The sequence below is a fragment of the Dermochelys coriacea genome, chromosome 1, assembly GCF_009764565.3.
Source record: "Dermochelys coriacea isolate rDerCor1 chromosome 1, rDerCor1.pri.v4, whole genome shotgun sequence".
Classification (NCBI taxonomy): Eukaryota; Metazoa; Chordata; order Testudines; family Dermochelyidae; genus Dermochelys; species Dermochelys coriacea.
The window spans coordinates 10,018,397-10,263,363 of record NC_050068.2 but is presented as its reverse complement, the minus strand read 5'-3'; the positions used below and the strand labels follow the sequence as shown (position 1 = coordinate 10,263,363).

Genomic DNA, 244,967 nt, shown 5'->3' with positions numbered 1-244,967 from the left:
GGGAATTGGATTGACCCTTAAAGGTAACAGATGGGAGGAAAAAAGACCTAGTCTGTTTCTCAGCAAACGCTGGATTTGTCCCATGATTTAATGTAAAATGCCTTTCACGCAATTTGAGAGACCACTTGGTCAGAGGATTGGGGCTTGGACTGGGATTTGGGAGTGCTCGATTCTGCACCCAGCTCTGCTGCTGACCTGCTATATGACTCGGAACAAATCTCTTTGTCTTGACTATTTCGACTGTTGTCTCTTTGGAGCAGGAACTGTCTCCCACTACGCATCTATACATTGTGCCTGACACAGCTGAGTCCCATTATCCTTGTACAAGAACGTTTACCTGCAGTCTGACTTTCGCAGTGTCCAGCGGGAAGGTGCAGAGATCTGCTATGCATGCTGCTGTCCCAGCACCCAGGAACTTAACAGCAGCAGTTGGAGGGATGTCTGTGGGCTTCAGTCCGACCATTGCTTCCCTGGGTTAGCAGGAATCACAGTTCAGCAAATATATGCTCCTCTGGAAGCAGCGTTCAATCAGCAAGCGATGGATCAGCAGTGATATTCTTCTTGGAAGATATGAATGAAGCTGTAAATATATTAGGGCTGTCAAACGATTAATTGCAGTTTTAATCGCACTGTTAAACAATAATAGGATATCAGTTATTTAAATATTTGTGGATGTTTTCTACATTTTCAAATATCTTGATTTTAATTACAACGCAGAATACAAAGTGTACAGAATGGCACGGTAGCCAAAGCATGAGGGGCGTACGAATGTTTAGCATATCTGGCACATAAATATTTTGCAAGACTTGCAGGGTTTGGCCCACTCATAATAACCCACAGCAACTGTGAACACTTAGCCTTACCTTAGAGATGCAGCAGGCTGAGGGCACGCCGCTCCTTGCCATCCTCTGTGAGCCGAGTGTCTTGGCTCCTGATTTATATATCCCTTGTGGGCTGCACTCTTAGCTGAATGGCAAAGGATAAGGACAGAGATCATTTACCATCACGTTCACAAGTACCAGCCTCCCTCCCTCCAGAGGTTTAAAATAGATCAGAGAAGAAAAGTCATGAGACCCTGGTGTTTTCAGGAAGCCTCAGACTGTCACACTATTTCTGGACAGTGCTGCTCTACTGCTGGGAGGCAGCAATGATGGTAGCCCTGGTGTGCTAGTGCAAGGCTAAAGTGAGAGACATGATGGGGAAAGTGATCTGGAGGGGCCACAAGCAAGTGAAGAAAGCAGCACATTAGAGATATACGGTATATTTTTAAAAGCTCATGTACTCACTTGCTGCCCTGCCATCTCGTGTTGTGTTAAGGTGGGCTGCCTAGTGTACACAGTCTTTACCAAGGATGATTTTGTGGTGAAAACCCTGGGCTGGGACTCAGAAAATTGGCATTCAGTTCTTCTTCATCACAGCCTCTGTGTGTGTGAGACATTGGGCAAGTCACTGCACTCCAGACCCACAAAGGTATTTAGGCTTCTTTCCATTGAAATTAGGGGAACTGGGAGCCTAAATACCGTTGTGGATCTTGGCGTTAGCCTCTCTGTACCTCACTTCCCCATCTGTATAATGGGGATAATAACTTCCCTTTCCTTGCAGCGAAGCATGGCTCCGCCTCACTCTCAGGGGTGGGTAAGCAGCACTTGCCCTACTCCTGGACTGATGCAGTCACAGCTTCCCTGCTTGTGTCAGTCTACTGTAACCACACTGTGCAATGGTGTTGTGAGTACAAGCTTGTCACTGTCTGTGGGGTGCTCAGGCACTAAGGTGTGGGCTATATAAGAACACATCCAAGCAACTCAGTGTAATTAGCTCCATTGGGAAGCTGAGTTAGCGGAATAGGCAGGGTGTATAGATCTAATTTATACCTCCTTATGCATCGCTACTGAATTTGGCCCCTTGTTTTTTCCTGGCCAGAAAACACCTCACGTGTTAGTTGTGCTAAGCAGACTACAATGTCACTGCCATTTAAAAATATCAGGAAAACATTTCCATAACTTTAGTTTTTGGACCTCTAGATTTGGGGCCCAAAGTGAGTTGCAAATGCCTGCTGTCTGGCAGCACAGTTAACCTCAAGCATTCAAAAATCATGAGTGAGGCCCCAGAAATCATGAGATAGGTTTAAAAATCCTGAAATTAAAAAAAAAAAAATAACATGGTGTGGTTTTTATTTTCCCTCTGGTTTTCAAGCCTTTAGGATGCATTTGTGTCACATTTCCAAGTTCTCTCTGCAAGCATCAGGGCTAGAACATTGCCTTTTCTTTTAAATGATGGCTGAGGTTTTCATACAATCACATGATTCCAGGAGTTGGGGCTTTAAAGAAAACACTAAATAGTGTGAGGGGGGGCAACACCAGGTAAGTAGAAGAGCTAGTGAAGCTAAAGGATAACGTTAGCACATGAACAAATGGTGATAAACTGGCCACAAATAAATTGAGGTTGTCAATTAGAAGGTTTCTAACCACCAGAGGAATCAGGGTCTGGAACAGCCCCCTCCCCCCGCCCCGGAAAGTAGCGAGGGTGGGGGAGGGGGCAAACAAACAAACTAGTTTTAAGATGGAACTTGATCAGTATATGAATTGGATGATATGATGGGATTGCCCACAATAGCTGAGATTGGACTCAGTGACCCAGGCGGCTCCTTCCAGTCATAGGTCCCTACGTAAAGCAGGGTAGTACATAGTCTCTGGTGGAACTAGCGTACAATGTGGCTGTTTCAGCTTTGCAAACCTTGCTGGGTTTGGGTTTACGTGAACCCTTGTGAATTTAACTCTCTGGTGACTACAGCTGGCTTGGAGCCTGAGATGGAACTTCTACGGTGCATGTCTCCGTCTGCAGCTTGAAACCAGAGCGGCCTGACTGGGCTGGGGTAGCCTCTAGTTGTATGAAAATAGATACTTTCATAGCAAGTGAGCCTGGAGTTAAGCAAGGACTCACCCCAGCAACTGTTTCAGCTATTTGCAGAAGCTGTTTCTGTAAAGTGAGCTAAGAAGCCTACGAATGATGTACTATTCAAAATGGATCAAGTGACCCCAACTCACAAGGGAGGGGAGAGAAACTGCAAAGGCTACAAGTATCAACAGAACCATGTGTGAACATGCACACCAGTCACCTGCTCTCCTGGCCTGGGGAGGGGACAGCTGGGGACACTTGAGCTTCCAACTAAAATATTGCAGGTAACTTAAAGGAACATAAATACTGCATCCCAGGGGCCAGCCAGCATTCCATGTAATGCTAATGCAGCTCAGCTGCCCCTGCCTCAGTTTCCACATCTGTAAAATGGGAACATGCTTTGAGCTCTGCTGCTGAAAAGTGCTATATGAGAGCTAGATGTTGTTATTATTACCCTATGCGTGCTGTGAAATTAATTGAAGCACATGTGGATGATGATGTGTACAGGGGAAAGGTGGTCTTGTGCCTAAAGCACAGAGGAGAGGATCAGGAGAGCTGAGTTCTAATCCTGACTCTGCTGCTGACTTGCTACGTGATGTTGGGTGAGTTGTGGTTGTCCATCTGTGCCTCAGTTTCCCCATTTTTAAATTGGGGAGAATAATACTTGCCCACCTCACAGTGTGAGACTAAATTCACTGATGTTTGTAAAGCACTTTGATGGAAGTTGCTCTGGCGAATGGGTTAGGGTACATCTGTACCACTGCCCTCAGATGGATTTATTATATGTTGCTCATCACTACAATATGAGAAGGAAAGTCACTCTCTGCCCCAAGAACTTACAGTCCAGAAGACAGACAGATAGTATTCTAAATAGAAAAATGGCCTCTAACTTCTGGGGCAGGGACAGTTTTTTTATGTTTGTACAGCTCCTAACACTCTCTGGGCACTATCAATAACAAATACTAAAGTAACAGACGTTTTACTGGGAAATCCAAGTGTGAAGATAACGTGGAGTTTGATTTCTCCCTCTTTCCTGAAATGGTAATAAATTCACCACCTGTGGTTACTGGAGAGAATCAGAATTGCATAATTGTGAGTCAATGCCCATATACTGCTAATGGAGATTCTCCTTTATGTCAAGTAGTAGGGGCCTAAGCTTTAGGAGGAGGAACTGGGTTCCATCCCTGCTGTCACTGCAACACACCAATTGGGGGTGTAGCTTACGGACAATGATGAAGCTCATAGGTGAAAATTAATTTCTTAGGATGTTGTTAGCAGCTAACCAGGCAGTCACACACCTGTTTGCTCCTTTCATTGGTGCAAGAGGTTGAGGGATGTGTGATGTTGCACCCCATAATGCTTTATAAAAATATGCTTATGAGTGTAAATATGACATAACTGGAATATGTTTTATGCTAGATATGCCACATAACATATCTTTGCAAAGGTTATGATCTACTGAATATATTCATTCTAGTTGTATGCATGTATCATTTTAATATTTGAAGTTATGAGCATTGGCTCTATACTTGTATTAAAAGTGTTTGCTGTAGGAAGCACATAAGGCTAATTTGGTCAACATAGCGCGAAGGGGTTATTCAAGTAATTGGGAGTACTTAACTAACAATGGACATTGAGAGACTCCAATCCACATCTGAGCTTCCCTGGGAACGTTCAAACTAACATGTAAACAATGGCGTTGGCCTGCAAAAAGCTGAATCATTCATAGACATGTGACTTGCCCAGATGGCTAGAGATTCCTGCTTGTGGCTGTGATATTGCACAATAGTAAGACTATATAAGGCCCTGGGAAATCCCTCCATTTTGTCTTTAGCTGGCTCAAAAGGTAACCTCTCCACCCCAAAGAGATGCCTGAAAGAAACTGGAACAAAGGACAGTAACTAAAGGGGTAGTTAATCCCCGACTGTTCCTCAGACATTCTTGTTAACTGCTGGAAATGACCCACCTTGATTATCACCACAAAAGGTTTTCTTCCTTTCCCCACCTCCTTCCTGCTGGTAATAGCTCATCTTAAGTGATCACTCTCCTTACAGTGTGTATGATAAAACCCATTGTTTCATGTTCTCTGTGTATATAAATCTCCCCACTGTATTTTCCACCAAATGCATCCGATGAAGTGAGCTGTAGCTCACGAAAGCTTATGCTCAAATAAATTGGTTAGTCTCTAAGGTGCCACAAGTACTCCTTTTCTTTTTTAACTACAGGGGTGTGAGTGATTGCTGGACCCAGACTAGAAGGAAGTCTAGTCTGTAAAAGAAGGTTATTGGAACATCTCTGAGGGTGAGATTTACCTGCATTTAGTTTCCTACTGTATTAGGCTTAGACTTGCGTGTTTTATTTTATTTTGCTTGGTAACTTCATTCTGTCTGTTATTACTTGGAACCACTTAAATCCTACTTTTTAATATTTAATAAAATCACTTTTTACTTATTAATTAACCTAGAGCAATTAATTAATTCCTGGGGGAGCAAACAGCTGTGTATATCTCTCTATCAGTGTTACAGAAGGCGAACAATTTATGAGTTTACCCTGTATAAACTTTATACAGAATAAAATGGATTTATTTGGGGTTTGGATCCCATTGGGAGCTGGGCATCTGCGTGGTGGAGACAGGAACACTTCTTAAGCTGTTTTCAGATAAGCCTGCAGCTTTTGGGGAAATGTGGTTCGGACCTGGGCCTGTGTTTGTAGCAGGCTAGTGTGTCTGGCTCAACAAGGAAAGGTACTGAAGTCCCAAACTGCCATGGAAAATGGACTCAGAGGTAGTCCCAGCACATCAGGTAGCAGTCCCAAGGGGGTTTCTCTGACCCAACCCATCACAGGATGGAGCTAAGAGCCCATGTCTGCCAGAGAAAGCAGACATGACAGACCACTTTGCCCCACAATGGGGAGCAGGGGCAGGGACAGCAAAAGAAATAGATGGCAAGACCAAACTGTCAGTGGGCCAGGGCAGTGAAAGGGCACTAGCAGTCTTGTGCCTGTGATGATGCAGACATTCAGCATGAAACCCACATGTCAAAGTCTGGCCACCTGTCCCAGTCCTAGGCTAACCCTGCTGATTATTTATGGGAGGCTGCTTTGGGAGCTATTTCCCACATGGACATGTGCAGATTTCAGCTCCTGGGTTCAATCCAGGGGAAGAACTACTATGATGTAATGTTCTCTCTGACCCCATGTGTGGCCAGCTGTGCCAATCAGAAGGGGTGGGCGGGGAGGGGTTGCCAGGCTATAAGAGCATGCTCCTCTGCTGATTTCCAGCCCTGGTGGTGTATTCTCCCTTGAGCTTCTGTTTGGGAAAAATGAAAATCTGTCCACCAAGGGCTCAGCTGGTTGGGGCTCTGTTGGTCACTACTCAGGGGAGGAAGCTGGTTTGAGAGGGAGCCCTTTTCGCTGCTGGGGGCAGGGTGGCAGGCAGTGAGAAATCCCTGCTGCCCAATCTCTGTTCAAGTGCAGAAAATGGAGGGATAAGAGAACCCTCGCTAGTCTCTGACCTGCCAAGGGCTTGTTGCTGGGAGGATTTAGGCCAGGAAAGACAACACTCCTCTCCCTCTGCCCATTCAAACAGAGCAGGTTAGAACAAGAATCCAGTTGGGATAGAAGGTCATGCCACTGGAGGCTGGCCCCAGGCTTCCATTCAGGTGAATGAGAGAGGCAGCCTCTTCCTATAGCTTTGCTGCACACAGCTCAATGCCATGCATCACCTCAGCAATGCATACTGATTTAGTACAAATGACAAGCCCTGGAGAATCATCAAGGAAACTAGAGAGATGTCACACATGTGAAACCCGATTGAGCGGAGTGCTTTTTATTCAGACAGCTTAACGTTTACACAGCGGTGCTGTTAACACCTACCTCTCACATGCAGGGGAAGCATTAGGGAGAAAAGATGCCATTGCTAAAGATTCAACACCCCCAAAAAAAACTAGCAGGGGAAAAAAACCTCACTTGTGTGTGTATGGTGGGAAATGGACTTTCTGGCTCTTTTTATACCCCTCAAGGGGCATTAACCCATTTATTCCCCTTTGCAGCTCACATTTAATAGGGGTTAATCTGCTTTTGTAGGGCAGAGAGCCTGGATCACATTTGTGCCCAATGCCCCCGTCTCAGCCTGATGAGCACACACAAAGCTTTCCCTCATAAACGCTGCACGCACTTCAGCCCTTGGCCTCTCCAGCAGTAGCGCATGCACTGTTGTTAAGCGATTACATGCTGCCCCCTGTGCTCTGTTCTGCTGCATGCATTTCAGTGAATTTAGCTCAGGCAAGCAACAGGAAGTGCTTGCTCTCCAGGTTACAGCTGATGATATAAAGAGGAGGAACGTTTGTCACAGTGGCTATGGCCACACCGCTGTCCTTGCACACACACAGTCAACCTTCCTCTGGTGCTTTGCTCAGTGACAGTGCTCCTGTTCCAACTGGTATTTAGCAGCCTCTCAGGACACACACAGCCAACATTTGTCCAGCCAGCAGCTATTGAGTTGCTAGGTTCAGGACATTTAGTTCAGGGTAAGGAACGTCACCTCTTTACAGAACTCCACAATGCTCCAGCTGGATTATTCACCTGTGTCCACAACAGCACCAAAGACATCCAAAAATGTAAACACAATTGCATCAAGCACGTTGCGTGAATGGGATGCAGAGGCTCAGATCTCTGTGCACAACGTAGCCAGGTTTTCCTGGTGTTGCCCAAAAAGAAAAGGAGTACTTGTGGCACCTTAGAGACTAACAAATTTATTAGTCTCTAAGGTGCCACAAGTACTCCTTTTCTTTTTGCGAATACAGACTAACACGGCTGCTACTCTGAAAACTGGTGTTGCCCAGTGTTACAGGAACCGGGCAAGAAGCTGTTGCATGGCTGTTGCTCTCATGGAGGAGGAGGAGAGGGTTGTGCGTATCAGATATTTACACAGTTATGCTCCCTCTTGACCTCCTACCCATTCATTGTGGCTGGTAATCTGGAAACGGAAGTGTTTGTAGGACAGGGGATTGGAATGGTTGGGACTTGGAATTCATTTTACAAAGAACCAGGGCAAGGCTGGCTCAGAGTAGAAAGGCCAATCTGATGCACTGTGAAATGGTCATTTAGATTCCTCTCTGTGCTTGTTCTATTCATTGAACTCAGTGCTGATAAGAAGCGCTAGCCTTGAAGATTAAATGTCCTGACATTTCTCCATCAGAACAGGTACTATATGGGCAGCAGCAATGCCAGCTCCCTACAAGCTCCCTTGCACATTGTGCCTAAACCACATCCTGCTAGGGTGCCTCCACACTGGCAAAAGTCCGTATTATACCTGTAACCATCCCCCAGTGGAAGTAGTAATGCAAACAGGCCACAGGTCACTAGTGACCGCTTACAGGGGCGCTGGAACAATTTTTATAATGGGAGTGCTGAGAGCCATTGAACCGAACTGTAAACCCCGTATGTAAAGGAAACCACTTCAAGCCAAGGGGTTTGGCAGCACCCGTAGTTCCAGCACCTATGACCACTTAGGCTAAACCAGAGCAAACCTCAGCTGTAGACAAGAAAAAACACCATTTGACTGGGAGAAGCTTGTCCCTGTGTGTAACGTGGGTAAGTGTCACCAGTGCAAAACATGGCAGGTTTGCAGTAGTGCAGTTCCACTTGTTGCTAGCTGGTGATTGCAGAAATAGGGACTAATTCCCAATAGAGCCGTGGCCTATTATCTAACCTGGAGACCTGAAACAGTGATGAATTACGCAGCTGATTTTTCCTGGTGTAGACAAAGTGTTAGAGGTGAGAAGAGGAGATTTCTGCCTTTTTGGCCCATTCAGTCCTTGGCCTCCTTACTGACACTGCCAACAAGGGGGTCCTTCGTGGCAGTTCAGATTAGTTTGGAGACTGGAGGGTCACAGACTCTTCAATGTAGCACCAAACTTCATCATATAGTAGCTTTCAAATACTATGGACCTAAATTAGATTAAAGGAAGTTGTCATGCTTGTTTCCAAGCTAAACCAGTTCCTGGGGCTAACATTTTCAGGGAAAGGCTCCACAGACGATGACCGTTAAAATCCTCTTGCAGCAAAGTTACTAAGGCCCAGACCCCAAAGGTATTCAGGCACCTAATTCATGATTTCAATGCCCATGGGATTAGGTGTCTTTAAGGTTTGGCTTTAAAGGCACAATCCTGCAACACTGAAGCAATGGGCATTTATCATTGACTCCATGAGAGCAGGATCAGGCTCTAATTTTTACATGTGAACAATAACATTTCTAAAACAAATCTTAAATAGCAGGGAAGGCATAAAAATACAAGTTTTATTTTATGAAACAAACTTATCATTCAAAATAAGTTAGCATGGTTTGTGTTTAGGTCAGTTATCCAGAGACACTTGAAACCTGTGATTTTTTAAAATTAGAAATGACTACATAAATTAATAAAAATAAGAAAAATAATTTGTCCACAAAATTCCATACTTACTAGCAAAACAGTCTTGCATAGATAATTTATTTTACAGTATCTGTACATTTTACTTACAATCTACCCAACCCATATAAAAATAAGCCTTACTTCAGCATTCAAGGCAACAGATTTGTCTTACAAATCAACATGTTTTTTAAAAAGGTCATTAGCATACAAAACAGTGACTATAGCTTCCCAAGTCTGGGTTGTCTGGGCACATTTGCATGGAGACTGCAATTGTGTGTCTTGTTGCAAAGCATTCTAATGCAGTTTGTCTCGGGGAAAAAAAAAATGGATATTTCATTTTTCTTAAAACAGAAACAGCTTCTAACTTTCCCTCCGTGTGTCAAGAAAAAGTAGTGTCCCCAAACAACTGGATGTTCCATTACCTAGCAGGCAAAAAAAGGGTAATTAGACGAATTTCCCACAGATGAGATGACACTGTTCAGGTTACTAAAGTCTATCAGTGCCTTTCTCCAGTGATCTGATCTTGCAAGATGCACAGCACCCTCAACTTCCAACAGACCCAGGGGAACAGAGGATATTCTGCATCTAAGATTCCCTGTTTGACATGGGTAGTTAACTCCCATTTAAATGAGGGGCAATTACACATATTGAATCAATGAGAGTAGAATCTACTTCTCTTTTAGGAGAGTGGTTCTGTGCTGACATGGTGGGGGCAGGTAGGATGACATTTTTCTTTTGAAGTCAGGAGAGTTAAAGTAATTTCCTCTCCCCCTCCTATTGAAAGTGTCAGAGTTTCCCCAAAATGTAGAGCATGAGCACTAAAGTAGTTCCTCTCTACACAGCTACTCTGGATACTTCTGCTATTCTTTTTTGGACAATTGTGCAGAAAATATCCTGGCGATTCTTTTTGTTTCTTCTTCTGGCAGATCAGTTGATGTCAGATTTGGTTTGTGACGGTTCTGTCTTCGATAGGGAATTCCTCTGGCTGCGGCACCATCTCCTGTCTAAGGAAAAGACAGTGACATAATATTAGACACCACTTAGAACTTACACTGAAATGCTTTACTGATCATGAGGAAGCACAGCAATGTGTCTGGGAAGTGCATGGCTGATACTTGGAAATCCAAAGAGATTACCTTTCCTGCTCTTCTTGCTTCCATGGAGGATATAACCTACTGGACATGCTGTATTTTCCATTGATCTCTCATTCTCCTTTAAATGATTTTCCTCACATTCCACACACCAACAAGCATAATGGCTGACAGCAGTATGGCTGACAGGAGCCACAAGTTATCTATCTTCCTGTAGCTTCTAAAAAAGGCTTTTAACACCTCCCTTTTCCCCTCCCCCACAAAAACGATTAACTTTAAAGGGACACTGACAGGTTAAAAATATATTTTAAGGACATTTCCTAACCTTTGTTATTAATATTTTAGATTATAAAATCTGAACATTTTTTAAAATTATAGTAATATTTTCTCTATTGCTGTTGCTTGCTTACTTTCTGCATTTCTCTATGTTGCACAGTTTAGTCAATTTCACTTTACGGTTCTCACATATTAACACGGTACTGCACTATCTGGGTTGGAAACAGTATCTGAGGAGTGGATAAGGAAATGTATTTGTTTTAAAAATGTTTTAATTGGGATTAAAAAGAAACGGAGACATTTCTATGATTTCTCAATAGGGGGCCAAATGTGAGCTGTCAGTGTCCCCCTTCGGTGGCTTGAGTTATTAGATTCTTTAGGAAGATGGCTTAGCTCTAGTGTGTGTTAATATCGCATCCAGGTAGTGGCGGATGACTGCTCAGAAGACATAGCACCAAGGATTTTATTGTGGACAGCAACCCTGTAAGTGGATGGAGGATCCACTATATAGGGGTTTATTAGGTCTTTCCCAGCTCTAATTTCTAGGATGCTCAAAAATCCACTTGTTCTCCTTTCAGGGTTGCTGGGACAATTTGTATAGAAGGGGTGCTGAGAGCCATTGAACCAAACTATAAATTCTATATATAATGGAAACCACTTCAAGCCAGGGGGTGCGGCAGCACCCCTAGTTCCAGCATCTGTGTCTCCTTTGGAACTAATGCCACCTGTGAGCTGCATTCAAGCTGTCCACTCATGGATCCTAAGAACAAATGTCCTCTCCAGATCTTGAACCCTTCTCAAAGTATTTGCTCTCTGAATGTTACACTTACAATAGTTGGTCTCCAAGCGCTACACTTGGTCCTCTCCATTATGAATAATACACTCTAATAAAACTCCTTACCCATCTTATCCTTTTCTCACTTGGGAAGCAATGGTCCACCCATGTTTTAAACGTTAAAACTCAAATGGATAGTTTTTTTGTAATCATCTTCAGCTTACACAGCATCTCCACTTGCCAAATGTCTGCTTATCTCTGTGCACCAGCAACTGTTCATTTAGGTCAGCATAGGGTAACTGTATCTGGCAATTAACTGCTGTGGGGTTAGGGAGGACCCTCCCCCAAAGGCATATTTGTTTCTTAACCCAGTTTTTGAAAATTACTTCAAAATGGAAGAGTCTATTTCTTCCTGCCCAAAATGATTTAGGGTCTGCAGTATTTCCCCCAACAAAATATTTCAGGAGGTCAAAGCTTGGGCCTAGAACTAGATAAGAGTCTGAGCTACAAAATATAGATATGGATTTTAAATCTCAGAAGTTTGTGGATGGCATATCTGTTGGTTCAGGTCTCTCTCTATGCAAAACCCTCTGCTACTGAGGTCAGTGGAGTGATGACAGATGGTCCAGACTGTAAAAACTAGCATTATAATCCCTAGACACATCTGCTATACTTCCTTTCCTGTAGTCAGACCTCTCCACACAGAAATTAGTCTAGTAACAGAGACCCTCAAAGTTTGAAGGTTTCAGAGTAGCAGCCGTGTTAGTCTGTATTCTCAAAAAGAAAAGGAGTACTTGTGGCACCTTAGAGACTAACAAATTTATTAGAGCATAAGCTTTCGTGAGCTACAGCTCACTTCATCGGATGCATTTGGTGGAAAAAACAGAGTAGAGATTTATATACACACACACAGAGAACATGAAACAATGGGTTTATCATACACACTGTAAGGAGAGTGATCACTTAAGATAAGCCATCACCAACAGCAGGGGGGGGAAGGAGGAAAACCTTTCATGGTGACAAGCAGGTAGGCTAATTCCAGCAGTTAACAAGAATATCAGAGGAACAGTGGGGGGTGGGGTGGGAGGGAGAAATACCATGGGGAAATAGTTTTACTTTGTGTAATGACTCATCCATTCCCAGTCTCTATTCAAGCCTAAGTTAATTGTATCCAGTTTGCAAATTAATTCCAATTCAGCAGTCTCTCGTTGGAGTCTGTTTTTGAAGCTTTTTTGTTGAAGTATAGCCACTCTTAGGTCTGTGATCGAGTGACCAGAGAGATTGAAGTGTTCTCCAACTGGTTTTTGAATGTTATAATTCTTGACGTCTGATTTGTGTCCATTCATTCTTTTACGTAGAGACTGTCCAGTTTGGCCAATGTACATGGCAGAGGGGCATTGCTGGCACATGATGGCATATATCACATTGGTAGATGCGCAGGTGAAGGAGCCTCTGATAGTGTGGCTGATGTGATTAGGCCCTATGATGGTATCCCCTGAATAGATATGTGGACAGAGTTGGCAACGGGCTTTGTTGCAAGGATAGGTTCCTGGGTTAGTGGCTCTGTTGTGTGGTGTGTGGTTGCTGGTGAGTATTTGCTTCAGATTGGGGGCTGTCTGTAAGCAAGGACTGGTCTGTCTCCCAAGATCTGAGAGAGCGATGGCTCGTCCTTCAGGATAGGTTGTAGATCCTTGATGATGCGTTGGAGGGGTTTTAGTTGGGGGCTGAAGGTGATGGCTAGTGGCGTTCTGTTGTTTTCTTTGTTGGGCCTGTCCTGTAGTAGGTGACTTCTGGGTACTCTTCTGGCTCTGTCAATCTGTTTCTTCACTTCAGCAGGTGGGTACTGTAGTTGTAGGAATGCATGATAGAGATCTTGTAGGTGTTTGTCTCTGTCTGAGGGGTTGGAGCAAATGCGGTTATATCGTAGCGCTTGGCTGTAGACAATGGATCGAGTGGTATGATCTGGATGAAAGCTAGAGGCATGTAGGTAGGAATAGCGGTCAGTAGGTTTCCGATATAGGGTGGTGTTTATGTGACCATCGCTTATTAGCACCGTAGTGTCCAGGAAGTGGATCTCTTGTGTGGACTGGTCCAGGCTGAGGTTGATGGTGGGATGGAAATTGTTGAAATCATGGTGGAATTCCTCAAGAGCTTCTTTTCCATGGGTCCAGATGATGAAGATGTCATCAATGTAGCGCAAGTAGAGTAGGGGCATTAGGGAACGAGAGCTGAGGAAGCGTTGTTCTAAGTCAGCCATAAAAATGTTGGCATACTGTGGGGCCATGCGGGTACCCATCGCAGTGCCGCTGATTTGAAGGTATACATTGTCACCAAATGTGAAATAGTTATGGGTCAGGACAAAGTCACAAAGTTCTGCCACCAGGTTAGCCGTGACAGTATCGGGGATACTGTTCCTGACGGCTTGTAGTCCATCTTTGTGTGGAATGTTGGTGTAGAGGGCTTCTACATCCATAGTGGCTAGGATGGTGTTTTTAGGAAGATCACCAATGGACTGTAGTTTCCTCAGGAAATCGGTGGTGTCTCGAAGATAGCTGGGAGTGCTGGTAACGAAGGGCCTGAGGAGGGAGTCTACATAGCCAGACAATCCTGCTGTCAGGGTGCCAATGCCTGAGATGATGGGGCGTCCAGGATTTCCAGGTTTATGGATCTTGGGTAGCAGATAGAATACCCCAGGTCCTGGCTCCAGGGGTGTGTCTGTGCGGATTTGTTCTTGTGCTTTTTCAGGGAGTTTCTTGAGCAAATGCTGTAGTTTCTTTTGGTAACTCTCAGTGGGATCAGAGGGTAATGGCTGTAGAAAGTGGTGTTGGAGAGCTGCCTAGTAGCCTCTTGTTCATACTCTGACCTATTCATGATGACGACAGCACCTCCTTTGTCAGCCTTTTTGATTATGATGTCAGAGTTGTTTCTGAGGCTGTGGATGGCACTGTGTTCTGCATGGCTGAGGTTATGGGGTAAGCGATGCTGCTTTTCCACAATTTCAGCTCGTGCACGTCGGCGGAAGCAGTCTATGTAGAAATCCAGGCTGCTGTTTCGACCTTCAGGAGGAGTCCACCTAGAATCCTTCTTTTTGTAGTGTTGGCAGGAAGGTCTCTGTGGATTAATATGTTGGTCAGAGGTGTGTTGGAAATATTCCTTGAGTCTGAGACGTCGAAAATAGGATTCTAGGTCACCACAGAACTGTATCATGTTCGTGGGGGTGGAGGGGCAATAGGAGAGGCCCCGAGATAGGACAGATTCTTCCGCTGGGCTAAGAGTATAGTTGGATAGATTAACAATATTGCTGGGTGGGTTACGGGAACCATTGTTGTGGCCCCTTGTGGCATATAGTAGTTTAGATAGCTTAGTGTCCTTTTTCTTTTGTAGAGAATCAAAGTGTGTTTTGTAAATGGCTTGTCTAGTTTTTGTAAAGTCCAGCCACGAGGAAGTTTGTGTGGAAGGTTGGTTCTTTATGAGAGTATCCAGTTTTGAGAGCTCATTCTTAATCTTTCCCTGTTTGCTGTAGAGGATGTTGATCAGGTGGTTCCGCAGTTTCCTTGAGAGTGTGTGGCACAAGCTGTCAGCATAGTCTGTGTGGTATGTAGATTGTAATGGATTTTTTACCTTCAGTCCTTTCGGTATGATGTCCATCTGTTTGCATTTGGAGAGGAAGATGATGTCTGTCTGTATCTGTGCGAGTTTTTTCATGAAGTTGACAGATTTCCACTCTATACGGCTAAATTCAGTGCCTTGCATAATCACAGGTTTCAGAGTAGCAGCCGTGTTAGTCTGTATTCTCAAAAAGAAAAGGAGTACTTGTGGCACCTTAGAGACTAACAAATTTATTAGAGCATAAGCTTTCGTGAGCTACAGCTCACTTCATCGGATGCATTTGGTGGAAAAAACAGAGTAGAGATTTATATACACACACACAGAGAACATGAAACAATGGGTTTATCATACACACTGTAAGGAGAGTGATCACTTAAGATAAGCCATCACCAACAGCAGGGGGGGGAAGGAGGAAAACCTTTCATGGTGACAAGCAGGTAGGCTAATTCCAGCAGTTAACAAGAATATCAGAGGAACAGTGGGGGGTGGGGTGGGAGGGAGAAATACCATGGGGAAATAGTTTTACTTTGTGTAATGACTCATCCATTCCCAGTCTCTATTCAAGCCTAAGTTAATTGTATCCAGTTTGCAAATTAATTCCAATTCAGCAGTCTCTCGTTGGAGTCTGTTTTTGAAGCTTTTTTGTTGAAGTATAGCCACTCTTAGGTCTGTGATCGAGTGACCAGAGAGATTGAAGTGTTCTCCAACTGGTTTTTGAATGTTATAATTCTTGACGTCTGATTTGTGTCCATTCATACACAAATCAGACGTCAAGAATTATAACATTCAAAACCAGTTGGAGAACACTTCAATCTCTCTGGTCACTCGATCACAGACCTAAGAGTGGCTATACTTCAACAAAAAAGCTTCAAAAACAGACTCCAACGAGAGACTGCTGAATTGGAATTAATTTGCAAACTGGATACAATTAACTTAGGCTTGAATAGAGACTGGGAATGGATGAGTCATTACACAAAGTAAAACTATTTCCCCATGGTATTTCTCCCTCCCACCCCACCCCCCACTGTTCCTCTGATATTCTTGTTAACTGCTGGAATTAGCCTACCTGCTTGTCACCATGAAAGGTTTTCCTCCTTCCCCCCCCTGCTGTTGGTGATGGCTTATCTTAAGTGATCACTCTCCTTACAGTGTGTATGATAAACCCATTGTTTCATGTTCTCTGTGTGTGTGTATATAAATCTCTACTCTGTTTTTTCCACCAAATGCATCCGATGAAGTGAGCTGTAGCTCACGAAAGCTTATGCTCTAATAAATTTGTTAGTCTCTAAGGTGCCACAAGTACTCCTTTTCTTTTTGAGAATACAGACTAACACGGCTGCTACTCTGAAACCTGTGATTATGCAAGGCACTGAATTTAGCCGTATAGAGTGGAAATCTGTCAACTTCATGAAAAAACTCGCACAGATACAGACAGACATCATCTTCCTCTCCAAATGCAAACAGATGGACATCATACCGAAAGGACTGAAGGTAAAAAATCCATTACAATCTACATACCACACAGACTATGCTGACAGCTTGTGCCACACACTCTCAAGGAAACTGCGGAACCACCTGATCAACATCCTCTACAGCAAACAGGGAAAGATTAAGAATGAGCTCTCAAAACTGGATACTCTCATAAAGAACCAACCTTCCACACAAACTTCCTCGTGGCTGGACTTTACAAAACTAGACAGCCATTTACAAAACACACTTTGATTCTCTACAAAAGAAAAAGGACACTAAGCTATCTAAACTACTATATGCCACAAGGGGCCACAACAATGGTTCCCGTAACCCACCCAGCAATATTGTTAATCTATCCAACTATACTCTTAGCCCAGCGGAAGAATCTGTCCTATCTCGGGGCCTCTCCTTTTGCCCCTCCACCCCCACGAACATGATACAGTTCTGTGGTGACCTAGAATCCTATTTTCGACGTCTCAGACTCAAGGAATATTTCCAACACACCTCTGACCAACATATTAATCCACAGAGACCTTCCTGCCAACACTACAAAAAGAAGGATTCTAGGTGGACTCCTCCTGAAGGTCGAAACAGCAGCCTGGATTTCTACATAGACTGCTTCCGCCGACGTGCACGAGCTGAAATTGTGGAAAAGCAGCATCGCTTACCCCATAACCTCAGCCATGCAGAACACAGTGCCATCCACAGCCTCAGAAACAACTCTGACATCATAATCAAAAAGGCTGACAAAGGAGGTGCTGTCGTCATCATGAATAGGTCAGAGTATGAACAAGAGGCTACTAGGCAGCTCTCCAACACCACTTTCTACAAGCCATTACCCTCTGATCCCACTGAGAGTTACCAAAAGAAACTACAGCATTTGCTCAAGAAACTCCCTGAAAAAGCACAAGAACAAATCCGCACAGACACACCCCTGGAGCCAGGACCTGGGGTATTCTATCTGCTACCCAAGATCCATAAACCTGGAAATCCTGGACGCCCCATCATCTCAGGCATTGGCACCCTGACAGCAGGATTGTCTGGCTATGTAGACTCCCTCCTCAGGCCCTTCGTTACCAGCACTCCCAGCTATCTTCGAGACACCACCGATTTCCTGAGGAAACTACAGTCCATTGGTGATCTTCCTAAAAACACCATCCTAGCCACTATGGATGTAGAAGCCCTCTACACCAACATTCCACACAAAGATGGACTACAAGCCGTCAGGAACAGTATCCCCGATACTGTCACGGCTAACCTGGTGGCAGAACTTTGTGACTTTGTCCTGACCCATAACTATTTCACATTTGGTGACAATGTATACCTTCAAATCAGCGGCACTGCGATGGGTACCCGCATGGCCCCACAGTATGCCAACATTTTTATGGCTGACTTAGAACAACGCTTCCTCAGCTCTCGTTCCCTAATGCCCCTACTCTACTTGCGCTACATTGATGACATCTTCATCATCTGGACCCATGGAAAAGAAGCTCTTGAGGAATTCCACCATGATTTCAACAATTTCCATCCCACCATCAACCTCAGCCTGGACCAGTCCACACAAGAGATCCACTTCCTGGACACTACGGTGCTAATAAGCGATGGTCACATAAACACCACCCTATATCGGAAACCTACTGACCGCTATTCCTACCTACATGCCTCTAGCTTTCATCCAGATCATACCACTCGATCCATTGTCTACAGCCAAGCGCTACGATATAACCGCATTTGCTCCAACCCCTCAGACAGAGACAAACACCTACAAGATCTCTATCATGCATTCCTACAACTACAGTACCCACCTGCTGAAGTGAAGAAACAGATTGACAGAGCCAGAAGAGTACCCAGAAGTCACCTACTACAGGACAGGCCCAACAAAGAAAACAACAGAACGCCACTAGCCATCACCTTCAGCCCCCAACTAAAACCCCTCCAACGCATCATCAAGGATCTACAACCTATCCTGAAGGACGAGCCATCGCTCTCTCAGATCTTGGGAGACAGACCAGTCCTTGCTTACAGACAGCCCCCCAATCTGAAGCAAATACTCACCAGCAACCACACACCACACAACAGAGCCACTAACCCAGGAACCTATCCTTGCAACAAAGCCCGTTGCCAACTCTGTCCACATATCTATTCAGGGGATACCATCATAGGGCCTAATCACATCAGCCACACTATCAGAGGCTCCTTCACCTGCGCATCTACCAATGTGATATATGCCATCATGTGCCAGCAATGCCCCTCTGCCATGTACATTGGCCAAACTGGACAGTCTCTACGTAAAAGAATGAATGGACACAAATCAGACGTCAAGAATTATAACATTCAAAAACCAGTTGGAGAACACTTCAATCTCTCTGGTCACTCGATCACAGACCTAAGAGTGGCTATACTTCAACAAAAAAGCTTCAAAAACAGACTCCAACGAGAGACTGCTGAATTGGAATTAATTTGCAAACTGGATACAATTAACTTAGGCTTGAATAGAGACTGGGAATGGATGAGTCATTACACAAAGTAAAACTATTTCCCCCATGGTATTTCTCCCTCCCACCCCACCCCCCACTGTTCCTCTGATATTCTTGTTAACTGCTGGAATTAGCCTACCTGCTTGTCACCATGAAAGGTTTTCCTCCTTCCCCCCCCTGCTGTTGGTGATGGCTTATCTTAAGTGATCACTCTCCTTACAGTGTGTATGATAAACCCATTGTTTCATGTTCTCTGTGTGTGTGTATATAAATCTCTACTCTGTTTTTTCCACCAAATGCATCCGATGAAGTGAGCTGTAGCTCACGAAAGCTTATGCTCTAATAAATTTGTTAGTCTCTAAGGTGCCACAAGTACTCCTTTTTTTTTCAAAGTTTGAAGAAACCCTTTAGACATAAAATGCATATTCATTTAAATTATTTTAAAAAGCAGCATACATTAAAACACACAATTAACATTGACCCCTCTGGAGCCTTCCTCCTTCACTCAGCCCCATTATACACACCGAAAAGCTGAACACTAGCAGAGGAACTCAGGAAAACTTTCTCTCTCCAATAAGTTCAGAACTAGGCCAATTCTGGCAACCACAGAGATATTAAGAGATCAGAGTTTGTTCACTATTGAACATTAAGAATTGGAAGTAAGACTGAATGTTTTAGGAGCACATAGCTTGGCATAAACTGCACTTCTCTTAATACTGGTTGAAGACAGACTTATCATACTCTAAGCACAGACCAGCCTGTGACCTTTCACCCACTTAGCTGGGCTGTCTCTCTTGAGCAAGGTTTTGCAGACTTAGGCTATGTCTACACTACGAAATTAAGTCAATTTTATAGAAGTCGGTTTTGTAAAAAACATTTTTATACAGTTGATTGTGTGTCTCCCCACACAAATGCTCTAAGTGCGTTTAGTCGGCATTTAGTTGGTGGAGTGGTCCACAGTACCGAGGCAACCGTCCACTTCCAGAGCCTTGCAGTGTGGGTAGCTATCCCACAGTTCCCGCAGTCTCCCGCTGCCCATTTGAATTCTGGGTAGAAATCCCAATGCCTGATGAGGCAAAAACATTGTCGCAGGTGGTTCTAGGTACATATCGTCAGGCACCCGCTTCCTTCCCTCCGTGAGAGCAACGGCAGACAATCATTTCGCGTTTTTCCTGGTTTACACATGCAGACACCATACCACGGCAATCATGGAGCCTGCTTAGCTCACCGTATGTCTCCTGGGTGCTGGCAGACGCGGTACTGCATTGCTACACAGCAGCAGCTCATTGCCTTTTGGCAGCGGACAGTGCAGTATGACTGGTAGCCATCATCGCCATACTCCAGGGTGCTCTTTTAGCCGAGGTCAGTGAGGTCAGTCAGGGGCGCCTGGGCAAACATGGAAGTGACTCAGCCAGGTCATTTCCCCTTTAAGTTTCGTCTCATGGCGATTCAGTCCTGCCGGCAGTCATACTGCACCGTCTTCTAATGAGCAGCCAGGAGACGACAATGGTCAGCAGTCATACTGCACCGTCTGCTGCCAGCACGATGTATAAAGATAGATGAAGTGGATCAAAACAAGAAATAGATCAGATTCGTTTAGAATTCATTTTCTCCTCCCTCCCTCTGTGAAATCAACGGCCTGCTAAACCCAGGGTTTTGAGTTCTATCCTTGACAGGGCCATTCTGTTTCTCCTTGATGCCAAGCCACCCCCTTTATTGATTTTAATTCCCTGTAAGCCATGCTGTCAGTTGCCCCTCCCTCCATCAGAGCAACGGCAGACAATTGTTTCGCGCCTTTTTTCAATGCAGACGCCACAGCACTGGGAACATGGAGCCCGCTCAGATCACTGCGGCAATTATGAGCACTATAAACACTGTGTGCGTTATCCAGCAGGATATGCAGAACCATAACCTGCAAGAAAAGCGAAACCAGGCGAGGAGGTGACTGCAGCGTGGTGACGAGAGTGATGAGGACATGGACATTGACTTCTCACAAAGTACGGGCCCCTGCAAGTTGCACATCATGGTGTCAATGGGGCAGGTTCATGGCATGGATTCTGGGCCCGGGAAACAAGCACAGAGTGGTGGGACCGCATTGTATTGCAGGTCTGGGACGATTCCCAGTGGCTGCAAAACTTTTGCATGCGTAAGGGCACTTTCATGGAACTTTGTGACTTGCTTTCCCCTGCCTTGAAGCGCAAGAATACCAAGATGAGAGCAGCCCTCACAGTTGAGAAGCGAGTGGCGATAGCCCTGTGGAAGCTTGCAACGCCAGACAGCTACCGGTCAGTCGGGAATCAATTTGGAGTGGGCAAATCTACTGTGGGGGCTGCTGTGATGCAAGTAGGCAACGCTATCACTGAGCTGCTGATATCAATGGTTGTGACTCTGGGAAATGTGCAGGTCATAGTGGATGGCTTTGCTGCAATGGGATTCCCTAACCGTGGTGGGGCCATAGATGGAACCCATATCCCTATCTTGGCACCGGAGCACCAAGGCAGCGAGTACATAAACTGAAAGGGGTACTTTTCAATGGTGCTGCAAGCACTGGTGGATCACAAGGGACATTTCACCAACATCAACGTGGGATGGCCAAGAAAGATACATGACGCTCACATCTTCAGGAACTCTGATCTGTTTCAACAGCTGCAGCAAGAGACTTACTTTCCAGACCAGAAAATAACTGTTGGGGATGTTGAAATGCCTATAGTTATCCTTGGGGACCCAGCCTACCCCTTAATACCATGGCTCATGAAGCCATACACAGGCACCCTGGACAGTAGTCAGGAGCTGTTCAACTAGGCTAAGCAAGTGCAGAATGGTGGTAGAATGTGCATTTAGGCATTTAAAAGCTCACTGGCGCAGTTTACTGACTTGGTTAGACCTCAGCGAAACCAATATTTCCATTGTTATTACTGCTTGCTGTGCGCTCCATAATATGTGAGAGTAAGGGGGAGACGTTTATGGCGGGATGGGAGGTTGAGGCAAATCGCCTGGCTGCTGATTACGCACAGCCAGGCACCAAGCACCAGGGCTGTTAGAAGAGTACAGGAGGGCATGGTGCGCATCAGAGAAGCTTTGAAAACCAGTTTCAGGAATGGCCAGGCTATGGTGTGAAAGTTCTGTTTGTTTCTCCTTGATGGAACCTCTCCCCCGCCCCAGTTCACTCTATTTTCCTGTAAGCTAAGCACCCTCCCCTCCCTGCTTCGATCACTGATTGCAGAGGCAATAAAGTAATTGTTACTTCACATTCATGCATTCTTTAGTTATATGGTTAAAAAAGAAAAAAGAAAAGAAAAGAAAAGAAAAAAGCTGTTATGTGAACACAAACTGAATTCTTTTACTGCAACCAGTGAACATAAGAATGGCCATGCTGGGTCAGACCAATGACCTATCTAGCCCAGTATCCTGTTTTCTAAGAGTGGCTGGTGCCAGATGATTTGGAGGGAATTAACAGAACAGGGCAATATCAAGTGATGCATCCTCTGTCATCCAGTTCCAGCTTCTGAAAGCAGAAAGTTTAGAAACACCCGGAACATGGGGTTGTGTCCCTGACCATCTTGGCTAATAGCCATTGATGGACCTATCCTCCAGGAATTGATCTAATTCTTTTTTGACACAGTTATACTTTTGGCTTTCACAATATCCCCTAGCAACAAGTTCCAAAGGTTGACGGTGCATTCTCTGAAGAAGTACTTCCTTATGTTTCTTTTAAACCTGCTGCCAATTAATTTCATTGGGTGACCCCTTAGTTCTTGTGTTATTGAAGATAAGTGTCAAGACTCAATTATAACATGATTGCACTTAAAGATTAGAAATTTACCAAGTTATATTAGACCCTTGTGCCAATCACTACGTCATGGAGGACATGGAAATTGTCAAAATGCCCCCAAACTGTGATCTTTTAAATACTTTAAAAAAAAAAAAAAAAAGGAAAATGTCTACAAAGTCTTTAATAGAAAATACCTACTCAATTTTAAGGACAGAATGAATTTTACAAGTAAAATTTATTCTGTTTTGACTCTTACTTGTAAAATTAATTCTATGCAAACTCAGTGAAATTCAATACTTTGCCATTTACACTGTCATTAATTTTCTGAAAGAAAATTGTGCTTTATACAGGGCCTTTGTTGTAACACTGCAGCTTCCCAACTGTGTTGCACCAAATCAGAACTTTTACTCTGAAGGGGACCAGTGTCAGGTAATAATGCTACAGCTCTGCAAAACCTTCAAATGATGTCTTCTTTAAACATACTGAAGAACAAATATTCAAAGGGGTGATGGATTATTTCTGCTAATACCACCCATATACAGCTTCCTGTCTGCTCTACGTCCCTCTCAAGGTTGCTCAAAGACCAAATCAGCAGCTTATTCGCCTCGCTCTCCTCCCCCTGCCAAGTGTTTGTGAAACAGCTGAAACATTAATACTGGCTGGAGAAACAGTAACCAGTTCGAACTGGCTCTGCGCTAACTCTTTTGACCTATGCACACAATTAGTAAGCAAGTTATCCTGAAAATGTAAAACGGGAAGCATACGTGGTGCTGATAAATAGCTTTCCCTCTTTCAGTGCATAAAACTGCTCTGACTCCAGATTGATTTCTTACCACAAAAGTTACATATTTGAAAAGTGTTAAGTATCTTTCTCAAAAATAGCTTGTCAGGATGTCACCCTACCCCACTCCTATGTAAATTAGTTTGATCAGTTCATACAGGTCCTTCAGCTATTATTAAAGAACCCATGGCAACCTGGGGTATTCACCCTACTGGTCTGGCCAAATTCCACCTTGGATAACTATGCTGTGCTTCCCTAAATTTCTTCTATAGCTTCAAGTGGATGCAGTATTGTTCACTTCCTGTTCTAAATTGTAATGTTACTGTGGGCTGTTTGACAATTGGCCTGTTTCTAAACTAGAGGTGCTTGCATTTCAGGGATGGGTTCAATCATCTTTTATATATAGTTTGTACATCACTTTACATTTTGAAGTGCTTATGGAACCTTAAGAATGAAAGGAACTAAATGTAAGATTATTGAAGAAGTGGATTTACACTATAATAATGGCAATGGGTTTTTCTAGTGAATTCTCAAGCCAAGGCTATGATTCCACATTACTGAATATGTTGTGTGTTGGGAGATATAGGTAACAAATAAGTAAGATTTGAGTAGAGGCTTCATGAGAATATTTTTCTTTAAACCTTCTCAAAACTTACCCCATTTGTTCCTATATCGTCTCTAATTTATATTTATTTTAAGAAGTGTCAGAATGATAACAGTCCCATTTAATACTCTGTCATTCCACTTCTTATAATGAATTCGACATGCACCATCTGTGGATCTGGTATGTACAGAACTTCTATTTCTATTGCATTTACCTTTCTACTTTGGTATCTCCCTTCCCTTAAAATGCTGCAACTCCTCAACCAGCATGCCTGCTTCCCGATGTATTCCTTTTATTAACTCCAAAGCTGCAAAAAGGCTGGTAATAACGCAACCAGATTAAGAGGGGTTATGATCAGAGTTAACAGAATAATGAATAGTATAGAGAAGGTAGATTGGGAGCTTTTGTTCTCTCAGCAAAAAGAAAAAAAAACTGCATTCAATGAAACTGAAAGATTGCAAATTCAAAACTGATGTTTCAAATGATGTGTGATTAGACTGTGGAACTCATTGCCACTAGATGTTCAGGCCAAGAATGTAGCAACATTCAAAGGAGGCCTGGACATTTATATTGATAAGAATATCCAGAGCTATAATAGTGCTAACAAAAATTTTGGAAGGGATATCAAACCTCGTGCTTCAGCACTTAAGCCAATCTAATTATTAGGGAACAGGAAGAGACCTTCATGGGGAACATGTTATCCTACATTTGACTGCTATAGGGTTTCTGGAGTCTTCTTCTGAAGTATCTGGTGTTGGCCATCATTGGAGACAAGATACTGGACTAGCTGAATTGTGAATTTCTGATCCAGTACAGAAACTCAGAGTCATAAAGTTTAATGTCAGAAGGGACTACCAGATCATCTAGTCTGACCTCCTGCATATCACAGGCAGTAAACACCAACCCCGCATCTCTGCACCAAAACTGACAACCAGAATTATACCCAAGTATTGCAGCTCTCAGGAGACTAAACTATTGTGTGCTACAGGCAGAGAACAGGAGGAACCAAGGGGCACCAATATCCGAAGACCCTGCAGTGGCAGGGAACGGATTAAATAAGATCTAGGCAGATGTTTCCAGCAAGTGACTCGTGCCCCAGGTTGTAGAAGAAGGCAAAAAATCCTATGTTCCCTTCATGTAACCTGGGATCTGGCAGCAGGGGGCTGTGAAAATCTGCCTGTTCAAGAAATCCTTGCATCCCCATTTAATGGAACATTTCTCCTCCCTGCACAAAGACCTCACCTCACTGTGCCCAAGTGCGAGGAATCAGCTGAGCTCCCTGCAAAACTCAGTTAATACTGGTGGAACTTCAATGATGGGGAGTGGCTGGAGAGGGGCTTTCCCACTTTTTGGCATACCTCACAAGACCGGACATAGGTAGATTCATAGATTCATAGATATTAAGGTCAGAAGGGACCATTCTGATCATCTAGTCCGACCTCCTGCACAGCGCAGGCCACAGAATCTCACCCACCCACTCCTATGAAAAACCTCACCCATGTCTGAGCTATTGAAGTCCTTAAATCATGGTTCAAAGACTTCAAGGAGCAGAGAAGCCTCCCTCAAGTCAACCATGCCCCATGCTACAGAGGAAGGCGAAAAAGCTCCAGGGCCTCTCCAATCTGCCCTGGAGGAAAATTCCTTCCCGACCCCAAATATGGCAATCAGCTAAACCCTGAGCATATGGGCAAGATTCACCAGCCAGATACCCAGGAAAGAATTTTCTATAGTAACTCAGATCCCATCCATCTAATATCCCATCTCAGGGGATTTGGCCTATTTACCCTGAATATTAAGGTAGAAACATCCTTGCCCATTCCCTCCCAGTGGAATGACCTCCCCAAACGGTCTTTGGTCCTGTTCACCCCAGCATGGCCATTAGGATGATCGTGGGCTAAGCTCAAGAGCTTGACCCGGTACTTAGTTGGAACTACCAACTGTCTCTGAGGATGCCAGTCTTCCTGGTGTCCACCAGAAAGAGTTTCCTTGTAAAAAAGTCCTCTTTCTACAACAAACCTGGATCAATTAGAAGAGCTGAGAGGCAGTGGGTTGCCCCGTGCCACCGTCCATGCTCTCTGGAAGCTTTCATCTGCTTCCTGTTCGGTCTTGAACTGTTCCATCAGTTCCTCATTGGATTGTGGACCTAGGCTTGGTCCCTCTGGAAGCGATGTAGGGGATGGGGCTGTTTCCGTTGACTGTGAACTGCTCTCCGCTGGTACACTATGTTGGGGTTCAGGCTCCGGCTGAGCCTCTTGTGTAGGGTTATCGGCTGCTGCCGGTTCAGGTTCAGTGGGGCCCTCTGGGGTTGCAAGTACTGGATTCAGTGCTGGCAATGGGTCTGGTGCTAGTTGTTCCGCCGATTCCGGTTCTGGGACTGGCTCTTTCTGGGTCTCTGGGACTGAATCTACTACTGCTGTTGCAGACATTGGCCTGGGGTCCGGGTCCATCACCTCTGACCAGGTCATGGTAGAAGTTGACGGCTTGTTTAGCCTGGCTGTGGATGACCATTCCCACCCTCTTGGCTAGCTTCACATGATTGGCCAAGTCTTCCCCCAACAGCATGGGGATGGGATAATCATCACAGACTGCAAAAGTCCACGTTCCTGACCAGCCCTTGTACTGGACAGGCAATGTCCCTCCATGCAGTGACCTCCTTCCCGCCCACACTCATAGTTTCCCTCCGCTCTGAGGGTATCTGGGAGGTATCTGGGCATGAGGACCTCTGGTGTGATTCCGGTGCAATGAACTGTAATCTGTTGGGGTTCTTGGGGCAGTTGGCCTTCACATGCCCCGACTCGTTACATTTAAAACATCATCCAGCTGACGGGTCACTGGGGCGAGGTGGGTTGCTGGAGAACGGTGTGGCGGGACGATAAGGTGTCTGGATGGTTCCTTGGGGGGTAGTTGGGGCCTTGGGCTGCTCCCGGTAGTAGGGTGTGGTCTGAGGTTGTCCCTTCTAGTATCCGCTCCAACTGCGACCAGTTTTTTTCTCTTCTGCCACCTCCACCCATTTGGCTCCAATCTTCCCTGCCTCGATTACAGTTTTGGGCTTCCCATCTAGGATGTATCTTTCTATTTCCTCAGGAACACCCTCTAAGAACTGCTCCATTTGCATTAGGAAGGGCAAATCTTCTGGAGATTTAACACTTGCTCCTGATATCCAGGCATCCCAATGTTTCACAATGTGGTAGGCATGTCGGGTAAATGACACGTCTGGTTTCCACCTTAGGGCTCTGACCGCCGATGGGAATGCTCGGGTGTTAGCCCCATTCTGACACTCGCCTTGGTTTTAAACAGTTCATACTTGTTCATGTGTTCCTTAGGCATTTCAGCCACCACCTCAGCTAAGGGTCCACTGAGCTGCGGCCTCAGCTCTACCATGTCTTGGTCTGTAGAGATGCTGTACCCAAGGCAGGCCCTTTCAAAGTTTTCTAAGAAGGCCTCGGTATCATCACCTGCCTTGTAGGTGGGGAACTTCCTGGGATGTGAAGCGGTACCTGGAGAAGAATTGCTATTCTGCTGAGCCTTTGCCTTCTCCATCTCCGATGCATGCTTCCTCTCTTTTTCCTTTTCCTCCAGTTTTTTCCCTTGCCTCCATAGCTCTCCTGTAAGCAGCCTCTTGGTTCTTTTCTACCTCCATAGCTCTCCTGTGGGCAGCCTCTTGGTTTTTTTCTGCCTCTTTCGCTGCTCCATTTCTTTGTCCTTTGCCTCCATAGCTCTCCTGTGGGCAGCTTCTAGAGCTTTTTCTGACCCTTTCGCTGCCTCCAGTCTGGTTAACTCCAATTTGTGTTGTGTCTTGGTTTCTGTCATGTTTGCCTCTCTGTTTTTAACTAACTTTACACCCGAGAGTTAGAAATAAAACAAACAAAAAACTTGGCTTGCAAAATTTTGCTGTGCTGTAACCGGATACCTATGTTGTCCGATAGTGATTGTCAGCCTACAGAAAAATCCTTAAAAAAACCCCCAAAAACCTAACACCTTTGTCCCCAGGCAAATAGACAGAAAACCCCTCTAGTTGCCCTTAGGAAAAAAAAAAACTTCTTCACGTCTGTGAAGACTTGTGCATTTCCCTGCAGGAGGTTAATTACCCTGCCTTTCGGTAAAGAAAACTCCAGCTCACAAAAGACAATTCCCTTTTGTCTCTGCTCTGGCCCCAAAGCAGAGACAAAAAAACCTAACTGCTTTCAGCCGAAAACCTGCTTTCCAGCAGCCCACAGGAAAAAAAAAAAATTTCCTTTTTAAAATCTGTGCTTCTTGTTCAAAAAAAATCAAAATCCTTAAAAAAAAAACCAAAAAAACAAAAAAACTAAACACCTTTGTCTCCAGGCAAATAGCTCTTTATCAACAGAGGCCAATGTAGGACATTGTGAGGATAACTCCAATTTGCTCCCAGAGCTGAGCCTGCTTCTTAGCATCTGTGGCATTCCCAGTGGGCCATCAACCCATTCCCATGTCAAGTTCCAATGAAACAGTATTACTGTGTAAAAACAACGATTTTCATGATAGTTCTTCCTACAAATGTTAACGCTTGTCCATATTCTCTGTTGATCTAAATGGCAAGGCCTTCAGAAATGTATTCCTTTACTCATCTTTAGAACTTGATCTGTAGCTGAAAGACAACATCAGGTATATAGGCACTGTCTTAAAAAATATATATATCGAGACTGGCAACAGAATTCCATCCACTTGGTGTTAAAGGATTTTTAGCTTTCTGCCGTGTTTGCCATTTTTGTGAGTACATTACAACTGACGCAGGTCAGTTTAGTGATCTCAAGCATGCGAACTAATATCTTGTACTTAAGCAACAACTACAGCCTGCTCCCACTGAAGCCAACAGGAATTTTGCCTGACTTTGCTGGGAGCAGGATCTCACCCTAAGGCAGGATAGTACACCTTAGGTAATGTTATAAAGGCATAAAAGGATATGATTATCTTGAAATCGTTATATGGAATGCCTCATTGCTATTATGCAATGGACTTTACACTTTTTAGACCTGTTCATTTCTTGGACATGACAGAAATGGCTGACTTAGAAATCACTGCTTGTGCCCAAAGTTCTAAAGTCATTCCATTATTATAGGTTTTATGATAGTGACAATTATTACAATTACAGGGGGACTTTGTTGAGTATGTGAAAACAGGGTTGCAATCATTCTGAAAAACTTTCCTTTGGGGCTGAAGTTTTCCATGTTAGAGCTTAGCCCCGAAGTAATTTCTTTTTAGAAAGTGAAGCAAGTTTTTTAAATTCTTTGTTAAATTATTAAAGAGTGTAGAGAAAATTAAAGACTTTTTTTTTTGCTTAAAAGTAACCCAAAGACCACTAGAAAAACCTTATTCTGCATGCAAATAGATCTTAAAAGTTACCCTGTTATGCTGGCAGACCACTCATGAATGTGAGTGCCAACCTCAGGGCAGACTGTTACATATCGGGGCACAAACCACTCCAGACAGCCTGACACATGCATCCAACATGTAGCCCAACTTGTAACTGTTAGGTTTGCAACATCTGTGTGTCCAGAAGTGAAAGACATGTCACAAACAGCTGTTTCAACTGACATGTCATCACCTAGGAGAGGTAGCTGCCTCAGCAGAAAAATACAGTATAAGATGCTGCAGGTCTGCTGTTACACATCACAAAAGACCGCTATTCTTGGTCACATTTAGGACAAGTCATTAATAGACTAAAATTGCCCAAAGGAGCGCACAACTCAGAGCTGAAGAATGACAGAAATCATACGTAGGCTGACCGTTCCCTATTGGGCTATGTGGTGATTAACTTGTGTGTTTCTGAGAGTATATGGACTATATTACGCTTGTAAAACATGCCATTGATATGTGAATTTCAGAGAGAGGTACGTAAATTACTGCTGGGTAGGTCATACTATGCCCCTTTTGAGATGTGTCAGATACATGTATCTGTACTAATGCACCTTTTGGAGGGCACACATCCTGCCATAGGTACAGTTGTGGTGCAGAGATGGCATCTTCTAAGATGAAGTTCTATATTTGTTGCTATACATGTGCAGATCTGACTCAAACCCTGAGAAACGAAGGGCACAGTAAAGATGTTCTCAACTCACACAATATACTGGAAGTTTGAGTATTAGGTTAAGCAGGATGGTTTAGCTTCATTGTACTTTCGGGGATAAGCATATAGACAAGGTATCTACTTTTATAGCTAGCTTTACACAAAAATATGTACTGTTTAAAATATGTTAGTGCCTTGCAACGAGTATGCAACTTAATGAAGCATACTGAACCAATGTGGCATTTTTATGATGCACCTTTGACATCAAAAATTGTGACTCCCCTATAAAAACAATTTTAACCTCCTGCATAGTTTCCAGAGCACACACTTGAACCACACTGTGTTTACTCCATTCCTGTCCAGAGAAACTGCCTGTGCCAGTTCAGTTCATGGCCTGAATGTTGGTTGACAACCGCTCTGGTTTCCTCTTTCTAGGTCTCTGAGCCAATAAAATCACACATGATCTGTGAATACCTGATGCACAGCCTTATTAGTGTACATCTTTAATCTGCAAAACAGTAAGAGGAAAGAGGCACATGTATAAAAAGATCATGCTTTGATTTTCCTTTTATAGAAGTGACAATGATTTTCCAGGACACCACAGGCCAACTCAGGATTATGTAATGACGGTGTGCCAGGGATACAAGTCTTATGAATATTTTATTCAAATCTTGAGGCTCAGGCTGTTTAAATGTCAAACAAGTCTGGATAACAGAGAGTACTTTGAAAGCATTATGTACCTTGGTACTGTGAGTTTGTTTGGCAGCTGATTTTATTCTTGCATTAATAAAAGTGTGAAAACAGTTCTAGACTGCACAATTACATGTTCAGAAAAGTGACATTGCACATACTTTTGGTGACTGTGCAGTAGAAGGTTTGTGTGAAGCCATGAGTTTTGGTGAGTGTTATGCCTTCTAAATTCAGATTGATTAAAATCATCTGCATGGACTGTAGAACAACCCTTTCTTCTCCTTCTTTCTGGGCATCCTTTCCTTGGCAACAAGGGAAAGAATGTCAACATTTCTCTCTAATACACTATGATGACAATTTTGTCAAGTATAAGTCCCCTAGCCCAGGCTCTCTAAATATCTTGAGTATAGGAAAATAAGTCCCTAGTTGTAGAGAAGTGGGGGCAGGAGTGGTAATTGGTATGGAAGCATTAAACTAGGAATAATCATAAGAGGCAAGAAAGGCTGATTATATTACTGCTAAGGAGTTCCATCCTTGTCATGAATAGGAATCTAGTATCTTGAGGGTCTGGCAAGAGACACAAGAGGCTGTGTTGCTTTGATGGTAAACAGGTTTAGAATATGAATGAAAAAAGATATATCCTGGGTAGAATCCTGCCTATCAGTATAAACTACCTACCCCATTGGAACATTCTTGGTGGCAAAAACAACAAATCTTGATAGTTTAAAAATAACAAAGCTTATTTAAGTGTCCGGCTTTTAAAATATGTTTTCAATAAGGCCTCATACCGATGGGGTGATCAGTTAACTATGAAAGAAAGAGAACTTCAATTTGCATTTCAAAGCTCAGATCCTATTCTGGAATCTCCTTACTTTTTATTATTCTATCACAACAGCATCAAAAAAAGCTGCAGTGTGGTAGATGCTGCCCAAGCATATGGAATGCATGATTCCTGTCTGGAAGAGTTTCCGATCCAACTTAAGAGAAGATGGAGCAAGTGAATGCAAGAAAGAAAAGGAGGGAAGGGAAGTCAAGAATAAATGTTTGTGTGGTTATGCAGACTGGATATGTGCAAAATTTAATGGTTCTGAGTCATTTAAAAAGTAGTTAAATGTTTAAAGTAAATAAATATCAGGCAACACTGGCTGTTGCTCAACTTGCAGGTCATCAGAAATGGTCTTGAGAAAGGATTTGAAGGAGAGCATATGACAGATCAGTTCATACTATGTTGAGGCAGAGTGGAAGAAGGCATGGAGATGCAGAAGTTGACAAATGGGGGGTCAAAGCTGGCATTGTTGGTGGATCAAAGGGGCAGAGGATGAACTGGTAAGAGAAGATCAGAGAAGCATGGAGGAGAAGACTTGGGAAGAGCCCTGAAGACTGGAAGCGGGAGCTTGATGTGGTGAAAATCTGAATTTAGTGGGTTTTTTTATTTTTTATATGGCTCAGCAAAATTCAGACACCTGGCCTATGATGCCAGGCTTCAGACTGAAATCTGAACTGAAGCCTCCACTCAGTAAAGATAATCAATCTGTCCTCAGACAGACTTCTCCTATAGTGCCTTTGCCTCCTTCCATGTTTACAGTCAAGTCCCTCTACCGGCTCATCTACTCTCTTATATCACCACCACTTTGGGCAGGAAGGCAAAAAGCAGCTCCATCAGGGGAATGGATGGCGGCAGAGGCACTTAAGAGGCTGGATAGGGGGTGTTTGCCAGCTGCCATGTATAAGCCACACCTACAGCTTATATTTGTGTCTCTGAAGTTTGATGAATTCTCGAAAAAACCTAAAACAAACAAAGCTAGTGTTCAAAACTGACATTCCTAATATCCTAATCAAGAACACACAAAAATGCAGAAACCTCATTGTTTCAAGCTCTGCAGTTCACCTTTATATGAATTCAGCCTACATTTAGAAAAGTTTGGTTTTCCCCATACTGATCACAGGTTCTGAACTTGCACTGTAATTCCAATACTGTTAACTGAAAGGACCTTTGTGTTTAAGGGCCCAAATTTGCTCCCACTATAGTAAATGGCAAAGCTTTTGTAAACATTAGGGAGAAGGACTGGGTCTTGAAAATCTGAAAAAAAATACTAATCTTTTTTTACTCCTTATTTACAAATTTCAACCAATATTCTATGGTGTAAAACCGACATCCTCCCTTGTTACAGAAGCTAATTTTGTCATTGGTTTACATACCCTATAGTCATGTTTTCACTCTTGCTAAATTCCAGTGGAGGAAGAAGGATGATCTTGTGGTTAAGGCACTGGACTCAGGATAACTGGGTTCAATTCCCAGCTCCGCCACAGACTTTCTGTGTGACCCCTTTGCAAGTCACTTTCTCTCTGTCTCCATCCTCAATCTATAAAATGGGTACAATGCTTCTTTTCTGCATCCCTTTTGTCAGTCTTGTCTATTTAGATTGTAAGCTCTCTGGGGCAGGGACTTTCTGTTACTAAGTGTTTAGGTAGCATATAGCACAAATCGGGTGAGGCCTGAATGCTTACTGTAATATAGAAATACTACTGTTAATGCTAATAATAAAATACCCCTGGAATTAGCCTTGTTTAAAGTGAGAAAAATGACTAATTCAACACTATTTGGTTAACACCCTTCCTTATTATTATTAGTCATTTCTATAACTGTAGTGGCTGAAAGGACTCATTCAGGCTTGAGTTTTTATGTTCTAACTTTAACTATTCATTTAGTAGCTGGATAAAGAGGAGATTCAAACAGTATTTTATTATTTATGAAGCCAAAGTTGTGGCTCTCTCGCTATGTACTTGTAAATCACCAAGGGCATTCCCCTGAGGAATTTACGGCTTAAGGGTCTGATCCTGTGAAGACAGGAATCCCCTCAGCCCTCACTGATTTGCACTGGTGTTGCAGGTATTCAACACTTCCCAGGAGTGCTCAGCATTAACCACTAATTCCTTCCCAGTGAATTGTGGGAAAACTTGTTTGTCCATCTGGGCACATAGTGGGATTTGTGGGAAGGCACTGGAGAACCACCAGCACTAAAATTATTTAGCCTGCATCCTTACTGCAAAATGATGGGTTACCAACAGGAGTGAAAGCTGCATCCCCAGCCGAGCCAGTCAGTCTGAGTTTAAAGCAACATCAAAATGGGATGAGAGATCATGTATGTGAACAGGAGGTGGGTCAGGGGCAACATCCAAGTAGAGAGCAGTTCTTCAATTTCCATCCCACCATCAACCTCAGCCTGGATCAGTCCACACAAAAGATCCACTTCCTGGACACTACGGTGCTAATAAGCGATGGTCACATAAACACCACCCTATACAGGAAACCTACCGACCACTATGCCTACCTACATGCCTCCAGCTTTCACCCAGATCACACCACACAATCCATTGTCTACAGCCAAGCTCTTCGATACAACCGCATTTGCTCCAACCCCTCAGACAGAGACAAACACCTACAAGATCTCTATCAAGCACTCCTACAACTACAATACCCACCTGCTGAAGTGAAGAAAAGATTGACAGAGCCAGAAGAGTACCCAGAAGTCACCTACTACAGGACAGGCCCAACAAAGAAAATAACAGAACGCCACTAGCCATCACCTTCAGTCCCCAACTAAAACCTCTCCAACGCATCATCAAGGATCTACAACCTATCCTGAAGGACGACATATCACTCTCACAGATCTTGGGAGACAGGCCAGTCTTTGCTTACAGACAGCTCCCCAATCTGAAGCAAATACTCACCAGCAACCACACACCAGAACCACTAACCCAGGAACCTATCCTTGCAACAAAGCCCGTTGCCAACTCTGTCCACATATCTATTCAGGGGACACCATCATAGGGCCTAATCACATCAGCCACACTATCAGAGGCTCGTTCACCTGCGCATTTACCAATGTGATATATGCCATCATGTGCCAGCAATGCCCCTCTGCCATGTACGTTGGTCAAACTGGACAGTCTCTACGTAAAAGAATGAATGGACACAAATCAGACGTCAAGAATTATAACATTCAAAAACCAGTTAGAGAACACTTCAATCTTTCTGGTCACTCGATTACAGACCTAAGAGTGGCTATCCTTCAACAAAAAAGCTTCAAAAACAGACTCCAAGGAGAGACTGCTGAATTGGAATTAATTTGAAAACTGGATACAATTAACTTAGGCTTGAATGAAGACTGAGAGTGGATGGGTCATTACACAAAGTAAAACTATTTCCCCATGTTTATTTCCCCCCGCCCCCAACTGTTCCTCAGATGTTCTTGTCATCTGCTGGAAATGGCCCACCTTGATTATCACTACAAAAAGTGCCCCCCCACCCCCCGCTGGTAATAGTTCACCTTACCTGATCACTCTCGTTACAGTGTGTATGGTAACACCCATTGTTTCATGGTTCTCTGTGTATATAAATCTCCCCACTGTATTTTCCACTGAATGAACCTGATAAAGTGAGCTGTAACTCACGAAAGCTTATGCTCAAATAAATTTGTTAGTCTCTAAGGTGCCACAAGTACTCCTTTTCTTTTTGCGGATACAGACTAACACGGCTGCTACTCTGAAAACTGGATCAGAGATTAGCAACAGAAAGCTAAGTGAAAGAGAGTTTTGGGGCTGGATTCTGAGCAGAATATCATTAAGATTCTTCCAGGTTTCATCAGAATATACATAAACAACATACAAAAAGTAAACTTGTTAAACAATAAGGGGAAATTCATGCCCGCTCATTACAATCGAACTCTAAGTTTGAGTCCTTGAAGCATCCTGTAACTGAGAGGCTTCTTTGATATTTATTTATATTACGATCAGGAATGAGTTACTCTGGAGAGTAAAAAGAGTGCTTAGCTGAATGCAAACAGCTTGCATTCAAGTCATTCATTAATTACAGAAATAGAAAGTCAAATCAAAGGATACCTGACCCTAAAAACTTCTGAAAGCTCCAGAGAAGGAGAATTTTTAATTACTTCAGGGAAACAATGTTTGTAACACTGGTAAAGAGAATTTTACTCCTAAAATTTGGCTAAAACATAGAGAGCAAAATTCAGAAAAAATAAATACTCAAATCAGCAATCGCAGGTGTAGTGACAATACTGTAAACATGTTTGCCAATTTCAGGTAGTTTATTACTTCAGGGCCATTAGGTTCCGCCTGTTTTTGTTCTGTTTAGCTAAGCAAGACGTTCCTTGTTACGTAAACATTCTGTTCAGCATTGGTTTCAAAGGGAGAGGAATGAACACATTACTTCTGCTGGAAGTGGTAGAAAATAGTCCATCTGTTGCAATACCAAGATCTGCACCAGTGAAACTAACACTAACACTGATTTCTTGTGTTCACTACTAGATGCAAACAGTATTTAGTCCCCATAAAAACTGACACCTTAACAATTTCTGAAAATTTAATGCCCCTATTCCCTTTCAAAGCAGAACATCGCAAGCAATTATGTTTTTGCGCATAGAATTTTGAAAACATAGCAAAAGCACCCAATTTTCAGAGCTGGGTATTTAAAGTTAGGCACCTAAATTCATACTAAGACACATAAGTAGGAATAGTCTGATTTTAAGAAGTGCTGAGCACTTGTAGATCTCAGATTTCAATGGAGTTATTTCTGGTTTGCCCCTGGGGGACAGGAGAATCAGATCCAGTGACGATAGGCAAATACAGCAGCTATGATATATGCTAGAATACCATAGCTAACACAGCCTTGAACACTGGAAACTGGTTTCACTGAGAAGGGAAATGTTCATCATGAACAACAAGATTCGCACCTACCCTTTTTGAAAACTGCTATGGGATCTCTTATGTAAAACCTGAAAGCCAAAGAAGGCAGAAGGAACTTCCATTTAACATCTTCTCTGGGAGGAGGGCAGTCATTTAGATAGGACTGTAAAAGATTAAGAGTTCACCATACTTACTTTATTAGGTGTGGCAGATGGGCAAGAAGAAGAAATACTAAGCATTCTCATGGAGACTTCCAAATGTTGGGGTGGAAGAAAAAAGTTAGGAAGGACAATAGGATCTGGTCTGAACAGAGCTGTTAAGCAATAACATTTTGCAGTGTTTTACAATTATAGAAAACTCTGTAGTTATGCATTTAGATTCAGCATCATCACAAAAGCTGTTCTTAATGGATCCATGATTTTCTAAATAATCCTATTTATTTTTAATCTCTGAACGTTAGATAATTCAGATCACTCAGCTTTGCTGCATAGTTTCACAGGGTACAGAACATTAACGTAATATGACACTCCTGTAGATCCTTATTCTGAAAAATCCAACATGCTTTACAAAAGATGATATGTGAAATATAGGTATTACTTTGACCATTACTGAAATGTGGCAACTCTCTTTAATTAATTAAAAAAATAAAGTTATCTAAGTCTCTTTTAAAATAGAATCATAGAATCAGAGTTGGTGGGGACCTCAGGAGGTCATCTAGTCCAACCCCCTGCTCAAAGCAGGACCAATCCCCAACTAAATCATCCCAGCCAGGGCTTTGTCAAGCCGGGCCTTAAAAACCTCTAAGGAAGGAGATGCCACCACCTCACTAGATAACCCATTCCAGTGCTTCACCACCCTCCTAATGAAAAAGTTTTTCCTAATATCCAACCTAAACCTCCCACACTTCAACTTGAGACCATTACTTCTCGTTCTGTCATCTGGTACCACTGAGAACAGTCTAGATCCAACCCCTTTCAGGTAGTTGAAAGCAGCTATCGAATCCCCCCTCATTCTTCTCTTCTGCAGACTAAACAATCCCAGTTCCCTCAGCCTCTCCTCATAAGTCATGTGATCCAGCCCTCTAATAATTTTTGTTGCCCTCTGCTGGACTCTTTCAAATTTTTCCACTTCCTTTTTGTAACGTGGGGCCCAAAACTGGACACAGTACTCCAGATGAGGCCTCACCAAATCCAAATAGAGGGGAATGATCATGTCCCTAGATCTGCTGGCAATGCCCCTACATATACAGCCCAAAATGCTGTTAGCCTTCTTGGCAACAAGGGCACACTGGTGACTCATATCCAGCTTCTCATCCACTGTAACCCTAGGTCCTTTTCTGCAGAAGTGCTGCCTTTTCTGAAGAACTGCAGAAAAGGAAACATGACAAGCTGCAATAGCACACACCAGCAACAATTGTTTTGTTGGCAAGAAGTGAAAAATAGCTTTCAGTTCAAGCTGTTCAGAAAAATGCACGTAGGCAAGATGTAATTAGCTGGACTGAAATGTGATCGAGACACTGTGATTAATATGCCTAATCCCTGCACAAAGTGTCATGGGAATTAATGGCCACAAATGGTCAGGAACCCTATTACAGATCACTTGACTGACAGCAGAACAATGCTTCCTAATATGCTGCTGGGACATCAATTCTGGTTTAAGAGGGAAGAATGCTACATACTTAATCCCCACTTCCTACAGCCCCTAAGTATTCCCATTCAGATAATGGCCAGGTCCAAATTGTTAAGTCTCCTGGGATCACAACACAAGGTGGTACTGGCTGCAATAAAACTAAATTTGATCATTTTGACACTTCCAAAAACAATACAAGTGAGGACTAAAACTGTGACCCTAATCCATTCAATTGTGCCCAAGTATTACAACACATGCAGTTTGTAAGATGACCCTTAACTGGGGGACTATTGCTAAACCTATGCGCAACAGAGTTGTTCAAGACACAATTTTCCAGTTAAAGAAAGCTGCATCCAGTTTGCTCCATGTAGTATTTGGAAAGATACCGGTGGGAGGCAGGGGTGAAATTGATCATGTATTAATTGCCAACTGTAATTGAAAATTAAGTTTTTGATTAAAATTGACTAACCCTCTGGTTAACTAATACTAATTTGCTTACAAGTGACAGACCAACATGGAATCCCAGTGTTCGGGGATCCATCAGTTTCCATCCAGCTTTAACATTAGTTTAAATTAATCAGAAAAAAAGGAACAGTTTAAACAAGAAGCATTTTGCCAGACAATGGCTCAAACAAGAGCTTGAAAGTTCACACACAAAAATTGGTAAAACACACAATTGTGGTTAGGTTGAATCCTTGTCTGTTAAGTTTTACACCGGCAGATAATTTTACAACCCCCCCCCCCCCCACAAAAAAGAGGTTTAAAAGGAAAATGTAACCCAGCCATAGTGGTGATCACCAATTACGTTCTAATAGAGCCACTCACTATTTCTTAGCATGCAAACTGCACTTGATGAAAAAGACAAAAAAGGATACAACACAATACTAGATTTCACAGACTTTTCTGACTCTTCAGGCAGGTCCTCATGGCTCTCATCAGAGCAGCTCCAGCTATTTCTTGTAGACTCTGACTGCGCAGATAAATTCTGAATATGCATCCCTTCATCAGACTCATTTCCTTCCTCACCTTGATAGTCTGCATCTAAATACTCACTACTTTCCTCCTTTCTTTCTCTGGCAATGGTCTTGACCACACCAAAATCTCCACTGCCTGGTAAATTCAATGGTTCTCCAGATATTGCATGAAACTCTTTGTCTTGTTCTGCTTCTTGGGCTTCAATAGCTCCATTGTGATTGACGTTCTCTTCTTCTAATGACCCAACATTTGCTTGATGCATTTTGGGTAAATGTGCAGGCTGAAACCTCTCTGAATCAGTTGCTTCAGTATCACTATTTGGATCTTCAAGGCCTTTTTTCATTACACATGCAGCATTCTCTTCAATATAGGGACTAGCATAGGATCTAGCAGTGATGGGCATTCTTGGGTGGTTGTTCTTTGGTATACTGGACAAAGAGCTACTTCTTATACTCTCTCCTTTTTGTAAATATTCAGTAGCCACTGAGTATTCGTTCTCATTTCTCAAATCTATTGGCTGTCTGTCAGGGCCCTGCTCCCCTTCAGATACAATGCTGGACCAGGGACTGGTTTTGTCAGTTACAGTAGTTATTTCATTCAGAGTCCTTGGTTCTATGACATCCTCTTCATACTCTTCATCGCTGTTGGACCGGATGGCATGTGTATCCTCCTCTGTCTGGATGTGGTCCAATGACACAGGATGCTCATTTTCAGTGTCTGCTTGGTCTAGAAATTCATATAGCATACCTCTTCTAAATGCAGACCTTCCAAGAGAGAATACAGGTGGTGTATCTATGTGGACATTTGGTGATTCCATTCTTGATTGGCCTTGGTGCATCTCAGTTCTCACTGCTCCATCCTTTTGATCCAATGCAACAACAAGGGCATGTTTAGTGCCTGAATTTCTGATATTGTCTTGAAGCACATTTGAAGATTCTTTGGTATTTTTCGTTATAGTCTGCAAATCTAATTGATGGTAAACAGCATCAGTACATACAAGAGATGAAGGCTTCAACTCTGATCGTTACTCTTTAGTGCAGCTATAGCTGAACTACTTGTGAATAACCACATATGCAATGAATGATTAAAGGAGCTAAATATGTAAAGCTTGGGTCAAATAAAAATGGGGACAATTGGAAGGGGATGGTGCTTGATAACAGTTCACAAATGTCAGAAGGGTGCAAACACTGAGAAGGGGAAGGAATTTGTTTAGGGTGGTGTAAGGCAGAATAATGAAAAGAACTGTGATGAAATTGAGGAAGAGAAAAGTTGACTATGAGGAAAAGTTTCCACACTTTTTTACTCACTGACTTCGAGACCTTTTAGTGGAACAGTCCCCCAAGAGAAACTGAACAGCCTCTATTGCTGGGACATTTAAAACAAGTCTGGACAAAAACCATGAGCAACAAGGGAACAATCCTACATTGAACAGAAACAGGAGATGGGAACTAGATAACCCAGTTACCTTTTCCATCAGTAGCTTCGACAATCCTATGGAACAGGGCTAGAGGACTTACTCTCACTGACACACTCTAGTTTTGCACACCTGATGGTAATCTGCATGCTTCTATCTATTTCTATATTAAAAATCATATGAGAACCCACTTAGATGATTGTTAATTAAATATTTATACCAACCGAAAGGCACAAGAGAACATTGATTTGTTACAGTGCAAAAGTTGCAAAATATATATATTTCAATATTAAAAATGAAGAGTTGCATGTGTTATCTATATAATGTAGGAAGCAGGGGAAAGGAAAGGTTGATTGGCCTAGGAGTCTAAATATAAATAGCCTCTTGTGATACAGCCATGTCTTGGCCATTTACAATTTATTTTAATAATAAGGAAATCTATTTTTAGTTTCTAGTTTCCAGTCAGATATACCTCATTTCATCAAAATCTTTCAGGAATTAGGCCATAGGTATTTAGCTGAACTCACCATCAAGGTAAATGTCAAATTAGTGCTCTTGGAGACAAACAACAGGTTTAAAATAAGATTTAAAGAGGATGCAACAAGTGGCGGGGGTGGCGGCACTGGGAAAAAGGATAAGAAGAGAGTTTCAGATAGATATGTGGAAGAGAGGGGGCAAGAGAAGCAAAGAAAATGTACACTGAGGTTAGCAAGACAAAGATGGCAAAGTCTAGAGAACAGGAATAAGTGGCATAAGAATCAAGATGCTAATACCGTATACCAGAAGGAATGGCCCTGTAACACGGGAGATGGTGGCACAGTACGAATCCTAGAGGGTAGAGGTAGACACTGCAGACAGCCTACTTCATACTGATGACAGTGTCTTCTACCCACTATTTTATTATAAAAAGGCACAACAGACACTTGGGATTCCCAGCCAACTTGCTAATCACAATGTACTGCAGCTGGATCAGAATGGTCACAGATGACTAGGCTAATATGAAATTAACTGCAAACAGGCTAGTGCCAAGGAAGGGCAGTAAGTCGATAGGTGGTTTAAGAGGTAGGGTGGAATGAGGAGATGGAGACTTTAAAATCACCTTGGGAAGCAAAGATATTTCACTTGATTCACTACTGCTACATATCCACTTCTGTAGACAATGTGGCACAAAATTTATCAGCACTACTAGTGAAGAACAGATACACGTAAAATTATGTAGGGAAATTTAGGTAGGATAGCATATAATTAACAGGACAGAAACCAATCACTAACTACTATTTAATCTCATCTTCCTAATGTTATATTTACATATATTTTACTTAATGGGCTTGTCAGGTAAGATTCCAACACTACCACTACAGAACTGGAGCAATCGCCTCAGGGACCAGCACAAACTAGTTGTCTGTTAGAGGTTGGTCTTCTTAAAATTAAAGATTGGGAAAAATTGTGTCAGGAGTTTTGGGGCTACTTTAAAGAGGGGATTTAAGACAAGGGATTACCTAGTATCCGTGGCTCTTGGTAAAGTATTCCAAACAAGGTAACTTCTTACCATTGATCAGAGTGCTGACTTGAGAGATCAAGTGACTAGATTTTTCCAAAAGATGGTGTCCATCAGGATCTACCATTCTGGTCCCAAACTCTTGGCAATCTCCATCCTGCTGTTCCAGATTTCTCTTTAATGGGCTGCCATAGCCATTGTCAGGGAACGAGCTGGTTAATTTCTGACTGAAGTATCTCTGAATCTCATCCAGCTCAGTCAAGTTGCTTCTGTAAGCCATGTAAGAGAACGAAGATTCATAATGTATAAATACCTGATTAATTAACCTTGTTTTCCTAAGGTTTAGAACTAGGCTAAAAAACTATTATCCAGCCAAAAATTTAATCCATAAGATTCCAGCCTAGAAATGATTCTTTCTGAGCCAAACAGGAAAAAATAAAGGGAATCTCATGTAAATCAGTTAATGCTTTGAATTTTGTGAGAGATCAAAATGCTTACAGAGTTTGTTCGTTCTCCTGTCTTAACTCAGAGAGGTCTTTTGGTAACATAAAGTAAGTTAAGTTACAGGATGACAGAGATGGGTAGTGCTAAATATTCAGTCTTAATTTGCAATCACTGCTGCTATCCAGTCCTGGGGCTTCTCACAGCTCTGCCAAAGCGGGACAAATCTAACCTGTAGCAACCCTTACTATTCCAGTCTTGTTTTAATATTGCTGTTAAGTTACACTACTATACCACTAACATCCAGTTTCATAAGATTACTATATTAATTTTACAAAAAGAAAAGGAGTACTTGTGACACCTTAGAGACTAACAAATTTATTTGAGCATAAGCTTTCGTGAGCTACAGCATCCGATGAAGTAAGCTGTAGCTCACGAAAGCTTATGCTCAAATAAATTTGTTAGTCTCTAAGGTGCCACAAGTACTCCTTTTCTTTTTGCGAATACAGACTAACACAGCTACTATTCTGATTTTAGTTTATTTTAAAAGAGGATGCAAGAATTGCAAAATTTCAAGATTTACTTTGTGAACCTAAAGCCATATACCACACTGGTAGCCATGGGTTTGCTTTACCTGAGAGCAGTTAGAAGTGAAGTACGTGATGAATGTGATAGGGAATCTAATCTTCCAGCCCTTTGTGCATTCCCTTCCACCTGCTGCAAGGACTCATGAAATCTGCGGACATTTTGCATGTGCTCTTCATGACGAGGTGTCCATGTTTCTGTGGGACTAATTCTGCTAAAAAAGGGTATATGTTTATATACATGCATGAGCATATCTATGAAAAGATCTGCCAACGCCTGTTAAAAATACTCCCCCTGCATCATTGAAGAAGCATTAATGGATTAAGCCCAAAGCACGCAAAATTTGGCAAGAATGACATTAGTAATTCACAAAAAGCCTGAGAACTGCACCTAATTTGCATCGTGATAGAGTAGATTGCAGGCATCCTCCTTTTTAACACAGAAGTGCCCACAGATATAAGTGCCAGCGGTTGTTCAGATGAAGATGGAGCACTATATGCTGGTACTCTTTCCAAACTTCAACAGACAGAGCTGGCCTGGCAGTCTGCTTCTAGGGTCTATGTAGAAGGATTGCCTTCCACATACTCTAAACAAGCAGGCCATGAATTAATCCTCTTTCTTACATGTCGCTCACTGTGAGCTGCAGTTACTGCTAGTAACAGCTATGAACAAAAGCGATGTCCCCATAGCATCTGTTTTTAGCAAGAATAAGCAGAAATTACTGCAAGGTGTCTACAAAAGCTGGTCTCTGGGATGTGCAATATGGGCATGCCTCTTCATCCCTCATTTGGTGACAACTAAAAGAAGTATGACGAAATACATAGAGATGTCATAGACACCCATCCCTACCCCACTTCCCACTAAGCAGGGCAGAAGAAAACAACAGCCAGTATTGGCAGTGGTACTACATTATATCTAGGGATACAGGGAGTGAAAGGATCAGCTGGGTGCCTCGCTGGGGAGAGACCGTGATGTTGTGGTAAGGAATTGGTATCAGGACATTAGGAGACTGGCATCTCTTGGGACAATCACTCAAAAGTATATTTCGTAGAAAACTGATTGACAGTCTTACAATTAAATGCAAGTACTGCACACAACTGTTTTAGTCCTTTAAATCGCAGGGGCGTGGATCTGGAGTGAGAGGCGTGGCACAGATGTATTTCACCCTGGTCAGTAGACTTAGTATTTGGGCTAGTAGGTGTCAGGTAAAATTTTCAAGCTCTGGAAACAATCAATATTTACTTTTACTATTATTTTTATTCAAAGATATTCTTTTATCAGTTTTCTTACCGCTCCTGAGTAGTAAAATCAACATCCTTTGATGAAGTATTAAACAATTGTCCAGAGTGTCTTGTAACATAGCTAGGGAATGCAGTACACAAGGCCCTTGCCTGGAATGAAAAAGGACTGTGTGCAGGAATCTGCAACAGCAAGATTAAGGAGAAATAAATGTGAGACTTCACTGAACTAACCAATAGTACAAACTTAACTTTATATACTGCTTTACATTTTCAAAGCACTTTACAAAGACTGACCAACAGGAACAAACCAATTTAAAATCTGGATTGTTTTATAGACTTTAGTTAAAAGTAAGGCAGGTTCTAGCACCAACAAGTCCTGCGGCCATTTTTTATGGTTTTACAATCATACCTTCAGAGTTAAAAAAAATGTCTCTTTCCCCTGCTGCTGTGTGAAGTTTCACATAAACAACAGGAGAAACTGACTAACCGACTATGCAGGGGAAACTGTGAAATTGACTACATGCAGAGTGCTATCAAATATACTGGTAAAGAAACTGAAAATAGAGAAAAATGATGTTTTTAATTTATAGACATCTTATATGTTACATGTAATAATTTCATACAGGTGTGTCTTTTTCACTTAAATTTCAAGCTCTGTGGGGCAGGGATTTTTTCTGATATATGTTTGTACAACACTTATAATAATGGAGCTCTGGCTTCTAGGTAAATGTATTGTAATATAAATAAATGTTTTAAAATTGAGAATTCAGGACTTTCCAGCATTTGTAAAGCCATGCTCAATCCACTACACAATGCTGCCAATCTGCCGTATGTACAGTTAACTTTTCACTGTGTGAATCCAGAAAATTCACTATTGGTTATTAGGAACTAAATCAGACTTGTGAATAGAAAGAAACTGGAGTACATACTGAAGAACCTGGTGCTCTGGTCCGAATCCTTGCCTGTCTTACTTCTTTGAGATGAATTATACTTTCCAGAGGGGAAATAGCTACTTTAATCTGCCCTCTGCATTGTCCACTGAAGTCTGTAATATTGTACCACCCACAGACTAACTGGAAGCCAGAAAGAAGGGGCGAGAGATCCACAGATGCAAATCCTATCACTCGTTCAACATCTGTGGGGAAAGAAGAGCGTAAATCACGCAGTTAAAAGTAAAGTGTGCAAGCGTAACATTTGCACGTTTTAAAACAATCAGTTACACAGCCCTGAAACTTTACACAGCTTTACAGAGCAAACCTCAAAAAGCATATAGTAAGCAGAGAACACCTAAAAGGCAAAGGACAGTTCAGGTAAAAAGGGAGTGGGGACTGTGGAGTCTGAGAACAAAATAGAAATGGCACCTGGAAGAAATGGGTTTTTAGGAGGGATTGAAGGAGAAGACAGGCCAAGAAGAGGAAAAAGGTTGCAAATGTAGGAGAGAATAGGAGTGTAGACATAAAACCAAGATGGAGAAGGAGGAAAAGAAGGAAGCTGTAAAGCAACAATATAGGGATGAATGGAGGGAGAAATGTCACAGACATATGTGGTAGCAAGATTACATAAAGCCTTAAAGTTGAGGACAAGGAGCCTGAATATGATGTTCTTAAAAACAGAAGGACAAGGAAGGTGTGTGAGGAAGCAATGATGTGACTGGAGTGGTCAGGGAAAGAAGTAGACTTTTGGATAGAACCGTTACTCCTCATCACCATAGTCTGCCCTTTCCTCACTGTCCCCACCACTAAAACCACTTGTCTGGGCCTAGGCCTTACAGTTGATTACTGTAACCTGCTTTCTGACCACCCTGCTTATTTGCTCATTCTTGGGGGAACATCCAAGAGGAATAGTCAGGCATCTGGAGACTATAATAATTCTCTCCTTCTGTCTAGTTTAACATCACGTTAATTATTCTATTAAATATTTCCCTTGTTCAAAATAGCAGTAGTGTTAAAGAAATTAAAACAGATATGGTGAAGGACCCAATGTATTAAGGATTACATAATAAATGCTATCGCACTCACAAACCCTTTCCCTGCTTGGCAGAAAGTCTAGGTAAGGCTCTAGGGTCTTGCAGATTTAGTCCAAAAAGTCCAGATTTCCTACTCCATCCCAGGTTTCACTCTCTGGTGGGCTAACAGTGTCACACAGCATGCCACAGTTCCCAAACACCTATAAATGATTTGTTTACATAGAAGTGTATTAAGACTGTAAGTAACATAGATGGTTAGTGATATGGGAGTTGTAGGCCTGTGCATTTCTACTTCACTTCAGGTAGGAACAGTTGGAATGATGCTGTGGGACACCTCAGCAGACCACCAAGGAATCAGAAGCCAAAAACATAAGAATATGAGCAGTGGTGCAGGCATAGGTTTGAAATGCCAAATAACTATACCCATTAACTTGAGCCCATTGAAATTATTTTTAGAACAGATGTACCAGAAGCCATTCAAGATCTCTAATCATTAGTTAGAGACCTGTTTAGACTTGAAAAATCCCAAATGCATTTTAAAACCAGTTCTCTCTTTTCCTTAGCTGCCAAAACTTATTGTTGCTATTGCAGTTGTTGATATTACCAGCACTTAAAACAGTGTAAGAATTTAAAGTAACTTGAGGGCTCGAACTCATGCTTTGGCAGGTACAATGCCTTCACTTCACATCTGTTATTACATGAAGGGTTATACACTTATGAATTGAGATACCAGAAAGGCTAGTGATACAAGAGGCATGGATAGCTTGAACAGTAAGAGGGGAAAGTAAACAAACACATTTTGAAAAAACAAGGGAGTAAAAGAAAATGAGAGAATTGGAAAAAAAAAACAAAAACTTGAGGCCAATTTGTGTAGCTCCATGACCTCCCTCTAAGATTTCTTTTGTTTCTATTTACCAACTCATATTCTCTTTTCCTTTTCAAAGAGTTTTTAAAATGCCTGTGTGTGATTATTGTTACACTGTTATGTTGATTGCAATAACTTGTCTGTTCTTTCCTGCACATGTCAGCAGGTACAGAGACAAACAATCCTACCAGCAAACACAAAAGAGGACATTGTTTGGGTTACTCCAGCAGTTCAAGGTTTTTGGTTTTTTTTTTTTTTGGGGGGGGGGGGGGACTTTTAGCAGAAATTGTGTCAGTGGCTAATGGAGGTTTTTTTTTAACAATAGAACAAAAATCTATCAGACTTGTACACTTATTGTAGACTCAAAATAAAAGTTTCTGTGGCAAAAATCAGCCAGCTAAACTTCAATACATTTTTAAAAATTAGTACTTTGAATCAGCACTGGAGAGAAAAATAATAAAATACAGCTATCTCCCCAACATCACAGCATATTTTGTTAACTTAAATTTGTTTTGTAGCAATTAAACATTGGAGGATCTAGTTTAACAATGACATGAGCAAACAGTAATAGGGCAAATGAGTACCTTTACCATTGTAACAACAAACAGGAAGTGTGGATAGGTACGTTGCTAGCCATAAGGCCTATGGTCAAATGCTTCCACCTGTCCCGATAAATGCTAATATTGGCTATAACGTCATTTTTTTAAAGTATGTTCATGCTGCTATAAAAGTATTTGGTTACATTTTGGTAATAACGGGCAAAAGAGTCCTGCCCTGAGTAGCTGTGGCAGAGGATCAAAGTAGTTTACCTTCTGATAGAGCTGTAATCTTTATCTGTAAATCAGATTCTATTTTAAATAACGTCTGTAAGAAGTAAACCAGGGGAATCACAGAAACATCTCCTGTTACAATTGCTTAGACTTGTAAGGATTTGTGGGCTGCTGGGTTAAAGGCTCTCAGGCTGATGAGATGAGCCCGCACATATGGGAGTTGGTAAGAACCTGACCTTACATGCTTTCTGAAGGATTAGGGGAAGGCCCATGAGAAAGCCTAAAATGAGGCTCTGGAGAGAAATGGGACTGAGGCCATAAATTAGCAGGATGATACCTGCCTCTGCTGATAGCAGGAGACACTGGAGTTTGTAAGCCATTGCAGAACACTCTTCAGCTAACTCTGGAAGAAACAAATAGAAGGAAAAAGAGAAATAATAATCCATCTCACCTCCCCAGGAAAATCTGACTTGTCAGACCTGTCAATCTAAACTTGGTGAGAAGCAAGGTTTTAAACCTAAACTTAACTAAAACTAGCTAAAAGCTTCTCACAGTTGGAAGGACTTTGGCAAGACAGGAAATGAATGGGACTGCTTAGCTAGTATAGCCCTCTCCTAGGGAGAGGCCACTAATGTCTTTGAAATTCCTGTCTCCATCTGTTGGAAGGAGCCAAATTACCCACTGTATACACTGAACCAGGGGCTTCTCTGCATTGCATCATGGTGGTTTACCTGCTTTATGCCATACTTTGAAGACCAGGGTTTGTTGTGGATCCAACAGAAGTTCTTTGGATAGTCTATTAAGAATAAAATCACCATAATCTGTTATGCAGAACAATAATATTTGTCAGAAGCTAGCAAGGCAAAGTGTCTCTGGAATTTCAACAACATTTTGTCTACGAAAAAAGTATTATCTGAGTAATGGGGAAAAAAAAAACAGTGTAGGTCCTTAAAAGTGCAATGTACATAATTACCACTACATAGGTTTGTTTTCTGCTTTTTTTTTTCTTCTTTCTTATTCTAAAATATTTTTAAATTTGGGTAGTGAAAACAGCAGGGAAAAAAGAGAGATAACTGTGAAAATGCTATCAAGCACTATAGTAACAAACTTTTAATAAAGATTAAGATGGCCACCTGAAACACTGTAATCTAATTTCTGAAAAAACACCTCTCAAAAATAGTGATGAGACAAAATCCCTTACTTCCCCCAAAGCATTTTTAGGTCACTTGGCATATTTCTAGTATTCAAGATTGGCTCTGAGCACAAATAACCTTAGAGAAAAAAAAAAACTTGTAACTGCAGCTATCAGTGTCTGAATGATTGGTCTCTGCATTATAAAAACAACTGTCTAGCTGGCAAACCTGTCTCTGTGCAGTTACTGGTATAATTTCCAAGCAGTCTATGACTGACAAGTTAGTGCCAAACATGCTAAATACAGTTTATTTATTGAGAGACAGTGTGGGAGAGGTAACATCTTTTATTGGACCAACTTGTGTTGGAGAGAGAGATGAGTTTATCCAGAGAGCCCTGTGTAAGCTCTGTGTAAGCACCAAAGCTTGTCTCTCACACTAACAGAAGTTGGTTCAATACAAGATATTACCTCACCCACCCTCTCTCTCTAATATTTTGGGACCAACTTAGTTACAACAACACTGTGTACAACAATGGAAGATATTTTATTTACTGATTCATGGTGGTCAGTCTCTTTTAGTTTAGAAAATCCTAATGGCAACTGCTTCAGGTTTAATTCGAACACCTGACTGCAAAACTTTGCAGAAACCATGAGATCCCCACCACAGACATACTAGTGTAAGTTATTTATTAATTGTATTGTGGACCAAGAACCCCAGCCATGGACCAGGACCCCATTGTTCTGGGCACCATACAAACTTAATAAAAAGACATGAAAGTGCAAAGAACTTCTCTAACATTAATGACAGGTTTCAGAGTAGCAGCCGTGTTAGTCTGTATTCGCAAAAAGAAAAGGAGTACTTGTGGCACCTTAGAGACTAACAAATTTATTTGAGCATAAGCTTTCGTGAGCTACAGCTCACTTCATCGGATGCATTCATTCCACTGAATGCATCCGATGAAGTGAGTTGTAGCTCATGAAACCTTATGCTCAAATAAATTTGTTAGTCTCTAAGGTGCCACAAGTACTCCTTTTCTTCTAACATTAATGAATTAATCCTCACGACAGCCCTATGAGGTAGAAAATGTTATCAGCTCCATTTTACAGGTGGGGAAACTGAAGCACAGAGATGTTAAATGTCTTGCCTAATATCACATGAGAAGTCTACGGTACAACCAGAAATACAATACAGGTCTGACTCCTGGTCCTGTATTTTAGCCCAGATCATACCTTCCCTCGTACAACTCAATCCAGACATTATAGGCACCAGACCTACTGCAAGATATGCAAACACGGATTTTCAGCTGCGACAAGCTTAGCAAGGCTCCTACTGCTTTGGCCAGAGAAAGCCTCTCTCTGTTTACTTGGTTAAAGCTGCTGCTTCTGGACCAAAAGAGGACTTGCATAAAACTGTGAGTGGTGATAAAATAACACATAGGAATCATAACAGAACAGGTCCAGTTACTGAAGGACCACTTTGCTAAGTGCATATATTCATTCAGTGTCTGGCCACTGGCTGCCAGACACCATGGTTATGAAAGTGTCCGCCTCTGAAAGGCATTACATACCTTGTTTGCTGCTGAAAGTCCCAAACTGGTGAGTCAGCGTTTTCTATTATTGCAGTGGCTATTGGAGCATCTGCATCAGCAACTGCAAACGTCACATAGCTACTGGGTGCTGTCACTCCACGTTCAGTGAGAGGACTCCCTAAAATATAATGAATTGTGGTTAGAATAAGGCAGATGATTAATTATTTCATAAAAAAATTAAGTATTGTTAATTATTAACAACTATTAGCTACAGATAATAATCGTTTCACCTTGTGACGAAGATAAAATCTGTGCATCACGGCAAAGGCCAGCTCAGCCTGACGGCTGGTGGTTTCCTTAGTGTAGCAGAGCTAGCCCAGGATGCTGCTGACATTCACTAGCTCCAGTCAGGATATGAGTTGAGTGCAAAATACTAGCGTGTACATTTACTATGAAAGTGACTCTAAAAATAACATCGGGGTTCTGTGATTGTTGATTAGAGATAAAAATTTGCCCAGTTAGGGTTTTTTTTTTTGTTTTTTTTTTTAAATAAATATTATCAGCCTTGCAAACGCATCTCAGGATCCAAAAGTCAAACCGGGTTATTTCTGGCTCATCTCACCAATAACCAGTATTAAAAATTCCTCCTGACAAATTTTGCTTTCAGTTACACCTGAGCAACACCATTCTCATCCATAGGATTTTGTAGGTATAACTAGGGGCAGAACTGGTCACACAGTTAGAAATTATATAGCAATTTTGTGGATAATACACAACGCAAAATAAAACCTAACTCACTCTCCCTGGATCTGGAATAGGTCCAGAGAAAGACTACCAGGATGATCAGAGGAATGGAGAACCTACTGTATGAGAGGAGACTTAAGGAGCCTGTCTTGTTTAGCCTGACTAAATGAAGGCTGAGAGGAAATATGATTGCTTTCTATAAATACATCAGAGGGATAAATACCAGAGAGGGAGAGGAGTTATTTAAATTAAGTTAAGGGCCAATGTTGGCAGAAGAACAAATGTATAAACTGTCCATCGATAAGTTTAGGCTTGAAATTAGACAAAGTTTTCTACCCATTAGAGGAGTGAAGATTGGAACAGCCTTCCAAGGGAGTAGTGGGGGCAAAAAACCTAACTTGTTTTAAGACTGAGCTGGGTAAGTTTATGGAGAAGATGGCACAATGAGATTGACTACAACTGCATATGGCCCATTCATGACTTCTGTTTGCAAATATCTCTAGTGGACTGAGGGGGAGGGCTGTGACTACAGAGAATTCTTTCCCAGGTGTCTGGCTAGTGGGTCTTGCACATGCTCAGGGTTTAACTGATCTCCATATCTGGAGTTCAGGAAGAAATTTTCCCCCAGGTCAGACTGGCAGAAACCCTGGGGGTTTTTTTGCTTTCCTCTGCAGCCTGTGGCATGAGTCACTTGCTGGTTTGAACTAGAGTAAATGGTGGATTCTCTGTAACTTGAAGTCTTTAAATCAGGGTCTGAGGACTTCAGTAACTCAGTCAGAGGTTGTGGGGGCCTATTGCAGAAGTGGGTGGGTGAGGTTCTGTGGCCTGCAGTGTATCGGAGGTCAGACTAGTTGCTCATGATGGTCTCTTCTGGCCTTAAAGTCTATGAGATTTGTGTTGGCTCTGCGGAGCCCTCATACTGATCGGTGACTGAATATGTTCCTGTACCAAGCACAACTACTTAGAACGATTACAACATAGGAACCCGTCTCTTGTCAGGCTTGAAATAAGGAAATGTGCACCACCTTACAGACAAATGCAAGGTGCCAAGGATGTCCAAGGGTTAGTAAGTTTTTTTTTTAATGTAATGTCTCACAAACATTACATAACAGGGATTTAGGCTCAGAACATCCCGGTAAGGTATTAACCCCACGTATAGATAAAGAATTGAGGCAGAGAGAGAAATAAGCTCTGTCTACACCACACTCACCCCCCAAAAGAAACCTACCCCCCACTTCTACCACCAGTCAGCTCCCATGGCAGCAATACATGGGACTTCTTTACATACTTGGCAGCCTCTGGAGTTTTTGCCATAGTGTCATCTAGACATTCTCTGAGCAGGGATGAATATGGTGGTTAGAGCACTGGTGGCCACTGGCACCTCACCTCACTTGTTCTCCCACTGGTCCTATCACTGGTGGAGTAGCACCAGTGGGAAATTTTAGGGGGAAAAAAGTAGTGCATACAAGGCCTAAGTCATTGGTTCTCAAACCTTTGTATTGGTGACTCCTTTCACACAGCAAGCCTCTGAGCACGACCCCCTCATAAACTGAAAACACATTTTTTTATATTTAAACACTATTATAAATGCTGGAGGTGAAGCGAGGCTCGGGGGTGGAGGCTGACAGCTCACGACCCCACATGTAATAACCTCATGACCCCAAGGGGTCATGTCCCCCAGCTTGAGAACCCCTGAGCTAAGTGATTTGCTCGAGGAAACAGTCCAACCCACAGCTAAGAACAACTGATCTCCTGTGGCCCAGTCCCCTTTTCTTAACCACAAGGCCATAGATAATGGGCTATGACTGGCCTTCCCTACAGTGGTTGTAAAACCGGACTCTAAAAGCTTTAGGAAACACTGTTTTTAATACAACTGGAGACAGAGGCTTAACAACAAAGCTGAGCTACCACAGACGCCATACATTTTGCAATGTAGAGGAGAAAGCTTTGCAAGGCTTTTGTTCCAATTTTGTTCCGATTATTATGACTTGTATAAAAATAGTTCAGGACTGGAAACACAAACATTTGCACCCAATTTTTTGTTTTCTAAAAACCTGGGAGAAGTCTTGTGAGAAAAAAGATAAAGTAATCAGTTAATTAGCTTGACCTAGTTTGGCTCCCCTGGCAGACAATGTACATTCACAGTAACACAAGGTCATATCTAGGAATCTGGACACTTTCCAAAAAGTGGAAGACATGGAATATAAAGTACCTCAGAAAGCATTGGGTGCTATATATTCTGTGATCATCTGCACTGAATTATATTGGAAAAATGAGGTGCTATGAGTCTGGCCTGATTTGTGCCCTTTGGGAGGGTCCTTCAACAGAGGATTCCCACCCCCCAATTTTCTCTCTGCTTTGCAATTCTTCTTCTTAGGTGGTGTCAACACCAGCAAGCTTTGCAGCCATAATTCACTATGCTGTAGTTCTAACAGTGGTAGAAGCTGTAGTAGAAAGAAAATTTTGGTATTTTTATCACTGTGCTAATTGCCAGCGGAGCTGTTCCGGTGATGAATTACAGCTACACAATTTTCTGGTAGGTGAGACTTTAATCAAGGAGGTGGGGTGGATAGGACTCTCTTTGGAACCAAATACCACTCCTCTATCAGTCAGAGAGGTTGCTATTGATCACTTCCTTCTCTCTGCCTTCAGGGGACTGAGCATGCTGCCTTTGTACTGTTGTAAGACCCTTTGCCCAATAAGGGAGTGGCCAAACTCTTAATTTAAACCAGGGTATTGTCTGAGATCACTCAGAGCGCTGAACATCAGACAGGTCCAAACTGATATTTTTTTCTCCCCCTCAATATTGAGATTTCTCTTGGGGAGGCAAAATTGCCAAAGACATGTCCTTCTGGTGCTTTCTAAACTCAGTCAATGCCTTTGTAGATAATTTGTTTCCTTCTTCTTGCACACAGATTTCTATTTAAGAAATCCTTGCGATTGCTGTGAAAAAAGCAAACAAAATAGTGCTTTTTTTCTCCAGCAGATGACCTGGACATAGTATTTATCAGAGGGCTCATTTTTAGGGCATTCACATGTTTATGTGTTCCACATCAACACTAGAAGCCAACAGTGATCAAAAGACAGCCTATATCACCCTCATCTTTATGTTTGTGGCAGAACCCACAACAGGGACATACTCCAGTATGTTATTGGAGTGCCTCTGTGGGCTGCACTCCATATAAAAAAAATAAGGGTGTTTTAAGCAGCCTGCTGCATTTTACACAAATTAGATGCAGCACTTGGGCTCCTGGCAAATTCAGCAGGAAAAATACATTCAACTTTTCTTCCAGTGGACTGAACTGAAACCCTTACCACAGGATTTCCAGTGAAGGATCAGGAAGAGGGCTGTGTGAGAAGCATCTCATTAGGATCCACTGACTATCATGGCAACAACCAGGTAAGCAGCTACTGCACTATGCTGCTGATTTTAAATCACTTTCTTCACTTTAATGTAGGTGAATGCTACTGCATCTACCAAAATGGTAGTTAACTTTGTGTTAACAGCCACATAAACCGTCTGTAATTCTGCTTGCCTGAAGATTCCTGCCTGTGAATTCCATCGGGGAATGGAACTTCTTCCTCCGTACACAAGTGTTTCAGAGTTCAGTCTGGCTTTTTTTACAAATGTACAAAGAGGTTAAAACTTAAATGGGCACCACAAATTTTGCTATCCTGGGCAGGATTGTGAATGGGGCAGCTCAGATATGCCTGTGGGTAATACACATACAATTAGATAAGCTGGCAAAACCTGTCTGTAATAGATGAATAGCCAGCTGTCTCTTCACATGTAGGGGCAGAGCTAAATAAAATGTCCAATCAGCCTTAGCAGTCTATGGCAAAGCTAATTTTTTCAAGTCCTATTTTGCTTTTTTGCTAGGGACTGTCACTGCCAGGAAAAGCTCAAGCAGCACTAAGGATAAGCACTAAGGAGGATCCTGTCTCCTGCAACCACTCCCACCTCCCTCCTTTCCTCTGCCTCCATTCATTTCCCTCCCTCCTGGTCCACTCTCTTTCCTTTATCTTCTCTCATCTCCCATCCATCCTTTCCCTGAACCCTTCTCCTTTCAGTCTTCACTGTAACCCCTTCATCTGTTTATTTCTTGCCTGTTTTTTTGTCTCTCTCTCTCGCCCACCCTATGTTCTCGCTCATTCTTCCCCCCTTTTCTTACTTTCCTCATCCCTAACTCCAAAAATCCTCCCAAATCATAGTTCCCACCACCATGTTAGTTAATCAACAGGTGATTAACATAGGGCGACAGGGGAGATTCAGATAAGAACAGCCATACTGGGTCAGACCAAAGGTCCATCTAGCCCAGTATACTGTCTTCTGACAGTGGCCAATGCCAGGTGCCCCAGAGAGAATGAACAGAACAGGTAATCATCAAGTGATCCAACCCTTTCGCCCATAACTAGGTTCGATAAATAGGGTTTCTGGATAAAGGGAACTGGGATAACTGAAATTACACTGTACATGTCTATTCCAGGGAATATCAGAAGAACTGAGTAGACGCATGGGAGAAATTGACATTAGGAAGCTGGTAATGGCACACTAAAGTAACATCAGCAACCTCAAAAACAAAAAAACAAAAAAACCACACACCTCCATCTATTTTCTTCTATTATTGTTACAAGTGACACCCAGTATTATTGTAACTAAAATGATGTTAGAGAAAAAAAAACTATTTTTTCCAGTTTACTTTGTGTTTGGTAGCACTTTATGTATAGTAAGTTTAACTGGTTCCCCCATTTTTAATTAAAATGGGAAAATGTGATTGTAAAACCACAAAAATTGGCAGAAGGCTCAGAGACAGGGTTAGTACCTGCAGCTAGGTTTAGCTAATTTTTTGAAACTGACTAGCTATTAGGTTGACAATGTTTCATTAAAGTTCCAGAAAAAAATGTCATCCTTAATGTACTAGACAGTAACATTCATTCTACCTTTGTTATCTATAGTATCACAATGAACTTTTCCTTATTAAGATAAATATTGTTGCTGAAACAGGCATAAAATAGTTTCTCCAACTCTTTTCTGTTTACGAGCATCTCTCTCGGTATTCACAAATAATTCCATCTTAAAACTCACACAAAAGAAACATTGTTTATTGTGTTCCAAAATCCTTTTAGTAGCAAATAGTATTGCATCAAGTTCCTGAACACACACAGAGACTACGACCTTCAGAAGATTATAGAATCATTGTTCGTTCAAAAAACAGGTTGGACTCCGAGTGTACCAGCAGCACTTGTGCTTAAAGCACGGTTGGTCAATGATCATTTTATTCTTGCTTTTGCAATACCTCATGCCAGTAAACTCCGGTGGGCAATCATTTAAATTTATTCATCTACATTGTTACACAGTAGATTGTAACTGGACCATTTCTAGGAAAAACTTCAAAGCATTAGCTAATCTGGGCCTTCCAGCACAGTCCTTCCTGGCAGTATTGCTTTTATTGTTTGCATTCAGGTATTGCCTAGACCCTAAAGGCTCCAATTAGGATTAAGGGCCCACTGTGCTAAGTGCTAAACACACACACGCGCGTGTGCATGCATGCACACATACAGGGGCCAAGATGTGGAGGAGTGCGGGTGTACTGGGATGTATGTGGAAATCTCAAGGGATTGATTCACTTCTTTTTCCTCAAAAAGACCTTTATTTAGTACTAACTGCAGGTGGTGGGAATAGCAGACAGTTTAAAAAAAAATTAAAAAGCCAGCAAGTGTGTCACCTTAGGAGCACACCAAGTGCTAAGTATAATATAACTAAAATGGAATATTTTAAAATATGTTCAGAATTATATATTGGAAGATATATTAAAAATTAATTATTGGCCATCATCATGGTAACTGGGCATCTAAATATCATTCTAATTTAACAAAAGTGGAAAACTGACACAAAATGACTTGCTCAAGGTTACAGCGAGTTCATTCTAATCTTTATAGATTCTTACATCACCCCTTATCACCACAGATTCTGGCAGTTCCCAGATTTCTAGTTTTGTGTCACTAGCTTAGTTCCAGAAATGAATAAGCTGAAAATTGCTAGTCTGAAATAATGTCTTCTATTAACACTGCCTACAATTAAGGATGGGCAAATAGGCTGCTATTCGGATGAGCCTCTGACTTCAGTGGTCATCTCAACAGGTGTATTTTTTTAACATTACGCTGCTTGTTTACATTTTGCCCATGCTCATGAACTAACATGATGATGTAGTGGTATGGTGCTGCAACTCTGCAGGGGAATATTTAAATCCAAATTAAAATTGTTCTGATTGGAATTCAAAACATAATGAAAACATTCCTGTTAATATTAAGTTTTGTAAAATCTCTTGGGAATTGGTTTTTTTAAATTGCTGTAAAATATCTGACAATATCTATTAAAAGAACATATTTTGCAAGAAAATTTCTTACCTTTTAAACTTAAGTGCATTGCTCTTTCCACAAGGATAGTGACAGCAAATGTGTTTTCCAGATCATTTGTGTTAGTCTCCTCAGATGGTTTCACAACAGGGATTTCTGAGCTTGAGGAATTCAGTTTGTGATTGGGGCTTTTCAAGACTTGCTGGCCTGTGTCAGGAACCTTCTCTGCGCCTTCATCTTCACTGTTACTGACATCTTCAGCACAGTCAAATCCATGAGCAGAATTAATATGAGCATGAGTAGATGCAAGTGTAAGGTGAACTCGTACAGCAGCTCCTGACAGGTTTGAAGCATTGCGCCTGAACACTGGATAGATACCTGTAACGGTATTTACAAACAAACGACAAAATTTAGTATCTTGGAAAGAGTGGTTATATTTCATGAAGACAAAAGACTGTTTTCAGATCTGTGGGGTGGATCTCAATCTGGTAATGTCATCTCTACACAAACAGATCCCCCAGGAGTTGTTAGTAACATCAGTCTGTAAAGGAAAAAAGCAATGGGCAACTCCTGAAAAGTTAATTCTTCATTTTCCCATGGACAGCTGAAATTAAGATATATTGCACTTTTCTCTCAACTTCATATGTGAATTGGAAACACTGCCTTTGGCATGATTTTGTGACTGTATTCAGGAAACAAAATTCAGATACAGCCTGTGCATAGTTTTTATTTTGAGGGTTTTTTTACCTGAAGTTTCTAGTTTTAACCCCACCAGGTTCAAGCCTGGCCAAATGAGGATCAAATGACTTGTCTAGAACAGGGGTTCTCAATCTTTTTCTTTCTGAGCCCCCCCCACAACATGATATAAAAACTCCACTGCCCACCTGTGTCACAACAACTGGTTTTCTGCATATGAAAGCCAGGGCCGACATTAGGAGGTAGCAAGCAGAGAAATTGCCTGGGGCCCAGGCCACAGGGGTCCCTGTGAATCTAGGTTGCTCAGGCTTTGGCTTCAGCCCCAGCTGGTGAGGCTCAGGGCCCCAGGTTTCAGCCTCATGCAGTGGGGCTTCGGCTTTCTGCCCTGGGCCCGAGCAAATCTAACGCTGGCCCTGCTTGGAGGACCCCTGAAACCTGTTCACGGGGGCCCTGGACCCCTGATTGAGAACCACTGGTCTAGAAGATCAGACTGCAAGTTGGTGGGTGACCTGGAATTGATATCACAGTGATGTATACGCAAAAAAGAAAAGGAGTACTTGTGGCACCTTAGACACTAACATTTGAGTATCAGCTTTCGTGAGCTACAGCTCACTTCATCGGATGCATCGAAAGCTTATGCTCAAATAAATTTGTTAGTCTCTAAGGTGCCACAAGTACTCCTTTTCTTTTTTGCATATACAGACTAACACGGCTGCTACTCTGAAACAGTGATGTATGAAATATAGAACCAGAACAGAATAGAATAGAAAACTCCAAGGGTTTTTCCAATTTTCTAGTCCTTTACTTTAACTACTAGCAGATAATACAGGTTTCTTGTGTGAACTCTAACCAGTGGCTCCTTTGCTGTGCTATTGTGCCTGATCATCATTAATACTAGTTCAGTGATTCAGATTCTAATGAGCAATCCTTCCTCAAGTCACTGACACTAATTCTTCACTCATTTATTGATCACGATTACCAAATTCTTCACCAGTATAATTCACTAAGCTTCGAACTCTGACGTAAGTGTTTTTACCTTGCTCATCTTTTCAAGAAAACAACATGAGCCAGCAATATAGAAAGGACAAAACAAGGCTGCAACTGGTTTGCTTCAGACAACTACATATGGATAAGGTTAAACCAGCTAAAAAGTACATAAGGAAATGGAATAAAAGAAGGCATAAAGTGTAAGTATGTTCTTTATGACTGACCACTAACTGTGAGTGTTCTCCTTGACCTCTGTCCAAGTGCTGCAAGGTCCACAAAAGCAGAGCCAATAAGGCGATCTGTATCAAGTGGTCTTTCAACATTGTTTTCTTTCCCATAAGCCCGCCACACTTGGATTTCTAGCTTCTCCTCTCTGAAGTACCACAACAGCGCTTGGCTCCTTGTAAGTTCCATCTCTTTTGTTTTCTTAAACATCACTGTAACATGTTTTTCATCTTCAGTTAATTTTGGCCTCTGAAGTAAAGTCCAAACAGCTTCTTGATCGTAAAATTTATATCGGAGATAGCAGTAAGTGCTTTTATTTATGTGCGTCTGGCCTGCAAGTAGGATGCAATGCACCGGTAACCACGCTCTGGGGGTAGAAATGGTTACAGTGGTGGCATTTTTGCTCAGATGCCATTCATCATCATCATCCATACTATCTTCACGGCTTTCCTCATGATTCCAGCCTAAAAGCTTAGCAGCCTCCACAACTCGTTCTCTGTCACCATGATGAGCAAAAGTAACAGAAAGCTCCAGCCCTCCTACTATGTTTTCCATGATGTTTGTGCAATGAGAAAGCACCAAATCCTCAGGTAGGGTTACTGAGTACCATCCTGTAATACCTTCAACAGAACAACAGAGAGTAATCAGACTCAATCATTCCATTTTTGAGAAATGCAAATAGAAAAAGGGATTTTTTCCCTCCCGGATCACTGTTCCAGAACCAATACTTGGAAAAGTTTATTCTTCTTGAAAGCGTTTGGTTCATATAAGTATTTGCCACCTGCCAAGGTTAAAAATTATCCGGCCTTAAAATAAATAAATAAATAAATAAATAAATAAATAAATAAAAGGTCACATGATCTTGATTACCATTTTACTTTATTTTCCACTTAATTAATTATATGGTTTTACAAGTGAATATCTTATGAAGCTCTAGTCAATAAAGCTGGGATTCCTAGCTTCCAGATGGAATATACAAACCAATTGTTTTTTAAACTCTAAGGATTGAGAAAGAGGTTGCTAAAATCATATTCAGACTGAAGTGGAAATAAACAAGATTATAATATCAGAATCTCCTGATTTCAAGGCCTGATAGTTTCCAACCTGTCAGTGCCAGAAGTGGTTATTTTACCCTATGGAAGTCTGGGAATCCAACCTGTTGTTTTCTCATTGTATGAGACTTTGTTTATAGCTGTTACATATCACACATCCCTGACTGAATATTGCAAGTTCTAGATTTCAGGCCAGTGTAGTTTTCAATCCCTAGAGTGGTTAATACATAGCACTTGCACCAAAAAATTCAGGCAATTAATATTCACTGGGTCAGTTCACTGTGGGTGTGTATTTTTCCATTTTCTTCTTATGTCCTGCACATACTTCTAGATAATAAGGGCTGATAGTGCATGTCTGATGAGAGAGAAGTCAAAGAGCTGTGCAACACATATTCATAGTCTAATATAATAGCTATTCCCAACTTCAAGAATGAATCTCATTTTCACACTTGCTACCTAGTAGATCAGCAGATCATAGTATATCCCAGCAGATGATTTTCAATGAACTTCAGTTAAATGTGATTTTAATAAGGAATCTAATAAAAAACCCTAATGCTTATGAGAGAACTTTGGCTTCAGAAAATAGGAAGCAAAACATGTAACCCACATAAGCAATACAGTACGTTACTATTGAAGTACTGTTTATATTGATAATGTCAGTAATATGGCATTTCCACTTTACCTGATCTTTTAAACAACAAGTCTTTGGTTGGCACCCTGACTGTTCCAAGTATGTAGTCTCCTGATGTTTGAGTTTTCATTGAACCAGTGGCTGTAGAATCAAAATCAAAGATATCCAGACATATCAAGCTGGGGTTGACTTAAAACATGCACAAGTAATTCATAAACTATTAGTCTCCTAGTGAGAGCTATATCATTTTGTTAGAAGAGATCTAAGGTCATAATATTGGCATATACTTCCCTCCAAGAAAAAAAGAAATGTGAAAGTCCATGGAGGAGGCACAACACATATTTGGTCAAACTCAGAGTGAAAAACGGTGGAGCAAATAACCACAGTTGTTGGAAATCCACAAGTAGTGCACTCTACTTATAGGATGTGTGCTCCAGCACTGTCGCGTTTTGGGAGCATTCTAGGGAGTACTTCCACTACCAACATGCTCTAAAATAAGCATCGAAGAGCTATTGTACTGTCCACAGAGTAAATGAGTAGGTTACTCCTGCCAACAGTTGAGTTTTTTTTGCCTATCACTGAAGGCTGATATCTTTAATTAAATTGTATTATTAGAATATTCTACAACATAATGCTATAAAAAGCTTGAAGAGGTCTCCGCTGTCTATGGAGACAACAGAAAAAGTTGCCATCACAAAATTACATACTATTTTTAAGATACTAGTGCCTTAATGCAGCTGCAGGAAAAAATCAATTAATCCGTTTAAATAAGATGTAAACAATTACACTTAATACCACTTTTGAAACATATCTTCCACTTTTAGAAATAATCTGTAACCTTCTTTACAAAAAGTTACCATTTCAGGCTGTGATCTCATCACATTTCAATCTAAGCAAGGTCAGGCAATGTCATTAGTTCAGTGGAAGACCTCCAGGGGAAACCCAGGGGGCTGCAGGAAATAATACTGATGTTTCAGGAGGAATGCGGTGTTGTTGTAGCTGTGTTGGTCCCAAGATATATTAGAGAGACAAGATGAGGGAGGTAATATCATTGCAGGACTTTAAGCAAGTCACTTAATTTCCTTCTCTTGTTTCCTCATCTATAAAATGCGGGTAATAAGGCTAACATGCCTTTGTAATGGGTCCTGAAATCCTCATATGAAAGGTGCTATGTAAGTGCAGGCAGCATCACTACTGTATTACCTTCTTTAGGATGAGATGTAAAATTGACATCCTGACCACTTGTGGTCACTGAAAATCCTCTTGAAAACCAGCTGTAGCTCCAAGGGCTTGGCTGAAGTATAAGTGGAATAAATACCTTTACCTAAATTTCAGTTACACAGTGAATGTTCACTGTGTGTCCTATACCTGAGAAGCTAATGTCAATAACACCATTACCAATAGCCACTTAGGATTCCTACTCATTTGTGTTTTGTTTACCTGACTTGATGCTCTGGTGGTAGATGCAGAAGACTATCTGTGCAGACTGCAAGAGCTCCCCCAGACAACATGCTTCTCCGCTGCTTCTCTGGACGACGAGGTTACAAGGGAACTCAGTGTGGTGATCAAACTCCGGGCAGAAAGTCCGAGCCACAGCTCGGGTGGTGCGCTTCTCCCCCTCAGGTAGGAAGGAGAGGTGCACAGATACATAGGCATTAACTCCCACTTCTGCACTGGATTGAAGTGAAGGGTTCTTTTCTGCCACAGCTCTTCCAGTAATAAAGGAAAAAAAAGAGAGTGAGATGCACCAGGTAATCTAATTAGAAGTACATACGTATGCCACCAAAATGAAGGGGTTTTTAACCCCTAGCTGAACAACGAAAGGAACAAAATAATGGATTCAATCTGTGCTCTCAGGTCTTGTTTACACAGACTTTTTGGGAATCTCCCATCCTTGATCTAGCACTGTAGCAGCTCCATCAGTGCTAGTAAAGGCAGGAATTCTAGTGTAGACTGGCTGCTGATAATTTTCAGCTCTTTTTTATCTAGACCTATTGTGATCAGTAATGAAATGGTGGCCAAAACTGCTGTGGCTTGTCTATACTAGTGCCCCTACCATTGCTCACACCAGTGACTACAGCAGAAATGTGGGTGCTCAGTGCCTCTGAAAATCATGTCCACGAGCGCTACCAGAACATCCCCTTTTGTAAAGGAAGCAGCAGGAACACTCCTCAGAGTAGCTGCTCCAGAAGGAAGCAAAGAGCAAGACCAAAACTCTTTTTAGACTTTGATTAGCTGATCCAAAGCTCATTGAAGTCAAAGGGAGTCTGTCCAATGGCTTTGAATCAGGGTCTGATTGAGGAGCCCATCAATGCTGCTCAGAGAACAGGCCAAAGGAATGCTGGGAACTACTCCTGTCCTTAAAGAGCTGACTACTCTGTTTTAACCCTTCCTTCTATAATGCACTAAGACTGCTGAGACTAACCTTCAAGCAATTTAGTTCACTTAAAATAGCATTCCTTTAGAAAGGAATGTTCAGTTTACCAATTCATTTAGCTTATGTGCTGTTGTGCAAAATCCCAATCAATGAGAAGAGGATCCAAAGCACAAAGGTTGGCACAATCTCTTTTCCCTTTAATACAAAAAGTCTTTTATACTGGAAAAACTGTGGCTGAATTTAGCTCTGCTCAGTAAAATGAGGGGCCAAAAGGAATGGCTAGAGCCACATCTGTTATAGGCAGGTATTGTACAAGCTTCCTCCCTAGCCCAGCTTTGCTAATGCACCACAGTCTTGAACTACACCACTGCCTGTTATTTCAGTTCCAGGGCTCTCTTGAGCAAACTGTACTAAACTCTCCAGTGGTTTGGTGGACAAAAATAGCCACTGATGTTCTTTTCATAATTATCTTCACTTCTGAACTGAACAAGATTTGAATCTAGATCTCCACAGATGAAAGGTTCAGAAGAGACAATTTGTTCCACCACCATGGCACGCTGTCCCATACCCCCCGCAAAAGTTACGTTAAGAGAAAATCTTGTCTTAGAATTAGATATTACCTGGCTGCTGCTTGCAAACCAGATGCTCTGTGTATTTGTACAGAAATAGAAATGGCTCGAGTAGCTATTACTCCCCCTGCTGTTTTTAGTGAATGTCTGTACCTCACACTCACATCAAGCAAGCCTGGATTTAAAAAAAAGACAAAGAAAAACATCCATCTATTTTTTTTTTTAAATTACAGCCAAGGTTAACCAAGATTTATTCTATTAAAGTAAGGAAATAATTTCATACCAAAAAAAATATATCTATCTATCTATGAAAAGACAGCATTATTGTTGCATAGTTAAGAATTAAAATAAGTCAGGATTGAATGGCTAGATGCACTTTAGTTCAACCACCAGTTATTGCCTTGATACAGGAGTTACCGCATGAAATTTTACGGTCTGTGTTATGCAGGAGGTCCATTTAGATAATCCTAATGGCTCCTTCTGACCTTCAAATGTATGAATCTATAAAATGAAAATTAAGGTTGCATCTGCACAACCTTAACTCTGCCCTTTTGTGTGAATTCATTATGATTCAGTCCTCACTTAGGATCACAGAATATCAAGGTTGGAAGGGACCTCAGGAGATCATCTAGTCCAACCCCTGCTCAAAGCAGGACCAATCCCCCAATTTTTGCCCCAGATCCCTAAATGGTCCCCTCAAGGATTGAACTTGCAACCCAGGGTTTAGCAGGGCAATGCTCAAACCACTGAGCTATTCCTCCCCCACTACTTATATAATATCAAGATGTTGTGGTTATATCGGACAGTTGCTTACAAACAGGGGGATGGGAGTAAAAATGAAATATAAAATCCTCTGAAGATTTTAACATCTACAATACTCTCAAAGTTATCAGATTCCCTTTTGCCAATGCAAGTATATGTTCTGCAAGAAGCTCACTCTGCCATACCAGCAAACCTCTGTTTTTTTTTCCCTTGGTCCCTCCCTCCAAGAATCCCCCTCCTTTATTCTTGTGGTTTACTCCTCTCAGACTCCACATCACAACTGTGACGTTGCACTTCATAGTCTTATGGAAATATTCTTATGATGTGGGTATGACATAACTGAGATGTACTTTATGCAAGATGGGTCTTGAAAGATATCATTGGAAAGGTTACAATTTACTGAATGTGATTATCCAATTCGTATGCATGTATCATTTCTGCATCTAAAGCTAGGAATCATAAGCCCGCGAATGGGATGTGCCCAGGCACACCCTAATGAAGGGGTGGGCAAGCTCTTCCTGCCCAGCCTGCCTGAGCTCCTGGCCAGAGAGGCTCCCCCACTTCCCACCTTCCCCCGCCGCCTCAGTGCGCCGCATCCAGGAGCGGCCCTGGACAACGCTGCAGTGGCATGGCTCTGGAGGGACCTCAGCTCCTGCCGCTTGGAGCTGCGTGGTAAGGGCTCTGGGCTGCGAGCTCTGGCAGGCCGAGCGGCAGGAGCTCAGGTCCCGCCGGAGCCACGCAGCTGCAGCGCTGTCCAGGGCTGCTCCTGGACGCGGCGTGCTGAGGCTCCAGGAGAGGTGCGGGTAAGTGGCATGGTAAGGGGGCTTGGGCTGGGGGGGGTTGGATAAGGGACAGGGATCGGGGGTGGATGGGGCAGAGGTTCGGGGGGGGCGGTCAGGAGATGGGGAACAGGGGGTTGGATCGTGGGAGTTCCAGGGGTCTGTCAGGAGGCGTGGGGTGGATAGGGGTTGGGGCAGTCAGGGGACGGGGTGGTTGGTGGGGGGTGGCGTCCCAGAGTGGTGGGGATCTCGGGGGGGGGGCGGTAAGGGGACAAGGAGCCAGATGGGTCGGGGATTCTGAGGGGGGCAGTCAGGTGGCAGGAAGTGGGTGGGGGTCGGATAGGGGGCAGGGCCAAACTGTTTGGGGAGGCACAAATGGCCCTTCATACAATTTTGGAACCTCTATGTGGCCCTCAGGCCAAAAAGTTTGCCCACGCCTGCCCTAATGTCTCAAAAAAAAAAAAAAAAAAGTGGCTTTGCATTTTAATTTAATCACATGATATGCTCTATATAGAAAGCCCATGCTTGCTCACCGCATGTGTCCCCGCTACTGCGACGCCGCATTACCATTGGTCCTCCCCTCCCCTTCGACTACTATTCTAGAAAATTCTCTGACCTATATATGCGACCACGTCAGGCGTGCCCAGCGCAGCGTCTTACAAACCCTGTAGCTTTGTCGCGTGTACTCTACTGAAATAGCATAACAAGCCCGTGGCTTTACGTTTTAATTCAATCGTATGATACCCCCTTTTAATTTTAAAATATGGATCAGTTCGTTGTTAAGATAAGAAAAGGAGCAGACAAGCTGTTCATATGAAAGAGCCTATTCGAAACTAGCACATGTAAAAAACAAACTAAGAAGTACAATGTCCCAACAGCGCCTCGACTCACTCATGATTTTGTACATTGAACAAGAATTGGCTTCGTCAGTTAATTACAATGATGTGATTGAGGAATTTAAGTCCCTAACACCTGGTGAGCGACATCTCATTCTCTAGGACAGGAAGATGAAGAAACCTTAATCTGTTTTGGTCAATTTGGGTTAGCTTATTATCTGGTTAAAGATAAAGATCATGAAAATTGACTGCATCTTTGTACACGCCTGGTTATCACTACAGCAAAAATTTGGTATTTTGTGTCTCATTTTTTAAGGAAAGTTCAGCTGTTAATTTAAAAAAAAAATTAAGTTAATTAAGTTTTAGTTTCTTTAGTTTGTTTGATGAATAAAAATAATGTCCTTTAAGATTGAGTATTCAATAAATGTTCACCTTTAAAAAAAAAAATTCCCTGGGTTCACACCCTAATGAAATGTGCTGCACGTGCCTATGCTAGGAATATGGACTGTGTAACAATCACAACTGGGTGTGTATTGGGAAGACACCCATCAGATGACAGGCCATCAAATTTGATGAGCCATCAGGAAGGGACAACAAAACCATGAAGATCTCTCTCCCTCCTGGGAAGTGTCTGGGGATGTAACTGTGACACTAGTAGGTCAAGTGGTCTTGTCACCTGATACTAAACATTATCTAAAAAGAAAAGAAGTACTTCTGGCACCTTAGAGACTAACAAATTTATTTGAGCATAAGCTTTTGTGAGCTACAGCTCTCTTCATTGGAATGCATTGGTAGCTCACGAAAGCTTATGCTCAAATACATTTGTTAGTCTCTAAGGTGCCACAAGTACACCTTTTCTTTTTGCGAATACAGACTAACACAGCCACTACTCTGAAACTAAACATTATCTGGGACTTCTTGTAACTTCCCACTGAGGCTGGAGGAGGGTTCAAGTTTGGGAAACAAAGGATCCCCGCCTTATGTAAATCCTATTTAAGGGTAGGGAGGAAGGCAAACAGGACTCCTCCTCTCCATGGACTGTCTGCCTAAGAAGAAAGACTGCTAAAGGCGAGGGCGGGGGGGGGGGGAGGGAGGGACGGGGTGTCCATACTGAGACAGGGATCCAGTCTGAAGAGAAATATAACTGGAACTCTGAACCACAGAAACTTTGCAACTTGCCTAAAATAACATTTAGGATAAGAGATTACATTTTGTAACCTGTTTCTTAAGTATATTGAGCTTAGCTTGCGTATTCTGTTTTATTTGCTCAGTAATCTGCTTTATTCTGTCTAGTATCAGAGAGATACCTGTGTTAGTCTGTATCCACAAAAACAGCGAGGAGTCCGGTGGCACCTTAAAGACTAACAGATTTATTTGGGCTTAAGCTTTCATGGGTAAAAAGCCCATTTTTACCCATGAAAGCTTATGCCCAAATAAATCTGTTAGTCTTTAAGGTGCCACAGGACTCCACATTGTTTTTGTTCTGTCTGTGATCTCTTATATTCACTCAAAATTCACCTTTTGTAGTTAATAAGCTTATTTCTGGTTTATAATATAACCCTGTGTGTATAATTCATAACTGAAGGGGGGGGATAAGAGGCTGTGCATACCTTCCTCCACACTGAGGGAGGCGGTGGATTTCACAATATATCTTTGGGTCTGAACCCCAAGGGAGATGGACATCTGAGTGTGGGGGCAAGACCCTTAAGATGAGCCTTCACAGACTGATCTCAGTGTTTCATTCTGCAGTTTGGTGTGGCCCTGCCTGTGTGTGTGCTGGAGGAGGCTTAATAGAATTGCTTGGCTCAGCAAGACAGGTAAAAAGGGTACCCAGGCTGGCATAATAGACAGGCTCAGTGGTATCTCAGAACATCAGGTGGCATCCTAAGGGGGGCAACCCATCACAACAACCTCCTTTGTTCTGACTGAAGATTCCTAAAATGATTTCCCTAAAAGTCTCTTCAGTGCTACTTTTGCATCATCTGGAAGAACCTCTGCAGGGTAGACAGGCTCCTTCCTGCTCCACAGGCTAGGCATGTTGCTTCAATTTTCTCCTCCCTTCTGGTCTGAGAAGTGGGAGACCAAACTGGAGACTCATGTGGCAGTGAGACATGGTAGGCCCAGGGCTGGCTCATTCAAATAGTTTTCTAGTAAGTAAATACAATATAAGCTCAACCCTAAACCCACTGAAGTCAGTGCAAGTTTTGTCATTGATTTCCAAGTGAGTTTTGACATCTTGGACTGGTAGGACCAACATGCTGGATTATTATTATTAGGCTTCAATCAAGGTGAGTTTCTCTTGTTCTCCTTGGCAGTGGATACACAAACTTCACTTTTTAAAAGAAAAGACTGTCTTCACTTACCTGAGGATCGTGGATGAAGTTCTTCTGAGCATTCGGTTCTTGGGACTAAAGGAAGAGTAAAGGTCTGTATCCCTACTTCTTCGCGGTGTTGCATTGTTACCATGGCACATAGGCGTGACAACAGCAAGGTCCCTTTTGCAACCATCTGATCTCTAACATTAGGATAATAGTACCTGCGCAAGACACACAGACACATCAACCACGACGTTTTGGACAAGCTGTAGTGATTACTGGCTCTCAAGATTGAGTACTGGTCAGCTTTAATTCACACATCTTCAGATACTTTCCTACATTTATAGAAACCCAAACAATGGCAATTTTACAAAAAGGTGAATAGTCTGAATGCTCCAGATATGATAGTTCTACAGCTGTATTGATGTGACAGGCACAGAAGGTTACCTATCAATATTTCAACTAAAAACTGGCATCTAAAAGAAAACAAGAGAAGGGACTAGCACAAAATAGACCAAACAATAAAATGTATGTAAATTATTAAGAGAGCCTGATGCAGGACAATGAAAAAGGATTTAAAAATCAGTAACAATACCATGAAGTTTATTCTCGGAGCACCGGTTTACCAACAATAAAGAAGATTTGAAAATAATGACTAGGCAGTTTTTAACTGTGCTCTACAACTATGAATTACAGTTTTAAAGCCAATGCATTCCATTTAGTGAATAATGATTAAATCAGGAGAAAGGTAATCACATACACACACTTAACTGTGCTTTCAGTATGAGTAGGGCCTACCAAATTCATGGTCAATTTCAGTCACAGGATTTAAAAAATTATAAATGTCATGGATTTCAGCTATTTAAATCTGAAATTTCATGGTGTTGTAATTGTAGGGGTCCTCACCAAAAAAGGAGGTGTGTGGGGAGTGGGGGAGGAGGAGTGAGAGGTTATTTTAGGGGGGGTTGTAGTACTGCTACTCTTACTTCTGCGCTGCTGCTGGCAGCGGCACTGCCGTCAGAGCTGGACAGCTGGAGAGTGGCGACTGCTGGTCAGGAGCCCAGCTCTGAAGGCAGGGCCACCACCAGCAGCAGCGCAGAAGTAAGGATGGCCTGGTATGGTATTGCCACCCTTACTTCTGAGCTGCTGCTGGCTGGGCACCCGGCAAAGAGCCACCGCTCTCCGGCTGCCTAAGCTCTGAAGGCAGTGCAGAAGTAAGGTTGACAATACTGTGACTCCCTTAAAATAACCTTGTGATCCCCCTGCAACTTCCTTTTGGGTCAGGACCACCAATTTGAGAAACGTTGGTCTCCCTTGTGAAATCTGTACAGTATAGGGTAAAAGCACACAAAAGACCAGATTCCATGGTCCGTGATATGTTTTTCATGGCCGCAAATTTGGTAGGGCCCTAAGTATGAGTGTCTGAATGAGGTTGGATGAAGTGGTAACTATTATAAATTTGTGCTTCCCTTTACACTTGTGCTAGGTCCTGTCAACTGAAAATTCAGCTGAGGGAGAAAGTAACAATCTTGGCGTGGTTAGCAATCCACACTCTCACAGGGACATTATATCTGTTCTTCTGTGCTGGATTCCCATCTGCTTCTGGATGTATTCTTGAGGCGCTGATTTTATTACAGAAAACCTATTCTGTCTGGCACCTAGCTGCCTAGCAGTCTCTGTGCCTGAGCACTGCGCCAACAGTGGAAATCTGCTGATAGGTTCTTCTTGACAGTTTCTAGATTTGAAACTTGGAGAAAGGCCACAGGATACTTGCAGTGAAGGGTCCTTGGCTCTAACACACACTCAGTTGGCTCACAAGAGCCTGAGTTTGCTGCAGTAAAGCTTATGTATTAGCCAAGCATTTTCTTCAGACTGTGATGAGCAGTAAAGGGTCATACAGCATGTGAGATATACAGAAGACAAAACTCACCATATGCATACATTCACATGAGCTGTAGCTCACGAAAGCTTATGCTCTAATAAATTTGTTAGTCTCTAAGGTGCCACAAGTACTCCTTTTCTATTCACCATATTCTCCTAAAAACCAGTGGCTCATAGTGGAAAGAAACAATGAAATAGCAGAATAAAATAACACATACTGCCACTTTATTAAGAAATGGAACCTAAGGACACATGGATTATTTAAATCCAACAAACAGATCATTAAACTAGTTATAAAGCGAAAGTAAAATTTCCCAGTGATGTCAAAGAGAGTCAGGTGATCTGTGTCGCTGGAAAAAAATCAGATCAAAAAATCTCTCTGTAACAGGTTTCAGAGGAATAAAATACATACTCAATAGTGACATCACTAATTTACTGCTTGACAAGAGATTTTCACTTTTCAGTCACTCCTCTAGTTTGTTTTCTGAGCTGTGAGGAATGGATCTTTATTCTGTACCTGCCACAGATTTCAAACTGGATTCCTCCTCCTCCTGCTATCCTTGTAGAGAGAATGCACTGAGCAGGAGCCTCTGTACTGGGACATCAGCAGGTAACAACAGGGAATGATGATGCTCATCATTAAAATGGATCAGGGATGCACAAAGTAGGTCGCTGAGCGGAAAGGCTTTAACCTAATTCCTACAAAGTCAAACAAAGCCAGTTAAATATTTGATCCCAACTTTATATATCCAAGGACGAGATGGCAAGCACTCAGATTGTAATCTGAAAACAACCTCATGTGACTTTGCTTAAAAGCTCATTGTCCAAACTCTTCTTCCCCATGGAACTCTCAAAAGAAATACCTGGATGCTACAGATTCTAGTGCTGGTGATTCAAAGTAGCACTGAACTAATTCCACAGCAATTGTTCTTCAGTGTGCTGCAGGAAGTGCTATCTTTTGGATGAGATAGAAATCAGAGGTACAAAGCACTAATAACCCTAAACCTCTGACTGCCAGAAGCATTAGCCCATGACTCTTTTAATAAGAAAAAGAGAGATTAACCCAGGTATCCTGTCCCAATTTCCCCTTCAGGAATTATATATACTTAAAATTCCCCTGCAGTTTCAACTCCATAGATTATTCAGTCCTAAGCTTGTATAGTTAAGCAAGTGCCATATTTCACTTCTGCAGTAGCTGAATAAGCCCTATATAGTCTGTAAGTAAGTCAGTTTATGGACTGTTTCCTACAAAGTTTTATGCATGTGAAGTCTGGATTACTCACAGTGTGTAAAGTTAAGCACATGCTTATATCTTTGCAGGATTGAGGTCAAAGTTTGTAAAGTGCTTTCGGATCTTTAAGTGAAAGGTGCTAAAAATCAATGGGAGTCTTACCATCTACCTCAAAGGGTGCAGCTTTTAGTTTGTTGAACTGACCCAAAGTTAGCTGTACATTGGCTTTCTGCTGTGTAAAGAAAGCACTAGTCATATCAGGAAAGCACAGAGATACAGACACTGTACCTAGGAAGCTAGAACAGAAATAAACACTTAGCTAAAGCAATGCTTTAAACAATGTCCTATCACAAAGCAAACTTACCGTTTTCATATAATTCAGTCCTTTGTAACACACTGGAGTCAGGCTCCTGAACTGGAAAATAGTACTGCACATAACAGTCAGCCTCTCCCCCAGACTGTGGACTGTAGAGGACTGTGAGCCCTTTAACATTTCTCCACATGAATCTCAAATACATGCTCCATCAGTCCTTCCACTTCTCTCTCCAACTGCTAAATAAGATAAAGGGAACTCCTGTGAACAAGAGCAGCACCTCTGGAAATAGTGTACAAGAGCTACATTCCTAAATGAATGAGGAGATGAGGTTCATCACCCTGACACTGAAATTGCATTAAGTCATTTCCTCTATAGTTTATATAAACATTTAAAACGTGGTAGCAACTTTTGTTTAGAAAATGAGAAACACCCCTTCCCCCTAACTCTAACTGTTCATACAAATCTTTCCAAACTCAGGGGCAAGTCCCCTGGGAGAATACCAGACTTGTGTTAGGTGCACATGGTACAGAGGGTCAGGGCTTAGACATTATAATGATGGACAATATAGACAATTCTAGTCTAGATGGAAGCAGTGGGGATGTAAGAGAGGGTCAGCACTGGTGTGGGGGGAAGCTATATGACCCTGGATCTGCTCTGATTTCATGCTGTTGTGGGCAGCTTCTTTAAGTTCTCCTTCCCTCCCTGCTCCTGAGGCACATGGTCCATAAGACAGCTGGACAAAGCATCAGATCATACATAGAGGGCTACAGGTTCAAAAAAGCAGTTCACCAGCCCAAGTTGCATGTGTCTCCTCTCAGAACACAGTTCAGCTGCAAGAGTCCATGACCAGGCCTTAGAGAACCACCAATGGACACAAAAATATGGTTTTCTGGTAGTGAGCGTGCTTGGCTTGTTTAGCCTAACCAAAAGAAGGTTGAGGGGAGATATGATTGCTCTCTATAAATATATCAGAGGGATAAATACCGGAGAGGGAAAGGAATTATTTAAGCTTAGTACCAATGTGGACACAAGAACAAATGGATATAAACTGGTCATCGGGAAGTTTAGACTTGAAATTAGATGAAAGTTCTAACCATCAGAGGAGTGAAGTTTTGGAATAGCCTTCCAAGGGAAGCTATGGGGGCAAATGACCTATCTGGCTTTAGATTAACTCGATAAGTTTATGGAGAGATGGTATGATGGGATAACACGATTTTGGCAATTAATTGATCTTTAAATATTCATTGTAAATAGGTCCAATGGCCTGTGATGGGATGTTAGATGGGGTGGGATCTGAGTTACTACAGAGAATTCTTTCCTGGGTTTCTGGTGAATCTTGCCCATATGCTCAGGGTTCAGATGATAGTCATATTTGGGGTCGGGAAGGAATTTTCCTCCAGGGCAGACTGGAAGAGGCCCTGGAGGTTTTTTGCCTTCCTCTGTAGTATGGGGCACGGGTCACTTGGTGGAGGATTCTCTGTCCTTGAAGTCTTTTAAACCATGATTTGAGGACTTCAGTAAGCACAGACATAAGTGAGAGGTTTATTGCAGGAGTGGGTGGGTGAGATTTCTGTGGCCTGCATTGTGCAGGAGGTCAGACTAGCTGATCATAACGGTCCCCTTCTGACCTTAATATCTATGTATGTATCTAGTAACAATAAACTAAAACAAAGAAAAAAAAGAGGAAAAAACAAGAGAATGGGATAAAAGGGAATGGAGACAAAAGGGAGGAGGAAAAGGATAGGGAAAAAAAAAGTAGAGTATAGATACAGCAATTGTGCCATTGTTTGGAATGAGGGGTGACAACGTGACCATCTACTGTAAGATGGGCTCCGACAAAAAAGAAAGATGAGGGACCCCTGGTTTATCAAAGATAAACTGAACAAGATGAGATTGGCCACTGTCGGGAAGACAGAATACTGGGCTAGATGGACCTTTGGTCTGACCCAGTATGGCTGTTCTTATGTAATGAGTCTCTAAAAGCTAAAACAGCAGTTATCGGAGCATACCATTGAGTGACTCACAGAAGGATGGATCAGAGAGTGGGGAGGTCGCTGCATGATGGGAGGTACAGTTCCTTCTTCATTTTTTAGTCTCTGCAGGGCCACTATTTGATCAGCTGAACCCATTGCCAGAATGACCCTCAGGCTTCCGTTTTTATTGCCTGTAAAAACATCTATTACAGACATATAGCTGTCCACTGCAACCACTGGATACTGAGCTTGAAGTAGCAAGCGAGAAATCTTGGGGTCTCTAGAGAGGAAAAACAGGTATCAGAACAAGCCACTAGGGTATCACATGTTTAGACAACTCATTCACCTGAAGCCTCAGTGCAATGAGACAAGCCAATCTATTACCCTTTAAAAAAAACAAAACAAAAAACTTGGTCTTACAATACCCATCACAGATAAGGAGACCGATTCCCCCTACCCCACAACCTTTGGACTTCACATTCATACTGATACCCCTTCTGGCGGATAGGAGAAACTACCTTCACCAGCTAGCGAGCAGTGGTCTCTGGGAAATGAGGTAAAGTGCTCTCAGTTACTGCCAGCTCAGCAATGAAGGATGAGAGCTAGGGACCTGTCCAAGATCCCCATTTGGGAGCACAACATACTGCCAACTAGACTACAAAACAGCCATCATTGAGTGTATGATTTTACTAGTTAAAAACCATTGAAAAAGAACAAAAAGATGGGTGACAATGGAGTGTTCCACAGAAACACCAAGGCCTTTAGTGGTAGTAGTCAGAAGACACAGCAACATGTATTTACTTCTTGATAAATCCCAGTGTCTAATGTGCACTGAATTGAATAATAAGCACCTTCCACCTAACTGAGGCACTAACTGATTGCTCCTCTGTTTAGTTTTACCGAAATGTCACGAACAGTAACTTGAATTAAAAATAACATATTTTGTGGCCTTTATTTGATCAATTTTAAATCACTTTAGGCAGGACATTGATTGAAAAAGCTACCATTAAATTAAGGAAGGAAGGAAGGAATCAAAACCCAAACAAAAGAGGAAAAAGAAACGTTCAGGAAAGGACACCTGATAATGAGACAATTACAACTAAAAGTTGAACTATTCAGACAATATTTTTATGTTAGAAGCACTAACCTGTGCTATGTAAACTGACAGTTCCATGGTAGTTTTATGGATAAGATCACCGGCTTATTTCAGTCACGGTTTGGGAAAGAACAGATTGAAACAAGTGGAAGGCACTGAATACTGTTTATAGTGCACATACCAATTTCTATGCTAATCCAATGTAATTAATGATAACTATGAAAGCCACGGCTGCTATTTGAGAATGGTCAGGTTGATCTGCTACAGATATATTTTCTTACAAACAAGATGAGTTAAGCTGGTTTAGTTGGACAGCACTGCAGCGGTCTTCATTTCTATAGGCTCATTTCTGCACCAGAACAGCGCTGTGCAAATGGTGGATTTAAAGCAGTGAAAGTCACACACTTCACATTAGTGAACGTGAGTGGGACCACAGTTGCTGTCTTGTAGATTTCTTGTTACAAATCTAGGGCCTGACTTACAATCATCAGCTATGGCAAACTCCTGCACTCACGTAGGGCCCCTTTAAAGTGGGCTCTGCACAGATTTCTGAATCCACCTCCAAGAATCTGATTGCAGGATCAGGGACTTAATTGTCAATGCTACTTTAGCAAAGTCCAGTGGAGAATATAGGTTAACAATACTATGGATCAGACATTTTGCACTGTTGACAAAGCCCTTCCAGTCTGACCAAGGACACTGTTTTAGAGTCTGGCCCTCATTCTTGCATCCTACAATGCAGAGCAGACTCTTGCTGTAAGGACATACATTCCGTTCTTTCCCCTGCCACTGGTCAGCACATACTACACACTCTGGGTCAAAAACAGAACAAAAGTTCAAGAGCCTGTTTACTTGATGACATGTAAAACTGATGCAGAGGAAGCTTCACCAGTCCTAGTAGTCTGTCGCATCCAGGTGTTCGCTATCTTGTTCCAGGCTTCAACACCATTACATGTTCTTGAGTCTCTCCAGATGTTTGGGAGTCAATGAAATAGGTATCACCTAGTATGGGAGAGAGTTTACTGCACAACTAGTAAATGAAGCAAACTGCATTAAAACAGAAGGGGAAGCTATTTGTCAAATACAGAGTATTCTGTTTTAACAGAGGAAGATTTGCCTAGTGGTCCGAGTACTGTTAGTTGGAGACCCCAAATAAAAAATTCAGTTCAGGCTTGTCTACCCAGTTTTGGTAGATTTGGAAAATGTACCCATGCAAAAAATGATTGAGATGGCAAGTGATTTTTATTTAGATTGTTTTTAAACTTATTTATTGGGGAGGGGCAGGGGGGAGTAACACCTATTTATCATAAATACCAGTGAAGTGACTTGGGATAAAAATATGTCCTTGATATATCTTTCAATGGAACAACACTTTCAATTAAGGCCTGAGGACCCCCCACAATTCACATCTCTAAGACTCCCAATGAATCCTGCAATAAAACTGGGGAAAACAGATTGACATTCTGATATTTTTAAAGAAAAAAAAAAACACAAGAAAAACAAAACAAAAACCAACAACACCACAAAAAAGGGATTTCTTCTATAACAATTTTGTCAAAATGATGTAAATACAACAGTATGTGAAACATGGATGAGTATGTGTAATAACAGAAGTCAAAACTTTTTGAATTTCCTGACTGAGTATTCTTCCCCTTAACATTGCATTAACTCTAGCTTTTGTGCTGACTAATGCATATAGTATGTGAAGATAAAAAAAATATAGGGTTATAAAGAAATAAAGTCATCCCTCCAACCATACAGCATTGGACACAACATTCTAAGCATCTCTTTCCCTTCCCGCAAAGAGTAGTTGCCTTCTTTTCCTTGCTTTATTATATATGGGCTTCCCTGCCTACTTTCCTCTGGTATGTTAAAGGTTTTGTTTGGGCAATACCAGGACCCACTCACCTGCATTTTTCATGGTTTGTGGTATGATCAAAATAGTAATAAGAGCACTTTAACACATCAAAAAAAGATAGTCAGAGAAGTCCTTATGGCTTGTATTAAGATAAAAACTTGGGCTTGGGAAAAAGTTTGCCCTCACAGGAATATGCAATTTAGACAGCATAACAGGAGAGGTGTGTGACTTGCCTGAGAAAAGCTAAAGGCAGGTTGTGTTGTGCCCCACATGACAGCAGATCTTGTTGCCTCCTCTGTGCTGAACAGTTTGCAGTTTAAATACACATTACAGGAACCATGGATTACAGAGTTTCCAGCAATAAAATCCTTTCCATCGGGCACCATTAACAATACATGCAATAATAATCCATCCTCTTCCGATGCATTGATTTGTGTCATCAAGTTACGGGACGCAGACAATGGAATGGATGGTGGTGACTGCAGCGCCCCTGTGCTGGGTACTTCTGTTCTCTTTGAGGTTTCCTGGTTGCTTTCTTTCAAAAGTCGAGGGCTTTTTGCATGTATAACATTTCTGTCAGCTTCTTGTAACTTAATCCCTGGACTTCTGATGGCATAAACTGGGGCTTGCTGGACAGTACTAGCTGACCTGGCATTGGCACTGCTAAAGTCTTTGTTATCAGCTGCAAGCTCCAATGATACCTGCATTATATAAGGAGAAAATATTTAATCAGAATATCTGCCCTCTATGAAGAACAGGCCCAGCAATATCAAGTCAGAAATATATAGCATACTTGGTTTAACAACTGCATTAATTTTCCTTCCAGAACCCTAAAAGCTCATTTATGGATAGGTGTTGATCATGAATCTCAACCCTTACTGCAAGAAATCCTATAGAAAGATTTGCTAAATAAAGCAATACTTCTCTAATACCCCCCCCGCCATGAAGAAAACCTGTACAATTTCAAACTTATGCAATAATACAGCTTGAAAAATGTACTTGATACCAACTAGCCAAGGGAAAAAATATTACCTCTCATTGGGCACTTTTTCTGGACGTGTCTATATATTATTTTTGTCCACATTATATAGCATTATTTGATCACAATACTTTGGCATTGAATTCCTCCCTTTCATTTGTACTTCCTTCTCTCTTCCTACCTCTTCCCTTCATTTTTTCCGCTCCTGCTACAGTATTTTGTCTTTTCCTTCATCTTTCAATGACTATTCCAGTTTAATTTTTCTGTTTTGTAATATTTCCTTCCCTTTATTTCTTTCCCCCTTCATTTAAGCCACGTCTTGCTACACTCCTTCCTTTCCTCCTGTTCTCGGTCTCTTCCTCTTTCACCACTCATTTTCCCATTCATTTTACTTGTCTCCAAATCGCTCCCTCCTCAGGCTCCATTCCCTCTCTTTCCCGTCATTTGCACAATCCACTGCATTCCTCCCCCCACCATTCTATTCCTCTTTTCTCATCCATCTCTCCATTCTTCTCCTTTCTCACACTATCCCATTCCATTCTCCCCTGTAACCAACACAGTCATGCTTATCCTTCATGATTCACTAACTCAGCCCATACACAATGGTCTCAATCTCTATACTGCTACTGAGTGGCAAATAGATAAGTTCCCTGGCCACTCTGCTCAATAGCTTCCCCTGCTCTTTGGAGAAGGGAATCTGCCCACTCACCCTGGTCAGTGGGTTTTTCAAGTGTTATAATAGAAAAGACTTGCCATTCTGGTGGACTACAAAAGTAACTGAACCAACCTGTGCTTACATTCCCCAGGGATTCCCCAACTCTACAGGGCTGAAATTCCCAGGTAGGCTCCTCCTCCTCCACCTGAACTGGATGGTTCTACACTGTACTCAGCAGAACTACAATTAAAAACTCCTGATTTTAAAACAGTTACAGGTGTCTCCCCAAAGCCTTTGTAAAATATATATATCAGGGTTCTACTCTACTGTACCCACAAATCTCCAGCTTTAAGATGTGGCAACAAAGAAAAGAAAAGAAAAGAAAAGAGAAAAGAAAAAAGAAAAGAAAAAGATATTCAGCCACCAAAATATAACCGTAAAAGATGATTTAACTCAAACAGTGTATGGGAATTTATTTACCTTGATAGGTCCAAGCTGCGTCTGACCTCCCTCTTCCTCCACAGGTAGTTCACAGCTGACAGTGAGCAATTCAGACTGGATAACCTTCCGCAGTGTAAGAGTTGCTGAGCCAATCAGCACTGGCTGAGGACAGGAAAAAAAAAAAATTAATTCTAAGATTTCTGAAAGATTTTCTCATCAGGAAGAAACCCAGAAGTTATTGTGAAGTGACAACTTCTGAAGGAGCCTTTACACCACTGTTCTCCTTTTCAGCACAAAGTCTCAATGTTATATTAATACAAACCCAGCTTGTATAGAACTATGGTTTCTGTTAGTTCCTCATCCAGGCATCAGCACGGGATGATGGTAATGGGGAGATCTCAATTTCTGTGAGAATTTTGGATCACTGCAAGATAAACATCCCAGATTCCAGGGATAGAATATGATTTTACACTTACCAAGGAGACAAATTATTCCTCATCATTTTCCATTAGAAAATGATTATTAGGGCAAATGGAGAATGATATGTTTAATGTTATTGCCAATTATAACAAAATCTGAACTGAATTAACCCCACTCCCTGACTTTCTGTAGTCAGCAGATTACGTGAATGTGATTACTTACGTGTACTCATTTATCCAAAAGGAATATACATTTTATTTTTTTCAAATGAACAGGTTACTCTAGTGTTTTCCAAGCTTTTGGCAGCTGAGCCCCTCCTTCAGGAAAATGAAACCAACCATACCCCCTTTCAACCTTACTGTGTGTTCTTAAAGGCCTACTCAACTTAACGTATACATCTTCCACACGCAGCGGAACTGGGGTATGCTGGATTACTCATGTCTGTTTGACGGTTAATGCTTAAATCCACCCTCTACTCCTTAAACGGCAATACTGTGATTTTAGAGAAGGGTGAAGGAGAAACATATTTGGGCTTTTCAGTCTTGAACTGAGATAGCAAGATGAACACTATATTACTCCCCTAAAAGCAGCTGCACATACCTCAACCCCTTTTAAGTAATAAATACTGAGATATTTTAAAGCAGCAGCCCATTTGGATGCCATCAGTTTTGTCTGTCTTTCTCTTGTGATTGAGATTAGAGCAATTCCAATACAGCACTGTAGATAATGTACAAAGGACATCAGATTGTACAAAAGTATATGGGTGCCCAAACGCCTGACTTGAAGTTTTGCTTACACAGATTAACTTGTGGCAAGTACTTTTTCTGTGCACTTTTTCTCATGTAGATTTTGAAAGCAAGATCAGAGTTCCACCAGTGCTCTATCATCATTCCACCAAAGTGAATAGGGAACACAAACCGCTGTTGAAATTTCACCACTGTAAGGAAGATTGACAGCTATGAGTCAAGTATGAGGGGGTAGCCGTGTTAGTCTGTATCCACAACAACAACAAGGAATCCGGTGGCACCTTAAAGACTAACAGATTTATATGGGCACAAGCTTTTGTGGGTAAAAAAACCACTTCTTTTGCATCTGAAGAAGTGTTTTTTTACCCACGAAAGCTTATCCCCAAATAAATCTGTTAGTCTTTAAGGTGCCACCAGACTCCTTGTTATTTTTGACAGCTATGATGGATGGAGTATGAGGATCAGAGTCAAGGGTTCTTGCTGGAACCTTAAAATAGACTATCTTGAGTTTTTAGCTATTCAATTCTGTTATAACGGAAACTTACCTTACCTTTTTGGAGGAGTAAAATGCTCAGCCATACTTGTGCGTTAAGAAAGTTTTCCGTTGGGGGAAAGTCTGCTATTGCCATCTCATTTATTCATTCATTTTTAATATTAAACTCAATTATGTTTAGATCCCTTCTCCCTGAAGGAGAGCATTTCATCTCCAAAGTCCCTGTGGTCCTATGCACTGACCACGTATCCTCGGTCAGATGCAACCTATGCAGGTTCACCAGTGGATGTTTTGGGTCTTCCTTCCATAAAGCATAATAAAATATCAGAAGAGCTATAAATTTCTAAAAAGTGTAGAATTCAACACAATAAGATTAAGAAAAATAAAACTCTTACCTTCACCTGTGATTTTACTTGAAGCTATGCGAATCACTTCCTGTTGTTAGGGAAATCTGTCCTGTTCCATTTTTGGAGACTCCCACTGGAAAGTGGTACTCAATGAAGAAAGTGCTACAAATGAAAAAGTGAATTAAAGATCCCAGGCTAACAGTGGTGTAGTGCCCCTAATAAGGCCATACACAACAGAAGTAAACTTTGCAGCCACAGTGTCCACAAGCCCACGTTTATTGGGCTCACAGTTCCTTCAATATTAGGGGACCACCGTTTTTTTTTTATTGCACGTTTTATCCGAGTGATGTTGCTACTGTGACTCGGTTAAAGAACTAAAGAGATGAAAAAGAATTTATTCTTCAATGTAATGCAATATTGTTACTTACACAATATCCAAGAACAACATTTGTTAAATTAGAGTTAAGATTGCTTAAATGCATTTTCTATCAAGGCAACAGCCAATTAAGACAACTTTATTACCTGACTAATCTCAATTCATATGCTTTACCCTGCAACATCAGATTATCCAAATGCCTCAGAGATTCTTCTTCTCACAAACTGCTTTCATTTCCAGATGCAAACACCCACAATACACACATACAGTTCCTCAAAACCATAGAGAAATACACAACTGACCTTAAAATATCTTGATCTTGTTGAAGTCTATCAATGAGACAAGGTGGGTGAGGTAATTGGAGACGTTTTGTACCTTGGGGGAGCATCCTGTAACCCCCCATTATCCTCATTTGTACATATTTGTGATATTACATATAAAGCATGCCTGTAAAGTATGAGAGAAAAATGTTATGATCTGCTGAAAGTCATTTACCTATATCTATCTATCTATCTATTAATGTATGTGAAGTTATGAGAATTGTGTTGTGTTTGTTATTAAGGCCTTGTCTACACTGGCCAAGTTTCGCATTGTGACTTCCGAGGTGTACACACTGCCAAGCCACTTAGTGCACAGAAACGACGCAGTTGCAGTGCTGCAAAAAAAAAAAAAAAACAAAAAAAAACATACCCTGACAAGAGGCATAGAGCTTTCTGCGCTGGGGGGTACTGCACCGCGGTGCCCGTGTAAACACCCTTGGTCGATTACAGCATTGCGATTGGCTTCTGGGGAGGTGTCCACAATGCCTGTTCTCGGCCTCTCTGGTCATCAGGTTTAACTCTACATCCCGCCCTCAGATGAGCAACCGTGAGCCCCACCCTTAAATTACCTTGGGAATTTTGAAGTCCCCTTCCTGTTTGCTCAGTGATGCAAGCAGTGGTCTCAGCGCATCTTTCCAGGTGCCCATGTCTACTCCATGCACCAGGCGATTCCCCTGCTTGGAGCAATACTGAGCTGCTGGACCTCATCAGCATTTGGGGAGAGGAGGCTATCCATTCCCAGCTGTGCTCCAGCCATAAGAATGAGGATACCTACAGACAGATTTCACGATGCATGACAGAAAGGGGCCATGACCAGGACACGCTGCAATGCAGGGTCAAAGGGAATGAGCTGTGGAACGCCCACCACAAGGGGCGGGAGGGAAACCACTGCTCCGGTGCTGCGACCACAAGCTGCTGGTTCTACAAAGAGCCAGACACGATATTCGGTGGTGACTCCACCTCCACTGCAAAGGCCACTGTGGATACTTTGGTGGCTCGCATGCCAATTGAGAGCCAGGAGCAGGAAATCTTGGATGAGGATTTGAGGGGGAGCAGAGGCACGAGGATGACTCGGAGGTCAGAGATGATGTAGCCATGAGCTCTTCTCTACCCGTGAGGCTAGCCAGTCACAGCTGTCGGATCTTGGCGAAGCACAAACAGGAGAGGAGGCCCCTGGTAAGTGGCTTTGATTTTGGGAATCACTGAAGCGAGTTGTTGGGGACAGGAGTGTTGCAGAAACCAGGCTTGTATCTATATGATGCGCATACCACTACAGCTTAGTCTGAGCGGTGGAAGGGGTGTTGATTGACTCCCTCACTTCACAGGAATCTGCTTCAGAGATCCAGGAAACTTCATGGAGATACTGGGCAATCCGCTGCCGCAAGTTCTTTGGCAGACCTGCTTTGTTTCTTGCCCCATTAAGGGTAATTTCCCCACGCCACTCTGCCATCACTGGGGGGGTGTGGGGGGTGGGGAGGGACACCATTGCTGCACGCACATACGCGCATAAGGGCCAGGGCAGAAGCCGCAGTCTTGGAGAAGACCCTCCCTTGATTCCCTGCTCGCCCTCAGCAGCAAGATATCTTCCACAATAAAACAGGTCTGTGGCAAATGTGGGGACAGGAATGATTATAAAGCCCCCTCTACAGCACTGGCTATTCCAAGAGCCACATGCCCAGTGTACAACATGGTCTGGAACACTGATTTCTCCTCCCACTACGATTACTCACCATTTTGGGGGTCTTCTAGCTATGTGTTGCTTGCCTAGGATCAGCCAGTTAGTGACAGGTATGTGAAAAGTGGCTGTGTTTTTAATCACTGAATCAGTGGTCTGTGTGTTGCAAACAATGCTGCTTCTGTAAAATGTTTGCATTTTGGCTTCCACATATGACCTTGGGAGCCCAGCCCTCCCCTCTTTTGTATTGCGGCTGAACGGTTGCATGACTTAGAAAGCGGCCACGAAGAACAGAGGACTTTCTGCGTGATGCCATGATGCACTCCGCAGCTGAAAAAACAGAATTGAGGGAGTGACGGGACAGCGAGAAGAGGGACAGAAAGGAGAATGCGGCACACCCAGAACGAAGCCCACGGAGTGGTGTCTTAAATCTTATGGAGCACCAAAGCGGACATGGTCAGGAACTATTAGCACTGCAAACCAAGCATGCTCAGATGCTGCCCTCTCCCTGCAGCCACTATCACAAAACTCCTTCCCTGCACTCCCAGACACCACCAACACATCTATCAACCTCCTGGCTCCAGTCTGTACCCGCGGCATTCCACTCCTGCCCCGTCACAGTCCAGCCCTGCAGACTCCATCTACCCACTGCACTTAATACCCATTCCTCTGCCATTTAGCCCTGCGAAGTACATATACCCACTGCACTGACTCCAAAGAAGAAGGTTGGAATGATACTATGGACATACACAAATCTTAACCACCTCCTCTGGGACCTTCCCTTCCCCCATCTCCTCAGTGCTGATGTGTTTTTTGTTTGTCTCTCTCCTCCGGTTGTTTGTTTTTTATAAAACGAATTGTGTGGTTTGAAAGCAATCTTTATTCCATTCATTGAAAGCAAACAGAGCCCTGTAAAGCAACAGGCAATTTTCTTACACCTTCATAGTGCATCATCTGCATCAATCACAATCACCTCCTTGCATTACAAGCACTGCACTCCTGAGCATAGCAACAAATATTAGTGGCTTTCAGCCTCAAATTGCTGCCTCAAGGCATCACTGATCCTTTATGGCCACCACGCTGTGCCCCTCTAATAGCTCTGGTCTCTGGCTGTTCAAAGTCAGCCTTCAAGTGCACAGCCTCTGCGGTCCAGCCCTGAATGAAGCTTTCACCCTTCCCTTCACAAATATTATGGAGCGTACAACACACAGCTATAAGCATAGAAATATTGTCATTGGCCAGGTCCAGCCTCCCATAAAGGCAGCGCCAGTGGGCCTTTAAATGGCCAAAAGCACACTCAACAGACATTCTGCACTTCTCAGCTGGTTGTTTAACTACTCCTTGCTGCTGTCAAGGTGCCCCGTGTATGGCTTCATAAGCCACGGCATTAAGGGGTAGACAGGGTCTCCCAGGATAACAATGAGCATTTTGACTTCCCCTACGGTGATCTTCAGGTCTGGGAAGACAGTCCCTGCTTGCAGCTTCCTGAACAGGTCAGTGTTCTGAAAGATGCATGCGTCATGCACCTTTCCAGACTAGCCTGCGTTAATGTCCATGAAACACCCACGGTGATCCATAAGCTCCTGGAGAAACCATTGAAAAATACCCCTTCTGATTAATGTACTCGGTGGCTAGATGGTCTGGTGCCAGAATGGAATATGCATGCCATCTATCGCCCCTCGGCAGTTAGGGAAGACCATTTGTGCAAAGCCATCAAAACTGTCATGCACGTTGCCCAGAGTCACGGTCTTTCAGAGCAGGATGTGATTAACGGCCCTGCACACGTTCGTCAACACAAGTCCAACGGTCAACTTTCTCATTCTGAACTGGTTAGTGACTGATTGGTAGCAGTCTGAAGTAGCCAGCTTCCACAGTGCAATTGCCACAAACTTCTGCATCAACAGGGCAGCTCTCATTCTTGTGTCCTTGCGCCGCACGGCTGGGGTGAGCTCCTCACACAGTTCCATGAATATGGCTTTCCTCAACCGAAAGTTCTGCAGCCACTCCTTGACATCCCAGACGTGCATGAGGATGCGTTTCCACCACTCAGTGCTTGTTTCCTGAGCCCAAAAGCGGTATTCCACTGCGGTCAGCACCTCCATGAATACCATAAGCAATCTTGTGTCGTAGCTAGTACGCATGGCGAGATCTATGCTGCACTCTTCTTGCCTTTGTAGTTTAAGAAATAACTCCACTGCCATGTGTTAGTGAGAGCAAGCAGCATATGGTCAACAGTGCAGGATCCATCCCTGCAGATGGAAGAGGCAGAGCACGCAGTACACAAACTGTTGAAAGATGGCGCCAAATGAGGACGGAAGCACAAGGATTGCTGGGATGCGAACCCAATGCATCACGGGGCATTGAGACAGGACTCAGGATGGCCCTGCAACCCCCTCCACCTTCCCACAACTCTTAGCGGGCAGAAGAGGAATAGAGGCTCTGTGGGATAGCTGCCCAGAGTGCACCGCTCCGAATACCGCTGCAAGTATCCACAAGTGTGAAACACAAGAGCGGTTTCCCTTCAGCGCTCTCTGAGTGGCACTGTAACTGCCAGTACTGTAACTCTGCCAGCATAGACATACCCAAAAACATGCTGTAGTTGGGGAATCAGCCAGCTATTAGCTTACCAGAGGCAACAGCTAGGCAAGTAACCAATGCCCAGCGGGGTGTGAAAAACCATCAACAGTGTATTGTCCAGCAGGGAGCTACAATCAATGACTCACCTGCATGAGGCCACACCAGGGGAATTGCTCAACCGTTGCTTGGAGAGAATCTAGCAATACCCTCAGACCATGCCTGGGACTGTGTTTTCCAAGCACATGAACTGAGGGTATAAAACAGACAGAGATGTGGACACATACTCAGCCTTTCTCCTTCACCCACCTACACTGCAAGCAACAAGGATGCTGAAGACTTGAACTCCAACTGGGGGACTGGACCAGATTTCAAAGGTGAAATCTTTGTATACTATGGACTGCAATATCCAGTGGGGCGAGGAAAAACTGCTTCTAGTTGCTGCCCAGTCTAATAGGGTTGAGAGTTTAGACTGCGTGCTTATATTTTATTTCTTTTGGTAACTAACTCTGACTTCTTGCCTATCTTTTATAGTCAATAAATTAATTTAAAGGTTTATCTTTACCAGTGAGTTGGTATGAAGTGTGAGGGCAAATCTGCTCAGGTTTGACAAAGGCTGTGTATATCCCCTTTTCCATTGTTGAAGTGGTAAACCAATAATAAATTAGACGATACATTCCTGAAGTACAGTGCTGGGAGCTTGGAGGGGTTGGGCTGGTGCCTTTCTGTGTGATTCATGAGTGGCTCTGGGAGCATTCATGCAATATAGCTGGGTGTGGGGCTCCACATGCTGTTGTGCTGAGTGATCACAGCGCCTGGAGGGGCTTGCTGCTGGTCACTAGCAAGGCATTGTGAGAGACAGCCCAGGCTGGAGAGAGTTAAGGGGGCACAGTGGTGCAACAGTCTCAGGCTGCACCCTGGGGGGATCCCGTCACAGTAATACTTTTTATTTGACCAACTTCTGTTGGTGAGAGAGACGCTATTTTGATCGTACACAGCACTCCTCAACCACCTTGTCTCTCTAATATCCTGGGAGCAACACGGCTACCACGCTGCATATTTTAATCATTGTATTTTGTTTAAAAGTTTATGATGTGTTACTTTTTAAGATAAGGAGAGGAGGAGGAGGAGGAGGAGGAGGAGGAGGAGGAAAGAACCTCAGGACCCTGTTGAGATAGGTCAATTGAACAAAGCACCAGCATTCAGAGAACCCTCGTTCCAAATCAAACAAGGCATATATATATATATATATATATAGATATATATATATATATATATATATATATATATATATATATATACCCTCAGACATGCCTGGACTTGTGTTTTATATATATATATATATATATATATATATATATATATATATATATATAAAATATATACACACACACAGGAGTACTTGTGGCACCTTGAGATTACAAATTTCTTAGAGCATAAGCTTTTGTGAGCTACAGCTCACTTCACTGGATGCACAGAATGGAACATAAAGTATGATTATATATACACAACACACACACACACACACACACCACACACACACACACATAATTATACTACACACACACACAGATAAGTTAGAAGTTACCATACCAAACTGTGAGAGGTTAATTAGTTAAGATGAGCTATTATTAGCAGAAGGAAAAAAAAAAAAAACTTTCGTAGTGATAATCAAGATGGCCCATTTAGACAGTTGACAAGAAGGTGCAAGGATACTTAACTTAAAGAAATAGATTCAATATGTGTAATGACCCAGCCACTCCCAGTCTCTATTCAAACCCAAAATGGTATCTAGTTTGCATAATTCAAGCTCAGCAGTTTCTCATTGGAGTCTGTTTAAATGGGCCATCTTGACATCTAGATGTGACATATTGAATCTATTTCCTTAAGTTAAGTATCCTCACACCTTCTTGTCAACTGTCTAAATGGGCCATCTTGATTATCACTAAAAAATTTTTTTTTTCTTCTGCTAATAATACCTCATCTTAACTAATTAACCTCTCACAGTTTGTATGATAACTTCTAACTTATCTGTACGTATCTATCTAACTATATGTTCCATTCTATGGATCCGATGAAGTGAGCTGTAGCTCACAAAAGCTTATGCACTAATAAATTTGTTAGTCTCTAAGGTGCCACAAGTACTCCTGTTCTTTTTTGCTGATACAGACTAACATGGCTGCTACTCTGAGAAAAAAAATAGAAAATCCTAAAAATAATTCTTACCGCTTTTTAGCTAATGCTGGTCTTGGTGGTTTCCCTGTTAAGCTTTTCTTGCCTGGTGTAGTCTGGGTGCTTTCAGGAGGAATTCTCAAGCTTTCAATTATGACTCTGGCTAAGTGTATTCGACCCAGCAAAGCCAGCCTATCCACATTTAAGGTTATGGCTTGACCTTCCTCTGTGTATTCTGTGGGAGCTTCAGAAAGTGGTAGTGGTCTAGTAGGAGAACAGCTGAAAAGGGTTAAAGCAGAGAACCCGGTTTAGACAAACATTCATTGCAGCAAAACCCTAAGTGAAAACCGTAGGCTGGCAGGGGGTGGTTGGTTTTTTTTTTAAATGGTTCACAATATGTGAACACGCACATTTGTTTTTTCACTGTACTGCACTTTTCATCACAAGTTTTCTACTCACCCTTTACAACTATGTTAGTTGCAGATAATGAAGGTGGCTTCTAAATTAAAATGTGTTATTTACTTACAATACACCTAGATATAGAAAGAAAAGTCTAGATGTTTTCTTTCCATGCAATTCTAACTGCATAAGACAGGATACCCTCCCAACTGAACTCTGCAACAACCCGTGGGTTGAGAACCACCGTATGACTATTGCTAATGGCAACTTAAGATTGGAGGCTAGTGCACAAAGGAGTCTGTAACTGAACTGTTCACCTGGGTTTCATTTCTATTGCCTTTTCTTTCTGATCACAGATACTAGAATCCAAAGTTTTTTGTGACCTCTGATGGTTTTCGTGGTCACCTTTCACAAGCTTTTTTGTTCTGATTATTTTTTTAGATGATATAACATCCTCATCATCACTAAGGAAGTCACTTAAACTGGTATCAGACTTCTAAAAAGAGATATCAGAAAAAATAAAAATGTATTATTATCAACGCCAACAAAAGGTACACAACAGCCACAATAAATGAGGGTGGGAAAAACAGCATGTGATCATGTAATCAGACTATTAAAAAGCATACTCTCAAGGGGACAGAATTAACGCTGCATGGGCATTCTTTGTTCTGGCATTTCCCGACATGAGTGCTTGAATGTCATCTTAATAATGTTCTTTTATCAGTTTTTAATGTAATTTTTAATATATTGGCAAACTTCTATAGGCTACATTACAAAAATGCCTTATAGATACTAAGACATCTATCTTCCTTCTCATCAGATGTCTTGATTTTCTTTTACTATAGCACTGTGGCCTAAGCATCTTCCCCTCATACCCCACTTACATGAGCTGTGTAAAACAAATTCTCCAGGAGACTCTGATCATAGTGAGGATCATTCAGCTCGCTATCATACACCTCACTTCCTGCAGAGAGAGATTCTGGAGGGGAACCTGTCCCATCCCAGATATGCACAGGGGATAAATCAGCACTGTGGACACAAGAGGAGGAAAAATATCCCTTTTAATATAGCAGTTTCATATCAATTCTAATTGCATTGTTTATAGAACAGCCACCTTTATATCCAGATTTGAACTTAGTTGTGATGCTCAAACTAGCAACAGTGAAGATAGTGCTTGACAGTAATGAAGAGTCCAGTTAAGAGATATGGCACAGGCAGAAACAAAACAAGCTTCCCTCACAATGTGTCTCAGACCTGATCTGAATAGAACTCCTAAAGCAGTGATACTCAGGCTGAGGCTTGGGAGCCACAAGTGTCTCTTTAATGTGTCTCCTGCAGCTTTTTGCAGCACATGATATTAAAACACTGCATGATTTAATTACTAACTAATCTAACTTATTAACATAGCAAATGCATCCTGATTAGTTATTAACCAACTGTAGAATAGTTGGTCAGTAATTTTGCTGTGAGATATAATAATTGTAAATGAAAGAATGAATCGACACTACTGTGGCTCTTTTGGGTAATGTTGATCGCTAATCTGATCCATGAGGTCTGAGTATCATTATCCGAAAGGGTAGCCTGTCCTAAATGGGTAGCCTGCTTTCCATTGCCCATTGAGTCTTTGGCCTTGCTTCTAAAACTGTCAAAAGGGCGCAGGACTTAGGAGTGGCAAGTTGAATAAGTCACTGAATAGCTACCAGATAACAAGAACAACTTTCAGTTACTACCAACCTGGCTGGATATCTGCTAGTGACCTACTGTAGAAAAGAAAGGCTTCATACCCCATGAACAATGCCCTGAATTAAAAAAGCATCCCTTTTCCCCAAACAACATATTAATAACCTACTTTTAAAAAAATTTTCACAAAGTGGTATTTTAAACCTGCCACTTTTCTGAGATGAGCTGGTGAATGTCAGTCCAATTCCCATTAGAAAGTTCTCAATTTCGCCACACAACTTCACCACCACATCTGAACGTCAGGATAGCACTCAGACACCCAGATTTGGATGGGCATGGAGAGCCAACTCTCACACTGTTCATTGGGAACAGGGTAAAGGTACATTAGTGGAACATTTGTTGTGTTCCTAGCCTTGGAACAGAGCAACAACTGCATTTTCCAAGGCTGTCAATATGGTACCATTCACAAGCATCCATCTAAAATCTGGATATTCCTCCAATACGTTAGACTGTTAAATAAAAAGAAGGGGAGTTTACAAAAAAAGTGAAAAGAAAGATTTTCACTGATTTTGCTGGCACCAAAAAAAAAACAAAAAAAAACACAACCCACTTTCCATCAAAGCGGGAAAATACAAGAACACAATGTCAAGAAAACCAGAAAGGGAAACTGATTAGGATTCTGAATCTGCAAAGATTTAAAACACATTCTTAACTTTGTGTGTGCAAGTAGCTCCAGTGAAGTCAATGGCACCACTCATGTCTATTAAGTTTTTACTTAATTTAACTTCTAAGTTATTAAATGTACTAAAATATATAAATCTTTGCAGGATGAGGGCCTAACTTGGCTTCACTATTTAACTGAGTGAAATGCAAAAAGGAAGCAATTATAAATGGGGAAAAGTAATTTAAAAAAAAAAAAGTTAATTTAGGTATCAACAACAGTTAAGGACGGTGTTTTAAAAATATATATATATATATTGCATACATGTGTATATATTATTTTGAAAAGCCACTTAAAAGCCACATAAAAATGTAAGCAACTCTTTGGATTAAGAGTGGAGAAAAGGCAAATTAATAATTGGGCAAAGGCTAAATATAACTAGTGCCACTCTCTATTTTGCTTAAAGTCTAGATTGTGTATTTTTTGCCTAACATTTGCCTAGTATCTCTTCAGGCAAAACATAAGTAATAACTAACTACAAATCAATTTGCACTAGAAACAGTGCTTAGTCTTCCAACATCATCAGCAATATTGCTTGAACAAAAAATCTTCACAAAAGTGGGCACAAACTCAAAGTGTAAAATACTTTCTCTTCCCACCACCTGATAACCCAGTACTCCAAAATATTTCCAGAAATGTGGGAGAGGATGCACTGACTCAATAAGTATCCCATATAATACAAGAAAATAGATAACTGGGTCATTTTGGGAATGTTTACGATAACATCTCAATGCATGCCATGGCACTCACCTGCCCAGTAGTAGGTGTATTGCTCTTTTTTCAGCATGGGAGTCAAATTCTTGAACTGTGTATTCAGATGCTAGAAGTGGATCTTCAGTAGTGGATATGATGTCAGGGTCCAAGGTTTTAAGGCTCCTGGATGACAGTTATTCCAGTGAAGAGGGATCAGGAGGAGGAATAAGGATAATAAGTGTTTCTGGTTTGTTCTAGATTTTATTCATTTCAACTATCAAATAAACAGATTTTCTCTCATTTAGCACAAATAAAAACCTATATACAGTGCGTTTCTATTTGCATTTTAACTCCCTAAGTACAAAAAGGACAAATTCTGTTATACAACACTAGGTAGATTTGACTTAAAGTTACAAGTTTGGATCAAAAATTGTAAGTATAGTTTATAATGTGCCAAAAGTGCAGCCCAATCCTGCAATTTAAACATAGCAGCTGCAGGCTCTCTATGCTTTTTCTCATTCTCTTTCTCTTTTTATTTTTTTTAAAGTGCTCATGAAAGGTGCCTGATCAACATTCCTGGGGAGACTGAAATCCTCTACTTATTTACAAATCAAATATAGCATAGGCAGCAGCGCTGGAACTGTCTCCTTACCAAACATGCCTCAAACTGTGGTATCTCTTTTAGGTCTGTCTGGGTATCTCAGCCTCTAAACTCAGGTAATCTTTTGACTCTGCTTAAACTTCCAGCAAGGTTGCCAATTGTGGATACCTGTCACGAACAGACCTACTCACTCATATCAGACAGATCACTGAATGACCTTCAGACGACACTGACGTTAAGTCATTACCAATATGGACTGGAACTGGTGAGGTGAAATATAGGTGCTTATTTATAACTGTTTGAATAAGAATTCTGAAAGATGTGAGACAAATCACAGCATTATAGGAAAATATGATAATGCCTTGAAATTTATGGCTTGGAAGTAAAACACACTCCCTCCTTCAAGCTCACTTTGCTGTTGCTTTGAAAGCGTCTCTCTTTATAGAAGGATGCACTTCATTCAACTCAATGTCAGTATCTGGGCTGGATTTCAATACAGAAACAGCCATGGCATTGCGGAGTTTATTGCCTTGATCCAGAAGAGCTGGAAAATAAAGAATAAAAACTCAAAATTAAAATGTAAGTTAAAACAGAAAAGCCATGTGCACACAAAGTAAATATGCCAGATGTAAATTTTATGTCTTCGTCTATCATTATAAAGAGCCCTTGACATATTGGAGATTAAACTTGCTATATACCGCAAAGCATATAACACAACGGGGAGTAAGAGGGAGCAGTCCTACTTCAGTCTTGAGCACAGGGCAGTATAAGGTACAACTCGCTTGTGCTAGATAGACTGAACCAGATGGTGGGGACAGGGTCTGGTAGGTAAGGTAGCCAGATTAACCCATGGAAGGTTGGCTTGACATCCAAAGGTTCCTCACTAGCAGTTCAATTTCAAGATTTCTCAGTAAATACAATGGACGGCTCAGAAAATTGGCAATAGGATATGGGAAGCTTCCATTGCTAGTTTACTCATCTAAATCCAACTCAGGATGACAGTGAGCTAATAATACTAAAGCCTGACAGCTGATTTGGTGGCCCATAGCAACTGAGTTAGTGATCTAAGTCCAATTCTTATCAAATAAGTGCTGATAGCATAGAAAAAACAAAATCTAACGCAGTTTGCACTCTTGATAGCCATCTCAACAGATAAAATCAAGGATTAAATAGGCTAGGAGACTGATATTCCCTTCTTGTTCCTCCAGATGAGAGATGAGGCAGGATGAGGTAGGGCAAGATGAGGTAGTTTGTACAGCTGCTGCCCATACTATACCTGTTCTATGGATAATCAGGACACCTGTCACCAGTCCCGAGGCCCGCTGGGGATATCAGTTGGCTGCTTCTTCACAGGGCCATGAGCACGGGCATGTACTTGGCGCGATTTACCCCGTCCCAGACACCTGTCCCTTCTGCAGCGTGAGGGAGACCCTGGTGCACATTTACCTGGAGCGTGCCAGGCTGCAGCCTCTATTCCGGCTCCTCACAGATATCCTGTTATGTTTCTGGCTGCACTTTTCCCCTCACCTCCTTATCTACGCACTCCCTATCCATGGCCCCACAGTCACTGGACCTTCTGGTCAACCTCCTCCTGGCCCTGGCTAAAGTGGCCATCTATAAAACCAGGGAGAGGAGGTTGGCCGATCGGGCCTCCTGTGACTATGGGGCCTATTTCTGACCCTCTGTCTGTTCACGCATCTGGGCAGAGTTCCTCTGGGCGGCGTCCACTGGCTCCCTTGACGCCTTCGAGGAGCAGTGGGTGCTGTCCGGGGTTCTCTGCTCGGTGTTCCCGTCAGGTTCCCTTTGACCACACTTCTGTCCCTGTTATTTCATTAGTTGTCCCCCGGAATCACTTGGCTTCCAGGTCCTGTGGATCCTCCCCTTAGGCTGGGAGGGAGGTCCTTTAGCAGTAGGCGGGCTTCTGCCTGCCCACTTCCTGGATCCCAGTAGAACCAGCACTAAATTAAATCTTTATATATTAAATACAAAAAGTGTTTTGACTGTCAGTTTAATTTCCAAATACTGTCTCTAGAACATTACAAGAAACACTTATCCTGAAGCCTTGAGTCTTACAAGAGCACCAACTTGTATCACATGCCAGCTAGCTAAAATGTTAATGAGCTTGTACAGTTTCAAATGAAACCTAAACCCTGATGGCAAATATTTACAAACCTGAAAGAAGGTCTTTTGTAGTTGGGTTGTTCAAAGACAGCACATGTGCATTACTGTGGCTCCCCACAGGTGTTCCTGCTTGCAATTCAAGATCAGAACTGTTGGGAAATGATGCCTGTTTCTTTGGAGGATTCACTTTTAAATTTTCATCTGGTAAAATCAGACGATGCTGAGACCCAGAGAAACTGTTCTTTATGTTCTCAGAATTCTCTTGAAAGAGCAAGTGGTCTATTCCTCTATTTAAAAAGATAAAAGTTTAGTAAAACCCGAAGTTGATTTGTAAATATAGTGCTCTTCAAACTCCTGTGCACATTCCTTAATCAGAGTACTGCATCCCCCACCTCAAAGAAAAACATGACATATTTGTATTTGGCTACTCAGAGGAAATCCTGACTTCCTTTCTTACATTCGAACTATGAAATATGCTGACTCAAATGATAATTAAAACATTATGGGCCACATCTTCAGCTTATGTAAACCACATAGCTCCAGTGAAGTCAATAGGGCTTTGCAGATTTATACCAGCTGAGGATCTGGCCCTTTATTCTTTTCTTAGCTACATGCCTAATTACAACATGATTTAGACTACACATGGACATACTTCTTAATCCATTAGTCATATATAAGGCTGTAAAAAAGTTTTGATTGTTTGGTTCAAAAATAGCAGCTGGTTTGTTAGAGTTGTGGTTGTGGGGTGGTCAGCACAAAAGACATGCCATGTGTTCCCACTTGGCTCTTGAAGGTAAGCATGATGGGGGGCAGTTGGTCCAAATCTGAGTGAGTGGTGTTGTGACCTGGAGCATGGGGTCACAACACCACTCAAATTTGTGGAAGCTATATAAAGTTGCTGTTTCCAAAATTGGAACAAAAACAAAATTGTGGCCCATGATTTTCTTACAGCCTTAGTCATAAACACATTGCTGATGCTTAATAAAACATCTGAAATGAAAAAAAAATTCCTTTATTTTATCTGGAAAAAAAGTTACCTTGGAGTAGCGGCCCTGCTATTGTTAACAGACTCTCTTCCAGCTATACCAGGTGGTCCATGCAGTAGTGCTGGAGCAAGAAACGGAGTCTTGCTGGGTTCAGTCATTCCTCTGGTTCCCTGAGCAGAAGCAGCAATGTCTAAACTCACATCTGTGGTTGGGATGGAGCTGCTACTGTCATAGGTTTCAGACAAGGGCTCTAAGACTAGAGATACCTGAAAGACACAATGTAAGAAGAATGTGCTTTTTAATTGAATGTGCCAAACATTCTACAGTTGTTCTTCTTTCAGTATCACGTAATATGCTGCATTTCCTGTACTAGAGGCTATGTATTTGATATACTTATGTTAGATATGAGCTTAATCTCTGGAATATTTACAAGCAGTTAGTTCACATTACACATTTTCAATCAAAGGAATCAGTTTCTTCAAGGGAATATAGCCCAGGAGCAGGACTTTCAAAAACAAATACTTAAGGTTAAATATAGGTTTACAAGCCTAATTCTAGGCACCAATTTTTTAAAATCTTGGCTGGCTCAGGTGAGTTGGGGAGAAAGAGATTTCAGTACTACCTGTAGTTCTCCTAGTTTCTCAGATGTTGGTGAAATAACAGTGAAAAATCCACTGATTGGGTGGCTTGGAGATAGTTGTGATAGTCCATTGATTTGAGCTCTACCAATTGGAAGATGGTCAGGTTTGGTCATTACCTCCAACACAAGAACACCCATATCTACAGGAGACAGGAACAGCTAACTTAGGTCTGGCATAAGACAACATATTAAAAAACCCTTTGTGAACAACAGTAATATTGCAGTTAAAATTAGGGCTGTCAATTAATTACATTTACCTCACGAGATTAACTCAAAAAAATTAATCGTGATTAAAAAAATTAATCGCCGTTTTAATCGCAAGGCTAAACAACAGAATACCAATTGAAATTTATTAAATATTTTTGGATGCTTTTCTACATTTTCAAATATATTGATTTAAATTAAAACACAGAATACAAAGTGTACAGTGCTTACTTTATATTATTAATTTGATTACAAATATTTGCACTGTAAAAATGATAAACAAAAATAGTATTTTACAAGTAGTGTAGTAGCGCAATCTCTTTATTATGAAAGTGCAATTTACAAATGTAAATTTTTTGTTACATAACTGCACTCAAAAACAAAACAATATAAAACTTTAGAGTCTATAAGTTCATTCAGTCCTACTTCTTGTTCAGCCAATTGCTCAGACAAACAAGTTTGTTTACATTTACGGGAGATAATGCTGCCTGCTTCTTATTTACAATGTCACCTGAAAGCGAGAACAGGCATTCCCATGGCACTTTTGTACCCGGCATTGCAAAGTATTTATGTGCCAGATATGCTAAATATTTGCGTACCCCTTCATGCTTCGGCCACCATTCTAGACGACATGCTTCCATGCTGATCATGCTTGTTAAAAAAATAATGCGTTAATTAAATTTGTGACTGAATTCCTTGGGGGATAATTGTATGTCTCCTGCTCTGTTTTACCCGCATTCTGCCATATATTTTATGTTGTAGCAGTCCCGGATGATGACCGAGCACATGTTGTTCGTTTTAAGAACGCTTTCACTGCAGATCTGACAAAACGCAAAGAAGGTACCAATGTGAGATTTCTAAAGATAGTTACAGCACTTGACCCAAGGTTTAAGAATCTGAAGTGCCTTCCAAAATCAGAGAGGGACAAGGGGTGGAGCATGCTTTCAGAAGTCTCAAAAGAGCAACACTCCGATGCAGAAACTATAGAACCTGAACCACCAAAAGAGAAATCAACCGTCTCCTAGTGGCATTTGTCTCAGATGATTAAAATGAACACGCATCGGTCCGCACTGCTTTGGATCATTATCGAGCAGAACCGTCATCAGCATGCATGCATGCCCTGTGGAATCATGAAAGCACATATGAATCTTTAGTGCATCTAGCACGTAAACATCTTGCGAAGCCAGCTACAACAGTGTATTGCAAATGCCTGCTTTCACTTTCAGATGACATTGAAAAAAAGAAGTGGGCAGCATTATCTTCTGCAAATGTAAACAAACTTGTTTGTCTGAGTGATTGGCTGAACACGTAGGACTGAGTGGATTTGCAGGCTCTAAAGTTTTACATTGTTTTACTTTTGAATGCAGGTTTTTTTTGTACATAATTCTGCATTTGTAAGTTCAACTTTCATGATAAAGAGATTGCACTACAGTATGTGTCTGAGGTGAATTGAAAAATACTATTTCTTTTGTTTTTTTACAGTGAAAATATTTGTAATAAAAAATAAATATAAAGTGATTACTGTACACTCTGTATTCTATGTTGTAATTTAAATATGTGAAAATGTAGAAAGCATCCAAATATATTTAAATAAATGGTATTCTATTATTGTTTAATTGCACGATTAATCACATGATTAACGGCAATTCATTTATTTAATCGCACAATTAATTGTGATTGTTTTAATCACTTGATAGCCCTAGTTAAAATATAATTAAAACTGCAAAATTAAAAGCCAGAATAAATGAAATGCGAAAAAATAAAACAAAAAAGCATAATTAAAATAGGGAGAGGGGGACTATAAGCGAGACAATGAGGTCTAGTGGATGGAGCACTAGATAGGGATTCCGGGGACCTGGGTTCAATCCTTGGCTCTGGTTTGATGGGGACAACGGGCAAGTCACTTTCCCCTGTATGCCTCAGTTTCTCCATCTGTAAAATAGAGATGATACTTGGCCTCCTTTATAAAGCACTGAGCTCTAGGGATGAAAAGCACTAGGTAAGAGTATTATTACTAGGACATGTAACAGGTAGAGAAAAGTTATACTGCTAAGAAATTACTGTAAGTAATGAAGTGAGCTGTAGCTCACGAAAGCTTATGCTCAAATAAATTTGTTAGTCTCTAAGGTGCCACAAGTACTCCTTTTCTTTTTACTGTAAGTATGTAAACCATACTCATAAGTAATAATATCACGCAGAAGCACTTCAACTACTTAAGACCCCAATCCTGCAACAAGGTTCATACAAGTGTAAGGTGATACAGAGCTTGCTGGAGGATTGGGGCCTTAAAGTTTTTGTTTTTTTTAAAAGGCACTTGACGGGATCGTTTTGTCTTCATGACATTTCAGCTGCAGAAACACAAGATGCTTATTCGCAAAAAGAAAAGGAGTACTTGTGGCACCTTAGAGACTAACAAATTTATTAGAGCATAAGCTTTCGTGAGCTACAGCTTCTTTTTGCGAATACAGACTAACACGGCTGCTACTCTGAAAGATGCTTATTGTGACAATTCTTTGGCTAGAAGACACAGAGCTCTCACTCTGTCTCTTGAATACTTTTGCCATGATCAGTCTACAAGTATATTTAAGAACATCTAGTAGTATGGGATAGTTTTTTATTTTGGTGATTCTCCTGAGGGTTATAAACATGCAATGTCCTTTGAAATATTAAACATAAGACGCTATATAAAACCATCTTTTAGATTCAGTAAAAATAAAATTATTTATTAATGCACTTCCCAATTCCTGCTAAAGTCTACTGAATAGTTGCCATAATACAAACCATTTCAACTGCAAAATTAATAGAAAGGATACAGCTATTGTACCTGTCAGGTAGGAGGCAAACTGTTTTGGCCCACAGCGAATTGCATAGCGGGTGGTGGTTTCCACTGCTTTTTGCTCAGTCTGTGAAGTATTCCTGGGATTAAACAGCGTACCATCTGATGTCTCCCCCCACCATCTCACCCGGATGAGAACAGAAGTAGGTGGTTTAGAGACCATCCATAAGATTTTACTGACTGTTAACTTGAGAAAACAACGCAACTGGCCTTCAACAAGAGGTGGTAAACTTGTAGAAGGGGAGGTATCACTGATACCTGTGGAGATAACACATAGTATTATTTCTCAAAAATATAAATACAAGTAGTATATTTGAGATGCAGATCACTTTACAGAGTTAAAAAAAATATTTGGTGTTTATCCTGCAGATATGTCTAACATTCTGCGCTATACTGAGGCTATACTAAATACCTCTAGATATTGAGAACATTATGGCCTACAACATTTGTGCATTGCAGATTCTTGGCATGACTGTAACACACCTGGTGTTCACATACAAAATTTGTTCCAACAATTAACATTCACACCACCACTGAGACTATGATTGTTCTGTGCAAAGCCATCCATTCGTGCCAATGAAGCCGGAAAGGGCTGCTGTGGCAACTGGTCTGTTCAATACTGCCCTGCAATGCCCCCCACCATCCTTCAGTGAATAACCTCCCTGGAGGATAGAATGACATCCTCCAGATCCCTTCTGCATCTCCAGGGTGCCCACCGTATGCATGAAGACTGTCTTGACCCAAGCGTGCCCTTAGGGTACCTGTTGCTCCAATAAAGGTACTTCCTATTACCTAAAAAGAAAAGGAGGACTCGTGGCACCTTAGAGACTAACAAATTTATTAGAGCATAAGCTTTCGTGAGCTACAGCTCACTTCATCGAATGCATCCGATGCAGTGAGCTGTAGCTCACGAAAGCTTATGCTCTAATAAATTTGTTAGTCTCTAAGGTGCCACGAGTCCTCCTTTTCTTTTTGCGAATACAGACTAACACGGCTGCTACTCTGAATCCTATTACCTAAATGTCTTTAAGTAACCACCAAGACCCATACGGGGCTCCCAGCCCTCTGTTGCACCTCAAGGGCAGGACACACCACATTATAATCCCCAAAGGCCACCATACGCCTACAGCACCAGCACAAGCAACTACCACCTCCCGACCGGGTGCCCAGGGTACTGCCACCCCCTTATCCCAATCCCACACCGTGCGTAGGGTGCGAATCGTGCTATGGAGGGTGCTACCCCCCCACCCCTTCAGATGCCCATCACAGGATCTGCTGTGGGCTCCTATGGGCCCCAGAGCACCCACCACTGCCCGCCCTACTGCCACCAAATCCCTGCCCCGGGTATCTACGGGGTACCACGCCCCGCCAGGGTATCTACCGTGTGACCTGCGTACCGCCCCCCCCCCCAGCCAGGGTACCCCCGGGGTATCTACCGTATCGTGTCCCCGGGGTACCGCGCCCCCGCTCCCCGGGGCTCTCAGCTCTCCTCTTGCGGGCGCCGCCCACCCTGGGAGCGGGGCCCTTCGGCCTCTTCTGCTTCATCCCTCAGCCGCTCCCCCGCGCCAGGCCCGGCTCGCAGCCACCGCCGCTGCCCGGCAACCGCCGCCGCCGCCTCAGCTCGCCGCGGAGCCCCCTGGGACACGGCGGGAGAGTCGCGCACAGCCCGGCGAGATGAACTACAATTCCCAGGGGGCGCTGCGGCCCGGCTTCCGGCGAGGGGGAGGCTGCGCGAGGGCACACGCTTCCGGGGGAGGAGGCGCTCCCCCACCCCTGAGTCGTAGTGGGGGCGGACTCTAGTTCCCGTGGTGCAGCGCGGCGCGGCAGGGGGTACTTCCGGCGGGGGGGTGGGCGTAGTTGCTGCTGGCTCAGTGGGGGCGATACCGGCTCTTCTGTCTCGGCCTCTCCTCGTTATGTCGGCCCTGGAGAAGCACCTGCACCTGGGCCGCCTGCCCCCCAGGCCCGCCGTGCCCGGCGGGGGCGGCCAGTCCGGCTCCAAGATGCGCATGGGGTAGGTGGGGGAGGGGAGCCGGGGATTTTACCACGGGGACGTTGGGGATCGGCAGAGGGGGCGAGGGCACGCGGGGCGGGGAGGCGATCGACAGAGGGAGAGGAGGCGAGGGCGGGGGGCGATCGACAGAGGGGGCGAGGGTGCGCCGGGCGGGGCGGGGTGGGGTGGGGTGGGGGGGCGATCGACAGAGGGTGCGCGGGGCGGGGCGTGGCAGGGGGGGTGGGGGGCGATCGACAGAGGGGGCGAGGGTGCGCCGGGCGGGGCGGGGTGGGGTGGGGGGGCGATCGACAGAGGGGGCGAGGGTGCGCGGGGCGGGGCGGGGGGGCGATGGACAGAGGGGGCGAGGGCGCGTGGGGCGGGGCGGGGCGGGGGAGCGATGGACAGAGGGGGCGAGGGAGCCTGGGGTGGGGCGGGTGGTGGTAATAATTGAAATTCATAATATTGATATGGGAAACCACAAAACACTAATTTAACCATAAATTCCTTTGTTAAATCCAAAGGCCAAATGGTATTTATACCATTGCTCTAAACATGCCTAAAAAGCCTAACTAAGAAGCAAGTTACCACATCCATACAGTAACAAAATATTTGTAAACGTTTGATCAAGATATTTACAAGTGGGCTAAACCTTGAGGTGCTTAGACACCTATTGGTCGGCTCCAAAGTGCTAAAACCTGCCTGACCTATGAACCCTTCTAAGAGTTTACTTTTATACCCTTTAACAAACAAGTGATGTCCTCACCAATTACTGACTTCAGCTAAAAGAAAAGGAGTACTTGTGGCACCTTAGAGACTAACACATTTATTAGAGCATAAGCTTTCGTGAGCTACAGCTCACTTCATCGGATGCATTTGGTGGAAAAAAAATTTGGTTTTTTTTTCCACCAAATGCATCCGATGAAGTGAGCTGTAGCTCACGAAAGCTTATGCTCTAATAAATTTGTTAGTCTCTAAGGTGCCACAAGTACTCCTTTTCTTTTTGCGAATACAGACTAACACGACTGCTACTCTGAAACCTGACTTCAGCTAAAAACCGATTTGAGACAATTCATCCTTATTTCCAATCTTAATCCAGATAAGATTTACAGACTCCTTTTTCCCCAAGACCTTTCTTTCTTATCTTCTCCTTTTCCCTGCTATCCATCCCCTCCCCAGCAGAACAGAGGGAAGGTTTGAGCTTGTTTCTTTTAAGACAGTTCTTCTTTGTCTTAAGAAGAAAAGCAGTACTTGTGGCACCTTAGAGACTAACAAATTTATTAGAGCATAAGCTTTCGTGAGCTACAGCTCACTTCATCGGATGCATTTGTAGCTCTTTATTTTATTAGTTAGGTTTGAAACCATACATCCTTCCCACGCTACAAGTAATACTACTTATTATTCTCACAGCCTTCTTTAATTTGCTGGCTGGGGCCTTCTTTACAACACACAAACACTTAACCAAACTTAAGCTAACTTTAATTCTTTAATTTTATACTTATTCTGTGGGGGGATTGCCAGAAGAGGCGTGGGTGCTGGTTGTGTGGTGGTGGTAGGGATTAGCAGAGGAGGTGAAGGTGCCCATTGCAGGGTGGGTGGGGATTAGCAGGAGAGGCAAGGGTGCCGGTTGTGGGCGAGGGGACATCTGGGACATTGGCCTCAGGCAGGGGGTGAGAATTCTAACATGTTAATTTGAGATGTATTTCAGCAGATTGAATAGTTTCTCTGGAGGGTTACTTTTTGCTAATAATTTTGGTGTTCCTTGTGTGTGTTTGTTGTAAATTCAGTTTCGAACCAGGATGTTCACAAATGCTTATGAAATGTGTCTGGACCTAACTTGTCAGACCATCTGTCTATCTATATGAAGAGAACTAGACAGATGAACACCTATTTATGGTAAAGAGCATCTCCTTAGCTTGGCATAGACAGCTGATTTGACTCCTACTCAGAGAGATTCTATTAATTAATGCACGTTGTCTAAGTGGGAGCTAGTGTTCCTTCTACCCAACTGACAATGATGACTTGAAATAGTCATAGTTTGAAACTGGAGCTTACCTGCTGCCTTTTCCTTCACTTGTCTAATTGAATACACTTTATTATTAAGATCCCTCAACGTCCTTCTCTCATGAACAGAGCCTGGTGAAGATAAATATTTCAGGGCATCTCTTCATTTTCAACTATGATTCTTCTCTGAAGCTGTGTTTATTTGTGAATGAAGAAATGCTCTTTTAACCAGTGCAAACTCTGTGCAAGTTTAGCTTAAATATTATTACCCAGCAGGAGTCTACATGAAGCTGGGTGTTGTCGGTAACTACCGGTGTGGTGCTCCGCTCTTGTTCGATGATAACAGTCAGCTGCGTGCGTGTTCCCTCTATGTACTGCCCCAGCTCTGCGCAGGTAGCTAACACAGCAGACCCTGAGAGAACCCCCCAAAACCACAGACTTTAGTAAGGTACGAAGGAACCCAAGCAAGGTTTATTGTCAAACGAAGTACAGTAATAGTTCCCTATAGACTCTACAGGGCATACTACGAATTTGTGCTCCCTGGCAATGGACACAGCTCAGTCAGTGGCGGGACACTCCGCTGCCCCTAGGCTGGTCAAAGATGTGCGCTCCGGGACCTACTCTTATACCGTTGCAGGACAGATTACTCATCATAGTTCAAACGAGTCTATCCATCGTGTTGTCCTTTTGACCCTGTCTTTAAGATGCACCTGCCTGTTCCTTGTTATGTCTATGGAGCGTCTTGCTGCTGTCTTGGCACAATTTCCTCTCATTAGCGCGCGCGCGCGTGTGTGTGCGCGCGCACGTGCCTCTAACGACCTTTTCTTGCCAACTTCTGTGAGTGGGACCTGTCTCTGGCTCACAGCCCAGCTTTGCTTATCGCTGCCTGGAAGTACTTTGGTTCAGGCTTCAGGCCTCAGACTGGTCCTCTGATAGAAGAATTTTTGTTTCAGGGCCTTCTCTTACTACACTGGGCAGTAGGTGAACTCGAGTAAGTCCTTGATCCTGGGAAGAGACAATGTGCCATCTGGGATGGCAGAACACAGAGCAAACAGGTAGTGAGCTTTATAAACAAGTCTAAGTGTATCATTTGAGAGCGAAGGCCTGGTCAACACTTAACATTTAGAGCATCCTGGCTACCTCACTCCTGGGTGTGAAAAATTCACCCCCTGAGTTCTATGGCTAAACTGACCTAATCTCAGGGTAGATACAGTTAGGTTGACAGAAGAATTCTTCTGTCAACCTAGCTGCTGCTCCTTAAGGAGATGGTTTACCTACATCAATGGAAAAACCTTCCATCGACACAAGAAGTGTCTACACTATGGAGGTGCAGCTGTACTGCTATAGTGTAGATGTGCCCAGAGAGAGAGAGTGGCCAATGTTAATTGTGAGGCTGTTCCAGGTGTAGGAGGAGGGATGAAAGAAAGGAAATGGCCAGGAAAGCAGCTTGGCAGGAGCATAATGACAGAGGGGGTGACAATGGGCTGGAGTTAAGGACAGTTTTGAAGGTGAGGAAAAGAAGCTTGAATTTTTATATGGTAGAAAAGGAGGTGTCCAAGGTAAGGAGATGATTATAGCGGTCACAGAGGAACGTGGTCTTGGCAGCGGGGTTCTGGATGATCTGGAGGGGAGAGATTATAACTGCAGATTTGGAGAAGGGGAGGTTAGCAGTAATCACACCACTGCGCAGGCTGTATGTGGAGATGTTGTAAAGTAAAGCAGCAGAATTTGGTGAGGACCCAGATAAGAAGGGCCAGAAACAAGGTTTAGGTGCTGGGGAGGATGGTGCTGGTGACAGAGACTAATGGAAAAGTAGAGGGCTTATGGAAAGGTAATATGTTTGGGTGTGCACATTACTGGCTCAGATTCACCTCCAAACCAAAGAGGGTGCATGTTGCCTTCACTTAGGCCAAGGATGAATTTTGGTGGAATTTGAAATGACACAAAATCGGGTAGAAAATGATGGTACGGAATGATACCCAGAGTATGAGAAATAGTGTCTTGTACTTCTCTACCATCTTTTCTCTTAAAAAAACAAACAAACAAACTGAAAATGCTTTATGCAGATGGAAAGTACCATTATCCCAAGTTTTGCATGTGGGGAAACCATAGCAGAGAGTAATTAAATGGTAGGCCCATAGTCTTGCAGTGAGTTAATGACAGTCATAAATATAACACAGAGGTCCTGACAACCCTGGATATAACCATTTCTTAGTGATCACTCACAATAACTTCAGCTTCTGCACCCATATTTTTGAATTTAGCTATTAGTCCCATGTTTAAGGTAACATTACATTCTTTAAAAGGGTGTTAAATAGTAGTTAACATGGGGAGTGCAAAGGATCTAATCCTACTTTGAATGTAGTTGTAGTGATTCTTAATCTTGCAGCCTAGGTATTGTGGTGATGGGCTGTTCAAAAGTACAGGTAACAGAATATCAGGGTTGGAAGGGACCTCAGGAGATCATCTAGTCCAACCTCCTGCTCAAAGCAGGACCAATCCCCAACTAAATCCTGACATTAAAAACTTCTAAGGAAGGAGATTCCATTACCTCCCTAGGTAACACCTTCCAGTGTTTCACCACGCTCCTAGTGAAAAAGTTTTTCCTAACATCCAACCTAAACCTCCCCCACTGTAACTTGAGACCATTGCTCCTTGTTCTGTCATCTGCTACCACTGAGAACAGTCTAGATCCATCCTCTTTGGAAACCCCTTTCAGGTAGTAGAAAGCAGCTATCAAATCCCCCCTCATTCTTCTCTTCCGTAGACTAAACAATCCCAGTTCCCTCAGCCTCTCCTCCTAAGTCATGTGTTCCAGTCTCCTAATCATTTTTGTTGCCCTCCGCTAGATGCTTTCCAATTTTTCCATATTGTTCTTGTAGTGTGGGATCCAACATGGGACACAGTACTCCAGATGAGGCCTCACCAATGTCAAATAGAGGGGAACGATCACGTCCCTCGATCTGCTGGCAGTGCCCCTACTTATACATCCCACAATCCATTGGCCTTCTTGGCAACAAGGGCACACTGTTGACTCATATCCAACTTCTCATCCACTGTAACCCCTAGGTTCTTTTCTGCAGAACTGCTACCTAGCCATTTGGTCCCTAGTCTGTAGCGGTGCATGGGATTCTTCCGTCCTAAGTGCAGGACTCTGCACTTGTCCTTGTTGCACCTCATCAGATTTCTTTTGGCCCAATCCTCTAATTTGTCTAGGTCCCTCTGTATCCTATCCCTATCCTCCAGCGTATCTACCTCTCCTCCCAGTTTAGTGTCATCTGCAAAGTTGCTGAGGGTGAAATCCACGCCATCCTCCAGATGATTAATGAAGATATTGAACAAAACCGGCCCGAGGACCAACCCTTGGGGCACTCCACTTGATACCGGCTGCCAACTAGACATAGAGCCATTTATCACTACCCGTTGAGCCCGACAATCTAGCCAACTTTCTATCCACCTTATAGTCCATTCATCCAGCCCATACTTCTTTAACTTGCTGACAAGAATACTGTGGGAGACCGTGTCAAAAGCTTTGCTAAAGTCAAGGAACAACATGTCCACTGCTTTCCACTCATCCACAGAGCCAGTTATCTCGTCATAGAAGGCAATTGGATTAGTCAGGCATGACTTGCCCTTGGTGAATCCATGCTGACTGTTCCTGATCACTTTCCTCTCCTCCAAGTGCTTCAGAATTGATTCCTTGAGGATCTGCTCCATGATTTTTCCAGGGACTGAAGTGAGGCTGACTGGCCTGTAGTTCCCAGGATCTTCTTCCTTCCGTTTTTCAAAGATGGGCACTACATTATCCTTTTTTCAGTCATCCAGGACTTCCCCCGATCACCGTGAGTTTTCAAAGATAATGGCCAATGGCTCTGCAATCACATCCGCCAACTCCTTTAGCACTCTCGGATACAGCGCATCCGGCCCCATGGACTTGTGCTCGTCCAGCTTTTTTAAATAGTCCCGAACCACTTCTTTCTCCACAGAGGGCTGGTCACCTCCTCCCCATTCTGTGCTGCTCAGTGCAGCAGTCTGGGAGCTGTCCTTCTTTGTGAAGACAAAGGCAAAAAAAGCATTGAGTACATTAACTTTTTCCACATCCTGTGTCACTAGGTTGCCTCCCTCATTCAGTAAGGGGCCCACGCTTTCCTTGACTTTCTTCTTGTTGCTAACATACCTGAAGAAACCCTTCTTGTTACTCTTAACATCTCTTGCTAGTTGCAACTCCAGGTGTGATTTGGCCTTCCTGATTTCACTCCTGCATGCCTGAGCAATATTTTTATACTCTTCCCTGGTCATTTGTCCAATCTTCCAATTCTTGTAAGCTTCTTTTTTGTGTTTAAGATCAGCAAGGATTTCACTGTTAAACCAAGCTGGTCGCCTGCCATGTTTTACTATTCTTTCTAGTACAAAAAATGGGAAGGCTTACCTAAAATAAGGCTGAAAGATCTTTTTTGCGAAGTAAAAAGAAAAGGTACTTGTGGCACCTTGGACTAACAAATTTATTAGAGCATAAGCTTTCGTGAGCTACAGCTCACTTCATCGGATGCATTATAACAAATTTGTTAGTCTCTAAGGTGCCACAAGTCCTCCTTTTCTTTTTGCGAATACAGACTGACACGGCTGCTACTCTGAAACCTGTCATTTTTGCGAACTGTGTGTGTTAGGGTAGATTTTTTTTTAAAAAAGCAAATTACCATAATTAATCTAAATAAAAGGTTGGGGGGAAATGGGTTTAAGTGTTATAAACATTAATCCTCAGAACATCCCTATGAAGTAGGTAAGCAGCTCCATTTTACACATGGGGAAATTGGTGGTTACGGGACTTGCTCAAAAGTCTTACAACTCAGTGGTGTGTCAGAGAATAGAACGCAGCAATCCTGACCACTAGCTAGGAAAGACGGAGCTCTCAAAGCCAGGTGCGCTCTCCAGACAGATATCCTCCTCTGATAAGTCACTCAGTTCTACTCACTTTTATTAAAACCTCTTGTCAAAAAGATTTCACAGTAGATGCATACAAACACTTCTCTGATAGGTGGACTGCATTTTCAGACTTTTGTTTAGTAAAGTTGTGGCAGTTTTTAATTTACTCCACAGTGCTTCTGTGCTGCAGCAGAACATTTGATACAAACACATATTGCTCAATGTCCTAAGACCTCCGCAGTAACTAAACAAAATGTATTATAGATTTTTTTTTTTTTTCATTATCTCATTTCCACTTCTGTGAAAAGTACAAGGTAATTCTTAACTCTGATATTCCTGGCTTTAGGTCCAAAGCCATGTCATTAAACACTTCAACATAATTCAGTCTTTAAAAGAATTATGAAAAAATATTAACAAGGAGTATAGCTTATTAATGTTTGTTTGAAACTTTTTTAAAACAAATTAAGATCTAGAGTAAGTTTTATTGCACATCATTCATTTATATCAAATGGAATAAAGTTGAAAGTTAGAGAGCCATTTAGAACTATGTGTGAAAAGTTTCTGCAGAGGTAAAAATAAAAAAAACAAAACAAACCTAATTTTCAAGAAGTAACAACCTATCCACTTAAATGTTCCCTCCACCAGCAGATGCCAAAAGAATTTGGTTAATATCACAGAGGAGCAGCTTACAAAATTAAATTTTGTAAGTTATCTGATCTCGTGCTTCAGGGTAAAGCTGATTTCCTGTACTTGTCTGATAAAATATTTCCTCCAATAAATGGCATTGAACTTCACAGAATCAGGCCTTGGGCATACTGCCTCTGCCTTTAACTCACACTGAAGTCAACGGAAGTTGATGATGCTAGCACAGAGGTGGACAAAGTATGGCCCGCAGGCAACATCCGGCCAGCGGCACCCTCCTGCCTGACCCCTGAACTACTGGCCGGGAGGCTAGCCCCTGGCCCTTCCCCTGCTGTTCCCCCTCCTCTGCAGCCACAGCTCACTGTGCCGCAGGCACAATGCTCTGGGCGGTGGGGCTCTTGCAGAACCGCAGCCTGACCTGCTGCTCTGTGCTGTGCGGTGGTGTGGTTAGTTCTAGCCAGGCAGCGCAGCTGCCTGTCCTAGTGCTCTGGGCGGCATGGCTGTAGTGCCGCCAGCCACTGGCGCTCCAGGCAGTGCGGTAAGGGGGCCAGAGGGGTTGGCTAGAGGGCAGGGGAGTTCGGGGTGGTGCTCAGGGGGCAGGGGTGTGGACAGCCTCCCCTAACCGGCCACGATACAATTTTGGAAATGCGGTGTGGCCCTCAGGCCAAAAAGTTTGCCTGCCGCTGTGCTAGCACCTCACAGGATTCAGTAAATGTATTACAGGAGTAGGCTTTACCTTCTTCTGAAGGATCAGCTATTAGTCACCGCCCCAATTATCTTACATTCCTAAAAACCAGTGGTTTGTTTTTCTCCAAATTTAACAATCTTGAGTTAGCAACAATTTTTTCCCCCCTGAGATGATGCGTGCCAGCTCCTGCAGAGAGGACATTTTTATAGCATAGTTTAAGCTTCTAAAAATATACAAGACTTTGGCAGAACTTTATAGGAGTGGCAGTAGACCTCCTTCTAACAAGTTTAATTCAACAGTTATGCTGTTAAACTATTTGAGATTAGTAAAAGCTGTTTCAATAGAAACAGTGCACATCAGGGTGAAGGATCTTTCTGTTCATCTGACTAATGTATGAAAAGGGTAGAGAGTCTAACTACCTCTTCTTGTATTTACGTTAAATATAACTTGGAGTCTTGTCCTATACAGGACCTTGTATTGGGTCCACATACTGTAAGCACTTTGGCAGGGAACCTGTCTTAATTATTTCAGTTAAAGCACTGTGCACACCCATGGCACTATAAACAAATGTTAAGTAGTCGCTCTGAGATACTCATAAAAAATTGTGTAGTTAGTGCTGTTATCCTACTTTAATATTTAAGTAAAATATTTATACACCAATATTTTTCTGGAGTTAAGTCTGTGTTAAAAGCAGGATGGAAATCAATTTGCAATCCTGTGTTGGTCTGTTGTGCTGTCAGTGTCCACTTTTGTCATGTGGTTCCTGAAGGCAGGTGGCTCCAAAATGATTCTTTTTTAATGAATATAATATTCAGAAACATTTTCCTTCATACATGGGGTGTAATATGCTTGATGTCATGGGACCTTTCAGCCTACAGACCAAAGTGGCTACAATTTCTTTTGATAACAACAATTTCCTTGAGTTCTTTTTCAAAATACTGGTACATTGTGTGATGTATCCTTTACATCAGTACAACAGATTCCTAAATACCCAGCTTATTGACCCTTTTTTTAAATTTTTGACTTGGAACAATACACAAAAGGAAAGCCTAGTAAGTTCTGGTCGCTTCTTATCCTCTAGTTGATGTCATCTTGGCTTTGTTAGTGTTTCTTGCTTCACTTCATTGCAATTTTGATCTCTGTTAATCTGTGATAAACAAATATATCTAGTAATTTCTGATGGATTGAAAGTACTTGCTGGCTGTTTCTCGTTAAGTTTTGCAGTTAGATGATATAGATGGAGTGCTTCTTAGTAATAATACTGCTTAGCACTTCTTCCTATCTTCAAAGAGCTTTCAAATCTCCTCTGTATATGCTCTGGCTAGTGGAACAGTAAACATTTTGAAGCTGTAAAATGTGTAGTTACCAACACCTCCTGCCAATTTTTAAGATTTCACAGTCACAATTTGCTGTTAAGAGTTTTTCTGTCTCCTGTTGCCGTGTGAAAGGCCCACGCAAACAAGGTAAAAACAAAAGACCACACAGGGAAATAGTAAAACTGACTATAAATAAAAATATGCTTCAGTGCAGGGGGCTGGATTTGTTGACCTCTTGAGATCCCTTTCAGCCCTATATTTCTGTGATTCTATTATATTACCTCACCCATCTCGTCTCTCTAATATCCTGTAGCCGACATGGCAACAACTAAACTGCATAAAGAAAGTGCTGTCAGATGTGCAAAGTAAATCTAAAGAAACATTTTTCTCTAACCTTTTGTTTATAATTATCTTAGATATTACTTGGAACAAAAAATAGACAGGCATGTGACTTTTTTTATTTTATTTTATTTTTTTTAAATTCTAAGTTGATATGATACCTTCTCCCATCATGTTCATATATCTGTTCACCTGGAGAAGAGTTGGGTTTAATTTTTTCAGACTTGGGAATAGGCCCAATGGAATCTGGTTAGACTTAGTAGCTTAAAATGTTAGCACAGAGGTGAGCAAACTACGGCCCGTGGGCCACATCCGGCCCTCGGAACCCTCCGGCTGGGCCCCTGAGTGCCTGACCCGGGAGGCTAGTCCCCCTCCACTCCCCCGCTGTCCCTCTCCCCCGCAGCCTCTGTGCCATGCTGCTGGTGTAGTATATTAAACTGTTCCATGTAGGAATGTGCTACAATTTACTACACTACACTGGCGCAATGCTTTGGGCGGCGAGGCTGTAGCGCTGTCAGCCACAGGTACTCTGTGCTGCGCAGGGAGCGGGGGTGGGGTTGGATAGAGGGCAGGGGTATTCGGGGGCGGTCAGAGGGACAGGGAGCTGGGGGGGGTGGATGGGGCAGGCGTCCTGGGAGGACTGTCAGGGAACGGGGGGGTTGGATGGGGCAGGAGTCCCGGGGGGCGCGAAGAGGGGGGGACAGCGGATAGGGGGCAGGGGCACAGCCTCCCTTAACCTGACCTCCATACAATTTCCGAAACCCAATGTGGCCCTAGGCCAAAAAGTTTGCCCGTCCCGTCTTAGCAGACCGATTTCCTCCCAGTAACCCCTCTGGATTGCTCCCGCTAGACCTTTGACGAGGGAGTGCTGACTTGCCTATCAGTCACCCAGTCTGTCGAGTGTGACTTCTGAGGCATTGTGGAGCAGATCAAGTGGAGTGACTTGGATCACTCCAAGCAAATAGAAAAATGATTTACGAGGGAACTGAGATTTCTAAATCGGCCACCCTTTAAATAGTGGTCGGATGCTTTCTTCGTAATATCTTCCTCTGACTCTGATGCTATCCATCCTGGGAAGGAGTTGTCGCTGCCATTTGTACGGATGATTTCTCAGGCAAGGAGGACAGTAAAGCCTTTTTATGAAGCGTCTCAGTGGGTTGTGTGTAATGTGATGTTACAGTGTATCTGAATTCAGAGAGACTAAGAGAACAGTCAGGAAATAGATTGGCTTGTATTGCTATGCTGTGTTCCAACATGATGGCGCCCTTGTGTTGCCTAGCACATGATATTCAGAGTGGTAGGGAAAGGAAAGTCATGATGCTGTATTCACATGTGATGCCACATGAGGCTGAATTCTGTTGTGCTACGGAAGTGTAAATCTAACAACTCGGCAGGTGTCGGTGGAGTTGCTCCAAATTTACAGCAGTGTAATAAGAGCAGTATTTGGCCCTGTGAGACTACAAATGAGCACAACCATGTAGCAGGAATGAAGTGAATCTTTAATCTGTACTTTAATTTATGAATAATGCTAGTATTAGTAGTATTTTAAATAATCACCTGAGTACTGAAAGGTTAAAATGGCTGCTGTAACATAGTGCTGGCTGGCTTTAACAGAGCTACAAGATGTACATTTGATTTTTCTCGCATCTTAGAGTGCACTGCATCTCTTTCTGCTAACTAGCTCCTTCCAGAGATGGACCCCTTGTTCTAGTTAACCTCCTCCCCCCCACTATTTTAAGTATTCACTGAATACTCGAATCCATTATTTGATAGCAAGTTTAATACTGAAAGCAAGGATTTGTCACATTTTTATTAACTGAATCAAACTTTTTCCAGGACCATTTATCATCTTTTGTTACAACAGGATTTGACTGAAGGTGGTGCATATTTGACTGGCACACTGTGTTCCTTTTAATATGTATCCTAGGATTTGTCAAAAAGGAGGTGGATGCTTCTTGCTGGGGAATGGAGTATTGCATAGGAATAGAAGTAACTCCTGTCATGTCCGCTGCTTCACTCGTGGTACGTGCACATGTTCATTATACAATGGTGAGGACAAGCCACACAATAGTTTAAAATTAGCTGTCGAAAGTGCCCAGAACTAGTTCTTTGATTCTGATTTAATTCATAGTGCGTGTTAGTTGGCTTGGTTTATTGTTTGAGTTCTCAGATCGATCTACAAATGTTATTACATTGGATCAATTTTTATTTACTGTTTTAGTTTGTTGGACATGTTAAAAAGCAGTAATTAGTTATTCTCCATCACAGTTTAACTATTTGGCCAGAAAAACGCTGTTTCAACATGAAAAGGTGCAAAATCACAGCTGTTGTTGGGCTTGCGTCTGATTTTTTGATGCCTGCTTGATATGTCACTAAGGAAAATAGAGAGAATCCAATACGTCTTTTCCATCTATTATGTTCCTTCAGAGACCAGTGGAGATTAATTCTCTGCTGCATGTTCTCCATTGCTTTTGTGCAGTCATTTTTGCTCCATCTCGCCCATACATCTTCATCCTGTGTCATAAACAAATGTTCGCTTGAAATAAGATATTTTTCAGCCTTCTGCAGGCACCAGCCATCTTGTGAAAAATTTCATACTTATTCTCACTCCTAGTAAGAGAGCCCAGTGTCAGATCTTAATCCTGCTATAATGTTTTTTTTTAAATAAAAGGAAGTAATCTGCAGATATATATCTTCGTTAGAGATGGAAGGACCTATTAACTCTTAGGACATCTACTCTTTTTTCTGTCCCATTCCCCCTGCTAATAGAGGATTGCTAGAATATGTTGTCCCATCACATTTTAAATGTCTCAAATGGTGGGGCTTCTACTACTACCCTTGGAAAACTATCTCTATATCTAAATGTTAACATTTTAAAAAGCTCACCTAGTCGGAGGCAATTGCAAAAGATGAGGTGACCCCCTCCAGTGAGATGCAGGGCAACTTCCTGGCCAAGAGCCCAGTCCTAAACTCAAGGTAGTAGGTTTCCTACCATACTGTTCTCCCTGGATCCTGCTCAGATGTTCAGTCTTTCATATTAGCCTTTGGTTAATAGGCGTCTGGAAAAATCTGAAGGCCCATCTCCCTTGATTGTTGGAAGGAAGGAAGAAAGAACTTTCTCTTTTGCTAGCTTAAATTGCACTGTCTTCTGATTGCTGCCTGCAGCAGGTTTGGGGTCGGGAAGGAAGTATCGCTATCCCTTCCTCCTGACCTTGGTTTCTTTGATCCTCTTTTCCTCATGAAAGCTCCAGTTCTCTCTGCTCATAGTTAAGAACATAAGAGCAGCCATATTGGGTCAGACCAAAGGTCCGTCTAGCCCAGTATCTTGTCTTCCAACCGTGGCTAATGCCAGGTGCTTCACAGGAAATGAACAGAACAGGGTAATCATCAAGTGATCCATCCCTTGTCGCCCTTTCTCAGCTTCTGGCGAAGAGGCTAGGGACACCACCACCAGTTTTCCCAAGCAGACACTGTGAAAATTGGGCTGGTTAGTTTCAGTGTTGTTTATAGGTTGTAAATAGCAGGCACGAAACTGACTAGAGTTTTGTAAATTACAACCTTGCCCTGCTTGAGAATGGTGCTTTTTGTCTGCAGGTTCCAGGAGATGGGACTGCATCAGGTCACTCCAGAAGGGTTTTCTTTGCAACCATAATTGTTAGAGATGTCTCTCTCTTTTAAATTTTATTAAATCCTACAGTTATAAATATTATTTAAAAGGACTGATAGCAGCAGTCACACACAGGATTCTCCGTTGACCAAAAATATCCAATCCAGCCAAAGAAAGTGCACAGTAGAAAATGCCATAGAGACAGGGCAAAAAAACCCCAACCAACCATTTTTTAGCTAACATTTATCAAAAACTATTTAGGAGTTCTTGGCATGTAAAAAACAAAAAAACCCACAAATGTAAAGTCAACTTCATAAAATTGTCTTGCTAGTCAAGAATCAATGATTTATCTGGAAGATGTTTTGTAGCTATAAGGCCAAAAGGGACTATTCTGATCACCTAGTCTGATCTGCAGTATAACGCACACCAGAGGACCTCTCTGAATTAATTTGAACGAGAGCAGATCTTTTAGAAAAAACATTCAGTCCTGATGTTAAAAATTTCCAGTCATAGAGAATCCACCACAACCTTGGGTAAATTATTCCAGTGGTTAATTATCTGAACTGTTAAACATTTGTCTTAATTCTAGACCAGTGGTTCCCAAACTTTAACAACCTGTGAACCCCTTTCATTAAAATGTCAAGTCTCGCAAACCCCCTCCTAAAAATAAATATTTCCAGGGATTTTTCTCCTTTACCTGAGTATAAATTATAAAAGCAGTGATCTTGGAAATATAAAATTTGTTTTTATGACATGCTTATTACACTCTATTTATTTTATCATTACGGTATTTTTATTATATTATGAAAACGGCAACACTCTTCCAAGATCTCACATTCGTAGCTTGTATCACTTTTGAATAAGCCTTTATAAGACAAGGATCTTATGTTTCTTCAAGGAGTATCAGATGTGAAACAGCATATAGGTATTTAAGAAGCCAACTCCAAGAGTTCCTCCTACACAAGCATTCAGGTCTTGAGCAGTCCAGGCAAACAATGCATGTTACAACAAAGCTTAAACTTGTTCTTCATAATAATTTTAAAAACAAAACTAGCTGCCTATTTAATTTTAAAAGCAGCAAAAAATATCCACCTCCCTTTCCATTTCTTATGAGGAGTCTTGAAGTTTAAATCTCCCCAGTCTGATAGATATGCTTGCTTTGATCTGCTTAGCTCTTGGAAGTCCCGGGGTTCCGGGCTGCTGGCCCCGTGCTGCCTGGGGACTCTAGGGACAGCTCTGTCCGCCATTAGGGAATTTTTCCCCCGAGAACCCCCTGTAACATTTCACAAACCCCAGTTTGGGAACCACTGTTCTAGACTGAATTCATCTAGCTTCCACTTCCAGTCATTGAATCTTCTTATGCCATTGTCTGCTAGATTGACGAGCCGAACCCTCTATTATCAAATTGATGTTGTATAGACTATCACCCCTTAACCTTCTCTTTGATATCGGATCTTGTCAAAGCTAACTTATTTTCCATAAACCCATGTTGATTGACATTCATTATACTATCCTCCTGTAATTCTTTATTAAGAGTTCCATAATGGCTGTTCCATTATTTTGCCCTGGATTGATGGCTGGCTGGCAGACTTGTAATTACCCACCTCACCTTGTTTATCCTTTTGAAATATTGGCATAACATTACCTTTCTTCTGGAACTTCTCCAGTGTTCCAAGACTTATAGAAAATCAACATTAATGGTCCAGAGAGCTCTGTGGCCATTTCTTTTAAAACTCTTGAATGCAAGTTATCCAGACTTCCTGGTTTAAAAATGTCTAGCTTTAGTAGCTGCTGTTTGACATCTTTCTTAGTTACTGTTGAAACTGAATGTTTTTCTATCCTCCTAATCATACGATATGAATACATCATTGGACTTTTTTCCAAATGTAGAACAGACACTTTTATTGAACACTTCTGTCTTTTTTGCATTATTGACAACGGTGTAATTTCCATCTAGTAACAGACCAATATCATTGTTAGGATTCCTTTTGTTCCTAATATACTTTAAAAAACTTATTCTCCTTAATTCTGGTGACCATAGATTTCTCCTTGTGTCCTTTTTTGCTTTCCTTATCAGTTTTCTACAGTTCCTAGCTTTTGATTTATACTCATTACTATGAACTTCCAATTCCTTCTGTTTATTAGCCAGTCTCCTATTATTGGTGTGTAAGCAAGAAAATAATTTATTTTCTTCGCATCCTTTTGTATCTTGATTGGTTTTGTGCTAAATGAATGCTCATTTGTTCTCTTTTCACCCTCTTTTATTGTTGATTTAAAGCTCTGACTGGTCTAGCCCTCTAGAAGATTGGTTCCCCTTCCACTGAGATGGAAGCCAGACAAACTGTACAGAAAGTAAACCAATGTTCCACAAAATCCAAACCACCTTATGCCACTTACCTTGGCAGCAGTTCACTTCCAAAATCTTCTGCCTTCTGTTATCTTTCGCTTGTGGGACAAGAAGAATTTCTGTGATGATCACTTAGCCATTCTTCTCCTTCAGAGTTCCCTGAAGTCATTTATAATCTGTCAAGTATCCCATAAAGCAATGTCATTAGTGCTGATGTGCACTGAGACCAGTAGGTCCTTGCTGCTTATTGCTTTTGCAGAATTTTCTTTCAAACACTAGAGAACTTTTAGCACATAGCGGCAGGGTACACGTAGAATGAGTTAGCACTCCTACGTGCTATAAACTGTAGATTTGCACCCTACCTTGCCATGCACTAACTCATCGTTTAGACATGCCCTTAGTATAGAGTCCCCAAAAAGGATAGTCTTTCTTCCTTGGATGAATGGAGATCTTTATGGGCTCACCTGACTTTTTTTTTTACAGGTTGGGCTGAGCAGTCATCCACAGATGTGTGGTGTATGTTTCTCTGCTTCATTCAGTCAGCTGGATCCTCAACATCAGCATTCATATCTCTCGTTTTTCACATTCAGAAAATGAGAGGAAGCTGAGATAACAGGATTTATCATTATCATAAAAATAGGTGTGTGATTGTATCATCTTTTTAATTGAAGCTTGACAACGAATAATACTGAAGCCTGGAAACCCAGAGAAATAAATATAGAAATATAATGGAAAATAGATTTTATTTTTACAAAACTTCAAGTTGCCTCTCCAGGTCTTTCATTTAAAAAAAAAAGTTAAAATTCTGTAGAAATGTCCCACGCTCACCAGGGAAGATTTCCTTCTAAATGTGGGAAGTGGATGTTTCAAGCCCTGTTGTTAATGTTCTCTGCTGATTACCCTTCCCAGAATAGAAGCGGGGGGGGAAAAAGACAGTTAAAAATGGTCGTCTGGTACTCATCCTCTCTGCTGCTTTTGTCTTTGCGAAAACAAAGCCTTGTTGGTCCTGTTGAATGAGTTTAACACAGAGAGATTTTTGTCCTATGCATCATCAACCGAATTGTCAGCAAAGTTTCCTTTGTAGGCTCTCTTATTCGTAGTGGTGATGTAAGGGTGAGAGAGACCAAGAAAGGCCTTGAGCTCAGCTGGATTTCTAGTTTCCTGGTTGAGTTTTCTGTTATGGTAGTTGAGAGAGGGAGGGAAATAATCTTCAGATTTGTAAACTGGGCATTTCTGTTCTGGGTACTGTGCTGTGTAACATTTCCGCAGTGTCTCTCTTACAGCTTCATACTCGGAACAGGCTGCATTTTGTGTAGCAGCTCGGCACCTCAGAGTGTGTGTTACCAATTTCAGGTCACAAAGTATAGTTCTTACTCAGTGCAATTCCTAATGATATACCTGTCAATAAGCAGGGCTGGAGGCTAGATCCTTGTTATAAGGGGGGGAGTAAGTCTGCTTGCTCTAATATTGTGTTATTCCCTCTAGGGAATAAAGGACAATATTCACATTTTGAAAAAGTGCAGTATTGCAAAAGAGCAAGCCTTGCTTTATTGCCTGTGTTCAGGCTCCAGTCTCTGGGGCTGTTCAGTGCTGGGTAGGAAGTCACCAACTGGCCACATAAAGTTGCACTAACTGAGAGCCGGGATTGAGTGGGGGGCAAAAGGGACAGTGTGCATGGTGGACAGGAACAAAAATGCATACATTAGAAGGGAGCTGTAGTGCCTCCCAACACCTTTGCCTCTTGAGTGCTATGTGCTGAATGCTCCAGAGAGATGGCAGCATTTCATATTTAATGTTTTGGTGGGAATATAATGCTGAATAGCCCAGGAGATTAAGTCTTTTCTAGCGACAGAGAGGATTCCACAGAAGCATCAGCAGTGCACACTGCCTTGCTGACATGCCTTCTCTCCCTCACCATAGAGAGAACCGCCATAGGAGTCAGTTACTTGCATACAAAGTTGACTGGCACTTTAATAATACGTAAGGTCTCTGATGGAACAGACTATTTCCTACATACATCAGCTGAATCTGTTCAATCCAGCCATTGATGTCTGGGCTTCTGTTCTTAATCCACTGTTAGAGAATAGCTTTCTAACCCAATAGTGTTAGCATGAAAAGAGACCCTTTCTTGTTCCCTGCACCGATGACAGTTCTCTCAGGTATACGTAGTGCTGGTTACACAGTACAATGCTCTTTCATGGAGTACTTTGGCAATGATTTGGCAGATATCTAATTGTGAAACCATCTGATTTCTGGGCTGTATTTCTTTTATGTGTGCTATTAAATACCTAGGAATATTCAGCCAACTGGATCAATTAATTGGCCATTCAATTTTTTGGTGAAACTAGAACCGTGTTTCTCAAGCAGTGGGTCTTGACCTCCAGGGGATTCACAAAAGGTAATCCAGGGGCTTGCAAGACATTTAAAACTCTATTAAAATCTTAAAACAAAAACTTCAATGTCAAGTATTCTGTCAGCCTCTCGAAACACACACTAATTATATCGGCTTAGCATTGATACTCTTACGTATATTTTTTAAATTCTTTTATGTGAGTCATGAAGATTTTTTTTACTTCGAATAATCTGAAAAGGTTGAGGAAAACTTTATTAGATTAATACCATTAGGAAGGATATGTTGTATTATGGAATGTTCTATTTGTCAACCCGGGGAAACAAATTACTTGAAAAATAAAGTTTTGGTATTTTCCATTAGTACAGAGTGCCCTTGTAATATCTCTTTGCCTAAACAATCTAGGCAAGATGTTGACAGCTTGATTTTTATCTCACTATTAGTTTCATCCATGCTGCTTCTGTGATAACACTCCAATAACAGGCAAAGAAGCAATTGGGAGAGTATTTACTAACACACTTATCAAATTCTCAGTCCAAAGGCTCAGCAGGGACAATATATAAGTGGAAACATAGACTCTGAATTTGCTGGCTCTTGTGGAGTTAATCATATTTGACTTCATTATAACTTTTGGTAATGCTTCAGTATATACAGCATTTAGATATTAGACCTGTGTACGTACATGTTTGTTTTATGTAATTATAATAATTCCAGAGAACTTTTTTATTAAAACTCTCTCTCTCTCTCTCTCTCTCTCTCTCTCTCTCTCTCTCTCTCTCTCGTGTCATAGGCGCCGACTTTCCCTCTTTTTTTTTTTTCCTGTAAGTGCTTCCCCCCGGCCCCGCCCCCTCTTCACCCCTTCCATGAGGCCCCGCCCTAAATCTACCCCCTCCCTGCCCCTATTCCAACTCCTTCCCGAAATCCTGCCTCCTCCCCTGAGCGCACCACGTTCCCTCTCCTTCCCCCCCCCCGAACATGCTAATGCTGCCAAGTGGGGGGTAAGAGGAGCTTGGCTGCCAGTGGATGCAGAGCACCCACAAATGTTTGTTTCCCTGTGGGTGCTCCAGCCCTGGAGCACCCACGGAGTCAGCGCCTAGGTCTTTTGTGTAAACTTCCAGCCTGGGATTTAGCTGTTTCTATTCCCATTAATGTTAATAGGCATTATATAGGTAAATCCCCATATGCCTCACTACATTTAACTTTCATTCCATAGTTTCTGCACTATCTTGTCAGCCACAGTGAAATTTGCATCCTCTTTCTAGATTATCTTCATTGGTACTAACTACACTGTATAACAAGAGGAGGCTGTTGGCACAATTCTGATCTCATCACAAACGCTGATTTATCAGATGTAGAATATTTAGATCAGGGGTTCTCAAGCTGGGGGTCAGGACTCCTCGGGGGTTGAGAGGTTATTACATGGGGGCGGTCACGAGCTGTCGGCTACCACCCCAAACTCCGCTTTGCATCCAGCATTTATAATGGTGTTAAATATATTAAGTGTTTTTAATTTGTAAGGGGGGGTCGCACTCAGAGGCTTGTTATTTGAAAGGGGTCACCGATACAAAAGTTTGAGAACCACTGATTTAGATGCCATGCTAGATTAAAGACCACCCTTGCTAAGTGGCTGACTTTTTACTGTTCAAGCCAAAAGCATCAAGACAGTTTTTGTAGATGGCCAAATTCCATTTTTAATTATGGTCCTTGGGCTGAAGCATAAAATTAGGACTGTATGCTACTCTCGATCAACAGTGGAACTCCTGATGTTAGTGGAACTTTGCACAAAGATCAAGGATAGACTCTGACCTGTCTGTATTTCAGAGTAGCAGCCGTGTTAGTCTGTATTCGCAAAAAGAAAAGGAGTACTTGTGGCACCTTAGAGACTAACAAATTTATTAGAGCATAAGCTTTCGTGAGCTACAGCTCACTTCGTCGGACATCCGATGAAGTGAGCTGTAGCTCACGAAAGCTTATGCTCTAATAAATTTGTTAGTCTCTAAGGTGCCACAAGTACTCCTTTTCTTTTTGACCTGTCTGTAGTAACCTTTTCATTATCATAAGAAGTCTTGTTCAGTATCACTTAGTGGGAAAGCATTCTCACCTTCACAGCTTCCCCTGTTTCTGTCCTTTGTTTCTCTCTGATTTGCCACAAAAAAACCTAATGGGAGGTAAATGTGATTGGCTAATGACTCTAAAACTGTTAATACTGCATGAGGGAACTACAGGCAAAGTATCCTTTACTTTCTATCCTAACCCTCTGTCTAGTGTTGCTGTGACATGTATATTGTTAAAACATGCTGTTTCATCCACTTATGGCAATTTAAGTGAAGCATTATAAAATACTTTTACTCTTGCAAAAATTTTATATTGCAGACCTGGAAGAAAACGAGACTTTTCTCCAGTCCCTTGGAGCCAGTACTTTGAATCTATGGAAGATGTTGTGGTTGAAAACGAAAATGGCAAGGATATATCCTTTTACTTTATTCCCAGACTGAATTCTTCCTGATCTCAAGTGACTGGTAGGATTGTGTATCTTGTAAAAGAATCCCTGATAAACTCAATTTTTTTTAATTGTTCCCTCCATTACCCATCTTTTCCTTTGTGCTAATCAGTGCTACTGCCCCAGGCAACACCTATGTGCTAACAATTAAGTTGCAGAGGGAAAATATCTAGAAAAGTTGGCTTCTTGGTATTGCTTTCTGACCTCAGGTAATGTTGGTCATTCAAAATAGTGTCCATGGGACCTACGTAATAGTGTGTTAATGCTCTAGCCTTTCTCCTCTGAAGATGTGAGATCAAATTCTAACACGCGCGCGCACACACAATGAGTTGACTGTCAGGTTAGTTCAAGTTCCTGGGATGGCCACTCTTCTAGTGTGGGTTTGTCAACATTGCACAAGACCTTGCAGTTTTTAGTACAATCATCATTCTGTTGAGTCCTGGCCATGACAAGGATAACACGATGAGTTGCAGGTCAGGATTGAGGTGCATTGGCACAGCTGTGTGGGAGAGGTTTACACTATGTACCTGTACTGGGATATGAGCGAGCCAGGCATCTGGAGACATGGTTTCACTAGAACCAAATTCACCAGGGGAAAACCTCTCTTACGCTTCACCATGTTCATTCAGCCTGTGGATGAGTGATGCCCTTTAGCAATGTACCACTGGCTGCATGCTAATTGGGAATGGGGGAGGAACTCACTTTCCATAGAGAGAGGAGATCCATAGCTAGGTTGAGAGCTTCTCTGGTGCTACCTCATCCTTCTGGAATAAAGATACCTTTAAATTTTGCCCAAGATTCTGAAAAACCTTGCCAGTAGAGACTGCCTGAGAGATGCTCTGAAACAGTACATTTCCTGAGTGCCGCCTTTTACTCTGCCCACTCTGGTTGTCCATTGGGAGCCAAGTGATGAATCTGTTCAACTTCCAAGGAAATCCCTTGAACCATTCAGTGTCAGGAGCAAGGGGAACAAAAAGAAGGCTAATGTACAGGAATAAGGAGCTCTGAGTTCTTTACCTGGCTCTGCCACAGATGCGCTGAATGACCTTAGCCAAGCTATTTCTCTCTGTACCTCAGGTTCCCTATTTATAAAATGGGAACAACACCTGCCGGTCATGGCTCTTGTGAACCTTACTTATTGTTCATAAAGTGCTTTGAGATCCTTGAATAAGATGTGCTGGAGACCTGCAAAGTAGCATTTCTATAGGTTAGACTTTGTACAAATTAGTATAACTTAAACAGGTCTCAACTGCAAAGTGAGACAGGAAAAGTAAATCCTTTCCAGGCTGATAGGAAGCCAAGTTACAATCCAAAGCCAAGAGCCATTATTTGTCGGTTCAGAAGTGTGTGTGGTGCATTAGATGATTAAAGTCACTATGGAAGCAACCTGAGTAACATTCCTTACTTACTTCACTTGTCACTACTATCCATTGTTTTCTCTTGAATCGTGTTCTGCGTAGATTAGGCAGCTCTCCCAGGTTTCAGAGTTCCTACTGACTTATTTGTATTACAGTAGCACCTACAGCCCCTAACCAAAATTGAAGCCCTGTTATGCTAGGCAGTGCACAAAAACATAGTAAACGCAGTCCCTGTCCTGCAGGTGGTGTTCTAAATAGATGAGACATTCAAATGGTAGAAGGGAAAAGAGCAGAGGTGAATTTTTTTGGCAGAATATGCCAATTCATGGAAATTGTTACATTCCAGTGGTAACCTCCCCAGCTCCTCAGGAGTCTGGGAGCCTCTCACACTGGAGCTCTCACGGTTGTCAGGCTCCCTGCTCTCTGGCAGGTCCCTGGGAGTCAGGTGCTTCTGGCTGCTCCATTTTCTTTTTTATTTCTACTTTTTGTTCCAATCCCATTCTCCCCCCGCCCAAAAAAAAACTTTTTCAAAATGTCAGGATTTCTCTTGAAACAGAAATTTTGTATTTTAACCAGCTCTAGTAAAGTGACTTGCCCAATCAATCTGGGGCAGAGGTGGGTATTTGAGCCCAGAGCTCCTGACGCCCAGTCCAGTGTCCTATCCCTGGTGCACACTACCTCGATTGGTGGGTTTTAAACTTTTTTTTTATTTGCAGACCCCTACATAATTTTGAACAGAGGTGTGGATCCCTTTGGAAATCTTAGACGTAGTCTGTGGGACCCCCTGGGGTCCGCAGACCACAGTTTGAAAACCGCTGCTCTCGTGATTGCTACTTTTTTTAGCTGGCTTTCTAGCATATGCAGATAGGCTGTAGGGAGACATCAGCTATCTTAACGAAGACACTCTACTAACTCATGGATTCACGAGGGTAATTAAATTGCCCAGAGTGACACGTATAGGTTTGTCTATTTCTTTTTCTGACAAGTAATGGGAGAGTGTAGTAGACAAAATGCCAGTTTGTGGTCCCCAACAGTATCCTGAGCATTCCAAGCTTTTAACTTCATTTTTTCCTGTTGATTTGTTTTCTTTGATACATATTACGTGCAGTTACTATTTTCATGGAGAAGAAGGTGTGTGATGAGGAGATTATGGGATGATGGGGAGGTAGGCAGTGAAGGTAGGTGGAGAGCATGGGCTAAACTTTGCCCCTACTTGTAGCTTGATCTATAGATTATGTATTAATATGATTACTTAAGAATTCGCAAAAAGAAAAAGGAGTACCGGTGGCACCTTGGAGACTAACAAATTTATTAGAGCATAAGCTTTCGTGAGCTACAGCTCACTTCGTCGGACATCCGATGAAGTGAGCTGTAGCTCACGAAAGCTTATGCTCTAATAAATTTGTTAGTCTCTAAGGTGCCACCGGTACTCCTTTTTCTTTTTGCGAATACAGACTAACACGGCTGCTACTCTGAAACTTAAGAATTCCCAGTTATCACTCTGAGACGTGACAGGTTCTTGTCCCAAGATTGGGACCAGTATTAAAATTACTGTTCAGTTGTGAACCCTGATGTGCACAGTTGTAACACTCACACTGTAGGAACCATTCTGTATTTACAATAGTTTATTAATACATTTAGCAAACATTCTAACCCAGCAAGGTAGATGACGATAACACAGAATGTACATCTGAACATCCGTATACTCGCACCATCCCTTGTTGAACAACCTGAAATGTTAGCCATTATCTTCCTCATCACCATCACCTTCCTCTGCCTCATCAATGGCCATCATTCTGTACAAATCTATTGAAGTTGAACAGAGGGCAGAAATGGGGCTTTTTTAATGTCCGTGAGTAATAATAAAGTGCTGGCAACCTTGTATGTGCTGTTAACGTTCTAACTCGGTAGCTTGTTTCAGGTAATTTTATTAAGAAACATTGTCCTTAACTGTTCATACACTTTTCGAATTTATAAAAGTGGATCGGAGGGCCCTGTCTTACTTTTGTTGCATGGCGGAGGCCATTCTGCTCTTTCCTGGGCTGTGTTCAATGTACGTAAGTTGATGTATACAAATGTTGCATCTTCCATCCATGAATGACATGAAAATATGAAGCCCCTGCTAAGCATGGGATAAATAATTCAGAAAGGTCCTTGTAATCTGCCTGTCTAGTTCATGCATTTGGACTTTTTTTATCACAAGCAGTAAATATATTTTATGAACAAAACACATCAAAGGCTGAGCGTCTGCCAACAGTTAGGATGTGGAGCTTCATCGAAGCAACAGCAGTCTCCGTGCCTCTGACCTGTTTTAATCTGAGATGCCAGGATCTTGCTCGTCACAGTTAAACCAACCTTTTTTTCCCAGATTGACTTCCCACAAATAATAGGAAGATGTTATTGACAACCTTTAATGGAAAGGAATAAGTTTTAAGCTATCTTATTTTTACCTTGACGGTACTGGTGTGGCATTGATGATGCCACATTATGACCAGGTTGAATGGTAATTCAGAAAGCCTCAGTGCTTGAGAAACGCTGAAACCCAACCTGATGTGTCAGTGGGAGCAAGTTCCATGGCTTAACTCCTTCCCTTCCAACAAATTTTTTATATATATAAAGCCTACAGGTTATAAACCCAACCAATAGCAGCATGTGTAGCTGTACTTGGGACCCTGACCTTTAACCCAGCAACTCTAATTGTAGATCTTGGGTCCGGTAGGTGGGTCTCTCTCCATCTCTCTTGATCTAGTCTGTCTAAGGTTTTTATAGGGCAACTTTTAATGAAGTATCTGTGAACTTTATACAAACCTTTAAACAGATCAGATACGCGCCAGTCACATGCAGTTTTCACCGTGATATTGGTCCTCTTGCAGTTAGGCTAGTACAAAGTGACACTCTAGACACTATAAGTAAAGGTCCATACAACTAATGGGAATGAACAGCTTGCAAGTATTTCAGAGTCCCAGGATCGCCACTGAATAAAACAGAGGTTGTATACCTCGCCATGAATCATGTTATAGTCATCAGCTAAGAGGTTAAAATTCTGAGATATATAGGGTATTGGGTCAGGTGTGCCTCATGATGATTTGACAGGCTAGGTTAGTTCTTTTGCATGTATAGCCTGAGTTGACCCACATCTTGTCAACTGAAGCTTGACCTTCAATGTGGGGCAAGTGTTTTTTTAAATCAGCACTTTCTCATTGAATTCTATAAAAACAACAAGGAGTCGGGTGGCACCTTAAAGACTAACAGATTTATTTGGGCATAAGCTTTTGTGGATTTAAAAAAACCCCACTTCTTCAGGTGCATGGAGTGGAAATCTATGCATCTGAAGAAGTGGGGGTTTTTTACCCACGGAAGTTTATGCCCAAATAAATCTGTTAGTCTTTAAGGTGCCACCCGACTCCTTTATCGGATGTAGCTCACAAAAGCTTATGCTCAAATAAATTTGTTAGTCTCTAAGGTGCCACAGGTACTCCTTTTCCTTTTAGTGAATACAGACTAACACAGCTGCTTCTCTGAAACCTTCCATCCTTTCTAAAATTCTACTTCTGATCGCTTTAAATACTACTATCTGTTACGCCATGATGCACAGCAAATCTGGAGTTACCCCATTAAATTCAGTAGAAGAAACTCCAGAGTTACACCATTGTTACTTCTAGTATGTCAGTTATCTATGCAGTTTCTGGACTTGGCAGTTAAATAGTATATAATATGCATGTCATTTGACTTTGCCCTAGACTCACAAAAACTATGTACCTGGAGAAAACTACAAAGACAGTTAGTCCATTCCATTCGGTTGTCAGTATCCACTTGTTCCCTGTGTATTTTTTTAATGAAAGTTTGCTCTAATCATTCGTATGTTAACTGTTTAGGATGATCGGGGGGGATTAAAAATAATTTTGTGGGTAAAGACTGTAAATAAAATTACTACAAGCAGAATCTACCTATCTTTCTCTCTCTGCTCATTGGTCTAACAGCTTATTGGTAAATGTAATGGTCATGGATGTATTTGTTCTTGTCTCACCAAAGCAGTTCTGTTCTGGTAAATCAAGGTCATGAGAGAATTTCCCTTACTATCGCATCATTCAGATTACTCTTGCATTGTGATTTTTAGCAGATGACCTCACAAACTGCTAGTTAAATTAATGCTTAGTTTTTTACCATTGGCAAACTGGGGTTCCAAGTTGATTTTTAAATGGTCTAAAATCGTTTCTGGCTGTAGTTGTTCTCTAGATTGTGGCTGCCACAATTATTTTAGAATTGGGAAAAGGAAACAAAATGTAGTAATCAGAAAGATATCGTTTTAATGGCCAGTATCTCATGACCTGCTGGGCCAGAAATGAATGCTCTACATCAATGACAGAAAGGGATTCTCATATCTGAATGGTATAAAGCATTCATTTTTAGCCCTAGTGGTTATGAGATACTGTCTTTAGTCCCTTGGTCCAGCAGTGTATTTTCCCTGAACTTGAATATAGTAACTGTCAGTCTGTGCCTATCAAATAGCTGGTGCTGTCTTGCTCTTCCTTCTGTTAAGAGCCTTTCAACAGATTTCACTACTACCACTGGGACACGATTTCAGCAATTGATTTCAGAACACAACATTCTATTTCTGAAGCCTTTTATTCAGCACAGAATGCCACTCCATCACCATGGTGCGTAAAATAACTTATGTAAATGTAGATGGCAGGAACAAATAATGAGGCATGATCTTATTGCAGCCTGGTGTTACTTTAAAAAGCATCTTAATTTGTTAGTAACCCAGAGGAGGACAAGAACACTCAGTTTGGTATATTTCAGTGGTACTGTAAAATTCCATTCTTTGAGAGCGAATTGAGTCTGTGCTGTAAAGCAGCTGCTATATCTTCTTCCGTACTGAGGAGGCGGTGCTAATTTTGGAACGTGTCGGGGCTTGGAAGGGAAAGTATCACTTCCATGTATATAATGGTATTACTGCATTTCAGTTTTTAGAGGTGTTTGTAGAGATTGAAACTTTTATCCTAAGAAATTTGATTTCTCATTTGTCTGAGATGGAATGTAGTGGGGGGGGGGGGGGAGGGAAGGGGGAAGATCCTTGGTAATCAATTGACTGATGGTGAAAAGGGTGGTGCTTTATTTACTGATTAAAGATCGCTTATACTAAATATTCTTGCTTCAACTTTGATTTCACGGCTACTCTGTGCCCCATCTCCAATCTTGCTTCAGCACGGTCACTGACAATTGAGTTTCTTTTTGACACACCATCTTGGCTTTTGCTTCTGTTGCAATGATTCATTTAATATTGTGAGCCCCTTTCTTAAATGAGGTGTGGCAGTTTTCAAACTGTATATCTTTGTCCCCTCTTGCAGTCTGCAATCATTAACAGGATTCAGTGTAGGACCGTGGCTTTAGATCTCAGAAGTCATGGTAAGTAATTAGACTTAAATCAAATTCATGTTCCAGTATATTTCTATTTACTAGTTATTTTTTACATTTGTGTTTAAATTAGATTTAACTGAATTACTCCATCCAAAAAACTGAGTTTATAGACTACCTATGAAATAATCAAAGCATTGCTACATTATAACTAAAGTAGGGATGAAAAGAATGTGGCTCATGTAATTCCACAATAAAGCTAGTGTTTGCTGTTATATAGAAGTAGAGATTCCACATGCCTGTATATGATGCTCCACCTTGATTCCCCATACATACTGGGATCAGTAGTCCTGGTGAGCCCAACAACCATGTAAAAGATGACTGTGTAGGCGGTCCACTTCGTAGGAACCTAGGGATGATCCACAGTCTTAAATTGCCAATATATGACCTTTACTTGGATATAGTTTCCCACCTCTGAACTACAATGTAATAAAGTGCCAAGCATTTTTATGAATCTTTATAGTTTTAATTATCCAAGATGACTGTGAAGAGATGATGCAAACACAGTTGTAATTACCGAGTAAATATATACAGGAAAAACTATCTGGGCTAATAATTGCTCCTATTTAAATCCTGAAGATTTTTAATCTGCTTTATAGTGTCTTTTTTTTGAATTGATGTCTGTTTTTTGCTTCGCAGGTGAAACAAAAGTTAGGAATCCTGAAGATCTGTCCGCAGAAACTATGTCAAAGTATGGAAGTTTACAATCTCTTTAGCCATTTCAGCCTTTCCCAAATCCTTATCTTCTCAATTCTTTGTTCTTTCATTCTTACCAACTTTTTACCCACCTTCAGTTTTCCTTCTATGAAGACATCATACATGCCAGTCATGTAAGGGGGCACTAGAACTTAAGCTGAGTTCCACTTTTCAGTGTAGCTGAAGTTGGTGTATCTTATGTCGACTTACCTGGCCGTGAAGATGGCGGCAAGTCGACTGCTGCCGCTCCCCAGTCAACGCCGCTTCCACCTCTCACAAGCTGGAGTTCCAGAATCGACGGGGAGCATGCTCGGGGATCGATTTATCGTGTCTCATCTAGACGCAATTGATTGATCACTATCCGGCGGGTAGTGAAGACCTGCCTTTAGTTCCTCATAACTTTCCTTCCTGTTTGGAAAGTTTTGAGCAACATCAGGTTAGGCGCAAGTTGAAATCATAACTCCAACAGTTGATGCTAGATATTTCAGACCTGACTTGTTCTGTAGATCTCAGTGAAAGGTAAATCTGGTGAGGAAATTCCCCTTTGTGATTTAAAAGTTATGAACATTTAAAGTTGGTAATGCTGTGGACCCACATCAGAATTTTTCTCCCCTTTTTAGTCTTTTTTTTTTTTTTTTAAACTCTGTTTAAAAACCATCTGCAATTAAGCTTTTAAAAAAATTCTCCAACTCTTTCCATAAAAAAAATTAATGTACTATCAAAGCTAACTGCTGAATTTGAGTTTTTACTGCAGTGTTCACTCAGCCACTTTTGTTCATATGTTGTGTGGTATTCTTTACATTTCTCTGTTGAATGCAAATTTTGATGGAGAGCTATTTGTAACTATACTATCAAGGTGCAGACGTTATGCACTGTGACAGATTTAACATTGCAGGAATGCACTGATCTTCTGGAATTTCATGGTTTTTGGGGGGGGGATAATTAATTTTTTCATCCTGAATGTGGCATTTATACTATTTCTTAGTATTTGATGTTTGTAAAGATAGAAGTGAGCGAGATTTCTCCACTTGCACAGTAGCTTCCATACCAACCTTACTCCCCTGTGACTGTCTCCATCCCCAGCTCTACCTTCTCCACTGCACTTCAGCCTGTGCTTCCCGCTCCCATGACTGTCTGTCTGTTCTAAGCCCTAGTCCCCAGCCTTGACCTTCCCGTGGACTCATTTCTTTGCTTTTAAATTCTTTTGAGAAAAGAACAGCAAGCATATAGACTTCCTTCATTCCACCCTTGCTTCTCCTGGTCTTCTGTTTTGCCTCCAACCCTGTCTTCTCAACTTTCCTCTCTGCCCAATAGCTTACCAATTTTGTCAGGGAGAGACAGTTAATCATATTCTTCCAGGAACGATGAGTAAAGGAGAGGTCACAATGCACACGTTTAGGGTCAGATGGAAAGCTGGTGTAAATGGGTGTAGCTCCACTGAAGCCACACTGATTTACACCAGCTCAGGGTCTGGTTCTTGTGTTACTCTATTCACTGTAGTATCTGGGTGAACTGTGCATGGCTTAAATACAGGGGAAAACCCCTTTCCATTATTATTTCAGCCTGTATTTCAAATAATGCTGCTTATCCATCCTGATGCGGGTCAGCTTTCTTTCCCTTGAAAGATTCCTTTTCCATACCTAACCTTCACCCTTGGGTGAAGGTTAAGTGTGACTCATGCCCAGTTTGGAACCACTACATCGAGAAAACATGTCCTGCACAGAATGAGACTTTCAGGCATGGTGAGCTGCTTAATCAAATTGCGGTGACCTGCTTCTGAATGCAAACCCTTCTTTTGTGACAAGCTGTGAGAGAAGCAATTACCTTCCACTAAAAATACTATATAATGCCCACATTTAATGCAGAGAGATTCTCCTGAAGGTTACAAAGTCCTTCATACTAAGAGACCCGCTTGGTTTGTTCCAGGGAGGCCATCTGTGAAATAGATTTTGACTTACTGTGTACCTTATTGCTGCTTCTCGCATCCTGTCAGCTCCTGATGTGCGTGTTGGTGTCCTGAGGAGCTGCCATGTGCAATGATTGTTTTTCAGATCTTGAGCAGCTCTAATATGGAACCAAACAAATAGGCAGCCTTTCATTTTAAACCTTCCTGCCCTCCTAATGATAGATTTGAAAGCTATTTCCAATTTGTCTTTAAACTGGAGTTTTAAACTGTCACTAACTTTTCAGATTCATAAATCCTCCTGCATTATCAAAGGAAATGGTTTAAAAAAAAATCACATATTTAAGTAATTTTTTTACCTGTTAATACCTTAAATTATTCTTCATCACTGATGCTATATATGCTTGCTTTTCTAGTCTCTTGGCTTGGACAGAGAAAACAAGCTAGTCAGACTTGCTTTGTGACAGTCATGTACTAGGCATAATGCTCTTTGTGTTTCTAACACATAAGGATAGCCATACTGGGTCGGACCAAAGGTCCATCTAGTCCAGTATCCTGTCTTCCCCCAGGTTCCCCAAAGGAAATTAACAGAACAGATAATTATTATCCCCTGTCACCCATTCCCAACACATATGGTGAATTGTTACAGCCAAGAAATCCTGTATGCATTTTTATTTGTATCCCTTAAACTACTTACTATTCTCTTTCCAAAAGGTGCTCAGATACTGCAGTGACAAGTGTTATAAGAACCTGAATATAACAATACGCTTGGTACTTTGGCTTCATACCGGTTCATAATTTCCCTGCCCCAAAGAGCTTATCTTCCAGAGAGAGAGAACTTTTTGCTTCTGTTCTATATGCCCAACCTCTTGCAATCCTGGTGGCTGGGGTTTGTTTAGGTTCTCAATGATTAGGGCTGAGAAAGCAGTACACTTCTCCTGACCCCAGTTTATTCTCTCCGGCAGGAGAATTGATTAGTTCTCTCACCTCACCTGTAGTTTCTTTTGTACTCCACAGACCTGGGGCAGGGTGGTCTAGTCTCCAGCTTTAGACAGCATCTCCTGTTAACAGAAATGGGAATTACATTTTTATATCCCTGATTCAGGAAAGCACGTGTTTAAGCATGTGCTTTGAGGGCTTTCATGAATCCCTGGCCACTGATAAGAGACTAGACTTCCATATCTATTACCATTGGGGCAGATGATCTAACTTAACAGGCAAATGTGCAAAGAAACTCAGTATTAGGGAAGAGTAGGAAATAAAAGCAGAGGGTTCAGTGTAAGTTTTTCATATTGAATTTTTCAGTTCCCCTGCCAGTGCGTTTTTACAAATCTGCTTCAGAAACACATTGAGGAAGAATGCCAACCTTCTGTCTCTCTTCCTTTGCCAGAGATGTTGGAAACGTGGTTGAAGCTATGTACGGGGACCTCCCACCTCCAATCATGCTGATTGGGCACAGTATGGGTGGGGCCATTGCAGTGCACACGGCAGCATCCAATTTGGTACCCAGTTTATTGGGTCTTTGCATGATTGATGTCGTGGAAGGTAAGGGTTTTTTTGTTTTTTGTTTTTTGTTTTTTTTTTAAATGTCCTTGGACAGTATCATCTGTTATGTTCTGTCTTCCTCTCTCCTCCCCATTAACTTTGTTGGGCCTTGAAGGTCTTTCTCAGTTGTGTTAACCATATGAAGCTTTCTCTTCTCTTATGCCAGCTATTGTATAGTTAGCATCACCTTAGCCTTTTGTTTTGGTTTTCCCAGCTGGACTTTTCCATTTGATTTTGTTTATCATGATTGCTGTGCATCACCCATTCTTATAACCAGGACCATGATTGCTGGGGAGTTTCTTACTGAAGCATATAGTGTCACCGCTGCTCTCTACTGCCTAAAATATCAGACCTGTTCACCCTCTAATGGCAGCAGCGTACAAAACTATACAAGCCCTGATACTAATACAGCTAATGGAGGTTTTGCTGATAGATTTGTTGTAATGATAGAATACCTGTAAGAGTTGTTAATGTGGATGCGGGAAGCAAACAACTTACAGAGTTGCTGACCTGGAAACCAGTTTGGTTTTTGGAAAAACTGTGTGAAAGCTGGTTTGGAGCGGCTATGTATAGTTCACGACTATAACTCTGTTAATCAACTTATCTTAAATCCTGAAATTTGCCTCCGTTCTCTCCCTCACATAGTTCACACCTTCGTATACCAAGATCTTTGAGATCTGTTGCAAGGATGTTGTCAGATGTTGGGTTCATTTAAGTCAAAATGTTTGTTTTTAGGCACAGCCATGGACGCATTGAACAGCATGCAGAATTTCTTACGGAGTCGTCCCAAAACATTCAAGTCAATTGAGAATGCAATTGAGTGGAGGTAATGTGCAAGTTTGTATACTCCTCAAAAATGTTCATTGTGTTGTTAATTCTGAAGTTGATCTTGGAGAAAGGATGGTCGTGTGATTAAGGCATTGGATTGGCACACCAGAGGCCTGAGTTCTGTTCCTGACTACCAACGCAATTCCCCCATCTTCAGAATGGGCATTATTCTTCACTGCCCCCAAGGGTATTGTGAAGATAGTTATTAATGTTTATGAGATGCTCGATCACAGTGATGTGAAAGCCATATAAACATCTCGATAATCATAGCATTCTGGGAACTCCAGTGTTTGTATGCCACATCTCTGTATTTGAGATGAGTGCTCGCAGGGTGAACTTGGGAGTGCTCCTATTATTACTGGACCTGTTAAATATTGAATACTAGATAAACGTATGCAATTGACCCTTGATGTTTGACCATTTTGATTCCCCCTTTTCTCTTTTTTTTTTTTCTAGTGTAAAAAGTGGACAGATAAGAAATCTTGAATCGGCCAGAGTTTCTATGGTTGGCCAAATCAAACAGTAGGTTTTGTTTTCTAAAACTTTCTTAAATGTTTTAAGATCCCAAATCGGTAATAGAGCATAAGTGTACTTTTTAAAAAAATCAAATCCATCTTCTACCAGATATCCGGTCCTCCTTGAACTTACCTGCCAAGGCTGACCACAGAGGGTGAGGAAAGTAGGACTAAACCATTTACAACCATCCACATTCCTATGATTAGGAATGTCAGTCAAAATTTCACTAGGGTAGAATGTAATTACCCATGAAGGATACTTTTTTTTTAACTGTGCAAAAGCCAGTTGTGCGCACAAGTGATGGAGCGCAAAACAATGGGTGTGCAATGGCCCATGCAAAGATGTGCTCACACCAATAGACTAGCTGGATGTCCCTTCAGAAATTTGGCCCCTAAATTCCTCCTGACAATTGAGCTGAATATAGTATTTTTCACTTGCTGTCCACCTGCTGCTGTGCATTGTTAAATAGCTGTCCATTGCACTCCAAAGGTGTTGGAGTTGAGTGGTGATGAAAGTAATGTAATCCTATACAACACCATGATGCTTGCCAGCAACATCAGGTATTTCTATTGTTTTATATTCCTGTATTGTCATAAAAAAACCTAATTTTGCTCGTTTGACCTTGACACTTCCTTTTTCTCCTTGATGTGGTAGAGCCTCAGATCAGCCAGTCTCTCTGAGAGCCAATTCTATCCTTTAGGTGCAGGTGGTCTCTCCTAGAATCATTAAGATGTTGCTTTTCACAATGGAAAAGGAATCAATTTCCAGTCCTATTTTACCAGGTGTGAAGATGCTGCTAGTCCTGAGGTCCCTAAAGCTATAGTAGAAGGGATTATTGAGGAGGAGGAGGAGGAAGAGGAAGAAGACTATGAAGGAAGAGGATCTGTTAACAAAAGGAAGAAGGAAGATGATACAGAGGTGGGGAGTTTTCACTGTGTTCTGCTGGAATCAATGTCTTCACTAGTCTCTTCCTCTCTAGGGTATCTGGAGATCTACAGGGAGCAAGAAGGCAACCATGCAGCCCTCAAAGGAGATGCTTCCATGGAGCTAGGTGCCTATGGGACATGTAAAAATTCTCCAAAGAAGGAGCAGTGAGCAATTGTTCAGCTCTCATTCAGGGCCTCGGTGTAAACAGGAGTAACTCCTGCGACCTCATTGCTTGCCCCAGGTCTGAGTTTGGGTCTTGGTCTCAGACTGCTGGCTACATTGTGAGTTACCACTTGAAAGTGTTTCTAGACGTTAATGAACGTGGCCATTGTACGTGGTCTAGAAGAGAACTACTCTTGTCCAGTAAAGTCTCTGTGTGCTGGGTCCTGACTCTTTCATCATATTATAATGGCTCATCGGTTTCTGCTGGGTGGTGTAGACCACGTGACCTAACAGTCTTATTCCCATATGTAAAGCTATTTGTGCATGATGCTGCAAAACTGTGTCTTGCCCAGGCTTTATTGAAGGACAGGTCCAGGTGTTTTTCTGCATGAATTTTTAGTTCCAGTGAAAGATGGCAGATTGACAGTTTGGAAATTGAAGGTCTCTCTTGCTCAATGCCCCAGGTATAGCATGTGCAGACCCATTAATTTACTGAGACATGGAGCAAGCATGTTTAGGGTTAAGAGGATGATCCAGTCTTTATGAGCAAGGTTGCCTAGTTAGTCCCACACATGGGGGACAAACTGACATTAGAGTCGTGTCCGCATTTGATTCTCTGTGCTTTTATTTTGTCTTCCGAGTGGCGCTTTGCTGAGTTTATTCTACACTCGTTTTGGTTGAATACTAATGCTGAGCTCTTTGTCCCCCCTGTAGACAAAGAAAGAACATCTGTATACATGGCGAATCGAACTGTCAAAAACAGAAAAGTACTGGGATGGGTGGTTCAGGGGCTTATCGAATCTCTTCCTCAGTTGTTCTACTCCAAAGCTGCTGCTTTTAGCGGGTAGGTGTTTCCTTTTTCTCCTTAGTTAGAGCTGTCATTCACTTAGATTACATTCAGCCTGTGTTTTAGAGGAGGGAAGGGCAAACCTGTGGCTAAGATACTGGTCTGGACACAATAGGTCTGGATTCTATCCTGGCCCTTCTATGTACTTTGAGAGACTGGGCAAATCATTTAGTCTCTCTGCAACATGCACATGGGAATTGTGGGATTAGATATGTGTATTGTGATACTATGTCTCAGCTGTCTGGCAGGTGTTGCAGTTGTAGAATTGAGCTAATATCCTGCAAGGAACAGGATTGAGACCCAAGCCAATCCTCAGGAGTAATCGCTTAGTTACTGCAGACCTGGGTTGGATTTGAACTCGTGACCTGAAGGTGAAAGGATCAGTATTCCAAGACCAATCCCTATCACCCTCCAGTCCCCTTGTGATAGGGAACACTGGGTCTCCCATAGTTGAGTACCATTTAAAGATGTCTGGGAGGATGGATGGATGAATGTTCCTTCAAGTTTTTGGCAGCGATCCTCTCCTGTCGCTGTATGATCCTGATGTACAGCAGGGAAACAGTCTAGAGGGTGTCGAGATGCTTTTTCTATTCCATTTTTTCACACCAAACATCTCTTGCAAAGTCTTAGCAGGACCTGACTAGACACACACTCCCTGGCTTCTCCCCAATACATCTGTTTGCTTTATTCCAGGTGTTGACAGGCTGGATAAAGATCTAACAATTGGACAGATGCAAGGTAAATGTTTAATACTGCTAGCTATAATGCTTTTTCAGGGGATAGTTTGTTGCAGAGAATGAAAAAGAGAGCTGGAGAAGAAGGCTGAAATGGTCCTGGCCAGGGCAATCTGTATTGGGACAAACAAGTATTAAAGAATGTAGTTAATCCCCAGAGTAACAGTGTGATCCCTTGTCTATGATTCTCTCTAATGGAAGCTGGAGGAGTTATTAGATCTTGCCAATCACCCTGGTGCTAATGCAGGGCTGCGATATTGCTTTTGTTCAGTCTGGAATTAAATATTCAAGTGATGGGGCTTTGTCATGTCTTGTGAGGATCATTCTGTGATTTTCAGTCTTGCCATTAGGAAGCTTATCCTGATTTTTTCAGTCTGTTTTCTTTTAATTCCATCCCATTGTGCCTGGTGGCATCACCTGGTGCCACCTGAAACAATCTCTCTCTGGTGCTGGCAGACCTCTACTAATGCTTGAGAGACATGGCAGGGGAGGTAATATCTTTTACTGAACCAGCTTTGTGTTGGTGAGAGAGACCAGCTTTTGAGCTTATGACCTGAAGAAGAGTTCTGTGTAAGCATGAAAGCTGGTCTCTCTCTCTCTCTCTCTCTCTCTCCAACAAAAGTTGATCCAATAAACAATATTCCCTCACCCTTTATCTGTGTAGTGTCCTGGGACCAGTATGGCTACAACAACCACCTCTAATAATGCTTGACAGTTACATTAGCATCTTTCCCCATCCAATCCCCATCACCGATTTCTTTGGAAATCTGATATTGGAAGGGAAAATGGATGATTGGATAAAGGTCCTGGTGTGGTAGGTCTGACACCTACATTCATGTCAAGAAGATGGGATCGCATTTAATACAAAGCTCTCGGGAATTAAGGATTAGGAAGATGGTTGTAATTAATTCAGACCTCCTGCACAAGTAAGAAGGCAAGTTCTTGCCTCCTGCAGAAGCTTTGTGTTCTCCATATGCTGCTGTTTGACATCTGGCATCAAACATAGCTTCTTGAGTCCTCATCCGCTAGATAAGACAGCGGGGCTAACTTGTAAAGAGTTTGAGATATCTAGTAGAAATGCCCATAAAAGCGCAGAATATTTTTGCACCTTAACAAGTTCAGTCCCTGCCTTTAGCCTTTATAGGGGTTGGCTTCTGCAGTCGCATGTAACACATGCCTGAGTCATTGCCAGGGAGGGATACATTCACTCTAAAAGTAGCTGCACTGATTGTTTGATCTGCAGGAAAGTTCCAGATGCAAGTCCTCCCTCAGTGTGGCCATGCAGTCCACGAAGATGCTCCAGACAAGGTGAGCTGCAAAGTTTTGGTAGCAGTCCGTTTGAGTTGCATGCAAAACGGGGCCATCGCTAATACAAAACCGAGGGCAAACCTCATGGGCCTTACGTGCTCCACACTTATAAGGGGACCTGGTTACTGATGGAGCAGATGGGACTAAATCATATCCCTGCAGCTGCCTTGAGAGCCTGGACTGGCCAAGACTTTGATCTGCTTGTGGGGAGACAGGTCCCACCTGTGCTACAGCTTTATCTGCGTCGGGCCAGTGGTGGTGTATAACTGACTCAATGATACAGTAATTATAATGTGGCATGGGATTTTCCAGCCTTAACTTCTCTTAGGTTACCTCAGCTTTTCCCTTCCCCCTCCAGCCTTCAGTGCAGGTGGCTGCTTTTATAGAGGGATAACGTCTTATTAAAACTAAGTAGTTTAGTTTAAAATTTAGAAAAGTCATATAAACATTATTGTAGCAGTTTATGCACTGACAAACAGTGACACTTTAGTATTTCACTCACGCTAGTGTGCCAGTAAATAGAATGGTATTGCAGTGGTGTGGACTGAGCACGTCTGGAAATGAGCGTCTGAGTTCTTATCTCTGCTCTATTATTGACTGTTTGTGTGGCTGTGAGTCACTTAACCACTGTATGCCTCAGTTTGCCCCCTTGTAAAATGGGGATATTTTTACCTATCTCCATGAGATGTTTGGAAGAAAAGTTATTTGTAAAGCGTGATACAAGTAATTTGCTGCTCTGAGTTAATCCTTAAAGGGACACCAACTTAAATCACAATTGTCTTTTTTTTTACCTACTATAGTACATGCCTAAGAATTACTGTAACTGAAGAAGATGGCGAAAAAAAACCTTCCCCCCCCCCCCCCCAATTGTGCACTTGATGCATGGTCTGTTTCACAGGGTCCTTGGTATTATATAGACATTTATCCCCTTTGTGAGGTGTTTCACACAGAGGTTGGGAGGGATGGGGGGGACTGTTTAAAATAATGGGAGGAAGATGTAGTACTTTAAATTTTGAAACTGACCAGGCTTCAAGTTGACTATGTCCCTTTAAACTCTGATTCCTTCCCCTCTACCTCCTTTCAGGTTGCTGAAGCTGTTGCAACTTTCTTGATCCGTCACCGGTTTACAGAACCAATTGGTGGATTTCAGTGGTAAGGATCTCTGAGTGCTAGGGCTCCATGATTCTCTTCCTGACCCTGCAGGAAGTCTTGCATTCTTTGTGTGCATCCAGGGTGGGGAGAGATGAGTATAACAAATGGTTGGGTGGAAAGAGAAGTAAGGATCAGCTTGGAGCTTTAATGTAACATTAAAAGCAGCATGCAGTATGCAGCCTAGATCACAGGCAATATTATATTTCATGTTCAATGTGTAAAGCTTTCACCATCTCTAAACTTCTCATATTTGAACTTACTAATTGTGATAATAAAACACTCAGACTTGGAGGGAGGAGAAGACATGGGCCTGACTTAGCTGATGTATTTCTTTGTGGTGGAAATCCTTATCCCTGATGGGGCAAAACTAGCAATTGCATTGAATTTTGTTAAACGGACCCAGGCACTGTAAATAGTTTAGGACCCAAGAATGACCTACTTAATGTGGTGGAGAATGTCTTCCAATTTCTAAGCATCGCTATGGCTGTTCTTGTAATCTGGATCTCTGTCATGGAAAAATGCAATTTCCAGCATGTTTCCTCCTGCCAAGAAACATTAGCAAGAACATACATTTTAAAGCTCAAAGCTGCATACTTAGCTTCTCAGATCTCATGGCTGTGTCACCCACCATAGTCTAATGTAGTCTCCCATCATAATGAACTTCAGGAGCCAAAGCTCCTCTTGTGGCAGTGCGATTGATGAGCTGAGATAATGTAGAAGAAACACTGAAGGTGAATGAACTCTGCAGGCTGCTGCATGTTGACTCCCAGGATCTCCTAATCATATTTACAACAGGCAATACTGACCTGTTGGGAGGAGGCATTGAGCTGCTGGAGGGACAACGTTCAGATGAGGAGGTGTGAAACAGTGTTCTTCTGATCACCAGTCATTACAGATCTGTAAGAAAAGGCGGGTTAACCCACATGTCATGGGCAATAATTCCGCTGTCCCAAAATTCCTCCTGAAGATTTAATGAAGAAAAACTTTGGTTCAGAATTACTAGGCCACAAAAGTTATCATGTTCCACCCCTGAAGTGACTGTGTCTTTACGGGCAGTGGTATTAATGAGTGCGTGAACCCATCCCATGCTCTTCAGGGTGAAAGGTGGGAGGAATGTAAAACATTAACAATATGAATCGGAAACCTGAGAAAAGAGTACAGGGTGTGGGTATGTTTTAAAGCAATGGAAGCGGGAGAAGTCGCCAGGGCAACATTATGCTGCGTCTAAATCTGTAGCAGGCTTTGGCAAGTTATTGCTGAGGATTATAAGGCATTAACTTGCTGCTGCTATCATGGTTGTACTTGACGGCCGCTTTGAGAGAGGTGTATCTGAGGGATGGGTAGTTGGTTATACCTACTGCGGTCTACTGCTTTAAGCCATAGAGAGCAGGATAAAACTAGTAATAGCGAGAGCTGTGTATCTATAATTGCTGTTCTATCATAGGTGCATGCAGGTAGAACAGCAATAACTGGGATATTGCCCATAAAGACTTAACCTACATTTTAGATCCTTTAAGTCTCAGCTTTATTAGCATTAGCAAGTTACCTTGGGTGGTGTGGATTTGACTTTTACGGAGGATCATTGAGATTTAATGTACAGTGATCTTCTTCTCTCCCCTGCCAGTGTGTTTCCTGCTTGTTAATATCCTGATGTTCTCCAGCACTGAGTTCCATTGTAAATAAACTGCACCAGAGGCCACTGTGATGTATCCATATCCTTCTCATCTATCCAGTTCAGTAATGACAAGAAATTGGCAGGAGATCAGTCCCATAGAACTGGTTTCTAGGAATTTCCTTGCCGGCAGACAGCTCTTATCGGAGTCCTTGTGAAGCTCGTCGGTCTCTTGGAGGCGGGCTCCTCTCTGCTGCCACAAGGAAAGACAAGCTGAAACCCCGAATAGTAGAACATCTCTCTTATCTCCGCGAATCCTCAGGCTTTGTTGGACACAATCACTAAGGGACTTTGGGCAGATCGGATTCCCCAAGGGGCATTGCAGCAAATGTGAAGGCGTCAGGATTTCTTCATGGAACTATACGGGAAATGCCCCTCGAGCTTTTGCTTTTTTAAAGCCTGAGGAACTGGCTTCTTTGAGAGTCTTTCATCTCCCCAGGGCCAGCCGCATGATTTTTAGGGCCTGTAAATTGTGGGGGAGAGAACCAACTGCACTATGAATTACCTTCCCTTCCAGTTCCACTAAGAGCAGGACTGGAAAAATGGGACCATGAGCTCCTTTGAGGGGTCCTGCCGCTTCCTTGACAAGTTCACTCCTGGGGTCTCCGGCCTCAGCACTTCACTCTATGGCAGGCACTCAGTGGCCTGGGGCTCTACATTTAAAGGGGAAGCCACAATATCACCAGTAACCTCATGATCTGTCAGAAACAGGTCAGTGGCCATTCTCTGCTTGTGGAGTTTCTGCCTACCTGGTTCTGCACCTCTTGTCACCGCACACAAGTGAGTGGAGATTGGCACCTCGGGCAGTTTTTAGGAGGAAAGTAGACAGACCGGGCAGTGGATGGAATGCTGAGCTAGCCAGCAGTAGGGAGAGAGGGGGACTTGGGGGGAAATCCCACCAGCAGTCTGACCTTGGCCCAAGAAGTTGCTTGCCATGCATGTGTGCGGCCCTGCTCAGTGTATTGTGGGAAAGTCACTGTTCTGTATTTGGTGTTTAGCACTGATCAGGTTCAGGCCTTAATTAATGCAGTAGCTATGAGAGAGTTTCTTCAGGGCACAGGCCAGCCCGGGATAATTTGTTAGATCCTTTTCACCTCCTATGAAATCCCCCACGGGAGCAATAGAACAGTTGCACTTGGAGCTATTTGCAACAATATCCTGATGTTCTTGAACTAATAAAAATGAGGCTTTATTCCTTGACCGTTTCATGCCGAGTGATGAAGTGACTCTGCTAGTTGAAGCATAGCTCTGTTACTCGTCTGGTCTTGGAGATGTAATGGCGGCGGGTGTATCCTATAACAGTCCTAGTAAATCCTTTACATTTGTGCTGTGCTGGTAGGGATGAGGGGGAAATGGCACAAAAAGCAGGTAAAGCCCAGTCAAGCATAATGTTTACCATGAGGGAGAACTATTGTTCTCTTCTTCTGTCTGATTCTCTCACACACTAAGGGCTTGTCTACACTACCCACCGGATTGGCGGACTGCGATTGATCCAGCGAGGGTCGATTTTTATCGCGTCTAGTCTAGACGTTATAAATCGACAGCTGAGCACTCTCTCGTCGACTCTGGTACTCTACCAGAACGAGAAGTGCAAGCGGAGTCGATGGGAGACTGTCAGCCGTCAACTTTCCGCAGTGAAGACACCGCAGGAAGTAGATCTAAGTACGTCGACTTCAGTGACGTTATTCCCGTATCTGAAGTTGTGTATCTTAGATCGACCCCGCACGGTAGTGTAGACAAGCCCTCAGTGGTGGACTCTTCAGCTGTGGCCTGGCTGCATATTTCACCCCCACCACTACCAGAGTCTGAAACTGCTGGATTAGAAATGAGAATTTGCAATTCCAGGTGAGTTCTGCGTCCATGCGACACTTAGGCAATTGATGCTGAGGTACTAAACAATAGATTTTTTGGCTCCTTGTATTGCCCTCCCTATCAGGCACAATCTGGCATTGCTTCACCATGTGATTCTGCTCACTGACCAATATGGACCCAGGACTAAGTCCATTCCAGTTTGTCTGCTGATTAGTTTCATGGCTTCCAATAATTGAGAAGTCAGTTTATAATTGGAAAACCCAACAAAAAAACTCCATTTCCCTCACTGCATATCTTGGCAGTCTTGCAAGGTTCTTGACCCTTTTCAGATTACTCTGGTTGTCAAACTGTTTGTAGGGGCAGGAACCAAAGCAGTGGTATGCAGCGTTAATCAGGGCCCTCCTTGTTTAATTTCAAGCATGTGAATAGTCTCCTTAGAGTCAAATTCTGTCATGTGTTTAAATCCCTTGTGGGTTACTACGTTAGATTAACGCCCCATGTTCACCTCTTGTGCTGTCCTCTCCCTTTCTAGAGAAGGGAACTGGTTTATCAGATGGCCCCACAAAGAGTAAAATACCTTCTATTTCAGCCTTTGCTATCACACCACAAGGTGAGGGGCTACATTTCCATGCACTGTGCCATTGGCTCCCTGGAAATGTGTGTTTTGGTTGTTACACCTTGATAATTATGACCTTGTTTTATGAAAAATAAATATTTCACAACCTCTTCTGGTGTGGCTATGTTTTACGCCAAGCTCTCCAAGTCCTGACTTGTAGCAGAGAATGGATGTTCTTTGCAAGGATCCAACTAGCTTTAGGTTTGCGGAAAGCAGATTCAAAGGGCAGGGGAGAAAATTGTGTGTAGGGGTGACTATTTTGGTTGAACTTCATCAACCTTTGTGAGTCTCACACCTGCAGCATTTTCTTAGTGACATTTTTAATGCCCCTGTGTAAAAAGCAAACAGAGGGGGAGGAAGTGGACATTAATGAAGAGGGGTACCACTTCTATATTGCATCCTTAACTATTTAGAGATCTCTCTTGCTTTGTTCAGGTTGCATTAGATTAAGGATCAATGGAGCCTTTAACCATGGAAAATCTTGTCTTAGCTAACACAAGATACAATTTGTTTATTTGGGAGTCTGGTTTGTTTAAGGTTGGGGGGGGGGGGGTTTAAATCTGACTTAATGCAGGAGCAGTCTTGCTAAACGCCCAAGGTTATCTGAACCAAATTTAGGAGCCTTGAGGATCACAGAAACATCTGGTTTGTTTGTTAAAAACCCAAACCTCTCTGGTATTCCAGGAATGTGCAGCCCTGCTTTGTTCCTGGGAATAGAGCTGCATGCTGCTCATTTACACATACTTCTGTCTTAATGGGATTCAGAGTAGCAGCTGTGTTAGTCTGTATTCTTAAAAAGAAAAGGAGTACTTGTGGCACCTTAGAGACTAACAAATTTATTAGAGCATAAGCTTTCGTGAGCTACAGCTCACTTCATCGGATGCATTTGGTGGAAAAAACAGGAGAGATTTATACACACACACACACACACACACACACACACACACAGAGAGAGAGAACATGAAACAATGGGTTTATCATACACACTGTAAGGAGAGTGATCACTTAAGATAAGCCATCACCAGCAGCAGGACAGGTCCAACAAAGAAAACAACAGAACGCCACTAGCCATCACCTTCAGCCCCCAACTAAAACCTCTCCAACGCATCATCAAGGATCTACAACTTATCCTGAAGGACGAGCCATCACTCTCACAGATCTTGGGAGACAGACCAGTCCTTGCTTACAGACAGCCCCCCAATCTGAAGCAAATACTCACCAGCAACCACACACCACACAACAGAACCGCTAACCCAGGAACCTATCCTTGCAACAAAGCCCGTTGCCAACTCTGTCCACATATCTATTCAGGGGACACCATCATAGGGCCTAATCACATCAGCCACACTATCAGAGGCTCGTTCACCTGCGCATCTACCAATGTGATATATGCCATCATGTGCCAGCAATGCCCCTCTGCCATGTACATTGGCCAAACTGGACAGTCTCTACGTAAAAGAATGAATGGACACAAATCAGACGTCAAGAATTATAACATTCAAAAACCAGTTGGAGAACACTTCAATCTCTCTGGTCACTCGATCACAGACCTAAGAGTGGCTATACTTCAACAAAAAAGCTTCAAAAACAGACTCCAACGAGAGACTGCTGAATTGGAATTAATTTGCAAACTGGATACAATTAACTTAGGCTTGAATCGAGACTGGGAATGGATGAGTCATTACACAAAGTAAAACTATTTCTCCCTCCCACCCCACCCCCCACTGTTCCTCTGATATTCTTAAAAAGAAAAGGAGTACTTGTGGCACCTTAGAGACTAACAAATTTATCTGAGCATAAGCTTTCGTGAGCTACAGCTCACTTCATCGGAATGCATCCGATGAAGTGAGCTGTAGCTCACGAAAGCTTATGCTCAGATAAATTTGTTAGTCTCTAAGGTGCCACAAGTACTCCTTTTCTTTTTGCGAATACAGACTAACACGGCTGCTACTCTGAAACCTCTGATATTCTTGTTAACTGCTGGAATTAGCCTACCTTGCTTGTCACCATGAAAGGTTTTCCTCCTTTCCCCCCCTGCTGCTGGTGATGGCTTATCTTAAGTGATCACTCTCCTTACAGTGTGTATGATAAACCCATTGTTTCATGTTCTCTGTGTGTGTGTGTATATAAATCTCTCCTCTGTTTTTTCCACCAAATGCATCCGATGAAGTGAGCTGTAGCTCACGAAAGCTTATGCTCTAATAAATTTGTTAGTCTCTAAGGTGCCACAAGTACTCCTTTTCTTTTTATCTTAATGGGAGTTACACTAGTCTGGTGTTTGGAAACACTAGTCTAGACGAGGAGTGTGCACAGCTGAAAATCAAAGGACTGTCTCTTTACATTAACACATTTGCTGATTTAGGCTGCTGTCTGGAGCTGGATTTTCTTTTAAGGCTTGTCTCTTTTCCTTTTCCTCTCAACCTGGCCTTGTCACACACCCTTTCAAAACTGCAGTGGGCTGGAGATTAGACCAAAGCCAACTAAATATTTTGTCCACCCTAAATGGAAGCAACTGTTCTGAATAATAAGACACCTCCAGTAAAAATCCCAAACCCTACAGCATTACATTAAGGTTGTGGCCTGTCATTAGAATTGAGGAGTAGAATCCCTGAAGCTAGTCGTGTTTATCAGAATACATCAGCTGAGTAAAAAGCAGAGGAATAAGTGGATAGCTCAGTGGTGGGAGCACAAACCCTACTCAATTGCCCAATGGAGCCAATGGTAGTGATGACAAAGTTCCTATCTGCCAGCTGTGAAACGTTTGTGGTCTTGCACCTGTTCTTAGAAAACTTCTCTGTATCACATATCAAGTTGGCTCCCTTGTTGGCAATGTGTCAGTACCAGGCTAAGACTTGAACTGGGGCATTGCAGAATGACCTACCCTCTCGCCTCCTAAAGATCGCTCCAGGGCAGGGGGGAGACTAGCGCTTACATTACTCCATATCCATTCGGGGACTAGACAGCTTCCGTCTCCAGGCCAGCCAGATGATTGTGCTGTGCTCAGCAGAAATTCAGCACAAACCTACGTTGTGACTTGGTACTTTCTGGTTCAATGAAGACATTCCGGAATCCATCATCCTGTGACATCACAACTGCTGTGGCTTGGATGAGTTGCAGTGGGACAGTGGTGTTTGTGATCTCATGTTCAGGGTTATCATCACTGAACCAGGGAAGTTCTGTGTGGATTTCACAGAGCAGGTGCATGGTGGAAAAGGAAGTAACGAATGTTTGTGCTGACTAATGGGGCCATCCAGCACAGAGAGCTTCGCTCTGCTCCATTGCCACTTTTAGGTTCACTTAAAAATAAATAGTTTAAAGCTCCAGAGGCCAGATTTTCACAAATGTTCAGCCTCCAGCTGCTAACACTGTTCTCAGTGGGAACTGAGCCCTTGAAAATCTGGCCCTAGATCCTCACATAAGGCCAAAATAAATCTCACTTCACAAACCTACCATGAGTGCGTTGGGTATGGTACTGCCACTTTAAATGATTGTTTTGGCCTGGTATAGTCCCAAAGCCTGGTGCCCTGCTAATAAGCAGCAATGGCCAGTTTGTGCTGCCCGTTGCCCCTCGGCTGTGCACAAGTCTTCCTCTTTCTCTTGGCAGTATGGTCTGCCCTGGTCTGCTTTGTTCATTGTTCCTCCGGATGATTTACACTGCACGTCTAGCACCCAGGCCTGCAAGCTGGTATGAGCCTGCAGGAGGGTGGTAGGTGCTTGGCCTTTTGACTATTTGGAACAAGCCTTATTGGGTGTACAGCTATTGGAGCTCAAACTTGGGAACTAATAAAACTACATTCAGTTCTACCTGGGAGTGGGGGGGGGAGAGCTTTGTGACCTCTTATTGTTTACTTTTTTCCTTTTAAAAAATGGCAGTGTATAACTGCTAACTTCCTGAGAAGTTCCTGAATGCCCTCTGTGTCCTATAGTTTGTATGAGCTTCATTCTGTTTGTATTCTGTTCAGCGTCCCATTACTGTTTGTGTACAAACAATAAAGCATTGTGAAAAGCCTCCATTGTTTCCATTCAGTTGTGGTATGTTTGCTTCTTTTTCTTTAACTGCCTAAAGAGGATGGATGTGCATCTTGTGTGTCCTCAAATCACTCTCATTACTTGTCAGACTTAGTAACTCATGGAAGTCTCTTGTGTTTGTAAATGTTCTGAGTTTCCTTCTCTATCCATGATCCAATGTGACAGGGATGTATCAAGGGAGAAATAATTCTCCACATAATTTGTGCTTTTCTTCCACTACCCTGATTGGTTATCCCCATCTGTATAGAAACATCTGAAAGTAATAAATGTGGCTCTCTGGCTGTTAAGTTACCTGTATGGTGGTGTGTTGGATTGTGTCTTTCAACACCCTATGCGCTTGCATTGCGCCTTCCCTCTGAGGGTCTCTGAGAACATTATAGACAGTACTGAGTTCAGGTTGGGAAGAGTTAAACCCATTTTACAGGAAGGGGAAAGGGAGGCACATAGGTTGAGCGACTCATGTGTGATCCCCTAATGAGTCTGTGGAAGAACTGGGAGTAGAGTCTATATCTCGTGATTTCAGTCTTGGGCTTTATGTAGAGCGTAAAGATGTAGCACTAAACCACAAGGAGAATCCAAACTTTATCCCACCCCCACTCCAGTCAAATTGGTAACTCACCAGCAATTGAGGGTGTGTCTTCACTGCAGAAATAGATGAGCACCCAGGTCAGCCTCAGCTGGATGTGAGAAGCCACACTGCAAACCCACTCAAGCTATTGTGTCCTCTGGTGCACTCACCCGTGTGTTGCTAGGACAATTTGGAATTACCCCTGCCCTAAGAGAGCAAGCATCTACAGGCTACCTCTTATTCTCCCTGGCTGTGCTGGACAGCCAAACTCTGTAGAAGTCTAAGCAAAAATCCGCTGTGGGGACATGCTATGTTGGGTAGGTTGTTTGTAACTGGTGCCATTTGTTTTTCTGATAATGGGGAGAGTTCCAATTCTTGGTAGCCATTGAATCCAGAATGACAGCTGTATTCCAAGAGTAATGAGGTGGCTTCTACCTTTTGACCCCCCGGCCCAGTGTCCTATGCACTAGACCTTTCTTGTTGTTTGGGATACTACAGCATGTAGGGGATCCTCAAAAAAGTGTCTGTAAAAACAGGCCCCACTGCCTCAATAGCCCGGCGTGTTGGGTGTACCTAGTCAGAGCAGCTGCTGGGTGCTTCAGTGAGTAACATAAGGTGTTGGCCTGAAGAACCAACGTGGCATGGGGAAAAGGAGCTAGATTTTCTTCTGGTTCCCACCTCCACCGAATTGTTCGCTAAGTTCTGATTGCAGGATCTGCATCCTTGATGATGCACAGCCAGGTAGCCTCTAGCGTGCCTTTCCTAGCGCAGGTTGAGTGTGCTTAGGTTGCCAGTTAGAAAGCACATCACTGCACATCTAAATGCAGCAAACAGGGCCGACCTCTGCCCTTGTTAGTGTTACTTTCGAGCCTGTAACCATGATTCAAAACCTTTTGACAAAGGTTACAAACATCTGGCAGAGCTTCTGCTTTCAGAGCAGTTGGATTAGAATGGGATCTTAAACTTTCTCCATAGCATGGACCATTGTGTCCCTCTGAATGGGGTGTCATGGGGTGAGTGCTACCACAAGCTTAATGAGGATAGAGAGATTGTATCATGGAGCATCTTCTCTGCTATTCATAACTGTACAGACCCTGCCTTTCTTCCCATTTATGAGTGGATGGGCCTCACTTCCCCTCCTGCCATTCACCATCATAGGGGCCACCTGCCCACCCCCTTTACAAATATACAATGGGCCTGCTGCTGCAACAGCAGCTGTTTGACTTGGGAAAAATCAAATGGGGGGGGGGAATGAGTGGTAAACAGCTGTAAATAAGGAAAACCACCATCATGGCACCAGCCAACTCTCCATCATCCACAGATCACAGCACCATGGGCCCAGCCAGCTCTTCACCGATAGATCATAGCTGGGACCTTCCTCTTGTCACATAGATGAACTTAGACATTTTTTCCTTTCTCTCACATATGTAATGTGGCCACAAGGTGGCACTACCCTCCTGCTTGTTAGACTTCTCCTTGCAATTGATAAAAAAGAAAAGGAGTACTTGTGGCACCTTAGAGACTAACAAATTTATTTGTCTCTAAGGTGCCACAAGTACTCCTTTTCTTTTTTGCGAATACAGACTAACACGGCTGCTACTCTGAAACTTGCAATTGATGTTAGCTCAGTTCAGGTTGGCAGGCAGGATGCATTGAATAACTCAGATTTCCTAGCTGTAAACATGGCACTAATTAGTTTGTTTTGGCAATACCTGAAACAAAAGGACCATTGATTCTCCATTAGCTACTGAACTGCCACTGTGAAAGAGTAAGAACAAAAGAACGGCCATACTGGGTCAGACCAATGGTCCATCTAGCCCAGTATCCTGTCTTCTGATAGTGGCTAAAGCCAGGTGCTTCAGAGGGAATGAACAGAACAGGGCAATTATCAAGTGATCCATCCCCTGGCATCCAGTCCCAGCTTCTGGCAGTCAGAGGTTAAGGGACACCCAGAGCACAGGACTGCATCCTTGACCATCTTGGCTAATAGCCAAGTAACTGACTCATTTATGTTTATGCAGTGCCCAGGGCACCAATCTTGGTTGGCCTCTTTGCACTCCCACAATATGAACACTGAATAATAAGAGGTGAGAGAGGTTAGTTCCAATGGGCATGTTTTTCAGGATGTGCTTTTTTTCCCAGCAACTTTCCACATCTAGCTTGACTCACTGTCACACGCTCATCTAATCCATAGGGAGCCGCGCTCCGATTCTCCCAAACGGAGGCTCTGAAGTCTGGATTTAGGCACCTCGGGGAAGTGAGCTGATTATTTTTTTCCAGAGGTGCTCAGCACGCCTCGATCGCACTGCAGCCAAACAGGAGCTGGGGATGCTCAGCAGCGCTTGTAAAACCCAGTCACGGCTGTTGTGTTGCCTAAATACGGACTCTAGGAACCACCACCTAGGCACCCAGTTTTAAAAGCTTTTGCCCTGGTTTCTAAAGGTGCTGAGTACGTCTAGCTCACATTGATTTCTAGAGGGCATAGTGGGTGCTAGTCCCCCTGACAATCAGCCCGGGTGGCTATAGCCGTTATACATCCCATACTGGCTTAGGAGGACATAAGGTCTGGTAGTTGGCTTCCAGCAGTAGCCTAGGCTGGGAACAGACCGAACCCGCCCCCAGCCAATGGTGCAGTGCTATGGATAGGGGTGCTGGTGGAAGCCCTGCACTGATCAGCTGGAGGATGGCACGGAGGATGGCATGCGATCCCCATCTCTTAGCAGGTCTAACAACACTGCTCTGCCATTGCTCCTGCCTACAGTGTGGGTCGCTTGGCACAGCTGGATTTTTATAGGAAGAACCTATAAAGGAGGGAAAGTGACATCACTGGTCCTCATTAGCTTCACAACTCATCACCTGGAAGCACTGTCTGGAGGACAAACATTTGGAACGGGGGTGGTGGTGGTCCCAGGCTGGAAAGGAGAACCTCAGCCTGTGAATGAAGGAATGGTACCATCAGGGTGAGATACTGCTCGATTCAAATCCTGTCTAGTTTATAGAACTCAGATTGCGAGTCTTATATTTCTTAGGTGACCAACTTTGATCTGTATGCTTACTACTTATAATCTCTTAAAATTTATCTTTCTGTAGTAAATAAATCTGTTTTATATTTTACCTAAAGCAGTGGGTTTTGCTTGACATGCTTGGGAAATCTGCTCAGGAACAAGAACTGGTGCATGTCCTCTCTACATTGAGGGAGGGGCGGACTGGGTAATAAACTTACACTGGTCAGGCTTCTGACCAGGACAAGACGGTACAGCCCTGGCGTCCTAGGCTGGGAAGCTGTGAGGAATTGGCTGAAGCCTCTCCATTGTTGGTTCATGGGTGGCTGGTGAAAGCATTCCTGTAACTCAGCTGGAGTGTCCCTGTCTGTGTAAATGCAGTTCCTGGAGAGGTTCGCAGCTTGCCACAGCATCACAGTGTGAGAGGGAGCCCAGGTTGCTAAGAAGAGCAGGTTTCTACTCCCAACTCTGCCACCGACTCACTGCGGGACCTTGGGCAAGTCACTTAGGCTATGATATTCAGACGCCAGAGCTCGTGCTGTGGCTCCTCGTTGCACATTTAGACACCTAGTCAAGGGGCCTGATTTTCAAAGGTGCGGAGTAGCCAGACTTCCTCTCTCTGTCTGCTGCCTCTCTCCCCCTTCCCCCCACCCCCATGTTCCTCTCCAGTCTTCCCTTCCCTCCTAGTCCCATTCCCCTGCTCTGCTAAATCCTCCCCTCCTGCCATGTACCCTCCCTTGTCCAGTTCCTCAGAAGGTCTGGCCTTAATTACCCCATTTGCCCATAGGCTCCCTGAGCTACTGCTCCCAGCTTTTCCTACCCCTCCCTCAAGGTCTCACAGAGACACTTCTCCAGGCGGGACTGGCCTAGAAAGCAGGAGGGGGTTGGCCTATTCTTTAGGGGGTCTCTTTTTTTCCCTTGGTCCGGCAGCTTGACTCCAATACCAGTGAGCTGGGCCCGGTGCCTGCGCCTCAGAGGTGGCTGGTCCCATGCCTGCTGCGGTCTGACCACAGCGGTGAGCTGGGAGCAGAGCAGCCCCTCCCCTTCCAAGCACATGGATATTTGTTCTGCTGCGGCCCTGCACTCAGGGGAAAGGACAAGAAACGGAAACTGAGGCACCGAGGGAGGCATTGGGCTCAGGTCAAATAGACAAGAACACTCGTTTTGGAATCCAGATCTCCCAGGCCCGTGCTCTGTCCACCAGGCCATGCTGCAGATATTTTTACAAGAATAAATTTATACCCGAGCCTGCTATAGCTTTACTGATCACAGCAAACAGTGGCTCAGCCTGGACCTTTCATTGCATGGATCATGTGGATGGGCCCCATTGCATTCAGGCTTGTATGATGCACTTGCCCTATTACTTACATGTAGACTTGGAAGGATTCAAGTTTTGCCAGTAAATGTCAGTAAACATCTGTGACGGGTTCCCCGGGATGTAACCTGGAACTGGGGTACCACTGAGCCCTCTGGGAATGCGGAGGAACACAGATTCTCTGACGCTAGTGGAGCAGAGCCTCGGGCCTACGATACTGCATCCACTGACCCATTGCAAACCTGGGCCAAGGGTCAGCATGAGCTTTAAGCTGTGCTGCGGGGCTTTGACTGTTGCGATCAAGCGGTGAGCGGGGTTCGCTGGCCTCTCTGTGCACGATGAGAAACCCACAGCTTTTTCAGCTCCCTTGCTTCAGTGCCCTCTATTGTTTCCAAGTGTGCATTGTGCTTGCTCCCGTCAGCTTTGTTCGATTGATCCCGGACACACCACTTCAGGCCATGGCTCGTTTTATCTGAACTGGGACCGGTTGCTGACCACCCACAGCTCCCCTTTCATTCTAATGCAGTGGTAGTTGCCTGTCACCCCTGCAAAAACAGGCCCACTGAGTCTGGAAAAACGGGCCTAGTGAGGTGCTCCCAGCCCCTCTCATCAGCTGGGAGCCAGCACCGCTCACCCCGAGTGATGCAGCATGCCTGGCTTCCCTGTGTTAGGAGAGGGCAGCCCAGCCCCAGTGCTAGGCCTTCTGGGAGTGCGAGCAATGCAGGACGGAGCTCTTAGGAATCTTCTGCATTACAGCCAGTCTCCTTGCTTAGTCACCAGATGCTGCTGGGGAACCAGCCTCGTGGCCTGCCTCCCTGCTGAAGGCTCCTTTACCTTCCAGCCACACTGTCACAGGTGCTGCAGCACTGGCCAGAGAAAGGGATCTTGTATTTGGTGCCCCGTGGGAGCTCGACTCTCACACAGGCAGCGTTGAATTTCTCTCCAGGCAGGCACAGAGCCAAGAGAGAGCGCGCGCCGCTGGAATGCAGGAGGCGGCGAGAGCCTGTCAGCTCCATGGAGCGTCTCTGTTTCCTGATCTCGCTCTCTCTCTCTCACACACACACACACAGAGCCAGACTCAGGGCCAGCCTGGCTGCACAGTGGACGTGATGTTCCCCTTCCCCTTGTGAGCTGCTTTGTGAGAAGCTATTCTGTGCAGGCTGTCTGATAAAGGCTGCTTGTCAGGAGTGAGGGGCTAAGCCAACCCTACCCCCAGAACAAACACAAATTTCCTGCTCCAGCACAAGGCACTGGGTTAGAGCCCAGAGCTCTGGTCTTCCTGGCTCTGCGACTGCTCTGCTGGGTGACCTTGGGCCTGTTTCCTCCCCAGCCCTTTGGCTGTCTTGTCTATTTGGAGTGTAAACTCTTTCGGGTGGGAACTGCCTCTTACTATGTGTCTGTACAATGCCCACCACAGCGGGGCCCCAATCTCCCTCAGGCCCTTTTTCAGACAATGCGCCAAGAACTGGCCGTTGCTCAGTGAGGACAAATGACGGGGCTGGCTGGACAGTGGGGCTTGGGCTTGACCCAGCAGGTCTCTTCCAGTGCATTAGGAGGTTCTGGTGGAGCATTATTATGTATATTACGGTAACACCTGCCAGCCCAGTCCAGGGCACGAGCGCTTACCCTGTGGCCCTAAAGCTCCATGCCTACTCCAAGCTCCGATAGGCTCCATAGGTCTGATTGCACAGCCTCGTGCTCCGCTTGGCCTTACAGCCGCAGCTTGCTGCCCAGGGTGATGCTGCCAGCAGCCAGGCAGTGCATTGGTACAGAGAGGAGACATTGGGGCACAGAGTCCCATGGAAGAATGCTTGTGACCCAAGGGCCTGAGGTTGGGTTGCAATAAAGTTGCGCATGGTGTACAGGGCATGAGTGGGAGGGATCTTAGTACCTACACCAGACAGTCTCCTACCAGCTCTGGAGTTATGGCAGCCACACACAGTGGTATCTAGCTGCTTTGATGAAGGACAGGCCCTGGGCCAATAGTCTGAGCACAGGATTTAGGATTCCCCTGTAAGCGCTTTCTGCTTGAGCTGCCCAGCAGTAAGTTGGGATGATAATTACCACTCATCTGTCTCTCAGTGGACACCTGAGGCTATCTGGGCTTCATAAAGCCCTATGTCTCTAGAGCGTGTTATGTAGCAGCCCAATTTAGGTAGTTATTTTACAGCTCTGTGTCCCACTCTTTGCCATTAATGATAAGTTTTGGCGTAGCCTGTGGCCATATCAAGCCAGCTCCCCGGCACTTCACAGATTGTCCCCTCAGCCTCTGCAGATTCATTAGAACGGTCATTAGAAAGGGCCGGTAAGCATCTAGCCCTTCTGACTGTGAAGAATACCTGAATGCAGTCCAAGGCTATGCTCTCTTGCTGAGTCTGCAAACAGCCCATGCAAACTGTCCCCATTCATCTCAAGGAGATGTTAACCCTGGATCCTACTGATTGGTGTTGAAATGCATCCTTAACTATTTCAGTGCTGATCCTTTTAGCTGACACACACAGCTATTCTGGGGCTGAGTGGGGAGATTTAGGGATCATGGGTGGAGTTTGTGTAAAGTATTGTCTGCCTCTTTCTTTTTACAATCTGAGCCCTGACACCGAACGCATTCCATTACTCTCTCATGTACCATGTGCTGGGTAATAACAGAATCACAGAAGTAGAGGACTGGAAGGGACCTCTATAGATCATCTAGTCCAGTCCCCTCCACTCAAGACAGGACTAAGTAGTAACTAGACCATTCCTGATAAGTGTTTGTCTAACCTGTTCTTAAAAACTTCCAATTATGGAGACTCCACAACTCCACAGCTGGCTCTTTACTAAGGCCTGGTTTACACTAGAGAATTATGTTGACAGCTTACGATGCCCTAACTCTGTAAGTGTTTACACTACAGTGTTGCTCCCGCCAATGAAAGTCGCCCACTACAGAGACCTAATAACTCCACCTCCGCGAGAGGCATAGCGCTTAGGTCAATGTAATTAGGGCAACACAGCATCCATGTAGACATGGGGCTGACCCTTGGAGCCAAAGACAAAATGTGAAACAATAGCAGCTGTGAAACTGACAAGAATGTCAATTTCACTGCTGGTAGGATCCCTGCTGTGAAATTGAGCCCGGTGCTGGGCTCACAGCTCAGGCTGTCAGCTCCAGGGCAGGGGGCTCCAGCTGTGAGCCCGTGCAGCTGTCAGTGACCCACAATGCCCCACTTCAATCAGCACAAGTGCTCCTGGTGAGTATGCACACCCCACTGGCAGAAGGAGGGTAGTGTGAACACCAAAAGTCGATTTAGTTGCTGTAGGTCAACCTAATTTAAGTCAACCTAATTTTGTAGTGTAGACAAGCCCTTAAGAGAACTATTTACAGATCTGCTGCAAATGCAGCTAACATTACAGCCATGTGTACACAGACTGACTTTCCAGTGCTGTGCCCTTCCCTCCAAGTTCCAGGTTGGTTGTTACAATTACTATGGTGGTGGGTATGCTGCAGAAAGCTGAGCTAAATAATGGTAAAAGCTGGTGCTGGACTGTCTGGTGTAGTTATTGAAGGTCCTACTTATGCACTGGACAGGACTTGAGGCTCTCTGAAAATCTTTTCGGATACAGCACAAAACAATCCCACTGAGCCACTAGTTTACCAGCTCAGCAGCTGCTATGGTGCCAGCTGTTCAGTTCTTTCAAAGGCTACTCAAGAAGCAGCTTTTGCAGCACAGGCTTAGCCATCAGAGCATTCAAGGCTTCCAGAACAACCAATACCTTCCCCTGTGATTGCTGCCAGAAAAAAACCCTGGCGTGTTATTATGCTGGGAAAGGGGGTGGAGGAGGAAAATCCATCTCTGTGTTGGTTAACCGCAATGGCCATTCCTCAAATATTAACTCAGTTGATTTTACGCCGCCAGGGAGGTGGGCGTGTGACCCACAGCTTCAAGGCAAATGCTGCTTTCTTTTCCTCTTTTGTGGCCGTCTGGCTGCCAGGGCTGAGTGCCAGAAAGATGCAAGACCCGAGATCTAGGAAGGGCAGCTATGGAACTAGAGAACCAGGGGTGGCCTACTGTGGCTTTGGATGGGGCTGAGGTTACCGGGTGGAGGCAGCTAGGAGGAATGGGATGAAGCCGAGTGAAGAGAGGTATTCTGTTCAGGTTCCTATACTGAGCCCATCCCCAGGGTATCTGAGTGCCCGTCCTAGGCTGCAGAGCAGGGGAGGAAAGAGCAGGAAAGCTGAGAGACTGTGTAAGAGCCTCCCAACGGCACGGGGTGGGAACCCAGGCAAATGAGTCATTAATGAGAGTGGGCAGAAGACTGGAGGACATGCTATAGGGAACAGATCTCCAGGGTCTTTGGGCATGGACTGACTGAGTGGCCTGGTAGTGTGTTTCCCACGCCAGTGGATGGTTCTGCCTAGATGGGCCCCTGATTACTCTGGAGGCAGAGACACAGGGCAGAGGAAAACAGTGGGAGCACAGAAAGTTGCATGACCCCAGCTCTGTTCCCCTCCCTGCAATGTGCTCCGAGGGCTCAAGGATAGCATCAGGGGCTCCTGGAAATCTACCTGCCTGCTGCCCCCCGCCTCCGCCAGTTCCAAGAAAACCATAATAGAAGCAGCTGCAGGCTCAGGTGGAAGCCCCACAATGCAAAGCTTCTCTCTGCTCATTACAGCACTGAGCTAAATGCGATCAGCCTCCTGGAGGCTCCCATAGACACTAACACCGCCCCCCCCACACACACAAACAGGGCACGAGGCTTTCTGCTGGTGGGGACCAGGGCCAGGGAACCATGGAACAGGAAAGCCCAAGAGACCTGAGAGCAGCGATTAACAGAGACAGAGGATGAGAAGGGGAGAAGAAAAGAAGCAGAAAAGGATGGACAGAAGAGAGAAAATGGAACAGAAAACCAAGCTCTTACATAGCACTTAGATCTCAAAGCAAGTCAGTGTCATTATGCCCATTTTACAGATGGGGAAACCGAGGCATGGAGAGATGAAGTGACTTTCCCAAGGGCATCCTGCAGAGCCAGGAATAGAATGCAGCCCAATCCTGTGCTCTAACCACTAAGCCACCCTGCTAACACTGGGCCAGGGCCCGGTGCCAGGAGCCTGGTACCAAGAGCCCACGTGGAGCTTGCACTGGAGATGGGTGGGAGCTGCTGGCCTAGGAGGGCTGTTCCATTGTGGAGGCCTGTGATTCTCCAAAAGCTCAAAAGCTCAAAAGCCCAAAGCTCGCTAGCGACCAGTAATAGTGCATGTGAGTGGAGCAGACTGGGGCTGTCAATCTAAATATGGGGGCGGGGGAGAGGATGGCTGGACAGGAAACTCCTTCAGCTAGTGAGCGGCCTGGAAGCCTGTGTATGGGGCGGGGAAGCAGGAACTCCTGAATCCAAATCCCAGCACTGAGAGTGATTGGCTGGGTGGCCTTGGCTAAGTGATGTCACCTCCGGCTCTAGGCATCAGTGTGCCTAGCTGTCCAAGGGGATTGTAATCCTCCCCTGTCTCACAGGGCTGAGGTGAGTTGACTATAGAGCATTACACAATATACTAAGCTGATTGGCTAGTCAGTGTGAGTCCGCTGTCCTCTGCTGGATGGAATATGAACTGCTCTCCTATGTGTCATAGACCCTGCAGTGCTAATGGCGATTCTCCTCTAGCTCAGCTCACTGGGGTCTGTGCTTTGGGAGCAGTAGGATCTGTGTTCAAGCCGTGCTGCCACTTTAAAGTTCCATCTGGCTGGGGTGTGCGGCGTAGTAGCAGCCTAACCGGCTGTGGGTTTTATTGTTTTATCACTGTTATACCCAGGCCAGTATGTTTAAAGGAAGTCTCTTGGGGCTGTCCATACTGCAGCTGGGAGCTCTGCTAAGCTAGCACTTTAAAAATAGCAGTGTGAATGGTGCTGCATGGGGGCTGCCTGGACTCAGGTGGACTTGGATTCGGGTGGCTAGCCTGAGCCACTGCCTGGGACAAACATCCACACGGCTACTTTTAGCAAACTGCATCAAGCAGAACTAGCATGTGTCTGTCTAACTGGGCTGGGAGTCACACCTCCCAGCTGCAGCAGAGACATGCCTGATAGAACCAGAAAACTGGCTAAGAGAGGAAGACATTTATACAGACAGACCTTTGAGTATTTGTCCTAGAGCAGGGGCAGGCAGGGGCGGGCAAACTTTTTGGCCTGACAGCCACATCTGGTTTCGGAAATTGTTTGGAGGGCTGGTTAAACGAGGCTGTGCTTCCCCAAACAGCCAGGTGTGGCCCAGCCCCTGCCCCCTATCTGCCCCCCTATCCCCTGCTTCTTGCCCCCCCGGACCTCTGCCCCATCCACCCCCCCCACACACTCCCTGTCCCCTGACCGCCCCCAGAACCCCCCCCGACTGCCTCCCCACCACACCCTCAATCCCCACCTCCTTCCTGACTGCCTCCCCAGAACCCCTGCCCCCATTCAACCTACCTGTTCCCTGCCCTCTGACCGCCACGACCCCATCCACACTCCCATCCCCTGACCACCACCCCCAAACTCTCCTGCCCACTAGCCAACCCCCCCCCCCCGCTCCCTGACCCCTTACCGCGCTGCCTGGAGCACCGGTGGTTGGTGGCGCTGCAGCCACGCCGCCCGGCTGGAGCCAGCCATGCACTGTTGCAGCACAGAGTACCGGGTCAGGCTGGGCTCTGCAGATGCACTGCCCCAGGAGCTCGCAGCCCCAATGCCCTAGAGCATGGTGCTGGCGGCGTGGTGCACTGAGGCTGTGGGGGTGGGGGAACAGGAGGGGAGGGGCCGGGGGCCAGCCTCCCAGGCCAGGAGCTCAGGGGCCGGACAGGAGGGTCCCACGAGCCAGTTTGCCCACCTCTGTCCTAGAGAGACAGCTAATTACTCCCAACTCCACAGTGTTCATTGTTAGCTGGGTAGCTACTCACTGCCACATATCACACCGCAGCTCTTTGCAGCACAGAATTTAACAACAGGGGCTTGATATTACAATCAGTATCCCACTGGGCATTGGGTTTAAAAGGCTACTGTGCTAGCTGCCTGTGACGTTGTAGTAGTGGAGACAGCGGATCCTAGGCAAAGAGGAGAGCAGGGAATAAAAGGAGACTCATGTGAATGGAAAAGTCATTGGGTGCGTTTTTTAAAACTATGTCCTAGCTCAAACCATAAGATAGGGGCTGGATGCAGGAATTGCTGGGTGAGGTTTTCTGGCCTGGGCTATGCAGGAGGTCGCAATGGTGCTTTCAGGTCTTACAATCAATGAAGCTATGTCTGACAAGCGAGGAAGAAACACAGTTGTGAGGCAAAGGAATGCAACCATGAAGCTTTTAAGAAAGCAACAGGGTAATACAGGAAATAAACTAAAGCTGCACAAATCACAAGGGTTTGAGATCTCCTTCCAAAGTTCCCCAGGAGTTGCTGATTAGACTCGCTTGACATTTTTACAAATGAAGAGCTGGGAGGCGGGTTGCAAAATCTTTCTTTGTGAAAAATGGCCGCCATGTTTTGGTTTTCGTGAAAATATTTGTGACTTTCATAATCTTAACTTTTACTGAAAAAAATCAGCATTTAGCTTCTCAAAACCAGCAGGTTTTAAATGAAAAACGTCAGTACTGTTTTCTATATAAGCTTTGATTACGAAATGTATTAAAAACAAACTAACGGATATTTCAGAAGCTTCCAAACACAAACACCACTGAGATGTCAAACTTCTGGAGAAAACTAGTTTCCTACAAGCTCTCTTCCTGGTGACGCTTCCTCTTTAAGGCAGGCAGCTTCCCTGGGACCTGCTGGTTCTGCCAGTGCACTGGATCCTTTGAATGCTGGCTTGGTGCTGGATACAACCAACACAGGCGACATTAGCACCTTCCTCTCCTCCTGGGCTGTGCTTCTTGACCGATTTACATTTCAGACCGATTATTGCAACAAGGGAACGGAGCACAGCCTTGGAACTGGGAGTCAGCCCAAAGCTGGTTTACAGGCAGCTGTCTGGTTGCTATAAATTGAGGGGTCTGCCAGCGGACACAGCAAATCAGCATCATTCAGCTCCCTGCGACAGCAGTGTTATTAGCAATGATTTGCTCTTCTATGCGTTTATATCTACTGCCGAACAGACAGCAGCCTCGGGGGAGGGGGGACAATACAGTAAGAATCAACATTGCTCCTTAGCTGGCTATGTTGTTGGAGGGTCAGCCTCCTTTTGCGAGGCTGTTTGACTAGGCAGAGCTACAGAGCGGTCTTCAGAAACAACGAGGAGTCCTTGTGGCACCTTAGAGACAAACAAATTTATTTGGGCATAAGCTGTCGTGGGCTAAAACCCACTTCATCAGATGCATGGAGTGGAACATACCAGGGAGGTATAAATACACAGCATATGAAAAGATGGGAGTTGCCTACGGGGGGGGTCAGTGCTAATGAGCCAATTCAATTAAGGTGGAAGTGGGCTATTCTCAACAGTTGACAAGAAGGGGTGGAAATCACTTTTGTAGTGCTAATGAGGCCAATGTAATTAAGGTGGCTCATTTCAAACATTTAATAAGAAGGTGTGAGTAACATACTCCAACAAGAAACTGCAGAACTGGAATTAATTTGCAAACTGGACACCATCAAATTAGGCCTGAATAAAGACTGGGAGTGGATGGGTCACTACAAAAAATAATTTCCCCCTGCTGATACTCCCAGTGCCTCCCGCCCGCCGCAAACAGCTGTTTTGTGGCATGCAGAAGGCTGGGAGGGAGGTGAAGGGGAGGAGCGAGGACACGGTGCGCTCAGAGGAGGGGGTGGTCCTGGACAGGAAGAGGTGGGGCCAGGGTGGAGCAGGGGCAGGAAGAGGTGAGGCTCTGTTTGTTGTCTCTGCCAATGGACCTTGCCCTTCTGAAGCAAAGAACATTCTTGATTCAACTGATGAAGGTGCCTTTCCATTCGAAATTGTAAGACTCCGGAGCTCAGCTGTCTTGAAGGCAAAATTCAAAAAAGTGGGACTTGGTGATTTCTGAACTCAATATGCTGCCCAGTTTCAGAATAGCCAGAATCCAGCCATCTATCTTTTAATGATGTTTGGATCAATGTACCTCTGCGAATCTGGGTTTTCTACTATGAACTTTATAAAAAAACCAACCCTGCAGTTGCCTGACAGATAAGCATCTTCACCAGTGCATGCGCCTTGCCCTGATCTCCTACAAACCACTCCTCACCAAGCCTGCCAGAGTCATCGATGTCACCTCTCCCATTAGAGATTGCCACAAACACAGGGAATAATGGTGATTTGTAGACTTGGTTAAAGATAGAAACACTAATACTTGTGTTGCAGTCAAGGTCTTTATTTATTGGCAGCTGAAATTATTATTTGTTTTTAATTTTGTCAGCCTTCTGCGCAAATGGCCCATCTCGGATCATAAAATTCTCCAGATCTAATTGACAGGTTTCAGAGTAGCAGCCGTGTTGTTAGTCTTTAAGGTGCCACAAGAACTAACTGAGTATCGCTGCCTTATCCTCGCCCAATGCAACACTGATTCCTCCAGCATACTGTGCAGGCCAGAGTCACTCCATTAGGGGATTGCCCCGGCTATTCAGTCTCCCTTTGCCTTATTTTCCCCTGATAGACCAAACTCTGCTCTAAATGACACTGGTGCCAACCTAGGGTTGAAGTCAGTGAATAACTCCAGACTTAACACGGTCCATGTAACTGAAATCAGACTCTGGCCCTCGGACTAGTTCCTCCCCCCTGGCCCATGGGAACTTCCTAGGAACGGCATCACGCCTTTTCTGCTGTTCTTGTTCCCCAGCTGAGCCAGCCCCAGCGCATCCAGCTGCCTCTTTCTCTCCTTACAAGTCCCCTGCTCCACTCCCACTGTGACTTTTGTTCCATTCCCCCCTCCCAGCCCCTCCTAGATCCTTAGACTCAATATGCAGCAGAGGAAGCCTTGCTGAGACGTGCCTTGGCAGCAGGCCATATTCCCTTGCAGCCAACCAGCTGGCTTTTCCAGGTGGTCCCTGCTTCTGGCTCTGATGGGGGTGGGTTTCCATCCCCCACCTCTTCCCATGCCTTTGGATTGGGTGGAGTGGTCACGCTCTGCTCCGGCCCTTAGTCGTTGGGGTCGGGGCCACACCGCCTTCGGAACTCCTGCCCGTGTTCGTGGATCCATTTGTTTGCCACTGTAAGAGACGGGGGCGATGCACACTGAGAGGGCGGCACTGGGTGTTCAACAGGAGAGTCTCAGAGGGTGGAGGTGGAGGAGAAGCTCAGGCGTTCAGCCCATCTGCCTGCTGCTGGGGGATCATGCCCTACAGCATACAGGGAGCAGGGAGCAGTCAGCACTAAGAGCCAGGGGTTCGTTCCTAGTCCTGGCTCAGACACGGACTCAAGTCGAGCATCCCAAATTGCTCGGGGCCAGATATTCAAGGGCTCTACCCCCTCCTCCCCCCCAGTGGTCTGAGTTGTTTTTGAAAATCCGGCCATTTATTTGGGTGACTCCATAGGGGCTGATCATTCTGGTTCCCTGCCTCAGTTTCCCTAGTTCTAAAATGGAGAGAGTAACAGAGATGCCAGGAAGGGATACAGATCCTCCTGAGTCAGCCACTCACTGACTGAAGAGGCCAGAGGGAGAACTCCCCGATGAGCTGGTAATTCTGCCATTACCCACCTCCTAGGTCTTTCTTACTTCTTCTCCTGAAGCAGTTGGCTCTGGCCACTGTCAGAGATGGGATGATTGAGTGTAAAGCCACTCATGCTTGGAAAGCCCGTGGAGAGCCTCAGGTGGGAGGCATTCTCGAAGGGCAAAGGGAGAGTGTGCGTTGCCGGAGCCTGGGGGAACAGACTGGGGCTTGGGCTACAAATGGCCACGTAGCCGTTGCAGCTCGGTCTCTGAAGTCTGGGGAGGCGGGTGGGCTTCGGAGCCTGAGCTCCAGCCTGCGGGGCTATTCTTAGGGCGGTCGCTCAAGCCACGCGAGCCCCAGTCCATCGACCCGGGCTGCTCATTGAGTAGAGACACCGAGACGGATCGGTCTGGGAGGGAGCTGGCAGCGCGGCGCTCACTGCCAGGGCAGTGCCAAGTTGCTGCAGCAGCAGGTACTGGGGAACCCGGCGGGCAACGCGCTCAATGGCTGTAGAAAGCGGAGCTGGAGCTACAGCTCCCTCCCTGCAACAATGCAGGATGGCTCCCAAACCGGAAAGCATGGCCCGTAGGATCGGAAGGAACCTTCTGGGTCACTGACACCAGTCCCCTGCTAGGGCAGGCAGCCCCGGCCCATCCTCCCCGTCAGAAACTGCTCAAGACTAAGGGAAGGTCCAGAGCAGGCTGAACTGAAGCCGGAGCAAGCTCCAGGCCGGGGCGCCAGGGGTGTTGGGAAGATGTGGGCCCCAAACTCTGGGCTGGCTGCCATCTTCACGGGGAAGGAGCTAGTTTGGCTTTTATTTACACCCCAGACTAGCCTTATTTTTAAAGCCTCCGTCCCCTTTTGAAGGATACTCATTACTATGGCAACAGCAACTGTCCCAGGGCTGGGCAGAGCCACAGGCTAGCATGATGAGAAGCAGTAACCCCTGGTGCTTTCCTAGCATGTGCCACTGGGCCATCGCCAAGCACTGGATGAATCATGCATGAACCCTCGGACAGCCCCTCTGTCCCAAGGCAGTATTAGCTCTGCAGCTGGGGAAACTGAGGTACAGCAGAGAGGTGAAGGGACTCGGACACAGCGGTGACTAGACCCTCAGGAGTCCTGACTCCCTGGCCCCTCTGTTTTAACCACTAGATATTGCTGCCAACTGGCATAAAGGTCATTTCTGTGATTGTTTGTAATTTAAACCATCCCACTTTTGCACGAGATATACATTTGCCTGTTAGACACCACGCAAATAGGCAGCTAGGAAGGGCTGATTCCCCACTGTGTCCGAGTCCCTTCATCTCCCCGCTGTACCTCAGTTTCCCCAGCTGTGTTTATTTTAATGTGATCTCTGTGTGTTGTGAGCCTCTCAGCTCTCAAAAGCTAAGCAGGGTCATGATACAGGCTTAATACATGCATGGGAGACCTCCTTAAAGAGCTAGAGCAGAGATGTGGCAATCCAGTAGGTGGTGCTCTGGTGCTAGAGGCACACTGTCTTCCTGGAGGTTTTGGCATTTGGAGGAGATGCAAAACTAAGGTCCTGACCACTTGTGGCTGTTAAAGGTCTCAAGTCACTTTTCACAAGCGTCAGGGCGTGCTGGCCAAATTCTACTTCTGGACCTTACACCGTGGTTCCCTAAATTCTCCCCATAGTGTCAGTCAAATACAGTATTCTCCACTTCCTGTCCTAAACTGCCATGCAGCACTGCTGTGAACAGTTAAACAGCTGCCAGGCTTCACCCCAGAGGTGGCTGCATTTCAGAAGGGGTGAAATGATGTTTAAGTATCCCGCACCTAGACATCATTTTTTGCAAAGTGCTTGGAACTCCTGTTGCAGAGGATTATTAGTGATTAGAAGGTGTCTCTCATCTGCAGCCCGGCCCCTCTGTCCTGTGGCTATTTTGGCATTTCGGCACCATCTCATCCCTACTTCCTGCCTGTACTAGCATGCCCATCCTGGGCAGACAGGGTGACTAGCTTGATGCCCTCTGTCAGGCCATCCTTTGCCCGGGTTTCACTGCACCAGGGTTTCAAATAACAGAACACCTGATCAGGGAGGCTAGCGGGCTGTGCATTGTGATGATCTCCAGCGTCTCTTACCCCACTTGTCTCCCACGAGGACCGGGCAGCCGGCGTGGAGGGTGTCCCCGTTCCCAGCTCCGTTCCTGTGAAGGTTCCACCAGAACAGGGCTGCATTCTGGAAACGAGACAAGATGCGTGATGGCTGGAGGGGGCTCCCTCAGCAGCACGCGGAGCCCACTGGTGAGCATGTCGGGTTCTGTCGCTGCTTATTCACAGCAGATCCGAGTCTGTTGCAGTCCCTTCTTGGGAGGTGTAGTGTTTTTAGCTCTGGCGTTCCCCAGTTCTGTCCCCCAGCATGGCAGCTGCCCCATACACATTCATGCACTGAAATGACCTGTTTGTGTCTGTGGTGCCCAAGGTACATGCTAGTTTCATTGCTCAGGAAGAAAAGCTGATGGAGGAGCAGTTTACTGTATACACACACTTGTTATTCGGCCTGCTCCCAGCCTTCCCATTAAACTGGAGGGGACTGAGACAATTGCTTTGCAAAGGCTGCAAACTGCCACTGCTGCTTAGCACTCCCGGGGGAAGGAGACCCCATAGCACAATGGGGCAACAGCTCTCTTGTGGCTAAAGCACTGAATCATGGGTCAGGAAACCTGGCTTCTGTTCCTGGCTCGGCCACTCCCGACAGTGTAAAGGGACTTTCGGGGGCCCATGTAACAGTGAGCCGCTGGTCCCATTGCAAATCTTCTGCATTGCTCAGATTACAATGCTTCACAGTCTGAGTCCAAAATTAGATTCACCTTGTAACGATTCCATCCCCTGTGGGGACAGGCACCACCCTCTGAACTGGGCAATCAGACATATTTGGGTCTGAGCCCAGGCCCAAGAGCCAGGATATGAGGGTTCTAATCCCAGTGCTCATCCTGTGCTCTTGGGCAAATCAACCTTGGTGTGCCTCAGTTTCCCCATGGGTAAAATGGTGATAATAATGCTACTTCCTAGGCGTTTCGAGGCTTAACTTGTAAAAGATTTTGAGATCCTGTAGTGAAAAATGCAATAGCAGGGCAATGTATTATTTAACCATTACCTAATCCACACACCAGCCCTAGAAGGGAAGAATGATCATCTCCCTTTCACAGGTGAGGCAGAGATTAAATGAAATTCAGATGAAATTCTTCCTAGGGTACTTAACAAACTAGCTGAAGCAATCTCAGAACCATTAGCAATTGTCTTCAAGAACACATGGAGGATGGGTGAGGTTTCAAAGTACTGGAGGAGGGCAAACCTAGCTCCTATCTTTAAAAAGTGGAACAAGGAGGCCCTGGGGAATTATAGACAGTCATCTTAACTTCAATCCCTGGAAAGATACTGTAACAAATTAGTAAACAATCAGTTTGCAAGCACCTCGAGGATAACAGGGTTATATGAATAACCAGCATGGATTTATCAAGAACAAATCACACCAAACCAGCCTAATTTTCTTCTTTGACAGGGTTACTGGCCTGGTGGATAGGAGGCAAGCAGAAGACATGCTATATCTTGATTTCAGTAAGGCCTTCGACACAATTCCACATGACATTCTCAGAAGCAAACTAGGGAAATTTGGTCTACATGAAATTATTAGAAGGTGGGTGCACAAGTCATTGAAAGTCTGTATTCAAAGATAACGAGGAGTCCTTGTGGCACCTTAGAGACTAACAAATTTATTTGGGTATAAGCTCTCCTGGATAGTAGTTATCAATAATTGCTGTCAAACTGGAAGGGCAAATCTAGGGCGCGTCCAGCAGGGGTCAGTCCTGGGTGCAGTACATTTCAATATTTCCATTCATGACTTGGATAATGAAGTATGTGTATAAAATTTGCAGGTGACGCCAAGCTGGGAAAGGTTGCAAGCATGCTGGAGGACAGGATTGAAATTCAAAATGACCTTGACAAATTAGAAAATTCATCTGAAATCAACAAGATGAAATTCAGTAAAGGTAAGTGCAAAGTGCTACACTTAGGAAGGAAAAATCAAATGCACATCAACAGAAGGGCAGTAGTGCTGCCGAGAAGGATCTGGGGGTTACAGTGGATCGCAAATGGAATATAAATCAACAATGTGATGCAGTTGCAAAAAGGCTAATCTCGTTCTGGGGTGTATTAACAGGAGTGTTGGATGTAAAACACAGGAGATAAATGTCCCACTCTACTCAACATTGGTGAGCCCCCAGCTGGAGTACTGTCTGGGTGCCACACTTTAAGAAAGATGTGGATAAGTTGGAGAGAGTCAGAGAAGAGCAACAAAAATGATCAAAGGTTCAGAAACACTGACTTAGGAGAAAAGGTTGAAAACCGGCATGTTTAGTGTTGAGAAAATCAGACTGACTGGAGGACCTGATAATCATCTTCAGCTCTGTTCTAGAGAGGACGGGGATCAATCGTTCGCCACGTCCACTGAAGGGAGGACAAGAAGTAATGGTCTTAGTCTGCAACAACGGAGATTTAGGTCAGGGGTTCTCAAACTTCATTGCACCACGACCCCCTTCTGACAACAACAATTACTACACGACCCCAGGAGCGGGGGGCCAAAGCCCGAGCTCCACTGCCCCAGGTGCGGGGGCCAAAGCCGAAATGCAAGGGCTTTAGCCCCAGGCAGAGGGCTTAGATATTAGGAAAACCTTTCTGTCTCTAAGAGTAGTTAGACTCTGGATTAGGATTCTAAGGGAGATTGTGAAATCCTCATCACTGGATGTTTTTAAGGAAAAGGTTGAACAAACATCTATCAGGAATGGTCTAGTCTGGTGACCTCTCAAGGTCCCTTCCAGCCTGACATTTCTCTGATTCTATGATTAAGTGATTTGCCCAAAGCCCTAGGACACTGGTGGTAGCACTGGAATTAGAACCCCCAGATTCTGGCTGCCAGGCCTGTGCTCAGACCACACTTCTCCCCCCAAAATACATCTGATTACCCAGTTCAGAGTCCCTCCAGAATTGACCTCATCCTGCTTCCTCCCTAACAGGTTACACTTAGTGGGAACTGTCCCTACAAGACAGTGATGGGAAGAGGGTGGTGCCTGTTCCCACAGGGGATGGAATCATTACAAGGTGAATCTAATTTTGGACTCAGACTGTGAAGTGTTGTATTTTGAGCAATGCAGAAGGTTCACAATGGCTCACTGACACATGGGCCCCGAAGGCCCCTTTGCACTGTCGGGAGTGGGGAAAAGGGACTCGGTGGAAATTAGGATCAGGCCCAATCAAGCCCCAAACTATGAGAAACTCACCTGGTTTGCAGCTTCTCAGCCCGGGTTCAAGCAAACACCTCCAGAGTGAGCTGTAGCTCACGAAAGCTTATGCTCTAATAAATTTGTTAGTCTCTAAGGTGCCACAAGTACTCCTTTTCTTTTTGCGAATACAGACTAACACGGCTGCTACTCTGAAACCTCCAGAGTGCAAGCCCGAACCCCCCTCTCCCCCAAAGCTCCAGGAAAGACCAGTTCCAGAGTGGAACCTTGCAGCTTACCCCTCGCTATGCAATGGGCTGAACCAAACCCCCAGATCCAGCCGCTCCCGAACTCCAGGGAAGTCTGGATCTGGACTGGCATGGCTCCTGCCTGGAATGGGGCGGGTGTTTGGAGAGAGCGCCCCTGTGGGTTTGGGGGGGAGGGAGACTTAGCTGAACTCAAACCACACTTTGCAGGATGCCAAACATTTGCACAAGCCAAAGCTGCACCCAGCTCCATGCAAAATGCTCCAACGGGGACACACAGGGAGCTGGCACCTGTCCCCTGGGAACAGCCTGTTTGGCACAGTCCAGCCCTGAGACGTGCCTGCGGTTCCTGTTGTCCAGCCAGAGCAGCTTCAGGACCAGCTGAGCACTGACCAGCGGGTTCTGTGGTCTAACAGTGAATGTCCCCAGAGAGGGAGCTTCCACTGCGGCCCCTGGCGTGGTTTCCACTTGGGAGGTGTTACTCATGGAACAGATGAGGAAATGGCAGACTGGAGTTAATGGTCCAGGTACCTCGTGGGGTGGCGGTCCCTTCCCAGCTGTGCTGGAGAGACTATATTTCTGGAGATCATGCTGGAAAAAACTCCCACTCACCTTGACCACAGGCACACTGAGGTTTGCATAGATAAAGGCAGTGGATCCTCCGGCTTCTACTGAGCTCAGCTGGAAAACAAGGGCAGCACTCAGTGTAACACTGTGTGTTTACAAAGCCTCTTTCACAGGAGGCGCTTTACCGAGGAGGTTGGTTTGAACATGGGGAAACTGAGGCACAGAGCAAAGCTTTGATTGGCTTGAGATCACACGGCCTTCAAGGCCCTGCACAATTCTGCCCCTCCCTGCTTGTCTGTTCTTGTCTTTTATCATCTTACTCCCTTACGCTGCCAATGCTGCCTTGAAGCCAATTTGTTGGCTTCTCTCACAGACTTCTCTGTATTTTTTTAACACTGCCTGGAATGTCCTACCTGAGCTAACCACGGTGCACATAATGAACACCCGCAAGGGAAGAGCTAGGCTAGTGTTAGCTACTGACTGGCTCATTGTACCAACGCTGTTCCGAGGTTCTGTAGAATCTGAGCTTTCATTTGAAACCATATGTCTAGCCCTCGTAATGGGAAGAAAACCTCTGCTTGTGACACGATGGGGGGCTGTAACCCAGAGCTCAGAGAAGTGTTGGGTTTCTTAATTCATCACAATTGCGTGTTGACCCTGAACCCTAATGACACCCTGAAACATTCTTAACTCTTTCCCTGTTGATCCTTTTAATCAGAAACATCCAGCTGGTCTGGGGTTGCGGACAGAGCTTGTATAGAGCACATTTGCTCCTAGTCCAACCCCTGCAGCTGGGAATAGAAACCAGGAGGCTCCCTGCTCTAGCCCACAACACATCCCATTGCCTGACATGGTTGCAGGTTGCAATTCAGCTTAGCATGATCGAGGCTCCCTTTGAATGATATCCCTAGACATCTTTTAACCACCCATCACACTCACTAAGAAACAAAAGCCTGCCCAGGCCCCAGCTGGCAGGGAATACTCACATAGATCATGACTGTGGCCAGTCTGTTACCCGACTTCATTCTGTAAAGGGGGCTCTTTCTTGACTGCATCAAAAGAGAACAGTTGTTCATTCACGGACCCAACACTGCTGCACTATTCATAACAGAGCTTAATGTTACCAGTGCTATGGGACGTGGCCCTGCGCTCAAAGGAAGCAGTTCAGGCCAAAAGCCCAATCTACCTTAATAAGATGCACTGTGCCTAGTCGCCTGCAATGTTGAGACAAAAATTAGAAATTAACAACAGGAAAGACCAATAGACAAGGTCACCTATGCCAATTTGTATCTGCCACCTCAGGGCCAGTAAGCAAATAATCTTGTAGCAGATTCCTAAATATGGCTGCTATTCGAAGCATATGCACTGAATTCTGCTATATTTACCATCCCTTACATCAAGGCCTGCAAGTCTTTACTATGATGGAAACAATGAACACTGGGCAGATTCTGATCTAAGTTACACTCACGTTAATCAGGAGTCACTCTACTGAAATCAGGTGTCACCCAGGTGTAAACAGGTGCAAGGGAGAGCAGAACCCAGCTTATTGTATAATATGTGTAGAACTGGCTTTAAAATGCCAATAATTTTTCACTGGAAATGTGAATTTTTTTCATTATTTCAAAATGTCCCTTGGAAATGTTTTGTGTTTTCATTGAAATATCCCAAGCCAAAACCGGGAGAATTTCCAGTAAAATGTTTCCATTTAAAAACGCTGATTTTTTTTTTAACTCCATCTTTGGCCATCTTCTCTGTCACAGAGAGACAACAGCCCTTGGAGTTCCAGAATGGAAGTATTTTTTAAGTCAGGTGGAAAGGATCGTGCGAAAGAATCCTGTGATAAATGAAAGGGGGTGGGGAATAGCTCCCTTTTATGGACCCAGCCAGCCAGTTAGCTATAAAATCCCTCTTAGTAGCTGTTCTCTACTTGCTTTACCTGTAAAGGGTTAAAAAGTCTGAGTGCATGCACAGGTAAAAGGAAGTGAGTGGGCACCTGGCCAAAAGAGCCAATGGGAAAGCTAGAATTTTTTAAAATTGAGGAAAAAACTTCCCCTTTGTCTGTCTGTGTTGTTCTCCGGAGCAGTGATGCTGTAAAAACCTTTGGGCCAGGTATGAAAAATCATCAGATCGTACCTAGAAACTATTCATTTAAAACCACAGAGATGTAAGTAGATCAGGAAATGTCTAGGAAGACGAGAATAGGTTTATCTCTGTTTATTTCTTTATGGCTTGTGGACTCCTCTGTGCTAACTCCAAATGCTTTTGTTTTGCTTGTAACCTTTAAGCTGGACCTCAAGAAGGTTATTCTTGATGCTTAATTTTTGTAAGTGGGTTCTTTAAATCTAGCAATAGCCTAAGTTTCCAGATGTATTTTCTTTCTTTTTTTTTGTTCTTAATAAAATTTACCTTTTTTAAGAACAGGATTGAATTTTTGTTTCCTAAGAGGTTTGTGCACATGTTGTTTAATTATCTGGTGGCAACAGCTGATTTCCTTTGTTTTCTTTCTCAGCTCTTCCCCGGAGGGGGGCTGAAAGGGCTTGAGGGTGCCCCACAGGGAGGAATTCCCAAGTGTGCCTTCCTGGGCTCTCAAAGGGGTTTTTGAACTTGGGTGGTGGCAGGATCTACCCATCCAAGGTCAGAGAGAAGCTGTAACCGTGGGAGTTTAATACCAGCCTGCAGTGGCCAGTGTTAATGTTTAGAATCCTTGTGGACTCCCATGTTCTCCACTCTAAGTGCTGGAGTTGGGAATCAGCCCTGACAAACCCCAGGAAATAGACTGATCAGCTCCACAGCCCTGGAGCGGTATTGAAACACAGGACACTGCTGCATGACACGGTGCCAATGGGAAGCCTCCTGTTGACTTCAGTGATCATTGGCTCAGGCCCTGTGTGAAAATGACCCATTGTGATCCAGTCTCACAGGCTTTGTTACTCACAGTGGCATGGTCAAAATGAGGCTCGTAGTGTCCACCTATGCCATAATTCACCACCTGTAGGTACTCCGCATATGGTGGCCGAATGTTCAAGCCAGTCAGGGCTGCAATCCTCTGATCGAGCGACACGATCACAGGGTCGACTGTGTCCTTCAGCCAGGCACTAGAATGCACAGTAGACAAGCTCAGAGGGGTCGCCAAGCACAGCTGGCAGCAGGAGCCCCCTAGGTGGAATCTGTTCTAAATGCCCAACGAGCCAGAGTCAATCGAGTTCCGGCAGGGAAGAGATCCCCAGGGACGAATTTGGCCCCATGTTTGTAAGGAGCAGTAGGCTCGGGGTTATTATCCTTATTGGACGGATAGGGAAACTGAGGCATAGAGAGGCAAAGGGCCAGATTTTTTAAAAGGGAAAATCCACTTGTGGCAAACCCTTAATTCGCATGTGCAATACGACCATGATCTACAGCTCAATGAGCGTCTTTTCATTGACTCGAATGGGCTTCAGACTAGGCTCTAGGGGCCAGATTTGGAAAGGTATTTGGGCACCTATCTACAGCTTTGGGCACCTAAATCCCTTTAAAAAGCTAGTGCAAGGTGACTTGTCCAAACTCACACAGTGAGTCTGTGGCAGAGCCAGGACCCTGCCCCAGGTCTCTGTTTCTGAAACAAAATCAGCTTTTCGCCTGCCTCTAACATGCTGCCAGTGGCTGAATGCCTCACTCAGAGCAGAAGCCGCTCCAAACAGAGATGGGGGCATGTCAGCGAAGACATCTTTACTTTCCTGGAGCTGGTTTCACTGTGTGCAGCCCTGGAAGCTTCTTGATGTACCCAGATATTTATGGCAAAGGCCTTTGCCTTTGTAATAGTCCTGGAGGCAGTGTGTTTTGGATCAGTGCATGGAAACTGTATTCTTCTACCAGATCTGTTTGCTGACATTGGCACTGCTGTGGTCCAGCCTTTCAGAGTGTTCCAGAATCTAATCATCTGCCCGATTCTGTTCTCCACTGTAGCTAGAAGCAGACCAGAACCAGCACGCTGGAGCCAAACAGTATGGGGTAGGATTGGGGGTACGAAATCTAAACCCAACACTAAATTCCATGAATGGCACCTATTTTATTATTATTATATGACATTTGTACCCAGAGGCCTCAAGCACAGTCAGTGGCTCATTGTGCTAGGCGCTGTACACACACACATAGTCAGACAGGTCCAGATCCTCAAAGCCACTTAGGCACCTAATTCCCTTTGATTTCAATGGGAGTTAGGTACCCAAATACCTTTGAGGATCTGGGCCATAGTCCCTGCCCCAAAGAGCTTACAATAGAGAAGACAGACAGAAGGTGGGGACAAGAAAGAGGTATTGTATCCCCATTTTACAGAAGGACAACTGAGGCTCAGAGAGGTTTGGGTATATCTATACTGCGATAAAGACCCAGGGCATGACTGCGGCTGGCCCAGGTCGGCTGACTCGAGGGGGGAGAGGCTCAGACATCTGTGAGCTACAGCGACCCTGCCAGTCCAAAGAGAGAATATTGCAAAGGTGCAAAAGCCACCCTGCTCCCCACCACCCACCCTGCCGGTCCCAAGGACTCAGTGCCAAAGTTGTCAATGAGAACCCAGAATGGCACCAGTTGGCAGAAGAGTGCCCACACTGGGGCTGGCACCAGTCTAGCTAAATTGCAAATTCTGTGCGTGGACCAAGCCTCGGGCTGAGCTACATAAACACCGAGGATCCTGCCTTAAGTTGCTGCTGCATCCACTTTGGAGTTTCCGGGAATTGCAGAAAGGCGGGGACTGGCCCAACAATCCTAAGAGGGCAGGAAAGAAAATCATCTCTTTCATCTCAATGGCTGCCTCTTGCCAATGGCCATGAACTGCTGTCCGCATGGTGGAGTCACATTACGCAGCGCGGGAGAATCATCGGGGCAGAATGTAGCCCGCAGAGCCCCATAAGGAACAAATCATCCGCTGGCTAACAAATAACTGAATCCCACCCAGACTTATGTCTGAAGTGCCTCTTTTGTTCCATTGTTTTTCAGCCAGAGAGATTTTCAGTGTCATTACGAGGTCTGTAGAGAAACCAGGTTCACACCCAGAACGTTAAACCTGGAGACAAATCTGGTCTTGCCTTTTATATTGTACGTCGATAGTGACTAGCGGGGTCTGCTGGTTCGAGCAGGGGTTTAGGAATTAGTATGGCTGGGTTCGGTCTTCCCTCTGCCACTGACTTACTGTGTCACCTTGGACAAGTCTCTGTGCCTCAGTTTACCCCACCTGTACAACAGCAGTCATTATACTAACAGGTACCTCATTACAGAGGCGGTAGCTAGAACTAATGACGGAATATGAAGGGCTTTCAGATGCTCAGCGGGGAAGTGCTGTGTGTAGACTGGGTTTCTCTATCAGATGCTGTGCACATTGGAGATGAGTTCATCTGGTTAGGGGATCTAGGTCTTTGTCTTTTAAATTAATTTATCATTTCCTTCTCCCCATGGTTTAATCCCTCCTCCCTTTTCTGGGTCCTGTCACGACAAACACCTTCTCACTGGCAATGGAGTGACCTCTGCCAATGCCCCTTCTGCCTTCTTTAGCAGCCCCCTGGAGCTGCAGGGGTTAAAAGTTACCCTCTCCATCTGGCTCTGGGCCTGGGAATGGAATTCCAATAAACAGGGCGTCTGGGGATGACGCTGGGAGGCTGAGCCTGGAAATATTTTACTGGGATCACTGCAAAGCCACACTACCCCAGGCCTGGATTCTGGACTTAACTCTTTCCTCCTCTATAGGGAGCCAGGATAACTGTCCTCTCTGTCTCAGCGAAGCTTCCCCAGCAAGCGACCGTCTGAGTTCCAGCCAGACATTCTCTTCCTGCGGCAGACTGAAAAGCCTGTCACTGCAGGGGAACTCAGAAACCAGGAATGGGATCTGCAGCCCCGCACTCCGAGGATACTGGTTTAAACTCAGGCTAAGGTGAGAATGGTCTAAAGTCTCTCCCATCTGAAATTAGTCAATATCACTCCCATTTCACAGGTGTTTGCTCACCTCGCTTTGCGTCATCGCGGGACTGTCGATACTGGAGCCGGAGGTGCAGTTTCCAGTTGGAGCGACCTTACCTGCGCTAGCTCTGATTGAGCCAGTGTGCTAAAAATAGAAGCGGCCACCCGGGATATGGAACCAGGGTCTCAGACGGGCTCCTACTCGAGGCAGCCGGTCTGCTCTCTGCTTGCACAGCCAGACTATTTTTATTGCGCTAACTCGATCGGTGCAAGCGCAGGCCCTCTTCTCAAGCTGGGAATTGCCCCCCCAGCTCCGGTGTAGACGCACCCTGGGACACAGAAGTTCCCAGCTCCTAGTGAGAGGTGATTGCAGAGGCCTCAGTACCGTTCATTGTTTCCTGGCAGGGAGTCCTTGGCCATCCCGCTCTACCCCAGATGGTCTAAGTCTGATTCCCCTTCACCCCCACTCACACCCAGGTCAATCAGGTTTGACTCCTGGACTGAGTTACACCGGGCAAGCGAGGTGCAAAGCGGGGGTCCTGTGTGCATAAAAATTCCTCAGTTCCTTATCTGTACAATGGGGGGAATAATCCTTCCCCTGTCTGTTGTGTCTGTCTTTAAACTCTTCAAGGCAGGGGTGCTGTCTAATAGAATAGAATATCAGGGTTGGAAGGGACCTCAGGAGGTCATCTAGTCCAACCCCCTGCTCAAAGCAGGACCAATTCCTGACTTTTGCCCCAGATCCCTAAATGGCCCCCTCAAGGACTGAGCTCACAACCATAGGTTTAGCAGGCCAATGCTCAAACCACTGAACTATCCCTCGTCCAGCACTGGAGCTGTCACTCGGTTACCAATAGCAGTGAAGCCGCGGCAGCAGAGACTAGCCACCCAAGTACAAGCTCTCCAGGGAGCCTGGGTATATAATCGGGCAGTTAGCTCATACAGCTGCAGCTTCATTGCTGTTGGGACCGGAGCTAGCTCAGCCAGGTCCACACATGCTGCAATCCCCCCATTGCAGTGTAGACATACGCGGTGTGTTTGTACAGCACCTAGCACAATGGGACGCTGCTCTAGTTGGGGGCTCCCTAGGTATGGCTATAATATGATTAACAATAAGACGGGTCAGACAGGGCATGAAATTCCGGCTGTGAGAACCCTGGCGCCCAAACGTTGAAGGGGGGGAGGGTTTAATTACCTCTTACTTATCCGGTACTCGGCTTTCTGCTGCTTCTCTTCTGAGGCAACCACTGATCTCTGCAGCTGAGCAACAGGGAGACGAGAGCACACGAGGTAGTCAGGGGACGTAACAAATATGGGACCTGCAGTCGCACGGGGAGGCCGACAGGCACCTACACTCCCAGGTGGATTAAGGCAGGAGCTATGGATCTGTGCATTCAGGCTTTGCACCGGGATGGGGCCCACAATGTGGGGATCCAAGCTGGGGCACTATTAGCCAGCCAGCAAGAGCCAGGCACCGAGCCGCCCGCTGGCTGGCGTCGCCGGTCCAGCAAGTTCTCTCCCCACTGACGCTCAGGTGTAGCTGTGGCCGTGGGAGGAGGGGATGGAAGGCTGGCCACTAGCTGAGCTGCAACCCGCACAGTCCTCCCTGTAACGGGGCAGGCCCCGCGAGCACCGCGATGAGACACTCAGCACATACCAGGCAGTGGGAGGGAGAGGAGAGCTGGGCCCAGTAAGAGGTTGAGCTTGGGTGGCTCTCGTACAGTCCCAGGCCTGCAGCACTGACGACTTGTCAGTCCTGGATTCAGTTACTAATCTCCCCGTGGGCTGCTTTGCTCCAGTACCAAGGCACCAGGTCTTCCTCCGGGAGCCCAGAGAGGCAGCTAAAGGCATGTGGTTTACTTCAGAACAAACCATTTAAACGCGGGGCTGACGAGCGGATGGTTCCGTCCCTCTCTTTTTGGTACCTCTGGATAGCAGTGTCTTCCTCATGTTTCTCTGGCTGGGAGACAATCTGCCACTAGCCCCCTGCCCTCCTAAAGAACCAGCCGTCCGACAATCTCACATTGCTGTACGATCCCTAGTGAATTTCGTCCCTGTTCCAAGTGGTGAGCTGGCAATCGGTGCAGGCAGCCAGGCCGTGAACGTGCCCACCAGAGTGTTAAGCCAGACTGTTGTTCATGTTTCTAAGATGGCTTCTGTGTTGAGGAACTTAGCTAGATTCATAGATTCTAAGGCCACCACTGAGCTCTGTGGAGTTGAAAAGCTTGTCTCTTCCACCCACAGAACATGGGCCAATAAAAGATATGACCTGACCCCCAGTGTCTCTCTCATATCCTGGGGCCGACACAGCTACAACAACTCTGCACAGCACAGGCCAGAGAACTTCCCTGCCGCAATACCTGGCAAAACTAAAGCAGATCTTCTAAAAACACACCCAGTCCTGAAAAATGCTTCAACCCGCTCTCGGCTGCAGTGCAGATCGGACCCACGTCCTTCGGCATGGAAGGAACAAGCCCCTACCACTTAAGGCTAAAATCCCATTACTGGGTGCAGGTGTAGGTGTAGCTGGGGGCTGGAGTCATGAAGGCCTGACTGAGTGCCGAACTATCTCATGGGTTTCTTTGGATGTGTGGATGGGGTTCAGACCCACCTCTAGCCGTCCAGACGCTCCCATTTGACTGCATTCAGATGACATCCCCTCCCCCCTTGCTATGGAAAGGTGTTTGTCTTCCCCATAGAGCTGTATGAGGACGTGTGTACATTAGGTCTGCAAGGAGCCTTGTTTGATGAACTCACCCAGGGAGCTGCAAGCCCCTTGATCTTCTCCACCTCCAGGTCGCTAACGAAGTCGTGGTACAGGGCTATGAATGGCTGCAGCTGGATCAGCTCTCTTTTCACCGGCTGGAGGATCAGGTAGGGGCTGTCGTTCGTCTCGTACGAGCAATGGAGGGCTGGGATCTGATACCGGGTTGGCTGAAAGGGAACCAGCCCAGGGAATGTGTGAGGAGACGGCTGGAGACTCCAGCTTACAGGGGACTGAACCTCACCTAGTGCTGGGGAGAGGGGCAGCTTCAGGTGCCCTGGAGCCACACACTCCCTCTTTCCCAGCGGGATCATGCTTAGAATTGACACAGGTCTGCAAAGGCTTCGCCTGCAGCGCTGACGAGGCAGGAGCTAGAGTCCCAGGGGCTGAGAACGGGTCACAGAGCCAGTCAGCTCAGGGATACCGGCTCAAACCTGGCCTAGGCTGACAGTGACCCAAAGCGGCTATTATGTGATGGCTACTGGGGGCCTGCTGGGCCTCCCTCCGGTTCTTGCCTGACGGCCACCAGCCGCAGCCGGGCTAACCTCAGAGACGGAGCAGGGGACCTGCAGCACTCAAAGGCCTGAGTCTAGAGCCAGGCTCCAGCGCTGGGGGCTGGACCAGGCCCAAACCCTTGGGAGGGAGGGCACAGAGGCGGGCACACAACGAACACCGACCAGCGGGTTAGACTAGCAGATGTGTCACAACACCCTGGGCCAGGAGCGTCTGGGCAGGTGCGAGGCACGCACCGGGGCTGTCCTGGGCAAGAGGACGTGAGTGGGCCTCGCTCACCGTCACCCTCTAGCCCCACAGGAAGGCTCCAGGTGCCATACCTGTGACCCCAGAGTCTGGCACAGCTGTTCATAGAGGTCTCTAGTCTGCAGGTGAGTCCCATTCGGCCTCCTCAGGCCCACCTCAGCCGTGGCGTGCTCTGGACTTTCCACCAAGAGCCTTTCATACTTAAGGACGTTCCTAGCGATTCTTTTGTTGCTGGGATCTGTTGGAAACAGTACAGGTCCGTTACCCCAGCCCTCAGCAGGCGGCTTTGGCAGTGCTGGACCCAGGCACCCCTGACTGAGTTCATCTGTCAGCTTTCATCGCGGTTTAACGGCTATTTCTTCCTCTGCTCTGTCCCTATTCGCTGAAATACAAGTAAAATCACTCAGCGTTGTGGTAGCCGTGTCAGTCCCAGGATATCAGAGCGACAAGGCGGGTGAGGTCGTATCTTTCAATGGACCAGCTTCCATTGATGAGAGAGAGACAAGCTCGAAAGCTCACAAGTTTGTCTCTCTCACCAGATAACACCAGAGGAGACTGTAACGCGTTCCACTGGAACAATTTACCAAGGATCGTGGTGGATTCTCCATCACCTGCGGCCTGAAATCATGACTGACTGTCTTTCTTAAAGGCACACGCTAGCTCAGACACACGTTATGGGCTTGACCCCGGAATGACTGGGTGATGTCCTCTGGCCTGTGCTATGCAGGAGATCAGATTAGATAAGTGTTCTCAAACATTTTGTGTGGCGACCCTTTCACACAGCAAGCCTCTGAGTGCAACCCTTCTTATAAATTAAAAACACATTTTTTATATTGAACACTAGCTTAAATGCTGGAGGTGGAGCAGGGCTGGGGGTGGAGCTGGATGGGAGAGGCTCGGGCTCTCCACCATGAATGGGGCTGACAGCCAGAGCCCCGCCATGTGTGGGGCTGACAGCTCACGACCCCCCACATAATAACCTTGCGACCTGCAGTTTGAGAACCCCTGGATTCGATGATCACAACAGTCCCTTCTGTCTTTAATTAAAATCTATAATCCACTGTCACTAAGGGATTTCCTGGTTGTCACCAATGCCATGCTGTGCCCCATGGCCAAACTGAATTTCAGGAAGAGTGAGGACAGAACTCAGATCCTTCTGCTCTAAAAGCCCTACCCTGGGCCACTTGAGCTAAAGTGGGGCCTCTATCACCTGACTCTATATGATATCATGGAGCAGTTCTAATTCTAGCTAGTAGAGGTCAGTGGTGCACATACACACTGGCCAGTTGGTTACGAAGTTTACCAACTCTGGTAACAATTTTCAGGCACTTAGGAAAGCGTCTAGCAACTAGATACTCAAGAAAGACCAATAAATCCTTGGGCCTGATCTGCAGCCTGAGTTAAGGTTGTTAAGTGCCACTCCAGTGGTGCAAAGAGAATGAATGCTGCCTTCATCAGGCAGCGGTGGATTGCCTGGGGACTGGGCCAGAACCTGGACCATACACTGCAGCTAGGCTGGTATGACAGAATGGTGCAGGCTGCCTACGTCAAAGCAACCCTGGGGCTGCTCTATCTTGCACCTGAAGCCAGTTTGGCCCTGGCTACCCCAGACTTGGGGCAGGGGTGAATTGCCTCCCCACACTTCAGTTGTGGTGAGCATGAGCTCAGCGCAGCTGGTCTATAAACCTGGTACTCATTTAGCTCAGCAATTTCGGAGTTTTACAGCCTGCTGTGTAGGAAAGAGATGCTCTCCTGGACCTGCCCTTTCCAGCCCTCCCCCCTGTGCTTCCTTGCAAGCCTGTTATATACTGCACAGCATGGGGAAGGGGCTCCATGGGCCACAGCTGGAGAACCCCTAGTTTCAGTGAAAAGCAGCTTTTCACCCAGAGCAGAAGGAAAAGTCACTGATTTCCCACTGACAATCACATACCGTAGTGAAGAAACTCTCTGGAGAGGCTTAAGGCATGAGAAACATTTCCTGCCTAGGAGAGAGAGAGAGAGGAAACATGGGTGTCCCTGGTGCAATGGGCGTCCCGTCTGCATTTGCCAGGAACCCCTGCTCCTATTTGGCTCCCACCATGCACCAGAGAAATGGGCACAAACCTCAGGCAAAACAAAGCCAGATCAGCTGCAGGAATCACTGGCGTCGTCAGCACCAGGGGCTGCATACGAGCGCGCTCTGAGTTCTGATTCCGATCCAAGCATCACGGCTCACGCTGATTCAGAGTCTTAATGGCAACGAGACTGAACCAAAGCACCACTGAAATCAATGTGTGGGAGGGGGGGGTCTGTTGGCTTCATTGGGCTTTGGATCGGGCCCTGCGTGCACATGCACCCGGTGCCCTGGGCAGGGTGGTGAAGACACTTCCCCTAAGGATCCCACCAGCTTTGATCAGTGATTGGGTGCCATTAAACGGCACAGGGCCGTTCTGGCCACACCCCTTCTCCAGCCAGCACCACCCACTTCTGGAGCAGTGTGGCTTGGCTGCGGGTCGATCCAGAGAGCAGGCCATGCTGGCACCTTGCATCATCACCACAGTCTGCCATCACTGAGGGCCCAAGCCCTGCATCACACCAGCTTATCTGGGCCTGAATCAAGCTGAGCAGCGTAGCGACAGCTAGACAGCCAAGCTGCTGCTCGCGGTAGCTGGAAGTGGGGTGAGGGAGGGAGGCTGCCCCTGGACAGAGTATTTGAGGCTGAGTCATTCTGGCCGGCCAGGGTGCGATTCTCCCAGTGCCAGCAGCTTGCTGCTGGACATTCAGTCAATTGCAGTCACTGGAGCAGGGCCGTGGAGGGATTTGGGGAGCTAGTGGCTTAGAGGCTCAGAGACAGCGTCCATGCTGGCTACAGGGGCAGATAGAAGGCCAGCAGAAGGGGCTTCCTTCCACGCATGGTAACACACTGCTCAGCCAGCAGGAGGCGCCTGAGCAAACCAGCCGCAGCCCCGGAACAGGCAGGGAAATGAATGAGATGAAACAAGAGTTTTGTTATTCGAGGAAATGGGGGGCGGGGAGTTGGCCGGCAGACAAAGGGCACAAGCTCTGGCTGGCTACAGGGTAACTTGATCCTGAGTGGGACAAGGGGGCCGGTGCGGGTGGGGAGGTGAACCTGGGACTGACGCACAAATAAGCAAAGCCACCAGAGATGGGTCTGCGCTGCAGCGTTCAGCTCTGCTGTGGCCCCCAAACTCCGCACAGTCTCGGGAGGGCAGATCTGGCTTTCATTGCACCCTGCTATAAAGATAGGAGCCAGCTACAAATTCAGAGCCAGATCCGGATTTGGAATCCCAGTGACCCAAATCCCTGAAGGCCAGACCCTCTCCTGGGCTGTGGCTGCTGTATGCTTGGCTGCTGGTGCAAAATGTCCTGATCCTAGGGTAGTCAGCCCTGCGGGGTGGGGTGGGGTCAGCCCAGCATAGGGGGATCTCCTGGGCATACAGCCAGCCTAGTGGTTCCTAGAGGACCTCCTCCCACATGCTGGAATAGAGGGTGTGGCCACGAAAAAGGAGGCGTGGCCAGCGGGTCCTTGTGATCCCTGATTTGTGCACAGGTGGCCCAGGATTAGGAGACCACAGAGGTGGTTTAAAGACATGACTGACTCCCCCCCCATTCCCAGTCTGTGCGCTTCCTAGTCAGAGTCTAGGAGCTGGACCCAGGTGTTTGGATCTGGGGTGTTGGAGCACACAGACTGGGAGTGCGGGGGGAGGGGTCAGTCATGTCTTTAAACCACCTCTGTGGTCTCCTAATCCCGGGCCACCTGTGCACAAGTCAGTGATCACCAGGACCTGCTGGCCACGCCTCCTTTTTCCTGGCCACACCCTCTATTCCAGTACAAGGGAAGAGGTCCTCTAGGAACCACTAGGCTGGCTTGTTTCCATACGCACCCAATGGAGAGCCCCTCATGTTACCCAACAGAAACAGCATGACAGGCTTTTGCTGCCAGCTGCCCGTGTTTCTAGCTCAGTGAGATCTGGAACACTGCCCTGCCAGGCAGGTGAAGATTGGCCCCATGGACTCGCCTTAAAATAGGAAAAAGCCAGATGGTCCAGTGCGTCCTCTAGGCTGCCCTCGTCCTCTGTGTTCCACTCCCCGTAGGAGACGCGGAAGAGGCTGACGGCTTCCTCCAGCCACGCAATGGAGTGGTAGTAATCCTCCATGTCGTAGGCCACCTGCAAAGTATCAGACGAGATGCCACATCCACCCTGAGGGCTGGAGCGGGGCATGGAGCGGTGGGGCAGGGAGGAGGGGAAGGAAACACGTCCATGGGCCGTGTTATAACACAGCTTGGTCTCAGTGCTGCAGCTCAGCAAAGCTCACACAGAAATCAGTGGGTCAAATGCATCCCTGATCTGACTCCATGCTAGTTATCTTATTGTTATTTGTTCTCCAGTTGTGATCAGGGCCCCGTTCTGCAAGGTGCTGTACAGACCCATAGTAAGAGGCAGCCCTTGCCCTGTAGAGCTTGCAATCTACATAGGCAAGACAGACAAAGGACGTATTGTTACTTCCTGAGAGGCAGCATGGCCTAGTGAATAGAGCATTGGGCTGGGACTCAGGAGAGCTGACTTTTATTTGCCGCTCTGCCGCGGGCCTGTTGTGCAAGTCACGTCACTGCTCTGTGCCTCAGTTTCTCCAGGTATAAAAAGGGGTTGATGATTCTGCTCTCCTTTGCAAAACACTTTGAGATCTACTGAGGAAGAGTGCTGGATAAGAATTAGGATTTTTCCATATTTTATACATTCCTTTTATACATAGGGGAACCGGGAGGTTAAGTGACTTGTCCAGTATTACACAGGAAACCTGTGGCTCAGCTGAGACCTGAACCCACATATCCTGAGTACCTGTTTAGTGCCTTATCCTCATGACCAGCTTTCTCTCCCCAGTGATGGTTTTGCCTGTCCCTGAGCATCTTAGCACCACTGCTTGCAATGGGGCTAGTGGCTGAGTCAGACATGCAGGGTGGGACCCCAAGTAATGTCCTTGCCTGGGAGTGTGGGCACCCCTTTCCCATTAGGGCATAGCTCATGTTACATTGCTGCTGGGGCTAATCCAGTTAGCGATAATTGCCTGAAGTGACCTTTCTATCCACGGTTAAGGACTATCAGAGGCTAAGCATGGATTGCTGTAGATTCAGCTACTTAAAACGCTACAGTGGAACAGCTGGAGTGCTTCAGAGTAGACACTACCTACGCCGACAGGAGGAGTTCTCCGGCTGGCGCAGGTAATCCACCTTCCTGGGAGGCAGCAGCTGGAAGACGGAAGAATTCTTCCGTCAACCTAGCGCTGTCTACACTGGGAGCTAGTGGCATAGCTGATAGTTCATGTATAGTCTAGAGGTTAGAGCGAGGGACTGGGCTCAGGTCCTCAAGGTTCTTTTAGCTCTGCCAATGACTTGCTGTGTGTCCTTGGGCTAGTCACTTAATTTCTCTATGACTCAGTTGCATCCTTTGTAAATGGGGACAAGTGATACTTATCCTAATTCCCAAGGGTGTTGTTATTAATTATTATTATTTTGTATTTTCATAGCACGTAGGAGCCCCCAGTCATGGCCCATTGTTCCAGATGCTGTACAATCACAGGCCAAAAAGTCAATCACTGCTCCAAAGAGCTCACAACCTAAGTCTAAGTCAAGAAAAGACAACAGGTAAATTCAGACAGCCTGGGGAATACACAGAAACAATGAGACAGTATTGGCCAGCATGACAGGCAGTGGTCTCAGCACATCCACAGTATACCTGTTTTCAGGTTGTGGGGCTTAATTAATTGATCATAAAGCACTTTGTAATAGCTGAACGATCGCCTGTGTGCCCTAGATCTACTGAAGGGAATGTGGAGTTCTCCTAAATGGTGAGGGGGAAAAGAAATTCCACCAAATGCATCCGATGAAGTGAGCTGTAGCTCACGAAAGCTTATGCTCTAATAAATTTGTTAGTCTCTAAGGTGCCACAAGTACTCCTTTTCTTTTTTCAGGAAATCTGAGTTACGTCTCTGCTGCCCCAGCTCTTCCTTTCGTATAGCCACAGGCAGTGAGAAACCTGTTCTCCGGGCTATAACTGAACTCCCAGAATGTTGTAATTAATCACAGTCAGAGATCGGAACCAGACGTCTCCTTGCCTGGTGTGACTGCATGAAACAGGATCGCAGAGCTTGCTGTCACTGTCTGCCAGGAATGTCTAAGAGATGAGTCAGAAAGGGTCTCGCTTGCAATATTTGAGGAAAGAAACATCCAGTGTAATTTCTTATCACTGTAACTTCATAATTTCCCCCGAATGATCAAGGTCACATACATCTGAAGAAGGGTTTTTTTTTACCCACGAAAGCTTATGCCCAAATAAATCTGTTAGTCTTGAAGGTGCCACCGGACTCCTTGTTGTTTTTGTGGATACAGACTAACACGGCTACCCCTCTCCTATTTGTGCACATTACAACATCCAGGGACTGTCACCCCGGCAAGACAAGTCTGATTGTCCCCATTTCACAGCAGGACAGACGGAGGCACAGTGGGGTGAAATGCCTCACCCAAGTTCACATGGCAGAGCTGAGAATAGAACCCAGGTCTCCTGATGCTGCGGCTGGTGCTCCCTCGGGGTAAAGAAATTCTGGGCTAGAATAGAGAGAGTCCCAGCTGTTTCTGACAGAGGCATTCAGGACTCGCTTCCAGCTTGAGCGCCTGAGTTCAGGGCCCCCAGCTCCATCTGGGGGAGCTCAGATGGGAACCTAGTTTAGCTATCACAGCTGGGGCTGGGGCTCCCTGGGGTACCTATGCTGCTGTATTTGGTTCAAAGGGCGATACTTGCTCCGGGCCAACAGGCCCCATGAAGGCGGCATACGCTGGGTATGGCAGGCCCTTTATTTAAATCACATGTGGAGCCTTTCGTAGCAAAGCGAGCTTTGAATTTGTGACAGCGTGACATGAACACAGCGGCATCAGAGCACCGTATCCGGCCTGGCACACTGACGGGGGACGTAGCTCCCTTCTGGTCACAGTGTTCACATTCTGGTCACAACACCTGCTTTGTGTGGCTTATATTAGGCTGACTCCTGCTAATGCTGCATCTCCTGGTACCAGCCCCTGATGCCGGGTGGGGTGTGCTCCAGGGGGACTTCCATTGTTTGTCTTGATTCCCGACAGTGCTGCTCTGTGCCTGCGGGAGGCATCAGCCTTTTCCTAGTGGGGGAGGAGGTCTGAGGTGGGCCTTAGCCCCCTTCACCACGAGGCCCCGCCTCCTACTGCTCCTCTTCCCCCTGAGGTCCCGCCCCTGGCCAGGCCAAAAGCCAGAGCCAGGCAGTAGCAAGAACCATGCAGGGAGCCCCGGACTCTCCACCGGCCCTGGGCGGCATGCCCCAGAGGGTGGGGACACGGGCCAGAAGCTGCTCTTGGGCACCCCAGCCCCTGGGCAGCTCTTACCACGGCCTGGCTCCAACGTCCAGCCTGGCCAAGGGCTGGAGCCCCTGCATGTGGCCCGTTTTTGCACCCTAACTCCCCAGCATACAATCCAGTCACTGTGAAGTGTGCTGGGAAGACACTTGTGTGGGGAGATGGGTTTAGCACAGACCTGGATTAGAACTAGTCGATCAAGGGGCATTGAGTGGATGCTGTGGACTAGCTATCCGTCATTTCACTGATGTCTTCCGTGCTGGAAAAGACTACACGTAACACGTACTCATGGTATCCTAGGCTGGCTTATTGTGCCCCCTAGTGGCTGGCCCCAGGGGTGACAAACCCTGCTACTTACAGTGGAAGGGAGCTCTTTCTAGGGCTTGTGCTGAGGGTCATGAGTTCAAGCCCCCCAGCTGCCAGCACAGTTAATGTTCCAGTTTCTTAAACACACAATTAAACTGATCGCTGAATTTGTGGCCAGAGAGCAAATTTCCTCCAGGGCCTATTGACAATGAGCCTGACAGGAGATAATTTCATCCTGCGTTGGCTGTCCTTAGTAGGGATCAGGTGGGCAGCTCCTGTCTCATCAGCGGAGGAGGGGCAGGGCATTGATGGACATGGGTGCTCTTACTAACCCATAGGGACTTCAAGCCACTGCAGTCAGCGCCCCCGCCAGCCTTCATGAGATACGTGCAACCCACGTTAAAGCAGCCTGGCTCTTTGTCCCCCTCTAGTGGCTGGAGTTTGTCCCCGCAGACGGTTCCATAGGAGATGCTTTTACGCACAGGTTGAGTGACAGCCTGGTAACCCCCTTGCCCATGCCCCTGCAGTGCTGGCCCCATGGCTCCCCCTCACCTTGCCGACGAGGAAGCAGTCATCAGCGGAGAGCGGGAAGAGCTGCCCGGGACTGTAGATGTCAGGGAGGTGAGTGCCGCTGGCTCTCTGGAACATACCTTTCACCAGCCCCTTCACACTCAGAGCATAGACATCCTGCAGCCTCATCAGTGCCCGCGCTGCTCCCTCTAAGTCCTCGAACTCAGGCAGGTCCTTCTCCACGTGCCTGTAGCCGCTCTTGAGCGCTGTAATGTCAGTGACAGGGGGAGGGTCAGCTGGGCGGCGGAGAACGGAACGCCAGTGCCCAGCTAAGTGCTTCTGTTGGCTGGAGCCAAGGAGGGATTCATGGAGAAGGGGCTTCCCTTGAAACGCCATCTGAAAGTATTTCAGTGCCGAACAAATGGGACCTTCTCCTTGTTTGCCTATCCATGGGTACACAGCCTACCCGAGCTTGTGCCCCTTGCTCTTACTCCTCTTTGTCCCCCATAACTGACCTCCCACATTGTCTCCTGTTATTCCCTTCCCATTTCCTCTCCTCGCCTTGTTCTCCTTCCTGGCCATCACCTTCCTCCCACTCCCAATTTCCCCTCCTCCCTCATTCCCTCCCACTTTCAATCCCTCCCTTGAGCATCCCCCTCATTATCTCTATATGGGGGTGATGGATCCAGGCCCGGAGACACCAGCTGAACCTCTAGCCTCAAGCCCCAGCTCCTCCGGACACACGGTGAGAGATGCACAAAGGCATGTAGGTGCCTAACTCCCATTGGGATCCATGGGAATTAGGCACTTGAATACCTCTGTGAATCCCACCCATTGCGCTCATCTGCTGACTCAAAGCAGGTCAAGCACTGTGGGTACGTGGCAGCCGTGGGTTTGGCACAGCCCCCTCTCCGGTACCTTGGGTGTTCTCACTGGCCTCCAGGCTGTGCACCACATTCAGCCAATCAGACTGCAGCCTTTTGATCAGCGTGTAGGCGAGTAACGGGTTTGCCGCAGAGCCCCCGGCTCCTTGGTGCAAATCCTGCACCTTGTTGTAAAACCTGGAAGGCATGAGCAGGGCAATCCCTCAGAGACACTGGAGTCAGCCAGCACGGCCCATTGCAGCAGGCTGGGCGACGGGCCAGGGAGCACAGAGCTGGGGAAACTCCTCAGCAGTGAGATCTGGAAAGACTGAGGGATGGTGGCTCGCGGGAAGTGCCATCAGTTGAAACTAGACAGAACAAAGAAGGGGTCAGGTGGGCAGGTCCTGCCCCCTCAGCTGCAGGAAGGGCGGTGCTCTGGTGGATCTGGGTATCTCTCTTTTGATAACAAGAACAGAGCTTGCTCTTACTTGGTGCCTGGTACTTTGTCTTTTCCATGGGCATATCAGCAGTTGCCATGGCCGGCCCCATTGTCCAGCTCATAGATACCCAAGCCCCAGATCCCTGCTTTGACTCCAGCTTGGATCTAACTTTAGATTTTCTGTTGTGCTCAGCTGAGCAGGGGGAAAAGCCATAAAATGGCACCTAGAGCTTGACTCATTCCAGATGTTAGTCATGTGACCCATCCTCATAAAAAGGTATTTTCCACTGACCTCATTATTAGACTCCTGAGCTCAAATCCAGATCCTGAGATTGTCTCCCTGCAGTAAATGCCTCTGTGTCAGGAGTCACATGTTGAACCTGCAGCCTGACTCCTCCATAAACAATGATGACTGGAGCGTGTCACCTGGCCAGTCAGAGGGGCCAGAAGGAACCCCCCAGGTCTGCACACCATTCAGCTTTGGGCTGGTACAAAATTTGAACCTGGAACTGGATATATTACAAATGGCCCCTTTCATTATACTGGGATGAACCAAAGCCCCAGAGCCAAACTCCCTTTGTGGTTGAAATCTAGATCCATAGATTGTGCCATCTCCAGTCAAATTCAAAGGATACTCCTGAGGGAATTTTGCGCCAAAAAATTAGAAATTCTGTGCACAATATTTTAAAATTCTGCAAATTTTATTTGTCCAATAAATGTGGAGGCTCCAGCCTGGCACTGGGGAGCACAGGCCACTGGTTCTACAGTGATGGGAAATCACTGCGCAGCTCCCCCCGGGACATGGACAGTGGTGAGGCTGCACCCAACCTTGCCACAGCAATACCATAGCATACCAAGGTTTCCCGTTCCCGGCCAATGGGAGCTGCGGGGGAGTGACCCACAGGTGAGGGCAGCACGTGGAGCCCTCTGTCCCCGCTCCCTCAGGGGCCGCAGGGATGTGGTGCCAGCCACTTCCAGGAGCGGCGCGGCACGGGGCCAGGGCAGGCAGGCAGGGAGCCTAACCTGGCCTTAGTGCACACCGCTGCCACTGGAGCCGGCATCCTGAACCTCTCCTGCACCCCCACATCCCAATCCCCTGCTCTGAGCCCCCTGCTGCACCCCTCCTGCACCCCAACCCCCTGAGCCCCCTGCTGCACCTCACACCCCTCCTGCACCCAAACCCCTCAGCACCCCGCACCTCTCCTTCACCCCAACTCCCTGCCCTGAGCCCCCTCCTGCACCCCAATCCCCTTCCCTGAGCCCCTCATACACCCTACATCCCTCATCCGCCCCAACCCCTTGCCCTGAGCCCCTTCCTGCACACTGCACCCCCTCTTACACCCCACACTCCCTTCTGCACCCCAAGCTCCTGCCCCAGCCCTACCTTCATGGCCCTGCATGCAATTTCCCCACTCAGATGTGGCCCTCAGGCCAAAAAGTTTGCCACCCCTGAACTAGATGATCACAATTGTCCATTCTGGCCTTGGAATCTATGACTCACAGAACCCATTCAACTTGCCAACTCTCATGATTTGATCCCCCATCTCACACTGTGTGGGGTTTGTCCCAGCTCCCAGTATAATGGGATCATGAGAGATGCTTTTTATTTTAATGTAACTTTCTAGCTCTCATGATATCAGAGCAAAGCTTGAAAACACGGCCGCTAAAGGCTCAAATAAAATGACGCAAAATGTATTGTTTTGAGTCTCATGATTATTTTCGGGGAGAGGCAGAGAGGCTGATTCATGGGTTTTGAATGATTGGGGTTGGCAATAATGGAACTGGGAAAATCTCCAGGAGCACAGGAATATTCTGTCTCCGACAGTGGCCAACTTCAGATTCTTGAGGAAGGGGTAAATAACCCACAGCAGCAGCAGCTGTGGGACAATTTGCCTCATGTCTCATTGGCTTATGCGCAGAAGCATGAGGTTTAATATCCTCCCACCACATTTTTGTAAGCGTGAATTAGGATAACGCTAGATATCCATGTTATCCCCCTGCCTGGCGCTGCAGATCTGACCCTGCTGCCAATCTGACCGCGTCCCACTTTGTTATTTCACATGTTAGAGCAATAATTCTGAGGGATTTAGTCATGTTTGTTATTGGTGGAAAAGCTGGTGTATTTGGGGGCCAGGTTCCGCAGACATGCATATGACCCACTCCGTGTCTGTTACAAATAAGGCCACAAGGTTCATCGTTAATGAAATACATCATTCCCGATATGCGCTTTTGTTTCCAGACATTTAACTGCTCCGTGCAGGATACCGCAGAACAGCTGAATGCTGCATTGTTGGGATGGGAAGCTTTCCACCATGAAGCCTCGGGCTGACGGAGCTGATGTGGGATGGGGGACTCCTTCTTAGTTAGCAAAGAAAGGAAAGGATTATTGCACAATGCTCAGACTCTGGGTTTCCTGGGCAAAGATTTCTTCTGCACTACAGATGACTTGGGAAGTTTCTAGGCCTGATTCTCCTCTCGCTTACACCAGTTTTACATCGGTATAACTCTAGTGACTTCATTGGAGTCATTCTGCATTTACACCAGTGTAAACGACACCAGGGGCCACCCAAGCAGGTCCTTCGGCACAGCTTCACCCGATTGCAGTGGCATAGCTCTGCTTGCACCAGGAATAGCCTCTCACCCCCATTGTTACACACAGTAGCAATGAGCAATGCAAGTGCCCTGCTGCTGACTCCTGTCCGGCCCAGCTGGGTCGATGCAGATGCAAGGTAAGACTGAGCAACAAACATGACAGCTCTGACATCGAGTTTGTCCAGTTAGCCTGGTAGTCCACGTACATACACACAATCCCAGATGCATGTGCGCACACACACACACACACTTCCTGATGCATGTGTCACACACACACACACAGGGTCAGTCACATGCACACCCCTACATATGCATGCTGCACACACACTGATACTAATGTATATACATTCCCATTCACTTGCACAAACACAGAAGCAGGTACACATTCATCCACATACTCACTGGCACACTAACATGGGACACTCATATGCATACACATACTGTACATACAAACACGGACAAACATACTTAAGCACTGTCAGACCGGTGATCATGAGTCCTAAACCCTGTGTAAGGTAAAACAAGGGCTTCCCCTTTATTCCAGTTAACAGCCGACACAAAGAAAAATTCCAGCAGTGGGCTCGGTGAGGCATCTCGCAGACCCCCAACGCACTAGGTGTGTCTACATGGCAGCTGGGGGGAGCCTGGGTGGATGCTGACAGACACGTGCTAGCTGGATTAGAACACGGCTGAACTAGTGTGGCTGTTGCAGCACAGTGGCCTGGGCTTGCTGCCCGAGCACCAGCCCACCTGACCCCCGGGTCTGTATTCTGGTGCTGCCACCTGCATCTCAGTTTCAGTTACTCCTGGGGGGATTCCGCGCGCCTGCACAAAATGCCCCCCACAGAATTTCTGTGTTTCCCTGCAGAAAATGCCAGGGAAGCCCACGCGGGGGTGAGACCATGTGCGCGGTTTTTGGTGGGGGGGACTGCCCCTCAAACAGAGGCGAGGCATGCGGGGGCACATAGGGTTATGTGTCACTGCCCCCCCCATTTCTGCAAGCGCAGGTTGTTGCTCCCTTCTGTGTGCTGGGAGCCTTCCTGTTTTCTGTGTAACAGACTGTGCCCACGGTGAGGCTGGGTAAGGGATGTGGGGGAAATGAGGGAAGGGAGGGGGGGTGGGGGAAGGGGCAGTGGGGAAGAAAGGGGTGGTGGAATAGGGCAGGGGGAGGGGAATGTGGGAGTGAGGGGAGGGGGATGGAGAAGAAAAGGGGATTGGGGAATCATGGGGAGAGCCCAGCATGGGGCATCCCCTCAGCAGCAGCTGGGGCTCCCCCGTTAACCAGGCCCATTGAATCCTCACTCTGACAAGCCCTACCCGCCTCCACCTGGACCCCTCCGACAAGCCTCCCACACCCAGACCCCCATCCCACTGAGCCCGAACAAGCTGCACCTGGACCCTTGGCAACATGTGACCTCCAGAAGAGGTAAGCGGAATGTCCGGGTTCCAGTAACACAGACACAGGTAACCAACCGCTTTCATGTTCTCTCCACAGGTACCAATGCGGAGAGTGGACCAGATGATATGTCTGGGGGGAGAAAGCGGAAGGAGACTCCGCTGGTTGGGAGGCATGAGATGCGATGTCCTGAGGTTGGGGGTTCCACGACCACCACTCCCAAGAGGAGAAGGCGGGTGGTGGTGGTCGGGGACTCTCTCCTCCGGGGGACTGAGTCATCTATCTGCCGCCCTGACCGGGAAAACCGAGAAGTCTGCTGCTTGCCAGGGGCTAAGATTCGTGATGTGACGGAGAGACTGCCGAGACTCATCAAGCCCTCGGATCGCTACCCCTTCCTGCTTCTCCACGTGGGCACCAATGATACTGCCAAGAATGACCTTGAGCGGATCACTGCGGACTACGTGGCTCTGGGAAGAAGGATAAAGGAGTTGGAGGCGCAAGTGGTGTTCTCGTCCATCTCCCCGTGGAAGGAAAAGGCCTGGGTAGGGACCGTCGAATCGTGGAGGTCAACGAATGGCTACGCAGGTGGTGTCGGAGAGAAGGCTTTGGATTCTTTGACCATGGGATGGTGTTCCATGAAGGAGGAGTGCTGGGCAGAGACGGGCTCCATCTTACGAAGAGAGGGAAGAACATCTTTGCCAGCAGGCTGGCTAACCTAGTGAGGAGGGCTTTAAACTAGGTTCACCGGGGGAAGGAGACCAAAGCCCTGGGGTAAGTGGGAAAGCGGGATACCGGGAGGAAGCACAGGCAGGAATGTCTGTGAGGGGAGGGCTCCTGCCTCATACTGGGAATGAGGGGCGATCAACAGGTTATCTCAAGTGCTTATATACAAATGCACAAAGCCTTGGAAACAAGCAGGGAGAACTGGAGGTCCTGGTGATGTCAAGGAATTATGACGTGATTGGAATAACAGAGACTTGGTGGGATAACTCACATGACTGGAGTACAGTCATGGATGGTTATAAACTGTTCAGGAAGGACAGGCAGGGCAGAAAAGGTGGGGGGAGTAGCACTGTATGTAAGGGAGCAGTATGACTGCTCAGAGCTCCGGTACGAAACTGTGGAAAAACCTGAGTGTCTCTGGATTAAGTTTAGAAGTGTGTGCAACAAGAGTGATGTCATGGTGGGAGTCTGCTATAGACCACCGGACCAGGGGGATGAGGTGGATGAGGCTTTCTTCCGGCAACTCACGGAAGCTACTAGATCGCATGCCCTGATTCTCATGGGTGACTTTAATTTTCCTGATATCTGCTGGGAGAGCAATACAGCGGTGCATAGACAATCCAGGAAGTTTTTGGAAAGCGTAGGGGACAATTTCCTGGTGCAAGTGCTAGGGGAGCCAACTAGGGGGAGCGCTTTTCTTGACCTGCTGCTCACAAACCGGGTAGAATTAGTGGGGGAAGCAAAAGTGGATGGGAATCTGGGAGGCAGTGACCATGAGTTGGTTGAGTTCAGGATCCTGACGCAGGGAAGAAAGGTAAGCAGCAGGATACGGACCCTGGACTTCAGGAAAGCAGACTTTGACTCCCTCAGGGAACAGATGGCCAGGATCCCCTGGGGGACTAACATGAAAGGGAAGGGAGTCCAGGAGAGCTGGCTGTATTTCAAGGAATCCCTGTTGAGGTTACAGGGACAAACCATCCCGATGAGTCGAAAGAATAGTAAATATGGCAGGCGACCAGCTTGGCTTAATGGTGAAATCTTAGCGGATCTTAAACATAAAAAAGAAGCTTACAAGAAGTGGAAGGTTGGACATATGACCAGGGAAGAGTATAAAAATATTGCTCGGGCATGTAGGAAAGATATCAGGAGGGCCAAATCGCACCTGGAGCTGCAGCTAGCAAGAGATGTCAAGAGTAACAAGAAGGGTTTCTTCAGGTATGTTGGCAACAAGAAGAAAGCCAAGGAAAGTGTGGGCCCCTTACTGAATGAGGGAGGCAAGCTAGTGACAGAGGATGTGGAAAAAGCTAATGTACTCAATGCTTTTTTTGCCTCTGTTTTCACTAACAAGGTCAGCTCCCAGACTGCTGTGCTGGGCATCACAAAATGGGGAAGAGATGGCCAGCCCTCTGTAGAGATAGAGGTGGTTAGGGACTATTTAGAAAAGCTGGACGTGCACAAGTCCATGGGGCCGGACGAATTGCATCCGAGAGTGCTGAGGGAATTGGCGGCTGTGATTGCAGAGCCCTTGGCCATTATCTTTGAAAAACTCGTGGCGAACGGGGGAAGTCCCGGATGACTGGAAAAAGGCTAATGTAGTGCCCATCTTTAAAAAAGGGAAGAAGGAGGATCCTGGGAACTACAGGCCGGTCAGCCTCACCTCAGTCCCTGGAAAAATCATGGAGCAGGTCCTCAAAGAATCAATCCTGAAGCACTTAGAGGAGAGGAAAGTGATCAGGAACAGTCAGCATGGATTCACCAAGAGAAGGTCATGCCTGACTAATCTAATCGCCTTTTATGATGAGATTACTGGTTCTGTGGATGAAGGGGAAAGCAGTGGATGTATTGTTTCTTGACTTTAGCAAAGCTTTTGACACGGTCTCCCACAGCATTCTTGTCAGCAAGTTAAGGAAGTATGGGCTGGATGAATGCACTATAAGGTGGGTAGAAAGCTGGCTAGATTGTCGGGCTCAACGGGTAGTGATCAATGGCTCCATGTCTAGTTGGCAGCCGGTGTCAAGTGGAGTGCCCCAGGGGTCGGTCCTGGGGCCCGTTTTGTTCAATATCTTCATAAATGATCTGGAGGATGGTGTGGATTGCACTCTCAGCAAATTTGCGATATGATACTAAACTGGGAGGAGTGGTAGATACGCTGGAGGGGAGGGATAGGATACAGAAGGACCTAGACAAAATTGGAAGATTGGGCCAAAAGAAATCTAATGAGGTTCAATAAGGATAAGTGCAGGACCCTGCACTTAGGATGGAAGAATCCAATGCACCGCTACAGACTAGGGACCGAATGGCTCGGCAGCAGTTCTGCGGAAAAGGACCTAGGGGTGACAGTGGACGAGAAGCTGGATATGAGTCAGCAGTGTGCCCTTGTTGCCAAGAAGGCCAATGGCATTTTGGGATGTATAAGTAGGGGCATAGCGAGCAGATCGAGGGACGTGATCGTTCCCCTCTATTCGACACTGGTGAGGCCTCATCTGGAGTACTGTGTCCAGTTTTGGGCCCCACACTACAAGAGGATGTGGATAAATTGGAAAGAGTACAGCGAAGGGCAACAAAAATGATTAGGGGTCTAGAGCACATGACTTACGAGGAGAGGCTGAGGGAGCTGGGATTGTTTAGTCTGCAGAAGAGAAGAATGAGGGGGATTGATAGCTGCTTTCAACTACCTGAAAGGGGGTTTCAAAGAGGATGGCTCTAGACTGTTCTCAATGGTAGCAGATGACAGAACGAGGAGTAATGGTCTCAAGTTGCAATGGGGGAGGTTTAGATTGGATATTAGGAAAAACTTTTTCACTAAGAGGGTGGTGAAACACTGGAATGCGTTACCTAGGGAGGTGGTAGAATTTCCTTCCTTAGAGGTTTTTAAGGTCAGGCTTGACAAAGCCCTGGCTAGGATGATTTAACTGGGACTTGGTCCTGCTTTGAGCAGGGGGTTGGACTAGATGACCTTCTGGGGTCCCTTCCAACCCTGATATTCTATGATTCTATGATTCTATGACCCCCACCCCCATCAAGCCCTACTCCCCCAGCACCCAGACCCCCCCCCTGAGCCCCACATACCCAGACCCCCCTGCCAAGCCCCATCTCCCCACACCCAGACCCCACCTCTGAGCCCAACCACCACCACCTGGATCCCCTGCAGAGTCCCATTGCCCCTGCACTCGGAAGCCCCCAACAAGCCCCTGTGTACCCAGATCTCCCACTGAGCCACCCACAACCAGATTATCCCACACAGAAACCTCTTACCCCACACCTGGATCCCCCAGATTAAGCCCCTCCACTCTTGGATCCTGCTGGGTTGAGCCTGCCTAGCCACACCTGGTGCGCCTGGCACAGAGGGGCAGGGCCCCGGGGTGTTTCTGGGGAAGGCCCAGCCCTTGCACTGTGTCAGGGTCAGGTGCAGCTTCACTGCCGAGTCTCTGTACTGCAGGGGGTGGGGGTTCAGGGTGATCGTCCACCTCAATGCCGCCAGTGGCCTATGCTCCCCACTGCCACACTGGAGCCACATTTCTTTATTGACAAATAAAACTTGCAGAATTTTAAAATATTGAGGCATCATTTTTAATTTTTTGGTGCAGAATTCCCTCAGGAGTATTTCAGTGCTCAAGCAGCGCTAGGGCGTGTTTGTATACCTTGGCTGGGAAGCACACCTCCAGCTGCAGTGTAGACGGACAGATCTCCCTTGATTAATAATACACCCTGAATCCCTTCTATAACAGGGGCGTTTTCACCTTCCCTTGCAGAATGCAGGGTGGTTCACCTGCTGGGATCATTTAGGCATATTTCACCTAATCCATTCCCTGCTACCGCAGGGGTCTGGGACATCAGGGGTCTGGGACATCGGTAGCACCTCGGTCACTCCCTGTGGCACACAGTTTAGTCTCCTGGGGGCTGAAATGCTTTAGTCTGATTAAAGTCCTGGGTTTAACACTAGGGTATCAGTGTGAAATTGAATAGCCTGTGACAGACAGGAGGTGAGAGGATCTAATGGTCCCTTCTGGGCTTCAACACTATGAACACACACTCACTAACTTGCACACATGTATTGTTACACACACCCATGGTCCTGGGCACACACACTTGCTCACATGTATTGTTACATATCCATGGTTCTGGCCACACACACTCACTCACTTGCACACATGTGCTGTCATACACACATGGTCCTGGTTGCACATGCTTGCTCACTTGCACACATGTACGGTTACATACACACAGTCCTGGGCACACACATTTCATTCACACGCACTCACATGCCCTCCCTGCCTGGGAACCCTCAGACTGCGACCAGGGACCATCCTTCTCAAGTGTCTGGAAAGGACCTGGCACATAGCGGGTGCTGCTGCAAACTGGCATTAATAATAATAACAAGTTCATCTGCATCCATGCCTTCACTCCCCACACATGCCCTTTGCTAGCACATCCCTGCCTGGGACCCCCCCGTGTTTGGTTTGCTAACTGACCAGCCCTAGGTGAGACAGAACCATCATTCTACAAAGCCCATCTCCTGTGGCGTCTGGTACTCTCTCTTCTGTCTCTTATCGATTTATTTAAAGCTTGTCTCTCCTGATGCTCTAGGTGCTTGCACACCGAGGAACAGAGACGCAAACCAAATGCAAAATGCTCTCAGGTTCCTTGCTAACTAAAGGCCAGGATCACCAACAAGCCTAAGGGAGTTAGGTGCTTGCATTCAGTGGGAGTTGGGCTTTTGAAAATCCCAGCCCATTACGCTGTTTGAGGCAGGGACCCTCTTTCATTCTGTTTGTACAGCCCCTAGCACCATGGGGTCCTGCTCCAGACCTGGGGCCCTCCCGGTGCTGAGTGAGCCGCCTTCTGAAATACCCAGGGTCTGAGGCTCGCTGGATCAGCCGTCCTGCCATGGAAGCTAATGGAGCAGCACCGGAACTATAGGGATGGGGTGGGCAGGCAGGAGGGTCCCTTCTGCAAGGAGAGGGATGTGCCCAGCCAAATGCTTTCACCAGGGGCCGGAGGGGACCCCTCCGGGGGACAGCTGAGCACTGGGAAAGTTCATGGCTCTGTGTCCTGGCTGCAGCCCGTGGGGCTCTCTGACCCCAGCCGCCCCGCCCCTCCCGTGCTGAATGGCCAGGGCTGATCCAGACTCTGCTGGGAGCTGGTCCCGAGGCAGAGCCGGGCTGCGGGGTGCAGGGTCCGAGGGTGGATCCGGCTGCGGACCCCGCCGGATGTGGGGTGTGTCTGGATCGGGGGCCAGCACTGGGAGGGCAGGGCGCTGGGAAAGCCAGAGGGTCCAGGGTCAGTTCGGGCCCCTCTCTGGGGCCTGCGCCCCGGGCCGGCCCGGTTACCTCTGCAGGTCCTTCAGCCGGTGGGTCTCCGCCTCCAGGTAGCTCCCAGGTGCCGCAGCAGCCGCCTCGGTGGCCAGCGCCTGCCGGGACGGTGAGCATGGAGGTGAAGGTCTCGCCCCGCGCCCGGCGCAGGCAGGCCAGCCACAGACCCAGCGCAGCCACCGCCGCCAGGCGCATCGCTGCGGCGCTGCTGGGGCGGCTCCGGCTGACCCCCGCAGCTGCCCTGTGCGGGGCCCGGCTCCGGGACCCTTCCCCTTCCAGCGCCGCCCAGCGGCCCGTGCTGGCCCCAGCCGGCAGAAGCGGGCCCGGCTCCGGGGGCTCCGCCTTGGCCAATGGCAGGGAAAGGCACCGGGGAGGGGAAGCTCCAGATGCGAAGCGGGAGGAAACTGCCGCGGGGCCGGCCGCGGGCTCCCGGGCGGCTCGGGGCAGCCGCTGGCGCTGACCGGGGGGGGGCGCCTGGGCAGGACGCAATCAGTGGCGCTTTCCAGGCGCGCAGGGTTTGGCCCAATGCCTCTCGCTAATGGGCAGGCGGCCGCTTTCCCGGGGGAGGGGGATTTATCACCCCCCCGGGGGCTTCGTGCAGCGTCCCCCGGAGCAGCGTGTCAGACGGTGTGAGAGACACGGGCGGGGGGGGTCACTTGTCCCTGGAGAGAGGAATGACCAGCCTGGTGATGTGTGGCTCCGGGCCAGGAGCTCACCCAGCCGGCGGGGATCCCTGCTACCTTCTGCCCCGCGGCACAGACCTAAGGGCAGGCCTAAGATCCTGCTTAGATGCATTAGGTCGAATTTATAATGTGTGTGTCTACACTACCGAGCCCTTTCTGCCGACCTAAAGGGCTCTTAAAACCCACGCCTGTACTCCACCTAGAGGAGAGGAGTAGCGCCAGTGTCGACCTTCCCGGGTCCAATTAGGGGTAGTGTAGACACAGCACAATGTAATTCCAGGGGTTTGGCCTCCTGGAGCTATCCCAAGAGTGCTCCAATGTGACCGCTCTGGACAGCACTTTCAGCTCCACTGCACTTCAGCCAGGTACACAGGAAAGGCCCCGGGGCCCTTTTGCATTTCATTGCCTGTTTGATCAGCGTGGGGAGCTCACCACTGCCGCTGACCATGGCTGCCCAGGGCCGCAAACGTGCTCCAGCCTTTAGCCTGCAGGAGACACTGGATCTGATTGCCTTGTGGGAGAAAAGCCTGTGCAGGCAGAGCTCTATGCCCAAATCGCACAGTGCATGGGGCGGAAAGGCTACACCAGGGACTCACAGCAGTGCCATGTGAAAATCAAGGCCCTCGTGCGAGCGTACCTGAAGACAAGGATGGCGAATAGTTGCCCTGGGGCTGAGCCACAGGCATGCCGCTTCTATGAGCAACTGCATGCAATTCTAGACAGGGACTTCACTGGTACCCCGATATTTGTCGTGGATAGCTCCCGGGCAGCCCCGGGCAACAGCGAGGAGGACACTGTTGATGAGGAAGAGGAGGAGAATGTGCAGCAGGCAAGGTTGTCTCCCCAACAACCAGGACCTTTTCCTAACTCGGGTGCCAACCCCCTCCCAGGACCCACTGTTGCAGGACTGTGATGATGGGGAAGGCACCTCTGGTGAGTGCACACTTGTAATAACACTACAGAGATTCAGTGCAATTGTGGTTAATGTTTAATTGGAGGTAAACGATTGGGATACAGGGGGGCCAGTCCAGCCATGCAAAGGGGGCTCCCCAGAAAAGCCTGTTTATGTGCCAAGAGTTTCCACACCAAAAAAATGTCCCCGGGCCTGCCCTGCCATCGCCTACCCTTTCCTGTGTGCTTACCATGCCTGCCTGCAAACCAAAATCAGCTGCCCAGCACTCTGCCAGGTGTTGTACCTCACCGGCAGGCTCTTCTTTTAGAAGTCTAGGCCCTGGACTACACTACGAGTTGAGGTTGAATTTAGCAGCTTTAGATCGATTTAACCTTGCACCAGGGAAGAGGATTTGGGGGGATGAGGAGAGTGACATCATTCATGATCACCTGGTTGAAATAGGGGAACTTTATTCAGGGGACATTCAGAGGTGGCTGTTCCTGCTGGGCTGTTTGCCTGTGACTGAAAAGAAATCATCCCCACTGTTAGCCACGTGGTGGCAGAGGGTAAAGGGGGGCCGGCGTTCATGCTGAGCTGTTTGCGTTTGGCTCGCAGGGATCTTTCCTGATACTAGTCACATGATGGGGGGAAGGGTGAAGCAATCATCCCAGAGAATTGGGGGGCGTGTGCGGGGGTGTTTGTTGGGTTTGTTCTGCACGTTAACCCGAAAACCGCAGCCCCCTTTCAAATGGCCAACCCAATGGGTGCTTGGTATGGGAAAGGAGGGCACTGCTGTTTGAAAGCATTCCCACATGTGATGAAGGTTGAAGAAGCCGAAAGACTGTAGCTTACCATGGCTGCCTGCAAGCCGAATTCCGTTGCCCGGCCCTGCGTGTGAGATCTCTCACACCAAACCGGCAGGCCCTCAATATAAGAGGCAAAATGCAACCCTGTACTGAAACATTTCAGAGCACATGTGCTTAACAGCTTGGTTCACCATGAAAGAGTCTAGCCATTGTTCTCTAAAATGTGTCTTTTTAACTACCACTCTCCCTTTTTTCCCCTCCTGCAGCTGCAAATGTTTCAATGCTCCCCCTATCATCTCCGTCCCAGAGGCTAGCGCAGATAAAAAGGCAAAAAAACCGCACCCGCGATGAAATGTTCTCTGAGCCCATGCAGGCCTCCCGCACTGCAAGAGCTCAGCAGAATGCGTGGAGGCAGACAATGGCAGAGTCCCTGAAAGCAGAAAATGAACGCCAGGAGAGGTGGCGGGAGCACGGTGAGAGGAGGCAGGATGCAAGGCTGAGGCTAATGTGGGAGCAAACTGACATACTTCGGCGTCTGATGGAGCTGCAGGAAAGGCAGCAGGAGCACACACTGCCACTGCAACCCCTGTAAACTGCCTGCCCTCCTCCCCAAGTTCCATAGCCTCCTCACCCTGACGCCCAAGAACGTGGCGGGGGGGCCCCCTCAGGGCACCCAGCCACTCCACCCCAGAGGATTGCCCAAGAAACAGAAGGCTAACATTCAATAAATTTTGAACTGTAGCGTGGCCTTGTCCTTCCCTCCTCCCCTCATCCACCACCTCACCCAGTGCTTCCCTCCTCACCCACCCCTTCCAGGCTACCTTGTGAGTTTTCCCCCTATTTGCGTGATGAATTAATAAAGAATGCATGTTTCAGAGTAGCAGCCATGTTAGTCTGTATTTGCAAAAGAAAAGGAGTACTTGTGGCACCTTAGAGACTAACAAATTTATTAGAGCATAAGCTTTCGTGAGCTACAGCTCACTTCATCGGATGCATTTGGTGGAAAAAACAGAGGAGAGATTTATATACACACACACAGAGAACATGAAACAATGGGTTTATCATACACACTGTAAGGAAATCTGTCAACTTCATGAAAAAACTCGCACAGATACAGACAGACATCATCTTCCTCTCCAAATGCAAACAGATGGACATCATACCGAAAGGACTGAAGGTAAAAAATCCATTACAATCTACATACCACACAGACTATGCTGACAGCTTGTGCCACACACTCTCAAGGAAACTGCGGAACCACCTGATCAACATCCTCTACAGCAAACAGGGAAAGATTAAGAATGAGCTCTCAAAACTGGATACTCTCATAAAGAACCAACCTTCCACACAAACTTCCTCGGCTGGACTTTACAAAAACTAGACAAGCCATTTACAAAACACACTTTGATTCTCTACAAAAGAAAAAGGACACTAAGCTATCTAAACTACTATATGCCACAAGGGGCCACAACAATGGTTCCCATAACCCACCCAGCAATATTGTTAATCTATCCAACTATACTCTTAGCCCAGCGGAAGAATTTGTCCTATCTCGGGGCCTCTCCTTTTGCCCCTCCACCCCCACGAACATGATACAGTTCTGTGGTGACCTAGAATCCTATTCTCAGACTCAAGGAATATTTCCAACACACCTCTGACCAACATATTAACCCACAGAGACCTTCCTGCCAACACTACAAAAAGAAGGATTCTGGGTGGACTCCTCCTGAAGGTCGAAACAGCAGCCTGGACTTCTACATAGAGTGCTTCCGCCGACGTGCACGAGCTGAAATTGTGGAAAAGCAGCATCGCTTACCCCATAACCTCAGCCATGCAGAACACAGTGCCATCCACAGCCTCAGAAACAACTCTGACATCATAATCAAAAAGGCTGACAAAGGAGGTGCTGTCGTCATCATGAATAGGTCGGAGTATGAACAAGAGGCTACTAGGCAGCTCTCCAACACCACTTTCTACAAGCTATTACCCTCTGATCCCACTGAGAGTTACCAAAAGAAACTACAACATTTGCTCAAGAAACTCCCTGAAAAAGCACAAGAACAAATCCGCACAGACACACCCCTGGAGCCCCGACCTGGGGTATTCTATCTGCTACCCAAGATCCATAAACCTGGAAATCCTGGACGCCCCATCATCTCAGGCATTGGCACCCTGACAGCAGGATTGTCTGGCTATGTAGACTCCCTCCTCAGGCCCTTCGTTACCAGCACTCCCAGCTATCTTCGAGACACCACCGAATTCCTGAGGAAACTACAGTCCATTGGTGATCTTCCTAAAAACACCATCCTAGCTACTATGGATGTAGAAGCCCTCTACACCAACATTCCACACAAAGATGGACTACAAGCAGGTGAACGAGCCTCTGATAGTGTGGCTGATGTGATTAGGCCCTATGATGGTATCCCCTGAATAGATATGTGGACACAGTTGGCAACGGGCTTTGTTGCAAGGATAGGTTCCTGGGTTAGTGGTTCTGTTGTGTGTGGTGGTTGCTGGTGAGTATTTGCTTCAGATTGGGGGGCTGTCTGTAAGCAAGGACTGGTCTGTCTCCCAAGATCTGTGAGAGTGATGGGTCGTCCTTCAGGATAGGTTGTAGATCCTTGATGATGCGTTGGAGAGGTTTTAGTTGGGGGCTGAAGGTGATGGCTAGTGGCGTTCTGTTGTTTTCTTTGTTGGGCCTGTCCTGTAGTAGGTGACTTCTGGGTACTCTTCTGGCTCTGTCAAACTGTTTCTTCACTTCAGCAGGTGGGTATTGTAGTTGTAGGAATGCATGATAGAGATCTTGTAGGTGTTTGTCTCTGTCTGAGGGGTTGGAGCAAATGCGGTTATATCGTAGCGCTTGGCTGTAGACAATGGATCGAGTGGTATGATCTGGATGAAAGCTAGAGGCATGTAGGTAGGAATAGCGGTCAGTAGGTTTCCGATATAGCGGTCAGTAGGTTTCCGTGTTTATGTGACCATCGCTTATTAGCACCGTTGATTTGCCTCAACCTTCCACCCTTCCATAAAGGTCTCCACTTCATTCACATGCACTCACATGCCCTCCCTGCCTGGGAACCCTCAGACTGCGAGCAGGGACCATCCTTCTCAAGTGTCTGGAAAGGACCTGGCATATAGCAGGTGCTACTGCAAACTGGCATTAATAATAACAACAAGCTCATCTGCATCCATGCCTTCACTCCCCACACATGCCCTTTGCTAGCACATCCCTGCCTGGGACCCCCTGTGTTTGGTTTGCTAACTGACCAGCCCTAGGTGAGACAGAACCATCATTCTACAAAGCCCATCTCCTGTGGCGTCTGGTACTCTCTCTTCTGTCTCTTATCGATTTATTTAAAACTTGTCTCTCCTGACACTCTAGGTGCTTGCACACCGATGAAAAGAGATGCAAACCAAACGCAAAATGCTCTCAGGTTCCTTGCTAACCAGTGTGGCCTAAAGGTCAGGATCACCAACAAGCCTAAGGGAGTTAGGTGCCTGCGTTCAGTGGGAGTTGGGCTTTTGACCTGCTGGGTGACCTTAGGCAAGTCATTTCGCCTCTCTGTGCCTCAGTTTCCCCAGTTGTAAAATAGGAATAAAATGCTATCCAATGTGCTGTATAAAAGTTATAGATTATTATGAGTCCAGTCCTCTTGCTTCCCTGTCAGGGGCTGAGAAAATGCCAATTGACTGAGCAGATCCACATCCAGGGGAGGAGGGGCCAGATTTGCAGCTCCAAGCACAGAGCCTTCCCTTCCCCATGGCTGGTGCCCATGGAATGATCTCTCCAGCAGTCTGCTTGCTCTGGTCCAGCTGCAGTTGCATCATACACAGGGCTTAAATTCTCACAGAGTATTTCCCAGAGCGTCCCAAACCGTACCCCCCTCCCCCACCAAACGTGCTAGAAAAATTCCATTGGGCATTGAAAATATTTACCAGAGCTGTGTTCCAGTCAGCTCTGGCTGAATTTAAGCCCTGATCATACATGAAGCGGGCTACAGGGCCAAATCTCCTGTGAAGTGCAGAGCACCCCCAACCTCCTATTGCAGTGGGAGCTGTGGGGGAGGGGGGGGGAGACACTCTGCACAGGTCAGGATCTGGCCCATTACTTTGCATGGAAGTTGCAGGTGCAACATGTTGCTCAGGGTTTGGCCCTAGAGAGGCCATGCTCTATGCTTCACTGGGTTTCAGTGCCCCCAGGGGCTCTGTGTTAACTCTCAAGAAGACCAATGTGCCCATCTAGTGGACAGTGAGCAAACAACCACCACAACTGCCAGGGGAATCTGACTTTGGAGCTCACTCGCAGCTGCACTGTTTGAGAGCGGGGCAGGATGCAGGTGTGGGGATCGTCACATAGGTCTAGACTCTAGTGACCCAGATCCTCGAAGATATTTAGGCACCTAACTACGCCCATTGATTTTAATGGGAATGAGGCACCTTTGAGGATCTAGCCATGTTGTGATAAGTGGACTGACAAATTGACTCTGGTTGTTGCTCAATGGTAAAATGTACGGGAAAGTTCACAAGTTGTCACATTAACCTACACTAACAAATATTGATGGGAAAAGATACAAAAAGATAGTTCTCTGAAGATGGCCATGCAGTGTGCAGTGGCAGTCAAATAAGCAAACGGGATGTTAGGAATCATTAAGAATGGGATAGAGAATAAGACTGAGAATATCTTATTGCCCTTATATAAATCTATGGTACGCCCACATCTTGAATACTGCGTACAGATGTGGTCCCCTCATCTCAAAAAAGATATACTGGCATTAGAAAAGGTTCAGAAAAGGGCAACTAAAATGAGTAGGAGTTTGGAATGGGACCCATATGAGGAGAGATTAAAGAGGCTAGGACTTTTCAGCTTGGAAAAGAGGAGACTGAAGGGGGATATGATAGAGGTCTATAAGATGATGAGGGGTGTGGAGAAAGTGAATAAGGAAAAGTCATTTACTTGTTCTCATAATATAAGAACTAGGGGCCACCAAATGAAATTAATAGGCAGCAGGTTTAAAACAAATAAAAGGAAGTTCTTCTTCACACAATGCAGTGTCAACCTGTGGAACTCCTTGCCTGAGGAGGTTGTGTAGGCTAGGACTATCACAGGGTTTAAAAGAGAACTGGATAAATTCATGGAGGTTAAGTCCATTAATGGCTATTAGCCAGGATGGGTAAGGAATGGTGTCCCGAGCCTCTGTTTGTCAGAGGGTGGAGATGGATGGCAGGAGAGAGATCACTGATCATTAGCTGTTAGGTTCACTCCCGCTGGGGCACCTGGCATTGGCCACTGTTGGAATACAGGATGCTGGGCTGGATGGACCTTTGGTCCGACCCAGTGTAGCCGTTCTTATGTTCTAAGGCTAGTAGGGCAGATGTCCTGGGATCCAGAAAGGGTCAGTCCCTTCCGTGCCTCCCTTGCTTTATCTGAGGCTAAGGCAGGGTGGCCCAGCAGGGCCGGAGAGTAGAGGGTTGCATTGTGTCTGTTAGTGGGTTAGCTGCCCCCACCCCTCCTGGTCTCTTTGAGTGCACCCCGTGGGGTCTCAAGCCATCACCTCTCTCCTGGTTCTCCACTCTTAGACCAGGCCCTTGGCTGCAGTCCCCTGGGAGGAGCCGGATTTAAAGGCAGATGACCCATCTGAGGTGCCAGGCTCGAGGTGCTGTTTTTGTTGTTGTTAGCGACAAAAGGGGAAAGAGAATGTTTGAAGTAACCTGTTTCGGGTATTCCGCACGTGGATTCGTTTTTCACTAACCTCCTAGAATGTTCTGGGCCTCTGTAGAATCTCATGGAACCTTCCAGACTTTCTGAGAACTACATTTTCCTCGAAGCTCCTCGAATGTTGTCAGCCATGTGGGGACAGCTTGGAAGATTCTGCTAACGCTGCTGGTCACAGGCATGAGTGAGGAGCGCAGCTTTTGGCAGCTCAGGCTCATTAAAATGTATCTTCGATCGACGATGGCCGACGAGACACTACGATCGCTTGCTATTTTATCACTTGGAAATGCCATTGGCCAGTCTTTGGATCTCGCTGTTGCTGTGCTTTAGTTTGCGAGGGCAAAAGCAAGAAAAGGGACCTTTTCGACGAAAGGACTGGGATTAACTTTCTAAGATTGTCACCTACCGTAACACTAATACTGGTCCACCCAATGTTGGTACACAGTTCAATTTCTTCAAATTAAAAAGTTTCTATAAGCTTTGAGGAAATGATTTGATTTTATTTGCTTATATATGGCATGAATAAATACAGATTTACAGATCCTAGCATGCAATTTTATCGTCTTATAGGACAGGGATAAATCATGCCTGCAAATCGTGCATCAAAGCCATGAAATGGGCTGCAAATGCAATAAAAAATAAGGTATCCACAAGTTTAAGAAGTTTAAGGAGGGGGCAGCAAAGGTGTTCCTCGCCTGGGGCACCATTTGGTCTAGGGCCGACACTGCCCCTGGGATCCACTGGGATGACCTCACCAGGCCTGAATTAGCTTCAGTGCCTGCAGTTCTGCCCCCTCTAGGAACAATGACAGAGCAAAAATCAGTGGTCAAACAGCCTCCTTAGTGCAAAGTATTTAGAACCAAAGCACTTAAAAGAAAATAGATCTTAAACCATCTACATGCCTGCCTGCCTCTCCCTACTGCTTGCCATTCCCTGGACCAGGAAAGGGACAACTTCTTCAGACTCCCTCTGCAGAGCTTGTCCCCCTGGATAGCTCCTGGCAAATCACCCTTTCCTCTTCTGAGCGGAGCTTTCTAGCTGTTTAGAGCCCTTTGATCTGTTAGTTCCCAGCATTAGCAGGACAGCAGGGTCATATTAGCCTGGAAGTAGACCATTGTCCTGTAATTGCCCCCCCTCCGATGTTTGCTTATCTACAACTATTGTGTGGTTTTCCTGTTTGCTGTCCCCACAATCCCCACTCAAGCTTTGTCAATGCATTCATACAGAAAAGACTTATAACCCAACATATAATAACTTCCCCTCACTGCCCTGTCCCATACAGTGTTCAGAACACTATTACATCAGTGTTCCTGGATTATTATACAGCACCTCCACACCCATCACACTGTGTCATTGAGATCACATGCTGGCCCCACTGGCCCGGACGGATGCTGACAAATTGGAGGGAGTTTAGAGAACAGCACTGAAAATGGGGAGGAGATTGGAAGGATTGGGTTCTGAGGACAAATGAAGGCACCATATACATATGTGTACGGCACCCATGGGTGTGCAGTGTCCTGAACAGACATGATGAGTCAAACGAGCCTGCAGTCTAATGCAGGTTGATCTAATATAGCAGGGACTCCATTCTCCCCACGCTTAGCCCAGTGTCAAGCAGGAGTAATTCCGCTGAAGTCACTGCTATAAAACTGGTGCAAATGAAAGGAGGCTCAAGGTCTCCCCCTTCTCTGCTGATTTCCCTCCTAGCAGAGTAGGTCTCATGGCTCTGGATTTCCAAAGGATTTCCAGCCAACATTTAAACCGAAGGAGCTTAGCGAATCTTAAGTGTGATGTCTAACCTACCTCCCAAATCAAGGCCCGGATCATGACATAGCTGCTCTTAGCCCTTTGCTAGTGCTCCCATGCCAAACTCCACCCCTCTGCTGTCAGGCACTGAACTGATAAATACAGGCTAGCTGGTTAGAATCAACAGAAAATCAACATCCTGAAAGCCAAGCTCCATCATGAATGTCCTGGGCCTAGGGTTTCTCCTGCTTCTGGCACTGACAGGAACCATCAGTAAGTACCCCCTTCAAAAGAGATGGGTCCCTCCTCACTTTGACCTACTCAAACTGCTACAGTCTCTAAAGTTCCTGGCATGTTAAGGATATGAGCTAACTGTGTGTGCATGGAAGAATCCAAAGCTAAAGGACTACACAGAGTTGTAACGCTATCACAGCCTCTGGGTCTTTGGCTAGCACTGTCCAGGGGAGGACGACTGCATTTGTGAAAGCAAGTAGGGTGATCAGACTCAGAAATCTGGAGGAAGACCAGTAGGATCGGTTTGTTTTGCATGCTGCAGGAAAATTGCTCAAGACTTTTAAGGCAGGGAGATTGTTCCACTGGGTCAAATTCTGCTCTTGTTCCCACCTATGTAAATCCACAGAAGTTCAGGGGAGTTACTCAGAACTTACACCAGTACAATTGAGAGCAGAATATGGCCCATTTATGAACAGCATCTCCTGGGAGCACCAGCAACCCCAGACCAAGGTGTCTTCACTAAATTGGGATCTCACAGAGACACGCTCCACATGGTCCAGCATTAGAAACAAATGGGCCCAAATTCATCCCTGGGGTCACTCCATTGACTAGTGAAATCGGGGGGCGGGGGGTGACAACACTGCTGAAGTTGTCCCTGGAGCTCTCATAGATTCATAAATTCATAGATACTAAGGTCAGAAGGGACCATTCTGATCATCTAGTCCGACCTCCTGCACAGCGCAGGCCACAGAATCTCACTCACCCACTCCTATGAAAAACCTCACCTATGTCTGAGCTATTGAAGTCCTTAAATCGTGGTTTAAAGACTTCAAGGAGCAGAGAAGCCTCCCTCAAGTCAACCATGCCCCATGCTACAGAGGAAGGCGAAAAACCTCCAGGGCCTCTCCAATCTGCCCTGGAGGAAAATTCCTTCCTGACCCCAAATATGGTGATCAGCTAAACCCTGAGCATATGGGCAAGATTCACCAGCCAGATACTATAGAAAATTCTTTCCTGGGTAACTCAGATCCCAGCCATCTAATATCCCATCTCAGGGGATTAGTCCTATTTACCCTGAATATTTAAAGATCAATTACTTACCAAAATCCCATTATCCCATCATACCATCTCCTCCATAAACTTATCAAGTAGAATCTTAAAACCAGATAGATCTTTTGCCCCCACTGCTTCCCTTGGAAGGCTATTCCAAAACTTCACTCCTCTGATGGTTAAAAACCTTTGTCTGATTTCAAGTCTAAACTTCCTGGTGGCCAGTTTATACCCATTTGTTCTTGTGTCCACATTGGTGCTGAGCTATGAGATATGAGCAATCATATCTCCCCTCAACCTTCTTTTAGTTAGGCTAAACAAGCCAAGCTCCTTAAGTCTCCTTTCATAAGACAAGTTTTCCATTCCTCGGATCATCCTAGTAGCCCTTCTCCGTACCTGCTCCAGTTTGAATTTATCCTTTTTAAACATGGGAGACCAGAACTGCACACAGTATTCTAGGTGAGGTCTCACCAGTGCCTTGTATAATGGTACTAAAACCTCCTTATCCCTACTGGAAATGCCTCTCCTGATGCATCCCAAAACCGCATTAGCTTTTTTCACAGCCATATCACATTGGCAGCTCATAGTCATCCTATGATCAACCAATACTCCAAGGTCCTTCTCCTCTTCCCTTACTTCTAATTGATGCGTCCCCAGCTTATAACTAAAATTCTTGTTATTAATCCCTAAATGCATAACCTTACACTTCTCACTATTACATTTCATCCTATTACTATTACTCCAGTTTACAAGGTCATCCAGATCCTCCTGTATAAAATCCCGATCCTTCTCTGAATTGGCAATACCTCCCAGCTTTGTATCATCTGCAAACTTTATTAGCCCACTCCCACTTTTTGTGCCAAGGTCAGTAATAAAAAGATTAAATAAGATTGGTCCCAAAACCGATCCCTGAGGAACTCCACTGGTAACCTCCCTCCAACCTGACAGTTCGCCTTTCAATAGGACCCGTTGCAGTCTCCCCTTTAACCAATTCCTTATCCACCTTTTGATGTTCATATTGATCCCCATCTTCTCCAATTTAACTAATAATTCCCCATGTGGCACAGTATCAAATGCCTTACTGAAATCTAGGTAAATTAGATCCACTGCTTCAGAGTAGCAGCCATGTTAGTCTGTATTCGCAAAAAGAAAAGGAGTACTTGTGGCACCTTAGAGACTAACAAATTTATTAGAGCATAAGCTTTCGTGAGCTACAGCTCACTTCATCGGACTGCATTTCCTTTATCTAAAAAATCTGTTACTTTTTCAAAAAAGGAGATTAGGTTGGTTTGGCATGATCTACCTTTTGTAAAACCATGTTGTATTTTGTCCCATTTACCATTGACTTCAATGTCCTTAACTAATTTCTCCTTCAAAATTTTTTCCAGGACCTTGCATACTACAGATGTCAAACTAACTGGCCTGTAGTTACCCGGATCACTTTTTTTTCCTTTCTTAAAAATAGGAACTATATTAGCAATTCTCCAATCATTCGGTACTACTCCTGAGTTTACAGATTCATTAAAAATTCTTGCTAATGGGCTTGCAATTTCAGGTGCCAATTCCTTTAATATTCTTGGATGAAGATTATCTGGGCCCCCCGATTTAGTCCCATTAAGCTGTTTCAGTTTCGCTTCTACCTCAGATATGGTAATATCTACCTCCATATCCTCCTTCCCATTTGTCATGCTACCATTATCCCTAAGATCCTCTTTAGCCTTATTAAAGACTGAGGCAAAGTATTTGTTTAGATATTGGGCCATGTCTAGATTATCTTTAACCTCCACTCCATCCTCAGTGTTAAGCGGCCCCACTTCTTCTTTCTTAGTTTTCTTCTTATTTATATGGCTATAGAATCTTTTACTATTGGTTTTAATTCCCTTTGCAAGGTCCAACTCTACTCGACTTTTAGCCTGTCTCACTTTATCCCCACATTCTGACCTCAATTAGGTAGCTTTCCTTGCTGATCCCTCCCATCTTACACTCCCTGTATGCTTTCTGCTTCTTCTTAATCACCTCTCTAAGATGCTTGCTCATCCAGCTTGGTCTACAACTCCTTCCTACGAATTTTTTCCCCTTTCTTGGGATACAGGCTTCCGATAGCTTCTGCAGCTTTGATTTTAAAGTAATCCCAGGCCTCCTCTACCTTTAGATCCATAAGTTCTTCAGTCCAATCCACTTCCCTAACTAATTTCCTTAATTTTTGAAAGTCAGCCCTTTTGAAATCAAAGACCCTAGTTGCAGATTTATTTTTGTTAATCCTTCCATTTAGTTTGAACTGAATTAGCTCATGATCAATTGAGCCAAGATTGTCCCCTACAACCATTTCTTCTATGAGGTCCTCGCTACTCACCAAAATTAAATCTAAAATGGCATCCCCTCTAGTCGGTTCAGCAACTACTTGATGAAGGAATCCATCAGCTATCGCATCTAGGAAAATCTGAGCCCTATTATTATTACTAGCACTGGTCCTCCAGTCTATATCTGGGAAATTAAAGTCTCCCATGATCACGCAGTTTCCATTAGTATTTACTTTATTAAAGACATTAAAAAGGGCTCTATCCATATCCAAATTAGATCCCGGAGGTCTATAGCACACCCCAAGCACTATCGTAGGAGAGGCTTTACTAGTTTTCTTCCCCAATGTAATTTTTGCCCAGACGGACTCTGTCTTATCCATTGCATCGCTTCTTATTTCTTTACATTCTACCTCATCATTGATATACAATGCTACTCCACCACCTTTACCTTTGTTTCTGTCTTTCCTAAACAGCACATACCCTTCAATACCTGTAGTCCAGTCATGACTACTATTTCACCATGTTTCTGTTATCCCTATAATATCTGGTTTCATTTCTTGCACCAGTAGCTCTAGTTCCTCCATTTTGTTACCTAGGCTCCTCTCTCCTGGCCTATAAACTCCCAGGGGAGCATACCCAAGTGCTCTGATTATAGCAGCATGCCGGGGCCTGGGAAAAAATGACAAGTCACCATTCAGCCCCTGGCAAACAGCAGCAGAGAAGGCCATGGGCATTGTGCGCTAATCACTGGGTTTGCACTGGAGTGACCCAGCATCAGCTGAGGCAGAGAGACGCTGAGCTGGTCCAGCCCCCTTTCCATGATGCTCATGTTTGCAACAGAAGCTTGCGGAGGAGGGGAAGGCACCAGAGATGCTGCTCCCAGGGAGTTCACGGCAGCTCCCCCGGATCTGAGTCTGTCTGTCTATCCAGTCTATTTATGAACCCAAAAGAGTCAGGAAACTCTCCAGCTTGTGAGATTACACCCTTGGTTTTGGAACATTCCAGGTTCCCAAATAGCTTGTCCTGCTCGCCTCAGACTTTCCAGAAAACCCTGGCGTAAGATCAACCTGTGGAATGTCAGACAGACTGCTCTAGTTTTGGTGACATCGTGTGCATGTCAAAATCAGGTTTCTAATCTCAGCCAGAGGCTACTGGCCCAAGCCAGGGCCCCAGCTCCTGGAGTCAGAATCTCTGCCTTTTAAAAGGGTCCTTGAGGATGCAAGTGTAACTGGCCCCTGCCTGAGTATGCAGGCTGGCTGAACCAGTAGCTCCAGGAGGTGTAACCTGCACCATTCGTCTTATTGCTGAAATCTTCTGCCACCTTCTCAAGAGGGGGTGAGGCCATGGCATGGCCATGGGGTGGGAGCCATGATGGAGGGGCAGGCATGGGGCCATGGCACACCCACATGGGATGTGCCTTGGATTGCTTTAATTCAGTCCTATTTATAATGGAAGGGTAGATTCAATCTCTTTTGCTGAAAATTGCTCTGTTCTATTCATTCCCTCTGATGCATCTGGCACTGGCCACCATCAGAGACAGGATACAGGACTAGATGGACCATTGGTCTGACCCAGCATGAGCGTTCTTATGCTCTTATGTGGAGGCACGTTACTCCAGTTTAACAGTGTAGACAGGACCTCTTGCCACCATATAGCTCCTGAAGGAGAAGAGTGCGGATGAAGCTGTGAGTGACGGGAAGGCAAAGAGCCTTTGGTTACGGGACTGACAATTGAGAGGTTTATAGTGCATTTTGTCAGTAGATCTCAAAGCACTTTGCAAAGGAGGTCAGGCTCCTTAGTTCCATAGTGCAGATGGGGAAACTGAGGCACAGAGCACTGACATGACTTGATCAAGGTTACCCAGCAAGTGAGTGTGAGCCAAAATGAGAAACAGAGGCTAGGCCTAGGAAAGGAAGGATTATTTGGTGGTTACAGCACTAGAATGGGATTTAGATGACCTGGGTTTAGTTCCTAGCTCTGCCACAGATCCTGTGTGTGACTTGGGCAAATCACTTAAACTCTCGGATCCTCAGTGCCCCAGCTGTAAAAAAAGAATAATAAAACTTCCTTCCTTCCACCATCTGTCTGCCTTGGCAGGGCTACCTAGACAGGCACTCTTTCTGTGTGTCTACTCTCTACAGACTTGGCACATGGGGCCCTGAACATGGTGGGATCTGCTAGGTTTTACTAGAACACAAATAATGGGAATTGGTTGGGAATTTTGCAATGTCATGGGTATTCATCAGAAAATGCTGATTAGCTGAAACGGAAACGCTTTGCAGAAAAGGGTCAGTTTCAAACATTTTTTTGACTTGAAAAAAATGTGGCAGAACATTTGGAAATTGTCAGAGTCTTTTGTTCTGACCTCTTCCAAACAACAAGTTCTGGTTTTCCACTGCAGAGTGACTTTTCATTTCGAAACGTGAGCTAGAGTTAAAAAAAAAAAAATTAAAATGGCCAAACCAAACCGTTTAATCTTTTTCAGATCACAACATTTTTCGCTATTTCAACTTTTTACCCTGATTCAGGTTGGGAAATTTTTTTCAGTGGTCATGGGACAAGAAACCCATTTGCCAACCAGCTCTACAAATTACAGCCCAGTTCTCCAGCCACTGCACTCCTCTGTCTTAAAGCTTTAGGCTAAATCTGTTCAAGAGGCCAGCTGTCCTCAGTAAGGGGCTGATTCAAAAGCCACTGAAGTCAGTGAGTGACTTTCCACTGAGCAGACCCGAAGTGCATCCCAACCATTGGACTTTAAGAGTCCCGTAATATGGCAGGTGCCACCTCAGTGCCCCCTTGTGGCCAAGGGTTGCTCTGGGGCACCCTGCCTCTATTTCCCCCCCTCTTCGCTGCGAACCAAAGACCAACCTCACTCCCTTGTTCCAGGAACCCACCACCGGACTTAGCTCCACTCATCTGTGGTCCCTCTCTCTCCAGGCACAGCCTGCCCCGATCCCTCCTCTCACAGACCTTTATAGCCTCGGATGTGGCCCTGCCCAGCTGTTCTGATGCAGCGGCACTGGCCCTGGTCTACTCAAAGGGACCAGCCCCCATTGGGGTGCGTGTCCAGCAGCAGCACAGAAGGGCAGCGTGTTGTCTTACGAATTCATCCCCCATCCCATGGGGTTCCCAGGCAGTGCAGCATGGGTACGGGCTCTGGGCCCTCCGGCGGGTTTTCTTCAGCTGCTGCTTTCTCTCTGCCCAGGTGCCCAGGAGGTCGCTCCCGTGAGCACCTGGACCTGCGCGAACCGGAGAGGGTACTGCCGCCGCTTCTGCCTTGCCCACGAGGTACACATAGGCCACTATGGTTGCCCACGGCGATACAGGTAAGAAGGGGCTGCGTGGCCCAGCTTCTCCTGGCGTGGGAGCGGCCCCCTGCTGTGTGAGGAGGAAGAAATACACCGGTCGGAGACTGGAGGGAAGGGATGAATGGTGTTTCACTGCCTGTGCTCGGGGTCACTATTGGCCCAATGGCCTCGGAGAGCACTTGTTATGGCCACCATCTTGGCTGGCACACCGGGGGTTGAACCAGGTACCTCTACAAGAAAAAGCACGAAGTGCTCCTGCTTGAGCTAGAGAGCCAGCCTTCCATAGCTGCTGGCTGTAAGAGGTTCATACCCTCTGCAGATCAGCGGCCAGCATCTCCCCCCTCTGTGGTCCACTCCAGGAGGGCCAAGTGAGGTCTCAGGCCTCCAGCTGTCACCTGTCTCTGGGCAGGGCCCCTCCTGACTGTGGGGTTTAAGGCTGCACATCCCCCTGCCCTACTCTGTGATACTCCCAGCAAGCCAATCTGCCTAAAGGCCAACATCTGGGCTGTACTGCGTCTCCAAGCTATGACCCCCTATATGCCAGTAGTTACAAGTTACTACTCTTTCTCAGCAGAGTACATTTATTCTTCAGGTAAAAGCATCCCAGAAAAAAAAACATAAAAAACAATCAGCTCCTACACGCTTAGTGAACATGCCAGAAGTCACCCAGCAATCTTATAGGGCCCTATAGACCACAGTCTTTCCAACCCTTCAGCAAGGGTTGGGAGTCCCCAGAGGCCCAAAGATCCTGTTGATTTGCTAAATCCAAAGGAAGGCCCCTGAGTCTGTTTAAATCCAGCCCTTTATACCCAAAGATTTGCTTTGTCTCCCAGCCTCCTGCAAACAGGTAAAATCAGGCCCTCTCCTTGTCCCCTAGGCTGTCACACTTCAAAGCCATCATGGGGATTTGCATTACTTGCCCCAGACTGATTCCAGGAATGCACAATAGACATCACCTGTACTGGCACAAAGGACCAAGGATATTCTACAGCTGACCCAGCTCAATCTAATGGCTTTTTGAGGTTTTTATGCTCTCAGTGTTAAAAACATAATGGTCCCCAAAGCTAGGGGGTTGCCATATCTGTTACTGGGGAGACCCAGAAAACACAATCACCAGCGGGTTACATAGGCAAGGCCTGTTCTTTTATTTCCAGGTGCTGCGTGCCAAAGATCTATCTTGTGGAATGGACCAAGCCCAGAAGAAGTGCCAGATCCATATCAACTCCCACCTAGGTCTGTATCATGTTTCCCCCCATTTTCTAGTTTGGCTTGTGCTTCAGCCTTTTAGCAAGTGACATTTGATGCTGTAGTTGGGCTACCTTGCCAGTCTCAATCAGTCAATTCAGGCCTGATTCAACTCCCATTCAACCTACGTCTTTCCATTTCCTTGACTTTAGCAAAGCTTTTGATACGGTCTCCCACAGTATTCTTGCCAAGTTAAAGAAGTATGGGATGGATGAATGGACTATAAGGTGGATAGAAAGCTGGCTAGCTCGTCGGGCTCAATGGGTAGTGATCAATGGCTCCATGTCTAGTTGACAGTCGGTATCAAGCAGAGTGCCCCAAGGGTCAGTCCTGGGGCTGGTTTTGTTCACTATCTTCATTAATGATCTGGAGGATGGCGTGGATTGCACCCTCAGCAAGTTTGTAGATGACACTAAACTGGGAGGAGTGGTAGATACACTGGAGGGTAGTGATAGGATACAGAGAGACCTAGGCAAATTAGAGGATTGGGCCAAAAGAAGTATGTTGTGGTTCAACAAAGACAAGTGCAGAGTCCTGCACTTAGGATGGAAGAATCCCATGCCCCGCTATAGACTAGGGACCAAATGGCTAGGCAGCAGTTCTGCAAAAAAGGACCTAGGGGTTACAGTGGACGAGAAGCTGGATATGAGTCAACAGTCTGCCCTTGTTGCCAAGAAGGCCAATGGCATTTTAGGATGTATAAGTAGGGGCACTGCCAGCAGATCAAGGGACGTGATTGTTCCCCTCTATTCGACATTGGTGAGACCTCATCTGGAGTACTGTGTCCAGTTTTGGGCCCCACACTACAAAAAGGATGTGGAAAAATTGGAAAGCATCCAGCAGAGAGCAACAAAAATTATTAGGGGACTGGAACACATGATTTATGAGGAGAGGCTGAGGGAACTGGGATTATTTAGTCTGCAGAAGAGAAGAATGAGGGGGGATTTGATAGCTGCTTTCAACTACCTGAAAGGGGGTTCCAATGAGGATGGATCTAGACTGTTCTCAGTGGTAGCAGATGACAGAATAAGGAGTAATGGTCTCAAGTAGCAGTGGGGGAGGTTTAGGTTGGATATTAGGAAAAACTTTTTCACTAGGAGGTTGATGAAGCACTGGAATGTTTTACCTAGGGAGGTGATGGAATCTCCTTCCTTTGAGGTTTTTAAGATCAGGCTTGATGAAGCCCTGGCTGGGATGATTTAGTTGGGAACTGGTCCTGCTTTGAGCAAGGGGTTGGACTAGATGACCTCCTGAGGTCCCTTCCAACCCTGATATTCTATGATTCTATGATTCATTGACTTGAATGGGAGTCGGATCATGCCCAAGACTTTGATTCTTCCACCCTTACTTCCTGGGGGCAGCCTCATTCACTGCTAAGTACGGGAGTACAGCTGGGCCATATGGGGACTTCAATTTTTAGTCGACTCCTCACTGATTTCAGTGAGGACCCAGATCAAGGCCCCATTGTGCTAGGCACTGTACACACAAACAGTGACGTTCCCTGCCCTAAAGATCTGATAGTCTTTTGCTTCAAGACGGATGGTACCACAGAGGCCTGTTTTATTAGCACTAGGTTAACAATCAGTTTAGTCGGAGATGGCTCACTGTATATTTTCCACTTTCCTTGTATAGGGTAAGAGACATAAGACAGAAGAGTCACATTTTGTCCTGATCACTGATCACTCACACAACTTTTAGGAAAAAGATTCATGATGTAGATTTGGGCTGAGATTCTGATTTGGTATAAATCTGGAGTAACTCCACTGAAGATTTCAGAGGTATTATTCTGCATTTACACAGGGGTGGGTGAGATCAGATGCGGCTGGCCCTTTAGACATACACAGAAAACAAATCTGAAAGATGTAGATGTGGCAGAGCGGAAAATACTGTAAAAAACCAAACCAAAACATGGCTATAGGAAACCAGTTAGTATCGGGAGAGAAGGGAACCAGGAAGAGTCTGGGGCCATCGTCCATCAGTACAGATGGCAAGAGGAGAAGAGTTTGGGTAATGGGTAGATATGAGTTATCGAAGGACTGGAAAATATTCCCTACAGGAGAATTTTGATTAAATTTGGGGATTTTCCCATTGATTTGAAACACACGTTTTACATCTTGCGTTGACATGTCAAAACATTTCATTTCAATCAAAAATCCCCATGTTTTTCATTTAGATTTTTCCAAATCAATTTTAACTTTTCATTCCACAACACTTTCAAGAGTTCAACTTTTTGTCCCAAATCGGGACAAACACAAACAGCAAAATATCAGAATTTCCCATGGCAGGAGATTCCGTTTTCCAAATAGCTTTTGCCACAACATGGGCTCTGTCCACACAACTAGAACTGAGCCATCAAAAGGCTAAAAGTTGTAGCGTCACCGGAACACGCCCCCCATTACCGATTCAGTGCCATGAACTGTCCAGAATTGTAATAAATTTTGTGCCATTTCCTGGGCCTGGGGCACCAATGTACTTCAGTCCCTCTTGTTCTCTGCCTATGGTGCACCGTATTAGACTCTTGATGGCTGTAATGCTTTGGTCTAATTCTGGCTGTTGGATTTGGGCTTGGCTGGAGTGTTGATCCTGCTCTTATTTGTCCCCTAGCATAATCCCCATCAAAGTCAATAGGGGTTGTGAAGGCTTGGATGCTGATTGGGCCAACACATATGTATGATTTGTTTTGTGTCAGATCCTGGTCTCAGGTACACTGATGTATATCAGGGGTAACACCACTGACATCCATGGAGCAACTGCAGGGTAAATCCAGAGTCTGGGCGCACAGAATCTAGCCATGCGTGGCTTGTAAAACTGCTTCAGCTTGGCACGTTGGGGCTTGCTGCCATGGACTCCCATAGCAGCAGAATCACTCCCACTGCCCCCGTGTGTATTTTGCCTCCCACGCATGCACACTCACAACTCCCTTCTTTTGTCTGTTTGCTTGGTTTGCAGCCAGAATGCTGACACGGCACTGAAGCCATTCTCAGCTGAAAGCATGTCTGACCTGGCTTAATGGGGCGAGGGGCTGTGCAGTGGGTGGCTGCCGTCTATTCTGCTGAGCTTGGATGACTGTCTAAAAACAATATACACCAGCATAACCAAACTGGGATCGAACTAGCACAGACCTCAAAATAAAAAATCAAGCTAAGGGAGGGTGTGTTTGTTTGTTTCATTGCTCTCCTAGGAGCGTAAGTATGTGGCATGATTTCCATTTCAGAGGGAAATTAAGCCTGGAAATGAGCTTTCAAAAATCAGCACTTTTTTTTGTTTGTTTTTTGCAGCAACAGAGTTAAAGACGTGGGGACAAACAGTTAGAGCGTTAAATGGAGTTAAGTGGGGACTAGAACTCACAGCCTCCTGCTCCAGAAGCTCAACACCCTACCATCAAGCTAAAGAAAAACCTGTTAACAACACAGACTGACATAGTGACAATTCCTATTCTATCCATTAGCGGGCAATAGTGATATACACACATACTATCCAGCTCACTACACTCCTAATACCTTGCACATAACACCTCCCATCTCAGGAGCTCATAGCAATTTACAAGCTTGAATAAATTCAATCTCACACCTACCACCCCCAGAGTGCAGCAGGTAAGTAGCATTAGCCTTATTTTACAGATAAGGCAGAGAGGATTAGAAATATCAGGATACTGGTTTTGCTGGAGAACTCTTTGGAGGTCTGAGATGTAGACTGAGATCTTTCCAAGTCCTTAACTGAAAGGGCAGAGTGTTGAATCTTTAACAAAGAGAACTTTTCTCCTCCATGGATCTCGGGCATTTGAGTTAACTGGTTATTAACAAAACCAAACAGGTTGAATAAAAATCATTGCCCCTCTCAATCTCTTTTATGCCACTGTGATGGCAGGAACCTAATAGGTTCTCCAGTTGTCCGCAGTAGTTTACCCCACCACAGCTAGGATGGTCTGGGGAGTTTGGGATGGATGGAAACAGAAAGATTGTAGCTGTTCAGCTGGAAGGCCCAAATGTCTGACTCAGTGTGGGGAGGGGGTCACCCAATTTGTTTGAACCACCCTGAAGTACTTACAGTAACTCCTCACTTAACGTTGTAGTTATGTTCCTGAAAAATGCGACTTTAAGTGAAATGATGTTAAGCAAATCCAATTTCCCCATAAGAATTAATGTAAATGGGGGGGTTAGGTTCCAGGGGAAAAATTTCGGCAGACAAAAGACTATATTTTATATACACAAACACACACACACACACACACACACACACAAACACAGTATAAGTTTTAAACAAACAATTTAATACTGTAAACAGTACTGATCATTGTGAAGCTTGGTTGAGGTGGTGAAGTTAGAGGGTGGAAGAGGGTGGGATATTTCCCAGGGAATGCCTTACTGCTAAATGATGAACAAGCACTTGGCTGAGCCCTCGAGGGTTAACACATTGTTGTTAATGCAGCCTCACACTCTGCAAGGCAGCATGAATGGAGGAAGGGGAGACAGCATGGCAGAGAGAGACAGAGATACGCACTGTGTGTGTGTGTGAGAGAGAGACGCGCATTGCCCCTTTAAGTACACTGACCTCACTCTAAGTACATTGCCTTTTTAAGTAGATCAGCAAGTTGAGACACTAGGTGCTGCCAAGCCGGGCCGGTGCAAGGATGTTTTGCGCCCTAGGCGAAACTTCCACCTTGCACCGCCCCTCCACCCTGACGCGCCCCCCCGCGGCAGCTCCCCACCGCCCCCTCCCCTCGGGGAGCCATGCGGCAACTCCCCTCAGCCCGGGGACCCATGCGGCAACTCCCCGCCCCAGCTCACCTCTGCTCCGCCTCCTCCCCGAGCACACCGCCACCGCCACTTCTCCCACCTCCCAGGCTTGTGGCGCCAATCAGCTGTTTGGCACGCAAGCCTGGGAGGGAGAGAAGCAGAGCGGGGCAGTGCGAACTGAGGAGGAGGCGGAGCAGAGGTGAGCTGGGGCAGGGAGCGGCTCCCCTGTGCGCCACCCCTCCCCCCCGTTACTTGCTGCAGGTGGCCCTCCCCACGCCCCCCTGTCCCAGCTCACCTCCGCTCCACCACCGCCCCGGAGCGCGCTTTTGGCCGCCCCCAACCACTTGGCGCCCTAGGCGGCCGGCTAATGGTTGCATCGGCCCTGCTGCCAACAAGCTCCCTCCATCCTGAGCCCTGTCATGTCCTCCCCTGCTCTGTGGAGATGGAGGGCAGGAGGGGGACACCCTGACATTAGCACCTCTCTCCCCACACCCACCCCTACCTTGCACAGCCAGCAGGAATCTCGGGGAGCAGCTCCAAGGAGCAGCACACGGCAGTGGGAGGAGGGAAGGCTGAACTGCCCAGCAATTGATAACCTGCTGGGTGGCTACTGCACAGGGAACTTAGGGGAGCTGGGAGCGGAAAGGGGGGCTGATGGCCCACCCTGGTTCCAAGCCCCCACCAGCTCACTGCAACGGGCTGCTCTTCCTGCAAGCAGCGGACAAAGCAGGCAGCTGCCAAATGACGTTAGAAGGGAGCATTGCGCAACTTTAAACGAGCATGTTCCCTAACTGATCAGCAACGTAAGGTTAACCGGGACGTTAAGTGAGGAGTTCCTGTACTTAGTCCTTAATCATCTACTGCTGGGTTAGATGTTGTAAGTTTCAGCCCTTAAATACATACCTGCTGAGGCCGCATTTCTGGTAGGGGACATCTGATTTCATCCCCCAGGTGGCCTGGCTGAGTCTCCCCATCCCTCTGCTCTGCCATGTTGGGAACAGGAGATGAGCAGAAGGACTGAGAAACCAGCACAACTGAGGAGAGTTGGCTCACCCAACCGGCAGCTCCAGCTCAAGACGCCTTGCTCCAGGTGCAATCATCACAGCCCATTCTCACTTCCATGCAGCCCAACTTCCACAGCAAATCAGCTGAAGAGCCAGAATTAGAACCCAGGCCTCCTGCCTTCCCATCCCACGCTCTGACCCCAGGACAACTCTGCCTCCAGCTGCAGCTGCCACTCTGCAGCAATTAAACAAACAGGATCACCCCATGAGGGATACAGGCACCAGCGGAGAGATTTATTAATACCCACTCTTTCGGAGATCAGTGGTGTAACTGTATCGTATGCAAGGCCTTTTGTTTTAGACAGTTACAGGCTCAAGCAATATCTTTGCATGAGGCAAAAAAGCATTCAGACAGACCCCGAGCCCTCATTTGAGAGAGAGTCCAGTTTTTGGCACAAATCAAGGGCCTGTTTTAATAGAAGAACATCTATTAATAGTGCTGCGCAGAGTGCAGCCCCAGCCTGCAGCTGCTGTGTTAAGTGGGGTTGGGAATCATGTGTTGCTTTCAGCTGCTAACATCCAGCTCAGATTACACCATCCCTGCTCCTCTTTTGCAAGGGAGGGCTCGATCCTGCATTCGCTCGAGCAGGCATTCAAATCACCAGGGGCCTGATGCCAATGGGGTGTGGATCAGGCCCTCTTTGTGGAGACAAATTTAAAATATGGACCGTGTTCTCACTTTAGGTACAAAGAGACCGTACATTTCATTTGTTAAAGGAGACGAGGAATAAATAAAACAAGCACAGCGGACACAGACCCATGCAGAGAAAGTTCCTTACTAAGGAACCATGGCCATGTACAGATACAGACGCCAGGGGCTACCATTGTGCAACAGAACTGGATGCACCAGCACCAACCACGCAGCCTGGCCCCATCACCAGAGAGGATTTAACGCCTCGTGACTATAGGTAAATAGTTGCTGGGACCAACCATTGGAGGGAGACAGGGTTACATCCTCTCAGCCAGTGAATGGACAGTCAGCAGTTCGAGTTTCTAAAATTAAAGCACAATTCAATGTATACAAATAGGTTTTGTGTGCTGCTACCCAGCACAGGAACAGACAGTGGCTCTGGGACACTTTTTAATAGTGGGGGCGCTGCAACCCCCCTTACCCATGTCCGCTCCCCTCGCCACCCTCTAGAGCTGAGGCTGGGAGCAGGGCCGTGGCTCTGGGAGGGGGGATATGGACGGGGTAAGGGGGCTGAACCTAGGGCCACAGCTGGGGGTGAAGCCTCAGGCTCAGGGCCAGGAGGGGACCCCAAATGTGGGGCTGGAAGCAGAGCCCCGAGGCACAGGGCTGGCAGCCAGGACCCCGGGTGCAGGGTCAGAAGTGGAGCTCCATGTAAAACCTGGGGGTCCTGCAGCACCCCCAGTTCCTGCGCCTATGAATTGATGTGATTTTAACCAGCTGGGGGCAGTGGTGGACATTAAGCATTTCCATTGGAAGGGCATAAGAATTTTAGCACAGGGCCATGGCGCATCCACCCTGACAAAACAGTTGTCACAACTCCACGGAAATTATTATACTCAGTCGTTGAGCCAGCATCTGCTCATTACTGATTTAACCAGACATCACTGGGTCAAGCAGACTCGGGGGCCAGATTCACCGACACTCTCCAGCTGTCCTGGGCTGCCGGAGACATGCAAATTGGCCAGTGGGAAATGAGTGAATCTAGCCCTTTACATTCCGTAGTCACTCTCTTGCTGAAGGTGTTTCATGGCAAGGGACCCAGACGATGCAGTGAGCGATCAGTGCCATCCGATGAAGTGAGCTGTAGCTCACGAAAGCTTATGCTCAAATAAAGATGTTGGTCTCTAAGGTGCCACAAGTACTCCTTTTCTTTTTGCGAATACAGACTAACATGGCTGCTACTCTGAAACCTGTCATTACAGAACTGGTGTCAGTTGCTACAGACAACCAATATAAAAATAAGAAACAAAAAAGTTAATTCATCATCAAGTGATTAAAGGGATTTTCACAGGGCAGCAGAGATCCTGCAGGGATGGATTTCAAAATAATTGGCCTGATTTTCATCTCGCTTACGCCTGGGATTTCCATCAGCTTCTATGAAACTGTGTCATTTACACCAGAGCAAGTGAGATCAGAATCAGGCCTGCTAGCTCACCACGAAAGATTTGGGGCTAGATCCTAGAAATGCAGGTAGCTTTACTTGTGTGAGGAGTCCCATTGAAGTCAATGGCACTTACTCATGTGAGTAGAGCTAAGCAGGTGGATGAGTGTTTGCAGGTTCTGCCTCTGTAATGGCTAGATATGTACTGCTTGGCTAAGTGCCAACTAAGGGTGGGGGGGGGGAGGAGAAATAAGGTAGCTGCTTATAAATATGTAATACTATTACTTATTGATTTTCCAGTAGCATCAAGAGGCCCTAACTGAGCCCCATTTGTTATACAGACACATGGTAAGAGACAGGCTGTGCTCCAAAGAGCGGACATTTTAAACAGACATGACAAAGGGTGGGAGGGAAACTGAGTCACAGAGAAGCAAAGAGACTTGCCCAAGGTCACCCACGAGTTCAGCAGCAGAGCCAGGAACAGACTTCAGGTCCCCCAAGTCTCAGTCCAGCACCATAGATGCTACACCACAGGGCTTTCTATAACTATTTTCAGGAGGGAGAGCCACAGGCTAACCTGGGGTCTCTAGCACACCAGTAACACAGCAGAGATGCTGCACGGCTTGGAGGTGACGTGCACAGACATGATGGGGAGTAGCATTGGCGTCTGCCTCCAAGCTGGTGCCTGCTTACTCCCCAGGGCAGAAGCAACACCGTGGTGTTGATTTATGAAGGGAGGGACGTGTATGCTCCTGGAGCAGTTTACAGAACAAATGAACAAACAGCTCATTCACCCACACACCAGGTACATCGGGATCCGGCCAAGGAGAGGAAATACTTGAACAACTTCTCCAGCTGTCACGGCAAAGAATGTTTTAAGGAAGCTGCTTCGATTGTTCCCTGAACTGAGAAATGGCCAAGATGCTAAACTACTACTCCTGCAAACGTGGGCTCTTCAGTGACCGCATGTGGTCACGTTTTTAGTATCACATTTAATAAGACAGCACCAGTGTTCTCTCTAACTTTTCCCACCCATATGCAGAATGAATTTTGTTATGTGCACCAATATGGAGGTCATGTGTCACATATCACCTCCATATTGGCGCACATAACAAAATTCATGTGGTGGCAGTGGGCCGAGGGGTTCAGAGTGTAGAAGGGGGCTCAGGGCTGGGGCAGAGGGTCAGGGTGCGGGGACGCCAGATGGGGGTGCAGCTACTGGGATGGGGCCAGGGATGAGGGGTTTGGGGTACAGGCTGCCCCAGGGCTACGGTGGGGAGAGAGGGACTCCCCCCCAGCTCTCTCTCCCCACAGCAGCACCTGGGCTGGGGAGAGGTGCCTCTCCCTGCCGCAGCAGGTCTGGGGCTGGGTTGGGTCTGGGAGAAGGGCGTCCCTCCCACCAGCCACAGCAAGTCCGGGCTGAGTTGGGGCCTGGGGAGGGGTGGCCCGGCCACGGCAGGTCCCAGCCGGGCGAGTTCCACGAGCGCCTGTGGGACACTCAATAGGCTGCTGCACGGCCACGCAGCTTACAGGGAACTTAGGACAGCACCCCCAGCACCAAAGCACATTTCCCCCTTCACCCAGAGTGAGTTCTCTTTTGTTGCAGTGCAATTCTTAATGGACAGGCAGTCTCAGCAGAGGGACCAAGGATCGACAGGTCTGTGGAGTACGGACTGAGCAGTCCTCTCTCTGGGCCAGATCGTCAGTCGGTGTAACCTGTGAAGCTGATTTACACCAGCAAGCGTTTTGGCCCCCGGCGGTGGTGCATCTGCCTCAGGGTGCTGGTACATCAGTAGGATGGCAACGGAGAGGCTGGCGCGGCTGCCTGGGCTGTGGCCAAGTTCTCAATCTCAGACAGAATGACAGATGTGTCGCTCCTCTGCAAGCCTGGCCCCAGGAAGTCCCGGAACCTGAACCAGAGACACCCAAAAGAAGAGGCTGCTTTCGGAAGCCCAGGCCTCATGGGGGTGGGGATCTTCCGGGGGGAGTGAGTGTGTGTCTCTCTCGCTAGTCGGATTTTTGCTTTGTGTTGGGCTGCTGCCCCAGGAAGCAGGGGGAGCCTCTGCCCTTCTGGAGATCCTCAAAGCAGAAGAGCTGGAAGGCGATCGCCTCACATGCGTAATTCACCCCACACTCAAACAAGCAGCCAAACAAGAGCGGCGCTGGCGCCTCCTGGCACACAGCCAGGTCCGAGTAACCACACGGCCCTTCGTACAGGAGCCAGGGGTGTTCCCAGGTGGCCTCCGTCAATGGAGAGCGATTGAGGTAGATGCCCAGGTCAACCCGCTTGCATTTACTTGTCGGGTGGGAGTAAAGCAGCCATGACATGGTGCGTCTGTGGATATCGGAGGCGGCATTCCCACTGTTCAACGGGCAGGTCGTCTTGTGGACTGAGGTGTCTGGCCCTTCTGCGCCATCCGCCTCCAGAAGCCCCGGTGTTGGTGTGAAGCTCACTATGCTGCCCTGGCAGCCGTGAGGCGGTTCGCACAACTTCTTGCATGAGGAGGGGCTCTCGAATGTCAGCCCCTGGTCTCTGCTGAGCGCTGCTGCCCGGCATCGGCACGGGCTGCGGGCGTTGCAGTACAGCACGGGATCGCAGGCCTGGCCTGCCACCTCGGCCACCTGGCACTCCCCCGTCTTCATGCCCTTAATCAGCTCACCCTTGTGCCAGCACTGCCCGCCGTCATCACTATAAAAGACCAAGCACTGGGGCTGGGTCCAGCAGGGCAGCGGCAGGCGGCAGCAGCGAGCGGTAATGTGGTAGACGTAAGCCGGGATCACCAGCCGCCCGGAGCGGAGCTGCACCCCATGCCCCGGTCCAACGGCAAATGTGGCCCAGACCTTCAAATCTTCCCCAATCACCTGCTCCGTCAAGTCTGTTAACGAGCTCCAGGTCCGGCCGGCGTCTCCGCTGCAGACGTAGCACAGCCGGGCGGCGTTCCGCCCAGTGAGGATCTGCCTTTGCTCTGTGATGTGCTGCCTCACGCAGATGAAGAACAGGAAGACAGTCTGACTCTTCTGCTCGTACACCGGGCAGGGGTTCATCGTGCGGTGACCCGGTAACACTGCGCTCCTCAAGGGCTCGCTGGGCTCCCACTGCAGCAGGAGAGAGGGGGCAAGAACAGGTAGATCAGAGGGGTAAGCGAGCGGGGCCCACTCCTCAGTACATCAGGAGGACCATTCCATACTGCCGCCTCAGGCCTGGAGGGGCCATGAAGCTCACACTTCACCCCACCGCCGGGGGGAGCTGATGAGTCCTCAGCACTTCTGAAAACCAGGCAGGTGCCAAAACGGGGATCTCAGAGCCTCATTTTAGGCTGTTGGTTCTGCCTTCCCCTAAGGGAGCAGGGGCTGGGCTGCAGCAGCTCCCCTGAGGGCTGCGCTGGCTTCTGCTTTAGTGGCTTGGCTCTGCTTTTCCTCCCTCCCTCGCTAAAGACACAAGCTGGCTGCAATTAGAGACAAGATACATGCCAAACACACAGTCGCTAGCTCCGTGGGACAGGGACTGTCGCGATCCCAGCCAGTTCCCCGGCCCAGCCCGGCCCGCCCTCCCTCTCCTGAGCTGCTCTCTTGGACGTTTACACTCCATTTGGAGTGAGCCTCCCAGCCCAGGTCAGGTCAGCAGTAGGATTGCCAGGCGTCTTCCCCCATCATATTACTTAGGGGTGCAATCCTGCAAGGTGGTGAGCAGCCTCAACTCCCTCCTCACTTCAAAAGGCAGGTAAAGGCCCCCGGCACCTCATCGGAGCGCTCTGCCCCTCACAGGATCTAGCCCTGCCCAGTATCATTAGATACTGGGAGGTGAATAGCCTGTGGTGCAGGTATCCAGGGAGAGGCAGCACCCCAGGAAGCGCTAATGCTGAGACACCTTGGGCTGAGAGCAGCAGCAAGCAAGGGGGGTCCGCAGGGAAACAACGCAAAAGAATTACCTCGATCAAAGTCCCTGTCTTCTGACCTCGTCTCAGCACCAGGTACTCAGCGTCCTCGTCCCTGGCAGAGGAGCGTTTCTCTGCGAATGCCAGGAGTTTGCCTGTGGGGATATACAGCAGTGCAGGGACCCGATAGGTGACCCCACTCTGCAAATCCTGGTGGAAGAGAGTCACCTTCCCAGAGCTCGTTAAAACCTTGATCATGATGTTTCGACGTACCAGACACCTCAGCTGGGAGAGAAAAGGCATCAAGGGAGTTAAACCAATACTAGCTCCGGAGCTTCTCTCAGCCGCAGAGCTGCACCCACCTGCTCAGGCAGGAAACATTACTGGGCTCCTTCTTTCCCCATCCCTGCCATAAACTCATTGCATCAGGCAACCAGCTCAGGGATCAATGCTGCAAGGGGCTCAGTTCAGACTTAGCTCCTACTGATTTCAATGAGAGCAGGATCCAGTTCTGATCCGCGAAGGGGGGACTAGGACACTGAGTTAGGGGCAAATTCTGTTCAATTATGCCAGGGAAATTTCTGGCTCTGGGTTTACACGAGCGTCACAGAGATCAGAACCTGGCCCCCACTGCCTCCAAGTGACAAACAGGGGCCTTCCTCCAAGCCCAGACTTTCCCAGCACCAGCCCAGTGCAGTAATTTATTGTCAGCAGGTACCTGCCCCGCTGGAGGGGATCCCTGCAGCACTGTCTCCAATGCAGACTGGCTCTGGCGTCTCCCTCCTGGCCTGGCTTTCTGCTCTTTCCAGCGGCGAAGGGGGCAAACTAGACCAAGGATCCTAGAAACAGCAAGAGAAGTAGAAGCTCTAACCCTGGCAGGGATTCAAGCCCTACTGAGCCGAGCCCAGCCCCGCCCCACCCCACCCCACACCTGCAGACACTGCTTGGCCCAGGATTACTGCTAAAGAGAAATGCTACAGTGCCCCACCCCCAAAAAGGCCTCCACACCGCCCCCCATCATGGAGAGTCCCCCCAAGAGACCTGGTCCACCCGCTAGTCCCCACTGCACCGAGTCCTCTGTGCCCCCATCACATCTTCCCCCCCCACACCTCCATTGCGCCGAGCCCCCCTGTCCCCATCAGACCTGCCTCCCCCCCACTCCTCCATTGCGCCGAGCCCCCCCGCCCCATCAGACCTGCCCCCCCACTCCTCCATTGCGCCGAGCCCCCCCTGCTCCCATCAGACTTGCCCCCCCACTCCTCCATTGCGCCGAGCCCCCCCTGCCCCATCAGACCTGCCCCCCCACTCCTCCATAGCGCCGAGCCCCCCCCGCCCCATCAGACCTGCCCCCCCACTCCTCCACTGCGCCGAGTCCCCCCGCCCCATCAGACCTGCCCCCCCACTCCTCCATTGCGCCGAGCCCCCCGCCCCCATCAGACCTGCCCCCCCACTCCTCCATTGCGCCGAGCCCCCCGCCCCCATCAGACCTGCCCCCCCACTCCTCCATTGCGCCGAGCCCCCCGCCCCCATCAGACCTGCCCCCCCACTCCTCCATTGCGCCGAGCCCCCCCTGCTCCCATCAGACCTGCCCCCCCACTCCTCCATTGCGCCGAGCCCCCCCCGCCCCATCAGACCTGCCCCCCCACTCCTCCATTGCGCCGAGCCCCCCCCGCCCCATCAGACCTGCCCCCCCACTCCTCCATAGCGCCGAGCCCCCCCCGCCCCATCAGACCTGCCCCCCACTCCTCCATTGCGCCGAGCCCCCCCCGCCCCATCAGACCTGCCCCCCCACTCCTCCATTGCGCCGAGCCCCCCGCCCCCCATCAGACCTGCCCCCCCACTCCTCCATTGCGCCGAGCCCCCCGCCCCCATCAGACCTGCCCCCCCACTCCTCCATTGCGCCGAGTCCCCCCACCCCCATCAGACCTGCCCCCGCCTCCCCTCACCGCAGACTCTGCTCCGCACTCACGGCTCCGCGGGGCTCGGGCCCCGCAGGGCGCGGGGAGCAGCAGGGCTCTGTCCCGGCCTGGCCCCGGCTCCCTCCGGCTGTCTCCTCCCGCGGCCGGTGCGCAGCTGAATCGCTTCCCTCGGCACCGGAGGTAAATCCTAAGCTGCTCTCGCTAACTGCCCAGATCCTGGCTGGTGTAAAGCTCCGTGAACCCCGCGGTCCCAGGGGTGACCCCGGGCCAGTCCTCGGGCTCAGCCCTTCTCACCCAGCGAGCCCCAGCCCGGCTCCCAGGCCAGCAGGGACCATTCATTGTGTGGCCTCCGCCATCGGCCGGTTACCCTCCCTAGTCGCTATTTCCAGCTCTCACGGTGCTTCACAGCAGGGGTCAATCTCCTGGCCCTTCCCCGGGAGATCGATGGGAAAACGGAAGCAGGGAGCAGAACCGTGACCTGCCCCAGGTCCGGCAGTGAGTCCGGGGCAGAGCCGGGAATAGAACTCACTCCTGGGGCTTCTGCTCTAACCATTAGCCCATAGTGTTTCCAATCCCGTGGGGCTGAATTTTCACTGCATGCGCTTGGCCTCTCAGCTGCACAGAGAAAGCCCCAGCGCTGCTCTCCCCAGACAGGCAGGCTCCCACCGGCAGGCCACCACTTCTCTTCCCCCCATTATCCTGTAGCACCTCTCATTTCCATCCCTCAGTCTGTCCCTCCCTGATTCCCCTGCATCTGGCAGTCTTGCTTCGCCACCTAGTGGAGCTTCTCCATGTTGAAGCACTTGGAGGAGAGGAAGGTGATCAGGAACAGTCAACATGGATTCACCAAGGGCAAGTCCTGCCTGACCAACCTGATTGCCTTCTGTCACGGAGTCACCGGGCAATGCTCTGGAAATACTCCACACGAAGCCAGTAAGGACTCTAGGGGAGCATGTCTCCTCTGCGAGCAGACTGTCTCCAGGGCAAGAAGCTTACACAGCTTTGACCTTCCTGAGTCTGACCTCGGAGCATTCAGCATCCCCTTTCACACTGTACGCTTCCCACAGCGAGTCCGCACAGGCGGGGCTCCCGGGGACACCAGTGTGGGCCCTGCACCCCAACTCTGCAGTTAGATGTGACTCTCAGCCAGCCAGTAAAACAGAGGGTTTATTAGACAACCGGAACACAGTCCAAAACAGAACTTGTAGGTACAAGAAACAGGAGCCCTAAGTCAGGTCCATCTTGGGGCCAGGGAGGCCAGATCTGGGCCCCCTCCATTTCCCCATCCAGCTCCAAACTGAACTCTCTAGCCCCTCCTCTGGCCGTTGTCTCTTTCCCAGGCCAGGAGGGCACCTGATCTCTTTGTTCTCCGACATCTTCAGCTGGCACCTTTGCAGAGAAGGGGTCCAGGCCATCAGTTGCCAGGAGACAGGGTGTCGGCCATTCTCTGTGCAGACACCATCACACTTGCCCTCTAAGGCTCTGCAACAATCACAAAGCTTATCCCACCACCTTGATACTTTAGAACTACATTGGGGAAACTGAGGCACTCACACAGTATTCAGAGAAAACATTAAGAACATTCCCACTTCTGACACCTATGATGAGATAACTGGCTCTGTGGATATGGGGAAAGCAGTGGATGTGACATGTCAAAGAAGCATGGATTGGATGAATGGACTTTAAGGTGGATAGAAAGCTGGCTAGATCGCTGGACTCAATGGGTAGTGATCAACGGCTCGATGTCTAGTTGGCAGCTGGTATCAAGTGGAGTGCTCCAGGGGTCGCTCCTGGGGTCAGTTTTGTTCAGTATCTTCATTAATGATCTGGAGGATGGCGTGGATTGCACCCTGAGCAAGTTTGCAGATGACACTAAACTGGGAGGAGATGTAGATACGCTGGAGGGTAGGGATAGGGTCCAGAGTGACCTAGACAAATTGGAGGATTGGGCCAAAATAAATTGGATGAGGTTCAACAAGGACAAGTGCAGAGTCCTGCTGTGATGGGTTCAGTCACAGAGACCCCCTTGGGACTGTCACTTGAAATGCTGGAATTACCTTTGAGCCTGTTTTCCCTGCTAGCTTGGGACTCCAGAACCCTGCCTTGTTGAGCCAGACATGCCAGCCTGCTGCAACACAGACCCAGGTCTGGTCCACACTCCCAAAGCTGCTGGCTTTAACCAAAAACTGCTCAGCAAGTCACCTATCTCCAGCACCTAGACACCCAGTTCCCAATGGGATCCAAACCCCAAATAAATCTGTTTTACTCTGTATAAAAGTTACGCAGGGTAAACTCATAAATTGTCCGCCCTCTATATCACTGATCGAGAGATATGCACAGCTGTTTGCTTTCCCAGATATTAATCACTTACTCTGGGTTTACTAATAAACAAAAGTGATTTTATTAAGTATAAAAAGTAGGATTTAAGTGGTTCCAAGTAATAACAGACAGAACAAAGTAAGTCACCAAGCAAAATGAAATAAAACACACAAATATAAACCTAATACATTAAGAAACTGATTACAGGTAAATCTCACCCTCAGAGATGGTCCAATAAGCTTCTTTCACAGACTAGACTCCTTCCTAGTCTGGGCCCAATCCATTCCCCTGGTACAGTCCTTGTCAGTTCCAGCAGACATCTTTGGCCTTGGCTACACTTACAGATGTACAGCGCTGTGAGTTAAGCCCGCCTTCGTACAGCTGAGTAGGGAAAGCGCTGCAGTCTGTCCACACTGCCATCTGCCAGCACACTGTCGTGGCCACATTTGCAGCGGCATTGGGAGCGGTGCATTATGGGCAGCTATCCCAGCATTCAAGTGGCTGCAACGTGCTTTTCAAATGGGGGTGGGGGTGGAGTGTGACAGGGAGCGTGGGGGGGAAAGAGAGTGGGTTTTTGGGGGGCTGAGAGTGTGTCAGCGTGCTGCCTTGTAAGTACAGACCCCCCTCCCTCCCCCGCCTCTCTCTCACTCACTGAAAGCAAAGGGCAGCTGTTTCTTTTTTTCTCATAGACGAGATAAGCAGCCGCTCGCCGAAAGGGTCCCCATCCCCCTTCCCCCCGCGCCGATTCTCTCTTCAAGCAAACATTGACTGTCGGCGCTCCAAACGGAGCCCCCCTGCCTGCCTCTCACTCATTCAAAGCCAACAGTAGCTGTGTTTGGTTTTTTGATAGCCCCCAAAACGGAGCTTTGAAACGGCACTTCCACATCCGGAGTTCACAACAAAACAAGAGAGGACCCTTCAGTTAAAAGGATTATGGGGAGTTTCCGGAGGTCAATCAGTGTGTAATAACGTTACTCCCCCTTTTACACTGGAGCTGGAGCGTCTCAGCCAATGCGCAACAGCTGTTAATCCTCTCGGGGAGGTGGAGTACCAGGAGTGCTCCAGCCAGGGAGTCAGAGCGCTCTCCGTGCCTTGCCAGTGTGAACGGGGAGTAAGGTAGAGCGCTCTGGGAGGCTTTATTGTGGTATAATGTGTAAGTTTAGCCAAAGCCTTAGATGGAAAGCCGGGGTGTTCTCTCGACTGGAAGCTCCCTTTGTTCTGTCTCACCCCCTTTTATATCTTTGGCACAAGGCGAGAATCCTTTGTCTTTCTCTGGGTTCCCACCCCTCCTTCTAAATGAAAAAGCACCTGGTTTAAGACGGATTCCAGTATCATTTTTATAGTGGGGATGCTGCACCTTTCCCCCCCATGTCTGCTCTCCCTGCCACCCCTTAGAGCTGAGGCTGGGAGCAGGGCCGTGGCTCTAGGAGGGGGAACATGGACATGGTAAGGGGACTGAGGCTGGGGCCACAGCTGGGGGCGGGGGCAGAGCCCCAGGCTCAGGGCCAGGAGAGGACCCCGCATGTGGGGCTGGGAGCAGAGCCCCGAGGCACGGGGCTGACAGCCGGGACCCTGGGCACAGGGCCAGAAGCCAGGACTCTGGTGCAGGGCCAGCAGCCGGGACCCCAGGTGCGGGGCCGGAAGCAGAGCCCCACATAAAACCTGGGGTTGCTATAGCACCCCCCAGACCCCTAGTTCCTGCCCCTATGAGTTGATGTGATTCTAACCAGCTGCGGGCAGTGGTGGACATTAAGAATTTCCATTGGAAGGCCATAAGAATTTTAGCACAGGGCCATGGCAAATCAACTCTGACAAAACAGTTGTCACAACTCCACAGAAATTATTACACTCATTCCACGGGCCATAGTTTGCCCACCCAGGCCCTAGGAAGTCCTGGACCAGAGACACCCGAAAGAAGAGGCTGCTTTCGGAAGCCCAGGCCTCATGGGGGTGGGGATCTTCCGGGGGGAGTGAGTGTGTGTCTCTCTCGCTAGTCGGATTTTTGCTTTGTGTTGGGCTGCTGTCCCAGGGAGCGGGGGGAGCCTCTGCCCTTCTGGAGATCCTCAAAGCAGAAGAGCTGGAAGGCGATCGCCTCACATGCGTAATTCACCCCGCACTCAAACAAGCAGCCAAACAAGAGCGGCGCTGGCGCCTCCTGGCACACGGCCAGATCTGAGTAACCACACGGCCCTTCGTACAGGAGCCAGGGGTGTTCCCAGGTGGCCTCCGTCAATGGAGAGCGGTTGAGGTAGATGCCCAGGTCAACCCGCTTGCGTTTACTCGTCGGGTGGGAGTAAAGCAGCCATGACATGGTGTATCTGTGGATATCGGAGGCGGCATTCCCACTGTTCAACAGGCAGGTCGTCTCGTGGACTGGGGTGTCGGCCCTTCTGTGCCATCCGCCTCCAGAAGCCCCGGTGTCGGTGTGAAGCTCACTATGCTGCCCTGGCAGCCGTGAGGCGGTTCGCACAACTTCTTGCATGAGGAGGGGCTCTCGAATGTCAGCCCCTGGTCTCTGCTGAGCGCTGCTGCCCGGCATCGGCACGGGTTGCGGGCGTTGCAGTACAGCACGGGATCGCAGGCCTGGCCTGCCACCTCGGCCACCTGGCACTCCCCCGTCTTCATGCCCTTAATCAGCTCACCCTTGTGCCAGCACTGCCCGCCGTCATCACTATAAAAGACCAAGCACTGGGGCTGGGTCCAGCAGGGCAGCGGCAGGCGGCAGCAGCGAGCGGTAATGTGGTAGACGTAAGCCGGGATCACCAGCCGCCCGGAGCGGAGCTGCACCCCATGCCCCGGTCCAACGGCAAATGTGGCCCAGACCTTCAAATCTTCCCCAATCACCTGCTCCGTCAAGTCTGTTAACGAGCTCCAGGTCCGGCCGGCGTCTCCGCTGCAGACGTAGCACAGCCGGGCGGCGTTCCGCCCAGTGAGGATCTGCCTTTGCTCTGTGATGTGCTGCCTCACGCAGATGAAGAACAGGAAGACAGTCTGACTCTTCTGCTCGTACACCGGGCAGGGGTTCATCGTGCGGTGACCCGGTAACACTGCGCTCCTCAAGGGCTCGCTGGGCTCCCACTGCAGCAGGAGAGAGGGGGCAAGAACAGGTAGATCAGAGGGGTAAGCGAGCGGGGCCCACTCCTCAGTACATCAGGAGGACCATTCCATACTGCCGCCTCAGGCCTGGAGGGGCCATGAAGCTCACACTTCACCCCACCGCCGGGGGGAGCTGATGAGTCCTCAGCACTTCTGAAAACCAGGCAGGTGCCAAAACGGGGATCTCAGAGCCTCATTTTAGGTTGTTGGTTCTGCCTTCCCCTAAGGGAGCAGGGGCTGGGCTGCAGCAGCTCCCCTGAGGGCTGCGCTGGCTTCTGCTTTAGTGGCTTGGCTCTGCTTTTCCTCCCTACGTGGATCCAGCCAGACACAAGCTGGCTGCAATTAGAGACAAGATACATGCCAAACACACAGTCGCTAGCTCCGTGGGACAGGGACTGTCGCGATCCCAGCCAGTTCCCCGGCCCTGCCCGGCCCGCCCTCCCTCTCCTGAGCTGCTCTCTTGGACGTTTACACTCCATTTGGAGTGAGCCTCCCAGCCCAGGTCAGCAGTAGGGTTGCCAGGCGTCTTCCCCCATCATATTCCTTAGGGGTGCAATCCTGCAAGGTGGTGAGCAGCCTCAACTCCCTCCTCACTTCAAAAGGCAGGTAAAGGCCCCCGGCACCTCATCGGAGCGCTCTGCCCCTCACAGGATCTAGCCCTGCCCAGTATCATTAGATACTGGGAGGTGAATAGCCTGTGATGCAGGTATCCAGGGAGAGGCAGCACCCCAGGAAGCGCTAATGCTGAGACACCTTGGGCTGAGAGCAGCAGCAAGCAAGGGGGGTCCGCAGGGAAACAACGCAAAAGAATTACCTCGATCAAAGTCCCTGTCTTCTGACCTCGTCTCAGCACCAGGTACTCAGCGTCCTCGTCCCTGGCAGAGGAGCGTTTCTCTGCGAATGCCAGGAGTTTGCCTGTGGGGATATACAGCAGTGCAGGGACCTGATAGGTGACCCCACTCTGCAAATCCTGGTGGAAGAGAGTCACCTTCCCAGAGCTCGTTAAAACCTTGATCATGATGTTTCGACGTTCCAGACACCTCAGCTGGGAGAGAAAAGGCATCAAGGGGGTTAAACCAATACTAGCTCCGGAGCTTCTCTCAGCCGCAGAGCTGCACCCACCTGCTCCGGCAGGAAACATTACTGGGCTCCTTCTTTCCCCATCCCTGCCATAAACTCATTGCATCAGGCAACCAGCTCAGGGATCAATGCTGCAAGGGGCTCAGTTCAGACTTAGCTCCAATTGATTTCAATGAGAGCAGGATCCAGTTCTGATCCGCGAAGGGGGGGTTCGGACACTGAGTTAGGGGCAAATTCTGTTCAATTATGCCAGGGAAATTTCTGGCTCTGGGTTTACACGAGCGTCACAGAGATCAGAATCCGGCCCCCACTGCCTCCAAGTGACAAACAGGGGCCTTCCTCCAAGCCCAGACTTTCCCAGCACCAGCCCAGTGCAGTAATTTATTGTCAGCAGGTACCTGCCCCGCTGGAGGGGATCCCTGCAGCACTGTCTCCAATGCAGACTGGCTCTGGCGTCTCCCTCCTGGCCTGGCTTTCTGCTCTTTCCAGCGGCGAAGGGGGCAAACTAGACCAAGGATCCTAGAAACAGCAAGAGAAGTGAAAGTAAAAGCTCTAATCCTGGCAGGGATTCAAGCCCTACTGAGCCGAGCCCAGCCCATCCCCACAGCACTGGTTCATCCCTCCCCTCCTGCAGACACTGCTTGGCCCAAGATTACTGCTAAAGAGTCGTGCTACAGTGCCCCACCCCCAAAAAAGGCCTCCATGCCGCCCCCAGTCATGGCGAGTCCCCCCCAAGAGACTTGCCCCCCCACGAGCCCTCATTGCACCAATTCGGACTTGGAGACAGAGTCCAAATATTCGCAGCAGCACCGGCATGGAACATACCTGACGTCGGTGCAGGGCCATGGCCTGCGCAGTGTCACGGGCCAGCACAGTGGCCATTTTGGACCCCATGGGCGTACCACCAGGCCCAGGGTGCCCAGCCCAAGGCCTCACACTTAGTGGCGTCCGAGCCTAGGGTGCTGAAAGCAGCAGCCAGTTGCTCCACCCCTAGGGGTGTAGAGGAGTCGGCGGTTGCACCACCTCCTCTGGAACCCACCCCAATTCCTGAGCCAGACCCTGGAGTGGCTGGCACAGAGATAGAGGTGGGGCAGGAGGTCCCCGAGGACAAAGTGGGTCTGGCGGACCCAGTTCCTCTACCTTCTTTGTCCTCGGGAACCTCCTGCCCCACCTCTAGCTCTGTGCCAGCCACTCCAGGGTCTGGCTCAGGAACTGGGGTGGGTTCCGGATGAGGCGGTGGCAGGCAGCTCCATCTCGGGACCGCCCCCTATAGATAGCCGTGCCCACCAGGAACTCCTGTGCAGGGTGGCACGGAATATGAACCTGCAGGCTGAGGAGGTGATAGAGCTGAAGGACCCTATGGTGGACATCTTGGCATCAGAAGGACCATCCAAGGTCCCTCTACCCCTTATAAAAACTATAGAAGCCAATGCAAAGACCATTTGGAAGACCCCAGCCTCCATCCCTCCCACCACTAAGGGTGTGGAGAGGAAGTACTTCGTGCTCTCCAAGGGGTTTGACTACCTGTTCACACACCCACACTTGCTCGTTGGTAGTTGTTGGCAGTAAAGGAGAGGGAGAGGAGAGGCAGGGTCAGCAAGCCCCAGTGCCTAAATCTAAGGACGCCAAGCGCCTGGATTTATTCGAACAAAAAGTTTACTCCATGGGGGGTTTGCAACTCAGGATTGCCAACAAGCAGGCAATCCTGAGCAGGTACCTTTAACTCCTAGAACTCAATCCTGAAGTTTAGGGAGCTGGTACCAGCAGAGTCCAGGGAGGAGTTTGGGGCAATTGTTGAGGAGGGCAATGTTAGGTCAAGGAATAAAATATGGAAAGGCTGCAGGGAACCCCCCCCCAACAAAAATATAGGTCCACAGTCCTTTACTGCGAGCTCTAGTATCTATCACCTGGTTGGTAGCCAAGCTAGTCCTCCTTAGGTAACCTCCCTTCCCCTTCCTCTGCTGGAATGAGGCAAGTGGAATAAGGTGTATATAAACCAAACACATTTTGTTTATTTTGGGGAAATTGAGGTACATAAATGGGAAAGGAAAAATGTATAAAACAATAACAGAAACTTATTCTATTGGTACAGTAACTCAGAACATCTGTGGCCTGAAGCCAAGACCCAAACTAGACATCCGTGGAGTACAAAAGTTAAGTAAACACACAATGTCACCCTTCTGATGGTTGCTCAGGACTTCGATCTTTTGGCTCATACAGAGCCTCAGGAGAGGAACTCTGAGGAGATCCCTTGATGATTCGTCCTTCTCACTGGCTCCAGATGACACGGCGGCAGGCTTACAAGATGACAGCGGGGTGTTCACAGGCGAATGACAACGGTGGACGTTAATTGCTGCAGATGGTAAGTAATAGCTGGAGAGGGCACTTGTCCAGAGTTTTGATCACCTGTGGAAACAATCCCGCGTGCACCTGCCACTCGGATGGGCAGCCCCGAACTGAGATAACTGCCGCTCTTATATAGACTATATAGCACAAAATCCCTTAGGGCAGGGGTCTCAAACTCAATTTACTTTACAGCCAGTGCCAGTCCTCAAATCCTCCCAGCGGGCCAATAATGTCACTCATGCCACCCAGAACCTGCCCCCCAAAACTCCACTCCCCACCTGCCTAAGGCTCTGGGAGGGAGTTTGGGTAGGGGAGGAGGTCTGGGGTAGGGGATTGGGGGGCAGGCTCTGGGAGGGAGTTTGGGTGCAGAAGGAGTGAGAGGTTGGGCTCTGGGAGGGAGTTTGGGTGGGGGAGAGGGTCTGGGGTCCAGGCTCTGGGATGGAGTTTGGGTGCTGGGTGCAGGCTCTGGGCTGGGGCAGGGGGTGGGGGTGCAGAAAGAGGGGGTGGGGGTGCAGGCTCTGGGAGGGAGTTTGGGGGCGAGAGGGGATGTGTGGGAAGGGGGAGGGGGTGCAGGCTCTGGGAGGGAGTTTGGGGGCTGGGGTGTGTGGGTAGGGGGTGCAGGCTCTGGGAGGGAGTTTGAGGGCAGGAGGGGGTGTGTGGGAAGGGGGTGCAGGCTCTGGGAGGGAGTTTGGGGGCAGGAGGGGGTATGTGCAGAGGGGGTGGGGGTCCAGGCTCTGGGAGGGATTCAGGGGGTGCGGCGCTTACCTGGGGCTCCAAGGTGTGGCGGGCCGGGGGGCCTCTGTGCACTGCTGCCCCCAGGCACTGTCCCCGCAGCTTCCCATGGGCCGCAGGGGCATTGGGGTGGGGGCAGCGCACGGAGGCACAGCCCCACCCCGCTGTGGGGCCGCAGGGAGGGGCCAGCAGACACGTGGAGCGAGCCAGCAGATGCCACTCACCTCCGCCGCGCTGCCAGGACCCCAGGCCATTGTAAATGGCCTGGGGTGTGTGTGGGGGGAGCGCTCAGGGGTGGCAGGTGAGGCCAAGGGAGAGACCCGGCCCCAAATCTCCTGGAGCCCTGTGGGCCACACTGGGGAGGTTCGTGGGCCGCAGATGGCCCGTGGGCCACGAGTTTGAGACCCCTGCCTTGGGAAACCCCATAGAATCCGTGGGAAAATCCAGTTAAAACTGGAACTTGTTTACTACTTGGGCCACTGCTGACCGTTGGAAAGCAACTGCAAAACCCTCCTGATCACATGACCAAGTCCTCCATTTTAGATAACAAAATGGGTTCCACATAAACATCATAAATCATAATAACAATAACCTTACAAACACAGCTTTAGGAATTTGCCCCCAACAGCAAGGCAGTGGCATGGACCTCTTTACAGGCCACACTGGACGCTGCGGACTCAGCAGGGGGCCCCTTGTCCTCAGAGATAGCTATGCGGCGTAGTTCATGGCTGCAGGCCTCGGGACTCTCGCCCGAGGTTCAGCAAACGATGCAAGACCTACCCTTTGACGGGATGGGTCTGTTTGCCGAGCAGACTGACTCCAGACGGCATAGCCTCAAAGACTCCAGGGTGACAATGAAATCTTTGGCTATGCACGTACCCCAGCAACCCAACAAAAGCCCTTTAAGCCCCAACCGCCGCAACAGCGCCCATATCCTCCTCGGCCGAGGCAGGAATTCTACAGGCGCAGGGGTAGGAATGGCAGGCGTAAGCCTCTCATCCCCCATCTGACAGGTCCAGGGCCCGACTGAGCCTTCATTGGGCTCAAAATAGACATTTTGAAGGTGCACCTGAGGACGGAGCACCTGTGTCAACACCGGATCCTTCCCCGTGGTTTTTGAACCGTCTATCCCACTTCTATCATGCGTGGTCCCAAATAACATCAGACCACTGTGTTCTTCACATGGTGGAAATGGGATATTCTCTCCAATTCGGCTCCTACTGTCCCTCCCACCCCCCTTCCCCAACCCTCTTCAGGGACTCTTCTCATAAGCAACTCCTTATCCAGGAGGTGCAGGCGCTCCTCGCCATAGGAGCAGTGGAGGAGGTTCCTCAGGAGCTAAGGGGCAAGGGATTCTATTCCCGATACTTCCTAATCCTTAAAGCCAATGGGGGGGGGTCTCAGACCCATTCTAGACCTGCGAGGACTCAACAAGTTCATGGCAAAGTTGAAGTTCCGCATGGTCTCCCTCAATACAATTATCCCTTCCCTAGATCCAGGAGATGAGTTTGCTGCCCTCAACATGAAAGACGCGTACTTTCACATAGTGATTTGCCCTGCTCACAGACGCTTCTTAAGGTTCGTGATCTACCGAAAACATTATCAGTTCGTGGTTCTTCCCTGCGGCCTGTCGACAGCCCCATGAGTGTTCGCCATGTTGGTGGTAGCAGCCTTCCTCCAAAGGAGGCAGGTGCAAGTATACCCTTACCTAGATGATTGGCTACTCGGGGGGCGCACCAGGGAGCAGGTGGGGTTGCAGGTCAGCCTGGTCACATCCACGTTTGAGAGACTCGGTCTCCTCCTCAATGTGAACATGTCAACCTTGTCACCGACCCACAGAATAGCATTTATCAGGGTAGCGTTGGACTCGGTCCAGGCAAGAGCATGTCTGCCAGAGCCCCAGTTCCAAGCCATGTCATGTGTGATTCGATGCATGAGCGAGTACCCGACTATTCCAGCGAGGAATTGCCTCAGTCTTTCAGTCACATGGCCACCTGCATGTACGTGGTCGGGCATGCCAGGCTGAGGCTCAGGCATTGACAGACATGACTTGCTTCGACATACTGCCTGGGGCACAACAGCCTGGGCTTAGAGGTCACGGTACCACAAAAGGACTTAGAGTCACTCCAGTGGTGGCTCAATGCTCCGATGGTCTGCCAGGGAGTCCCCTTCCGCAGTCCTCAACTCTCCTTGTCTCTAGTGACGGACGCCTCAGCTCTAGCTTGGGGCACACATCTGGGAGATCTCCGAATGCAGGACCTCTGGTCACAGGACAAGCTCTCTCTCCATATTAATATCAAGGAGCTGAGAGCTGTGCATCTCGCATGCCAGGCCTATCAGCCTCAACTGCAAGGCCAGTATGTGGCAGTCATGACGGACAATACCACTGCAATGTTTTACATCAACAAGCAGGGTGGAACATGGTCCCTGTCCTTCTGTCAGGAGGCCCTCAGACTGTGGGAATTCTGTATAGTCGTACAGAACATACTGGTGGACCATCTCAGCAGGTCCTTTCACAACAACAAGTGGTCCATCTGGCCCGACATCATTGACTCCATTTTACATAGGTAGGGGTTTCCCCAGCTCAACCTGTTTGCCACTTGGAACAACAGGAAGTGTCCAATGTTCTTCTCCTTCCGGAAAAGCAGCTTGGGCTCAATCGTGGATGCATTCCTGCTGCCCTGGGGAGGCCGTCTCCTCTGCGCCTTCCCCCCGAGCCCTCTCGTGCACAAGGTCCTGCTCAAGGTCTGCAGAGACGGGGCAGAAATAATTCTGGTGGGACCAGCATGGCCTTGACAACACTGGTACACCACACTTCTGGATCTGTCGGTTGATGCCATGGTCACATTGCTGCTCTCCCCGACGTTATCACTCAGGACCACGGTCGGCTTCATCACCCAGACCTATGGCCCCTCCATCTCACGGCCTGGAAGCTTCATGGCTGAACCCCATGAACTTCTGTGATCACAGCAGGTAAGGGAGGTCTTACTCAGCAGCAGAAAGCCCTCCAGGAGGGCCACATATCTGGCAAAGTGGAAGAGGTTCACTTGCTGGTGTGACCAGCGTCATATGCCCCCACTTCAGGCACTGTTACCTCTTATTCTGGAGTACCTTCTGCACCTGAAACAGCAAAGCCTGGCAGTATCGTCCATAAAGGTACACCTAGTGGCAATCTCAGCTTTCCACCCCAGAACCACTGGGAGCTCTGTCTTCGCCAACCCCATGGTGGGACAGTTCCTCAAGCGTCTGGAATGGCTACATCCTCAGATTAGACAGCCTATCCCTGCATGGGACCTTAATTTGGTCCTCTCGAAGTTAATGGGGCCCCCATTCGAACTGCTGATGACTTGATCCCTTCTCTACCTCTCGTGGAAGGTAGCCTTCCTAATTGCCATCACATCGGCAAGAAGGGTGTCTGAGTTAAAGGCCCTTACCTCCTACCCACTTTAAACAGTTTTCCACAAAGACGTGGTGCAGCTCAGACCTCACCCTGCTTTCCTGCCTAAGGTGGTCTCTCATTTCCATACCAACCAAGACATATTCCTGCCTGTCTTTTATCCAAAGTTGGATGTCGGAAGCCATGAGCAGGGGTTGCACTCCTTGGATGTTCGGCGAGTGTAATCCTTCTATTTTGAATGCACTAAGCCATTCAGGAAATCAAACTGGTTGTTCATAGCGGTGGCTGACCGCATGGAAGGACTCCCGGTCTCATCTCAAAGGATATCGTCCTGGATCACGTCCTGCATCTGCATGTGCTATGAGCTGGCCAAGACACCAGTCCCGGCAGTTACAACACACTCCACTAAGGGCACAGGCCTCATCGGTGGCATTCCTGGCTCAGGTCCCGAACCAAGAAATCTGCAGGGCAGTGAGTTGGTCCTCGGTGCATTCGTTCACCTCTCGTTATGCCATCGTCCAGCAAGCCAGAGATGATGCAGCTTTCAGCAGAACGGTGCGCCAATCAGGAATTCCATAACTCCACCCCACCACGTAGGTAAGGCTCGGGAGTCACCTAATTAGAATTGACATGAGCAATCACTCGAAGAAGAAAAACGGTTACTCACCTCTAATAACTTGTTCTTCGAGATGTGGTGCTCATGTCCATTCCAAACCCACCCACCTTGCCCTCTGTCGGAGTTGCTGACCTGACGGGTGCTGCTAGGAGAAAAACTCTCCGACAGCTGTGCACATGGCGTGCACACCTAATTGGAATGGATATGAGCAACACATCTCGAAGAACAACACTTACAAGAAGGTGAGTAACAGTTTTTCCCCTCTATTCGGCACTGGTGAGGCCACATCTGGAGTATTGTGTCCAGTTTTGGGCCCCCCACTACAGAAAGGATGTGGAAAAATTGGAGAGAATCCAGCGGAGGGCAATGAAAATGATGAGGGGGCTGGGGCACATGACTTATGAGGAGAGGCTGAGGGAACTGGGCTTATTTAGTGTGCAGAAGAGAAGAGTGAGGTGGGATTTGATAGCAACCTTCAACTGAAAGGGGGTTCCAAAGAGGATGGAGTTCGGCTGTTCTCAGTGGTGGCAGATGACAGGACAAGGAGCAATGGTCTCAAGTTGCAGTGGGAGAGGTCTACTTTGAATATTAGGAAACACTATTTCACTAGGAGGGTGGTGAAGCACTGGAATGGGTTACCTAGGGAGGTGGTGGACTCTGGTGCGCAACCCAATGATAGGGTGGCAGCTGGGTGCTGGGGCCAGCGCTGAGGCCAGCTGGCGGCCCAAGGCTGCTCGGCTGGGGCTCCTTCAGATGTGAGGAGGGGGTGGGCCTCACTGGGTGTGTGGGGGCCCTTGGGGCTCCAGTGGGCAGTAGGGGGGCCTTGGGTAGAAGGGACGGAGTCGCATGGCTAGCCTCCCCAAAGGGGGGGGCTCACGTGCTGCCCATGACTCCATTATACAAGACATTAATGAAAATATTGAATAGTACCGAATCCAGGACTGACCCCTGTGGGAACCCACTAGATACACCCTCCCAAACTGACAGCAAACCATTGATAACTACTCTTTGAGTAATGTCCCTACCTTATAGTAATTTCCTCTAGACCATATTTCCCTACTTTGCTTACGAGAATATCATGCAGCACTGTGTCAAAAACCTTACTAAAACCAAGGTATATCACATCTATTGCTTCCTCCCATCCACTGGACAGTAACCCTGTCAAAGAAAGAAATTAGGCTGGTTTGGTCTGATCTGCTCTTGACAAATCCATGCTGGCTATTCACCGTTATCCTCCAGGTGCTTACAAACTGATTGTTTACTAATTTGCTCCTGTATCTTTCCAGGGATTGAAGTTAGGCTGACTGTCTATAATTCCCCAGGGCCTTCTTGTTCCCTTTTTTAAAGTTAAGTACTAGGCTTGCCCTTCTCCAGTCTTCTGGGACCTCTCCTGTCTTCCAGGAGTTCTCAAAGATAATTGTTAATGGCTCTCAGATTGCTTCAACTAGCTCCTTAAGTACTCGAGCATGAATTTTATCAGGCCGTGCCAACTTGAGTACATCCAAGTTATCTAAATAGTCTTTAACCTGTTCTTTTCCTATTTTGACTTGCCTTCCTTCCCCCCTAATTGTTAATATGAATTGTGTGGAGTGTCTGGTCATCATTAACCTTCTTAGTGAAGACTGGAGCAAA

General features: G+C 46.1%; 5 protein-coding genes across 9 annotated transcripts; 1 reads left to right on the top strand and 4 right to left on the bottom strand.

Annotated features, from left to right (window-relative positions):
- Positions 1–9,160: 9,160 nt before the first annotated feature.
- On the bottom strand, positions 9,161–101,102 carry C2CD3 (C2 domain containing 3 centriole elongation regulator). The gene is given in 39 exon segments (XM_043504026.1): positions 9,161–10,309; positions 36,779–36,887; positions 39,089–40,154; positions 42,152–42,369; positions 43,176–43,340; positions 44,417–44,547; positions 45,297–45,502; positions 48,700–48,764; positions 50,669–50,807; positions 57,782–58,108; positions 59,638–60,258; positions 61,373–61,462; positions 62,762–63,030; positions 64,319–64,442; positions 69,008–69,180; positions 71,358–71,397; positions 71,400–71,485; positions 71,487–71,506; positions 71,508–71,539; positions 72,436–72,523; positions 72,525–72,623; positions 74,397–74,638; positions 76,309–76,410; positions 76,413–76,458; positions 77,548–78,015; positions 79,429–79,553; positions 80,630–80,746; positions 81,444–81,483; positions 81,485–81,557; positions 88,567–88,791; positions 89,229–89,407; positions 89,796–89,940; positions 92,063–92,188; positions 93,018–93,150; positions 94,779–95,014; positions 95,765–95,979; positions 96,336–96,493; positions 99,382–99,651; positions 100,830–101,102. Coding segments are annotated over 39 exon segments (7,221 nt in total). The 5' UTR covers positions 100,939–101,102; the 3' UTR covers positions 9,161–10,165.
- A 111-nt stretch (positions 101,103–101,213) lies between these two features.
- On the top strand, positions 101,214–143,700 carry PPME1 (protein phosphatase methylesterase 1). 2 transcript variants are annotated; one of them, XM_038391193.2, is made up of 14 exons: positions 101,214–101,404; positions 121,970–122,063; positions 125,415–125,507; positions 128,806–128,863; positions 129,512–129,563; positions 132,862–133,016; positions 133,752–133,842; positions 134,301–134,366; positions 135,143–135,278; positions 136,164–136,293; positions 136,990–137,034; positions 138,274–138,338; positions 139,423–139,490; positions 141,115–143,700. In XM_038391193.2, exons 1-14 carry the CDS (start codon positions 101,307–101,309, stop codon positions 141,131–141,133), a joined length of 1,170 nt encoding a protein of 389 aa, XP_038247121.1. In that variant the 5' UTR covers positions 101,214–101,306; the 3' UTR covers positions 141,134–143,700. The 2 variants fall into 2 exon arrangements, with proteins under 2 accessions (XP_038247121.1, XP_043359960.1); XM_043504025.1 differs by lacking the exon at positions 101,214–101,404 and adding an exon at positions 117,762–117,886.
- A 17,518-nt stretch (positions 143,701–161,218) lies between these two features.
- P4HA3 (prolyl 4-hydroxylase subunit alpha 3) lies at positions 161,219–198,394 on the bottom strand. Its single transcript, XM_038420916.2, is given in 14 exon segments — positions 161,219–162,625; positions 165,173–165,269; positions 169,185–169,253; positions 170,126–170,188; positions 172,075–172,234; positions 176,260–176,324; positions 177,822–177,998; positions 178,662–178,825; positions 180,518–180,569; positions 182,607–182,756; positions 186,824–187,047; positions 187,700–187,842; positions 198,125–198,210; positions 198,212–198,394. Coding segments are annotated over 14 exon segments (1,611 nt in total). The 5' UTR covers positions 198,302–198,394; the 3' UTR covers positions 161,219–162,554.
- Positions 198,395–223,832: 25,438 nt separating this feature from the next.
- On the bottom strand, positions 223,833–236,101 carry LOC119857735 (sialidase-3-like). Of its 4 annotated transcripts, none has more exons than XM_043504023.1 (4): positions 235,979–236,101; positions 228,537–228,669; positions 227,885–228,116; positions 223,833–227,051 (listed from the first exon to the last, which is right to left on the bottom strand). In XM_043504023.1, the coding sequence occupies exons 3-4, from the start codon at positions 228,086–228,088 to the stop codon at positions 225,963–225,965; spliced, it is 1,293 nt and encodes a 430-aa protein (XP_043359958.1). In that variant the 5' UTR covers positions 228,089–228,116; positions 228,537–228,669; positions 235,979–236,101; the 3' UTR covers positions 223,833–225,962. The 4 variants fall into 4 exon arrangements, with proteins under 4 accessions (XP_043359958.1, XP_043359959.1, XP_038262966.1 ...); XM_043504024.1 differs by having other exon boundaries at positions 227,885–228,115; positions 228,549–228,669; XM_038407038.2 differs by lacking the exon at positions 235,979–236,101 and adding an exon at positions 229,777–230,020 and having other exon boundaries at positions 227,885–228,115; positions 228,549–228,669.
- NEU3 (neuraminidase 3) lies at positions 232,289–236,304 on the bottom strand. Its single transcript, XM_038407027.2, is given in 3 exon segments — positions 232,289–234,463; positions 234,466–235,146; positions 235,979–236,304. Coding segments are annotated over 3 exon segments (1,335 nt in total). The 5' UTR covers positions 236,228–236,304; the 3' UTR covers positions 232,289–234,058.
- Positions 236,305–244,967: the final 8,663 nt, after the last annotated feature.

Excerpts from the sequence above, each read along its gene's own strand:
- LOC119857735 (XM_043504022.1), bottom strand. The coding sequence starts at position 228,133 with ATGCCTTTTCTCTCCCAGCTGAGGTGTCTGGTACGTCGAAACATCATG. Across the intron at positions 227,052-227,884 it reads AGACAGGGACTTTGATCGAG|TGGGAGCCCAGCGAGCCCTT; the intron begins GTAATTCTTTTG and ends CTCCTGCTGCAG.
- PPME1 (XM_038391193.2), top strand. The coding sequence starts at position 101,307 with ATGTCGGCCCTGGAGAAGCACCTGCACCTGGGCCGCCTGCCCCCCAGG. Across the intron at positions 128,864-129,511 it reads TTTAGATCTCAGAAGTCATG|GTGAAACAAAAGTTAGGAAT; the intron begins GTAAGTAATTAG and ends TTTGCTTCGCAG. Across the intron at positions 137,035-138,273 it reads AACAATTGGACAGATGCAAG|GAAAGTTCCAGATGCAAGTC; the intron begins GTAAATGTTTAA and ends TTTGATCTGCAG.